This window comes from Narcine bancroftii, chromosome 11, assembly GCF_036971445.1.
Source record: "Narcine bancroftii isolate sNarBan1 chromosome 11, sNarBan1.hap1, whole genome shotgun sequence".
Classification (NCBI taxonomy): domain Eukaryota; kingdom Metazoa; phylum Chordata; class Chondrichthyes; order Torpediniformes; family Narcinidae; genus Narcine; species Narcine bancroftii.
The window spans coordinates 68,530,966-68,819,323 of record NC_091479.1 but is presented as its reverse complement, the minus strand read 5'-3'; the positions used below and the strand labels follow the sequence as shown (position 1 = coordinate 68,819,323).

General features: G+C 43.6%; 5 protein-coding genes across 22 annotated transcripts; 1 reads left to right on the top strand and 4 right to left on the bottom strand.

The window, feature by feature from the left end:
• Nucleotides 1-51,595: 51,595 nt before the first annotated feature.
• On the bottom strand, nt 51,596-97,776 carry wdr91 (WD repeat domain 91). Of its 4 annotated transcripts, XR_011346547.1 has the most exons (20): nt 97,237-97,774; nt 92,844-93,023; nt 90,513-90,719; nt 89,575-89,658; nt 88,507-88,613; nt 84,301-84,481; nt 84,008-84,208; nt 83,117-83,307; nt 82,057-82,207; nt 76,180-76,274; nt 69,990-70,149; nt 68,945-69,053; nt 67,890-68,002; nt 65,874-66,071; nt 64,591-65,055; nt 63,350-63,443; nt 61,391-61,472; nt 60,185-60,245; nt 59,841-59,944; nt 51,596-51,766 (listed from the first exon to the last, which is right to left on the bottom strand). XR_011346547.1 is itself a non-coding variant. In XM_069903252.1 (15 exons), the coding sequence occupies exons 1-15, from the start codon at nt 97,357-97,359 to the stop codon at nt 64,637-64,639; spliced, it is 2,121 nt and encodes a 706-aa protein (XP_069759353.1). In that variant the 5' UTR covers nt 97,360-97,776; the 3' UTR covers nt 64,174-64,636. The 4 variants fall into 4 exon arrangements, 2 of the variants coding, with proteins under 2 accessions (XP_069759353.1, XP_069759352.1); XR_011346546.1 differs by lacking the exon at nt 51,596-51,766 and having other exon boundaries at nt 59,675-59,944; XM_069903252.1 differs by lacking the exons at nt 51,596-51,766; nt 59,841-59,944; nt 60,185-60,245; nt 61,391-61,472; nt 63,350-63,443 and having other exon boundaries at nt 64,174-64,657; nt 97,237-97,776.
• Nucleotides 97,368-288,088, top strand: LOC138745850 (ATP-dependent DNA helicase DDX11-like). Of its 9 annotated transcripts, none has more exons than XM_069903256.1 (11): nt 97,368-97,666; nt 99,707-99,758; nt 179,395-179,512; nt 258,999-259,071; nt 266,222-266,325; nt 267,626-267,763; nt 269,496-269,564; nt 272,886-272,961; nt 276,059-276,213; nt 277,904-277,938; nt 288,011-288,088. In XM_069903256.1, exons 1-11 carry the CDS (start codon nt 97,564-97,566, stop codon nt 288,045-288,047), a joined length of 960 nt encoding a protein of 319 aa, XP_069759357.1. In that variant the 5' UTR covers nt 97,368-97,563; the 3' UTR covers nt 288,048-288,088. The 9 variants fall into 9 exon arrangements, 4 of the variants coding, with proteins under 4 accessions (XP_069759357.1, XP_069759358.1, XP_069759355.1 ...); XM_069903257.1 differs by lacking the exon at nt 288,011-288,088 and adding an exon at nt 278,601-278,838 and having other exon boundaries at nt 97,369-97,666; XR_011346549.1 differs by lacking the exons at nt 97,368-97,666; nt 258,999-259,071; nt 266,222-266,325; ... (4 more) ...; nt 277,904-277,938; nt 288,011-288,088 and adding exons at nt 98,040-98,078; nt 128,153-128,243; nt 135,588-135,685; ... (1 more) ...; nt 192,656-192,877; nt 198,400-199,074.
• On the bottom strand, nt 102,285-161,079 carry LOC138745852 (aldo-keto reductase family 1 member D1-like). 2 transcript variants are annotated; one of them, XM_069903261.1, is made up of 9 exons: nt 161,050-161,079; nt 154,666-154,833; nt 153,749-153,865; nt 152,121-152,198; nt 135,871-135,993; nt 134,039-134,148; nt 124,557-124,722; nt 104,657-104,739; nt 102,285-102,466 (listed from the first exon to the last, which is right to left on the bottom strand). In XM_069903261.1, the coding sequence occupies exons 1-9, from the start codon at nt 161,062-161,064 to the stop codon at nt 102,424-102,426; spliced, it is 903 nt and encodes a 300-aa protein (XP_069759362.1). In that variant the 5' UTR covers nt 161,065-161,079; the 3' UTR covers nt 102,285-102,423. The 2 variants fall into 2 exon arrangements, with proteins under 2 accessions (XP_069759362.1, XP_069759361.1); XM_069903260.1 differs by lacking the exon at nt 161,050-161,079 and adding an exon at nt 158,595-158,742.
• On the bottom strand, nt 138,272-152,114 carry LOC138745857 (uncharacterized). Its single transcript, XM_069903273.1, has 2 exons — nt 149,311-152,114; nt 138,272-139,187 (listed from the first exon to the last, which is right to left on the bottom strand). The coding sequence occupies exon 2, from the start codon at nt 139,017-139,019 to the stop codon at nt 138,396-138,398; it is 624 nt and encodes a 207-aa protein (XP_069759374.1). The 5' UTR covers nt 139,020-139,187; nt 149,311-152,114; the 3' UTR covers nt 138,272-138,395.
• On the bottom strand, nt 174,555-226,744 carry LOC138745854 (aldo-keto reductase family 1 member C1-like). Of its 6 annotated transcripts, XR_011346553.1 has the most exons (11): nt 226,559-226,741; nt 226,380-226,480; nt 214,356-214,523; nt 210,162-210,278; nt 206,736-206,816; nt 203,207-203,329; nt 191,343-191,452; nt 188,096-188,261; nt 187,288-187,370; nt 180,019-180,124; nt 174,555-174,704 (listed from the first exon to the last, which is right to left on the bottom strand). XR_011346553.1 is itself a non-coding variant. In XM_069903262.1 (10 exons), exons 2-10 carry the CDS (start codon nt 226,467-226,469, stop codon nt 180,082-180,084), a joined length of 981 nt encoding a protein of 326 aa, XP_069759363.1. In that variant the 5' UTR covers nt 226,470-226,480; nt 226,559-226,741; the 3' UTR covers nt 179,953-180,081. The 6 variants fall into 6 exon arrangements, 5 of the variants coding, with proteins under 5 accessions (XP_069759363.1, XP_069759364.1, XP_069759368.1 ...); XM_069903262.1 differs by lacking the exon at nt 174,555-174,704 and having other exon boundaries at nt 179,953-180,124; XM_069903263.1 differs by lacking the exon at nt 174,555-174,704 and having other exon boundaries at nt 179,953-180,124; nt 226,380-226,477; nt 226,559-226,580.
• Nucleotides 288,089-288,358: the final 270 nt, after the last annotated feature.

Below are 288,358 nucleotides of genomic sequence, written 5' to 3'. Positions count from 1 at the left end.
TGCAAACTGCCTCACGGATACGTCTCCTGAAACCCTCTGGGATCAGCTGAAAACGGCCATACTGCAATCCACTGAAGAGGTAATGGGCTTCTCCTCCAGGAAAAACAAGGACTGGTTTGACGAAAACAACCAGGAAATCTAGGAGCTGCTGGCAAAGAAGCGATCTGCCCACCAGGCTCACCTTGCAAAGCCTTCCTGGCCAGAGAAAAAATGAGCCTTCCGTCTTGCATGCAGCCACCTTCAGCGTAAACTCCGGGAGATCCAAAATGAGTGGTGGACTAGCCTCGCCAAACGAACCCAGCTTAGCGCCGACATTGGCGACTTCAGGGGTTTTTATGAGACACTAAAGGCTGTGTACGGCCTCTCACCCCAAGTCCAAAGCCCGCTGCGCAGCTCAGACGGCAAAGTCCTCCTCAGCGACAAGATCTCCATCCTCAACCGATGGTCAGAACACTTCCAATCTCTTTTCAGTGCCAACCGCTCAGTCCAAGAATCCGCCCTGCTCCAGCTCCCTCAACGGCCCCTAAGGCTAGAGCTGGATGAGGTCCTCACCCGGGAAGAGGCATACAAGGCAAATGAACAACTGAAAAGTGGCAAAGCAGCAGGTATGGATGGAATCCCCCCAGAGGTCTGGAAGGCTGGCGGCAAAGCTCTGCATACCAAACTGCATGCTCTGCTGGGACCAAGGAAAGCTGCCTCAGGACCTTCGTGATGCCATCAAAATCACCCTGTACAAAAACAAAGGCGAGAAATCAGACTGCTTAAACTACAGGGGAATCACGCTGCTCTCCATTGCAGGCAAAATCTTCGCTAGGATTCTCCTTAATAGACTAATACCTAGTGTCGCCGAAAATGTCCTCCCAGAATCACAGTGTGGCTTTCGTGCAAACAGAGGAACTACTGACATGGTCTTTGCCCTCAGACAGCTCCAAGAAAAGTGCAGAGAACAAAACAAAGGACTCTACATCACCTTTGTTGACCTCACCAAAGCCTTTGACACCGTGAGCAGGAAAGGACTTTGGCAAATACTAGAGCGCCTCGGATGCCCCCCCAAGTTCCTCAACATGGTTATCCAACTGCACGAAAACCAACAAGGTCAGGTCAGATACAGCAATGAGCTCTCTGAACCCTTCTCCATTGACAACGGCGTGAAGCAAGGCTGTGTCCTCGCACCAACCCTCTTTACTATCTTCTTCAGCATGATGCTGAAACAAGCCATGAAAGACCTCAACAATGAAAACGGTGTTTACATCCGGTACCGCACACCGCACAGATGGCAGTCTCTTCAATCTGAGGCGCCTGCAAGCTCACACCAAGACACAAGAGCAACTTGTCCGTGAACTACTCTTTGCAGACGATGCCGCTTTAGTTGCCCATTCAGAGCCAGCTCTCCAGCGCATGACGTCCTGTTTTGCGGAAACTGCCAAAATGTTTGGCCTGGAAGTCAGCCTGAAGAAAACTGAGGTCCTCCATCAGCCAGCTCCCCACCATGACCACCAGCCCCTCCACATCTCCATCGGGCACACCGAACTCAAAACGATCAACCAGTTTACCTACCTCGGCTGCACCATTTCATCTGATGCAAGGATTGACAAAGAGATAGACAACAAACTCGCCAAGGCAAATAGCGCCTTTGGAAGACTACACAAGAGAGTCTGGAAAAACAACCACCTGAAGAAATACACAAAGATCAGTGTGTACAGAGCCGTTGTCATACCCACGCTCCTGTTCAGCTCCGAATCATGGGTCCTCTACTGGCATCACCTACGGCTCTAAGAACGCTTCCATCAGCGCTGTCTCCGCTCCATCCTCCACATTCATTGGAATGACTTCATCACCAACATCGAAGTACTCGAGCTGGCAGAGTTCGCAAGCATCGAATCCATGCTGCTGAAGACCCAACTGCGCTGGGTGGGTCACGTCTCCAGAATGGAGGACCATCGCCTTCCCAAGATCACGTTGAGACTTAGGTCTCATACCATAGGAGATTTTCCACCTCTTCTCTATAGTGTGACTCATTGTTGCTCATGATGCCAACTGTTGTATTATCTGCAAATTTGATGACTCTGTTGGAGCTGGATCTGGCAATGCGGTCGTGGCTCAGTAATATGAACAGGAGCGGGCCGAGCACACAGTCCTGGGGTGGGCCTGTGCTCAGTGTGACAATGCTTGACATTCTGCTATTTATCTGGACAGACTCTGGTATTTTCCTTAGGAAATGCAGAATCCAGTTACAGAGATGAGTATTGAGTCCCAGCAAGGACAGCTTCTCCACCAGCCGAGCTGCAGTCTATAGAATCATCAGTGGAACAGTTTTGTCTACAGGCAAATTGAAATAGATTCAGCATCTCTGGGAGGTGTACTTTGACGCGTTCCTTCACCAGACATTTGAAGTCAAATACAATTGTGGCTCAGGGTGGACCTTCCTGCATCAATAGCCTGTCCGTCACACGGATGTCAGCTGCAAGCAGCTTGTAGAAAACAGGGGTAATTATGGAAAGAGGTTAGGGAAATGGTGAAACATGATCCTGAGCACAATTGGATGGGCAAGCCTGAGGCATGGAAAGGCAATGGAGTCATCCTTGCATGGTGAGCAGTTCTGGCAACCAGATCAGGGTGAAATGTTCTGATAACCAATGGACAAATATACTGTTAACCAAACAAAATCTGAACCTACCCCCAAAGGGGGCAAGAATGAGGGAATAACCAGCACATCTTTTAAATATGAACTCTGGTATCAAAAAAGGTGTTGATAGTTACTTTAGTCTATCAATAGCTATGGAAACAAAGAACAGACTAGACTTCTGGAAAACAAAGTCCAGTGGGAGTTTCATGGCCAATAGATCCAGGATGGTCACAAAATGGAGCAAGATCAGAAGAGGAAAGGAGCATGTGGGGTAAAAGCAAGACAATTAGAGATCTCCCCATAATTGGGTCAATGGGTCTGCAGATATGGTGGAATGTTGTTGTGAAAAAGGATTGGAGAATTTACATGAAGGGAGAGAGCAAATGAGCAGAAAAGGTTGCAACAGGTTGAAATGAGAGATGAGAACTAGCTCAGTGTAGAGGCTGGGGGATAAATTGGTGAAAAAACTTCAGTGACAAACACAGAGTAGATTTAACAATAAAGATACAGCATGGCAACAGCCCCTTCTCGCCCACAAGTCTCCATCGACCCAAGTACATTTATGTGACTAATTAATCTACTAACGCCATACATCTCTGTATGAGAAAGGAAACCAAGAGCACAGGGAAGAAACCCTTGCGGTCACTGATAGAATGTACAAACTCCTTAGATAGTGGCGGATTTGAATCTGGATCACTGTTTGTAAGGAGTTTGCACATTCTCCCTGTGACCGCATGGGTTTCCTCTGAGTGATAGAAAGCGAGATTCGTACAATAGAGGCAGCTATATTATGTTACACTGAGAGTATTTGATGGTACCATGCAGGAAACTTTTCTCTGTATCCAACTCATGTTGTATTTAAATGAGACTGGTTGAGAATGTGTAGAGGAAACTCTCGTCTGAGTGTAACTTGTGTTTAAACTTGTAACTTAAACTGAAGGAGTTCCCTGATCAGAATGAGCATCCAGATAGTCCACGACCCACAGTGACACGATTCCTTAGACAACAGTTAACAAATTGTATCATTTGTGTGTAACACTGCATCTGGCTGGATTAGCTATTCAATGTGTCTGAATCCATCGCAAGAGGGTTCCCTCAACCCCTGCACTCACCAGCACCCCTTCCCACAATTCCAGCCTGCTCCCTGGGCAGGTAAGTGTGGGGAACTGCTTTCCACAGCTTGAGAAGCAGGGTGTCTCAACAAGCACCGTACCTTAAGCCAGTGCTGTCCCACTGCTCCCTCCACCGTCCTGACCCACCTCTTCACAGTAGATGGCCAGGTCAGCGTGGTCAACACTCCTGCAATGCTCTGCAGCTCAATCCACTGAGTAGCCACCTCGGCTTGGAAGCGAGGCTGCAGATTCTGCTCACAGATGCAGCAGATCCTCCACCCTGATGCTCTCATCCTCGGAACTAAGTCAGCCTTGCCAGGATTGTCATGGTAACGAGGAAGGAATCCCCAGTGATCTCAGACAAAACAACTGCAATGTCAAACCACTACGGTAGCACGAGAAACACAGCACAGCTACAGAGCGGCAAAGCACACAGAAACTGGCGTTCCCCACCCAAGCAGTGTATCTCCCCAAGGCCTGGGTCATTCTGATTACAAAACAAAGGGAGTATATCCAGGTCAAGCAGTACGAAGCCAGGCAAAAGATCACTGCTTCAATCCATACTGTCTGGAGGGGGCGAGACCCATGTGCTACAGCTCCCAGTGGAGGGAGTAGGAATTGGCGACGCCACGGGATTGGCAATAAGCCGAGAGGGGATGGAGAGATTTTTTAGAAATGGTGGCAATGAACTGTGATAAATGGAACAGGGACGACAGCTTGGGGAGATGGAGGTTACACGAGCGATCCCTCAGAAATGGTTCATTTTTTTTTGCATTGCATCCAGCACTAATATTGTGGGCCAAAGGGCCTGCTCCAGGGCTACATGGTTCTATGACCTTCATGACCCGACACAATCATTTTGTTAAACAAAGAGAGGCTGGAAGAACTCAGCAGATTAAGCAGTATCCAAAAGTAGAAACAGTCAATGTTTCAAGTTGGAGCTCTTTATTGAGATCAAAATATGAAGGAGTGATATCAAATATATCACAAAGTGAGGGGGTGAAGAAGTGGAGGTGAAAAGGTATTTGACAGAAGGTGGGAGAACGGATACCAGTTATGAATAAAGAATAGTCTGGCACTTAAATCATTGCAGAATGTGCTAACACTCTTCCACACAAAATGACTTATAGCAGTCAACATTCTGAGCCAGGCAAACACAAGAGGCAGTTTGTTTAGAGCAAAGCAGAAGATTTGTAGTGAAATTATTCTATCGTTTGGGAGAAACTAATTCCAGGGTCAACGTTGCCCCAGAGAGACTGCTTCTCCTCCTTCTAACTGATCTCTCACATCCACCTCAGTAAAAGATGAACTACCATTCAGAAGGCACAACTTCAGTGCAGCCTCGTCTCAGGACTGTCAGTTAACCGTACAAAACAACATGCTGTAAAATGGTTATTAACACAGCTGCTGCTCAACAGGAAACAGCTCTTATCACTGTTACACGCTAACTTGGAGACACAGTGACGTTTACAATTAGCACAAGTCTTTTCCTCATTGTTCCCCAATACTTTGGCGAGGACCTGTCCACTGGACAATACAGTTTCATTCCCCTCCCTTTGACCCCACCCACATGCATCAAACACAATTGTTTGACATTCCACACCATAGGCATTTAAAAAAAAATCTCAGAGCATCCTTATGCAAGGTCTCTGCCACATGTCTGACCGAGTTACATCCCACAATATTCTTTGCCAACCTGAACTGATTCTTTGATAATGTATCTGAGCTTGTAGGGGCAGCTCCCCGTGCACCTCACTGTCTAAAAATGTGAAGAATCTGAAAAATGCACTCCAATTTACAGCACTGATTAAAGACAAGGCAACAAAATGCAGTCTTCCAGTTATGGACACATTCACCATCACACACACACACAAAGCAACATCATGATGCAATAGGTATTATACTTAGATAGGCCCATACTTTATAATCAGCTCCTTATTAATTCCAAGGATACTGATGGACTCTCTCTCTCTTTGGCTTAGCTTCGCAGACGAAGATTTATGGAGCGGTAAATGTCCACGTCAGCTGCAGGTTCGTTTGTGGCTGACAAGTCCGATGCGGGACAGGCAGACACGGTTGCAGGGGAAAATTGGTGGGTTGGGGTTGGGTGTTGGGTTTTTCCTCCTTTGTCTTTTGACAGTGAGGTGGGCTCTGCGGTCTTCTTCAAAGGAGGTGGCTGCCCGCCGGACTGTGAGGCGACAAGATGCACGGTTTGAGGCGATATCAGCCCACTGGCGGTGGTCAATGTGGCAGGCACCAAGAGATTTCTTTAGGCAGTCCTTGTACCTCTTCTTTGGTGCACCTCTGTCACGGTGGCCAGTGGAGAGCTCGCCATATAGCATGATCTTGGGAAGGCGATGGTCCTCCATTCTGGAGACGTGACCTACCCAGCACAGTTGGATCTTCAGCAGCGTGGATTCGATGCTGTCGGCCTCTGCCATCTCGAGTACTTAGATGTTAGGGATGAAGTCGCTCCAATGAATGTTGAGGATGGAGCGGAGACAACGCTGGTGGAAGCGTTCTAGGAGCCGTAGGTGATGCCGATAGAGGACCCATGATTCGGAGCCGAACAGGAGTGTGGGTATGACAACGGCTCTGTATACGCTAATCTTTGTGAGGTTTTTCAGTTGGTTGTTTTTCCAGACTCTTTTGTGTAGTCTTCCAAAGGCGCTACTTGTCTTGGCGAGTCTGTTGTCTATCTCGTTGTCGATCCTTGCATCCGATGAAATGGTGCAGCCGAGATAGGTAAACTGATTGACCGTTTTGAGTTTTGTGTGCCCGATGGAGATGTGGGGGGGCTGGTAGTCATGATGGGGAGCTGGCTGATGGAGGACCTCAGTTTTCTTCAGGCTGACTTCCAGGCCAAACATTTTGGCAGTTTCCGCAAAACAGGACGTCAAGCGCTGAAGAGCTGGCTCTGAATGGGCAACTAAAGCGGCATCGTCTGCAAAGAGTAGTTCACGGACAAGTTGCTCTTGTGTCTTGGTGTGAGCTTGCAGGCGCCTCAGATTGATGAGACTGCCATCCGTGCGGTACCGGATGTAAACAGCGTCTTCATTGTTGAGGTCTTTCATGGCTTGGTTCAGCATCATGCTGAAGAAGATTGAAAAAGATTGAAAAACTAAACTAACCATAAAAAGTAAAGTTGCAAATGAGCAATCAGAATTGCTGGAATTTAATTTTAGGTGTTGATTTCAAAGTTAACTGTTATTGCAAAGACTTTGAGGTTATAGGGAGGTAATGACATTAAGATAAGTGGCAAAATGTATTGTTCGTCTTCAGAGGGACATAGATGTTAAGTGAGTGGGAGAGGACAGCAGATGGAATACAGCATGGATAAACATGAAGTCATCCACTTGGCAGGAATGAAAGTGGAGCTTTTTTTGAAAGATGACACAAGATTGAAAAAGTGAGAGTCTGAAAGATGTCGGCGTTCAGAGGAACACAAGACTGCAGAAGCAAGAATCAGAAGCAAAATGAACTGCTGGAGGAACTCATAGGTCAGGAAGCATCTGTGGAACTGTTCATAGGGGCCTGGGTATCCTTGTCATAAATCACTGAAAGGTCGCATACAGTAAACAATTAAGAAGGCATGCAATATGTCGACCCTTACCGCAAGAGAATTGCAATTTACTGCTTATGGGGTCAAGGTGAGAATGCACCTGAATATTGTGCACAGGTCTGGTCTCCCGGTTTCAGAAAGGATTTATTTACAATACAGAGAACAGCAAAGGTTCACCAGATTGATTCCAGGGATTGCCCTGAGAACAGATTATGAGAATGGTTTTATGCTCTTAGTTCAGAAGAATGTGATAGCTTAACTCATTGAAATGTAGAGTTCTTGTGTGGTTACTCAGGATTAAAGGTCACATGTTCGGAACAGGAACAAGTAGACATTTATTCATCCAGAGAGAATATTTGAAATTTTCTGCCCAAGAAGGCTGTGGACACCTATTCATACAGTATATTCGAGGCAGAGATTGACAGATTTTTAAATATTAAAAGAGGGAGGCAGAAAAAAATGAAATTATAGGTCTACCAGTCTGACTTCTGTAGTTGGAAAGTTATTGGAGTCCATTCTCAAAGGTGAGGTTATGAAATACCTCCAAGTGCATGGCATGATAGGTCATGCCAGCATGGCTTCATGAAGGAAAGATCCTGCCTGACCAACCTAATGGAAATTTTTGAGGCAACCTCAAGCAAGATGGACAAGGGAGAGGTCATGGATACTGTGCATTTTGATTTTCAAAAGGCCTTCGATAAGGTGCCGCATAAGAGGCTGCTTAATAAGATGAGAGCCCATAGATTTACAAGAAAGATATTAGATTGGGTGGAGCATTGGCTGATAGTCAGAATGCAAAGGATGGGAATAAATGGATCCGTGTTCAGGTTGGTTAACGGTTACAAGTAGGTGTAGGGCTGCTTCTTTTTACAATGTATATTGATGATTTAGATGATAGATTTAATGATTTTGTGGGCAAGTTTGCAGATGTTGGAGGAGTAGGAAGCGTTGAAGAAACCAAAAGGTTGTAGAGAGACTTGGACAGCTTAGGAGAGTGGGCAAATAAATGGCAGATGAGATATAATGTTGAGAAATATACAACTGTACATTTTGGCAGATTATTAATTGGATGGGGAGAAAATTCAAAATTCAGAAGTGCAAAGGGATTTTGGTGTCCTCATGCAGGTCAAATGGCTGCAAAGGCCAAATTGAAATCAAGCAAGAAGGTACACACCCTAACCTAAAGGTTAAACACCAGATAGGATCAGCAGTAAAGAAAGTGAATGCTATGTTAGCATTCGTTTCAAGGGGAATGGTGTATAAGAGTAAAGACGTGTTGAGGCTCTATGAGGCACTGATGAGACCTCAATTGGAGTACTGTGTCTAGTTTTGGGCCCCTTATCTTAGAAAGTATGTAATAATGTTGGAGAGAGTGCAGAGAAGATTTACCAGGATGATTCCAGGAAATCAAGGGCTAGCATATGAGGAACGTTTAGCGGTTCTTGTATTCTATACATTGGAGTACAGAAGAATGATAGGGGATCTCCTAGAATCATTTTGAATGCTGGAAGGATTGGACAGATTAGATGTGAATAAGATGTTTCCCTTGGTGGGTGAATCCAGGATAAGAGGGCACAAACTTAGAATTAGAAGGTACCCATTTAAAACAGAGATGAAGAGAAATTTCTTTAGCCAGAGGGTCATGGATTTGTGGAATTCGTTGTTGCATACAGCTGTGGAGGCCAGATCATTGGGAGACTTTAAGGGGGATTGATAACTATCTAATTAGTCAAGGTATCAAGAGATATGGGGAAAAAGGCCAGAATTTGGAACTAAATGAGAGAACAGTTTAGCTCGGGGTGGATTTGCAGAGTAGACTTGTTGGGCCAAATGGCCTACTTCTGTTCCTTGATCTTGTAAAGGAAGGCCCAAATGTTTGTGAAGAAAATGGTATTAGGCAAGTGATTAACCTTGATCTTACTGAATGAAGGAGCAGGCACGGGGTCAAATGGCCTCTTCCTACTCCTTCATTTAGTAAGATCACATTTGTGCATGCTTTTCTTTGGCTTGGCTTCGCGGACGAAGATTTATGGAGGGGGTAAAAAGTCCACGTCAGCTGCAGGCTCGTTTGTGGCTGACAAGTCCGATGCGGGACAGGCAGACACGATTGCAGCGGTTGCAAGGGAAAATTGGTTGGTTGGGGTTGGGTGTTGGGTTTTTCCTCCTTTGCCTTTTGTCAGTGAGGTGGGCTCTGCGGTCTTCTTCAAAGGAGGTTGCTGCCCGCCAAACTGTGAGGCGCCAAGATGCACGGTTTGAGGCGTTATCAGCCCACTGGCGGTGGTCAATGTGGCAGGCACCAAGAGATTTCTTTAGGCAGTCCTTGTACCTTTTCTTTGGTGCACCTCTGTCACGGTGGCCAGTGGAGAGCTCGCCATATAACACGATCTTGGGAAGGCGATGGTCCTCCATTCTGGAGACGTGACCCACCCAGCGCAGCTGGATCTTCAGCAGCGTGGACTCGATGACATGTTTAACCAATCTGATAGATTTTCAAAGAGGTTACCAGGAAAGGTGATGACGGAATGGATCTGGATGCTATCTGCAAGGATTTTAGTATGGCTTTTGACAAGGTCCCGCATGGGAGGTTAGTCAAGAAGGTTCATATATTTAGTGAGTAAGTAAACTGGATTCAACAATGGCTATACGGGAGAAGCCAGAGAGTGGTGGGGGATGATTGCTTCTCAGACTGAAGGCTTGTGACTGGTGATGTGCCTCAGGGATCAGTGCTAGGACCATTGTTGTTTGTCATCTATGACAATGATCTGGATGATAATGTGGTAAATTGGATCAGCAAGTTTGCAATGACACAAAGATTGGCGGCATTATGGATAGTGAGGAAGGCTTGCAGAGGGACCTGGACCAACTGGAAAAATGGGTTGCAAAATGGCAGATAGAATTTAATGCAGACAAGTGTGAGGTGTTGCAACCACAGTGCCCTCCATAATGTTTGGGACAAAGACACTATTTTTTCATTTGCCCCTGTGCTCCACAGTTTTAAATTTGTAATCAAACATTTCTAATATAATAAAGGCGCACATTCCAGATTTTATTCAAGGTTATTTGTATACCTTTTGGTTTGACCATGTAGAAATTACAGCAATTTTTATGCATAGTCCCCACATTTCAGGACACCATAATGTTTGAGCTATTTGGCTTCACATGTGTTTGAGTACTGAATTGCTTCATTGGTGAAAAGAATTAGATTTGCTTCTAAGCTTTTGATCATGTTTGGAGTCTGCAGTTGCCATCTTTCAACATGAAGACCAAAATTGTGACAATGAAAGTCAAAGAAGCCATTGTGAGACTGATAAACAAGAATAAAACAGTAAGAGACATTGCCCAAACCTTTGGATTACCATAATCAACAGTTTGGAACATCATTAAGTAGAAAGAGCACACTGGTGAGCTCAGTAATTGCAAAGGGACTGATATTCTGAGGAAGACCTCATTTTAATGAAGAAAAATCCCTAAATGAATGTCCGATAGATCAGAAACATTCTTCAGGAAGCAGGTATGGTTATGGCAATGACTGCTGTCTGCCAAAGACGTCATGAACAGAAATACAGAGGGTACACAGCAAGATGCAAACCATGGCAAAGGTGGCATGATTTGGATCTTAGACAGTTATTTGAGCCTCTATACTTTGCTCCTGCCATCACTCTGATACAGGTTCACCTTGGCCTCACCTGCCCACAAGACCGTTTTCCAGAACTCTGCAGGCTCTTTTAAATACTTCTTGGTATACTGAAATATGGCCATCCTTTCTGAGGCTAAACTAGTGGCTTGCATCTTGCAGTGTACGCTCTGTACTTGTGCTCGTCTTTCTGCAGACAGTGGCCATTGACATATCCACACCTCCCTCCTGAAGAGTGTTTCTGATCGGTGTTTTGGGATTCTTCTTCAACATGATGAGAATTTTTCTGTCATCAACAGTGGAGGTCTTTCTTGGAATTCAAGTCCCTTTGTGATTACTGAGCTCACCAATGCGCTCTTTCTTCTTATTGATGTTCCAAACTGTTTATTTTGCCAATCCAAAGGTTTGGACAATGTCTTTTACTGTTTTATTTTTGTTTTTCAAAATGGCTTCTTTTGACATTCTTGGTCACAACTCTCATCCTAATCTTGAAAAGTGGCAACTACAGACTTGAAAGGTGATTGATAGCTTAGAAGCAAACCTAGGTCTCTTATACCTGCACCAATGAAGCAATTAAACATACATGAGTACACACAAACATCTGTAAAGCCAAATGTCCCAAACATTACAGTGCCCTGAAATGAGGGGGCTATATATAAAAAGTGCTGTAATTTCTACATGGTCTGGAATGTGCACTTAAATTACATCTGAATTTTTTGATTACAAATTTAAAACTTTGGACCACAGGGCAAATAAAGAAAAAAAGTGACTGTCCCAAATACTATGGAGGGCACAATACATGGTAGAGCAGTAAGGAGTGCAGCAGAACTGTAGGATCTGGGAATACAGATAGATTGTTCCCTATAAGTAGCTTCACTGAGTTGTAAAGAGAGCTTTTGGCATATTGGTCTTCATAAATCAAAGTATTGAGTATAGAAGTTGGGATGTTTTGGTAAAGACATAGGTGAAGCCAAATTTGGAGTACTGTGTGCAGTTTTGGTCACCTAACTCTAGGAAAGATATAAATAAGATTGAAAAAGTGCAGAGAAGATTTACTAGGTTGTTGCTAGGACTTCAGGGATGAGTTACAGGGAAAGATTAAACACATTAGAACTTTCCCTGGAGCATAGAAGAATGAGATAGAAGATTGAGGTATTTAAAATTATGATGGGTATAGACAGAGTACATGTAGGTAGGCTTTTTCCACTGAGGGTAAATGAGATACAAACCAAAAGACCAGGGGAAAAGTTTAGGGGGAACATTAAGGGGAACAACTTCATTCAGAGAGTGGAGGGAGTAAGCCTTCCAGAGTCTCTATTGATAAATTAACTTGGAATTATGAAGTGGAATAAACGCTCTCCCGATTTCAAAAAAACATTTTTGGGCAATGCAATTAAATTTTGTCACCTCCCTCTTTAATGGAGGAGACAAGTCTTCACGGGTAAAATTGGTGTTGTACAAGGTTGGTGAGAAGATAACAGAATACAATGTATATAAATTGAATTCTAAATTATTATATGCCCCTAAAGAAGCCCCCTTATTAAAGCATATAATTACAATATGGAATACAATTAATGGTCAAATTGTGTTGGGGGGGGGGGGTTCACCTAAAACACCCCTGGCTCAAAATGTGTTAATTCCATTAATGATTGATAATAAAATCTTGGACAGTAGTTCCCAGAGAGGGGTTAAGTGTATTGAGGATTATTATGAGCAGGGACAATTTATGACATTTGAGTAAATTAGGAATAAATACATATTTTTTCTTCCATCTTCAGTTAAGATCTTATTTAAGGGACAAATTAGGTCCAGCACTAACTTACTAGTGTAGCGAAATAGAGACTCTAGTTCAAAAAGGAAGCACAAAAATTTTATTTCAAAAATGTATCCATTACTTCAGGCAGCAGGAACTTCTAAACAAGGGCTTGATAAACCAAGACAAAGGTGGGAATCAGATTTGGGTATAGAAATTGATCTATTTTGCTGATCTGACTTATTTCGGGACATTATGATTAACACGATTATTGGCTTGTTCAATATAACTTCTTGCATCATCTATACCTTTACTCCACAAAAGTTACATAAATTCAAATCGGAAATATCAGACCAATGTTTTTGATGTTGTCAAGAAATAGGTACTTTCTTGCATTCAACCTGCTCATGCCCTAAAACTAAGGCCTTTCTGGGAAGATTTGGGTAATCTCCTGGGGAAAAAAAATTACTGGAATTTGATACCTTCAGGCACCTAAATTATTTTTATTGGGGAAGACCTAAAATGAGGCTGTTGAAATATCAATTAAAATTTATTAAACTCGCTTTAGCAGAGGCTAGGAAATGCATAGCAGTTACTTGGAAATCTGATTCCCAACTAGGTTGTTAGAAATGTACAACTGTTTTCCACTGGAAAAGATCACCTATAACCTCAGAACCAGGTACAGTGTATGATGCATTTTTTAAGAATATTGAATTCATATCTAAGGGACATCGACATAAATCTTTAACAATTCCCCCCCTCCTGTCTCTCCCCCCACCACCCCAGTGCTTGCAACACCAAGGACCCTAGATAAGTCAGGTTATTTGTCCCTTGATGGGAGTGGGGTTTATCTTAGGTGAAGCCAATCTTTTCTTTTTATTTCTCTTTTCTTACTTTTTCTTCTTTCTTCTTGTTTAATTGGAGGTGGGAGGGTTCTTCTTTCTCTTTATTAGATTTCTATTATCTTTTTCTCCCTTTGGTTCAAATGGACATTGAATTTGCATTTCTGTAGTATTATTGTAATTTTTCTTTCTTTATAAAAATTGAATCACATGTTGACTTTTTCCTCACTTTCTTTAATATCGACATGCGGATATTTGTACTATTTTGTTAATATTATGGATATTGATGTTTTACTTTTTGATTATTCTTCGTTTTGACTGCATATTGATTCAATATTCTCAAAATAAAATATTCAAAAAAGTGTGGTGGGAGTGTGGAACAAGATGCTAAAGTGCCAGCTGAAGTGGTGAATGCAGGCTCAATTTTAATATTTAAGAAGAATTTGGACAAGTACGTGGATGGGAGAGGTATGGAGGGCTATGGACTGAGTGCAGGTCAGTGGGACTAGGCAGAAAAATGGTTTGGCACAGACTAGAAGGGGCCGAAGGCCTATTTCTGTACTCTAATGTTCTGTGGTTCTATTCTTTGTATGTTATTGCATAAACCCTGGTCGGGGATTGTCATAATTTCTATAAATGGGCAGAAAAGATCAAGAGAAGGTACAAAAACATTTGAAAAGATGGCACTAGACCCTGAGAAATTAGTTATCAATAATCTGCAACAGGCTTTCACTGGGTTAAAAAATTATGAACGAGTTCCACTCAAAATTAGCACCCATCCTATAGACGAAAAAAACCCTTCAAACTCAGTGGTTAAAATACCAAAGTAGTTGGGGCAAATAACAGACTCGCTTAAAATGAAAATAAACAACATGAGAGAAAAAGAACCGGTAATTAGAAAGATATGAGGCAATCAACTAATGACACACCAAGGATGAAAATGCCAAATTCAAATCAAGCAACAAGGTACACACACTGTCGACTTTCCTCAAAGAAAGGCTTGGATGAGAAACAAAAGTCCAAAAAACAAGGGGAAAAATCACTAATGCCACATTTTCCTGAAATTAAAGCTGCACTCTACCGATAGAAGGTTTCTTTTATTGTCACATCATAATACATTAAAAATCTAACATACATGATATCTGCCCTAAAGCAAAGAGTTGCATGCCTAACAATAGGAGAAAGAGAAGGGAGTCCCTTCAGAGTCACTAAGTGTGCGTGGATTTGCCTACAGCACTCGCACAGCCTCTGCAACCGCTAACTCCTGTTCAATCCATCAGCAACCTGAGCTCCAGATCCAAACCTGATATGATCAGGAAGCCTTCAGCACCTAAGGCCATTCAGGAACCCTTCTGCCCTCAGCACCTTCTTGAATCCTGGCTCCGAGACCTAGTTCCCATGAGCCAGTATCCAGCAGCCTGCAGATCCTCGACCATAAGTTGCACATCACCTGTGTGGGTCTCTCAACCGCTGAGGCCCTCGCTGGTTTTCTGCAGTGCTCATTGACCTGTAGGGACCTTCAGCTGCTGAGACCCTTGCTGGTCCACTGCTGTGGTCACTGTCCTATAGGGTTGTCTCCCATGCTTTCGATTCTCAGCAGGGGGCATTAACTATTTCTGGGACCTTGCATTGGCCCACTGTTCCCTCAGAGTTTGGAGCCCCTTGTGGCTGCTGCCAACGAAGCACAGGCTTTGTCATCTTGGGCATAGGCCTCACCAGTAATTAAAAGGATAAACTAATGAGAGTTAAACCCAATATCACAACCTTTGGCAGCAAAATGACCATAATTGCACAATTATTTTACCTTGGTATTCCCAGGAAAACTAAACAACTACATTTTAAAAAACAGCACATTTAAGAGAAGTGAGTAAAATAATTGATTAGCTGATCAGAGGGGGATAAAACCACTGGTCTAGATGGATTACATTAAGGGGGCCAAAGATTATGGGCTGAAAGCTGGAGAACAGGGTTTAGAGGAAAGATTCAAATAGCAGAGCATTCAATGGGCTGAATGGCCTAATTCTGCTCCAATGTCTTATCATATTTTTATAATTTACATTAGGGCCTCTTATCCAAGAAATAATCTGCTTTCGTTGTAGAATGCACAGAAGAGATTTATGAGAATGATCCTGGGGATGAGCGGGTTAATGTATGAGGAGCGTTTGATGGCTCTGGGTCTGTTCTCGCTGGAGTTTAGAAGGATGAGGGGGGTCCTTGTCGAAACATATGCAATATTGAAAGGGCTGATAGAGTGGACATGGAGAAGACGTTTCCATTTGTGGCAAAATTGAGGACCAAAAAGCACAACATAAGAATTAAAAAGACACCCCTTTAGAATAGAGATGAGAATTTTTTTTTCAGCCAGAGGGTGGCGAATCTGTGGAATTTGTTGCCACAAATGGCTGCAAAGGCCAAGTCACTGGATAGATTGAAAATCAAGGTTGATAGGATCTTGATTAGAAAGGACATCAAAGGTTACGGAGAGAATAGCAAGAGGGTTCGAATGGCAGAGCAAATGTAATGGGGCTGAAATACACTTTGGAAAATAATAGTCAACAAAACAGGCAAACTGTAAAATCAGTGTAAAAATAACACTGAGGGATAACAAGGCCACATCACAAACCAAATCAACCACGGCTGTTTAGAGCAGAGTTATTTTAAGTTTGTTCGGTTAGACTAAGCCTGAAGCAAAGCTGTGCACTTCATATTGTATGAGTAATGTGCTGCTTGGGAGAAGAGACAAGAGGTTGACTTGCACAGTACCTGAAATAAGAGCGTGAACAAGCTAGAACTCCCTACTCTGAAAAGCATGTTGGGGGAGGGGACTGGTATCACAACAGCAGTCATTAGGGCGATGGGCAAGTATAACAGATTAGATGCAGAGAAAATGCTTCCACTTGCAGGCAAGAGTGGAACTCAGAGCCATTAGTATAATGCATTCACTTATAAATCTAATAAAGCAACTTTTTTTGGCTGAAGGGTGGTAGAATGTGGAACTCTCAACTGCTGTGTCTTTCAGGTTGACAGATCTACTTAAGAGGAAGCTGGATGAGAGGGAAAAAACAAACCACAGATGGATTTAACTGATGTGAAAAGAGGCTCACAGATAAGCAATGGCCAAAACTTGGGCTGAACATTAGCTGCTTTCAGGTGCTCATACGCATTAGCGCAGCTGGGACGTTCAGGTGGCCACGGAGAAGACACCTTTCTGTCACCTGAACGTGCCGGCTGAAGGAGAGTTGCGTCCGAGCAAACGCCGGCTCCTGTGGACTGTGGCCATAGTCCCACTGCTGCTTTCAGGTGCAACGGGGGATTCTCTGAGCTGGAGAATATACCTACAGGAGGAGGGTTAGGTAAGTGCTCCTCCTGGCCGGGTTCTCCACTTTCAGATGGCCATCCGACAGCCGCATTGGGGTAGAATAGGCGGCTTTACAGTCAGGTAGTCTGGCCACCTGAAAGCGGCTATTGTAAACAGTGTCATCCTCTGTGGATGGCTGGGTGTGAGAGTTGACACAATAGTCTGCTAGCATTCAGTACATTTCTTCATGTATTGTAGCTGTGCAAATTACAAGGTACTGCTCATCACACTGTACTACATGTTACATCAATTAATACCAAAAATATCACCAAGATCAAAATGGGACTAAATGCCAGTAAAGTATATAATGACTCAGTCCAAGGTTCTTCCCAATTAAGTTTATAATCACACATCAGTAAAACCACTTGAGCTGGCTGAGGTTTTTTCACATCAGATTCATACAAAGTCACAATAAGTGCTATATTCTTCAGTTTAACACTGCACATCACATTAAATTACTGCATAACCCATCAACATGCCACATATTGCAGTGGACATATTTTATTGCAGTAAACAGCAGCAGTTCAACAGTTAAACATGAAGTCTTTTATTCTCTAGGAGTACTCAATTCTATACTGCAGGCCATTTGGCTGTTTACATAACACCCATTTCCTAAATCATATGAAAAATAACTTTCTCCCCCTAACCATAAGGTTAACAATCATTACCTTTTTTTTTGCCCAAGATAGGGGAACCTAAAAATACATTTAAGGTGAGAGGAGAAAGATTTTAAAAAGGAACCCAAGGGCACCTTCCATGTGGATTGACATCACCACCTCCTCCTCGCTGACCATCAACAAGGGGCGTTGGAAAAAAAAAGAAAAAACAAAAAACAAAAAAAAAACAAGGGGCGTTGGGTACACAAAGCTGTGTGCTTTGACCCCTGCCCTATTCCCTCTACACTCACGATTGCGTAACCAAGTTCAGCTCAACACAATCTGTAATTTTACTGATCCCTCCACCGTTGCTGGCCAGAATATAGGCTGGAGATCAAGAACCTGGTCGGGTGGTGCCAGAACAACAATCTTGCTCTCAACATCACAGGACCAAGGAGCATGCACCTATCTACATTGATGGGTCAGCAATGTAGAAGATAATTCCTTTCAATTTCATGGGAGACTACCTATCTCGAACGTCTGCTGGAGCCAGAACATCTAGGCAGTTATGAAGAAGGGATACCAATGCCTTTACTTTCTAAGAAGTCTGAGGATATTTCGTCAAATAACTCAATCAAACTTCAACAGGGGCCCTGTGAAAAGTACATCGATTGGTGGCATCATGGCTTGGTTTGGAAACCTGAGTGTTCAGGAACGCAAAGGGCAGCAGAAAGTGACAATCCATCACCCGCATTGACCTCCCATCCTTCAAAAGCATCTGTGTGAGTCACTGCCTCAAGAAGGCAACTAACACCATAAAGGACCCCAATTGCCCTGGTCACAATCTCTTTTCACTGCTACCTTCATGCAAAAGGTACAGAAGCCTGAATTCCAGCACCTTTCAGTTCAAGAACAGTTTTTTCCCCAACAGTTATTAGGCTCTTGAATTTCCCCATTCTGCCCTGACCATAAACTACTCTAGGACCACCAAAAGATCCATAATACACTTCTGAAATGTCACTTTTTTTTGCACTAACTGTAATTGAATATTAATCTCTCTTTTTCTGCCTTCGCACATTATAATAATCTAATTAATACTATTGTTGTGGTGGATTTTGCATACCTATATGGCTGAAGCAAAAATTTTGGGGCACCTGTAATTGTACTTGTGTGTATGACAATAAACTCACATCATATTTTTCATACAGAGGGTGGTAGGTTCATGGAACAAGCTGCTAGAGGAAGTGTTAGATGGAGAGAAATTGTAACATTTTAACGACATAGATTGAAAAGGCTTAAGAGGAATATGGGCAGACGCAGGCAATTAGGACAAGCTTGGTTGGCATTGACATGTTAAGCCAAAAATCCTGTTTCCAAGCCATGGAACTCCATTACTCTACAACAGGGGTGGCCATCCTTTTAATTTTTAATTTAGACATACAGCATGATAACAAGCCATTTCAGCCCACAAGTATGTACTTGGGTGAGGGTTAATGGGGCAGCATGGACTCGTGGGCCAAAATGGCCTGTAACCGTGCTGTATGTCTAAATTAAAAATTAAGAGGTTGGCCACCATACTCTACAACATACTAGCCTCGGCTTATGAAAGCAGGCAGAAGGTGGAATTGTTGCTGCCTATACCACGTCCAATGAAAGGTACTGTAACCCCTCCAAAGCTCAATCTCCTCCTCACTAAGAACTTTATATTTATTGCTCATGTCTTCACCCAGTTTTTACCATCAGTCCCTCTCCACTCCAAAACTCTCTGTTAATTTTAACTACCTCCAAAAACAAATCTTGTCCTTCACCATTCCAGAGAAATAATTTAGTATCCCACTTATCATGGTGAATCTGTGGCTTTTTCTTCATGACAGAGACACAGAACCTCCAGCTAACTGAGCTCATTATACAAACATATTTATTTCTTAGTCTTGCATTTTGTTTCTCTATTTATAAAACCCAAAATGTTATTGACCTTTTCATTCAGCCAGAGTCATAGTATTTGTCTCCACTCAGCAGTTCACGCAGAATCCATAGGAAGTAAAAGGCAGTTGATATTTTGGGACTGGGCCCTTTGGCTGGCACAGATCAACACTGAGCTGTGGACTTTTTTTTGCAGCTTTGTCCTTCCTTCGTTCCCATCGAGAAGTTGCTTGAATTCATATTGGAAATTATAGTGAAAGGTAGCCATTATTTTCACAGCCAATCCAGCAGTTCTGAAGTCTATTATAAAGGGTATACCCCAGGTCATAACACCATGCTAACAAAATAATTCCCACCCCACTGTCATATCTCTATCAATTTTTACTTCCAGTCCTCTGAAGATATCTAAGTGAGATTCTGCTCGAGAGCTACTAACGTTACATTTATTGTAATATAATTATGCATTTATTGAAGTTGTTTTTGTTTCTTCAAAGTACCTGTTTGGCTGCAGCCAGTAAGAATTTTGGTGCACATGCCCACGGTATATGTGCAGAACAATAAACTAATTACTATCATAATGGTTCCCCATCACCATGGTCACAACCTCTTTTCACTTTTCTCTTCAGGCAGAAGGTGCAGAAGCCAAAGTCCAGCACCTCCACATTCAAGAACAGATTTGTTTTCTAACAGCTATCAGCTTCTTGAATCTCCCTGTTCCATAACCATAAATCACTTCGGGACCAAACATCTGATTATACTTTTGTGAAATCACTTTTCTGGCACTGACTGCAACTCTGAATATTTCTCTTCCATTTTCTATTTATCATCTCTTTCACTCATAAGGAAATAGAAATAGAGAGAGAGAGAGAACGAGCGCAGCAACCAAAAACCAATACATTTGCACATTGTACTTGTGTGAATAACAATAAACTCAACATCACCTCCATAACAAGAACAAGGAAGAACCACTGCATGCCCCCATGTCCCCAAATAATCCTTTCCTGTCCATATCCAAGGTTGATGTGTAGGCTGCCTTCAGGAATCTGAGAAAAGCATCTGGTCTGGACGGAGTATTTGAATGAGGATTAAAAACCTATGCTGATTAACTTGCAAATATCTTCAAGATCTCACTTTAGCAGGACGCGTACCCACCTGTTTCAAACAGGCATCAATTGTACTGGTGCCCAAGAAGAGTGCCTAAGTGACTATTGACCACTCACATCAACAGCAATGAAGTGTCTCGAAAGACTGGTGTTGAAGCATATCAGCTCCTGTCTAAGTGGCAACATGGATCCATTCCAATTCGCCTACCATAGTAACAGGTCTATGGCGGGTGCCATCTCACTGGCTCTACACAAAGCCCTGGAACACCTGAACAGCAAATTGCATACATCAGGATGCTCTTTATCGACTACAGTTAGGCATTTAACACCATCAAATTCTCAAAATTTATCAGCAAACTTCAAGACTCAGGACTCAACATCCCACTGTATAATTGGCTCTTGGATTTCCTCACTTCCAGACCACAATCAGCGACAATTGGCAAGAGCATGTCCTCCATAATCTCCATCAGTACCAGAGCACCATATGGCTGCATTTTTATCCCCCTGCTCTACTTGCTTTCCACCTACGACTCTGTGGCTCGGTATGACAATACCATTTTCAAATTTGCTGACAATACCATCGTAGTGGGTTGTATAAGAAGGGGCAATGAGACAGGAAGGAGATTGAAAACTTGGCTAAATGGTGCACCAACAACAACTTTGCACTCAATAGCTCCACAACCAAGTAGTTGATTGTTGACTTCAGGAAGGGAAAACCAGTGGTGTACGATCCAGTGATCATTGTGAGATGAGGGGTGGAAAGGGTGAGCAAATTTAAGCTCTTGGGGTTAACTATCTCAAAGGATCTTTCCTGGACCTAACACATTAATGGCGTCATGCAGAAAGCACATCAGCAGAACCAGAGAGCTCTACAACACAGAAATACCACCCTTCAGCCCTTCTAGTCTATGTTGAACCATTTTTTTGCCTTGTCCCACTGACCTGAACCCAATCCATAGCATTTCATACCTCTCCCATCTGTGTACTGGTCCAAATTCTTATTAAATATTAAAAGTGAGCCCTATGTCCTTTCTTGGTTTATCCTCCCAAAATGCAACACCTCACACTTGTCTTCATTAAATTCCATCGGCCATTTTTTCAGCCTACTCTTCTAGCTGGTCCAAATTCCTCTGCAAGCTTTGAAAACCTTCGCTGTCCACATTGCCTCCAATCTTAGTGTCATCTGCAAACTTGCTGATCTAATTTACCACTGACACCTATATCAATGATTTGGATGATAAACAACAATGGTCCCAGTACCAATTCTGAGGCACACCACTAGTCACAAGCCTCCAGTCTGAGAAGCAATCATCCACCACTACTCTCTGGCTTCCCTCATCCAGTCATTGTCAAATCCAGTTCACTGCTTCACCATGAATACCTCGTGTCTGAACCTTCCTGACTAACCTCCCATGTGGGACCTTGTCAAAGACTTTATTAAAGTCCATGTAGACAACATCCACAACCTTTCCTTTGTCAACTTTCCTGGTAACCACCTCAATTAACTCTAAGATTGGTTAAACACACACAAAGCCACGTTGACTAACCCTAATCAGTCCATGGCTATCCAAATAATTGTACATCCAATCTCTTAGAAAACTTTCTAATAATTTACCTTCTACTGACGTCAGGCTCACCGGCCTACAATTTCCAGGGCTACTTTTGGAGCCTTTTTTAAACAATGGAACAATGTGAGCTACCCTCCAATCTTCCAAAACAACACTCACAGCAAAGGACATTTTAAATATTTCTGCCAGAACCCCTGCAATTTCTCCACTAGCCTCCTTCAAGGAATATCTTGTCAGGCCCTGGGAATTTATCTACCCTTATTTCCTTTACTTCCACCTCTTTAGTCCATGTAGGTTCCATGAACTCAATGCTTTTTTTTCCCCCCTTACTCCCACGACTCTGTGCCCATTTCCAGAGTGAATACTGATGAAAAACAAAAATCATTTAAGATCTCCTCCAACTCTTTTGGCTCCATACAAAGCCGACCACTCTGATCTTCAAGGGCACCAATTTTGTCTCTTACTATCCTTTTGCTTGTGGTGGCACACACTCTCGTGGCGAACTGGTCCCGCCTGTAACGCCACGTGGTGGGGCAGCCATGAGAAGATGGCGTCTTCAGGAGTTTCCCCCTCCATCGTGTTTCCAGCCCAGCACGCACCTGGGGCAGCAGTTATGACATAATGACACGCGCAATGACTGAGCTCACGCTGCCCTTAAAGGGGCGTGTGCTAGATTTGAATTAAACAGTCATTAACGACATCCGCATGACATCCTGTGTGTTTCTTAGCAGTAGCTCACGCTACATTGGTGACCCTAACAAGCCCAGACATCTTTCTGAGCTTTGAACATGGATACCGCTGAGGTCAACGCTGTGGCCATCAAACTGTCCCCCTTCTGGACCCATCGCCCGTGTACGTGGTTCGGGCAGGCGGAAGCACAGTTCCGCCTTAGGCACATCTCTGCAGATGCCACAATGTTTCACCACGTTGTGAGCATTCTGGACGAGGAAACAGCAGCCAGGGTGGATGATCTCATCCACCACCCACCAGCCAAGGGTAAATATCCTGCCCTCAAGAACCTTCATCTGGGCACCTTTGGTCTCTCCCCTCAGACTCCTACACCAGGACGGGCTGGACACACCATCGGCCCTCATGGATGAGATGCTGGCACTGATGGAGGATCACAAGCCCTGTTTCTTGTTCTGCCAGATCTTCCTGGAACAGATGGCCAAGGACATTCAGCTCCTTCTGGTAGACGAGGGCTTCACGGACCCATGCCGAGTCGCAGCCCGAGCAGACACCCTCTGGCGCACCAAGAGGGAGAATGAAGTCGCCCTCAGTCAGGTCACTCGTCCAGGAAACAGCCAGCCGCACACACCCCCATCAAGCACAAGTCAGAGGAGCACCATCTACCTGGTGCTTTTACCATCAGCGCTGGGTGGCACAAGCTCATAAGTGCAGGCAACCATGTACCTACCAGGGAAACGATCCAGCCAGGCACCGTTGATGGCTGTGATGGCTAGCCACTAAAACAGCCTCCTTCACGTAACCGATAGATCCACTGGCCAGCATTTCCTGGTGGACACCGGAGCGGGGCTGAGCGTCTTGCCCCCTACTGCCCTTGAGACACACACCCGAACTCATGGTCCCACCCTGCGGGCAGCCAACGGTTCCGCCATTAAAACCTTCGGCACCCGCAGGGCACAGATCCAGATCGGAAAAGAAAAACTCTGCTGGAAGTTTGTGCTAGCCTTAGTGGGTACTGCATTGTTGGGGGCCGACTTCCTGAGGGCACATGGCCTGCTAGTCAACATGAAAGGCAAGTGGCTGGTCAATGCTCGCACGTTCCACTCGGTTCGCCTAGATGCCACGGACGCCTGCAAACCCGAAATCACCACCATCACCGCTCGCAGGGATGAGTATTTGAGCATACTAAATGAGTTCCCCACCATCCTGCAGCCCCGGTTCAGCGCCACCTTGCCCCAGCAAGGCTATACCAACACATCTCCACCCAAGGCCCCCCTGCTTCACACCAAGGCCCGACGACTTCCACCTAAGAAGCTGTAGCTGGCCAAGGAGGAGTTCTCTCACCTGCAGGAGTTAGGTATCGTCCGCCGCTCGGACAGCACCTGGGGATCCCCCTCCACATGGTCCCCAAATCCTCTGGGGGCTGGAAACCATGCGGGGACTATCGCCGCCTGAACGATGCGACTACTCCGGACAGGTACCTAATTCCCCACATCCAAGACTTTATGACTAATCTCCACGGCGCCCAAGTCTTCTCCAAAGTCGACCTGGTGAGGGGCTATTATCAGATTCCAGTCCACCCCAAGGACATTGGTAAGATGGTGATCATCACCCCCTTCGGCCTTTTCGAATTCCTGCGCATGACCTTCAGGCTCAAGAACGCGGGCCAGACTTTTCAGCGCCTCATGGATGCAGTGCGTAGGGACTTGGACTTTGTGTTTATTTACCTTGACGATATCCTTATCGCCAGCCGCAACCATGAGGAATACAAGGCCCACTTCCGCATCGTTTGCCCGCCTGGCAGAATTCGGCCTCACGTGGCCAAATGCCAATTCAGCAAGCAGCCGCTGCAGTTCCTAGGGCACACCATCTCGGCAGCAGGAGCTGCCCCAGCACCAGAAAAGGTTGCGGCCGTCCGGCAGTTCCCCAAACCCACTCCCTCAAGGGCCTGCAGGAATTTGTAGGGATGGTAAACTTCTATCATCAGTTCATCCCAGGCACAGCCCGGATCATGTAGCCATTGTTCGCTTTGATCGCTGCGAAGGATAAGGTCCTGGCCTGGTCGGAGGAGGCAGAGAACGCTTTTACAGCAATGAAAGACACCCTAGTCAATGCTACCCTATTGGTTCACCCACGCCTGGAGGTACACACTGTACCCTCAGTGGATGCCTCAGCCATGGCCATAGGGAGCGTACTCAAACAAAGGTTTAACATACAGTGGTGCCCGCTGGCCTTTGTTAGCAAACAGCTTCGTCCGCCGGAGCTCAAGTACAGCACTTTAGACTGGGAGCTCCTGGCGCTGTACCTGGCCATCCGGCACTTCCAGTATTTCCTGGAGGGCAGGCCATTCACTGTGTTCACGGACCACAAATGCCTCACACGGGCACTTGCAATAACCAAGGACCCGTGATCGGCTCACCAGCAACGCCACCTCTCCTACGTGTTGGAGTTTATGACAGACATCCAGTACAGAGCAGGCAAAGACAATGTCGTGGCAGATGTGCTCTCCCAGCCGACTATCAACACCTTTGCCCCCGGTCTCAATTACACCCAGCTGGCACAAGAGCAGAAGGAGGACGCAGAGACACAGGCCCTCTGGACCGCTATCTCCAGCCTGGACCTCCAGGACATTCAGTTGCCCAACAGCCTGGAAACGCTGCTCTGCGACGCCTCCACCGGCTCACCATGCATGGTAATCCCACTGCAGAGGAGGCCAAGAGCCTTCAGCTTGGTCCACGACCTAGCCCATCCCTCGGTGAAGACATCGGTGCATATGGTGGCAGAGCGATTCGTATGACATGAGCTCAAAAAGGAGGTGGCTGAGATGGCAAGGAGCTCCATCAAGTGCCAGGCCTCCAAGGTCCACCGGCATACACAGGCCCCGATCCACCAGTTTGACCCAGCAGTGTGAAGGTTCCAGCACATCCATCTCGACATCGTAGGCCCACTACCGGTGTCCAGGGAGGCACGCTACCTGCTCACAGTCATCAACCGCACCACGAGATGGGTGGAAGCCATTCCCATGAGAGAGGCCTCTGCATAGACATGCTCCAGACTTTAGTCAGCCACTGGATAGCCAGATTCGGAGTCCTGACTCATATCACAAGCGACAGAGGCACCCAGTTCACCTCCGCACTCTGGTCGCAACTAGCGAGCCCTCTGAGGGTTATACTCCATCACCCACAGGCAAACAGTCTGGAGGAGAGATTCCATCACCACCTGAAATTGGATCTCATGGCTTGCCTCACAGGCCCCGGTTGGGCGAATGAACTGCCCTGTGACCTCCTCGGCATCAGAACAGCACCCAAGGAGGACCTACAGGCATCTTCTGGAGAGCTTGTGCAAGGTGCACCTCTCTCATTGCCCAGGGAGTTTTTTGGCCCGGATCTCAGCATCAAGTCCATGCCCACAAACCTTTTGGCAGACCTCCATAGCAAAATCTCCTCACTAGCCCCCTCCGCCACCCACGCATCACAATGTTCGTTCGACCCATCTTCCCAAGGAACTGGACACGGCGGAGTTCGTGTTTGTTCAGCGTGGACCGCACACAGCACCATTGCAGCGCCCATACACTGTCCTCCAGCAGTCTGGCAAGACTTTCACTTTGGAGATATGGGGGAAAAGCAAACTTTTCACTGTAGACTGCCTTAAGGCGGCACACTTGGACCTATCACAGCCAGTGCAAATGGCCATGCCCAAATGCCGGGGCCGCCCGCCCAAGCGGGACACGTAGCCGGTTCTGGGGGAGAGGGGGAACTCTCTCGTGGCAAACTGGCTCTGCTTGTAACGCCACGTGGCGGGGCAGCCATGAGAAGATGGCGCTGTTGGGGATTCCCCCTCCATCATGTTTCCAGCCCGGCGTGCGCCTGGGGCAGCAGTTATGACATCATCACGCACGCGATGAATTAAACAGTATTTAATGACATCCAACATGGCGGCTGTGTGTTTCTTAGTGATAGCTCACGCTACATGCTCTTAATATACCTATAGAAGCCCTTAGGATTTTCCTTCCAAAGCAAACTCCTGTCTTCTTTTAGCCATTCTGATTTTTTTTTAAATATACTCCTCAAGTACCTCATTTGCTCCATTTTGCTTATACCTGGTATACACCTCTCTCTTCTTCCAAACCAGATCCCCAATATCCCATGAAAACCAAGGTTCCCTATGCCTGCTAACATACAAACTCTGTACTCTCAAAATTTCACCTGCGAAGGTTATCCATTTACCTTGCACATCCTTGCCTGAAAACAACTTAATTGCAATCCACACATTCTAGATCCTTTCTCATTTCCTCAAAATTAGCCTTTCTTCAATTTAGAATCTCAACCCGAGGCTCAGACCTATCCTTCTCCATAATTAACTTGAAACTAATGGGATTATGATCACCAGATCCAACATGTTCTCCTACACATATGTCTATCACCTGTCCTGTCTGGTTTCCTTAAAGGAAACAGAATTGCATTCTCTCTAGTTGGTGCCTCTACATATTGATTTAGAAAACTTTCCTGAACATATTTGACAAACTCCAAGCCCTTTTGCAGTATGGGAATCCTCGTCAATACGTGGAAAATTAAAATCTTCCACTATCACAACCTTGTGTATCCTGCAGCTGTCTGTTATCTCTCTGTAGATTTGCTCCTCTAATTCTCATTTACTATTGAGCATGTGACAGAGTATATAGATATGTTTTTGGGAGATAAATTGGGAAAGGTTTGTTAGAGTAGGTTACATATAAACACCTTAAAACAGATCTTATTTGAAACACAATATGCTAGACATATTGACTCCACAGCTTTTGCAAGAGCTTTGAGTGGTCAAGAGACTTCACTAATGGATTGTTGCTTACAAAAGGCAACAGATGAAGTATCTTTTGGAGCCACAGATTGTTTGGAGGAGAACTTGTTGTTCTAAGTGGGTCGTATGGTTTTGCAAGTAGAGAGAGAGAGAAAAAGAGAAACACACACACACACACACACACACACACACACACACACACACACACACACACACACACACACACACACACAGAGATCACTTCTGTGGTGTTACAGCCGGCGGAAGCAGCTGGGGCTGGAGCAGGACAGGTTGGCAGGCTTGTGGGGGGCCCCGTTTGGAAGGCGACCTAGTCGGAGACCTTATGGTTCGTGCGGGAGGGGAGGACTGGTCGTCTGGTGTTTCATTTGGAGTGGGAGAGGCATGGAGGAGCTCTGTGGTGACCTGGTGGAGGGAGGTTGCTGTCTGGAGAGCCCTGAAGGGACAAGTTTTGTCAGCGGGGCACAAGGGTGGCTGATGGGGATGCATCAGTTGTGGATGTCCTCGAACAACAAATCTCTCCCTGAAAACCGACAGGAACCTTCCTGAGTGGTGGCCATTTATCGTTCAAGCACCAAAGCCTGGTGAACTTTGTAAATGTTGGGTTCTGTGCACAGTGTAAGAGTTGCCTATGGCTGGGAGGATAGTATTGGACTGGGAATTTTTCTGAACTTGCATACACATTACATATACGTGCGTTTATAATTGGAAGAAGGTGAGTTGGGTTAAGAAGGTCAATAGTGATAATTTGAGGCTTGATTCTGTTTTTATGTTTGGGGATGATTGGGGGCAGCTTTTGTTTGGGTAACCATTTGTTTTGGTGAATGCCTATTCCTGCTGGGTTTTGGGGTCCTCTGGGCTCATAACAAGCAGTCTATAATACAATCCCTAAGTGTGGTCATACCTTTCCCATTCCTTAGCTCCACCAATATAGCCTCAGTAGACGACCCCTCTGGTCTTTCCTGCCTGAGCACAGCTGCAATATTTTCCCCGACGAGCAATGCCACTCCTCCCCTTTTAATACAATCCCCCCCCCCCACCAATTTTATCGCATCTAAAGCAACAGAAGTCCAGAACATTGAGCTGCCAGTTCTGCCCCTCCTGCAACCAAGTTTGACTAATAGCCACAATGTTATAATTCCATGTGCCAATCTACGCTCTAAGCTCGTCTGCCTTTCCTACAATACAGCTTACATTGAAATAGATGCATCTGTGAAATTTTCCACCAAATACAATCCATTGATTCTAACAGTGCATGCAATTTTCACGTCATCTTTTCCCTCTTCTATCTGCTCTGGTACTCTGGTTCCCACCCCTGTACAAATCTAGTTTAAACCCACTGGAACAGCACTAACAAACCTTCCCACAAGGATATTAGTCCCCCTCCAATTCCGATGCAAACTGTCCCATGGGAACAGGTACAACCTTGCCTGGAAGAGACCCGAATGATCCAAAAACCTGAGGCCTTCCATCGCGCACTATGCCTTTAGCCACAAGTTAAGATGCATTATCCTCCTATTTCTAACCTCATTATCACATAGCATGATTGGCCAATCCTGAGATCACAACCCTGGAATTCCTGTACCCAACTCTTTGAACTCTTCTTACAAGATCTCTTCACCCTTCCTACCCTAGTCATTGGTTCCTACATGGACCACAACATCTGGCAGCTCACCCTCCCTCCTAAGAATGCCGTGAACTTGATCTGTGATATCTCAGATCCTGGTACTAGGGAGGCAACATACTATCTGGGATACTTAATCTCTTCCACAGAAACTCTTATCTGTTCCCCCTTACTATGGAATCCCCTTTCACTACAGCTCACCTCTTCTCTTCCCTTCCTTTCTTAACCACAGGACCAGGCTCAGTACCAGAGACCTGATCAGAATCAGAATTTATTTTCATAAACAAGTCATGAAATTCTGTGTTTTGCGACAGCATCATTGTGCAAACATTCATATTATAATCATCTTACAACATTACTATAAAAATAAAAATAATAGTGCATGAAAAGTAAGGCAGTGTCTTGGTTCATTGTATTTTTTTTACCTTTGCTATGGCTGCACCATTTCATCTGATGCAAGGATCGACAAAGATATAGACAACAGACTCGCCAAGGCAAATAGCTCCTTTGGAAGACTACACAAAAGAGTCTGGAAAAACAAACACCTGAAGAAACACACAAAGATCAGCATGTACAGAGCCGTTGTCATACCCACGCTCCTGTTCGGCTCCGAATCATGGGTCCTCTACCGGCATCACCTATGGCTCCAAGAACGCTTCCATCAGCGCTGTCTCCGCTCCATCCTCAACATTCATTGGAATGACTTCATCACCAACATCGAAGTACTCGAGCTGGCAGAGTCCGCAAGCATCGAATCCATGCTGCTGAAGACCCAACTGCGCTGGGTGGGTCACGACTCCAGAATGGAGGACCATCGCCTACCCAAGATCGTGTTATATGGCGAGCTCTCCACTGGCCACCGAGACAGAGGTGCACAAAAGAGGTACAAGGACTGCTTAAAGAAATCTCTTGGTGCCTGCCACATTGACCACCGCCAGTAGGCTGATATCGCCTCCAACCGTGCATCTTGGCGCCTCACAGTTCGCCGGGCAGCAACCTCCTTTGAAGAAGACCGCAGAGACCACCTCACTGACAAAAGACAAAGGAGGAAAAACCCAACACCCAACCCCAACCAACCAATTTTCCCTTGCAACCGTGCCTCCCTGTCCCGCATCGGACTTGTCAGTCACCAACGAGCCTGCAGCAGATGTGGACATTTACCCCTCCATAAATCTTCGTCTGCGAAGCCAAGCCAAAGATATAAAGGACACTGTTTGACCTGCTGAGTTTCTCCATCATTCTTTTCACTTCACTCCAGGGGCAATCTACAGTGGCAAATTAACCCACCAACCACTGCATCCTTTCCAAAGGTCTGCATCTGTTTGTCCTCCACATTTCCAATTTTCTTTACTTTCTGCAAACTTTATAAATCTACCTCATGTCCCTGTTAACCTTAAAAAACATCAAAAAGCGTAGCGTTCCTCTCAGAGTCTGAAAAGCCTTCGTTCACCTTTCAATCCCAGAAGAAATTTGGAATCCAGGCCCCACTCTCCATTGGCTCCAATTGTGCCATTGTGTGCACTCTCTCAAATATCATTTCCACTAAACCCAGTCCCTCACCACCACACTGTCCCCAACCTCCAGTCAGTCTGCAGATCACTCCCCTGCAGTGAATATAGAACACTACAGCACACTACAGGCCCTTCAGCCCTCGATGTTGTGCTGACCCATATATTCCTTAAAAAAGTACTAAACCCTCCCTCCACTTTTCCTCCTAAGAGTCTCTTAAATGCCCCTAATGTTTCAGCTTCCACCACCATTCCTGGCAAGGCATTCCAGGCACCACAACTCTCTGTGTGAAAAAAAAACTTGCTACCCTTGATGTCTCCCCTAAACTTCCCTCCCTTCACTTTGTATATAGGTCCTCTGGTGTTTGCTATTCCTGCTCTGGGAAACAGGTACTGACTGTCCACTCTATCTATGCCTCTCATAATCTTGCAGACCTCATCCTTCTATGCTCCAAAGAGAAAAGTCCCAACTCTAACCTTGCCTCATAAAACTTGTTTTCCAATCCAGATAACTTCCTGGTAAATCTCCTCTGCACCCTCTCCATAGCTTCCAAGTCCTTCTTATAACGAGGTGACCAGAAATGAACAATATTCTCAGTGTGGTCTCACCAGAGATTTGTAGACTTCAAACTTCCCCTGGGTGATTGCACTCCTTGTCCCTAAGTGAAAAAGCAGGTTCCCTTGGGTGCTGCACAGTCCCTCCACCTTTTAAAGGGCTCATTGTTGCCCAGCAGACCTTAGTGCCACATACAGTGAATCCTGGATTGTTTCAGGAGCATGGCAGCGCAGCAAACTCCCTCTGCTAACTGCCAACATCGTAGGCCCAGCAACCATCAATTACATAGCCAGTAACATTACAGCAAATGATGCTGAGAGTATTTTTATAACCAGGCTGATTACAACCATTTCATGCTTGTTCAATCCGAGTCAGGATGAGGAATCACTCAGATCCATGACATTAAAGACTCAGTGCACAAGAAGCAGTCACAGCCACGATGCACAGCACTCTCGGACAATCTATATAAATAGCACTGCACATTCCATGCTTGTCACCTGCAGAGTGCACCACCTCCAGCAGGATGCAAGAAGTTGGCAACCATCTGACAGCTGAAGAGCAAGGAAGATCTATCATCTGTACAGCTACTGTACCACTATGTATGGTCAGCAGCCACACACCCACCAAAGGCTTCAATGTGAGATGCTCCCTCAAGAAAATGCCCAACATCACAAATGACCCCCAATATCCTGGTCACAACTTCTTGATGGTCTCTCCAAGCACAAGGTACAGCAGCCTAGGTTCAAGAACAATTTCTTACCAACAACTATCAGACTCTTAAAGTTCCCATAGTAGCCGAAACAAACTATTCCGGGAGCACCAAAGATCTGTATGCACTTTTGCAATACAAGTTCCTCACCTTTTAGTCAAAGATTGCGAACACCAGCAACCTCCAAAAACTGAATTTTTTCAGTAGATGACATTACACATGTAACATTAATTTTCCATTAAAAAAATCTGTTTTCAGAGAAAGACCCCCCCCCCCCACCCAAGTTCCCATCCCCGTCCCCATGGGTGCCCTCTCTTAACTTCAGTGGAAAGGTGAATCTTGGCCCCCAGCACCCGGTTGGAGAGAAGCAGGCATCAGCTGGCTCAATGCAGGAGCAATGGCCATCTTCCTTACCCATAATCCCCCACACAGCTGGAACCGCTCTGTTGCCGCGATCAAAAATCAAAATGATTCTGAAATCAGAAGATTCCAAACAACGGCAGGTGTCCAGACTCAACAATCCCAGATAAAAGGTTGGGCTCCCGAATCATTTTTTTCTCTAACTGCAAAATATTTATCTATCTGATATTTATTATCCATTTTTCTCTGCTGTAATAATTTAATTTTACACTTTCTGCTTATTGGTGTATCATATGCACTTGTGCAATTGCAGCAAATAATAATTTCAGTGCATTTGTATTTAACATGCATGACAATAAATTCTCATCTCACCACTTTGAACCTGTCCTCTCCCGTCTTCCCACCAGTGAAAATGTTCAAAAGTGTAAAATTGTACACCAACTTATGGAAAGTTTCTTTTCCACAGTCATGATGTTCCTGAATGAACCACACAACAGATCTCATGCTTTGCACTGATTGACCTTTTCACCATAACACTATACACTGCAACATGCTCTTGCTCTTCTGCATTGTACGGCTGTATGCACATTGGAGTGGACTTGCTGGACTGTTTGCAGAATGAACCTTTGTGACTGCACTATAATGTGACAATCAACTTGAACTTATCTTGACCCAGACTAGGAGCTGCTTGGAAGGGGCAAAAGGAGCCTTGGCCAAAATGACAAGAGGATTTATGGAGTGGGTGCAGGTGCTCTGGGAGAGAGGCTATGACTGAACACACATGGAGAGAGTGAGGGTTGGGGCAGAACTGGAGAGGCACAATGTTCTAGGGCCATGCAGGGAGAATCAGACTGGGGAAGTGAAGCCCCGGATTTCAGGGGAAACAGCAGCACTTTGACTGGGTTCACTTGAAGCTCTGCTGGCAACTCTGGACCCAGATCTCGAGAAGGACACCAACCATGGAGGAGAACCATCTGGCTCGATCATGTAATGGCAATACAGGAGGGCTTTTAATGAGAAGTAAAAAGTGGGTTAACCCATCCTCTGCTCAGAAGCAAAAGGGTTCATCCAAAAATGAAAGGAAGGGGTAAGGAGAGCTGGCAAAGGGTGCCATACTCTAAAATCTAACCCACATTTACATGGTATAGGCAGAGTCATGGCTTCAACTTGCCCACCAGTACCAGAGTCACTGAGCATCAGGAGAGCTGTGGAACTCTCTGCCTGAGCAACTTAATCACAGTGTAACAGATGATTATGAGATATATACTAAACATGGAAAGCAAGCTAATAATTTTCTGGATCTGGGAGAGGTTCAGGGGACAGTGAAGTGAAAACCTATGATAGTCAAAAGATGTTGGAGTATACCTCCTTTCTCACCTTCTGTCAGCCCCAGCTACTGTGGCAACCACTCCCACGGGGACCTCAATGGCCAAAATGAGGAGCTGACGCATCCCTTGTCATCCTCCCCTTCCACACAATCGGGCTTCTTCACTCAAAGGACTAAAAGAGAATATCCCCATGACTCCACGTCACCACCTCATTCACAGCATGTTGATGCCAGAGCTGTTGATCTTCTCCACCCTCACTCTCTCCTATGGAATGAATCCACCAGTACAGATCACTGGGACAACAGCTGCATACACCCTCCCTGAACACAGCAGTAAAAATAAACTCAGCATTACAGCACAGGTCACACCAGGCCTGACCAACAGCATTGCCTCTTCTCATAGATTTAGATCAACAGTAAAGATTTTCTGATTTAATCACATCAAAGACTCGAGATAGCTCACAGCTTGCACTCTGCACAGAACATCCCGTCCAGATTCCAGGCCCAGTCTCCACTGGGAGGGCGCCGGAATGAATCAGATGCCTCCTTTCAGAGTCAGCAGCAAAGTATTTACAAAAACATAGGAAGTGAAGTATAGATTCAAAAGTCTACAACTTCAATCCATGATGGACCAGTCTTCAGGATTCTTTCCCAGAAAACCAGGCTCTCTACCCACACGCTGCAGTCACAGAACACAGCATAGCTACTGTCCGCAGAAACCAGCAGGAAGTATCTCACACCCTCTTGCAGTCCAGCTCCAGGATAGGCTTCAGGAACTAGTGCACAACTCAGGCTAGGCCCCCTCCAAACCTGCAGCCCCTCTCAGTGCCCAGGAAGCAGTTTGTACCCCACAACTGGCCCTGGCCAGGTGAGAGGCCTTACCCCAAGCCTAGACTGAGGCCTATAATACAAGCCAGGCCTCAGGCTTACTTCAAAGTAGGGTTATTGGGGATTAGGGTGGGGTTACCCCCACCCTGTACCAGTAGCTGGTTAGTGTATGGAGAGAGCCAGCTGCTATGCCACATCGCAACAAGCAGCCCCAGGAGGTGATGCCCACAATCCCACACCAGGGAATCCAAGGGCAGTACACAGCAGCTGGCCCACTGGCCTGGGTTAGTGCAGGTCCTGTTCCCACCCTGCTCTGCACTTACTCTATCTGACATCACCCTAAAACCCAAACTCATCCATCCACATATTCCCCTCACCCAACATCAGACAGACCAGTAACTTGCTTCCTTCACCACAGCTCACTTTCACCACGTGCTGAGAGCCCGCACACACTCACAGGAGCATCCACTCTATGAGCACGCTATCACAACAATCACAGAAAAGCACACTCTCACAGTAAGCACACACACAAAATCAGTGCACATGCACCACCCGCACTCACAGCGCACACATTCCACTCAGCACACACACCTCAAAGAGTACAAAGACACACTATGCACTCAGTGCACATTCACTAGACTTAGTGCACTCACCACACACAGTGCACGCACCAATCACAGTGCATTCACTAGACCTAGTACACACTCACACCATACACTGACTACACACACACCATGCACTCAGCAGATCTAGTGCACACACATCATACACTTACTACAGACATGCCATGTACTCAGTAGATCACACCACTTACTACATAGACACACATGTACTCAGATCTAGTACACACACCATACATTGACTACACAGACACACCATGTACTCAGTAGATCACACCACTTACTACATAGACACACATGTACTCAGATCTAGTACACACACCATACATTGACTACAGAGACACACCATGTACTCAGTAGATCTAGTGCACACTCACTACACAAAGCATATGCGCCACTCAGTGCACACACACCATACACTTACTACAGACCCACCATGCACTCAATCGATCTGGTGCACACGCACCACTTAGGGCGTACACGCCACCCACAGTGCACACACACCATACACCACTCACTCAGTGCGTTCACACCAAGTGCACACTCACCATAAACGCTGGACACATAGTATTCACACACACTCAATTCCCAGACACAAGAACGCAGTGCGCCCACTCACAACACCTCCTCTCACGGTGCACAAACAAGACGCTCTCACAAAGAACACACGATACCACACACACACACGGACTCTCATTCGCTGCCCCCCCACCCCGGTCCCGGTCAGCGGGTACTCACTCACTCGCCCGCTCCCTCGCTCGGCGGAGCCGCCTTCCAATCGTCGGTCCCGTGAGGAGCCAGCGGTTCGTCGGGAGCGGCCCGCTCACGGCATCGAGCGGCCGGACTTCCCTCTCGGCGCCTCCCTCCGCCCGGCTGCAAGGTCAGGGGAAGGAGGTGCCGGGCCTGGTCCCGCCTCCAGGCCCCGGCTGCCCCCGCCCGCAGGGGGCCGCATGCGGCGACGTGTGCGGGGCAGGGCGCGTGACGGGATGGGCATGCCTAGGAGTGCGTGAACGAATGTCAGGGTGCACGTGTGAGTGTGATGATGTCATCGGGGCCTCGTGCACGTCGTGTGTTACCGTGTGGGAGCGTGCGTGCAGGGGTCCAGGTGCTTGGTAAAGATTTATGCCACATGAGATTGTTCGTCCCACTGTAGCCGTGATAACCAGTATGGTTACCTCCCTGCTCTTGGTGCCAGGTGCAGTTCTTCTGGTCATCCAGGCACTTTAGGCATGCTGAGGGGTTCTACTTTCATTCAGTAGGGCAAATTCCCCAACACCTCTCTCTCTCCATCCAGCTTCCATTAACTAGTCTCACACACACAAAAACATACATTTCATCCCTCTTAATCGAAGGCTCATCAATTCAATCTCCTACAATTCTCCTTTCCTCCAAACAACAGTGCCAGCCATGTCGATTTTTCATCATTCCCAGAGTTGGCATCGAAGAGTCCGAGTCCGCACCCTGCCCACATAAATGGCAGCGGTCGAAGGACTAAATAGTTTCTAGTTCATAGGAATAAACATTTTCACTGACTTAAGATGGGACAAGCACATTAACACAATGATCAAGAAAGTGAACCAACGTCTTCTAGTGTGTGTGTGTATATATTGGGGTTCGGCCTCCCCACCACCCCATTCCTCAACTTCTACAAGCATACCATCAATACATCACAGTGCGTTATGGGAGCTGCTCTGGTCAAGATCAGAGGAAGCAACAGAAGGTGGTGATTGCAGCTCAAAACATCACCCAAACCCCTCCCCTCCATGGACTTCATCTACATCTCCCACTTTTTTGAAAAGTCAGCCAACGTACTGAAGAATCTATCACACCCTGGACACACTCTAAACTCCCTCCTCCCATCAGGGAGGAGGCTCAAGTGTGAAAGCACGAGCAAACAGACTTAAAGAGAGTTTCTTCCCTCCAGCCATCAGGCTCCTGAATGAACCCCATAACATGCTGACCTTTCTTGGTGCTAATTGGTCTTTTTTTCATTCTTTCTGTAATTGTGCTCTTTATATGGCATATGAATGTCAGATAAGCTGTTGGTCTGCTCACAAAAGAACCCCTCTCAGCATTTTGTGACAAATAAATAGAAACATGGAAACAGGTCCACGGTAGATACCATCTCACTGGGTCAACACAAAGCCCTGGAATACCTGGACACCAAAGCTGCATACATTGGGGTGCTCTTTATCGACTACAGTTCAGCATTTAACACCATCATCCCCTCAAAACTGATCAGCAAACTCCAAGGCTTGGGAGTTAACATCCCACTGTGTAATGGATCATGGATTTCCTTACCTCCAGGCCACGATCAGTGAGGATTGGTAAGAACTTCTCCACAATCTTCATCAGTACCAGAGCACCGCAAGGCTGTGTTCTTGGCCCCCTGCTCTACTCACTTTACACCTATGACTGCGTAGCTCAGTATGATAATAACACTATACAAATTTTCCGACAATATTACAGTAGTGGGTTATATAAAGGATGGGGATGAAAACTTGGTTGAATGGTACACCAACAATAAACTTGCATTCAATGTCCCCAAAACTACGGAGCTGGTTGTTGACTTCAGGAATGGAAAGCCAGAGGTATCCAATCCAGTGATCATTAGGTGATCAGAAGTGGATAGGATGAGCAAATTTAGGTTGTGGATCCAACACACCGATGGCGTCATGAAGAAAACACATCAGCGTCTCTACTTCCTCAGGAGTTTGGGAGTATGACACCAGAAATTCTGTCAAATTTCTACAGAGGTGTGATGGAAAGTGTGCTGACCGCCTCATCACAGTCCAGTATGGGAACACCAATATCCCTAAATGTAAAGCCCTCCAAAAAATAGTGGACACAGCTCAGGACATCACAGGGAACACAGCCATGGGAGGGCAGCAGCAACCATCAAAGACCCACACCACCCAGCACATGCTCTGTTCTCGCTGTTGCCATCAGGGAAGAGATATCAGTGCCGTAAGACTTGCACCACCAGAGTCAAGAACAGCGGTAACCCCTCCACCATCAGGCTCCTCAACAACAAACTCAGAGACTCATTTAAGGATTCTTACCCGCACAGTTTATTGATTTTCTTTTGTTCTCTCTGTATTGCACAGTTTGTTTACATTCATTATCTGTTCACAGTTCTTTTATCAGTTTTCATGTTTACACTGTGTATAATTTATTTTTTGCATTACTAATTGCAGGAAAAAGGAATCTCGGTGTTGTATGTGATGTCATGTATGTACTCTAATATTAAATATGAATCTGGTAGTTTCACTCTGCAACATCTTCAAACCTGACACGTCACTGCTGTGGTTAGTTCCAGCTACGGCCACACCTTTGTTGTGCACTCTTCTAACATGGCCTTGTATTATTGACCATGTGCCCTAGTTATCACATTATTTACCTATCCTGCTGGACATGCTGCCCTTCACTTCTTAGTATCAAACCATTGACGGAGTATGATCAGCTTCCATTTTTCACTTCTGTACCTGTTCTAACCAGTTTACCAATATCACCCCCAGTGCATCAAACACACTGCTGATTTCGGTATCACCAGCAAGCTTCTTAATCATGGTCCCTACCTTACAGTCCAAATAATAATAGAAATGTAGCACACAACACAAGGGGCCAGTGGCAGTCCTGGAGAAGTGCACAGCATAGAGTGCTGCAGTCATGCTGATCCTCCTCTCCCCATCCTCCTGCTGCATTATTTTCTAATCTAAAGTTTGTTTATTGCCACATTGAGAAGGGTTAATTTAATGAGCTAGCTGTCCAACTCCAACATGCATGCAGCCATACCAAGCAGAAGAGCCAAAGCACATTACAATGCGTTGTGTATGGTGAAAAGATCAATCAGTTCATGAGTTTGCTATTATGGGGTTCGTTCAGGAACCCGATGGCTGCAGGGAAACAATTGCCTTTACACCTGTTGACACACTCTTGAGCCTTCTCCCAGATGGAAGGAGGGAAGAGAGTGTGTCCTGGGTGGGAAGGGTCCTTTAGTATATTTGCTGTCTTCCTGTGGCAGTGGAAATTGTAGTCGGAAGGGAGAGAGCTTTACACGATGTTCTGAGCTGTACTCACCATCTTCAGCAACCTTTTCTGACCTTGAGCAGCAAAAGTGCTGGACATACTGGTGCTGTCTGTAAGGAATTTGTACTTCCTGTGTCTGTGTGGGTCCCCTCTAGGTGCTCTGGTTTCCTCCTACCCTTCAAAACATACTGGGTGTAATTGGGCAAAACATTGGGTGTAATTGGGCAGTACGGGCTCATGGGCCAGAGGGGTCTGTTACCATGCTAGGTTACCTAAAATCCAAATTCAGCAGGTCACGCAGCATCCTTAGAAAGTAAAAGGCAATCGATGTTTCGTGCCTGAGCACTTCTCCAGGAGGGTCAAAAATCTGGCAGAGGCCCAAATAAAATGATGGGGGGAGAGGAGAAGCAAAAAAGAACAAAGGCTAACAGGTAAAAGGTGATAGGTGGATACAAGTAGTAGAAAGAAGCCGAGAAGTGATGGGGAAGAGAACAGATGGATGAAGAAATGAGGGACCAATTAATGGAAATTGGAGAAGTCGGTATTGATGCCATCTGGTTGGAGACTGCTAAGATGGAATACAAGGTGTTGTTCTGTCAATTTAAGAGTGGCCTTAACTTGGCAGTGCATGAGGCCATGGACAGACGTGTCAGAGAGGCAATGGGGACATCCAGGCTGTTGGTCCCACGCAGCTAGTGGGTCATAAGGCGATCAAAAAGGAGAGCTGCTGACCTGTTGGACTACATCATTCCTTGTGAAAACTGGAAGGAAAATGCAAGGAACACCCCCACATTTATGACCTGCTAAAGCCTTTGTCTCCATTAACAGGGGGTTCTGTGGAATACAGTGGAGGAAGGATGTGAAGAGTTAGGAAAGGGTACAGAAGAGATTTACCAGGATATTTCCTGAATTAGAGTGTATGAGCTAAAGGAGAGGTTAGCATACTTGTGTGTACTTTATTCTACATCACCTTTGTTGACCTCACCAAAGCCTTCGACACCGTGAGTAAGAAAGGGCTTTGGCAAATACTAGAGCGCCTCGGATGCCCCCCAAAGTTCCTCAACATGGTTATCCAAATGCACGAAAACCGACAAGGTCGGGTCAGATACAGCAATGAGCTCTCTGAACCCTTCTCCATTAACAATGGCATGAAGCAAGGCTGCGTTCTCGCACCAACCCTCTTTTCAATCTTCTTCAGCATGATGCTGAAACAAGCCATGAAAGACCTCAACAATGAAGACGCTGTTTACATCCGGTACCGCACGGATGCCAGTCTCTTCAATCTGAGGCGCCTGCAAGCTCACACCAAGACACAAGAGCAACTTGTCCGTGAACTACTCTTTGCAGACGATGCCGCTTTAGTTGCCCATTCAGAGTCAGCTCTTCAGCGCTTGACGTCCTGTTTTGCGGAAACTGCCAAAATGTTTGGCCTGGAAGTCAGCCTGAAGAAAACTGAGGTCCTCCATCAGCCAGCTCCCCACCATGACTACCAGCCCCCCCACATCTCCATCGGGCACACAAAACTCAAAACGGTCAACCAGTTTACCTATCTCGGCTGCACCATTTCATCAGATGCAAGGATCGACAACGAGACAGACAACAGACTCGCCAAGGCAAATAGCGCCTTTGGAAGACTACACAAGAGTCTGGAAAAACAACCAACTGAAAAACCTCACAAAGATTAGCATATACAGAGCTGTTGTCGCACCCACACTCCTGTTCGGCTCCGAATCATGGGTCCTCTATCGGCATCACCTACGGCTCCTAGAATGCTTCCACCAGCGTTGTCTCCGCTCCATCCTCAACATTCATTGGAGCGACTTCATCTTCAACATCGAAGTACTCGAGATGGCAGAGGCCGACAGCATCGAATCCACGCTGCTGAAGATCCAACTGTGCTGGGTAGGTCACGTCTCCAGAATGGAGGACCATCGCCTTCCCAAGCTCATGCTATATGGCGAGCTCTCCACTGGCCACCGAGACAGAGGTGCACCAAAGAAGAGGTACAAGGACTGCCTAAAGAAAGCTCTTGGTGCCTGCCACATTGACCATTGCCAGTGGGCTGATATCGCCTCAAACTGTGCATCTTGGCACCTCACAGTTCGGCGGGCAGCAACCACCTTCGAAAAAGACCGCAGAGCCCACCTCACTGTCAAAAGGCAAAGGAGGAAATACCCAACACCCAACCCCAACCAACCAATTTTCCCCTGCAACCGTGTCTGCCTGTCCCGCATCGGTCTTGTCAGCCACAAACGAGCCTGCAGCTGATGTGGACATTACCCCTCTATAAATCTTCGTCCGTGAAGCCAAGCCAAAGAAAGATTCATGTGGTGTGTATTTGTCAATGCATGTCTGTATGTATTTGGGAATTGTGTATTTGTGCATGCATCTGTGTGATATTTGTCAGTATATGTTAGAATGTATGGGGTGTGTATCTGCATGTGGGTTTGAGTACAGATTTTAATGTGTGTGTGCGTGTGTGTGTGTGTACGTCGTCACTGAATCCTTTGGTAGGCTGATCTGGGATTAGTGTTGCTGCTCTGAGAGCTGCGTTGTCACGGTGCCAGCTGACCTGATCAGATTACCATGTGTGTGCAGTTCTAAGGAATGTTTAGCACAGCATTCCCCGTAGGATCTCTGCAAACTGCACTCCCCCAGTCCCGGATCTGAACAGCAAGGCCATGGAGACACTTCATGGAAAGCAACAGTTAATCAGTGCAGGTTTATTGGATTGCACTATATTTCAATCGATGCATGCAGAGGTTAGGGCTGTGCAAGGAGATCCTGATTTGCTTTGACAACAATATTCCTCTTGGAACTATGATCAAGCAAACTTTCAGATAGTGGGTCCTTATAGATTTATATTCTCCAGTTATTGACTACCGTACTCTACCAAGGGAAATACCTGTAACAACCTTTCATCATATACACACACCCACACATCCATATATATATATATATGTATGTAAAAATAAATAAATATATATATATATACATATATATATATATATACACACTAATACATTGTACTGATGCACCAAACTTCTTCCTGCTGTAGCCAAACTGATACACAAAACACATCAACTATAATAGTAAAAATTAAAATACGATAATATTACCAAGAGAGATAATAAATATAAAAGAATAAATAAATATTCACAGTTGAAGGCAGAGTAACAACAAAAAGTGATGTTTTGCTAGTACAGGCAGATGTTCAGGTGTTCCTGGGGTAGTTTATGATTAGAGTTAGGAAAGGTTCAACAGCCTGATAGTTGTTGGACAAAATCTATTCTTGATCCTGGTGGTGCTGGACTTTGAATTTCTATATCTTCCACCTGAAGGGAGTCACGAGAAACCTAACCCTAACGCAAGAAGAAATTGTGACCAGAGTGTTGTCAGATGCACCAAGGTACAGAAAGATAGATTATATTATAATTCAATATAATCTTTGAATATATTGGCTCTTTTTCCAAGGCACCGAGATAAGACCATTGGTCACACTGGAGAAGAGTCAAGCCCGCAGCAGAAAAATTTGGGAGGTGGAGCTCCATAGTCTTCTAAAGCTGTCCATTCCTAAACCTTGAGAGGTCCAAGGGGCAAGTGGTCACTTTCCACCCTCATCTTTCCCTGTGCTGCCACCATTATGTGTGGGGCAGTTGGTGTGCACCTATAACCCCTCAAGCAAGGTAATGTTGAGTGGGAGGTACCATGCTAACAGGTCAAGCTGAAGAGAGTGAAGAGAAGATTGACAAGGATGTTGCCAGAACTCTGGGACATGAGCTACAGGGAGAGGTTGAGCAGGCTGGGGGTTGCTTCTTTGGGCTGCAGGAGGACAAGGGGTGATTTCATCGAAGGATACAAAATCATGTGTGGAATAGATCGGGTGACATCAGAATCTTTTGCCCAGAGTAGAAGAAATCAGTAACCAGTGGACATTGAGAGGTATCTACTTTTTTTTACATAGAGAATGGTGTGTAGAACAGGTGAATTTACAGAAACTATGGAGAATGCTGTGCATATTTCACAAGTAGGTGCTCATTGAAATGGCATCATTAAAGCAACAAGCAGGAGACGCTCTGGCTGTTAAAAGTGCTTTGCAAGGGTTTTGACAGAGTGCACAGAATGGTCACTCCTGGATTTTTGTTTACCTAAAGGCAACAGCTTGACTAACTCCTATTGTTTACTGGAGAAGGTCAGGGGTTTTGCAAGTGAGATAGTCACATGGGCTTTCTGGCAGTTGGGGAGAGAGAGAACTGAAACAAGCAGGAGAAGCTGATTGGAACTGAAACAAACTCCAGAGCGGCAGATGGCTGGAAATGCTATCTGTCTGCTGTTTCTCTTGGAATAAGTGGAACAGAAAGGAACTCTTTGATAGCCTGAAAGAAAGAGGTTATCATCTGGAGAACCCTGATGGGGCAAGTTTCATCAGCAAGACATTGAGGTGACTAATGTTGGTATCTCAGTTGTGGAAATCCTGGAACAAATCTCTCTGCAAACCCTACAAGAACCTTCCTGAGCAGTAAACATTTACCTTTCGAGCACCAAAGCCTGGTGAACTTTATACATGTTAAATTCTGTGCACAGTATAAGAATTGCCTGCAACCAGAGAACTTGGAAGAAGGAGAAGTGAAATTGAACTGTGAACCAAAGAACTTTTCTTACATTTACACACACATCACATACACGTGCGCTTAGAATTAGAAGGGGGTTAAATTGGGTTTAGTTAAGTTAATACAGATGTTAAAGTTTGATTCTGTTTTCATCTTTAAAGATAATTAAAAACAATTTTTGTTTAAGTAACTACTTGTCTTGGTGAATGCCTATTGCTGCTGGGTTTTGGGGTCCTTTGCGCTCCTTTGGGCTCATAACACAAGCAAGGAATGGTGGGTGTAGGGAAGAGATACAGATACTTGCAACCCCTTGCTGCTGGGTACCAATTCATCATGATCCCGTTGGTTGTTGATGCTTAATGGCCCCCACTCTGAAATAACCCATGCATGGGAACAAACTCTTCCAGATCTAACAGGAGCCCAGGTTACACAAGTCATGACCCCAAGGCCCAATGAGACATCAAACAGAAGCATATTTGTGCAAAATCCTTCACTGTCCTGGGATTCTCTGAGTATCTGTCCTGGAGCCTCCATGTTGATGCAATCACAAAGAAAGCTCAACAGCGGCTATACTTTGTGAGGTGTTTGAGGAGATTTGTTACGTTACTGAAAACTCTTGAAAACTTCTACAAGGTGTTCTGTGGAGAGCATTCTGGCTGGTTGCATCACTGCCTGGTATGGAGGCGCCAAATCTCAGGACAAGAATAAACTCCAGAAGGTTGTTAACTCAGACTGCGCCGTCACAGGTACCAGACTTCACTCCATCAAGGACATCTACAAGAGCCAGTGTCTTAAAAAAGCAGCCTCTATTCTTAGACCCTCCTCCCCCACCACCACCCAGGCCATGCCCTCTTCACTGTGCTACCATTGGGACAAAGGTATAGGAGCCTAAAGCCAAGCACTCAATGGCACAAGGACAGCTTCTTCTCCGATGCCATCAGATTCCTGAATAATCAATAAACCAAAGACATTGCCTTACCTTTCGTGCATCATTATTTTTATTTTATTTTTAAATTTAGTAATGTCCTAATGTTTGTACTACGATGCTGCCTCAAAACACTGAATTTCATTGAAAATAGATTCTGATTCCTTTCCCATAAGAGCCAGCCTGCTTCCTGCTTAGTGCCCTGGCCAGAAAACCAACTGCCATCTGTGCAGTTGCTAGCCAACCTCAGCCATTGCTCCAATTTCTGGCACTATCTTCCACCTAGTGACAGCACACAGCACTGAAGGGAGGGAGGCTCTCACCTCCATTCCAAAACACAGGCCAGATCTCCAGCACCTTAGTGACTGCTATTTTTGGACCCACTTCCTTGAAGAAAGGCTCAGGCCCAAAACAATGGCAACATATCTTTGCTTTTTGTGGATGCTGAAAAGACCAGCTGAGTTCCTCCAGCATTTCAGTGTGTTTTTGGACACACCGAAGACTGACTACTTGAAACTGCTTCCTCAAGTGTGTCGATGGGACCCTGAGAGTAATTTTTCAAATTTGGAGTTTGAGTAGCTGTAGAGCTCGTCGAAAGAACCAAAGACTTGTTGATCCAAACCAAGGCTTTTATTAGCAAAAGACAGGAGCTCTTCACAGGTGGCCGACCAATCCGGAATGATCTGACCTGGCTAGGGTCACAACCCTTTAAGGCCCAGACAGTAGGTGTGGCTAAGCTCTCAGCCAATCGCTGTAAGCACAGTCATTACATACTCTAGATACTGTAACTATATACATTGGTGATAGGTCTGTACTATCACAGTAGCCTGTTTCACCACTTGATATGATCTAACTATAACTTCAGCATCACATTTCCATCTGTTCCTGGTAACTTTAGAACCTCTTTGCTTACTCCTGCCTTAAAGGTTCTGGTTCCATTCTGTTTGCATAGTGTTACATCACATTTTTATTGCAACTCTGAATATTTATTATCTTTGTTCTCCTCTCATGGTTATTTATATTTGTTGGTGTTTTAATGCATCTGTGTGGCTGCAGCAAGCAAGAATTTTGTTGCATCTGTACATTGTATTTCTGTGTATGATGATGAACTCTCATAACCATCAACAGTGCTGTTGAGGAGGAGAGCTGCAAAGATTGAGTGCTCTCTGTCTCACCTTAACTGAATGTAGAGCGCATTGAACGAACCAAAGACTTGTTGATCCAAACCAAGGCTTTTATTAACTAAAAGACTGGAGCATATCACATGAAGGTCGACCAGTCCAGAATGACCTGATCTGGCTAGGGGCAATCCTTTAAGACCTGCCAGTAGGCATGTCTACGCTCTCAGCCAATCACAGTCATCCTACACTACCATCTGTACATGTACATATTGGTGATAGAATCTGTACTATCACACTGACCAGCTTGTCTTTAGACGGCGGCCTCCAGTTCCAGGTTCCCCCACCAGAGCAAGCATCCTCTCCACATCTGCCTGTTTCCATCAAGTCCCCTCTCTTTCTTCTGAACCCCAGCAGATCCAAGCCTAACCTGTTCAATCTTTCATCAGAAGACAATCCTCCACTTGCAGGCACTCAATTCGCCTTACATGATAGGATTCTGTTAGCTTTCTTAATTACATTCATCAGGACACACCTATCTCAGAGCGCTGCATTCCCTCACTGATTACTTAATCTGCATATTTTACCTTGCCAACATTTTCCCACATTATACTCCATTGTGTTTTTATTTCAATCACTGCATCTGCAGACTTTTGTGCTTTACTGTTGGAGGATCTCAGCAGGTCAAGTAGCATCAATGGGAGAAAAAGAATGAGTGACGTTTCAGGACGGAACTCTTCGTCAAGACTCATCTCCTCATGTTTCAGCGTGAAATGTTGACCCTTCTTTTTCTCCCACTGATGCTGAGACTGACTTGCTGAGTTCCTCGAGCAGATTGTATGTGGCTTCAGATTCCAGCAACTGCAGTCTCCTACGTGCCTTTTGATTTACCAGATTCCTTCCCACTCACTGAACCTATCTATATCTCCCTGCAACCTCCTCATGTCTCATAGTTTACTTTCCAACCTATACATGTTATCTGTAAGGGTACTTCATCTGCTTGCTGCTGGCCAGTCTCCCTGGAAGAAATCCCCACTGATGCACAAAGGTGGTTCCAATCACTGCTTCCAGAAACAGTTGCCATGAGAAGTACCTACTTGTGGACAGGAGCAGAAGCCTATGAATGATCCTGGGAGAGGTCCCCTTTGAAAGACAGAAGCAGGGGCAAATCAGTGCCCTTGGGAGACGTTCTCACTGATAGACAGAAGAAGGAGCTAATTAAGTGGTCTAGAAGGACAAATTTTATAATGCAATGAAAATCAATATACAGAGATATAAAGAAAAATACAGAATTTTTTTTGCCAAGTTTAACCTTTCAATTCAGCTCAGTGACCCCTGTGAACAGCAGAGCTGGTTGTGGTAGTGATAGCAGTAAAGTTGAGGGGCTACATACCAAGTGTGGTGTGGTAAAATGACCCCTAGGTTCTAGTTTATGAAACCTGACCTCCAGAGAGCAGTTTCCATTTCAATGAAGCACTCATTAGGTTGCTTTCAATGGTGTCCCTGCAGACATCGTTAAGGGATGCAGATAACATGTTGAGTCAGTTGTGACAGAGCAAAGACAACATAATTTTACTGGTGTGAAGTTCATTCAGGAGTCTGATAACAGCAGGAAGTAAACTCCTGAACCTGGTGGTGTGTGAGCTCACACTCATGGACATCTTCCAGCCAGGAGGGGCCGTGAAGAAAGAGCAGCTCTAGTGAAGGGAGTTTTTAATATGTTGGCTCCTTTTTCAGCAAGTGTAGACAAAGTCAGTACAGGGGAAGGGTTTTGTGTGATAGTCTGAGGTCCTCTTTACAAAGTCTTAGAGAAGATGCGAAGGAGGAGGGGTATCCATTGGGTGGAGAGCGAGAGAGGCTGGAGTTGTTCCCATGAGTGCTGGGAGGTGAATTGGAGGTTTGGTAGATCTGTTCAGTCAGGAGAAAAGGTCTCCAGGGATGGTAGGTTGTATGCGAAATGGCTGGAAAAAGGAGAGGTGAAATTATGAAGTCCCTGTATGTGGATTCAACGGTGAGAAACAAAGAGAGCTGGATAAATGGTTAAATAAGTTACAGGAGCACTGGAAAGCAATAAAATGGAATGCAGAAGAGGGAGCAAAAGAATGAGACTACCCACTGAGAGTCAGTTTCGCTTCCAACAGTTTAATTTGAAAAACCTGCGCTGCGCCTCATAAGGTGGCCGGCAAGTCCTGCCTCTGTGTCGGCAGTGATGTAACGACACAGCCGAGTGCGGTGCATGGCCTCTCTGATCACGAGAGAAGCAAAACCCGGCAGCGCCATCTTGACATAGCTGCTCTGTGGCCGCGGTCAAGGCAAACGCGAAGCCGATTTGCCTGAGTTGTGATGCAACCCCCCCTCCCCCAGAACCAGCTCTAGTCTCCTGTTGTCTGTGAGCACCATGGGGCCGTGCCTTTAGGAGGTCGCCCCCGGCGCTTGGGCTGTGCTGGTATGATCTGCTGACTGAGGTCCAGATGTTCCAGTTTCAGCCTGTCTGCTGTGAACAGTTCCTCCCTACCCCCAATGTCCAGTGTGAAAGTTTTGCCAGAGTTGCGCAGAGCCATGTACAGGCCTTCATAAGGTCATTGGAGGGGGGTGGAATGCGGACCGCGGTGGACGAATACAAAGTCTGTGGTTGATGAGTCTTTGGGGATGGAAGCAGGCCGCCATGGTGCGAGGGTGTGCAAAAGAGGCTAACCTGTCCCGTAGGTCCTGTAATGATGCTTTCCCCTCGGTACCTGAGTCTTGGGAAGAATTTGCCTGGCAGAGTTTGCAGGGCGCCATACTCCAATTCTGCTGATGATGTCTGTAAATCCTCTTTAGGTGCTATTCTGACACCCAGTAGGACACAGGGGAGCTCATCCACCCAATTGGGGCCATTTAAGTGGGCCAATAGGGCAGACTTCATGTGGCGGTGGAAACACTCGACGAGTCCGTTGGACTCTGGGTGATTGGTGGTGGTGTGGTGCAGCTTTATGCCCAGGAGCATTGCAAGTTGTGTTCACAGTGCTGGCGTAAACCATGCCACTCCGTCAGTGGTTATGTGGGTTGGTACCCCTAACTTCGCGATCCAATGCATGAACAGTGCCCTGGTGTGGGAATCAGTTGAGATATCTTTTAAAGGAATGGCTTCTGGCCATCTTGTGGTGCGGTCTATTACTGTGAAGAGGTACTGGGCATCTCGGGAGATGGGTAGCAGGCCCACAATGTCGACATGTATATTTTCGAACTGCCTCTTCGGAGGGTCGACCTGGTGGACTGGGTCTTGACATGATGGTGGACTTTGGATGCTTGACACTGGGTGCAATTGCAAGCAATCTGAGTGACTTGTTTTCTCAGGCTGTGCCCACACAAACCTCTCTGCTGCCATACAGATTGTTGTTTTTATGGATGGGTGTGCGAGGTCGTGAACAGCCTTGAAAACTTGGTGCCTCCCTTGCTGTGGCACTACCGGATGCGGTGCTCCAGTGGAGTCATCACACAGAGTGTGTAGGTGCAGTCCGGCAGACTGAAGTCTTTGAAGCAGAGGCCGGTGATGGTTGTGCGGAAAGCCTGTGTTTCCTCATCCTCTTTTTGGGCCTGCACCAGCCGGGAGTAGTCCAGCCTGAGGGACAAGATCTGGATGGCGGGTCAGGAGAGTGTGTCGGCCACAATATTGTCCTTGTTGTGGAGAGATGCCGAATGGTGGTGGTGAACTCGGATATGTAGAATAGGTGGCGTTGTTGGCACACTGACCAGAGGTCCTTGGCCATGGCGAAGGCGTGGGTGAGGGGCTTGTGGTCCGTAAAATCTGTGAATGCCTTGCCCTCCAGAAAATAACATGCTGTATTTATGTTGGGGGGGGGGGGGGGGGCGCAGGTAACAGCTGAAAAAGGCCAGCGGCCTACATTGACTCTTTGCAGGATTGCTCAAGGATGCCCCTGATGGCTGTCGGTGATGCGTCCACGGTGAGTGCTGATCGTTGGCAAGGCGTTCTTCATTGCGGTGAAAGTTGCATCAGCCTCCTCTGTCCATGCTAGGGTTTTGTTTTTGGCCGATATCATGGTGAACTGTGGTCTCGTGATGCATGCTGCCCAGAGGATAATTCAGTTGTAGAAGTTAACCATCACCGAGACTACACACTGTAAGTCAGTTTAGCTTCCAACAATTTAATTTGAAAAACCTGTGCTGCACCTTATAAGGGGGCCGGAAAGTCCCACCTCTGCGTCGGCGAACCATGAGGAAAGCAAAACCTGGTGGCGCCATCTTGATGTGGCTGCTCCGCTGCTGCAGCCGTGACAAACGTGGAGCTGAATCACCTGCGTCGCAATGTGCGCCACCACAAAGGTACCAAACATAGCCAGGTCCATCTCGTCAATTGAATGCATCTAATGAGGCTCTGCCTCATGAAGGTGGCCAACATTATGAAGGAAAACTCCCCTCACACTGGTCACAATCTCTTCTCACTACTACCTTGAGGCATACAGAAGCACAACACCTCTAGGTACATGAGGAGTTACTTTCCAATGGCTATAAGACTCTTGAACCTCCCCTAATCTACACTAATCATGGACTGCTCCCACACCACAAAAGAACTGTCTGCGCAATTATAATCACTTTTTCCATGGGAATTACTGTGAATATTTATGTCCATCTTCCATATTTATTTCCTTTTTACGTTTAATTCAATGAATTTATTAATTCTGTATATTTCGGCATAGAAGTTGTCGTGAAATCCTAAAATATTCTCAAAAAGAGGGGAGTTGACTTTATGCTGGATATACTTTTGAGACCTTAGATTCACCAAATAAAAAGATTGAAGTCAATTCGGCATACAAGTCAATGCTGGAAGCACCTCCCCACCACTGGACGCCACCATAACTGCTCCTACCATCGCTGATCCTGACTGGTAGGCCGAGGTTCCTGCTCCCTCTAGGAGCACGTGTCACCACTCCAGCTCCATGGGCTCTCACATTTGCTGTCTGGTAGGCTGAGGTTGTTTTTTTTTTTAAACTTACTTAATTTATAGCTTTGTTTCTTGTGATTGGGTTTTTTTAAAATAAATTTGGATTGTTCCTGGGACGCCCGGACAGCCCAAAAAATTGAGATCACCTTATACACTGGATATAACACAAAATAATTAAAATGAGGCTATCTGTTGGTTGATTTATACGCCGAAATATACGGTATTTTTTTTTCTTTACAAGTACCTGTCATCTGCGGCAATTAATTTTTATGCATGTGTACATGTTACAACATGTATGACAATAAACTCATGATCAAATATGTAATTCTCTCAAACCACTGTCAGCGAGCAACCCATCACAAACATCACATTTTTGTCTTGCACTATTTGTGACTGTGAACAATTTAGGAATGTGGATGTTGGGTTTCACACTCTCATGGAGAGACCTCACTGGATGTTGGGTCCATACTGTTATGAAGGGATCTCTCCGGACATTGGGTCCCACACTGTCTCGAAGGGACCGCACTGGATGTTGGGTCCATTCTGTTACTAAGGGACTTCACTGGACGTTGGGTCCCACACTGTTATGAAGGGGCTTCACTGGATGTTGGGTCCATACTGTTACAAAGGGACCTCACTGAATGTCCCTCTACTGGCTTCAGCAGCTGTTACATGCAAGACCTCTCCCCCCCCCCCCCCCCACCCCATGCAGTCCCGAGAATAAAGTACACCATTTCCCCACCTGGTTCCTGTAAAAAAGTCAGATACCTGGAGCCCAATCCCTGGGCGCATCCTCATTCCGAAATTGTCAACAGTTGGGCAAGTATCACAATCAAAACAAGAAGCTTTGAAACAAGCACTTACTCATGGTCAACTCCTTGTTGATGGTTCCTGTACTCTCCTCTGAAAAGTCCCTCAGCAAGCTGTGTGCATCAGACAATTCTGCCTGACAGTGGTCAGCAGGGGCATGGATGATGTCACAAACAGAAGCAGCAGGTCACTGAGATGACCCTTGCACAGGCTGACCCACATAGCTGGGACATAGAGAGGAAATGATTACCCAATTCATGTCCAGTATACATCAGACAGACCAAATGAAAGGGAGTGAGGGGACGTGGAGATGGGGACAAAGGAAGGAGGGTTGAGTGTACTACAGAAAAGTCCTAGAGGCACAGTCAAGGTCTGTTTTATGGTCTTATGGCAACAATCACAAAAGTTCTGTTGCCATGGTTTGAACTTCCCTGCACCCATTGCCCATTCGGCCCAGTCTGATGCAGTAATGGTGAAGCCGGACCCTGTTCTCAATGTGGATGGGCTGGAAAGAAGGCAGACCTTGCTGGAGCATTTCCAATGGATGACCCTGTGATATCTGGATTGTGGAGGATCATGTGAACTCCTTGTCTGGAACCTAGTCAGAAGTTGTATCACCTTCCGATCAAGGTTGGACTCCACTCACCCATTAGTGAACACCTTACCATTGGCTTATTTGAATAACTCAGCATCATCATTAGCCAGATGCCCAGCTCACAACACTATAAAGTCCAACACACCTTTAGGTCCTAGCCACGAATGCTGGTCCACACCAGGTCGCAGCTGTGGACGTCACTGGAGGAGTCATGGGTAAGATGTGTGGTACACTTAGTTGGGCCATGGTATTGTATTAGAACAATACTTGCAGTGAGCTGCACCCCATTGGTACAGGGAATCGGGTGTGTCTGTGGAAGTTCTTGTCTTGTGGAAGTGTGCGCAAGAGAGAGAGAGAGAGAGAGAGAGAGAGAGAGAGAGAGAGAGAGAGAGAGAGAGAGAGAGAGATCGGGTAAGCAAGCACTGGTATCATCACACCCGATGCACCTACTTACATCATTACAGTAATTAAGCTCTGCAGAAAATAGGCGACCACTGGTATCGGATTCCACCAGGTCCGATGTGAATGCCTTTCTAGTTATATTGTTTAATCAGGGTCAGCGCCAAGATGCCCCCCCCAAGTGATTTTCTGTGGCCCCCATACAGCTACGGCCATCGCTCACCCTCAGACCCACCCCATCCCCTCCCACGTCACTAGCGCCTAGCTTTTTTTAAATATTTATTTTTCACACTGTGAACCATATCAACCAAAATACATACAAACATTTCCCTCTTAAATATACACAGTGGCATTTTCTCCCCTTTTTTCCCCCCCTACCTTCCTGCCCCCTTTCCCACCCCCTACAAAACCAATAAACGTCCAACATATACAATACAACCATTAAACAATGTCATCACACAATGAAAAATAAATAAGAAAAATGTGTCATCTACTTTTACACACTGGATCAAGACATTTTGTCTTCTTATCATTTTAGGGGGTGGAGGTCCGAGGCAAGCCCTCTCTGTTATGTTCCATGTATGGTTCCCAAATTTGTTCAAATAATGTGACTTTAGTTTTTAAATTATATGTTATTTTTTCCAATAGAATACATTTACTCATTTCCATGTACCATTGCTGCATTCTCAGGCTCTCTTCTGTTTTCCAAGTTGACATTATACATTTTTTTGCTACAGCTAAGGCTATCATAATAAATCTCCTAGCGTCTAGCTTGACACATGCCAGGGACTCTCCAATCGCCCCTGGCCACATTACTAGTGTCTAATGATGCTTATCGCAATAAAAGCAGCGCCTTCTTTCCTACATTAGAGAGGTGGATGATGTTAATGTTCATCGACAGGTAGGTCCCACCATCCTATAGCATTTCCTCCCCTCCCCTGGTCTGGGGAATGATTGTATTAAACGCTGAGCTGAAGACGATGAACAGCACCTTGGCATACAAGCTTCATTCTCCAGGTGGATCAGGACAGAGTGGAGGGACAAGGCTACTGCATCATCAGTGAAATGGTTTCTTTTATAGATGAATTGAAATGGATCCAGCGTCTCTGGGAAATGTGCTTTGATGTGTTCCACCACCAAAGCATTTCATGATGGAGATCAGTGGCATGGGGTGGTAGACACTGAGGCCTGTTACTGTCACTCACTTTGGTGCAGCAATGATGGACTGCTGCAGTGAGGTGTTGAAGATGTCCATAAATACCTCCGTCAGTTGGTGTGCCCAGTCCTTCAGTTCCCAACCTGGTATGGTTTCTGGTTTTGCTGCCTTGTGTGGGTTCACCTTTGATAGGGTTCTTCTCACCTCAGCAGCGGCTATGCAGGAGACCTGTTCACTGGGGCAACACAGAGCTTTCTTTGGCGTCATCCTGCTCTTCTCATCAAATCGTGCATAGACGGTGTTCAATCTGTCCAGAAATGAGGCGTCTTTGTCTGATCTGTTGTGGTCTTGATTCCTTGCGACATGTGCCTCATGTGACTGGTGTTGCACAGCTGTCTGTGGATCTTCTATATGTACCTATGCTTTGCCTTCTAAATCGAACAGGGGAGTTCAGCCCTGGCTGATCTTAATGCCATCTTGTCTCCTGTACTGAAAACAGCATCACGAGCTCTGAGAAGTGCCCAGACCTCTGCATCCAATCATGGTTTCTGGTTAGCCCTGGTTGTGAAGCATTTGATCTTGGTGATATCCTCAATTTACATGCTGATGTAGCCAGTTACTGAGCTCACGTACTCATCTATGTTTACAGGACAATTTTAGTGGCTGGATCCCAGAAACAGCTCTAGTCTGTGATCTCGAAACAGTCCTGTAGTGACACAACCCCCCCACCTCCGAGCTTCTTGTGAACAGGCTTAGTTCATTTTGCCATCAGTTTGTATGTTGGGGTTAGCAGGACAGATATGTGGTCTGAGTATTCAAATTGGGGTCAAGGAGCAGCTGAATATGTACCAAGGATGCGTTGGTGTACACCTGATCCAGGGTGTTCTCTCCTCTGGTGGCAAAGTTGACATGCTGTTGAATCCATGGTAAGACTGTTTTCAGGATGGTGTGGTTGAAGCCTCCAGCTACAATCACTGCATCATCATTGCGGGACATCTATCTGAAGGCAGGTCTGAGAGGATTACAGGAGACATATAGGAGAATGTAGATACTGGAATCTGAAACCAAACACTGCTGGAGGAACTTGGCAGGTTGAGCTGCATCAAAGGGAAAAAAGGAATGGTTGAAGATTCAAGCTAAAACTTCATCAAGACTCATGAAAGTTCGACCATTCTTTTTCTCCCAATGATGCAGTTCAGCCCTGAGTTCCTCTGGCAATGTGTTTGGCTGAGTGATTGATAGACTGCTTTCATAAACCAGAGGAAGTCGGCCAAATGCAGCTTTTCCAGGATAAGGCTCACTATTCATCCACATCCTTTGCAAACCAAGCTCATACCACTTCACCAATTCATTTGGTAATGGTATTGGACTCCTAAACATCAAACAAGACAGCCCCTCGAGTAACCAGTGCCCAGCAGGCAGAGCAAGAAGCTCAGAGCTCAATGTTTGCCTTGCGTTGGCACTGCCATTGGCTTCATGTTCTTAGCAGGAGACAATGGAATTGCAAATTATAATGCTTAAAATTAATTTAATTACATTGCATTTATAATGAGTGAAGAAATTCCATCACTTGCTAGTTTGTCCCCAGGAAGGATCTGAAACTGTTGTTTATGTTCTAGCAGGTCTCGAGCTGAAATGCCAACCATCTTCGTACCCCCAAAGCTGCTCAACCCGCTGAGTTCTTCCAGCACTTTGTTTTTTTGCTCCAGACTCCAACATCTGCAGTTACTGGTGTCAACGGTTTATGTTCTTGGTTGTTAAAGCAGTAGTTCCAGCAGGAATATCCTCACCTCTGTAGATGAGGCATCATCTTGCCCAGGGTGGGACATGCAGTGGGAAACGCAACATTCTTTGGTCCTTGGTGCAAAACCCACAAACTCATAACCAGACATAACACACATGCAAGGACAAGTATTCACCTATACAAATAAATGAATAAATATTGTTTTGTGAATATGAGAGACTCGGGTGGTGAGTGAGAGCAGTTCCTTTAGTCATTCAACATTCTCATCGCCTGTGGTTAGAAGCTGTTCCTCAGCCTGGTGGTGCTGGCTCTGATATTTCGATATCTCTTTCCCGACGGGAGCAGCTGAAAGATGCCATGTGCAGGGTGGAAGGGGTCCTCAATGATTTAGCGTGCCCTCTCCAGACAACAATCCCAATAGATTACATTGATGGGGTGGAGGGAGACTCCACTGATTCTCTCTGCCACTCTTATGGCCCTGTAGACTGATCTCCATTTCTCTGCATCAACCATACAACAATGTGTTGCTGCTAGCTAGGCGCTCTCAATAGAGTTCCTATAGAACTTTGCCATAATGGTGGCTGGTAGCTTTGCCTGTTTCAGTCTTCTTAGGAAGTGTAGTACCTGTTGCGCCTTCCTGACAAGTGAGGAGATGTTGAGGGTCCATGATAGGTCTCAAGTTAACTGAACTCCAAGGAATTCGGTGCTCTTTACTCTCTCCATTAGAGTTGTCAATGTTAAATGGAGGGTGATCATTTCTAGTCCTCCTGAAGTTCACAATCATCTCCTTAATCTTGTCCATATTGAGACTCATTTACTTGTACAGAAGCTTGTGAAAAAGTTCCTTTCCAGTGGCTCTTAGATTCTAAGACCTTAAAAAGGGCTGTTTGCACTATAGTGTCACACTTTGTATTAGGATGATTGTGATTTATTTACTGTCTCTTTTAATTCAATTTGTTTACTTTTTTTTTACTTTATTTGCACCTATTCAGCTGCAGCAAGTAAGAATTTCAGTGTATGTGTAGATTGTACAATGTGTGTGACAATAAACTTACCATCATAATCATGTTGCCCTTGCTCTGTGCTAACTGGTCTCTGTAATGGTGCAATGTTTTAGATAGGGTCGATCGTAAAAGGGTAGAAATTTCAAATTTTGGAAGGCACAGCTTTAAGGTGAGTGGGGAAGTTTAAAAGCATAGTGTGAGGTTTTTTTTTTACATAGACAGTTGTAGGTTCCTGGAATGGGCTGTGGGGAAACTGGTAAACCAGATGCAAGTCACACCAGCAAGGAATAGAAGGTCCAGGTGCAGGCGGGTGGTATTAGTTAAACAGTGGGACAAAGGTCCTATCCCAATGCTCCATTGTATGTTCTATGCTCTTAACCTTTTCTTGTACCACAATTTCCAGCATAAACTTCACATCATCATCTCCTCTCATTGCATAAGTCACCATCTGGCCCATCAAGCCTGCTCTGCCATTCGCTATCATGGCTGATCTGGCTATAGACACCTACACATACCTGTCTTTTCCCCAATATCTTTCATTTCCTTACTAGATGGGTCAAATGGCCTATTTCTGTACAGTTGTGTTTTATGGTTCTCTGATCTATGCAAAAATCTGTCTAATATATATTTAATGAGGAAGCCTACACTGCTTCATCCTTTAGAGGTTTATCCTGGTCTCCAATACCCATTGAGGTGCTCTCAGCCTTGCTGAAAATCTGACATGTCTGCTCTCTGTTCTGTTATCCCAGACACATGGAACGATCCCCTTTGCCACTGGAGGTGATGACCACCTCTATCCTAAAAAGGACCAGCTATGGGTTCATTCATAGCCATGTGAAGGGTCATTAATTTGAAAGCTTGACTTGTTTTTCTCTTTCTGTTGTGAATACTGCTCGACTTCCTGAGTGTTTCCAACATTTCCTATTTTTGCCATGACTTCACCAGCACTAATTATTTTCAAAAGAAACATTAGTGTTATTGACCCTCCCGGTCCACACATATCAACAAAATGGCCAAGAAAGTGCACCAGCCCCTCAATTTCCTGAGAAGCCTGAGGAAATTCCACACATCACCAGCATCCTATAACAACTTCTGCAGGTACACCATTGAAAGCAACCAGCCAGGGTGCATCACTGCATGGGACAGGAATTGTTCTGCCCAAGACTGCAAGGAACTGCAGGGAGTTGTGAACATGGCTCAAAACAACAATCACCACCAGCTCCCCTCATTCAACTCCATCTGTCTCCCACTACCTTGGAGGAACAGCTAACACATTAAAAGAGTCATCCCACCCCAGCCACATTCTTCACCATTCCCATTCTGCCTCATCAGCAAGAAGATTCACAAGTGTGAGATCACGCACTACCAGATTCAAGGACAATTTCCTTGCTGCAATAGACTCCTGAATTAACCTCACACTGTTAAAATTATGCTGCCTTTGTTCCATACCAACCGATCTCTCTCTGTAACTCTGAACTTCTGTTCTGTGTTACTTGCTGTCCCCTTTATGTCTAGCTAAATTGCTCACAAGGCAAACTTTATCACTATATCTTGGTATGCGTGACAATAAACTTAAACTAGTTGGTGCAATGTGGTAAGATATTCATAGTCTTCATAGTGGTGGAAAACCTCGTGACAATGGTGCGAGTAACAACCTGTGTCTCGGCATGGACAAGTCAAAGGAGATGATTGTGGATTTCAGAAGGACACGGACAACCACCCTCCATTACACATCAACATCTCTATAGTAGAGTGGAGAGCACCAAATTCATTGGAGTTCACTTTAACTAGTGACCTATACGACACTCAATATGTCCCCACTTGCCAGGAGGGTGCAACAGTGATTACACTTCCTGAAAAGAATGAAGCGGGCAAGGCTACCGGTCACCATTATGTCATCCTTCTATAGCAGCTCTATTAAGAATGACCTGGTCAGCTGCATCACTATGTGGCATGGTTGCTGCACAGAAATGGATTGGAGATTAATCCACAGAACCTTAAGAAAGGCAGAGAGGATCACTGGAGTTTCCTATTGCCCCATCCCCACCACAGTCAACGCGATCTACCGGTATCATTGTCTTTAATGGGCATGCAAAATCACTGTGGACCCCTTCCACCCTGCACACAGAATCTTTCAGGTGCTCCTGTTAGGTAAGAGATACAGGAGTATTAGAGCCAGTATCACTAGGCTGAGGAACAGCTTCTTCCAACAGGCAACAAGAATGCCAAATGACCAAGGGAACTGCTCACACTAACCACCCACAACTCACATATTAATGAAACCATGCATGTCCTGCATATGTATTGTTGACGTGCATGTGTACTATGTCTGGTTGTGTGTCTGTGGGTTTTGCACCGATGACTGGAGAATATTGTTTCATCAGGTTGTAATCGTGCAATCAACCTCTGTATTTCTTTTCATGAAGTTTTGTGCAGACAGTACTCATTGACACATCCACACCTGTCTCCTGAAGAATGTTTCTGATCTGTCAGACATATGTTTGGGGATTTTCATTATGATGAGAATTCTTCCTTGGAATATCAGTCCCTTTGTGATTACTTTGCTCACCAGCATGCTCTATCTTCTTAAGGATATTCCAGACATTTGATTTTGATAATCCAAAAGTTTGGGCGGTCTCTTATTTTTTTTGTTTTCCAGCCTCATAATGGGTTCTTTGACATTCCTGGGCGCGACTCAGGTCCTCATGTTGAAAAATGATAACCACAGACTCCAAAGGTGATCAAAACTTAGAAGTAAACCAAGCTCTCTTATACCTGCAAGGATGAAGCAATTAAAGCTGAGTACTCACAAATATCTGTGAAGCCAAATGTCCCAATGTTACAGAATCATGTTATTATTAATTCTTAGTTTATAAATATATTATTTTTAGTAAAGCGACTTTGTGGGTTGGAAACAGGGAAAAAGACACAAAGGCACTTACACACAGAGATGCTGTGTCTGCTATGGCCAGCTGTAAGCAGAGCAATAAAAATTAGAGTGATTGTCCATTGAAATATTGAAGACAATGAAAGTTTGCTAAGAGATAGTTTGACTCCTACTTCAGAGCATTAAGCAGTTTGTTATCCAGTAAAACCTAAGAACCATTTACTCAGAAAGACACCTGGTCAAACAAGCAGCCATTTTGTTTGATGGCCGTGCAGACAAATCGGAGGCATTTGCTTGTAAATTTTTGGAAGAGAGGAACTTCAAACAAAATCAGTGGTAATGTCGTATCATGTGATTAGGACACTTCAAGAAGGTATCTTTAATATTGAACCATGTTTGATCTGAAGTCAGAGAGATGTAGTAACCTTCAATGAGAGAGGTACTGTTGTACATTATCCCTTTGATAGGGAAGGAACAAAGAATCAATGGTTTCAAAGGAAGAGCCATCCTAACCTTAACATTCTTTCTTGGTCGAGAGAGTTCTATTTGTAATGGTCACTTCATTTGACTCTTGGCTGGGTTGGTGAAATCATCGTGTGAAACTGAAGTTCCGAAACCTCCAAGCAAAAGAGTAGAGTTTGTGAAAAAGTCATTCATGAACTTTTGAACAGCAGTTTAAAGACCGAGTTTCAACGCAAAAGATTTCTAAGACAACTTTAAAATTATCTCTTCAGAATTGTGATGGTTTGGGATTGCCACACACATTATATTATACACACATTTGCACAGTGGGGTTAAGTTTAGTAAGATTTTATATTATCAATAGTTATTAATAAAAATGATTGTTTTGAAGATACCATTGGCTTGGTGAATTTCTGTTGCTGCTGGTCAATGTTGTCACACCCAAATATTAGTGCCCTGAAATGTGGAAATTATGTATTAAAAGTGCTGGAAGTGCAAAATGGTAAAACCAAAATGTATAATTAACTTTGAATAAAATCTAGAACGTGCACTTTAATTACATGTGAATTGTTCGATTACAAATTTATAACTGTAGAGCACAGAGGCAAATAAAGGAAAAAGGTGCCTTTTACCCATACATTATAGAGGGCACTTTAAAAAGGAGAGATGGAAGTAGGCAAATAAATATTCACAGTTGGCCTTAATGGACATTTTTTTTGTTTGAGTCAGTAGCGCAGACAGATATTAAGCAGTTCCAGAGAAAGTTTATGGTTTGAGTTTAGGTGATATGGGGAGGTTCAAGAGCCTGATAGCTGTTGGATAAACTTCAGAACTGTATCTTCTGGCTGAAGGTAGCAGTGAGAAGAGGTTGTGACCAGGATCATGGGGGCCTTTTAAGAATTATCAACCTCTGCTTTAAATCTACCCAGTGACAAGGCCTCCACAGTCGTCTGCAGCAACAAATTCCGCAGATTCACCGCCCTCTTACTGAAGAAAATTCTCCTAATCTCTGTCCTAAAGGGACGAATTTTCACTCTGCGGCTGTGCCCTCTATTCCTAGACTCTTTCACTCCTGGAAACACATGCACACTATCCAGCCCTTTCAATACTATGTAAACTTCAATGAGATACTCTCTCATCCTTCTTAATTTCAGTGAGTACAGACCCAGGACCATCAAATGCTCCTCGTACGTTAACCCTCTCATCCCCGAGATCATTCTTGTAAACCTCGTCTTGACCCTCTCCATCGCCAGTATATCCTTCCTCAGATATCGGGCCCAAAGCTGCTTACATTTTCCAAGTGTGGTCTAACCAATGCCTTGTAAAGCCTCAGCATCACATCTTTGGTTTTGTGTTCCAGTCCTCTTGAAATGAATGCATTTGCCTTCCTTACTACACTCAACCTGCAAGTTAATATTTAGGGAATCCTGTACTATGACCCCAAAGTCCCTTTGGTCCTTCACTTCCTGAATTCTCTTCCCATTTAGAAAATAGTCTACATATTTAAAATAATATTTAAAAGAAATCCAATTCTACTATGAAATGAAAACATAGCATTGCACTATTGCAACATTTAGTTGAGTAGCCAAAATTTAACTCACAAAGGCTCCTCTCACAACTCTTTGTCTGCTCAAAGTTCCAGCAGCTGTAGCCTTGGTGATTCTCTCAGAGCAGCATTAGATTCTGTGAATAAATTTCAAAATACCCAGAATAACAGATTTACTTGGAGGAGAATCAGCTCACCAATGGATACTACAAAAATGGTGAGATAAGGCAGTGACAATACAAGTTCAAGGAAACATGGGCCTTCATTAAAAATAAAAACAAATTAGTAACCTTGGCACATGCACACATAGGTGATGAATCTAACAGTGACCTGAACTCCACATAAGTGGAGTAACTTATCACCTTATTGCTTTTCAAGAATCTATGCCTTAAAAAAATTTACTCAGGGAAAGTTCTAAAGACTCCTCAATCTTAAAGGGCAAATCCTTACTTTCAAATGTAAGGATTTTGTCAGAGAAAACATCCTCTCCTCCTCCAACCTGTGAAGGCTCTTCAAGATCTCTTTGGTCCTTCTAAATTGCAGCAGATATATGCCTAGCCTGTTCATCCCTGTCCGCACAAGACAAGTCACCCATTCCAAAACCTTCCAATCTGCTCCAATGCATTAATATTATTTTCCATTGCCACGTACAGTACTCAAAATGTGGTTCACCAATGTCCTTCATCAGTATAACCCTTCATTTCCTCTCATAATAAATGATAACTGTGAGCTCTCCCAATTATGTGCTAACCTGCATCCTTGCCTTTTGTTTATTATACACCAAGATACATGGGGCCAATTTGCATCTTCCTGCAAAATGAACTTTCAATTGTTTCCAAAAATTGCAGTGGGCAGAGGAATAGGTGATGGAACTTAATACAGAGAAATGTAAGGATTCACATTTTGAGAGGTCTAACATAGGTAAGACCTACTCAGTGAACGGTGGGGATCAGGGAAGTGTTGTAGAGCAGTTGGATTTGACAGGAAAGGGTTTAAAGGGATACAGGCCATACCCTGGTACATGAGTTTATTCAGCACAGGCGAGTGAAGCCAAAGAGTCTGTTTCCATGTTGTCAATTATTCTATAACACTTGTGCCATTCAACTTCTCCTGCTATCACAAAGGTTTTTGATCTCCTCCTCTTAAATCTTCTTTGTTTCAAGTGTTTCCCAGTTCATCAGCTGAAGCATTAACATTCTCTGTGTCCATAGATACTGCTTGAAGTACTGAGTAGTTCTGGCACTTGGATTTTTGCTTTAAATCATGGCAGTATTTTGCAGACATCTAGTGAATCAAATGAAGGAATCCAAGCAAAGTGCATTCAATTTCATCTGGGTTCTACTCTGAAAAATATTAAAACAATGTGGCCTGTAGGCTGGCTGCATTTTGGCCCACACTTGTGTTATTTAAACTCCCCAGTGTTAGAGCCCTGAATCTCTACTCACGTACTGTCAAAGAATGGGGATTCTATTGCTTCATTCGTTTGTCAGTTCTGACTCAAGAGGCAGGGAGCTGCGTCCCTGAAAAGCTGAGACCAACAACTCAAGCTGGACACAAGTATACCCTAAGCAGTGATCACATCAATAAAATATGGCCAGAAATAAACATCTTCTTCTGGTTAATGACCAAAGCCCCACAAACTCTCCAGAACCCCATGCTTTTTTCGACTAATATGTTGGTACCAATGTCTACAATAGCCCATCCCCCTTTAACAATGTCCTGCACTGCTCAGATATCTTAGGCCCTGGCACCCAGGAGGCAATATAACCATCTTGTTGACGACTAAAGCATCTGTCTGTACCTCCAAAAAGTCTCCTGTTATGAAGCAGACCTTGACTCCACTCTTCCCTGCTGAGCCTGGCATGGTGGCACACACCTGGCTGCTGCTGCTGGATGCAGAAAGGCCATTCCCCACAACAGCATCAAACCTATATACTTGTTACTGAGAGAAATCCTGCACTCCCTACCTATCCCCTTGTCCAGGTGACCCTCCAAAATCATATGCTGCATGCACCTTTATTGTGATCACCTCACAAACTCTCTGGGATGCTCTCAGTCCACAGGGACAGTCAGCAGGATTCTGGAAAGTTTCCTGGATTTTCAACATCCTGCAGGAAGAACATACCAGTGTTATCTTTAAACCAGCAAGACAACAGAGGAAAATAGTATTCCTCATCTCAACATTGCTCAGTTTCCTCACTGAAGCCTCTCAAGAGATCGACTTGCTCTTGCCCCTCAACAACACCCACTCACAACAGCCAATCCACTATAGTTCAGCTGTTTTGAAATTTTCCCACTGGGATCTGCTTGCTAGACATGTCAGGTCCACCTTTAGGTGGAGACAGGGAAGAGGCTCAAAAATAATAAAACCAGTGGTGATGATGGAAATCTGAAATCTCAGAGATGGGCAAGTGAAAAGTAAATGCTGGAGCTGGGAGATGTTGAATGAGTTGGAATCATTCTGATATCCAGCTCAGATTATCATAATTCCAGATTATCTGGACATGTACTTAGTTGCACAGCTCAGCAACATTCTGAGAATAAACCAATTACACAAGTATTTGCCATTGTTCCTGAGAGAACAGTTAAGGCATATTCTAAGATAACAACATTCACGGGCGGCAAAGCTTGAATTCGTAAATTCTAAATGCTTATCAAGGCACATGGATACAAAGCAATTCCTTAGAAAAAATCTGACCTGAGGCTCTTTTCAGTTGAAGGGACTTCTAGTCAATGTCAGTATGCATTCAGTGCTCAGACTTGAGTCAACCATCTTAGAGCAAATTGTTTTGACATTTGCCAATTTAAATTTTTAATAAATTCTTCCAGAAAGGCATCTTTATTTAAATCAATGCAATCAAGAGCATTTATTGGAAAGAGATAATAATACAAATGAATGTCTATGATGAGATAGATCATTAGACTAATTTCCTTGCTTTTGTATAAATACTGCAAACTTAGCTAAGCTGCCCATCTTTATTTGTGAAGTTACAAAGCAAGGGCTTGCAGTAAATGTGGTCACAGCAGGCAGCACTGCTTGCCCAGATTGTTCTCAACCAACTGGCTCTGAATGGCACAGGAGTGAGCAGATGGTTCAACTATCACCCCTCTAGGGGCAGGGCAGAAAACTGCACCCCCTCCTGGTTACAAGGGTCAGTCAATGACCATGAATATGGGGTCTGAATTGTCCTATCCCTGGTAGACACAAACATGAAGATATAGAACAATTGCTGAATTCTCAGGCTTAAGACATACCTTCAGTTCCAAATGTGAGGAAGGCCAAAATGCAGCAAACATCTGTTTATGGAGAGGACATATTATACTGCACAAAGCAAAAATTTCATTTTGTTAGGATATCCAGATTCAACTGTTATTTTTCAGTTGAGGAAAACACAAGATAATAATCATTAAATATTAAACATATTTAAAATAAGGAGTTCAGCGCAAACACCATTGGATTAGTTGGAACTTCAAATACAGACAATAGGTCAGAATTGCAACATCCAGGGTTCTCTCAGGGACCCACAATAGACTTTTGTGCCTCATGGGTCAGTTTTAGGGTTTGTGTGCCAGTAAAGTGGTCAGCTTTATTCGTCCATCCATTGAGGCTGTCAGGCATGTCCCACAATCCATTGCAGTACACCAGTCAACAGTGACCACAGGAGCTCGGTGACCTCCAAGGGACAGGCAGGGCTCCATAGTTCGCTCAGTATTGACCAGCTGGAAGTAAAAAAAAATCAATAGGTACAGCCATATAGACTAGATTCTAGAACATTGCAAACCATGAGAAGCTGAAAGGATTCAGTGGGTCAGGCAGAATCCATGGGTCGAAATAATCAACGCTTCCGGTTAGGATCCTTGAATGAAAACCAAGTAAGGTTTCAAGTGATAGATAGCAAGGGTAGTGGGGAGAAAGAAGCTGGAAAGGGCTGAGGTGATAGAAGATAGGAAAGGGAGAGGTGAAGAGAGTGGGAAGTCAGAGAGAAGAAAGTACACGAGTAGGCGAAGAAAGATGGAAATAATGGAACCAGATGGGGGGTGGGGGATTACCTAAAATTACGAAAATCGATGTCCATGCAGATAGGTTTAAGGCTGTGTAGGAGGAATATGTATTGTTGTTCAAGCTTAGGACGGGTGGGCTTCAACGTAACCCCGTTAGGTCTTTGGAACATGGCAGAAAACTGGAGCACCCATGGGAAAAACGTATAAACTCCTTATAGTCAGCGACAGATTCGAACCGGGGTCACAGGTGCTGTAATAGCATTGCGTCAATGCTATACTAAGTGTGCCACCCTTGCTTGCATGGCCAAGAATGTCACGCGTGTCTGATAAGGAATAGGCAATGCTCAGGCTACTAAGAGCCCTATATGTTGAACAGTCTGTGATCCTCATCGTCTTAGATTGACTTAGATCAGTGAAGAGCCAGTGGTATTTTACTTCAAGCTAAACAGGGTCTTTTTCCACCATACGAAGAACAAACGAGAGGGTGGTAAAATGCATTAGGCACTCTTGTCATAAATGCATGAGTTAAGTCTTACCTTATGAATGATTCCACCACCGGAGGAGCAAGTCAGCACATAATGCCCTTCTGAGTCAAAGGCAAACAGCCTTCCCTGTGGCACCTGGACTTGCTTATACCCACTGTATCCTGACAATATGAACGGGCCAATGGCATCCGACTTCACCTCGCACTCAGAAACCTTGACTCCACTCTTATGAATATTCCACTGAATGAACTGGATTGGGCCGAGAATCAAAAATACAACAGATCAGATGGAACCATTAAAACTTTCACATCTTTCAACTGGTATGCAAATCTTTACAATGCCAAAAACTGCAAACTTATTTTCATTCTATTGAAGATGCAGAGTCACACAAACATGTTGACAGACCAAAAGGTAGACAAAATTAAAAAATGTCCTGCTCCAATACAGTCTTAAAATAGCATTGCACACCAGCTCTGCTTTTGAAGTCACCTGGATGAGTGTAATCCCCTAACCATTAAAATACATAGTATCATTAAAAAGCACCAGTTAGTTGGCATTTCACAAATTTAATCATGTACCACTTCAATCACCTGAAGCAATGGAGTACAGTTGCAAACTCAGAACTAGCCCTTAAAGCAGAACATGAAGCAAAGCAGCAGCATAATTTCTAAATAAAAATGGTGTCAGGAGAACAGCAGGTAGGAGAGGGAGTGTGTTAGTTTATATTCAAGAGAGGGGTCCAGTGTCTACAGTTCAGCAAGATGCATTGTTGCATTTATTTTAAAGAAAAACTCAACTGTGAAAAGAGATTTATGTTATGGACATGGATTAAGTCTGTATAGAGTGAAGTAAAGACAAAAAATGGGCAATTATACACAAGAGTCCAGGTATTCGGGAGATCTCTGCAGAGTTAACTGCTACATTTGCCTTGTGTCCACATTTTTGGGAGTTGGTATTGCTGGTGAATCCTTGTGCTCAGTCTCCCTCATCCCTACGCTGATGAAAAAACAGACTTTATGAGGGTAGGGGTCAGTGATGAGCTGCAAGATGCAACTGCTTGGCTACTAAGAAAGCTGGTGAGCTAGACAGCAATGCCTGTGTTCAGATTGTGGGAAGTTGTAGATTTAAGCAAGTACTCTCTTAGTAAAGCACAGCTGACATGGATATTGGTCTCAGAGCAGTTTAGATACAGGCCATAGATCCCCGTGAATACAAAATATTCAAGTCCTGACTGATGAGCCCCGTTTTAGGTCTCCTGTAAAATAGTTCCTCTGGCTACCTGCGATCTCCCAACATACACCACATCCCCAGTTTCCTAAAAGTCAGATGTTTGGTAACATCAAATGCCTAATGGAAGTAAAGTTTCAGTCCAGGAATATAACTGAAGGTGTTAGCAGCCTCATGTCTTTATTCCAAGCATTCAGCAACCTCACCACTGAGTAAATAGTGAGGCTGCTGAGTGCTTTGGAGCAACCGGAGACCACAGTTTTTGTCCAATTTTCCATTTAAATAGTTTGATCTCAGGGAAATTCCACTAGTTAGGAGCTGGTGACTTTCTGATTAACCAATTATTGTCAAGTTAGGGCGGCATGGTTGGCGTAGCAGTTAGCGCAATGCCTGCCTTTACGTGGCAGCGTTCGGGACCGGTGTTTGAATCTCGCGCTGTCTTTAAGAAATTTGAACATTCACCCCGTGCTTGTGTGGGTTTTCCCGGGGGGGGGTTCCGGTTTGCTCCCACTGTTCGAAACATACAGGGTCGTAGGTTAATTGGATGCAAAATGGCCTGTTACTGAGCTGTATGACTAGATTTAATCTAAATTCGAAGATGCAAGGAAAAAGGGGACAGTTTTGTGCTGACGAAGGTTTAACAGATTTGCAGCTTCACAGCACTGTTTTATCTTGTGAACATATTTCAAGCCCACAACATTCAACCTTTTCTCCGGAAGTCAGTCAAGGAAGCTACCCCCATGATTCCAATGGGTGGAGTCACTGGCATTACCATCCCTCCTGCAGTACCCTCCCTTTGTTCCAACTGACAAAATTTCTGCTGGACACTAGTTCCGTTACCTTGCCATCTTCACCAATGCTGTAAACAGAGTTTTCATCATAGCTGAACTCCACTGAATAGACCTCACCAGAATGTGCATGCCAACTCAGGGCACAGTTGTAACGCTGCATGTCTGAAACATACAAACAGGCACATTCTCATTTCTGTTCTGATGAGGGATCTGTGACCTAAAATGGTGAGTCTTTCTCTCTCCTCATGTCATTAAGTTGGAAATGGTGCAGAGGAGATTAATCGGAACATTAACAGGACTGGGAGGCTTGAAGTTATACGATGAGGCTGGGTCTTTATTCCCTGGAGCGCAGGAGGCTGAGGAGGACCTTATAGAGGTTTACAAAATCATGAGGGACATGGACAAAGTGAATGCTCACAGACTTTCTCTGATGTTAGAACTACAGGGCAGAGGTTTAAAAAGGGGCCCAAGGAACAACTTTTTTTTTTTAAAACTAGAGAATGGTCCATATCTGGAATGAATTGTCAGAGGAAGTGATAGAAGCAGGTACAATTACAATGATCAAAACACATGAAGAAAGACGTATGGATAGGAAGGGTTTAGAAGGATTTGGGCAAATAAGACTATCCCAGAAAGCTAGGCCAAAGAGTCTATTCCATGCTCCAAGACTCCCCACAAATGTTGTTGAGTCTGGCCAGCATTTCGTATTCTCATTTCAGATTTCCAGCATCTGCAAGTTTTTTCTGCTTTTCAGGACCCTGCTCACGTTAAATACTTTCAAATGCAGAATGGGAAATATTTAATTAGATTCGTGCCTGGTTTCAACTGATTTAATTCTGGTCTGTATTTAATTAATTAATTCCATCAAGTTGAGATGTTGGAACTGGTTTCAGGTGCACTGGATCTGGGGCAATGGGGCAAGCAGACTCTGCACAGATCATCACCATCGAGTCCCAGGTGAAATATGGCTGAGTAGACACTTTACAAGATGCCAGTAGACAGCTGGGTGCATAGACATTTCAAGTTTCAGTATTAGCTTCAGATCTATATGATCGCACAATCAAGAAATTAGAGCAAAATGTGAAAAATTATGTGTCAACCTACCAAAGAGTCGGATGATGCCATCAGCAGCTCCAGACACCAGCAGATTTCCATTGTGACTGAAAGCTGCACAATTAATAGCAATGGGCTCTGGATCCAAGGAAAATTGGTGCTGCAAGAAATAAGTCAACCTTGTTGAAGCCTTAAGTCATCAGGATGAAGCCAAAAATGAACATCCTTCAATATATTATCAGAGAGTGAAGTCTTGATCCAGCTCCCAGTACTTCTCATACTTGAAAAGGCGAAGAATTGCTGGATGAACTCAGGATTCATGGGTAGAAATAGTAAGTCAATGTTTCGGGTCTATATCCTTTGTCAAGACCAAGATAAAGATAAAAAGCTGAAATATATACGTAAAAGTAGAAGTAGCTAAAGGAGGAGCCCAGAGATTATTGGGTTTTGGACAGAAGATGGGCAAACAGGTAGAGGAGAGATCACCACGAAGTGGGGATGGAAAAAAAAGTTAGAGGATGAATGAAATGTAAATTTGAGGAACAACACATCATATTCCTCCTTTACACCCTTAAAATTAATGTCATGTACATGAATCATTGTAATTTTGTAAATCCACCCCCCCCATCCGTATCTGGTTCTACTCTTTCCATTTCTTCTTCACCTACTCCTGTACTTTTCGCTTCTCCCACCCCACCCACCCCCCAACTCCTTAACTCCCAGTTAAGTGATATCTCTATCTGTTTCTCCACCTTTCACATCTTCTGTCTTGTACTCAAAGACCTCTGGGCCCCTCCCCAGCTTCTTCCCCCCCCCCTTTATATACGCACTTCTGCCTATTTGATAAAGGGCCCCAATTCAAAACGTTAACTGACCATTTCTACCCATGAATGATACCTGACCTGCTGAGTTCCTCCAGCAATTCTTTGCCTGCTCATGTTAGCTGACTTGTTGTATGATGGTCCAACAAACAGACAAGTTACCAGATTAAGTGAATTTCGGGATTTCCCCACATATGATATGAACCGATGATTTCCAGGTTGCTCGATGTTACCCTAAGGAGTAATGTCTCTCCCAGAAGCTGCTGTTAGATTACCTGTTGCTTCATTGTCTTCGTGTCCCACAGAAGGAGATTGCCTGGAACTAGGTTCACTCCTTGCTGTCCAGTATCTGCTGCAGTTGCTGGTTTGATGGTGGGAGCAGCTGAGGAGCAAACAAATGAAGTACCACTTGGACTGCAAGCTAGAGACAAGATTCTGGTGGGCACAAACAGCATTAGAGTTAAACAGAATATTCCACAGCAAATCAGCCGTCCAATATAAACTCTGCTTTGTGATAAGAATGGACTTGTACCTGAACCAACAATTCTTTCCTCTTCTTCATATATGCCCCTATTTTTTTTGGGTACACAATTGAAGTTTAGAAGCTATCTTGTTCCCAAGTCTTGTGACCATTCTCTACAAGTGAATACTCTCAGACTCTTGAACCTTGTGTTAGCTGTAACTCATGCTCAGTAGGCCAATGTTCAAGATACAAGGAACCAAGCAGAAATTGCAGTGTCGAGGGAATGTTATTCCACAATGATGCTGCAGGGGCAGTGCTGAGGTGTGCGATATAGATGAATAATAACAGAACAGCGGCTTGTCATTACAAACACCCTTTTTCAGCAGAGGGACAGCCTAAAGACCACCTGGATGCATCCCCGATCCAAACACTGGCACCTCCTGGACTACATCCTGGTGCGAGAAAGTGACAAACGAGATGTGCTCCACACCAGGGTCATGCCTAGCGCGGAATGCCACACTGACCACCGGCTGGTTCGCTGCAAGCTCAACCTTCACTTCAAGCCAAAGCCCAGGAACAATAAAGCCCCCAGAAAGAGGTTCAATGTTGGAAACTTGCAGTCAGACGAAGCGAGAGGAAACTTCCAGGCAAACCTCAAAGCAAAGCTCGACGATGCAACCCGCCTCACGGACCCGTCCCCTGAAACCCTCTGGGATCAGTTGAAGACTACCATACTGCAATCCACTGAAGAGGTACTGGGCTTCTCCTCCAGGAAAAACAAGGACTGGTTTGACGAAAACAGCCAGGAAATCCAGGAGCTGCTGGCAAAGAAGCGAGCTGCCCACCAGGCTCTCCTTACAAAGCCGTCCTGTCCAGAGAAGAAACAAGCCTTCCGTCGCGCATGCAGCCATCTTCAGCGCAAACTCTGGGAGATCCAAAATGAGTGGTGGACTAGCCTCGCCAAACGAACCCAGCTCAGCGCGGACATTGGCGACTTCAGGGGTTTCTACGAGGCTCTAAAGGCTGTGTACGGCCCCTCACCTCAAGTCCAAAGCCCGCTGCGCAGCTCAGACGGCAAAGTCCTCCTCAGCGACAAGATCTCCATCCTCAACCGATGGTCAGAACACTTCCAATCTCTTTTCAGTGCCAACCGCTCAGTCCAAGATTCCGCCCTGCTCCAGCTCCCTCAACAGCCCCTAAGGCTAGAGCTGGATGAGGTTCTCACCCTGGATGAGACATATAAGGCAATCGAACAACTGAAAAGTGGCAAAGCAGCAGGTATGGATGGAATCCCCCCAGAGGTCTGGAAGGCTGGCGGCAAAACTCTGCATGCCAAACTGCATGAGTTTTTCAAGCTTTGTTGGGACCAAGGAAAACTGCCTCAGGATCTTCGTGATGCCACCATCATCACCCTGTACAAAAACAAAGGCGAGAAATCAGACTGCTCAAACTACAGGGGAATCACGTTGCTCTCCATTGCAGGCAAAATCTTCGCTAGGATTCTACTAAATAGAATAATACCTAGTGTCGCCGAGAATATTCTCCCAGAATCACAGTGCGGCTTTCGCGCAAACAGAGGAACTACTGACATGGTCTTTGCCCTCAGACAGCTCCAAGAAAAGTGCAGAGAACAAAACAAAGGACTCTACATCACCTTTGTTGACCTCACCAAAGCCTTCGACACCGTGAGCAGGAAAGGGCTTTGGCAAATACTAGAGTGCATCGGATGTCCCCCAAAGTTCCTCAACATGATTATCCAACTGCACGAAAACCAACAAGGTCGGGTCAGATACAGCAATGAGCTCTCTGAACCCTTCTCCATTAACAATGGCGTGAAGCAAGGCTGTGTTCTCGCACCAACCCTCTTTTCAATCTTCTTCAGCATGATGCTGAACCAAGCCATGAAAGACCCCAACAATGAAGATGCTGTTTACATCCGGTACCGCACGGATGCCAGTCTCTTCAATCTGAGGCGCCTGCAAGCTCACACCAAGACACAAGAGAAACTTGTCCGTGAACTACTCTTTGCAGACGATGCCGCTTTAGTTGCCCATTCAGAGCCAGCTCTTCAGCGCTTGACGTCCTGCTTTGCGGAAACTGCCAAAATGTTTGGCCTGGAAGTCAGCCTGAAGAAAACTGAGGTCCTCCATCAGCCAGCCCCCCACCATGACTACCAGCCCCCCCACATCTCCATCGGGCACACAAAACTCAAAACGATCAACCAGTTTACCTATCTCGGCTGCACCATTTCATCAGATGCAAGGATCGACAATGAGATAGACAACAGACTCGCCAAGGCAAATAGCGCCTTTGGAAGACTACACAAGAGAGTCTGGAAAAACAACCAACTGAAAAACCTCACAAAGATAAGCGTATACAGAGCCGTTGTCATACCCACACTCCTGTTCGGCTCCGAATCATGAATCACCTACGGCTCCTAGAACGCTTCCACCAGCGTTGTCTCCGCTCCATCCTCAACATCCATTGGAGCGCTTTCATCCCTAACGTCGAAGTACTCGAGATGGCAGAGGTCGACAGCATCGAGTCCACGCTGCTGAAGATCCAGCTGCGCTGGATGGGTCACGTCTCCAGAATGGAGGACCATCGCCTTCCCAAGATCGTGTTATATGGCGAGCTCTCCACTGGCCACCGTGACAGAGGTGCACCAAAGAAAAGGTACAAGGACTGCCTAAAGAAATCTCTTGGTGCCTGCCACATTGACCACCGCCAGTGGGCTGATAACGCCTCAAACCGTGCATCTTGGCGCCTCACAGTTTGGCGGGCAGCAACCTCCTTTGAAGAAGACCGCAGAGCCCACCTCACTAACAAAAGGCAAAGGAGGAAAAACCCAACACCCAACCCCAACCAACCAATTTTCCCCTGCAACCGCTGCAACCGTGTCTGCCTGTCCCACATCGGACTTGTCAGCCACAAACGAGCCTACAGCTGACATGGACTTTTTACCCCCTCCATAAATCTTCGTCCGCGAAGCCAAGCCAAAGAAGAACATATGTAACTTGATTTCTTTTGGTAATTGAATTGACTGCCCCACATGGGTAAAAATGGAACTAAATTTTGTTAATAATATTTCCACATTGGCATTTCTAGGGTCTTCTTTATACTCTTCTTTATATAAACTAACTGATAACCCGATAATTAAACACAGTTTGAGAATATGGGCATAGTTTATTAGGTTTTTTGGATTTCAGTTGTTCTTGTCAGCCCAATTATAACCAATCATCTTTTTCTACCATCTTTACAGACACCACCTTCATGACTGGCATAAATTGGGTATTAAATGTTTCAGACCTTTTTATTGGCAACAATTTTGCTTCTTTTGAACAACTGGTGGTAAAATTTAATTTACTCAAAACTCATTTTTTCAGATATTTACAAATTAAGCTCTTTGCTCAATCTCAGATCCCTGATTTTCCTGGAAATCCTGAGGCAATTATTCTTGACACTTTCTTCGATCTACAATCTTCCTATAAAGGTTTAATATCTCTTATTTATGATACAGGTAGTCTCTGATTTATGACCGTAATAGGGACTGAAGGATTGGTTACAACCAATCTTGGGTTCGGTTGTAAGTTAGGGAATGGGAACCTCGGGATGCTGTGGGGAACGGGGAACAGGGACCTCAGGCTGCTGCCTGGAGAGGGGACCACTGCATACAATACTTTTAATACAAAATATGTAAAGGAATAGATTTTTAAAAAAATTTGGTCCTATGTGCGGGTGGATGAAACTCGCATCAGAAGTTGAGGACTACCTGTAATTTGGCTGATCTAAGACTTGACCCGTTAGTTAAAATCAAGAACGTCTGGAAACAGGATTTGATTCTTTCATTGTCTGATGAGGAATGGAACTCCATTTTTAATTTGATTAACACTACTTCTTTTTGTGCATGGCATTGTTTACTGCAATTTAAAGTGGTCCATAGAGCACATATGTCTAAAGTTAAACTGTCTCGTTTTTATTCTAACATAAACCCATTATGTGACAAATGTAAAATAGGTGTTGCTCCTTTAGTTCATAGGTTCTGGACCTGCCCTAGACTAGAAGATTTTTGGCAAGGTGTTTTTCAAACATTATTGGTAATTCTTAAGTTAAAATTGGAACCTTGCCATTTAATTGTTCTTTTTGGATTACCTCAAGAAGTTAATGTATTACTGACTTCAATTCAAAGCTGAATTTTATTTTTTACTTTTTTTTTAGACTATTTATTACATTTTCCAGTTATATACAAGTTTCACCGTCGAGTCCAATTCCTTCCAACACCCTCCCCCCGCCGTTCCCCCTCCCTTTTACCAATTAACATAACCAGAGACAAAATTAAATAGATAATTACCCTGAAAAGAGAGACAGCAACAATAAATTAGTCCTCATCCCCTATTCTTGTAGCATTTTACAGTGCTCCTTTACCTTCCAGACATATTAGGGATACAAGGACCAAAAAAAAATTACATATAAAAATTCTAACGAAAAAGTAAGAACAAACTCAATGAAAAGACAGAAATCATAGGATTCATCAGGACCCCACCACTGGACCCTAGGTCTTTATATTCTCATGACTCAACTTAATTAAGATGGATGGATGGATGAAACCCCCCTCCAAAGAAGGGGTAGATGGGAATGGATAGAATGACGAAGCACAATGAACTAATTATATATTTGTACCTATATTATGCAGGTACAGTAGCTAACTTTAAGGAAGATGTCATATTTCCTCCTCAAGTTATCAGTAATTTTCTCCAGGGGAACACAGCTCTGGAATTTTATCTTTTACTTCATTGCTAGCCAGATGTGAAATTTTGATTTAATGGAAAGATAATACTCCACCTACACATACACAATGGCTAAGGGATATAATAATTAGATATGCTATTAAGGATTCAAATATTGTTTCAAAAGACATGGGGCCCAATTATGGACTATCATCATAATCTTAAGAATTTGTGTTGTTCTGGAATTTTGGCACTGTGTTGTCCCTCTCCAAATTGGTGTCATTTGATTTATATATGTCAACTTTCATCTTTGCTTAGAGGAAGGGGTTTGAAATTTTTTTTCTCTTTCTTTTTTTTTGTTGTTAAATTTTACTTTATTGTCATGTGTGCTCTGGATTTCTTATCACGAGAATTATTTCTACTTTTAAAAATCTTGTCGCACATTGTATAATGGTACTGTTTTATTGTTACCATAAAATATCAATAAAATATTTTTAAAATAAACATGGAAAACAATAGCTAAAACAATCTCAGCGAGTTGAGCAGCATCAGTGGGGGGAGAAAGAACTGTCAACGGATCGAGCCAAAACTTGTCATCAGGACTGATGAAATTTAGTACAAAAACCGTGCAAAGTGGGCGGAGTGGAAGGACTAAAGCAGAAGCGTTACACAGGATTGGCCAACCAGGGAGAGGGAAACAGGAAAGACGGATCCAGGACTGGCAGATGTCAGACAAAGGGAGGGAGAGACAGGGAAAACAGGTTAGGTGGAGGAAGACTAGTCACACAGGGTGAGATGGGTGAATAAAAGACAGTGCAATTCCTTGCCCTTCTCTCCTTTGTCATGCATCTGCAAGTCCTCTGCCTCTGCCCATCTTGTTTAAACTCTGCCTGGTTAGATAAACCCACATAGTGCAGCACCCACACCACCACTCTTCACACTGCTTCTGTACTAACTTTCCATAGCCCCTATAAAGAGTTTTGGCTTGAAACATCAACCATTTTTAAAAATCCTACTTATGGTAGTCAATCCCAAATTCCTCCAGCAAATTGTGTTGGGCTTCAGATTCCAGTATTTGATGTTTCCTGTATGTTTCTAAAAGAAATCAACCACTTTTATACAAGATGAGTAATACAAGCAGTTTGTCCATTATAACTTCTTTACTCAAGGAAAGATTTGATTCGGCAAATAAGCAATTGAGCAGATCCATTTTAAAATTGCAATCTTGCAGATCTACTTCACTTAGTTGTCATGCACACGAACTTCAAAACTTACCGGGGGTATGATTCATCAATGGTTAGTTCATACAGACTCTTCTTTGCATCAGTGTCATAAAGTCGGACTGTCCCAACTCCGCTGCCAAGCAACAGCTGCAAGAGAAATGTGCTACAACTTACATGTACAGTCTCATACATTAAGAAATACACAAAGTTGCTTTACAGTAGTCATTGTACACCTTTTATTCTTTGTGTGGTATACAGATAACATGCACCTCAACGTCTAGTACGAATTCAATATCTCAAAATTGCCAATGGCCTTGTGGGTGTGAAGAAAATATTTCCTCCTCTGAGTATCTAGATCTGTGGGCCATTGTTTAAAAATAAGGGGGTTTCCAATTTTGATGGGGCAATTTTTCCCTCATAGGTTCACATCTTTGGAAGACTCATCCTCTGAGGATATGAATGCAGCACCTTTAATCTTTTTAAAAAATATTTATTTTTCACACTGTGAACCATATCAACCAAAATATGTACAAACATATCTCATTAAATTTACACAGTGGTCTTTTCTCCCCTTCCACCCCCCTTTCCCTCCCTCCCCTCTACCCACCCCCCTCCAAAACCCTTAAATATTCAACATATACAATACAATAAAACCATAAAACAATATTTTCACACAAAGGAAAAAAACCCAGAAAATTGCATCATCTATTTATTACACACTGAATCTAGTCGTTTTTGTCTTCTTATCATTTTCATTCTCATTTTAGGGGATGGAGGTCGTAGGCAAGCTCTCTCTGATATGTTCTATGTCTGGTTCCCAAATTTGTTCAAACATTGTGACTTTATTTTTTTAATTATATGTTATTTTTTCCAATGGAATACATTTATTCATTTCCATGTCCCATTGCTGTATACTCATGCTCTCTTCCATTTTCCAAGTTGACATTGTACATTTTTTTGCTATCGCTAAGGTAACATAATGAAATTTTTTTGCACTTTATCCAATTTGAGGCCTAATTTTCTACTTCTTATGTTACTTAAAAGAAATTTCTCTGGTTTTTTGGTATGTTATTTTTTGTAATTTTATTTAGTATCTGATTTAATTCTTCCCAAAACGTATTTACTTTTGTACATGCCCAAGTTGCATGTAATGTTGTTCCCATTTCCTTCTTACAGTGAAAATATCTATCTGATAATGTTGGATCCTATTTTTTTAATTTTTGAGGAGTAATATATACCCTGTGAAACCAATTATACTGGATCACGCGTAACCTTGTGTTTATTTTATTCTTCATAGTTCCAGAACATAACTTTTCAAATACTTCAGTTTTTACCTTTATGTTTAGATCCTTTTCCCACTTCTGCTTAGGTTTATAGTTTATTTCATTTTCCTTATCTTGCAGCTTAATGTCCATGTTGGTTATAAATCTTTTGATTATCATTGTGTCTGTAATCACATATTCAAAGCTGCTTCCTTCAGGTAATCTAAGCAGTTTCCCCAAATTATCCTTTAAATAAGCTTTCAATTGATGATATGCAAACATTGTACCATGAGTTATTCCATATTTGTACTTCAACTATTGAAATGTTAATAAATTATTTCCCAAAAAACAGTTTTCTATTCTTTTGAATCCTTTTCCCTCCCATTCTCTCAAGGAAAGGTTGTCTATTATAAAAGGGATTAGCGGATTTTGCGTCAATAGTAATTTTGGTATTTGATCATTCATTTTTTTCCTTTCTAAGTGGATCTTCTTCAATGTATTAAGTAAATGATCCAGTACTGGTGAGTTTTTATATTGCACCAGCTTTTCATCCCACTTATAAAGTATATGTTCCGGTACCTTTTCCCCTATTTTATCTAGTTCTATCTTAGTCCAGTCTGGTTTTTCCCTTGTCTGGTAAAAATCTGATAAACACCTCAATTGTGTGGCTTTATAATAATTTCTAAAATTTGGTAACTGTAAACCACCTTGATTATACCTCTGTTAATTTATCTAACACTACTCTTGGATTCCTCCCTTTCCACAAGAATTTCCTTATTATTCTCTTTAGTTCCTTAAATAATTTTTCTGTTAAGGGAATTGGTAATGTTTGAAATAAGTATTGTATCCTTGGGAACGTGTTCATTTTAATGCAGTTTACCCTCCCTATCAATGTTAGAGGTAATTCTTTCCATTGTTCTAAGTCTTCCTGCAATTTCTTTATTAGTGGCTGATAATTTAGTTTGTACAAGTGGCTTAAGTTATTATCTAACCTGATCCCTAGGTATCGGATTGCTTGTGCTTGCCATTTAAATGGTGATTCTTTTTGAAATTCTGTATAATCTGCATTACTCATTGGCATCACTTCTCTTTTATTTGCATTGATCTTGTACCCCAGTGTTTCTCCATATTCCTTCACTTTCTTGTGTAATTCTTTTACTGATACCTCTGGTTCTTGAGTATCAATTCTTGAGTAAGTTTTGTGCCTACTCGAATAATATGAAAATTCCTTTGCTCTTGGGTGTTGCCTCCTCCATAAGTTTCATTTCCTACATTGATTTAACCATAAATTTGGCTACTTTATTCTTTTTACTTGTCTCTTGTCCAGTTTTATCTAACATTGGGTCCAAATTAAGGTTAAAATCCCCTCCTATCAATATATTTCCTCGTGTGTCTGCAATCTTCAAAAAAATATCCTGCATAAACTTTTGATTCTCCTCGTTAGGTGCGTAAAAATTAAGCAAATTCCAAAATTCTGAGTATATCTGACACTTTATCATTGCATTCCTCCCTGCTGGATCTATTATTTCCTCCTCTATTTTGATCGGTACATTTTTGTTAACTGGTATAGCTACATCTCTAGGTTTTGAATTATAGGATGCTGCAGTTACGTGTCCTACCCAGTCTCTCTTTAGTTTGTTATGTTCCGCTTCAGTTAGATGTGTTTCCTGCACAAATGCTATATCTATTTTTTCCTTCTTCAATAAATTTAGTAGCCTCTTCATTTTAATTTGGTTATGTATTCAATTAATGTTTATAGTCATATAGTTCAACATGACCATCTTATATCTTGCATACATCTCTTTTCCACCTCCATCCCCCTTTTCCCCCATTTTCATCTCTTAGTTTTCTCTTATTACACTTAATATACGACAACACATTTAAGACAAGGTACCCCTGCAGTTCCCACATCCACTAATACCTTAACCACAAAAGATTTTCCCTCTCTCTGAGTTGCCCCATAGCCCTTGCCGGGCAAACACAACTCCACTTTTCATTTGGGTTGCAATCTTGTTCGCAGCATCAACTGATTTTGCAGTGATGATTATTCCCCCTCCACCCAGCTCTCTCCAGAAAACACTTCTTAAAAAAAAAAGCTCTCTCTTCTTTTTTCCCCCTTTCTCCCCTCCTTCCCTTCTCTTTTCCCTCTTTAGATCTTTACATATACATTGTTTTTACATCTTTATATATACTTTATCGTCGTTCTTCATTCTTGTTACATCTCTTCATCTCCTGTCCTCCAAACTTTCTGCGAATTCTTGCGCTTTCTCTAGATCCGAGAACAGTCTGCTTTACTCCCCAGGTATAAATATTTTAAGCATGGCTGGATGTCTTAATATGAATTATTATCAACTTTTTTTCCATAAAGATGATTTTACTGTATTAAATTCCTTCCTCTTCTTTAAGAGATCAAAACTTATGTCTGGGTAAAAAAAAATATTTTTTGACCCTTGTATTCCAATGGTTTATTATCTTCTCTAATTTTATTCCTTGCCCGTTCCAGAATATTTTCTCTTGTCACGTATCTCAAAAAATTTTACTAAGATGGATCTTGGTTTTTGAGGTGCCTGTGGTTTCAGAGCTAATGCTCTGTGTGCCCTTTCTATTTTCATTTCTTCCTGCATTTCTGTTGTTCCCAGGACCTTCAGGATCCATCCTTTTATAAATTCCTTCATATCTGTGCCTTCTTCACCCTCCTTCAGGCCCACTATTTTTAAGTGGTTTCACCTACTATAATTTTCCAACTTATCAATTTTCTGATGTAACAACTCTTGTGTCTCTTTAATTTTTTTGTCACTTTCTTCCAATTTTTCTCTGAAGTCATTCACTTCCATTTCTACAGTTGTTTCCCCCTCTTCCACACTCTCTATCTGTTCCCTATTTCTGTCATTACCAGTTCTAACCTTTGCATTTTATCTTCTGCTCTTTTCATTTTCCTTTTAATTGCATTAAACTCTAATGACAACCATTCTTTTACTGATCTCATTTGTTCTTCAAAAAAGACTTGATCTATATTCTGTTCATCAGTTTTATCTTCTATTTCTCTGTGAAGATCTTGGTCTTCTTCTTCCTCTTCTTCTATGTCTGTATCTGTGTTTGTCTTCTTCTCTTCTTTGTGTCTCTTCTGTTTTTCTTGATGGGCCTCTTCTTGCTGGGCCTCCCCTCTTGGGCTGCTCGTCTGTTGTGCTTCTTGACGTTGGTCTTCTTGTCCATCTTCCCTCTGTATGTCTCCAGCTGAGAGCCCTGGTGTCGGGTGTCCCTCAGCTGCTCGGTCTGTGACAGCCCGCTCCTCTGCTGAGTCCCCCTCCCGCTGGTGTACTCTTTCTCCTCTGATTGCGTAGTTGCGCACGCGTGACTCCTCGTGCATGCGCAGTTGTCCATTTTTGTAGTACACCAGCTGGTGGGTCGCGACTCTGTAGGGCAGGAACTGACCTCAAGAGTCGGGCGCTCCATGTCATCACAGCATCCCGTTCCTTCCTGCAGGTAAGGCCTTTTTCCTTCATCTCCGGTGACTTTTTTACTTCTTTTTTTCCAGCAGTTCTTACTTTCTCCTTCTGGGAAGCCATCTTCTTTCGCTTCTCTGTATCTTTATCCTCTATTTCTTGTACTTTAGTTTTGTTTTGCTTTGCTTTTTCCTAACTTTTTTTCCCATTTTCCTGGAGAGGGCTGGTTTTCCTGACCGGCCACTCTCTATCACGTGACTTCTCTGCAGCACCTTTTATCTTTAAGACTGAGGTACACAGATACTTTTAAAAAATATCTTATTTACAATTTTAAATTATATGACATTAGTCATAATATATCAATACAAACATTATATAATTAAATGAAACCCCCCCCCCCCCAACCTCCCTTACCCACCCCACTAACACCGACAATCTGTTTCACTTCATAAACTTTTGAAACCCACCTTGAAACCCAGGATGCCTCCACATGCCAAATAGCCTCGCTTTCATCTGAAGTGGGCCATAAACTGAGTAAAGTCTTAAGAGGGCCATAAGCAAAAAAAGGTTGAGAATGGCTGCTTTAAAGGATATTAAATAGACAATTTAATAGAATTTAAACAGTGATTACATATCATTGGGCAATGGCAGTCAAATAGGGAACCTGTGCAGTGCTATACCCAGGACACAAGTGCAGAACTACGGGTAGATCTTTGCTCATCAGCCATGTCAAACTTTTACTCATCTGATCAGTCAGCTAATTTACTGCCAAGAAATCCATCCACCACATCAACACGAGTGGAAAGTGAACAAACCACGGCAATGGACAATCGAACATTGAAAGGACATTTCAAGACTCAAAGACAAGGTTAAAGTGGCCAATTTTCCTCCCACAACCCAAAGGTTGTGGGCTGGTGGGTTAACTGAACCCTAATTTGCCTGCTTGTAGACATAGTGGTAGAAACTGAGTGTGGGGAGGTGGCAGATTTAAAACTGGGATGATTGTAGTTTGGTGTTAATAAGTTGATGGTCAGTGTATACTTAGTGGGCTATCATGCACCTTTGACTTCTCCTTACCACCCTGACTCCACACACTCCAGCACTGCTCGCTGTCACTCTGCCCCTTAGAAAATGCTACATCATAAAAGGCTCTTCCCTCTTCATTCCAGTAAAAATTCAGAAATAAATCATGCCCACATCCCAGGTTGATAGATTATTCCTCACCAATCGGTCTGGTTTTGTGGCCCACTCCAGAGAAAGCAGCTGAGACTTGGACATTATGGTGGCCTTTGTCTGCATGGTGGGATTAAATGTCCACACTTTAACCACTCCATCTACATCCAGGCTGGCAACTCTCCTCCCGGAGCAATCCACCCTAAACCAATCACAAGAGTATCAGCAAAATTAGCATGAAACTGCTCAGACCTAAGCAGACCAATATGAGACTTCCCGCAATATATGTTCCTTCCACAAACATCTGAATCCCTCTTTACCTGGAGCTGGACCTCCAACACCATTGTCTCCTGCATTCATTTAAAGGAACTTCACATTTAGGAAGATTAAAAAAAAGTAGGTATTCATTAAGGAATGTTGCCTTCCTAGGCAGAGTTTCTAATAATAACCTGTTGAAAAAAGTTCTGATCAGGTGTTTCTCCAACCTGAAATGTTAACTGTTTCCCACTTTCACAGACGCGGTTTGATCTGCCAAACATTTTCAGCATTTTGTGATTTCATTTCAGATGTGTTTTTTTAATTTTTATTAAAATATATTGATGTCATGAATGCCTTTAAATCTGATTAGCTGGCTTTCCTTGTAAGCAAGGTTTTCCTAAACAAGAACCTGCCAGACAGCTTGCAGGTGAAAGGTAAACCTTTCAGTTTTCATCGTTAGCAAGGTGTACTGAGAGTCAGTAAAAATTATTTTTTCTTACTCTACTACAAGCTGATTTAATTATCAACACCAAACCCCACAATATTCAGACTCTGCACCCCAACATGCACATTAGATTCAAAACACAATGTGGCTCTGAAAGCAGAGGAAATCCATGAAATATTCTCCTGCTAAGTGTTGCTGAGACCATTCACATCTACAGAGAAAGCAAAAGAGAGAAAGCGCACAAAAGCAAGAACTCCCAAAATGAAGTGTGATTAATGAAGTCTGCCCTCCAAAATAAATGAAGGCCATTTCATTACCTTAAATTGTTATCACATTTATGATAGATATATAAAAAAAATTGATTAACAGGCAAGCTACTTAGAATCAAATTATGCCATAGCTACTCACCTGCAATGCATGATTGAAGAATGATGCTCTGCATACTCCTCCTGACTCAATACAATGAAAGGCTGCTCACTCCCTCCATCCAGGATACACTTGTCCAGTTTTGAAGGGGAATCCAGTTGATCTATAGGCAATTCTGGACTGCTAGAAATGTCAGTCTCGGCATTATTGCCCTCTGGCTTTTTCTCCACCCCCTACACATTGCAAAAGTAAATTATGCAGTGATACTGTACCCATGCTTCAATCAAATATCAATACAATTTATACTCCTTAATTTTATTAAGATAACCCTCAACCCATACAAAAAATGATGCAATTATTTACAAAAGCGGCAATAGCAGAATACAAAGTATCCTACGTCTTATTTCTGTTTAGAGTGATGTAGCCTATTTCAACTGGAGATTATAATGACTCAGGACTACCTTGGCAAACACCATTTACAGGGAAGGATCAGGGTTGATATTGATACATTCAGCAATGAATAGCATTCAGAGGAAGCAGAGAATTCCTGGTGTCAGAAAAAAAATAAGCTAAAATTTGCACCATTTTAAATAACTGGCTGAAAGTGAATCATTATATGTCTTGAAAATAATCTGCAGAAAACTCTTTCTAACTTATTTGATGATGGAATGCTGAGATAGTTCTGGTCAAAATGGACCTAAAGAAAAATTGAGAAATGACGAAACTGATAATGACTGAAGTCCAAAGCATCACAACTGCAACAGCAGAATTTTAACTGAGAAGAACATATCATGTTCTCAGCTAGCTATAATGTACAACACCATGTGTCACTCAACTCAGTATGATAGTTAATTTGCAATGAGTATGTTGTAGATTACATTCAGCCATCCAAAGCTATCCACAGCATTATCTGATGATTAATCTGGCCATTACCTGGGCAGTCTGTTTAGACAAGAGCTCCTTCCGTTCTTTCCCGTAGTCAAGTACCTTTCTCTGTCGCTGATGTGCTATGCTTGGGTCTCTCTCAAGATCTAGCGCCTTCTTCTGACGCTGCTGGATAGGAATGAGGTCAGCAGTCATGCTCAATGGCACTTTCCCATCTCTGGCAGCCAAGCCATCTTTACTCTTGGTAGCCTGAACAAAAAAAAACACAACCAACTTCCTAATGCAGCACCAATTGGAAGAACAACGAAATAACACATGAATACACTAGAAACTACAGATACCTGGTTATTGATGCAGTCTTTTTTTCCAGAAGATAAAGGAGACTGAGACTGATGCAGAGGTGTTGAGTGCACTGAACCCTTCATGGGGAGTTTCTTACTTTGCGGGAGCAACATTGACAAAAATGAGCCAGCTTTATTTTGAGAGGGCATCGAAGATGTCCTTTGACTCGACATCAAATCTCTGCAAATAAAAAGCAGTCATAACCTAAACTAGAATATCATGGTAATTGCCTTCCAAGGCTGAACTGATTGTTGACTCTATTCCACTTTTCTGTCTTTTCCCTGCCACCCTGAATTCCCCTATATGCAAAAGTATATCTGTATCTTAAATATATTTAATGAAGCAGCCTCAACTACTTCCTTTGGCAGAGAATTCCATAGATTTGCCACTCTCCATCTTAAATCTACTCCCCTGAATCTTGAGGCCAAGTCCCCTAGTCTGGGTTCTGTCCAGATCCTGTTGAATGTGCAACCAAATGTTATACATGATGACCAGACATTACCAGAAGATTGCAAGTGTCAATAAAAAATCCTGACAGTGCAGGAGCAAAGGTTGAAGGTGCAAAGAGAGAGGAAAAATTGCCACAGGTCTCCATGGTCAAGTGAGACCAAAAGTTTGATTCCCAACCCTCATCGTGTTGGCAGATTTCATAACTCCAATAAACAATATCTGTGGTCCTGGATTAAGGGCAAAAGTTTGCAAATAATATAATTAACAGCATCTGTAAAACTGGGCAGCTCATCCCCCCTGCAGCATCTACTTCAATCAGAAAGCCTGCCAAAGCACAATAACCACATTTCCATATTTCATATTTCCATGCAACATGGAAGAGGGTCATTTAACCACTGAGTCTACGGCAGCTCAGAAGCAATCCCATTCCTCCATTAATTTTCTCTGGTCTATTCTTCTCACTAATCCCATCTATGTTAGGGACAATTTTCAATGAGCATTTGATCTCACCAAACAGTACGTCGTTGGTATGGGGGAGGAAACTGGGCACCTGAAGGAAACTAGTGTGGTCATAAGGAAACAGTTCGAACTCCAAACTGGTAGCACCCAAGGTCAGGATTGAATTCAAGTCACTGCACCTCTAACAGCTGTGGCACTGTGATACCCATCATGTTCAAATGCACACAAGTTGAAGAAAAACGTACATATGTAACAGTACGCTTGGAGGGAGTGGGCAGAACCAGTGCTAACAGCTCCCGTCTTGTGATGGCTAGACACAACAGCCTTCTATCACTGGCAATTAGCCACAGGGCAAAGTGATTCAGCAGAACCCGTAGGTCTACTGAAAAGCCCTAGCCTACTCAACGTAGCTGCGTCATGAGGTTGTTTGCACTTCAAATGTGATGATGCCAGGTCACATGTTGTGTGTCTATATCAAGCCTGACAGCACGCCAATTAATGCTTCTACTCTTTGCTGGCTGACAACTTCAGGTGTGGTCTTGTTATTCCTAACATTTCACATGATGGCGTATGAGCATAAACATCACCCGTCACATTGGTCACCCTGACGGGTCTAGCCGGTAGCTAGATCCTACCACGGACACGCTCGACGGACACTCTGCAAGCCCAAACTCGGATTACTTTGCTTGCAGCATCAAGTAGCTTGACTGCAGCAATGTGTCAACAATCCCGCAGCAAATGACAGACTGCCTAACTCAGTTGGCCTTAAAATTGCATGGTCTCCAGTTGACTGTAGCTACGAATGAAAGCAAATCCATCAGCGTAACATAAAAGGTCAGCAAATAAATTACCAGGAGGCCCAGTCGCTTTTCCCTTCATGGTCAATTGAACTTATAGCAAGAGGCGTAGCATCATAGAAGGTAACTGTTTGGAATAACTCTATACTAACTGCAAGTTTGACGGACAGTTTTACAACTTACTCACCATTTTGGTGACCCGGAGTAGACCAAAATGTTGTTTTGCATGCCTCATGAACTGAGTAGCAAGTCTGGCCAACTAGCTGCAATGTCAAGGGAACACTTATCCGCAACATTTTAAACTGTCTGCTTACGTTAACAAGCTGCATGTATTTGCTCGACATAGCATAGCATTGGAGCCTCAGTTTTTCCAAAATGTTACTGCACCCTACACTCCATTACGCTGAAGTGATCATTCATCAGCAAGTTGTCTGCTGCCGATAGCAGAGACTTTCAAAACTAGCCTCTTCAGATCGGGAGGTTTACAACTCAACTCAACAGCTGTGACTGGGGGTCCCCCCACCATGTTACAACCAGCTACACCCCAAAGGAAGACCACTCAACCCGGGAATGACCACCGATCCCTCCTTGAAAGAAGAAGCCCGTAATCTGGGAGACAACCACTTACTCCTCTGAGGCAAGATCACGCGGGTCGCCAGCCACCGCCCTGATGGAAGACTGTGACCCAGGTATTAACTTGAGAACTAAAGCTTTTTAAACAATTCTTCCTGTCGATGATGCCACTGAGATCTTTTCGTGCTGACAAGGCAGATAGCAACAGGTTTTTCAGTCTCCTGCTCAGCACAGCATTGCCTAACTTAAGCAGCAACAGACAATTGCTCTGCAGAGCGCCACCTATCAGCTCCTGTGTGACATTGCAGACTTTAGCTGCTACTTGACTTTCTACAGTTAACTCTTTCCTACCAGACTTTTCTACCAGACTTTGAGATTAGCACTAAAGACTGTTACAATTACCAACAACCTGCTTACAGTGAGGACTTACAGTTTTGGTAATGCATCTCAAATGCTTGATTCTGTTCTGGATTTCTCATGTCTAAAACGATGATGAGAAACTCAGAACATTTTTATCCTTCTTAACTGTAATTATCTGTAAACAATTCTGACTTTTTGCAACTGCCTGTGATGACCTTTTGCAGAGGTTAAGTATCTCACATGATTCTTATTGCAATTTATTCATGTTGTCAACAATCATTTTTCGGTTTTCCACTTGATTAAGCCCTGTTAGTATGTGCGGTAAATATTACTTCCTTCCCCAGCAGCCTTCATACACAATGCTCTGACATGGCACCATGAATGGCAAGTCTGTTTCACTCTCCCTGCACGGTTCTCTGGCAGAACGTCCGCACTAATTCAGAACTGCTGAGCCAGTCGGTCAGTTACCGTTGGTTCTGGGGAGGGGGGGGGGGGGGGGCGGGTCTGTGTAGCAGTACACTTGGAAGGAGTGGGCAGAACCAGCAATAACAGCTCCTGTCTTGTGATGGCTAGACAACAGCCTCCTATCACTGACAATTAGTCACTACAGCCCGATTCAGCAGAACCCGCAGGTCTACTGAGAAGCCCTGGCCTACTCATCGTAGCACTTTAGATGTCATGACACCAGGTCATATGCTGTGTGTCTATATCAAACCTGACAGCACACCAATAAATGCTTCTAGTCTTCACTTGCTGACAACTTCAGGTGTGGTCTCGTTATTCCTAACATTTCAATATGATGACGTCTGAGCACAAACATCATCCGACACACATAGAACAATATCATAGAAAGCCTTTAAGGAACTGTAAAAAAAAAACAAAAATGAAAAGTCAATCCTCGTATCATCTAAATAAAAGTCTTCACTCTCAGAAATGTTTTCAACAATGATTATGCAGGTGCAATGTGATGGTAGATAATTGTATATTAGGGAAAAATAGAATTAGGAAGCGAGTAACATTTGTGTTAGGAGCAAAAGATAATCTGCTGGGTCGTGCAGCATCAGTGGAAGAAAAAGAACTGTTTGCATTACAGGAAGGTGCCTTTTATCAAGATGGAACAGGCAGCACAGTTGGTGTAGTGGTTAGTACAATTCCTTTACAGCGCCAGGAATCGGGACCAGGGTCTGAATCTCCGCTGTCTGTAAGGAGTTTGTACATTCTCCCTGTATCTGCATGAGTTTTCCCCTGGGACTAAGGTTTCCTCCCACCATTTGAAATGTACCGGGGGTTGTAGGTTAATTGGGTGGCACAGGCTCATGGGCCGAAATGGCCTGTTGCCATGCTGTATACCTAAATTTAAATTTTTAATTAAAAAAAATTAAAGACTCTTGTGCCTCCAATATTTGTTTTAGCTTTATCAAATCTAAATCGATGATGAGAAACTCAGAACATTTTTATCCAATGAACAACACAAAGCAAGGATTCCCACTGGGCACAGATTCAATCCTTCATATGTGGATAAATATTTTTGGAACAATACGATTGCCATTCAGGTATGACACTTACAATTCAGAATCTCCCAACCGGTCCATATTCTGTACATAATAGGGTAACTTATGGTGTATCATCTCTTCCTCTTTCTTCATTCTCGATTCTGGTTGCAGAGCAAACAACTAGGGCGCAACATGAACATTCAGTGAACGAAAGCAATTATTTATCTAGCTTTCACTGGCATTTATTGCCCATCTAAATGAAACTCCTGAAATTGATGTCAAAATACCAAATAAGACCTATGTGCACATCTCTACTGGTCAGTGAGGTACAAACCAATTCAAAAATGTTTAAAAGTTCTAATTCTACCACTGACAATAGATTATAGACTACAGGACAACCATTCATCACAGGAATAAAACACGAAAGTCTGCAGACACGAGTGAAGTAAAAGCTCAATGCAGGTCAAACAGTGTACTTTATATTGCAAAGATAGATACATAACCAATGTTTCGGGCTTGAGCCCTTCATCAAGGTATGTTGACAGGCACCCAATGGTGGGCAATGCATTTCTTGCTTTTAAAGTACACACTGAGTTAATGATAATGACTTTATTGTCATATGCATTACACTGCACCAAGATTCTTACTTGCTGCAGCTAAACAGATGCTTTGTAAAAAAAAAACACAACTGCAATTGCATACATTAATTGAAATTAAAGAGAGATAAATACAAAAGATAAATGGACAATAAATATTCAATTACCACAGTGCAAGAAATAAAACGGCAAATTAGAAAGTTGACAAAGGAGAAGGAAACATACGATTCCTGAACCTGCACTTGCCTTTTCTGCCCTTAGCAACCCAGTTCCCAATTTACCCACACATCCCCCAGGCTCTCACACCCTACCATAATCCAGCCAATTTACCTATCACCTCCCCCCACCCCTTCCCCAGAAGTAGCAGCGCCAGTCTGATAAATTTGGCATCACTAGGACTGCCCATTGATGGCTCCAGCTGTCTGCTACCCCAAGGCCCAGCATCTAGCCATGTTGGTGCTTACCTTCAGTCCCTCCAACTCCAGGGAAAGACTTGCCCATCCTTGGCCCACTAGACCCCAGACCAAAGGAGAACAAAGTATTACCTTCTGCCACAAGGCTTCATTTTCCTCCTGCAACTGGCAGCGTTTCTGGTACTCTTCATCAAAGTTCAGCAGCACAGGAACAGGTGTTTGAAGTTAAAGTAGAAAAATTCAAACAGGATATTTCTCAGTTCAGTGTTTAAGATTTAAGGGGAAATTGCATTCACAGATCAGACATTTTTATTCCTTGAAGAATCAGCTCAGTCTCTTGGTAAGTATCTCTCTGAAAGACCACTACACTAAAGCCAGCCTACTATCACTGTGCCCTTAGCTGCCTTGTCCCAAACAAGTTCAGTAGAAACTTGGTGAACAGAACATCATAGCCCTCCAGAGGCAACACTGGAGTTCAATGACTTCAATTAACAATTCTATTTCAGTATCTCCACTTTTATCTCTTCTCAATACAATTTTCTGGCTTTACTTGTCCAATTATCATTCAGTTTCTCCTGCCTTCTACCTGTTCATCCATCTTTGCATTTAGACAGTTGTACAACACTGAAATGTACCCTTTGTGCCAACTCTTCAATGTCAACCAAGTGGCTACCATTGATTGGCATTTGGCATATATCCTTCCAAATCTTTTCTATCCATGCATCTGTCGAAATCTCTTTTAAAACATAATAACTGTACCTACCTCTATCACCTCATCTGGTAGCTTATTCCACATATTCTCCATCCAGTGTGGAAAAAGAATCCCCCTTTTCTCTTTTAGTTTCCTCTACATCAGAATCCAAATGCAGATTCCAATTTTGCTGAACATGTATACTTTGTGTGCTTGAACTTCCTGTAGCCATTGCAACTCACCCAATCATTCCTACACAGATCTGACTGCCCTCAGCCTCACCCATTTTCAAGGTGAGGCCTAATATAATTGTGGCTCCCTGCTCAGGGTAGGGACTACAAAACATGAAATCTCCTTCACAATGAGGGAAAAGGATATGCATGCACTGAAAAAGCACACTCAGAAAGTTGTGCAGTGAAACCAGGAACGTCTCAGCCCACTGCTTGGAGAAATAAGTGGCAAACACCTGGTTCTGATCAGGATTCGGAATGAAAGGAAGAACAAACCATTCCTTCCATTCTGACTGGTTCTGCAATTCCAGGGACAGTTTCTGGAAGAATTCCTGGGTTTTATCCATTTTATTAGTCTGCAATAAAAAAGAGGAAAATATTACTCTGCCTCAGTCCTCAATTATTATTAAGATACAAAGGCACCTTTAACATACAACATTTATCTTGCAAATACATCAGACACTGCAGAAACAAGACAAGCTTGGCCAAAGTAAGCAGCATTGATGGACCAGGACAGCCATTCTCGATGGGACCCTGCAGCATGCCTGGGGGACACTGCAGATTTAAGTAAAAACATTGTTTATTTTCACCTCACATAATTTTTTTTTAATGTAGTCGGTGGGAGAGATGTTCAGAAAAAACCAAAACAACTGCTTCACAGGGATGGGGGCTCATAAACTTTGAGCAAAGTCCCAAGGGGGCCATAGCTAAAAAGAATGACTGGTCTAGGAGACTCACTGGAGACCTGTGCTGCATGGTACAAAGATGAGGATGGGCAGGAAGGATACTCACAGAAACAATTCCATGTTATAGGGGGAAATAACACACCACCTTTCCCTTACACCAGCAAACTTCAGGGGTCCAACACCAGAGTTGGGATGTATGAGCTCAGAGACCAGTTTACAACGTGACACAAGAAATAGGAGTTAGCCATTTGACCCAATGAGTCTACTTCACTATTTAATGAAATCATTACTAATCTGGCTGCCATCTAACCTACCTTTTCCCCTATCCCTTAATTCCCCAACTAGGCAAACATCTATCCATCTTAAATATATCCAATGAGGAAGTCTATACAGCTTCCTTGGGACACAGAATTTCACAGATTCACTATTCTTTGGAGGAAAAAAAGATCTTCCTTGTGAGCTATTTTCCCCAGTTCTAATCTCAGCTACCAGATGAAAAAATTTCCTGTCTCTATCTTATTTATTACTTTCATAACATCTGTTTCTTTAAGTTCCCCCCTCATTCTTCTGAATTACAGTGTGTATAGTCTCAGGCAACTCAAACTCTCCACTTCGGTTAATCCCAAAACTCTGAATTTAAGATGGTGAACCTCCAAAGCCAGTATATCCTTTCTCAAGTTAGGAGACAGTACTCCAGGTGGGCCTCACCAGAATCTTTCATAGTTGCAGGAGAATCTTGCTCTTAAATTCAATCCCTCTAGCAATGAAGGCTAACATTCCATTTGCCTTCTTGATTACCTGTGAGCTCACGATACCTGGTTGGGAAGACTCTTGCAGTCAATTCCAGGAGTGGGAATGATCATTTCAACCAAATTGCTGATGGGTTGAGTGATACACGGCTGGTGGTGATCATCAAAGCTAGCTTCAAAGTTGGAGGACAACCCCTAGCAGCTACATTACCAGCCATCAATCAAATACCAATGGTATATGAATCATAGCCTCGAGATCCATGGTAGCAAAATAACATGGCAAAATGAAGGTGGATCTATCAGATATCTGCATTAATGCATCTCAATGCAAGGATCTTTGGTTGTTGTCCTGACAAAGAACAACAAAAATATAATAATGTTTGCTGATTATAATTCATGAGATTAAACACAATTTGCTGGAAGAATTCAATGGGTTAAGCAGCACCAGCAAGAATGAGAATGGTCAATGTTTCAAGCCAAAATCCTTCATTAGTACTTGATGAAGGGTTCCAACCCCACTGATGCTGCACCAGCCACTGAGTTCCTCCAGTATATTGCGCTTACCTTTATATTCCTGCATCAGCAGTCTCCTGTAATTTCATGAGATGTTTTGCAAAGGTTTGCGCAGTTACTAGAGGGTAGGGCATCCAGAGAAAGGAGTCGAGGACACGGAGTGATCAGTAAATGAGCTACAGAGTAGGACCCTGATGTTTTTCTGATGCTTTGCATAAGAGGAAGTGCATGTCTCTCAACTCTGTGGACAATAGCGCACTGAAACTAGTAGCTCACTACCATCATTCGCCTTCCTTTTTCTCCTCAGAATTATTATCAGAGCTGGCAAAACTGTAACTCAAACCTACTTCCTTTCCTGTCTCGATAACAAGGCCTGTTGCAGAACACGAATAAACACCAGAGTAAATTTCCTTCCACTCAGTCCGATAAAATATTCCCAGATGTCAAGCAAGAGTCAAGCAGTTTGACATTGATGGCACAGGTTGGTAATGACGTACCTCGACAGTATGGATCACATCAGGTGAGCAATTACCTGAACAGTATGCACCAGGTAGTAACGGTAGAGGCTGGTTTTCAGCTTGTTAACAGTGTGTCGATATGTATCCTCCAGCCTGCTGAACAGGCGACGATCAAGGTAGCTCCAGTATTCACGCAATCCATTCAGATCATAGCCCTGAACCAAATGCTGCAACTGCTCCACAATTTTATCTACCTGGAAAAGAGATACAAATCATTTGTAAGCTGTTTCAAGTTTGATTTTATTTGTACAGATGTGACTTCTTAACACTTTAAATCTCAAATGGAAATTGCATATTCTGTGGTCGACATGTCATTTACCTTGCAGAAATATAAAAACAGAATATAAGATAAAGGAGCAAGCCACAGAGCTGGCTGAGCCTTAATGATTCAACTTCATGATCTGCACCTCATCCATACAATTAGCTGACTCCCATTTCCCATTCTTCTTCGTATCCCATAATCTGTCTGGGATATGGATTTTCAGTCATTAAATAAGAACATTTACATGATTTACAACCTTTTACCTGAAATGGCTACATTACAATCCTACATGAGTGGCCCCCATGCTCAGACAACCTGCCCCCTGTAATTGCAATGATCTGAAGAGATGACCTCTCAGTATTCAAGTTTATTATCATCTGCTTGTCCAACATATACAATCCAACGAAATGTCTCTCCAGACCATGATGCACGCATAAAAGCACTCAATGCACAGTACGTCATTATCACATAACCAAATAAATATTTGGGATGATTTTCACGGTTACGGGATGCTGTCCGTCAGTCTCAGCCTGTGGGAAGAAACTATTCCCCAGCTTGACAGTCCAGATTCAAGATTCCTTTATTGTCACTTATGGACCTGTGGATCACGCAGCCAATGTAGATTTCTTATTGTAATTTTCTGAAAAGTGTCAGTGTCACTTCATCAGCCACTGAGTTGTCAAACCAGCAACCTGGAAGAGGGCAGCTGGTGGCATGCGAGGCTTTGAAAAGATTCTTGAGGTTGTACGAGATATTGGTACATTATTGGTTTCTGAGAGATATTGGCATCCTTTGTTCTCCAAACAAGGCTCTTTTGGAGTAAGGTCCTCATGTGGGAACTTGCAGCCTATTGAATAGTTTACATCCAGCTTTTTATATTTGGCAGACGACACAAGCACATTAGTAATGATTGATAGTAACTCAGAAGTGCTCAGAGTAGAGATGGATGTGTGTTATGTGGGAAAAGATTGTAAAGGAATCATTAAGTTTATGAAGACCCATAATTTCTTTAGCCACTGGAATTTGCTGCCACATGGCTGTATTTAACACAGGTTAATAGCTATCTGAAAAGTCAGGGGATTAAAGATTATTGTGGAGAAGTCAGGAGAAAAGGGCTGAGCGAGAGAATGGATTAGCTCATAATGGAAAAGCAGAGCAGACTCGAAGGGCCAAATGACTAAATTCTGCTCCAAAATCTGCCTTAAGATACACAAAGAGTTGCCATTAGTGGTCGCCCAGCACCCCTCACAGTACAAGAGAAAGAAAACTTCAAAGTCACTGAGCATCCATGAATTCCCTCCACCGTAACCACATCCTCTGTAGTGCTAAAACTGTGCTCAAAAGATATGTATACAAAAGAAATATAAACAAAGAAAAATATCAGTTATAAATAATGTGAGCAGTAAAGTTCTTAAATGAGTCTCTCATTAAGTTTGTTGTTTAGGAGCCTGATGGTGGAGGGGTAGCAACTGTTCCTGAACCTGGTGGTAGGAGTCTTGAGGCACCTATAACTCTTTCCTGATGGTAGCAGTAAGAACAGAGCGTGTCCAGGGTGGTGAGGATCCTTGATGATCCTGCTGCTGTCCAATAGCAACATTCCATGTAGATTTTCTTGACGGTGGGGAGAGTTTTGCTTGTGATATGCTGGGCTGTGACCACTAGTTCTTGTAGGGCTTTCCACTCAGAAGTATTAGTGCTCCCATACCAGGCCACGATGCAGCCGGATGGGACACCTTCAGTTTTGCTTGTGATATGCTGGGCTGTGACCACTAGTTCTTGTAGGGCTTTCCACTCAGAGGTATTAGTGCTCCCATACCAGGCCACGATGCAGCCGGCTGGGACACCTTCCAGTAAACACATGTAGAAATTTGCCAAGGTTTGATTTCATACAAAACTCCTGAAGAAGTAGACGTGTTGATGTGCTTTCTTCACGATGATTTGCTGTCTGAAGATTGATAGCTGCATTTTCTATATTACAAGAGAAAATGTTTCAAAAGGAATTTGTTGACAGGAAAAATTCAATTTGTTTTCAGTATAAAATAGGAATCTAAAATACTTTTACTTCTGGACAAAACATTGTACTAATCCTTAAACAGAAACTGAATAGAGACAAGACTGGTTACTTGAATCCTCGGTAGTAGTGGTTAGTATCGCCGCCTGTCACGCGGGACACCGGGGTTCAATTACCCGCTGGGGAGCCAACTGTGGTGAATGTCTGCTAAGCTGCCTGTCTCCCCTCTGGCGAGCCTTGCTCAAGCACCGGGAAAGAAACTGGTCAAAATAAAGTTTACAACTGCCAGTTTGCAATGTGAGCATTTAATCCATGTATGTTCTTCACTGTATTCAGTAACACCTATAGCTAAAAGCCCAGGGCTTGGTCCATTGTTAGCTCAGAGTGCGGTCCACCGCTACCCTGCAGCGTAATTCACCAGCGGTAGCAGGCCAGGCAGAGCATAATCCATTGCCAGCCGAGAGTGTAGTTTGCAGCTGCCTCACAGCAAGGTCCATCACCACTCTCAGAACAATCCACCAGTGGCCAAAGCACAGCCTTCAATGTGCCAGATGCAAGAGAACAATTTTCCTCTGTCAGACATACTAAAACCACACACCTGAGCCTTAGCCCATGTTATCCAACATCAAGAGTAACTGCTGCAGGATTGACCCCATACAGCCAGATGACACAACATCACTGAGACTGAGCCAATGTGCCTGGATCATAAAACGCTATGCTTGGGACCAAGCACATGGACCTAGACCACATACACCATGGCTAGGGCTGAGGTAAGATCTCCAAACTACAAAGCAACACCCTGAGACAGAAAGCAACAGACCTGGAACTGACCCAACCTCCAAACAATGTGTGCCTGGGACTCCAATTCAATAGGTCTTCGGTAGCTGAGGGATCTAATGTTGGACCAACAGAGACTGCTTTTGATGTGCTACAAGATTCTTGAAAGGACAGGTGGTGATATGGTAATTAGTGCACTCCTTCCACTGAGTTTCTAGATTGTTCCTGACAGAGGGCCTCCAGATTCTCAGAGCCATCTCACATCACTTTTTCCATTTGGAATGGTCATGGGCTAGAAATTCCCAAAAGGCTGCAAAGATGCTTCAATTGTTTTTCAAGGAAGCTTTGAGAATATCCTTGAATTGGTTTCTTTCTCTGCCTTGCTGGTGGGGTGACTGAGACTGGTTAGGATCAATGACCAAGGTTCAAATCTGCCTCTGCCTGCCATGACTGCAATGGCTTCCACGGGTGCTCTGGTTTACTTCCACCCTGCAAAAATGTATAGGGTTTGTAGGTTATTTGATGTGTTTGGGCACTGTGGTTCATGGGCTGAAAGGTCTGTTAATGTGCAGTATCTCCAAAGTGAAATTAAAATTAAATATCCAAGGGTATTAGATTAATCCAAAGGATAAGCAGGAAAGTGAGTAAGGTAACTGGAATCAAAGGTGTTTAGCATACAAATGGGTTAATGTAAGTTACAATGGCTTACTTACACTCTGTTCAAACCATCTTGGAAGATGAAAATGATGTAATTATGAAAATGAGTAAAAACACAAAATGCTGGAGCAACTCAGCAGGTCAATGTCCTTTATGTAGCAAAGGCAGAGATACATAACTGACGTTTTACCTGATGAGTTGCTCCAGCATTTTGTGTTTTTACTTCAACCATGGGGCCCACAGAATTCTATGATTTACATTATAAAAATGAGAAGGATTGGACCAAAAAGGAACTGCAAAGACTCAAACCTGTGTTGTAACATCTGAAGCATTGCAAATATGATGGGGGGGGGGGGGGGGTGAAACACACGCAAATAATAAGGCAAGGGTCGACTGGGATAATCCAATGAGTGAATTTCGTGAGGGATAGCATTATGGCAATGGGGAGGCAAGCTGGGGTACAAGCCTGGAGGCAAGCTGTAGAAGGGAGCTCGGCAGAGATCAGCACTGATCTGAGAAGGAATGTTCCCAAAGTGTGGTATTAGTCCAGGGGGTTGCAGTGTCAGAGAACCTGCATTCAGCCTGTCAGGGAGAACCCAGTTCAGCCAACAGCGGCCCGCTACACGGGCTTTAGGACCATGGAGCGTTGGTCCCCAGTGAGGAGAGGCTGTCAGGGTTCACCGTTCGTTCACTCACTCACTCGGCATCCCTTCTCCTTATCCGCCTTCATCTCCGCCTCCAGCGCTTTCAGGGTCGCGGTGAACTCCCGGTACAGGAGGTACTCGCGGACCAGCTCGTCAGTGCGCTCCACCGCCGAAGCCATGGCTCGTCAAGGGCGGGAGCGGCCGCTTGCTGCTCAGCCAGTGCCTGCCACCGCCGGCCCGTGCACGTCGTCCGCACACCGCGGAGGGGACTGGGCAACAGACCACACCGGGATCCGACCACGAAACCACTCCCGCGGCCAGAGCCTGTCCGTCACGCTCCGCCGTTTGATCACCCGTCCGACGCTCGGGTCACGTGAAGAGGAATGACCAATCAGGCTCAACCGACGCCACGTCGACGCCGAGGACCCGTGACGCCAGCCGGGAGGTGCTTTGAAGGTGCAGCCCCCGGGCCCTCCTGGGACCCAGGTGTGATTAGTGGGGCAAAGGTGCTTCAGCACCCTTTAAAGCTGGGGGAATAGCCCCAGTAAATGGCCAACCCGACCATTTAAGGAGGATGACGCATCATGCAAACTAGTCTTCCCCATCCCCCCCTCCATCTCCCCCTGCAGCAGTGACTCCTCTCCCACTGATCATGGCACCGCCCGCGACATCAACCATGGCAGCAGCCTCACTCCCACCCCCCCCGATTGTGTCCCCCGTCTCTCCCCCTCGCTGCAGCGACCTCTTCCCCCTCCACCCTGGGCCCTGGCAGTGACCCCTCTCTCCCAAGATCACCGCAGACACTTCAGCTGGGTGACACCAGTGTGTCAGCGTTGTCGTCACAGGAGTAACCGGGTCAGCCATTTTCCTGTTCAAGCTGCCAGTGGACGCATCCTGGGTAAGTATAACTGGGTTCCCTGACTACCTCTGAGGTAGGGCAGCAACCCGGTTGACTTTGGACAACACTGACTGGGTTAGACCCTTTCAAGCTGCCATGTGAGTGGGGCACTAACCAGGCAATTTGTCCGGTTAACCCGATTTTACAAGGCAGCTTGAAAATGCCTACTGACTAAAGAAGACTATTCACCCCTGTCAAAGGAACCCCTTATGCTGTTATGAGCACTGAGGACCCCAAAACCCAGCAGCAACAGAAATTCACTAAGACAAATGGTCATTTAAACAAAAATTGCTTTTAATCATCTTTAAACATGAAAACAAAGTCAAACTCTAACTTATTACTATTAGCTTACTTAACCTATCTTAACCCCCTTCTAATTCTAAGTGCACGTGTATGTAATGTGTGAATAAGTTTAGAAAAGTTATTTTATTCACAGTCCAATCTCACTTCTCATTCCTCCAAGTTCACTGGATGCAGGGAATTCTTAGACTGTGCACAGAATTTAACATTTATGAATGTCACCAGGCTTTGGTGCTTGAAAGATGCTTGTTGGTTTTCAGAGAGAGATTGGTTGTTCGCTGGACACAAACTGATTCCTTTTAATCTGCCACGTCAGTGTCTCAATTAAGAAACTTGCCCCATCGGGGTTTATCAGATGATAACCTCTTTCTTTCAGGTCACCACAGACTTCCTTTTTGTTTACCTTATTTTAAGTGAAACATTAGGCAGCTCATCTTCTCCTCTTGTATGGACCACAAGGGCTTTGACCAGGCAAAACTAAGCACTCAAATCCCTTCTTCAAAATGGGGTTTTTCCACAAGCTTGCTAGCTTGTCCTGTTCCAGTCCCAGCTGCTGCTGCTGAACTGAACCTCTCTCTCTCTCTCTCTCTCACACACAGAAAAGCCTGTTCCACTCCCTCTACCTGAAAAAGTCACATGACCCCCAGAACACAAATTGCACCCAAACAACTCACAGCTTCAAACCCAATCCTCCGAGTCCCTCCATCTGTTGCTCTTCAAAACAACAATCCATTAGTTAAGTCTCTTGATCACTCTTCAAAGTTTCCACAATGGTACTTGGAGCTGGGTCTGTCTGGCTTGAGCAGAGCTCCAGCCCCTCAAATGAGATCTGTTTTGAAGTATCTGTATGTGACCCACACCAAAAATTTCCACAATTTATCTCCTTCAAAGCATATCTATATACAATATAAAATACAACATAATCTGTCACAATGCCCCATTAGCAGGTCAATCTTACACCCCCATCACTAACCCCTTTGGTTTATGACTCCAAGTAGACCCAAGCCCCTTACACCCATCACCAACTCCATCTCCTCCCTTGCAAACCATCACCAACCTCCTTACACCCCACTCACCAGATTAACTCCCCCCATCCCCCAGACCATCTCCCCCATTCCCCCAGACCAACTTCCATCTCCTGGTGGCAAACCATTTCATATTCTGTGCCCCATTCTCATTCCCGTCTGTTCATGGTCTATGCTGGGTTCTGTATGACAAACAATAAATATAAGTTACAGATTGGTGCAATATAACATTTTGCATCAACTATATTTCACACTGCAAAAGTTAAATAAATTTAAATCAAATATTTCTGAACAATGCTTTAGGTCCAGTCAGGAGACAGGAACTTTACTACATTCAACTTGGGCATGTTCCAAGGTAAGACCCTTTGAAAAAGATCTGGGGAAACATTTAGAGCAAATTACAGGAATCCAATTTTCACAGAACCCAGAATTATACTTAATGGGGAATATTGCAGCCAAATATGAGATCATCCCAACATCAAACAATATTTGTTATGATTGCAGTGGCCAAGAAATGTATAGTGGTTACTTGGAAGTCTGATTCACATCTAAGTATAGGCCATTGGAATGAGGAAAAACATAGTTGTGTTTCGTATAACCTAAGAAATAAGTATGGCACGTTCTTACAAATATGGCAGCCATACTTGCAAAGTGCAGGTGAAAATATTTAATGCGTCCCATCTCACCTATGAGACCCACACTAATGCCCCCTTGAAATGTGAAATTTTTGAAGTAGATTACGGACTTGCTACAATCCCTGTTTCTTTCTTTCTTTCTATTCTCTTTTCATCACTTTTTTTTTGGGGCTTTACCTTATTTACTTTACATGGGAGAGTGGGGGTGGGGGGAAGTGGGGATTATAGTCATTATGTATCAAAGTTTATTATTTTTACTCTGTATTCAATTTTTTCTGTATTTGTTGATTCCATGTTTGGCATGTAAAATTTAAAATATTCAAAAAGAAAAGGTTTGTTACCTAAAATAATGTAGTGTAGCGATAGCTACAAGGGGAAGTGAAATGAGGAGACAACACACTTGCACTTCCAACAGTTTATCTTTAAAAAACCCACGTGAGCCTTATAAGGTGGCCTGTAAGTCCTGCCCACTCGCAGGCGGTGATCTCATGACACAGCTGAGTGCACGTGCACAGCCCACTTCATCGCAGAAGAAGACACATCTGGCGGTGCCATCTTGACGTGGCTGCTCCGCTGCCGCTACCGTAAAAATGGGGAGCCGGTTCACCTGTGTTTGGATGTGCAATGCCACGTAACCCTCACCCGCCAGAACCGGTGCTAGCATTCCGATACCCCTGAGTGCAGTGGGGCTGGACTCCTGGGAGGTCGTCCCCAGTACTTGGGTTGCGCTGTCACGACCGGCTGTGAATGGTTCCTCCCCACCTGCAATGTCCAGTGTGAAAGTTCTGCCCGTACTGCAGAGGACTTTGTACGGGCCCTCATAGGGTCATTGGAGGAGGTTAGAATGTACTCCGCGCCGGACAAAAACAAAGTCTGCAGTTAATAGGTCCTGATGCAGGCCGGTGCCATTGGTGTGGGAGGGGGGGGGTGTGAAGTTTCTACAATGTTGCTCTCCCCTCGGTGTCCGAATCTTGGGACGGTGGGAAGAATTCACCTGGTAGGATTAATGGGATACTGTACACTAGTTCCACAGAGGAAGCCTGTAGATCCTCTTTGGGTGCAGTTCGGATGCCCAGGAGGACCCAGGGGAGCTCATCTACCCAGCTGGGGCTAGTTTAATGGGCTATGAGAGCTGACTTCAGGTGGCAGTGGAAGCATTCGATGAGGCCATTGAATTGTGGGTGGTAGGCACCTTAATGCCCAGGAGAGTTGCTAGCTGTATCCACAGGGCCGATGTAAACTGTGCCCCTCTGTCAGTGGTAATGTGAGCTGGTACCATGAACCTTGCAATCCAATGCATGAGCAGTGCCTGGCACAGGAATCAGTGGAAGTGTCTTTTAGTGGGATGGCTTCTGGCCATCTTGTGGTGTCAACTACCACTGTTAGCAGATATCAGGATCCAAGGAGACAGGTAGCGGGCCCACGATGTCGACATGTATATGCTCAAACAGCCTTTTCGGAGGGTTGAACAGGTGGACAGGGGTCTTGTCATGACAGTGGACCTTGGAGATTTGACACTGGGTGCAATTGCAGGCCAATTGGGCAACCTGCTTCCTCAAGCCATGCCATACGAACTGCTCTGCCACCATACAGGTTATAGTCTTTATGGGCGGGTGGGTGAGATCATGGATGGCATGGAAAAGCTGGCGCCCACCAAAACTAAGGATCTTATTGTTGATTTTGGGAAGCAAAGAGCGAGGGACCACATTGATAGAGTGTAGGTAAAGTTAGAGCCAAGTTACTGGGAGTCCAAATCTCAGGTAAACTTTCCTATAGCCAGCACACTGAAGCAACTGTGAAGAAGACACACTAATGCCTCACCTTTCTTAGGAGATTTGGCATGTCGTCAGATACTCTATCAATCTTCAGCATGATGAGGCAGAATAATAGTTTGGTATAGATGGGCTGAAGGGCCTTTTTCTGTGCTGTAATGTTCTAGGGTCCTATAGGTACACTGTGGAATGTATAGTGAGTAGTTGCATCACAGCTTGGCTTGGAAATGCCCAGGAAAGCAGATGGCTGCAGAAGGTTGCAAACATAACTAGCTCTAACATAGGCATTGACCTCCCATTCATCGCAGACATCTACGTGAGAAGCTGCCTCAAGAGGGCAGCCAACATCATAAAGGACCCCTATCACCCTGATCGTAATGGCAAGTTACATGCACTCATGTGAGAAAGGGGTGGGAATATTTCTGAGTCTTTTGTGTCCTATGTACTCTGGATAATATATTCAGAGACTACAGAAAATGTGAAATGTTCTTTTTATTTGTATTTGTTAGTCACAAAATGTGTCTTGATCTGTATTGCCCAATTAATTCCATATTTCTCCATTTGGGGCCCTCTGCTTGTGTATCCTCACACCTTTTCTAGTAGTTTCTCCAGTTTAGTAGTCATCATTGAAAGGATATTCTGGGTGATCATTCCACCTGTGGCAAGAAAGCAGACAGTGAGAACTTAAGGTGAGACAACAAAAGACTGTTAAAATTATATGCAGCTGGAAGGTCAAGATGGCCACTATGGACATGGAATGGCCACTCTCCTCCTTCCACAATTGGCTCCAACCTTCTATCATCCCTCCCTTTTCTGGTTCCACTTATCACCTTAATTATCAGATTGCAGCATCATCAGTCTCTTATGTTTCCATTTATCACCTTCTAGCCTCTGTCTCTACCTCCACCCCTCCCGCTCTTGGAACCATCTGTCTATTATCTCCATCAGGCTCCATCTTTCACCAGCTAGCCCCTGCTTCACCCCTCACCACTTTATACTGGTCATCTCCCCTCTACACTCTCATACCCAATACAGGGTTTTGAACATATCGAATAATGATATCAGTGTTTTCTGCAGCTAAACAATAATAAATCGTAATTTAGTCACAGATGTGAACAAAGGCTCTTCAGCCCAGCATGTCCATGCCAACTTTTGCACCCATCTACATTAATCCTCTATATCTGTGTGATCAAGGGCTTATCTAAATGTTCCTTTTGTTCTGAGAATTTCTGCCTCCACTGCTTTTTCAGGCAGGGTGGTTCAGATTGTTCAGAACAGAAACATGGAAAACAGAAACAGAAGGCCATTCAAGCCCTTCGAACCTGCTCCACCATTCATTATAATCATGGCTGATCATGTGTATTCTGTCTTCATTTACTTTCCATTCTCCTTGATTCCTTCAGCCATAATAACCACATCCAACTCCCTCTTGAATGAATCTACTGAACTGGCCTCAGTTTCTGTGCCAGAGAGTTCCACAAGTTCACATCTCTCAGTGAAGAGGTTTCTCCTCATCTCACTCCTAAGTGACTTTCACCTTTATTCTTGAACTGTGACCATTGTTCTGGACACCCCAACATTGGGAATATTCTCCCTGCATCTACCTCTCTAGTCCTGTCAGAATTTTATGTTTCAATGAGAACCTATCTCATTCTTCTAAATTCTAGTAAGTTCAACCCATATCTATCAGTGCTTTCATATATCAATCCTGCCATGTAAGGAGTCAGTCTGATGAACCTTCACTGCAGCCTGTCAATAGCATGAATGTCCTTCTTCAGATTAGGAAACTAAAACAGTGCACAATACTCATGGTGTGGCCTCACCAAGACCCTATTACAACTAAAGGACGATCTCTCTGCTTCTGCATTGAAAATCTCTTGCAATCTTGGCCAACATGCCATTTGCTTTCTTCACCATCTATTGTACCTGCATTCCAACCTTCAGTGGCTGATGGACTTCCCCTTTTCCTCAGGGTCGACACCAGAACGTATGTTGGGGGTTGTTGGGGAGTGGTGGGAGAGAGTGGGCAAGAACTGACCTGTCCATGGGGGGAGGGGGGTGTGCTGGTAGGGGCATACCTATCGTTGAACTGCTAGCGATGCAGCCGGGGGTACATTTAGTCACTAGTGTTTGTCAGCTTAGACGTTACTGACGCAGAAAGGAGTGGCATGTCTGATGGTCAAACCGTATGGGGGAGCAGGGCACAGCATCTCGTTTGGGGGGGGAGAAATGCCCACGGATGACACCCCCCGGCGCTGACCCTGCTTTTCCTAACTAGTCATCAATCAGATAATAATCTGCCTGCCTGTTATTTGCCACCAACGTGGATAATATCACATTTATTGACATTATACAGAACCTGCCGTGCATTAGCCCACTCTCCAAATCTGACCATATCACCCTGCAGCATTTTGGAATCTTCCTCACACTGTCACCCAGTTCAATGTCACCTGAAAACTGTGAGATAGTACATGCAATTCCTATGTCCAGATCTTCCAGTTCGGAAGCTTGTGGTACCCCAATAGTAACTGGCTGCCAATCTGAAAAGGAACCTTTAATTACCATTCTCTGCCTCCTGCCTGCCAACCAGTATTCTACCCACATCAATACATTACTTCCTTTGCCACATTCTCTAATTTTGCACATCATTTTTTCACCTTAAACTCATACCCTCTTGTCTTTGACATCCCCCTTCCAGGTGCACTGATTTTTACTCTCCACCCTGTCTATCCCTCTCATAATTTGAGTCCAAGTAACCGAACACGACAGAGCCAGTTTCAAACTGGTGAGATCTTTAAGGTGAAACTCCTAACAGCAAACTCTGGTTCAACAGATAACAGTCTTACATTAAAAGTTCCACATAGCGTTTATTTTTGTTGAGAGCATCAATCGTTTTCATTTCTTCATCTGTCAAGTAAAAGTCAAAAATCTAAGAAATGAGAAGAAAATTCAAAGTAAACAAATAACAAAAAATAAATTTAATTTTTTTAATTTACTGGCGGTTACTCTCAAATTATTCTCCACCTGAATAATATTCACACTGGCCTTATTGTGAATCACACTTCCCATCCACAGTGAATGGAATGATAGGGTGGACATAAAGATATTTCTCTCTCCATCCAGAGATCAGACCTAGAGATATAAAGTTGGAAAGGGTAGAGAGGAGGTTTAGATAGTTCTTGCCAGGATTAGAGAAGTTGAGTTATCGTGAGGGAGTGGAATTCCTTGGAGCACAGGAGGTTGAGAGGAGATCTTACTGAGATCTATAAAATCATGAGGGGAAAATATAAGGTGAATAGTGGCACTGTTTCTGAGAGTGGGAGCATTTAAGACGAGATGATGTCCCTATAAGGCAGTGTGTGAGTGGGAAGGGAAGATTGAGAGTCACGTCTCTAAACATGATTGTTATTGAAATATTATGCTTGAGAAAAATTGCCATTGGCCCATTTCTTTTGGAGTTATGAAACTGTGCACATAACGAGTCAATTAGGTACGATTAAAACAGTAGTTTTCAAACTTTTTCTTTCCACTCACATACTGCCTTAAGTCATCCCTTATGTGAGGTGAGTCACGTGATGGAGTAGTGGCCAGTTGGGAAATCCAGCCCTCTCCAGGAAAATAGGAAAAAAAGTTAGGAAAAAAAACAAAGCACAAAAAAAAAACAAGAATAGAGTACATGAAATAGAGGATAAAGATACAGAGAAAAGAAAGAAGATGGCTTCCTAGACGGAGAAAGTAAGAACAGCTGGAAAAAAAAGTTTAAAAAGTCACCAGAGAAGAAGGAAGAAGGCCTTATCTGCAGGAAGGAATGGGATGCTGTGGTGACAAGGAGCGCCCGAGGTCAGTACCTGCCCAAACAGAGTCGCGACCCACTAGCTGGTGCACTACGAAAATGCTCTCGGAGTCAAACAAAAGTGCGCAATTGCGCAATCAGAGGAGAAAGAGGACACCAATGGGAGGTGTCTCAGCAGAGGTGCGGGCTGTCACAGACAGAGCAGCTGAGGGACGTCCGACACCAGGGCACTCCGCTGGAGGATAAGAAAGACAGCAGAAGAGGGTGCGACAAAACAGACATGGAAGATATATGGAGGGAAAATTGACAAGAAGACCAACATCGAGAAACACCACAGATGAGCAGCTCAAGAGGGAAGGAACAGCAACAAGAGGCCCAGCAAGAAGAGGCCCTACAAACACACAGACACAAAGAAAAGAAGAAGACACAAACACAGATACAGACATAGAAGAAGAGGAAGAAGAAGACCAAGATCTTCACAGAGAAATAGAAGATAAAACTGATGAACAGAATATAGATCAAGTCTTTTTTGAAGAACAAATGAGGTCACTAAAAGAATGGTTGTCATTAGAGTTTAATGCAATTAAAAGGAAAATGAAAAGAGCAGAAGATAAAATGCAAAGGTTAGAACTGGTAATGACAGAAATAGGGAACAGATAGAGAGTGTGGAAGAGGGGGAAACAGCTGTAGAAATGGAAGTGAATGACTTCAGAGAAAAATTGGAAGAAAGTGACAAAAAAATTAAAGAGACACAAGAGTTGTTACATCAGAAAATTGATATGTTGGAAAATTATAGTAGATGAAACAACATAAAAATAGTGGGCCTGAAGGAGGGTGAAGAAGGAATTTATAAAAGGATGGATCCCGAAGGTCCTGGGAATGACTGAAATGCAGGAAGAAATGGAAATAGAAAGGTCACACAGAGCATTAGCTCTGAAACCGCAGACACATCAAAAACCAAGATCCATCTTAGTAAAATTTTTGAGATACATGACAAGAGAAAATATTCTGGAACGGGCAAGGAATAAAATTAGAGAAGATAATAAACCATTGGAATACAAGGGTCAAAAAATATTGTTTTACCCAGACATAAGTTTTGAACTCTTAGAGATGAGGAAGGAATTTAATACAGCAAAATCAACTTTAAGGAAAAAAGGTTACAAATTCATATTAAGACATCCAGCCGTGCTTAAAATATTTATACCTCAGGGAGCAAAGCAGACTGTTCTCGGATCCAGAAAAAGCTCAAGAATTCGCAGAACGTATGCAGGACAGGAGAAGAGATGTAACAAGAATGAAGAACAGATATAAAGTATATATAAAGATGTAAAAACAATGTATATGTAAAGATCTAAAGAGGGAAAAGAGAAGGGAAGGAGGGGAGTAAAGGGGGAAAAAAAGAAGAGAGAGAGCTTTGTTATATGTGTTTTAAAAAAAATTGTTTTCTGGAGGGGGAATAACCGTTACTGCAAAATCAGTTGACGCTGCGAACAAGATCTCAACCCAAATGAAAAGGGGAGTTATGGTTGCCCGGCAAGGGGTATGGGACAACTCAGAGAGTGGGGGGGGGAACTTTTGGAGTAAAGGTATTAGTGGATGTGGGAACTGCAGGGGTACTTTATCTCTTAAATGTGTTGTCGTATATTAAGTGTAATAAGAGAAAACTAAGAGATGAAAATGGGGGTAAAAGGGGGATGGAGGTGGCAAAAAGGTGGAAAAGTGATGTGTGCAAGATATAAGATGGCCATGTTGAACTATATGACTATAAACATTAATGGAATACATAACCAAATTAAAATGAAGAGGCTACTAAATTTATTGAAGAAGGAAAAAATAGATGTAGCATTTGTGCAGGAAACGCATTTAATTGAAGTGGAACATAACAAACTAAAGAGAGACTGGGTAGGAAACATAACGGCAGCATCCTATAATTCAAAAGCTAGAGGTGTAGCCATACTAGTTAAAAAAAATGTACTGATCAAAATAGAGGAGGAAATAATAGATCTGGCAGGGAGGAATGCAATGATAAAGTGTCAGATATACTAAGAATTTTTGAATTTGCTCAATTTTTATGTACCTAACGAGGAGAATCAAAAGTTTATGCAGGATTCTTTTTGAAGATTGCAGACATACGAGGAAATATATTGATAGGAGGGGATTTTAACCTTAATTTGGACCCAATGTTAGATAAAACCGGACAAGAGACAAGTAAAAAGAATAAAGTAGCCAAATTTATGGTTAAATCAATGCAGGAAATGAAACTTATGGAGGAGGCAACACCCAAGAAAGGAATTTTCATATTAATCGAGTAGGCACAAAACTTACTCAAGTATTGATATGTTTTTATTGTCAGCCCATATTCAAAGGAGAGTTAGGAAAACTGAGTATAAAGCTCGACTTCTATCAGATCATTCAGCAATAGAACTGGAGAAATCCCACCAAGAACATATAGATGGAGGTTAAACTCCAAGCTACTTAAATGACAGGAATTTAGGGAGTTTATTGAACACCAAATTAAAACATATTTTGAAATGAACACAGGATCAATGAAAGACAAATTTATATTATGGGATGCAATGAAAGCCTTCATTAGAGGGCAGATAATAAGTTATGTGACTAAGATGAAAAAGGATTACCGTCGGGAAATCGAGCAGTTGGAAAGGGAGATAGTAAGTACAGAAAAGGAATTAGTAAAAAGGGATGATATAACGAAAAGGAGAATTGGCAGACAAAAAAAGTTAAATACGAAACATTATAAACATACAAGGTGGAGAAGAACAGAATGAAAACAAAGCAAAAGTATGACGAACTGGGAGAAAAAACACAAAATATTATCCTGGAAACTTAAACAGAACAAGCTAAAAAACGATACTGGTATCAAGGAAAAAGGACAAACAAATTACATATAATCCAACAGAGATTAATGAAATTTTTAAATGAACAATTGTATCAAACTGAGAATGAGGGGAAAGATGATAAAATAGAGGAATTTTTAGCTAAAATGGAACTGCCAAAATTGCAAGAGGAACAAAACAAACTAATAAAAACAATTGAAATAGAGGAAGTACAAGATATATTAAAAAAGCTGCTGAACAATAAAACACCAGAAGAGGATGGATTTCCAATAGAATTTGATAAAACATTTAGAGTTATTAATTCCTCCTCTCCTGGAAGTAATAAACCAGACAGAAGAAAGACAAAACTTGCCAGATTCATGTAAGACAGCAATAATTATAGTAATACCAAAGATGGGGAAAGATCCACTAACACCAGCATCATATAGACCAATATCTCTACTTAACTCATACTATAAGATAATAGTGAAATTATTAGCAAACAGATTGGCTGATTGTGTACCTACAATAGTAAAACAGATCAAACTGGATTCATTAAGAAAAGACAAACAGCGGATAATGTCTTCAAACTTATTAATCTAATCCACGCAGTTCAAGGAAATAAGAAACCAACAGTGGCTGTTGCTCTAGACGCAGAAGAATCCTTCGACAGAGTAGAGTGGAATTACCTATTTAAAGTATTACAGAAGTTCAATCTACCAGAAAAATATATAAATTGGATTAAAGTATTGTATAAAGGACCGTTGGCAAAGGTAACAGTAAATTGGCATGTATCGAGTTACTTTAAATTAAGTAGGTCAACTAGACAGGGATGTCCACTATCCCCCTCATTGTTACCCTTAGCAATAGAACCTTTGGCAGAACTTATAAGAATAGAAAATAAAATAAAAGGGATAAAAATAAAGGAGAAGGAGTATAAAATCAGCTTATTTGTAGATGACATCATAGTATACCGAACAGAACCAGAGTTATCAGTAAAAGAATTACATAAGAAATTGAAGGAATATGGAGAAATATTGGGGTACAAGATCAATGCAATAAAAGAGAAATGATGCCAATGAATAACACAGACTATAGAGAATTTTAAAAAGAATCACATTTAAATGGCAAACACAAGCAATCCGATACCTAGGAATCAGGTTAGATAATAACAAGCCATTTGTACAAACTAAATTATCAGCCACTAATAAAGAAATTGCAGGAAGACTTAGAACAATGGAAAGAATTACCGCTAACGTTGATAGGGAGGGTAAACTGCATTAAAATGAACATATTCCCAAGGATACAATACTTATTTCAAACATTACCAATTCCCTTAACAAAAAAATTCTTTAAGGAACTAAAGAGAATAATAAGGAAATTCTTGTGGAAAGGGAGGAATCCAAGGGTAGCGTTAGATAAGTTAACAGAGAGGTATATTCAAGGTGGTTTACAGTTACCAAATTTTAGAAATTATTATAGAGCCACACAATTGAGGTATTTATCAGATTTTTACCAGACAAGGGAAAAACCAGACTGGACTAAGATAGAACTAGATAAAATAGGGGAAAAGGTACTGGAACATATACTTTATAAGTGGGATGAAAAGCTGGTGCAATATAAAAACTCACCAGTACTGGATCATTTACTTAATACATGGAAGAAGATCCACTTAGAAAGGAAAAAAAAAACGAATGATCAAATACCAAAATTACTATTGCCGCAAAATCCGCTTATCCCTTTTATAATCGACAACCTATCCTTGAGAGAATGGGAGGGAAAAGGAATCAAAAGAATAGAAAACTGTTTTTTGGGAAATAATTTATTAACATTTGAACAGTTGAAGTACAAATATGGAATAACTCATGGTACAATGTTTGCATATCATCAATTGAAAGCTTATTTAAAGGATAAATTGGGAAACAGCTTGAGATTACCTGAAGGAAGCAGCTTTGAATACGTGATTACAGACACAATGATAATCAAAAGATTTATAACCAACATGGACATTAAGCTGCAAGATGAGGAAAATGAAATAAACTATAAACCTAAGCAGAAGTGGGAAAAGGATCTAAACATAAAGATAAAAACTGAAGTATTTGGAAAGATATGTTCTGGAACTATGAAGAATACAATAAAGACAAGGTTATGCATGATACAGTATAATTGGTTACACAGGGTATTGTCACATTTGTGGCCCGAAATGTGAAGTTAATAAAACATTAAACACAAGTTTTATTGGCAATGCCTGAAATAAGTATAATATCCTTGGAAAAATGTTCATTTTAATACAGTTTATCCTTCCTATCAGTGTTAGTGGTAGATCTTTCCAATGCTCTAAATCGTCCTGTAATTTTTTCATTAGTGGATTATAATTGAGTTTATATAATTGGCCTAGATTTTTGTTTATTTGTACACCTAGGTATCTTATTGCCTGCATTTGCCATCTGAATGGAGATTCCTTCTTAAATTTTGAGAAATCCGCATTATTCATAGGCATTGCTTCACTTTTATTTACGTTTATCTTGTAACCCGACACTTCTCCATATTCCTTCAATTTCTTATATAATTCTTTTATTGATAGTTCTGGTTCTGTTAAGTACACTATAACATCATCCGCAAATAGACTGATTTTATATTCCCTGTCTTTTATTTTTATTCCTTTTATATTATTATCTATTCTTATCAATTCTGCTAGTGGTTCTATAGCTAGCGCAAACAATAAAGGTGATAGTGGGCATCCCTGTCGCGTTGACCTGCTTAAGTTAAATTGCTTTGATACATGTCCATTTACTGTCCCTTTCGCTAACGGTCCCTTATATAATGCTTTAATCCAATTAATATACTTCTCCGGTAAACTGAATTTTTGCAATACTTTGAACAAATAATTCCATTCTACTCTGTCGAAGGCCTTCTCTGCGTCTAAAGCAACTGCTACTGCAGGTGCTTTATTTCCTTCTACTGCATGAATTAAGTTAATAAATTTACAAATATTGTCTGTTGTGCGTCTTTTTTTGATAAATCCAGTTTGGTCTAAATTTACCATTTTCGGTACCTGTTCTGCTAATCTGTTTGCTAATAGTTTAGCTATTATCTTATAGTCTGTGTTTAGCAAAGATATTGGTCTATATGACGCTGGTAAGAGTGGATCTTTCCCTTGTTTTAGTATTACTGTAATTATTGCTGTTTTACATGAATCTGGTAAGCTTTGTGTTTTATCAATCTGGTTGATTACATCCAGGAGGGGCGGAATTAATAAGTCTTTAAATGTTTTGTAGAATTCTATTGGAAATCCATCCTCTCCTGGTGTCTTATTATTTGGTAATTTTTTTATTATCTCTTGTATTTCTACTATTCCAAATGGTTCTGTTAATTTATTTGTTCCTCTATTTGTAGTTTTGGTAGTTCAATTTTAGTCAAAAATTCCTCTATTTTCCCTTCTTTCCCTTCATTTTCAGTTCGGTATAATTGTTCATAGAATTCTCTAAAGTTTTCCTTAATTTCTTTTGGATTATATGTAATTTGTTTGTCTTTTTTCCTTGATGCCAATACCATTTTCTTAGCTTGATCTGTCTTAAGCTGCCATGCTAGGATTTTGTGCGTTTTTTCCCCTAGTTCATAATATTTCTGTTTTGTCTTCATTATATTCTTCTCTACCTTATATGTTTGTAATGTTTCATATTTTATTTTTTTATCCGCCAATTCTCTTCTTTTAGTTGTATCTTCCTTCATTGCTAATTTTTTTTCTATGTTTACTATTTCCCTTTCCAACTGCTCTGTTTCCTGATTATAGTCCTTCTTCATCTTGGTTACATAGCTTATTATTTGCCCTCTAATGAATGCTTTCATTGCATCCCATAGTATAAACTTATCTTCCACTGACAGAAAAATTCTTCAAAGAGTTAAAGAAATTAATAAGGAAATTTTTATGGAGAGGGGGGAAACCGAGGATAGCACTAGATAAATTAACAGAATGGTATAAACAAGGAGGCTTACAATTGCCAAACTTGAAAAATTATTATAGAGCCGCACAATTAAGATACCTATCAGATTTTTATCAAACAAGGGAAAAACCAGACTGGACGAGATTAGAATTAGATAAAATAGAGGAAAAGATACCTGAACACATATTATATAAATGGGACGAAAAATTGGTACAACATAGAACTTCTCCAGTATTACATCATCTCCTCAATATTTGGAAGAAGATCCATGTAGAAAGAAATAAAACAAATTATCAATTACCAAAACTAATATTGACGCAAAATAAGCTACTCCCTTTTACAATAGACAACCTTTCCTTTAGAGAATGGGAAAAAAAAGGGATTAAAAGAATAGAAAATTGTTTTTCAGGAAGTAGATTCTTATCCTTTGAACAAATGAGAGATAAGTACACTATAACTGGAGATACAGCGCTGGCATATTACCAACTGAGATCCTACTTGAAGGATAAATTAGGAAGCAATTTGAGTTTACCAGAGGGAAGTAACCTTGAATATGTGATTACAGATACAATGTTAATCAAAAGATTTATAACAAATATGTATATTAAACTGCAAGAAAAGGAGAATGAGGAAACAAATGGTAAAACTAAACAAAAATGGGAACAAGATTTAAATATAAAGATAAAAAAGGAAACATGGGAGAAATTATGTTCTGGAACGATGAGAAATACAATAAATACGAGGCTACGTATGATACAATATAATTGGTTACACAGACTATACATTACACCGCAAAAGTTAAATAAATGGGACCCAACAGTATCTGATAGATGTTTTCGATGTTAAAAAAAATGGGAACAACAATTCATGCAATCTGGACATGTGAGAGAGTAGAAAAATTTTGGGATGATCTCAATAAGATATTAAATAAAATAACAGAAAACAATATACCAAAGAATCCAGAGATCTTTCTCCTAAGTAACATAAAAAACAAAGAATTTGGAATTGATTTGGAGGATGCACAAAAAAGATTTGTTAAGATAGCCCTAGCCATAGCAAAAAAATGTATTATGTCAACCTGGAAATTGGAAGATAATTTGAAACTACAACAATGGTATATAGAAATGAATAAATGTATTCCATTAGAAAAAATAACATATAGTTTAAGAAATAATATTGAAATATTCGAACAAGTATGGGAGCCTTACATTAAATACAATAGCGAAAACCTACCGGGGACAAACATTACCTAAGCTGATGGAAGGAGAAGGAAAGAAAAGAATGGACTCTGTAGAATTTCTGGTGTATTTTTGTTGAATGACAACATTGTCTGACTGAATTAATGCAACCTAGATTGTATACCTAAAATGGATGAGAGGGGGGGGGTGGGGGGGTGGCTTGGGAGGAGGTAGAGGGGGGGAAAGAAAAAGTCACTGTAAATGTGTGAAAAAGAAAATGTGTATATCATGGCTAATGTGATTTATGGTGTGAAAAATAAAAAAAAAACACAAGTTTTATCAGGTAAACTTCTCAGTGGCTTTATTTTCCCATTTCCTTTGTTCTCCTGCTTGTGTTCTTATCTCTCTCTCATACCACGTGACTTCCAGTACATCTCATACATATTCATTATCATGACATCCCTCCTTTAATCAGAAATAAACTTTACCTTCACTTACCAATATCCCTCGGAAACCTACAAACATCGTAACTAATGGTGATACTATAACTCAACTACATAAAATTTACTTCCTACTGCACTCATACATGCACTTTATGATATAAGATTAAATACTGTCCCAAAGTTCTTATTAAAACTATGGCACAAAGTCTTCGTATCGTTTGGGCACTTTCCGGTTTCGTTTCGGCCTGCCTGCGATATTGTCGTCGCTTCTCGGTTGTTCACTCTCAGCGTCGGAAATACTGCTTGCCACGGCTTCGGGTTTTTCTGGCGCTCTAGTCACTTCATCAGGAGTGCTGGTAACTGCCTCTGGAACATCATCAGGTCTCTCAGTTTCAGCATCTCGTATTGGCCTTTTAACCTCTTCGCTCGATGTATCCCTGGACTGGTACCTTTTTACACCTGATACATTTCTCTAATACAGGACTCCAGTCGGAGACTTGACTGTCACCATACTGCCACTTCTGGATACGACAGTATAGGGTTGATGGTAATAAGGTGTGTCTAGCTTACCACCAGTTTCATGCCTCACTAGAACATTATCTCCTGGCATGATGTCTGAGTACTTGGCTCCACGTTTCGAATCTGTGTACAGCTTTGCTGCACCTTTCTTTTAAGCATCGTGGTCCCTCATCTCCTGGTCGTCTCGGATTTCCTTTATTTCTGGCATTTTTGTGCGGATTTTTCTCCCAAAAAATGCTTCTGCAGGACTTTTTCCAGTGGTTGCATGAGGCGTTGCTCGATAGACAGCAATGCTTCTCGCCAATTTTGTCCTTCTGTGTGTGCAATCCTCAATCGTTTTTCAATGGACTGATTTTGTCTCTCTACTTCCCCGTTGGCTTGCGGCCATTTCGGAGTTACTTTATGATGGTGGATACCTGTGGTCCTCATGTATTCCGCAAATGTCTCTGAAATGAATTGTGGACCATTGTCAGAGTACAATGTAACAGGTAATCCATATCTTGCGAATATCTCTGCTAACGCTTGTATTGTTTTTTCAGTGGTTGTGGACTTCAACACCACGTACTCATAGTATCTGCTGTAGTAATCTATCACTACCATAATTGATTCACCCGTCGGTAAAGGTCCAAGAAAATCAACAGCTACGTCGATCCATGATCCTTTCGGGAGTTGCGTACTCCGGATCGGTTCTGGCGGATTACTCCTACTTGTGATTTGACATCCGTGACAAGTTTTAACAAATTTCTCTGCGTCTTTATCACAACCTGGCCACCTACCTTGGTCCTGAGGTTCTGCTTGGTACCAACAATGCCTAGGTGTCCTTCATGCGCTAAGGATACGATCTTTGGTCTCAATCTTTGCGGAATCACCAATCTGCAACCTCTTAATACACACTGTCCGATGCAACAAAGTTCGTCTCTAATGGGAATGTAAGCCTTGTGAGTACACTTGTCCCATTGTCCACTCTGTATGCATTCTCTTACTTCCATGAGTTCTGGATCACGTTCGGATTCTCTCTCGACTTCCTTCGTAGTCACAGCTTTCGGTGTCGCCTGAATAGCTACGAAGCGTACAAAGCTCTCTGTTTCTGTTCCCAATTCTGACTTGGATTGTGGACCACCATCCTTCACCAATCTGGACAGCGGATCAGCAATGTTTGTTTTCCCTGCAATGTGGATTACTTTATATTTGTAGGGTTGTAGTCTGAGTACCCATCTCTCTATTCTGGCACATGGTTTGGATCTAGGTGCATAGATCACCTCTAATGGCTTATGATCTGTGATGAGTTCAAATTCAATGCCGTATAAATATGCATGGAACCTCTCACAGGCCCATACAAGTCCGAGTGCTTCTTTCCCTGTCTGAGAGTATCTTCTTTCCACATCTGATAACGATCTGCTGGCATAGGCATTGATTCTCGGTCATCCATCATGCATCTGGACCAACACAGCTCCTAAACCAACTGGGCTGGCATCCGCTATGACTTTGGTTGATGCCGCCGGATCGTAATATCCAAGAGTTTTTGCATCTGTCAGGCTTTGCTTCAGCGCTGTGAACGCTTTCTTCTGCTCAGATCCAAAATGAAATGGTACACCTTTCCTGGTTAGTTTCCTTAGTGGTTCTGCCACTGTAGCAAAATTAGGAATGAACTTTGCACAAAAATTGACCAATCCCAGGAAAATCCTCACCTCTGTTGCGTTCTGAGGTGCACGTGCCTCTGCAATAGCTTTCACCTTGGCCTCTGCAGGGTTTAGTCCTTCCCGTGTAAGTCTGTGTCCCATGAAGTCCATTTCTGACACACCGAACTGGCACTTGTTTCCATTCACGGTAAGGCCTGCCTCCTGTAGTCTAGATAGTACACGCCTCAACCATTTGTCATGCTCTTCCTTTGTTGGTGCATGGACTATGATGTCGTCAGAAATGTTGGCAACTCCAGGAATACCTTGAATCACTCGATGGATTTCATACTGGTAGATCTCCGAAGCTGCATTAATTCCAAATGATAGTCTCTTGTAACGATACAATCCACAGTGAGTCACAAATGTTGTCACATCTCGGGAACCTGGATCCAGCTCTAATTGATGATAGCCCCATTTCAGATCAATTTTTGAGAATACCTTGCTGGTAGTTAGTTCTTGAAGTATTTCCTCCACTGTTGGTATAGGGTGTTGTTCTCTAATTATAGCTTCATTGGCCATTCTCATGTCAACACATAGTCTTATGTCACCCTTTGGTTTGGGCACAATCACTACGGGACTGACCCATTGTGTCGAATGTTCCACCGGTTCAATAATGTCTTGTTCGATCAATTCTTTAATTTTGGCTTCGACTTTCCCACGAAGTCCAAACGGAGTTCGGCGCATTGGTTGTGCCTTGGGTTTGACCGTTTCATCTACCGCTAGCTTCAATTGTCGACCTTTCAGCTTTCCTACTCCTTGGAAGACTGCGGGGAATTCTTGCTTCATATCCTCGTATGACTGTATTAAATTGACACAAGCTCCAATATGAAGTATTGCCAGGTCTTGTGCTGTGCTTCTACTCAGCAATGGTTCTTCTCTCTCTTCTATGACCATAAACTCTGCCTCGGTGTACTTATCTCCAGCTTCAACAGTTGCAGTAAAACATCCAATGGTCTGCAATGGCTTGGTTGCTGTGTATGGATACAGTTTCTTGGAACACTTCTTTGAGGTACAGATGATCTTTTTCCTTTTCAACTTCTCCCATAAATGTCGATCAATCACATTACTGTCACTGCCTGAGTCTACAATGACCTGCACTGTCACTCCACCAATGATCTCTGGGACCTGCTCATGACGTACTTCATTCAACGTAAATTGGTAACAACTCTGTTCCTCCTGGGTATCATCATCGTCACCGTCTATCTGGCGAATGGTATCTTTCTTTCCAGGATACTTTCCTTTCCCCCAGGCTTTGCCTTTGGAAGTTGTACTCTTCCTCTTCTGGTCTGCATTGGACTTGCTTTTGCACTTCTTTGCAAAGTATTCCTTACCTCCACACTTTCTGCAAACTTTGCCTTTGGCTGGGCAATATGGGTCTTTTCCAAAGTGACCTCGGTTTCCACATCGATAACACTCCATGTCCTGTGTCGACGTATATCTTGGCTGATTATGGCGATGTGAGAGCCTCTTAATTTGCTGGCTTGAGTTGTCTTTCAGGGTCATGGTATGAAATTGCCCTTCAACAGCCTCTAATGCAGCAGCAATGGTTAAAGCATCGGTGAGTTCCAACTTACTCCCTCTTTCCAGTAGACGTCTTCTGAGTTTATCTGATCTACAGTGCTGTACCACTTGATCCAATAATTGGTTGTCCAAATCAGCTGGCATGTAATTGCATCCAACAGCTAGCTGGCGTAGTCTCGTCACGTACTGAGCAATTGTCTGGCCATCTTCTTGTCTCGTTCTCCGAAACAAATGGCGTTGAAATGTAGCATTCGGTGTCACTACATAGTGTGCATTTAATGCATCTACCGCTTTCTGGTACTCATCCTTTCTTCCAGTATTCAAAAGTGTCTTAAATGTTTCCCGAACTGAGGGTCCCGCAGTGAAAAGAAGTAACGCTTTCTCTGCGCTTTTTGTTCAACTGTACCGGTATCTAGAAATAGGCCACGACTGTCGGCGTAGGATTCAAATTCTTCCAGCCATGCCTTCCACTTCACACTTACAGTGCTTGCATCACCAGTCGGGTCAAAATGAGCAATGCCATTATGCGTTAGAAAGTCACCGTCTGCACCAGCTATGAGGAAATATTCCAGCCCCAAAAGTACTGAGTCAAAGAGAAAATTCTTATCACCTTGAAGTTGTCTGTAATCCTCTGTAGTCTTGTTTAGTCTATAATTTTCTTCAAGCTTATCCCATCCTCGTCGCCAATGTCATGTTTGTGGCCCGAAATGTGAAGTTAATAAAACATTAAACACAAGTTTTATCAGGTAAACTTCTCAGTGGCTTTATTTTCCCGTTTCCTTTGTTCTCCTGCTTGTGTTCTTATCTCTCTCTCATACCACGTGACTTCCGGTACATCTCATACATATTCATTATCATGACAGGTATATATTACTCCTCAAAAATTAAAAAAATAGGATCCAACATTATCAGATAGATATTTTCACTGTAAGAAGGAAATGGGAACAACATTACATGCAACTTGGGCATGTACAAAAGTAAATACGTTTTGGAAAGAATTAAATCAGATACTAAATAAAATTACAAAAAATAACATACCAAAAAACCAGAGATATTTCTTTGAAGTAACATAAGAAGTAGAGAATTAGGCCTCAAATTGGAGAAAGTGCAAAAAAAATTCATTATAATACCTTCTTTCTTTGGCTTGGCTTCGCGGACGAAGATTTATGGAGGGGGTAAAAGTCCACGTCAGCTGCAGGCTCGTTTGTGGCTGACAAGTCCGATGCGGGACAGGCAGACACGGTTGCAGCGGTTGCAGGGGAAAATTGGTTGGTTGGGGTTGGGTGTTGGGTTTTTCCTCCTTTGCCTTTTGTCAGTGAGGTGGGCTCTGCGGTCTTCTTCAAAGGAGGTTGCTGCCCGCCAAACTGTGAGGCGCCAAGATGCACGGTTTGAGGCGATATCAGCCCACTGGCGGTGGTCAATGTGGCAGGCACCAAGAGATTTCTTTAGGCAGTCCTTGTACCTTTTCTTTGGTGCACCTCTGTCACGGTGGCCAGTGGAGAGCTCGCCATATAACACGATCTTGGGAAGGCGATGGTCCTCCATTCTGGAGACGTGACCCACCCAGCACAGTTGGATCTTCAGCAGCGTGGACTCGATGCTGTCGACCTCTGCCATCTCGAGTACTTCGACGTTAGGGATGAAAGCGCTCCAATGGATGTTGAGGATGGAGCGGAGACAACGCTGGTGGAAGCGTTCTTGGAGCCGTAGGTGATGCCGGTAGAGGACCCATGATTCGGAGCCGAACAGGAGTGTGGGTATGACAACGGCTCTGTATACGCTTATCTTTGTGAGGTTTTTCAGTTGGTTGTTTTTCCAGACTCTTTTGTGTAGTCTTCCAAAGGCGCTATTTGCCTTGGCGAGTCTGTTGTCTATCTCATTGTCGATCCTTGCATCTGATGATATGGTGCAGCCGAGATAGGTAAACTGGTTGACCGTTTTGAGTTTTGTGTGCCCGATGGAGATGTGGGGGGGCTGGTAGTCATGGTGGGGAGCTGGCTGATGGAGGACCTCAGTTTTCTTCAGGCTGACTTCCAGGCCAAACACTTTGGCAGTTTCCGCAAAGCAGGACGTCAAGCGCTGAAGAGCTGGCTCTGAATGGGCAACTAAAGCGGCATCGTCTGCAAAGAGTAGTTCACGGACAAGTTTCTCTTGTGTCTTGGTGTGAGCTTGCAGGCGCCTCAGTTGAGGAAATTTGGGGGACATCCGATGCGCTCTAGTATTTGCCAAAGCCCTTTCCTGCTCACGGTGTCGAAGGCTTTGGTGAGGTCAACAAAGGTGATGTAGAGTCCTTTGTTTTGTTCTCTGCACTTTTCTTGGAGCTGTCTGAGGGCAAAGACCATGTCAGTAGTTCCTCTGTTTGCGCGAAAGCCGCACTGTGATTCTGGGAGAATATTCTCGGCGACACTAGGTATTATTCTATTTAGTAGAATCCTAGCGAAGATTTTGCCTGCGATGGAGAGCAGCGTGATTCCCCTGTAGTTTGAGCAATCTGATTTCTCACCTTTGTTTTTGTACTGGGTGATGATGGTGGCATCACGAAGGTCCTGAGTTAGTTTTCCTTGGTCCCAACAAAACTTGAAAAACTCATGCAGTTTGGCATGCAGAGTTTTGCCGCCAGCCTTCCAGACCTCTGGGGGGATTCCATCCATACCTGCTGCTTTGCCACTTTTCAGTTGTTCGATTGCCTTATATGTCTCATCCTGGGTGAGGGCCTCATCCAGCTCTAGCCTTAGGGGCTGTTGAGGGAGCTGGAGCAGGGCGGAATCTTGGACTGAGCGGTTGGCACTGAAAAGAGATTGGAAGTGTTCTGACCATCGGTTGAGGATGGAGATCTTGTCGCTGAGGAGGACTTTGCCATCTGAGCTGCGCATCGGGCTTTGGTCTTGGGGTGAGGGGCCGTACACAGCCTTTAGAGCCTCGTAGAAACCCCTGAAGTCGCCAATGTCCGCGCTGAGCTGGGTTCGTTGGCGAGGCTAGTCCACCACTCATTTTGGATCTCCCGGAGTTTGCGCTGAAGATGGCTGCATGCGCGACGGAAGGCTTTTTTCTTCTCTGGGCAGGACGGCTTCGTAAGGTGAGCCTGGTGGGCAGCTCGCTTCTTTGACAGCAGCTCCTGGATTTCCTGGCTGTTTTCGTCAAACCAGTCCTTGTTTTTCCTGGAGGAGAAGCCCAGTACCTCTTCAGTGGATTGCAGTATGGTAGTCTTCAACTGATCCCAGAGGGTTTCAGGGGACGGGTCCGTGAGGCGGGTTGCATCGTCGAGCTTTGCTTTGAAGTTTGCCTGGAAGTTTCCTCTCGCTTCGTCTGACTGCAGGTTTCCAACATTGAACCTCTTTCTGGGGGCTTTACTGTTCCTGGGCTTTGGCTTGAAGTGAAGGTTGAGCTTGCAGCGAACCAGCCGGTGGTCAGTGTGGCATTCCGCGCTGGGCATGACCCTGGTGTGGAGCACATCTCGTTTGTCACTTTCCCGCACCAGGATGTAGTCCAGGAGGTGCCAGTGTTTGGATCGGGGATGCATCCAGGTAGTCTTAAGGCTATCCCTCTGCTGAAAAAGGGTGTTTGTAATGACAAGCCGCTGTTCTGCGCAGAGCTCCAACAGGAGGCGCCCATTGTCGTTGCACTTGCCGACGCCATGCTTTCCCAGGATTCCAGGCCAGGTTTCCTGAGTCTTTGCCGACGCGAGCGTTGAAGTCGCCAAGGATGACAACCTTGTCGGCTGTAGGGGTGAGTTGGATGAGGTTGCGCAGGTCGGTGTAGAACTTGTCCTTTTCTGCTGGTTCCGCCTGGAGGGTTGGAGCATAGACACTGATGAGGGTGATGCAATGCTTGTTTTGAAGGGGGAGTCGCATGGACATGATTCGGTCCGAGTGGCCTGTCGGAAGGTTTTCGAGTTTGGAGGTAATGAAGCTCTTGACCATGAAGCCTACACCAGATAGGCGTCGTTCATCCAAAGGCTTGCCAGACCAGTAGAGTGTGTAGCCCGCGCCGCGTTCTTGGAGGCTGCCTACATCTGCCAGGCGGACTTCACTGAGAGCGGCTATGTCGATGTCAAGTCTGAGGAGTTCATGTGCGATGAGGGCAGACCGACGTTCAGGTCGGTGGCTATCAGCCTTGTCTAGCATGGTTCTGATGTTCCAGCATGCTAGCTTGAGTTTGTGAGCATCTTTTGAGGGGGAGGACGTGGAGGGGGAGGACGTGGAGGGGGAGGACGTGGAGGGGGAGGACGTGGAGGGGGAGGACGTGGAGGGGGAGGACGTGGAGGGGGAGGACGTGGAGGGGGAGGACGTGGAGGGGGAGGACGTGGAGGGGGAGGACGTGGAGGGGGAGGACGTGGAGGGGGAGGACGTGGAGGGGGAGGACGTGGAGGGGGAGGACGTGGAGGGGGAGGACGTGGAGGGGGAGGACGTGGAGGGGGAGGACGTGGAGGGGGAGGACGTGGAGGGGGAGGACGTGGAGGGGGAGGACGTGGAGGGGGAGGACGTGGAGGGGGAGGACGTGGAGGGGGAGGACGTGGAGGGGGAGGACATGGACCTGTCCTCGGGCCTGCGCAAAGGAGCTTTTAGGTGGAGTGCAGTGGGCGCAGTACTGGCCCCACCCTTTACACCCATGGTTCGTGTGCCGTGGCCAAGCGAGCTGGGACGTGGCAGCGAGGTCCTTGGGTCGTAGGTTTTATATCGGAGTGGCCTTCTCCTATGCAGGAGCAGGAGCAAGGGGGAGACGGCGGCCCCGGCCTAGGTCGAGTGAGGCAGGCGGAGGCCCCGATCCGGGCAGAGAGTGGGAGGCGGCGGCCCCAGTCCGGGCACAGGGAGAGCAGCAGCGGCCCCGGCCCCGGTCCGGGCGAAGGGTAGGCGCCGGCGGCCCCGATACGGGCTGGAGCAAGGGGGAGACGGCGACCCCGGCCTCGGTCGAGTGAGGCAGGCGGAGGCCCAGATACGGGCAGAGAGTTGGAGGCGGCGGCCCCAGTCCGGGCACAGGGAGAGCTGTGGAGGCCTCGGCCCCGGTCCGGGCAGTATGGACTGACCTAGGAGGGGAGGCAGACCCCTCCAGCCCGGGTAATTATAATACCTTAGCGATAGCAAAAAAAATGTATAATGTCAACTTGGAAGAGAGCATGAGTATACAGCAATGGTACATGGAAATGAATAAATGTATTCCATTGGGAAAAAATAACATATAATTTAAAAAATAAAGTCACAATGAACAAATTTGGGAAGCATACATGGAACATATCAGAGAGAGCTTGCCTACGACCTCCATCCCCTAAAGTGAGAATGAAAATGATAAGACAAAACGATTAGATTCAGCGTGTAATGAATAGATGACGCATTTTTCTTGTTTATTTTCCTTTGTGTGAAAATATTGTTTTATGGTTTTATTGTATTGTATTTATGTTGAATGTTTATGTGTATTGGAGGGGGGTGTGTGGAGGGGAGGGAGGGAAAGGGGGGGTGGGTGAAAAAGGGGAGAAAAGACCACTATGTAAATTTAATGAGATACATTTGTATGATTCACAGTGTGAAAAATAAAACATTATTAAAAAATAATAAAAAGCAATCCCTTACTAATCACAGAGCACCTATGGTATAGGGATTACTTAAAGTGGGATGTGAGTCACAGTCCGGCGGGCAGCAACGTCCTTTGAAGAAGAGCGCAGAGCCAACCTCACTGACAAAAGACAAAGGAGAAAAAACCCAACACCCAAACCCAACCCACCAATTTTCCCTTGCAACCGCTGCAACCGTGTCTGTCTGTCCGCATCTGACTTGTCAGCCACAAATGAGCCTGCAGCTGACGTGGACATTACCCCTCCATAAATTTTTGTCCGCGAAGCCCAGCCAAGCCAATGTGAGTGGAAAGAAAAAGGTTGAGAATCACTGCTATGAGGTGAGGGGTCTGGATTTAGAAAGAAAACGAGGGGACAATTCTTCATTCATCGGGTGATGGCTGTATGAAATGAGCTCCCGGACAAAGTGGTGGAATCAGGAATTTTTAAAATTTATTGAAATTTAGATATTGAGCACATTAACAGTCCATTTCAGCCCACTAGTCCATGCCGCCCAATTTATACCCAATTAACTACAACCCCTGGTATGTTTCAAACAGTGGGAGGAAACCAGAGCCCCCAGGAAAAACCCATGCATACACGGGGAGAGCATACAAACTCCTTATAGACAGCGTGGGATTCAAACCCTGATTGCGATCACTGGTGCTGCAAAGGCATTGTGCTAACTGCTCCACTAACCATGTTGCCCCGTGTGGTACGTTAGCTTCCTTTAAAAAAAGACGGATAACTTCTTAGATGGGAGGGGATTGGAGGGGTCTGGGGCTAATGTGGGACTAATGCAGGAAGGAATGTTGCTGCCATTGAGCAGCTGCGTCTAAGGGCCCATTTTAGTGCTGTAGCACTCTGAGTCAATGTCCACAAATCTAGAGTAATAAATTCAGCTAAGGATTTAGTGTAAAGTCCTTGCCCCCTCTACTAGAAGACTCATGTACGATCCTCACATTAGTAAAATAAAGCTGCCTTTGCCCTGTTCTATCTGATGTCTCTCCATAACTTTGTACTCTCAATTGCATTTTAACTGCTGTACTCTGCATAGGTTGACTAACTGAACCACCAGTAAAACAAACTTGCCAAACCATTGGTACATGTAGAAATAAACTTAAACTTAGAACATAAATTAATACAAGGAGCAAAGTGAGTGTGGGGTGGGGAGTGGAAGCTTGGGTTGAATAAAATGAGAGTATGAGGAATATAAAAGATCCATGTGCAGGAGACAACTTGTTGGAAGTAATTCTGTTATCTCAAGATAAAGTAAACTTAAAGCTTCACCTCAAAGTTCAGTTGAATGCGTTCAGGATTAAAACTTTTTGGAATGACAACCACATTGCGTTGAATCTGGTATCGCAGAGCCACTTGAGCACTTGTTTTCTTGTACTTGGCTGCTACACAGTTTAGGACTGGATCTTCCAACAGAGAAGGGATCTTGATGTTCACCCTGCCGACACAGAAACACATCACGTTATTGGGAATTGCAATAGTCCTTCCTGAAGGAAATACTTTTGCTTGGTAAGTACTGGACTCCCTCTGGAATTTCAGCTCACTGACATTGGGTTCTTGTGAGGCATGAAGGTAATCGTTAGCCAGTTGAAGAACCAATCCCCAACCTCAAGACTGGACTCCTTCACAATCTCAAGAAGAGATTATTGGCAGTAAGGGGACAAACATAGATACAGCTGCAACCTGGTGCCACCTGTTTTTAAACTTTAATCAAAGAATATATACGTTATATTTCTGTCTCTAAATATATTAGTTGTCTATGATGGCAGTTAATATTAAAAAACCTAAAGCTCAACTACAGAAAAAACTACTTTTTAAAAGTGTTGAAGAACTGAGGCCAACCTGTCCAGCTGGAACCACAGAGCTGCCACCTGGAACCTTCAAGCCACAGAGAACTCTAGCCAGGTTAAATATTACGCCGGCACCGGTCTTGTCTCCTGCTTGTTGACCTACGCATTGGCGATGTTGGGCGTGCGGGTGATCTGATTGAACAAAGAACCCTTGGGCCCGCACTGCCATTGGGGGAGTTGGTGATGCACAGGAAGGTGCTGGAGATTGCCCCTGCGCAGTCCCTGGCTCTGCCGGGCATGCGTGGTACTCCCAGCATCCGCGATCTATTGGTATGAGTATGGGTTGTGGGGGGACCTGAGCGGCGGCACCCCGATGTGGTCGGGGTGCTGTTGTCTGGTGTCCAGACCCACAGCCACATGGGAAAAGTCATGACAATGACGGAATAAGAAGAGGACTTACCTTTCATAGCTAGTTCACAGGAACAACTGGAGGAGGAGCTTGTAGAAGGTGGGTCTCAAGATGTGGTACTGGAATCTGGACTAAACTGTATTTTTACTGTGCTTGATGGATGCTATATGGATAATATGTCTCATCAAATGACCCAAATGCAATCGACAATGTCTGAAGATCTATCTCCGCTTAAGAGAGATGTTAATAAATGCCTTACTTCAGTAGATGTAGTACAGGAAAATTGAGACAGAAAATTGAGTTTGAGACAGCTTTCTCTGAATGTAAAGAGCAAGTTATAGGTAATAAAGAAAAAATAGAGAAAGTGGAAGATTCATTCGTGGATTGGGGAATTCAGGAGAGAGAACTATTGAAGAAGATTGATTCATTGGAAAATCAAAGCCGGAAAAATAATGTAAAAATTGTGGGCCTTTGGGAAGATATGGGATGCGTGGATCCAATAAATTTTTTTAAGGATTGGATCCCTGAGATGTTGGGTAAAGAATTCTTTCCAGGTGGTTTGGTATTGGAAAGAGCACAGAGAGCGTTAAGGAGGAAGCTGTTACCGAGTCAACCATCATGAGCAGTTTTAATTCGGTGCCTGAATTATCAGGATAGAGAAATTATTTTGCGGTTGGCGGTTCAGAAGGCAAGACAAAATCAAGCTCCAGCGATGATTCAGAATATTAGAGTTTTCTTCTATGTTGATTTGAGTCAAGAAATTATTAGACGTTGATGCGAGTTTAATTCTGCCAAAGATGTGTTGTGGCTGAAAGGATATAAATTTGCTTTTCAATACCCTGCTGTGTTGAAGTTTTTTTATTGCAATTATCAGTCTCAGTTTTTTGAGAATGATCATGATGCATTGGTTTTTGCTAATTCATTACTGGATCTACGTGGTCAGGGAAGTATCCCAACGTTGTCACCTAAAAGAAGGGGCAATGGACATGGAAATGGACAGAATGGAAAGAATGGGAAAGATGGAAAGAAGGAGTCTTTGACACATAGTCTTAGCGATGTTGAAGCTTCGAACCAATCTTTGGGACTGGAGTCCCAGGGCTTAATATCTCAATGATGTTGAATTACATTATTACATATATTGTATTTCTGGCTGCGGGGGAGGTGGATGGCACTGATATCTTTGATAGTCATCTGCCACCAGTGGGGTGTACCACACCCAGTTTTTTAGGGAATTACTACCTTTGGGTGGTTTTATTTTCTTTGTTTTTTTAATGGGGGGGGGGAATTAATTGTATTCCGTTTTATATCAACATTTTATAATATTAGGGGAGGGAGAACAGGTTTCATTTATTAGTAGAAGAGTGACTTTTTGTATTAAGTGCCTATATTGTTAGTTTATTAAAAGGTCTAATTTGAAATTTGCAACTTTTAATGTTCAGGGATTAAATAATCCAATTAAGTGAAAGCGAGTTTTAGCTTATATTAAGAAAATGAAAATTGGTATTGCTTTTTTGCAAGAAACACATTTAACTGAAAAAGAGCATTTGAAATTGAAGAGATTGGGTTGGTCATTATTTTTTCTTCATTTAATTCTAAGGCAAAAAGTGTAGCGATTTTAGTTCAGAAGAATTTATCTTTTGAGTTATAGACTGTAGAGGGGAATGCTGGGAGGGTTTGTAAAATCTGTAAAATCTGTGGACTGTAAAATCTTTAAGAAATTTTGGACGTTGCTTAAATCTATGCACCTAATGCAGATGATGAAGGTTTTATTTCAGACGCATTTTTGTTACTTAGTCAAGCTAATGAAAATATTCTAGTTGGGGAAGATTTTAACTGTGTTTTAGATCCATTGATGGATAAATCCCCAAAATGTATCAGAAAATCAAAGGTGGCGATACAAATTGGGGCTTTAATGAAAGACTTAAATTTGGTAGATATTTGGAGAAGAATTAATCCTACAGAGAAGGATTTCTCTTTTCATTCTCCCCGTCATGTTACCTTTTCTAAAATAGATTTTTTTTTCAATATCAGCACATTTACAAGGAAAGTTATTGCAGGCAGACTATAAGAGTAGAGTTATATCAGATCATTCTTTATTAAGTTCGGAGCTGGTATTAATCAAGTTTAATACAATGTTGTTGAAAAAACCTGAGTTTATTGCTTTTGTTTAGAAATAGATTGATTTTTTCTTAACTGAAAATACTAATTTAGTTAAAAGTTGTTTGGTATTATGGGATGCATTAAAGACATATTTTAGTTATGCTTAAAGGCTTATTTTAGTTATGCTACTAAAGTTAAGAAAGGGTATATGGTGGAAAGTCTTAAATTAGAAAAGCAGATTGATGAACTGGAGAAGGAATTTCAGAAAGGAGAGACAGAAGATCAGAAAATAGCTTTGACTAGATTGAAACTGCGATATAATACATTACAGACCTATCAATTTGAATGTTTACTTAATCAAACTAAACAATGATATGATGAATAGGGTGAGAAGGTGTATAAAGTACTTGCGTGGCAGTTAAAGAAGGAGCAGACTTCAAGGGAATTCAACAGTTACATATAAACCTCAGGAAATCAATGAACAGTTCTATTCATTTTATCAAAAGTTATATACTTCTGAGGGGAGACGGGATAATGGATCTATTGATTCTTTTTTATCTACATTAAAGTTACCAGCATTAGAAGAAGAGGATATTATAGATTTGGAAGCTCCGTTTACTGACCTAGAAATTAAGACCGCTATGATGGAAATGCCTAATGGTAAGTCATCAGGTGATGACAGGTTTTCAGTAGAATTTTATAAAGATTTATCCTCGGTGTTTGGGGAATTTAAAAAAAGCATAGAGATTAACTCATCCATACTTCCTTAGTTGCCTGTCTGAACTGGTCCCATTTGCCTGTGTTTGGTAAATATTCCTCTAAACCTTCCTGATTCATGTACCTGTCTTTAAATGTTACCACTATCCCTGCTGCCTCTACCATTTTCTTTGGGAGCTCATTTCACAGATGCACCACCCTCTGTGTAAAAGGTCCCCTATAAATCTTTCCTCTCTCACCTTAAATCTATGCCCTTTAGTTATAGTCTTCCCAACCCCCTAGGCTAAAGATCGTGACTAATCACCTTAACCACATCCCTCATGATGTTATAAAGTTCTGCCCTCAGCCTCCTATGCCCTAGAGAAAAAAATCCCAGCCACTCTAGACTTCTTCAAACACAAACAGGCCCATCCTTGTTCAAAACAATCTTTTTTTGCACCCTTTCCAGCTTTTGCTTTCCTCAATCCTCATGGATGTTTGTAACAAACCTTGACTGTTATTAATGCAGCACAGGTGGGAACTGAGCCTGCATCTGGTAAGGATTGAAACCACAGAGTTTTGAACAAGACATTTCAATGGTGCACATTGAGCTCTAAGGCAGGGTTGGCCAAACTTGCTTAATGCAAGAGCCACAAACGATAAAACTCAGATGTGTGAGAGCCGCAGGAGATGAACAAAATTGTTACATACACATTTTGTTACAAAAATTATATAAATTTTAAGAAATGCATATTAAATTCAACAATATATATTGATGCATGCAGTTTTTAAACTGTTAATTTGTATTAATTTCAGATATCACAAAGACACAAAAATGTAAAAAAAGTAAACCAAAAAATTAGAGGTATTTTAATCAGATTTCCACCTTACAAAATTAGTCTTATTATAATTATGTTTTTATGACAAAAATACAATGCTACAAATATCATGCTATTAAAGACGGTAATTACTGCTGGTAGTGGTCTTGCGGGTCTCCATCTTGGCTGTGTCGTTTAAAATCTGGCTGATATGTTGTCAGAGCTGTAAGAATTAGCTCCGTCAGGTGTTGGTTTGTAAGGATTGCACGATGCTTCGACTTCACAAACCATTACAGAGTACAGTGATTCACAACAGTGTTGAAAATTGAGATGCATCGCACACTAGTTTTCTTTAGTTCAGATATTTTATTGCTGGAACTTGTTTCCAGAACTCAATTGTAGACTGGGATTTATGGATCATTTTTTTGACCCAGGTCCTCCTGTAATTCCATTAGTTCCATTTCCACAGCAGATGATTCGATAACCAGAGGTTCGGGAATTGGACAGCCATTATTGATCACATCAACCATGAATGGATTTACAAGAAAGACAAAGCAGGGCTTCAGCTTCTGCAAGTCATCAAACCTGGCTAGGAAATTAACAAGCAGTTCTTGTCATTTATCTTTGTATTCTTCCAGTTTATAGTTTTTTATTTCAATGTCAGGAAATGTATTTACTGAGATAGGGGAAGTGACTGAAGTTTCTTGACAATATATCTCTTTGAAAAATTCTTATTTTATTCTGAAAGCTGAAAATTGTTTGAGTAAGATCAGAAATAATCTTATCTTTCCCCTGCAGTGCCAAGTTGAGAGTTTGTAGATGATCATTATATCAGTAAGGAACATCAGATCTTGCATCCATTCATCATTTTCCAGTTGAGGATAGGATCTTTTATTTTCTTTGAGAAAAGTAATAATAGGGCTCCAACAAATCCACAAAACTACTCTAGACATTGCTGGTTGACAGTCACCTCACAATGGAGTAGAAAGATACATCACTAGGTTTATCCTCAAGCTCCAATTCTTCAATAAAATTTCTGAACCGTCGGTGGGTCTTCCCATTTGCGCGTATGAAATTGCTAATTTCAAGGACAGCTTTCATAACATCTTCATACTTGAAGTATCTGGCTGCCAGGTGTTCACGATGAATAATGCAATGAACAGGGAGAAACTCTGGAAAACTGGGATCACTTTCTATAAGTGCAAATAATCTTACATTTTCCCCACCATTGCAGGTGCTCCATCTGTTGCAACACTGAAGAGGTTATTCAGTGGAAAATCAGCATTTCTTAAGGTTCTGTCAAGCGCATTTTTAATGGCTTCACCACGAGTTGTTTCTTTCAATGCCACTAAGTCCAACATCTCTTCTTTCACATTTACATCAGAGGAAACATAATGAACAAATCTTGCCAGTTGTGGGTTGTCTTGTATGTCTGTTGATTCGTCAAGAGCTAAGCTGAATGGAAGAGAATTTTTAAAATTATTTTGCATTTTGCCTGCAACATCGGCACTGATCTGAGAGATATGCCTCTCTGTAGTGTGGTGAGAAACTGGGGTTTGTGCTATTAGTCTCTGAAATTTTGTGTTATTTGGATCTAACACTGGAACAACCTCAGCTATATTCTTCTTAATAAATTCGCCATCAGAATATGGGTATTTATAACAACTGGCTTCAGTCGTTGTATCGGCTTCCTTACTGAACAATGTCAACAGTGTCTGCTGGCTGTTTATTGATGATTTTCTAGTCTGATTTAGGTGGGTGATCCTACAAGAAGTTTTTGTGATTAGTTCCATGGCAGTGTTTCAAGTTACTGGTCTTGTAATGGCTGAGTGGCACGTGACAGATAAGGCACAAAGGTTTACCACCTTTAACTGTGAATGCAACCTCTTCGTCCCACTCTGGCTGAAAATTTCTGCTTTCATCTTCATTTTTCATTTCTTACAATTTGTTGAAGCCATCTTCACAGAGTTTTCACAGAAACTTTAAATAAGATTTATATCTGAAGTGTACCAGCTAGGTCTGCACAGTTCAACGTCTGCACTTATACTGAACTCCCTTCCGTAGGTATCGGAACACTTTATATAGCAGCACATTTCTTGCTCTGGATTTGGGTCGAAATTTCTAGAATATTTGAATTTTCCACATATTAGAGGTAAAAAAGCTGCATGTGGCTTGCGAGCCGCAGTTTGGCCACCTCTGCTCTCTGGTATCTGAGTGAGCTGGGGTTTTACAAGTGGCCCTACCTCTCCCAGGCAGAGAGCAGTCAAAAACCAGTCATCATTCCTGTCCCAGGTTCTATCCATGGTCAGAAACAATGAATTGTGGTGGATGATGTTTGTGCCCATACGCCATCATGTTGAAATAACGAGACCACACTTGAAGTTGTCAGCCAGCAAAGAGAAGTGTTTATTACAGTGTTATCAGGCTTGATATAGACACACAACATGTGACCTGGTGTCATGACATCTGAAGTGCTAACGACCTCATGACATAGCTACGTCGAGTAGGCCAGGGCTTCTCAGTAGACCTATGGGTGCTGCTGAGTCACTATGCTTCGTGGCTGTAGTGGCTAGTTGCCAGTATATAGGAGGCTGTTGTATCTAGCTGTCTGTCATAAGACAGGTGCTGTTAGCACTGGTTCTGCCCACTCCCTCCAAGCGTACCACTACAATATGTATTTTAAACACATTGGGGAAGGAATGGATACATGCTGAGTAACATCAGAGAATATAAAAGATTTTCTTGAGCATTAATCAGCAGAAAATATTTTTTCCCCCTATCTCTCTCGAAAACTCTGTCCTTTGTACTGTACTTTTTACTATACTTATGGGCTAACTGGCTGGACCACACACTTTCTCACAGTACCTCAGTCCATGCAACAGTAAACTTGAACTTGAAAATGAGCATTTCAATGTCACTCTGGCCTTTCATATTCACAGTTGCTCAGGATGGCATTATTCTGTGGGCAACATGGTCTTGATAGCGACTTGCCTCGCTGCATTGGGATCACCTTTCTTACCTCTATCCTTGAGCTATCCCCTATATCTCCAACACCCACTCCTGACATCCCTTACCGTCTCCGACAAATGCTGGACTCCAATTCTTCATCATCTCCACCACATCCCTCCACACAGGGCAAGTGGACCCTGTGGCCCCCATCCTATCTCTTAAGCTCACCTCTTACGAAAAGAACTCTGAACCTCACACAGGTGACACCTGATTCACTCCTTGTGGCATGACCATGACTTTGAGCAGTTGGCCATGAGGTCTGAAAGGGTTGGCATTCTGTTGCTGAACTGATCTGTCCCAAGCCTTCTCTGGGAAACTCTTCTATCACTGAAAGGGGTAAGTTACACCGCCCCCAAAGCTGATGGCATTTCTGTTCTGCCCATAGAGACACCATCTGAACTATGACCCTTGTCAGCCATCCTAAATTGAAAAGTTAGAACTTCAGGTGTGCTGGGGAAGCTGGATTGGAGAGAGGTCTGTGTTACCTTGTTTGTTTGCTCTTGTTGGTGACTTGAAACAAGAAGGACCATTAAATTTAATCACAGCAAGGGATTATTCAGGAGTTATGGGCATTGGAATTATGTGTATATAACAAATTAACATTTTGCATAACTTTGGATTGAGATTTTCATATAATGAGTAACAAAGCATACTGTATAATAGTAATATTCAAGAACACACAAATATAAAAAAATAAACAATTTGAGATTAAATTAAGATGAATTAAGAAGAATTCAAAGTACCTTGAGCTTACACCTCTGTAATGATTCTTCAAAGAATGAGAGGAAGCTCCCCGTAAGCATGTATATTATGACATATGATGTCGACAGCATCGAGTCCATGCTGCTGAAGATCCAGCTGCGCTGGGTGGGTCACGTCTCCAGAATGGAGGACCATCGCCTTCCCAAGATCGTGTTATATGGCGAGCTCTCCACTGGCCACCGTGACAGAGGTGCACCAAAGAAAAGGTACAAGGACTGCCTAAAGAAATCTCTTGGTGCCTGCCACATTGACCACCGCCAGTGGGCTGATATTCCCTCAAACCGTGCATCTTGGCGCCTCACAGTTTGGCGGGCAGCAACCTCCTTTGAAGAAGACCGCAGAGCCCACCTCACTGACAAAAGGCAAAGGAGGAAATACCCAACACCCAACCCCAACCAACCAATTTTCCCCTGCAGCCGCTGCAACCGTGTCTGCCTGTCCCGCATCGGACTTGTCAGCCACAAACGAGCCTGCAGCTGACGTGGACTTTTACCCCCTCCATAAATCTTCGTCCGCGAAGCCAAGCCAAAGAAAAGAAACTATGGTAACACTCAAACAATTCTTTCTCAAAAGGGATAGCCATAAAATTAACTAGCATATCAAACCGTATCAGCACATTTGCCTTGGCTTTCAACAATTGGGACATCTGTGTACCCAGAGAAAACACTTTAAAGTGTCTGGATTCTCTGTCTTCAGAAGCTTTAAGACCAAACATGAGTTATTTTGTCATAGCAAAGTCTCAACTTTCAGAATTCTCTAATTAGTTACAGTGTGCGTCCATTGTAAATATGTAATTCAAAGGAACCATTTGTCAGACTAAAATATTTGTCGGATTAAAGAATCTTATGCATCTTGAAGCTGAAGAAGCTGGTGAATGCAGCTCAGAACATCATGCAGACAGGCTTAAAAAGTTTTCCATACCTCCTGAATTAACCCCATTCTGTCCTTGCATGGTCCTTTTCATTGCAATCCTATACTCTGCAAATCGTGCTGTTTACACAGGTGTATGAATATTAGAGTTAACCTGTTGATCTGCTCATGGAAGAACCCTTCTCATTGTATAGGTGATTTTGTTACAAATAAATTGGAGTCTTAAACTTCATTCATGATCTGAGTGAAGGACATGGGAAATCTGCAGTTCAGACAGAAGGAAGTCATGATTCTGCTTACCAGAGTGGGTCACGGCAGGTTCCTAGAGGGCTGTATCCCACAATGACTATATCATGAGACTCACAAAATGCCTTTAACTTGCTCTGAGTAAAGTATGGGTGACATTCAACCTGAGGAGAAGACAAAAAAGGGAAAAGGTTCTTGTCATGTTGACGAATTAATTGTCCTGAAGCAGTGACATGTAAAAGGCTCCATAATCTGCCTGAGTGAATAGTTCTTTCATTCCAAGATCACTAGCCGAACAGCTGGAGTTCATTCCACCACTTATCAGGGTTTGGAAGTGGAGGTGCAGGAAATGACTGTTATGGGGTGGGGGGAGGGGGGTTAGGGATGGAGAGTTAAGGATTCTGGGTTTTATAGCAAGGAAGTTGAGGGCAGAGAGAGAGAAGTAGCTTAGGATTCAAAATCCATCTGAAGAGAGGGTGTTATGATGGAGGAAGAGAGGACTCTTTACCATTTCAGTTCAAATCACTGCAAGGGAAGTTGAGCGTTGGTCGATATAAATTGTGCATCTCCTGCATAATATCTGTGGATGTGTTATGGGGGGAATGGTAGGAGGGAAAACAAAAGGAGGCATGAGTTCATGAGATCCTCACACTTCACTGGAAATTGGGGTGGAGAAACCAGGAGGAGGAGCTAAAGATCCAAGTGTGCCTTGAAATAGAAAGGGTGGTCTGCAATCCAGGCATTGTTCCTTCTCAGCTGTGTACGTGCACACACACATTTTGGAGCCAGGGCACAAAGGAAATTTGTGGGCGCACAAAAGGCCAGTCACCTAAATTAATGCAGTTATATATAATACTATAATACGTTACTTCATAGAATACAATCATACTTGTATTCTATTAAAACATGTCAATACAGTTTTATTAGCCATGAGAGATAGGCTTTAACAAAATGATCTTGAAACAATTTCAAGTTTACGTTTACATAAACATTCAGTGCGCACTTTTGTCTCAGGAAAAATATTTGCAGAAGATTTTTGTGCACACGGATACCTAAAAATTAGAGGGGACTTTGAATCCAGGGCATTTCAGGAATAATGAGTACAATGAGGAAAAATGAGGAATAGGGTCCTGAGGTCACATGATCAGCATTGATTGCATTGAATGGTGGGGCATGCTTGAAGGACTGATCTCCTGCTCCCATTTTCTATATTTTTATGTTTCCATGGCAAGGAGAACAACCAGAGCATTGATTTTGATAGGAATTAGGCCGTCAAAGATGGAGCTGATATTGTGGTAGATAGAAACATACTGGTATTTGGAGGCTTGTCAGTTGGGAAATTTTAATCCATTGTGGGTGACTTTGGAGCAGGGTGATCTTCTGAGAGGAGCGACATTGAAGAAATACTACACGTGCACTGACACCTCAGAATCTCCAGGCCTGTGACTTTTTAGAAGGGAGGATGAGCAGTCAGGGTGGGACTGAGAACCTTTGAGTCTATGTATTTGAGGTCATGAAAAGCCCTGAGATAGAGGCAGAATGAACATACCATATCACAAACTATCCACCTGCCTACTCAATAGCATTTGCTCTATCTGCATAGGTTCCACATTGGTCTCATGAGGCACCTCAGAATCAACAAACCCTGATTCCAAGGGTCTGCTGGAGAAGAAGATCAGAGAGAACCTGATCCCCAGTCAGGTTGGTGGGAGAGATGGAAATCAAGGCCACATGTGATGTCATGAACAATCTTGATTATAGGTTTAGGATTGAATCTATTAAGCAAGCAGAAATGCCATATTTAGGTTGAAAGTTTCATCATATCACTAAGGTTCAGTATGGTCACAAGACAGTACCACAACAGTTCTATTACAAGTGGACTGTACCTGATTTACTGCTGGCTTGTATTTCAGGCCTGGTTTATTCAGTATCTGCTCCAGTTGCCTGCGATTGAAATTGGACACGCCAATCGACTTGACCAGACCAGCATCCTTGCACAATTCCAGAGCCTGGCAAATAAAAACCCTTACACAAAGTGAAACACCATGGACATGGCAAATCATAATGACTTGTCGACTGTTTACTCTCCATGGATGCTGCCCAATATATTAACTGTGTCTGGCATCTTCTGTTCTGTTTTTTTTTGTTTTTTAAATTTATTGCACCGTGAAACCATATCAATAACAATATATACAAGTGTTCATCATTAAAATAAACACAGTGACATTTCCTCCCCCCTTCAATCTTCACACCCTCCCCACCCCCATAACGTAAAATAAGGATCAAAAGCAAAAACAGACAATAAATGCACACAAAAAAGAAAAGATGAAAAACAAAAAAAAGGTTTTGTCGTCCATATTTCCATATTTAAGTATTATTGTACTGTGGTACACTATCGAACAGAAGCAAACACATAAAACCCAAAGTCTGTACAACAGGCTTTATTAGACATAAACTTCCACAGAGCCAGCTGTGAGGAGAGCTGCTGTAAACTCTGAGAATGTCTTCAAAGGGCCGGCTCAGGCTTATATCCCGAGGGTGATTGACAGCCGGCCAGGTGTTGCCTTGTCCCCATGCTCTTCTGCAGGTACAGAGGTTGCCCCCTGCAGTAGGCCAGTGGTGTACCAGCTCACGTACTTGTATCATCTCATTTAAAGAGATGGAGGTCTGAAATCGGCAGTTTCTAACATAATTTATGTATGGTTCCCAAATTTGTTCAAATAAAGTATATTTGTCTTTTAGATTGTGGGTAATTTTTTCTAATGGAATATATTTGTTCATTCCTATATCCCCATTGTTGTATTTTTAAGCTTGCCTCCCCTTTTCCAAGTTGTTATTATACACTTTTTTGCTGCTACAAGCGTTATTCATAATAAATCTTTTTTGGCCTCTGTCTAATTTTAGGCCTAGTTTTTTGTCTTTAATGTTATTTAACAGAACGATTTCTGGATCTTTTGACGTTATTTTTTGTAATTCTGTTTCATATTAATTTTAAATCCTCCCAGAAATTTTTCACATTTGTACGTCCAAATTGCGTGCAATGTTGGTCCAGTCTCTTGTTTACAGTGGAAGCCTCTATCCGATATTGTTGGATTCCACTCTCTTAACTTCTGAGCTGTAACATATAGTCTATGTAGCCAGTTGTATTGTATCATACAAAGCCGAGTATTTATTGTATTCCTCATGGCTCCTGTGCCTAACTCCTCCCATGTTTCGTTCTTTCTTATATTTAAATCTTTTTCCCAACTATTGAGGCTTGTACCTTGTTTCATCATCTTCCTTGTATTGCAAATTGTTATACATGTTTGTTATAATTGTTTTACTATTGCTGTGTCCATAGCTGCTACTCTCAGGTAATCTCAGGCTAGTTCCCAATTTATCTTTTAAATAGGTTTTCAACTGATAGTATGCAAATATTGTACCATATGTTATTCCGTATTTGTCTTTTAATTGTTCAAATGTTAATAAATTATTTCCCAAAAAGCAGTTTTCTAGTTTCTTAATTCCTTTTCTAGCCTTTTCCCTAAAAAATAAATGATCTATTGTGAAAGGGATTGATGGGTTTTGCGTCAATAACATTTTTGGTATTTGATAATTTATCATCTTTTGTTCCAGGTCTATTCTCTTCCATGTTTTAAGTATATGATGTAGTACTGGTGAATTGTTGTATTGCACCAGCTTCTCATCCCATAGACAGAGTAAATGTTTTGGGACATTTTTTCCTAATTTATATAGTTCTATCCTAAGCCAGTCTGGTTTTTCTCCCGTCTGGTAAAAATCTGATAAATACCTTAACTGCGCAGCCCTGTAATAATTTTTGAAATTTGGTAACTGCAACTCTCCTTGTTTATACCTGCATGTTAATTTTTCTAATGCTACTCTTGATTTTTTACCCTTGCATAAAAACTTTCTTGTTAATTTATTCAATTGTACAATTTATTCAATTGTAGCGGCAGCTACTCTGCTCCTGCAATAACACACACAACCAGACGGATTGAGCTCACCGAGCAGTCCATTTTATTGGAGGCTGCTGGGCTGCACTTATACTCCCAGCCCGGACCTGGCTGAGAACCACCTTGGAGGACGTTGATGTCACCTGGGTGTCACGTGTCCTCAAGTGCGGGTATCTAAGCCCCGAGCTGGAAGGAAGGAAAACACCCGAAGGCGCCATTTTGGCCGGCTACCCTGCCACATGGCTTACAAGCAGGACCGGTCACCTACCTTGTGGTGAGCCACCACACAGCAACCCCCCACCCCCCACCCCCCCAGAACCAGCACTAATGTCCTTTTTTGCTGGGCGGCCTCACATCTTGGGTTTTGCAACGACCACGGGCTCGGTGGGAACAAGGTGCGCTGGTAAACAGCTCATGCCTGCCCCCAAGTCCAGCGTGAACATCGAGCCGGTATGCTGTTAAACCCCGTACGGCCCCTCATACGGTCGCTGCAGAGGTGCCGCAGTCGGGCCCCACTGCTCGCCAGGAACGTGAGATGGGCGGGTGCCATGCCTGGGTGATGGTGGGGGTTTGAAGGAGTCCAAGCATGCCCTGAGGTGAGGAAGTAGTTCGTGCGGCGACCACTGGGGATTGTGAGGTGCGTTGACGAACTCACCTGGTAGTGCCATCAGGATCGCCTCGGGCCAGCGAGTGGTCCGGTCCACCACTGTAAACAGGTAACAGTTGCCCCAGGAAACTGGTAAGGGGCCGACGATGTCCACATGAATGTGGCTGAACCATTCCCGGACGTGCTCGAACTCCTGTACAGGCGCCCTGGTGTGTATGTGCACCTTGGACGTCTGGCAATGGGTGCATGTTCTGGCCAAGCCCGCGATCTGCTTCTGCAGCTCATGCCACCATCCGGACTGTGGACCTGATGGAAGGATGTGAAAGGTTGTGGATGTGACAAAAGACCTGCCTGCGCCACTGCTGCGGGGTGCCCAAGGAGATATTGCATAGGATGGTGCCGTCACCGCTTGTAGTCGGGAGGTCTTGGAACCACAGACCAGTGATGGCAGTCTTGAAGGCTCTTGTCTCATCATCTTCCTAGTCCCGGGTGAGCTGGTCGAAGTCAAGGCCGGGCGTCAGCGCTCAGATGGCCAGTTGTGAGAGTGCATCGACAACCACATTGTCCTTTCCCACCTAGTTCCGAATGTCGGTGGTAAACTCCGACACGAAGGAGAGGTGACGCTGCTGGCAATCGCGAGCGCCTGGGTTTTTAAAAAATTTTTTTTATTTTTCACACTATAAACCACATTGATCAAAATACATACATTTTCCTTTTCAAATATATACAGTGTCGTTTTCTCCCCCCCTCCTTCTTCCCATCCCACCCTCCCTACCTCCCCTCCCATTCATTTAAAGTTCAGAATCTAAGATACATTAAACCCGTCAAACAATGTTGTCACTCAATAAGAACAAACAAGAAATTGCACTGAGTCAATTCTTTTCATTCCCTTCTCCTTCTGTCATTTTAGGTGGTAGATGTCCCCAGTAGGTTTTCTCTATTGTGTTTCATGTATGGCTCCCATATTTGTTCAAATATTGTAATATTATTTCTTAAATTATATGTTATTTTTTCTAATGGAATACATTTATTCATTTCTATATACCATTGTTGTATTCTCAAGTTATCTTCTAATTTCCAGGCTGACATAATACATTTTTTTGCTACGGCTAGGGCTATCCTAACAAATCTTTTTTGTGCACCATCCAAATCAAGTCCAAATTCTTTGTTTTTTATGTTACTTAGGAGGAAGATCTCTGGGTTTTTTGGTATATTGCTTTTTGTGATTTTATTTAATATCTGGTTTAGATCTTCCCAAAATTTTTTCACTTTCTCACATGTCCAGATTGCATGAATTGTTGTTCCCATTTTCTTTTTACAGCGAAAACATCTGTCAGATACTGTTGAGTCCCATTTATTTAACTTTTGAGGAGTTATATTGTATCATACGTAACCTCGTGGTTATTGTATTTCTCATAGTTCCTGAGCATAACTTCTCCCATGTTTCCTTCTTTATCTTTATGTTTAGATCTTGTTCCCATTTTTGTTTAGTTTTACCATTTGTTTCCTCATTCTCCTTTTCTTGTAGTTTAATATACATGTTTGTTATAAATTTTTTGATTATCATTGTGTCTGTAATCACATATTCAAAATTACTTCCCTCTGGTAACCTCAGACTGCTTCCCAATTTGTCCTTCAAGTAGGATTTCAGTTGGTAGTATGCCAACACTGTATCGTGAGTTATATTATATTTATCCTTCATTTGTTCAAAGGATAATAATTTATTTCCTGAAAAGCAATTTTCTATTCTTTTGATCCCTTTTTTCTCCCATTCTCTAAAGGAAAGGTTATCTATTGTAAAACGGATTAGCTGATTTTGCGTGAGTATTACTTTTGGTAGTTAGTAATTTATTTTATTCCTTTCTGTATGAATCTTCTTCCAAATATTGTGCAGATGATATAATACTGGAGAATTCCTACGTTGTACCAATTTTTCATCCCATTTATATAATATATGTTCGGGTATCTTCTCCCCTATTTTATCTAGTTCTAATCTAGTCCAATCTGGCTTTTCCCTTGTTTGATAAAAATCTGATAGGTATCTTAATTGTGCGGCTCTATAATAATTTTTAAAGTTTGGCAGTTGTAAGCCTCCTTGTTTATACCATTCTGTTAATTTATCTAGTGCTATCCTTGGTTTCCCCCCTTTCCATAAAAATTTCCTTATTATTTTCTTTAACTCCTTGAAGAATTTCTCCGTCAAGTGTATTGGCAATGCCTGAAATAGGTATTGTATCCTTGGGAAAATGTTCATTTTAATACAGTTAGTACTATTAGTGGAAGTTGATACTATTAGTGTTAGTGGTAAGTCTTTCCAATGCTCTAAGTTGCCCTGTAATTTTTTCATTAGTGGATAATAATTGAGTTTATATAGATGGCCGAGGTTTTTATTTATTTGTATACCTAGGTATTGTATTGCTTGCATTTGCCATCTGAATGGTAATTCTTTCTTAAATTTTGAGAAATCCGCATTATTCATTGGCATTGCTTCATTTTTATTTGCATTAATCTTGTATCCCGACACTTCTCCATATTCCTTCAATTTCTTATGTAATTCTTTTATTGATATTTCTGGTTCTGTTAAGTATACTATAATGTCATCTGCAAATAAACTGATTTTATATTCCTTGTCTTTTATTTTTATCCCTTTTATTTTATTTTCTGTTCTTATCAGTTCTGCTAGTGGTTCTATGGCTAACGCGAACAATAAGGGCGATAGTGGGCATCCCTGCCTTGTTGATCTGCTTAAGTTATTGTTTTGATATATATCCATTTACTGTCACTTTCGCCAATGGCCCCTTATATAATGTTTTAATCCAATTAATATATTTCTCAGGTAAACTGAATTTTTGTAGTACTTTGAATAAATAATTCCATTCTACTCTGTCAAATGCCTTCTCTAAGTCTAAAGCAACTGCTACTGTTGGAGCTTTATTTCCTTCTACTGCATGAATTAAGTTAATAAATTTACAAATATTGTCTGTTGTTCGTCTTTTTTTAATAAATCCAGTTTGGTCTAGATTTACTATTTTTGGTTCATAGTTGGCTAATCTGTTTGCTAATAGTTTAGCTATTATCTTATAATCTGTGTTAAGTAAAGATATTGGTCTATATGATGCTGGTGCGAGTGGATCTTTCCCTGTCTTTGGTATTACTGTAATTATTGCTGTTTTGCATGAATCTGGTAAGCTTTGTGTTTTATCAATCAGGTTGATTACTTCCAGGAGGGGAGGAATTAATAAATCTTTAAATGTTTCATAGAATTCTATTGGGAATCCATCCTCTCCTGGTGTTTTATTGTTCGGTAGTTTTTTTAATATCTCCTGTATTTCTACTATTTCAAATGGTTCTGTTAATTTATTTTGTTCCTCTATTTGTAATTTTGGTAGTTCAATTTTAGTTAAAATTTCATCTATTTTGTCTTCTTTCCCTTCGTTTTCAGTTTGGTATAATTGTTCGTAGAATTCTCATTAATCTCCGATGGATTATATGTGATTTGTTTGTCTTTTTTCCTTGATACCAATACCATTCTCTTAGTTTGTTCTGTCTTAAGCTGCCATGCTAGAATTTTGTGTGTTTTTTCTCCTAGTTCATAATATTTCTGTTTTGTCTTCATTATGTTCTTCTCCACCTTATATGTTTGTAGTGTTTCATATTTTATTTTTTTATCTGCCAATTCTCTTCTTTTAGTTGAGTCTTCCTTCATTGCTAATTCTTTTTCTATATTTGCTATTTCCCTTTCCAACTGCTCTGTTTCCTGATTGTAGTCCTTCATCTTGGTTACATAACTTATTATTTGCCCTCTGATGAACGCTTTCATTGCGTCCCTTAGTGTAAACTTATCTTTCACTGATTCCGTATTTATTTCAAAGTACATTTTAATTTGTCTTTCAATGAATTCTCTAAAATCCTGCCTTTTAAGTAGCATGGAGTTTAATCTCCATCTATACATTCTTGGAGGGATGTCCTCTAACTCTATTGTCAATATCAGGGGTTAGTGGTCCGATAATATTCTAGCTTTATATTCTGTTTTTCTAACTCTGTCTTGCATGTGAGCTAATAACAGGAATAGGTCTATTCTTGAGTATGTTTTATGTCTACCCGAATAATATGAATATTCCTTTTCCTTTGGGTGTTGTTTCCTCCATATATCCAAAAGTTGCATTTCTTGCATTGATTTAATTATAAATTTGGTTACTTTGTTCTTTCTGTTAATTTTTTTCCCAGTTTTATCCATGTTTGAATCCAAATCAAGGTTGAAATCCCCTCCTATGAGTATGTTCTCTTGCGTATCTGCTATCTTCAAAAAAATATCTTGCATAAATTTTTGATCTTCTTCGTTAGGTGAATATACATTGAGTAAATTCCAAAACTCCGAATATATCTGACATTTTATCATTACATATCTCCCTGCTGGATCTATTATTTCCTCTTCTATTTTAATTGGTACATTTTTACTGATTAATATAGCTACTCCTCTAGCTTTTGAATTATATGACGCTGCTGTTACATGTCCTATCCAATCTCTCTTTAATTTCTTGTGCTCCATTTCAGTTAAGTGTGTTTCTTGCACGAATGCTATATCAATTTTTTTATTTTTTCAGTAAATTTAGCAGTTTCTTCCTTTTGATTTGGTTATGTATTCCGTTAATATTTAAAGTCATATAGTTCAACATAGCCATTTCATACTTTGTTTATCTTTCCTTTCCATTTCCTCATCATCACCTTTCCTTCTTATCCATTTCTGCTTTCTTGTTTTGAACACTTTATAAGACAACATTTCTAAAACATCAAACATTTCCCTTATTCTCCTATCTATAATTTATTTAACCCCACTATCCCCTCCCCTTCCTGAGTTGCCCTTTATCCCTTGTCGGGCAACCACATCTCCTCTCTCCATCTGGATTTGCGAATTCACTCGCAAGTGTCAACTGATTTCGCAGTGACCGTAACTCCTCCCCACCAAGCCCCCCCCAGAAAAGATTCTAATTTTCATATACAACAAAGGTCACTCTCTTAATTCCCTCCTTACTTCCTCTCTTCCCTTTCTTTCCCTTATTAATTATCTATACTCTATTTTCTTTGGCTTGGCTTCGCGGACGAAGATTTATGGAGGGGGTAAAAAGTCCACGTCAGCTGCAGGCTCGTTTGTGGCTGACAAGTCCGATGCGGGACAGGCAGACACGATTGCAGCGGTTGCAGGGGAAAATTGGTTGGTTGGGGTTGGGTGTCGGGTTTTTCCTCCTTTGCCTTTTGTCAGTGAGGTGGGCTCTGCGGTCTTCTTCAAAGGAGGTTGCTGCCCGCCAAACTGTGAGGCGCCAAGATGCACGGTTTGAGGCGTTATCTATATACTCTATATATTTTCCTTTAAATACGCATACACTCATGTACACACATATATACACACACACACACACACACACACACATATATATATATATATATATATACACCCATATACACACATACATATAGTTCGTGGTCATTTTTGCTCTCGTTACATGTCTTCATCTCTCTGTCTGTTTTGTAGTTGTTCTGCAAATTTTCGTGCTTCCTCCGAATCCGAGAATAGTCTGTTTTGCTGCCCTGGATTAACTATTTTAAGTACCGCTGGGTACTTTAGCATAAATTTATATCCTTTTTTCCATAGGATCGCTTTTGCTGTATTAAACTCCTTTCCCTTCTTCAGGAGTTCAAAACTTATGTGTGGATAGAAAAAAAATTTTTGACCTTTGTATTCCAGCGGCTTTTTGTCTTCTCTTATTTTCTTCATTGCTTTCTCCAATATATTTTCTCTTGTTGTATATCTTAGGAATTTTACTAAAATGAATCTTGGTTTTTGTTGTGGCTGTGGTTTAGGGGCTAATGTTCTATGTGCCCTTTCTATTTCAATTTCTTCCTGTAATTCTGGTCTTCCTAGGTCCCTGGGGATCCAATCTTTTATAAATTCTCTCATATTCTTGCCTTCTTCATCTTCCTTAAGGCCCACTATCTTTATATTATTTCTTCTATTATAATTTTCCATTATATCTATCTTCTGAGCTAACAGCTCTTGTGTCTCTTTAACTTTTTTATTAGATTCTTCTAATTTCTCTTTTAAGTCCTCTACTTCCATTTCTACGGCTGTTTCATGTTCTTCCACCTTGTCCACTCTTTTTCCTATATCTGACATGACCATCTCTAATCTATTCATTTTTTCTTCTGTACTTTTAATTCTTCTTTTTATTTCACTAAATTCTTGTGATTGCCATTCTTTTACTGATTCCATATATTCTTTAAAAATATATATATCCATTGTCTTGCCTTTCCCTTGTTCTTCCATTTCTCTGTGTTCTTCTTCTTCTTCTTCTTCCTCTGGGTTGGTCATCTGTTGTTTCCTTGACTTCTTTTTACTCTCTTCTTTCTTGTTCTCGTTGTTTTCCATGTTCTCTTCTTGTTGTTGTGCTGTAGCTGTCATTCTCAGCTGTGGAGATCGACTCCTCAGCTGGTGCCCCCTCCTGTCAGTGTTTTTTTTGTCATGTGCATCACGCATGCGCGGTTATGCACTTTTGCTTGGCTCCGCGAGCCATTTTTGTAGTCCTGAGCTCAGGACTTCGACTGACCTGAGGGAGCGGGCTTCTCTCTCCACAGCGGGCCTTCTCAGACAGGTAAGGCCTTCACCTTCTTCTTCCGGCGTCCTTTCTTCTTCTCTTCTTCCCGTTGTTTTCGACTTTTCTTTCTTCGTTGCCATTTTCTTCCCACCTTTACTTTCACTTTATTTTAATTTTTGTGTTTGTGCCTTTGTGTTTTCTGTGTTTTTTTAAAACTTTTCAGGAGAGGGCTGGAGTTCCCCGACCGGCCACTACTCCATCACGTGACTCCTCGCGAGCGCCTGGGTGAGGGGTTTGTGGTCGGTGAAGATGGTAAAAGTCCTCCCCTTCAAAAAATAGTGGAAGTGCCACACCGCCAGATACATGCCAGGTAACTCGCGGTTGAAGGCACTATACTTGTGATCTGGCGGGCGCTGGCGGCTGAAGAATGCCAACGGCTTCCACCTGCTGCTCCAGGATGGCACCGATGGCTGTGGCATAGGCATCGACAGAGAGTGCCATATGCAGGTCGGTGTGCGGGTGGACGAGCATGGTGGCCTTGATAGTCTTGAATGTGGTGTAGGCTTCTGGGTTTCAAGCGAGGATCTTGTGCTTGGCTGTGATGAGGGCAAACAGCGGCTGCATGATGTGCACAGCTCCCAGGATGAAGCGGTTGTAAAAGTTGACCATACCCGCTAACTCCTGCAGCCCCTTGAGGCTGTTCGGGGCTGGGAGCTCCCTGATGGTGGCAATCTTCACAGCGGCGAGTGTGGTTCCTTTAGCCATGATGGTATGGCCCAGGAAGTGCATGGACTCTTTCCTGAACTGGCACTCCGAGCCTTGGTTCCTCAGCGCTGGTGGTAGAAGCAGAGGCCTGAAGCGGATGCTGTGGCCTTGGTTATATTCTTGGGGGCACCTGCAGGGGCCGGGTGCTCTACCGCAGCGCTATGGGCGGGCTTGGCATGGTCGTGCCCGTATCTCGTGACCTGCTGCACCACTGAGCCTTTCAAGAATCATGTGAGCTATAGCTCTTGGGCCTTCTGAGCGACCTTCCTCGGGTCACTGAAGGTCTCCTGAACCAGCAGCGGGTGGATGTACACGGGCATATGTTCGAGGAAGATGCGCTCAAAAAATGGGCAGTTGGTATGCTCACCCATGAGCGCGAGCATCTCATCCATCAGTTCCATCGGGGATCTGTCCCCCAGGGCTTCGAGGAGCAGCACCCCAGCAGCACGCTGGTGTCTCGATAGTCTGAGGGACCCGGTAAGCACTCACTTGATGTTCTCGTACTTGTCCTTGGCGGGTGGGTGCTGAACAAGGTGCAGCACGCGTCTGGCGGTGGCCTGGTTCAGGGCAATGACCACATGGTAGAATTTAGTCATGTCGGACGAAGTCTGGCGGTGGTGAAACTGGGCCTCCGCGTGGCTGAACCAGGTCTCCGGCTCCTGAGCCCAGAATTCAGGCAGTTTCGCTGATCCCAGGCTCGCTCATGATGAGTTCAAACACTTTTGAACCAGTCGGGGTCACCAATTGTAGCGGTGGCTACACTGCTCCTCCAATAACACATGCAACCAGATGGGTTGAGCTCAGTGAGCAGACTAGTTTATTGCAGGCTGCTGGGCTGCACTTATACTCCCAGCCCAGACCTGGCTGAGAACCGCGCTGGAGGGCGCTGATGTCACCCGGGCATCACATGATCCTCAGGTTTCTGAGCCCCGAGCTGGAAGGAAGGGAATCCCCAGATGGCGCCATTTTGGCTGGCTGCCCTGCCGTGTGACTTACAAATGGGGCTGGTTTGCCTGCCTTGTGGTAAGCTACCACACAATCTTATAAAAACATTTCTCTGTCAAGGGAATTGGTAACGTTTGGAACAAATATTGTATCCGTGGAAATACATTCATCTTAATGCCCTTTACTCTCCCTATTAAAGTTAATGGCAGCTCTTTCCATGACTCTAAATCTTCCTGTATCTTTCTTATTAGCGGATGGTAGTTTAATTTATACAAATTGTTTAGGTTATTATCTATCCTGATACCAAGGTAACATATAGCCTGTGTTTGCCATTTAAAAGGGAATTCTTTTATACATTTTGCATAATCAACTTTGTTCACTGGCATCACTTTGTTTTATTTATATTGACCTGATATCTCTCCATATTCTTTCAGTTTCATATATAGCCTTTTTATTGACCTATCTGGATCTGTTAAATATACTATAATATCTGCAAATAGGCTAATTTTAAATTCTTTCTCTTTTATTTTTATTCCTTTTATCTTGTGTTCCTTCCTTATCAGCTCTACCAATGGTTCTATAGCTAAGGCAAACATGGAAGAGGACAATCGTCATCCCTGTCTAGTTGACCTTCTCAATATAAAGTGGTCTGAAACATACCCATTTACTAAGGTCCATTATACAGTGCTCTAATCCAATTAATAAATTTTCTGGTAATTTCAATTTCTGTAGTACTTTAAATAAATAGGTCCATTCTACCCTGTTGAAAACTTTCTCTGCATCTAGAGTAACTGCCACAGTTGGCGTTTTATTCATTTGCACTGTATGGATTAAATTAATAAATTTACAGACATTGTCTGCTGCCCTTCTATTTTTAACAAATCCAATCTGATTCCCCTTTACCAATTTCAATACACAGTCAGTCAATCTATTTTCTAGTTGTTTTCTAATTCATTTGTAATCTGCATTTAGTAAGGTCTATACGACGCCGGTGACAGCGGGTCCTTTCCCATTTTGGAACTACTGTGATTATTGCCATTTTACATGAGTCAGGCAGATTTTGGGTCTCTTCCACCTGTTTTATTACTTCTAGAAGGGCAGGGTTAATGAATTCTTAAATACTTTATAAAACTCTGAGGGGAATCCATCATCGCCTGGTGCTTTATCATTTGGTAGTTTCATTAATGTATCCTGTATTTCTGCAATTGTAAAGGGGGTTATCAAGTTATTTTGATCCTCCAATTGTAGTTGTGGGAATTCGATGTTTGATAAAATCTCATCAATTTTATCGTTCTTTCCTGTATTTTCAGTTTGATACAATTGCTTGTAGATTTTTAAAAATTTCCATTAATCTCTAATGGGTTATATGAGATCTGCTTATCTTCTTATTGCTAAAATGGTTCTTTTTGCTTATTCTGTTTTAAGTTGCCAGGCCACTATTTTGTGGGTTTTTTCTCCTAATTCATAATATCTTTGTTTTCATAATGTTTTTCTTCACTTAGTATGTTTGTAATGTTTCACATTTTAATTTTTTTCTCTGCCAATTCTCTTTTTTTCTCTGTATCTTCCCTTCTCTCTGAATCCTTTTCTATAGCTGTTATCTCTTTTTCCAATTGTTCTATTTCCTGGTTATATTATTTTAATCTTAGTCATGTAGCTAATTATTTGTCCTCTAATAAAGGCCTTCGTTGCATCCGATAATATAAATTTATCTTATACTGACTTTGTATTTATCTCAAAATACGTTTTGAGGAATCCCGAAAATCTTGCCTTTTTAACAATATAGGGTTTAGCCTCCATCTATATGTTTTCGGTGGAATAACCTCTAATTCGATTGTAGTAATAAGGGTGAGTGGTCAGATAAAAGTCTTGCCTTATATTCGGTTTTTTGAACTCTCCCCTGAATCTGAGCTGACAACAAGAACGTGTCTATCCTAGAATAGGTTTTATGTCTATTTCAATAATATGAATACTCTCTTTCTTTTGGGTGTTGTTTTCTCCATTTGTCAATTATTTTTATATCATTCATTGAATTTAGCATAAATTTGGTTGCTTTATTTTTATTGTCTTCCCGGTTTTATCCATCACTGGGTCAAGGTTAAAGTTAAAGTTCCCCCCACCCCCAGTAAAATGTGCCCCTGTGTATCTGCTATCTTTAGAAAGATGTCCTGCATAAATTCCCTGATCTTCTTCGTTAGGTGCATAAATGTTTAGCAAATTCCAAATAAATCTGGCACTTCATTATTACATACCGCTGGGTCTGTTATTACTTTCTTTATCTTAATTGGCAGATTCTTGTTAACTAGTATAGCTACTCTTCTGGCTTTCGAGTTGTACCCCTTGCATTCTAAATTCTGCCTTTTGCATATTTTTTTATTGTATTAAACTCTGCCATTAATATATCCATTAGTGTCTTTATTTGGCTGTCAAAATATTCATTATCTATCAGCTGCTTTGACTTTTTACCTTCTATTTTTCCTTCTAAGTCTTTATTCCTTCTCTTTGTTTTCCTTCCCTGGCTCCCCTTCTTGCGTTGCTTCTTCTCCCATCGTTGTCTCTCCTGCCCTGCTCCCGTCAGCGGCATCACTGTATGGTGCACTGTGCATGTGCGATGTCGCTGTACTGTGCGCTGTGCACGTGCAATGCCTCACACATGTGCATTTGTGCTTCTTTTTCGGGCTCTGTGAGCCAGCGATCTAACCTGCCCCGGGAGACATTGCCACCCAGCTGCCTGCTTATTGGGTTTGTAGTTGGGGCCAACATTTTGGTGAGAGCTACTGCTCCCGTGCACAGGTAAGGACTTCCTCCTTTTTTTCTGGAGATTTTCTTGTTTCTTCTTTGTCTGTAATTTTGGTCTTTTCTTTCTTTGGAGCCATCCTCAAGATCTTCTTATACGCCTTATCTTGCAGATTTTCTGTGTTTTATTGCTCCGCTTTGTTTTTTCATCTTTTTTTTCCACTTTCTCCATGGAGGGCTGGTTTTCCCTGGCCATTCACTACTCCATCACGTGACTTCTCCCCCTTCTGTTCTTCTTGTTGATAAGAATATTTTTGCTAATTTTTTCATTGATATGGGGACACTTTGCTGCACTTTGAGAGGACAAACCAAGGTGGACCTATAAGGTAAACAGTAGGGAACTGCAGAGTGTGGCAGAACAGAGGGATCTGGGAATTGATACATAATTCCTTGAAAGTGGTGTTACAGGTAGATAGAATTGTAAGGGGGCTTTTCGCATGTTGGCCATTATAGAGATGGGTGGGGTGTGCGTGCGTGTGTGCGTGCGTGAGTGCACTTCTTTCCAGAGACTCCATTTTGCCAAGTCACATTGCCTGGATGTGCCTTCACACACAACCTAAAAAGAGAGACTCCAGAGATCAGGAAGGACAGCCAGAAGGTGGTTGCGGGAGGGTGAAGAACGGTTATACAACTGCCTCGAGTTAGTGGATTGATAAGTAGAAATTCTGCCTAGCCCCCAAGAGAAAATAATCTCAGAGTTGTATGTGTTGTCATGTATGTACTCTGACAATAAATTTGAAGTTTGTATAACACATTGGTGAAGCCAGATTTGGAGTACTGTGTGTAGTTACCTAAAGGAAAGATGTCAATAAGCAGGGGTGCAGTGCTGTCAGAGTTCACCAGTGCGCTGCTTCGGCACCTCAAGGGGCAGCTCTGGCACCCCATGGGGCAGTTCTGAACACCTCACGGAGTGGCTCCAGCATCTCCTGTCACTGTTTTTGGTGAGCTCCTGCACCTAAAAAATTAGTGCTGCATCCCTGTCAATAAGATTTAAAGATGCACTGAAAATTAGAAGGGTTTTTCCGGGACATGAAGAGCTGAGTTTTCAGAAAAGTTTGAATAGGTTAGGACTTTACTCTCTGGAGCATCAGAGAATAATGGGAGATTTGAAAGAGGTCCTCAAAATTAAATGCAAACTGGAAATTTCACCGAGGTTAGGTGATAAAATCACAGGAGGACCTGGGTGAAAGGTGAAAGGAGAAATGTTTAAGGGGAACATGAGGGGGAATTTCTTCACTCAGAAGGTGGTGAGAGTATGGAATGAGCTGCCAGTGGAGGAGGAGGATGTGGGTTCAATTTTGATATTTAAAAGAAGATTGGGCATGCATACTGTATGGGAGGAATAAGGAAGGCTATGGTTCGAGGGCAGATTGATGGGACAAGGCCGAATAAATAGTTTGGAATGGACTAGACGGACCAAAGGGCCAGTTTCTGTGCTGTAGTGTTCTACGGTTCTAATATCATTTGCAAGGCTAAATCCTGTATTCCAAATGGCCTTCAATTGTTGCTGCCTATCTAGTGATTCATTGCACTGTGCCATATGAACACATTTTCAAACATTGCAGTTTCCTATCATAAGCCTGGCGTTATGTGCTCCCCGAACTAACATGAGACTCTTTGGCCCCCTCCCTTTCCAGCAAAGCCCTGAGGTACAACAATTAAAGGCCATTTGGAATACTTTCACATGGACATAGACCCCGGGGTTCAGTGGATCGGCACAGGGCACAAAAGTTGGGGAACACCCCTTCCAAGAAGGAGAGAATACTACAGGAAAGGTGAGCATGGCAGCAGACCAGCAAGGGTCTCACCAGCTAAAGAACTCACACAGGCTGCAGGGAGCTGGAGACTGGTTAATGAGAACCAGGTATCACGACTGGGATTTGAGAGGGTGCTGAAGGCAAGAAGGGATCTGTTGGTTTTCTGACTGTATCGGAGGTTCAGATCCAGGAGCATGGGTTCGTCAATGGATTGAATAGGAGGGAACGCAGCTGCAGAGTGTTGGAGGTGAATCCATGAACACTCAAGTGTCTCTTACTGTTGGGGGAGCCAAGCAATGTGAATATATTATTACATTTTTTGTATTTGTGCATGATAATAAAGGAATCTCAAATGTTGAAAGTGATTTTAATGGAAAAATGAGTTTGAATTAGATTCTTATTGGCCATAAGAGCAGAAGGTGCCAGGTACAGTCAGATGGAAGAGTAACCTTGAACTTCCAGCTACCTATCATTCTAAATCTTCACTTCGAGGATGGTGGGCATATGAAACAACTGGCCAGACAAAGGGGTAGGCACAGGTGCGTTAGCTTCCTTAAGAAACACCTGAATTATTCCGTGGATGGCAGGAGTTTGGAGAAGTATGGGGCTAATGCAGGCAAGTGAGAGTAAAGCAGGCGGGCATGGCCAAGCTGGGCCTGTGGATGTGTTTCCATGCTATAGGAGTCGATGAATCTATCACTCTCCATCCCACGTTGACCTTACCTCCCAGGTGGCACACAAATCAGTTGGGTGATACAAATACTTCCCATTTTCATCTCGAGGATACATCACATCTCCTGGCTAAAAAGAGATAAGAGAAGGGATTTACCAGCTATGGACAAATGGTAGACATGAACTTATGTATGACTGAGTGAATTAGCGGCAGCAGGACCCTCACGTCCTGCTCCAGCAGCCACCCGACCTGAAGCCCACAGACCAGACCTCTACCTGAACACTTAAGGAGGATGAACATCCACCAATCTGGTGCCATCCAAAGTCAACATAATGGTGCCTCCTGCTGTGCACAATATTATGTTTTCCAGCAGGAGGGAGCAGATTCAGGAGCCAGATCAGTGCTCTGGGACAACAGGCCTTCCAGTAGAAACCATATTGCTGAGTACTGGGTGTCTGTTTATATTGTTCCCTTCTAGCTCCTCTGCCCTTTCTCCCATGCCCGAATCTTCCCCCATAGTACTCCCATTTACTGGGGGACTTGCATGCGCTTTCCCTCTCTCTCCCCCCTCCCTCTCTACCCCCTTTCTCTATGCCCCTTGTTCACTCTTGCTATCCACGCTCTCACTTTCTCTCTTACTAAACACCCCTTTCTACTTCTCTAACCCCCTCGCTCACTTTATATCCCCTTCTCTCTCTAACCCTGTGTCCTGTTTTATGTATATATATATATATATATATAGATGAATATATCTATTTAATTATATATATCCCGCTCTCTTTCTCTTATGTTCTCCCTACCCACCTCATTCTCCTTTCCTCCAATTTCCCCTCTCTTGCGCTCCTGATATTTCTTCCCTTGGCTCCTTTAGTAGCAACACTCACTGGAATTTCTGTCTGAACTGTTCACTGTGATCATTCATTGGCCCACAGACCAGGAAGGACCAAAGGTCAAAAAACAAAATTGGACAGGGTTTACAGCTAAGGACAGCTTACCTATGATGTTTGTTGTTGTACTGACAATGACCACACCAGCAGTGCGAGTATAAGACAGCTTTAATAAACTAATATGTACACTCAGAGGTCTTGTCTCTCTGCAAGACGAACCTGGAAGGCTAGACTGTAGCTCTGGACTGCTTTATTTTGGTCCAATTCTCCACGATGATAACTACAGCCTCCTAATTTAGTATCATGAGAAGATTTTGATGATACCTCTCAATGTCCCAGTTTTCCGGGTTGACCCCTGGTGACCTTGTCATGTAATTACATATCAGTTGTGTATAAGCCCGCCCAGCTGTACATCATGATGTCCACGTCATGATGTCACCCCTCTTGTATATCTCTGTATGTCAGTAGCCATGTTAGTCTGATGGTATTAAAGAATGAGTCCTAATTGAGTAAGTGCATTCACAATGTGCACCACCTACACAGTCACAGGAAGGACGGATGTTTGGGTGAAGTGATGGAGATTGGCCAGCATCCGGAGGGAAGTACACCGAGAGAGAAGGGAAGAAAGCTGAAGAGTCAAAGAGTACAATTTATTTGTGCATTAGTGGTATTTTGGCTGTGCCCACAGGAAAAAGGAATCACAGGGTTGTAGATGATGTCATATATGTACTCTGACAATAAATTTGAAAACTGAAACAAAAGAGTAAGTGACAGTAACTTCATGGCTTCACCTTAAAGGCCAATGGCAGCTCAATAATGTACAGATCGATGTAATCAAAATTCAGGAGTTTCAGATTCTTCTCCAGGAAAGGTTGAACCATCTCTGGGGGGTGGAATGTGTTCCAAAGCTGAAAGTTAATCAAGGTGGTCATTAAAACAGCAGACTTGAAACAGCATCACAATTCTCAGGATTCTGTATTCCTTGTTAAGTTTGCATAAACCAAGGGTGAGCTTGCAAGTTTCATGAAAAATATAATGTCATGGGGCATGTTTCATTCACTCAGGTGGTATAGACTGGTTGGGACTCACCTGGCCAATGACTCAGTGCCCGTGGAAAAGAGATGGGAAACTGAGGCAAAACTGGCACTGAGTCACATCAGGGAGTTGGAGCTAGTGAGTAAAAAACTTGGTCAGAGGTGCGATTTAAAGAGCCATTTAATGTACGACAGAGGCATTGGGGACAACAGCATAAATAACCATGTTCTGGGGTAATTTAATGCAGGGCTGCCTCACAGGTAAATCCAAGAACTGGGACTACACATGCAGATGGACATTATGGACACACAGGTCTTTCTAACCTTGTGGCATATTTCTGAGTTTGAACAATTATATATGTAAACCTTTGTGATTTTGTACTTGCAAGCGACTCTGCGTTTGTTATTTTGGCTATACATTGTGCATGTATTTCCATATGAGTATGTATGATGCAAAAGTTGTGTAAGCTCGGCTGTAAATTTGTGTGAATATGAGCATAAATGTTGTTGCATATAGTTTCATGCAGCCCTTGGGTGGTGTACATGCTTGACTGACATCCATCATTAGAAATGCATGAAATTGGGGAATTAACTACTTCTGCAGGCACACATGAAACAAACTAATCGAGAGCCAGCAGTTCCATGAGAGGGAGAGGGTCTTGAAAGGTAGGTACCTTGCCGCAATAATATATGTCATCACGGCTCACTGTCCCATCAGCGATCTTTTCTTGAAATGCCCTTCCAATCTCTTCTTCATTGCCATAGATCCATGCTCCATCAAAGTGCCGATAACCCACATCGATCGCTATTTTAACTGCTCTGTAACATGCATCTTTGTCAGTCTGTTAAATAGGCCATGTATTAGCAAGGAGAACAGATTTTACAGACAAAACTCATAGAGCTCAGTGCTGAAACATTACATTCTCTCCTCTAAGAGTGTAGTGGGCTATGCCACTTACTGCAACAGCTACCTCAGCAGTTTGCAAATTCTAAGGGCTTTCTAGCGATTTCTTAGAAATGATTTAAAGAATCTATGTTCTAATGTGACTTTTCCCCTTTTCATCTCAATGATACATCACATCTCCTGGCTAAAAAGAGATAAGAGAAGGAATTTACCAACTATTGATAAATGGTAGACATGAACTTGTGTATGACTGAGTGAATTAGCGGCAGCAGGACCCTCATGTCCTGCTCCAGCAGCCACCTGACCTGAAACCCAAAGACTAGACCTCTACCTGAACACTTCAGGAGGATGAACATCCACCAATCTGGTACCATCCAAAGTCAACATAGTGGTCCTTCCTGCTGTGCACAACATTAAGTTTTCCAGCAGGAGGGAGCAGATTCAGGAGGGAGCCCCTTTTTACCTTTCAAGAAATGTCTTACCCATACCTTTCCTATCAGGGAGATCCACCCTCCTCTCATTGAGGTGATTTATTTATGCGCACTCCCAAGTTATCCATTCTTGGGGCAAGCCTGTTTATTTTGGTCCAATTCTCCACGATGATAACTACAGCCTCCCAATTTAGTATCATGAGAAGATTTTGATGATACCTCTCATGCTTTTCACTCATTGTCCCAGTTTTCCGGGACTGGTTTTATACCCAACTACATACTGTACTTTACTACTGTAAAGGTTTACCAATGAACCCAGTCCAGATTATATATACGATGAAAGGTTAAAAATGGCCAGAGACCAAAGGGTAAATGCTTGAGGAAGCAGCATTTATTGAAGACTCACGAGAGTCTTCATCTAGAGTTGGAGCACCAAACAATCTACTGGAGGAAATTCAGAGGGTTGAGCAGCATCAGTGGGAGAAAGTGAAAAAACCTTTGTTTTGTGTGCTATCCAGCATTTGGGTTGGTGACATCATGGTGTCCACCCCTCCCATGGACCTCCTCCCATACCAGACCATACAGAATCCTTAGTAATGTTTTTTATACTAACGTTACATGTAAATCATAATTCTTATATATCACTGAATGTAATGGCAATAGTAGTGAGATAAACAACTAGCAAAATTAAAATTATAATATTATTTGCACAGCTTAAATATATTTACATTTACAAAGTTTTATGTGATTAAAGTGAAAATTCATTAAGAAAACATTATTAGTTACAACATTATTAGTAACTATCGGAAACCCTTTTTGATTTTTTTCGACTATTCCTTTAATTATTACTTGATTCTCAAAAAGTTTATTGAAACATGTGATTTGAAGTGTCATTGTAATTGGGTAATAGTGTGAGCTCTGACCAGAGTGAATTAGAAGGTTCAACAGGTATATTAGCAAAGAGTTTTAGCCTTGTAGGTATATTGATACACATAAGCTGGGTTTACGTAAAATGTTTTTGTTGTTATAACTAACTACAGGGATATTTTTATAAGAAATAGTAAATTTCTGCTGAAATGCTGCAAAAAAAGTTTATAGACAGTCGTTTTGATGTTGCCCGGTGTGGTCCTCACCCCCCTAGTGATGCCAATGGTATCCAACTTATATAGCAGACATTGCAATTATAAATAAGTAAAGCAATAATGTAGAGATAGCATTACAATTATTCAAGTAATTCAGAGCATAGAGAAAAATATCGTGAAACAGAGTAAGGGAATCGTCTTTTACCAGTGAGGGATCCATTTAAGAGTCGAACAACAGAAAAGGACTGTCCCTGAATCTGAAGATTCATTTTTTTCAAGCTCATGTACTTCTCCCCAACAGGTGGGATGGGGAGAGGGGAAGAAGAGAGTAAGACTCTACTATGTCAGCAGCTTTCCTGAGAGAGCAGGAGGACCAGGTGGACTCAACAGAGGGGCAGGGGAAGGTGTAATGTAGAGGAAGCATTCACCACTGGGTGGCACTGCTGCGCTTCTATTTGGAGGACACAGTACCTGGCAATCAAGGTCAGAAGCTCACCCCAAGCCATCAAGGTGACCTTCACGATTGGCCCAGATGAATCACCTCGGTTCACCCCTGCACTTGGCCTTGAGCCATTGCATGCAGCCACCAACGGGGCCCATACTAGCTGTATGATTGTCCCCCCCAGGTTTGCCCCCAGAACCATGAAAGGACCATGTGCTCCTTTGTTCTGTCTCTTTGGACTCCTCGTGGACCGTGAGTATCACCTTTCATACTGAGTTGGGGTGAGTCCCAAGGCTAAGTACCAAGAGCCGTGCCCATACTGACCAAGGGGTGGGGGCATGTATGATTGCCTAGAGCGTGTGCGTTGAATGTGTATATTTTTCCCCCTGTGTGTTTGAAGATTAACTTGACAAATCAAGCCCACTGTTTCCTCTTTTATCCACGAAATAAAAGTTGGTTTTGTACCATCCACCTCGGTCTAGTTCTTAACCTGTTGGACCCACACGAACCCGAACCACAGAAGGTTGGTGTGATGCCCTGAGCTGCATTCACAACTCTAGTTTCTTGCGGTGGTGGATGTAATGGGCTGTACGTGTGATTTTGATCAGTTGGGCACAGGAAGGATTGATGGAATTTAATAACAGAGAAATGTGAGGTGTTGCATTTGGAAGGTCTTACATGGGTAGGACAGTGAATAGTAGGGATCTGGGGAGTAGTTGTTGAGCAGAGCGATCTTGGTGTACCTTGAAAGTGGTGTCACAGGTAGATAGGATGGTCAAAAAGGTTTTCAGTACATTGGCTTTCTTCATTCTGTGACAGGCCCAAAGGGCCACAAAACCCAGCAGCAATAGAAATTCACCAAAACAAATGGTTACTTAAACAAAAGTTTAAGTAAAATTTCCTTTTAATTTTCTTTATGCATTAAAACAGGATCAAACTTTAACTTATTACTATTAACTTAACCCCCTTCTAATTCTAAGCGCACTTGTATGTAATATCTGATGTTCTTGAAATGCGTTGTTTTGTAGCAGCATTATTATGCTTGATGGGTGCAAAATCTGTTACATTTCTGTAAACGCACTATATGAAGAATCTTTCTACAGAGGTAGAAATTTGACCCAATTACTCTAATATATCTATTGATTCTGTCTACCTTCCTGCTACCTCAGGAAAGCTGCTTATATATTAAAAGGATCATACCCCCTACCACTTCCAGAAGACACAAGCTTGAAAATTCAAACTACCAGATTCAAGTAGAGTTTCTCTCCTGCTGTTATCATATTGTTAAATAGATCTCTCACTCACAAAAGATCATGCCTTTGCACTCTCTATAATTGTGCATTTCTCTGCACTTTTAGATTTATTGCATCATTACTCCCCACCCTGCTGTCTTATTGATTTATTTATTTAGTATTTTTGCCTGCTTTTGGCACATACCTCAACAAAGGGTTCAGGTCCAAAATGCTGATTACCTATCTTTGCCATCTAAGAAATATGGGCTCTCCCTGTATCAGCAAGTTTGTGTATGGAACAACAATCTGCAGACTTCCTTGTTTGACTCAGTCAATTCACTTTCTTGATGCAGAAGGCATCAAAGGGTAATGGGAGAGTGGGAATTTCACATTGAGGTAGCTATCAATGTGACTGCTCTCCGCTGGAATGTACATTCGATTGAATAGGACAAAATATAATAAGAAAGGAACAGAGAATTAAAGTGGAAGAAGAGCTGTAAACATATACTTACTGTTCTTGGTGTGGAGTATGTTCCTAGTCCAATGAGTGGAATACTATTTCCATCATTTAAAGGGATTCGATGGTTTTGTGCTGTCAGGCTCATTTCTGTTAACTTCTCAGGTAACACTTCTAAAACTGAAGGCTGTTCACATATTCCTCGTCAATAAAAATGGGGAGTTACCAATGACAAATACTGCTGACTGTTAACTCCTTCCCTTCCAGGCACCAATCTTATTCATTAATGTCAATGGGCCCTGCAGTACACCTTCTATGGAAAATATAGTGACTGGACCACAATTAGTGAGAAGTGGTAAGAATATTTCCTCCATAATCTCCATCAGTACTGGAGCATCTACAGAGCTGCGTTCGTAGTCCCCTGCTGTACTCGCTATACTCCTACTACTCTGTGGCTTGGTACGACACCACCAACATCGACACTGATGATACTACGGTAGTATAAAAAGGGACAATGAATCAGCACATAGGAGGGAGATTGAAAACTTGTCTGAATGGTGCACCCACAATAATTTTGCACGCAATGTCACCAAAACCAAGGAGCTGATCATTGACTTCATGAAAGGAAAACCAGTGATGATTTGGAAAATCAGAGGTGGAGAGGATGAGCAAATTTAAGTTCTTTGGAATCAGTATCTTGGAGGATCTTTCCTGGAAGCAACACATTAATGGCATTGTGAAGAAAGCACACGAGCCCCTCCACCTCCTTAGGAGTTTGCAGAGGTTTGGTATGACATCGGAAACACTGGCAAATTTCAACAGATGTGTGGTGGAAAATGTGCTGATAAGCTGTATCAGGGTCTGGCAAAGGGACACCAATACCCGAGCGTAAAGCCCTGCAAAAGGTAGTGGACACAGCCCAGGACATCACAGGTAAAACTCTTCCCACCATCGAGAACATCTACAGGGAACATTGCCATCAAGAAGCAGCAGCAATCATCAAGGATTCACACCACTCAGCAAACGCTCTGTACTCGCTTCCATCAGGAAACAAGACTCGCTCCACCAGGTTCCGGAACAGCTGCTACCCCTCCAGCATCAGACTTAACAACAAACTCAAACAGGGTTTCATTTAAGGACTCTTGCACTTTATTGATTTTTTCTCTCTCAGTATTGCACAGACAGTTTGTGTACATTTCGTTATTTGTTTAGATATGCAAGTTGAGTACAGTTTTTCTACTACCAGTAAGTGGTAATTCTGCCTCGCCCGCAGGGAAAAGGATCTCAGGGATGTCATGTATGTACGCTTGACAATAAATCTGATATCTGAATCTGGTTTGGAAAGTACAAGTGTACAGGAAGGCAGAAGGCTGCAGAAAGTGGCAAACCCTAGTCCACTGAAGACGTCCATGAGAAGCCAGCCTTAAGAAGGCAGCCAACATCATAAAGGACTCCCATCACTCTGATCACAACCTCACTGCTACCTTCAGGCAGAAACTTCAGAAGCCTGAAGTCCAGCAGTTCAATGATGGAAAAAATATTCTGCTCCTTGGGATAGGACCATTCTTCACCTTACGGTTTGACCTTCCAAAGTCCTTTCTCCAATCCTGCAGTACCTCTCCTGTGGCCAGGGTGGACTCCATGATCATTGCCAATATCCCAGCAATATCTTCCTGTAGCAACTGAGGATGCACTGTTTCCAGTCCTGGGACCTATCTATTAAAATGTTTTTAAGAAGATACAACATTTCCTCTTTCCTAACTTCGACATGTTCCAACACATTAGCCTGTTCGACACTGACCTCACATTCACAAAGGTCCCTCTCCTGAGTAAAACTCTGAAGCAAAATATTTATTTAAGACATTCCCTATCTTCTCTGCCTCCAGGCACAATTTCTCCCCTTTATCCCTAATTTGTACTACCTTCACTTTAATCATCCTTCACGTACACATAGGGATCTGCTTAATCCTACTAGTCAAGGCCTTTTTGTGCCCCTTCTAGCTCTTCTATGTCCTTTCTTTTTCTTTCCTGGCTACCATATAATCTTCATGAGCCCTTACTGACTTTTCCTAATCCTTATATTTGCTTCCTTCTTTCTCTTGACTAGCTATCCCTCCTCTCTTGTCAACCATGCCTCCTTAACCCTACATCTTTTCCCTCTCCCATTTTATTTATTATAACTGTTTATTTTTTCCATTATATTTCCCTTAAATGTTATTGTGTGTTGAATCCAAGTTTGATGTCTAAATCATCCTATTTTGTCCCTGACTCTGAACCAGCCCCCACCCCACCTCCCAGAGCGATCAAGAGTTTGTCAGTGCCCAAGACCCCCAAGGCCCTTCAGGAGCCCTGTTGGTTATGAGGTTATACCTTCTAAGTTTCCAATGGACATTGTTTTCCAAATATGGCTGAACTCATAGAGTGCAATCCATGTCTGTAGTGTAGTGGAGTTATCCAGCACAGAAACAGGCTCTTTTGCCAAACATGTTCTTGCCAACAAGGTTGCCTACCTGAGCTGGTCCCATTTGGCTGATTGGCTCACATCCCCCTAAACCTCTCTATCTATGTACATACCTAAATGTATTTTAAATGTCATAAATGTACCCCTCTTGTGTCATTTCCTCTGGCAGCTCATTTCAAATAGTGCCCACTGTGTGGAAAACTTGTCCCTTTAACTCTTTCCCCTCTCACCTTAAATCTATGCCCTCTAGTTTTAAACTCCTTGACTTTGGAAAATGACTGTGACCCTGTGCCCCTCATGATTTTGGATACCTCTCTGACATCAACCCTCATCCTTCTATGCTCCAGGGAAACCAGCCTCATAACTCAAGCCCTCCTGCCCTGGCAACATCCTGATGAATCCTTTCTGAACCCTTTCCAGCTTCCTACATCTCCGTGACTGGAACTGCACACAATACCCCATGTGGTTTCACAGCTATGATCCCACATGGAAATGGAGTTCACAGTGTAGTTCAGTCCAAAGGAAGAGACGGCATTCTGAGATTACTTATGTCCCCATCAATACCATTGAATGGTATCAAGAAAGGTTACACTCAATGTGTACATATCGAAGGAAACAGCATGTCTATGCATTCGAGCAGAGAGAGAAAACAGGGATAGTCAAAATCCATGTCCCTATGTCCCAATGGATGTGGTACATGGCAATGTGTATTAATGACGATAAGGATCACATGGTGCAATGGTAAAACAATAGATCTCAATGGAAATGAATGCACTTGGTGGGTCCCAGTGAGGAGTGATCTCCATTGTCACGCCTGAAGATCAGTAGAAGTAAGAATGCCAGTAGAGTAAAGAATACTGTCAGAGGGATGTGCAACACTCATCTGGTGTTCCAAGGGAGAGAAAACATCCTGCAAAGGTTAAAACCTTGTGTTTGTGATTTGTGGTTATTTTATGCCTATCCCTTTAGGGAAAATTGTTTTTGTAGTGTGACATCATATGTCGTAGTATCCATGTGGATCAAGAGCTTGCTTGCTCATTCTTCGAAGAATCACAGAGATGTAAGCTCTTGAGATACTTTTCTTTCAATTCATCTTATTTAATTTTAATCATCTTAATTTTGGTTTATCTGTTTACGGTTGAATATTGTTATCATTATAAAGTATGCTTCGTTTACTCAAGTTATGAAAATCTCAATGCAAATTTATGCAAAATGTTAATTCATTTTTTCAACCAGTTCTTTGGCTTGGCTTCGCGGACGAAGTTTTATGGAGGGGTATGTCCACGTCTGCTGCAGCCTCGTTGGTGACTGACAAGTCTGATGCGGGACAGGCAGGCATGGTTGCAGTGGTTGCAAGAGAAAATTGGTTGGTTGGGGTTGGGTGTTGGGTTTTTCCTCCTTTGTCTTTTGTCAGTGAGGTGGGCTCTGCGGTCTTCTTCAAAGGAGGTTGCTGCCCACCGAACTGTGAGGCGCCAAGATATTTCTTTAAGCAGTCCTTATACCATATTGTTATCATTATAAAGTATGCTTCGTTTACTCAAGTTATGAAAATCTCAATGCAAATTTATGCAAAATGTTAATTCAATTTTTCAACCAGTTAAAGGCTACATAAAGCTGCAACTATGAAGTTTGATTTATTTGGAATATTAAGATAGTAATTCATAATATCATCGCTTCCGTTTCTGTGAAGATGACATGTTTTGAAATCGGGAAATACTAGAAAATGGAAAGTGTTGTCCATACATTCCACTTCTGGGTGTTCCAGGGGGGAGAGGATATCCCACATCTAGGTGTTCCAGGGGGGAGAGGATATCCCACATCTGGGCATTCCAGGGGGGAGAGGATATCCCACATCTGGGCATTCCAGGGGGGAGAGGATATCCCACATCTGGGCATTCCAGGGGGGGGAGAGGATATCCCACATCTGGGCATTCCAGGGAGGAGAGGATATCCCACATCTGGGCATTCCAGGGGGGGAGAGGATATCCCATATCTGGTGTTCCAAGGGGAAGAGGATATCCCATATCTGGTGTTCCAAGGGGAAGAGGATATCCCACATCTGGGTGTTCCAAGGGGGAGAGGGAACCCCTCATCTGTGTGTTCTGCGCATGTGTATGTGTCTCTCATATTTGCCTGCATCAGCCCAAATACCTCCAGACCTCCTGTCTAAATGTTTTGATTCTGGCCATCCTTGCTGCTATTTCTCAGCCTTTACTTTGAAAGACTGCACAATGTGCACCATGGAACATTGAGGTCTCAGCACTTTTGCTTAAAGAGCCTCAGGTTTTATCATCTTCCTGAATCATATCGGAAACTTGGGTTCACTGATGGATCAGAATGGAGGCCAGGTGGCTGCAGAGATTGCAGGAGGCAAAACCATGGACATCAGTGTTTTTGAAAGGACTTCCTTTTCCCTTATTGGTGGGCGTGCTGGACTCAAGGCATCTCTTTGCGTGCCAGACTCAAGGCGCCTCTTTGCGTGCCGGACTCAAGGCGCCTCTTTGCGTGCCGGACTCAAGGCGCCTCTTTGCGTGCCGGACTCAAGGCGCCTCTTTGCGTGCCGGACTCAAGGCGCCTCTTTGCGTGTCGGACTCAAGGCGCCTCTTTGCGTGTCGGACTCAAGGCGCCTCTTTGCGTGTCGGACTCAAGGCGCCTCTTTGCGTGTCGGACTCAAGGCGCCTCTTTGCGTGTCGGACTCAAGGCGCCTCTTTGTGTGTCGGACTCAAGGCGCCTCTTTGCGTGTCGGACTCAAGGCGCCTCTTTGCGTGTCGGACTCAAGGCGCCTCTTTGCGTGTCGGACTCAAGGCGCCTCTTTGCGTGTCGGACTCAAGGCGCCTCTTTGCGTGTCGGACTCAAGGCGCCTCTTTGCGTGTCGGACTCAAGGCGCCTCTTTGCGTGTCGGACTCAAGGCGCCTCTTTGCGTGCCGGACTCAAGGCGCCTCTTTGCGTGCCGGACTCAAGGCGCCTCTTTGCGTGCCGGACTCAAGGCGCCTCTTTGCGTGTCGGACTCAAGGCGCCTCTTTGCGTGTCGGACTCAAGGCGCCTCTTTGTGTGCCTTATGGCAGGCAAAAGTTGACAAATGTTATGTACATGACAATAGTCTAGAATTCAATCAGCACCACATTGTGGGCTGAAGGGCTTGCACTAAGCTGTTAATCTTCTATGTTTGGACATGTACTGCTGGGTATTCTCAGCCTGATGCAGGCAAGAAAATCTGACCACAAAACCAATGGCTTTCCCCAGTATTGTGCTGGCACCTGTCTGATTTTTGGATCAATACCCAACTGGTAGCATTGGAGATAGGGTGACCAGATTTAGGCCTTTCAGGACTTTGTCCTCCATCCAGCACCACATATTAATTTGTCCTCCATTTGGGGGTGTAGACCATGCACCTCCAAATGGAGGACAAATTAAGGGGCAGTGTTATATAGAGAATTTAGGTTAAAATGACTTAAGTTAAAATGTGTTGATTAATCATAAAAAGGGAAGCCAGAACGGACAGGGAGCTTACTAGCAGCCAAGGACAAAAGGTTCAGCTGGATATGTTTTTTTAAAACCTATCTTTTCATGGTCATAGTGAGAGACATGCAGGAGACAAAAGATTGATAAGAAGGGTGAGAAACAGAATTTAGTGTATGTAGAGTTCACAGCGTACGTAACGAACGTGATAATTAAAAATGCAGTTATACTTAGAATGCTTCTGCAATACTAACCAATTAAAACAGTATTAATAAGAAGGGGAAGGGCAAACTTAAGGGTATAAAAATCAATGCACTGTATGTATCGGGGCTTAACTGGTGAGAAACCAGTTGAGTCCAACTCTGCAGACTTGTAAATAAAGCTTGTCGTGTCATCAGTTTTAAAGAGACTCATGTGTGAGAAGTTTTATTTCTGACAAATGGGGGCTTGTCCGGGATCTACACTCCGGCCGTGAGGGGAGGCGAGAAGAGGGACATCGGAGGCGGTGCACCCCGCTGAGTTCAGCGGCTCCTAGTCCCTTGCTCGTCGCTTCGGGCGGCTTGAGCGAGTGGTATCCGGACAAGGTGACACGACAAGACGGAGAGGAGAAGGGTGACGGTTCAATCCCCGGGAAGACACCGGTAAGTGACGACTTACGATTGTGGTGTGGGGATTGGGTAACAGGTGTAACGGGATACACCTGTTTGGATAAAAAACCTAACGTAATAGATCAGGTATAGAGCTTTTGTCGTGGCGTGAGGACCCTGTCGTGGGACTCTAGGATAGACCCCAGGGAAACCTCGGCGGTAACCGAAGGAGGGACAGCACCTCCGACGAAGTGCCGAGAAGAGAGGGGTCAACCCCAGGGAAACCTCAGCGGTAACCGAAGGAGGGACAGTACCTCCGACGAGGCGTCTGAGAAGAAGGGAGTAGGGTCCAAAACGAGAGGGTCCTCAGCAACGATAAACAGATCTAGGTGGGAAAATGGGAGGATCAAAATCTAAGGGCTCATCTGAAAATTCAGGACAATTCCTGGGAGTTCCCCTTGACAGCCCTTTGGGGAGAATGTTTGAAAATTGGGATAGTAAAAGATATCGAGACAAAAACAAGAAAAAGATGGTCCAATATTGTCTCCTTTGGTCGAAACAACCTATTAAAGGTTCCTCGGTCTGGTGGCCGAAATTTGGATCTGATGAGGATTGGGTTAGACAAGCATTAAACATATATGTAAATTCGAGACCAAAGGTGAATCAAGAAGAGTCAGCATATGCATTTTGTTGGGTTCCCTGGCCAGGATCCTTAACAAAATGTTTTAAATTGAGGGTAGCGGGAGAAAAGAAATGGGAACCTCTGGACAACCTTCCCCCTCCTTATATTCCCCCGGTGCCTACTGCGCCCGAGGAAAGCTCATTACCGGAGGGGAAAGGTGATGAATCTGATTGCCCCGAAAGGGGCCGGGAAAAAAAGGATGAATTAAGGGAGTCGGACCCTAAACTTCCACCGGTAAACCGACCCTGGACAAGATCCCAGACTGGTCCAGGACCATCAAAGTTTTCAATAAGCCTAAATCCCCTGAGGGAAGTTCCTATGGGAGGACCGGGAGGGGGAACGGGATATGTGAATGTTCCCCTAACTAGTACAGAGGTGCGGGGATTTAAGAAAGAAATGAAAAAGTTATTGGAAGATCCTATAGGACTGGCTGAACAGCTCGACCAATTCCTGGGACCAAACACATATACGTGGGAAGAGATGCAGGCAATAATGGGAACATTATTCTCACCCCAGGAGAGGCAGATGATTCGACGGGCTGCCCTCCTCATGTGGGAATATGAACAACCTGGGGACCCCAGACCCCATGAACAAAAATATCCCTTAAATGAACCCAGGTGGGACAAACGAACACCCGAGGGATTGGCAAGTATGAGACAATATAGAGAGTGGACAATTAAAGGGATACGGGAGGCTGTGCCAAAGGGTCACAATTTCACCAAGGCATTTGGGAACCACCAGGGGAAAGACGAGTCCCCTACTGATTTTTTGGAGAGGGTGAGAAAGAATGTCCAACAGTATGCGGGCGTGGACCCTAGTACACCAATGGGTGAACAGCTTATTCGAATTGAATTTGTTTCCAAATCATGGCAGGACATTAGAAAGAAACTAGAAAAGGAGGAGGACTGGAGCGAAAAACCCCTAAGTGACCTGTTAAAAAAGGCGCAAAAAGTATATGTGCAGAGAGAAGAAGATCAAAAGAGGGCGACAAAGGTTATGGTACAGACTATCCGACAGATGAATGCTGAATCCAGAGGGGAAAGAAAACAAAACCTTCCTCTAGACAATCCAAGATATCCAAGAGAGGGAAGACCCCGGAGGTTCGTTAAGTGCTATTACTGCAATGAGGAAGGACACTTTAAGAGGGAATGCCCCCGATACAAGAGGGAATTGCGTGCCCTCGAACTTATGGAAGAAGATTAGGGGTGTCAGGGGTTGCAAATGTTAGGGACCAAGTATAAGAGGGAACCCCTGGTAAAACTAAAAATTGGTCCCAAGGGAGAAGAGGTGGTGTTTATGGTGGACACAGGAGCGGAACGAAGTAGTGTAATAACTGTGCCAATCGGAACTGAGCCTGTAAAAAGTAATTTGACAATTTCTGGGATAGAAGGGGCTCCCAGAATGGTATCAATAATTCCCCAACAGTGAAACTGGAAGAAAGAGAAGGGGTACAAGACCTCTTGTTGTTACCGTCGGCTGGATTTAACCTCCTAGGAAGGGACTTACAGGCTCTCCTAGGTTTGGGTGCTCTCCCTGTGGACGGAGAAGTGCGAGTCCACCTCTGCGCTTTAAAGGAAGAGGATGAACGGCAGATTGATGAGAGAGTCTGGTATAAGGAGGGAAATCGAGGAGGTCTGGACATCCCACCTTTCTTTGGCTTGGCTTCGCGGACGAAGATTTATGGAGGGGGTAAAAAGTCCACGTCAGCTGCAGGCTCGTTTGTGGCTGACAAGTCCGATGCGGGACAGGCAGACACGATTGCAGCGGTTGCAAGGGAAAATTGGTTGGTTGGGGTTGGGTGTTGGGTTTTTCCTCCTTTGCCTTTTGTCAGTGAGGTGGGCTCTGCGGTCTTCTTCAAAGGAGGTTGCTGCCCGCCAAACTGTGAGGCGCCAAGATGCACGGTTTGAGGCGTTATCAGCCCACTGGCGGTGGTCAATGTGGCAGGCACCAAGAGATTTCTTTAGGCAGTCCTTGTACCTTTTCTTTGGTGCACCTCTGTCACGGTGGCCAGTGGAGAGCTCGCCATATAATACGATCTTGGGAAGGCGATGGTCCTCCATTCTGGAGACGTGACCCATCCAGCGCAGCTGGACCTTCAGCAGCGTGGACTCGATGCTGTCGAACTCTGCCATCTCGAGTACTTCGACGTTAGGGGTGTAAGCGCTCCAATGGATGTTGAGGATGGAGCGGAGACAACGCTGGTGGAAGCGTTCTAGGAGCCGTAGGTGGTGCCGGTAGAGGACCCATGATTCGGAGCCGAACAGGAGTGTGGGTATGACAACGGCTCTGTATACGCTTATCTTTGTGAGGTTTTTCAGTTGGTTGTTTTTCCAGACTCTTTTGTGTAGTCTTCCAAAGGCGCTATTTGCCTTGGCGAGTCTGTTGTCTATCTCATTGTCGATCCTTGCATCTGATGAAATGGTGCAGCCGAGATAGGTAAACTGGTTGACCGTTTTGAGTTTTGTGTGCCCGATGGAGATGTGGGGGGGCTGGTAGTCATGGTGGGGAGCTGGCTGATGGAGGACCTCAGTTTTCTTCAGGCTGACTTCCAGGCCAAACATTTTGGCAGTTTCCGCAAAGCAGGACGTCAAGCGCTGAAGAGCTGGCTCTGAATGGGCAACTAAAGTGGCATCATGTCACATTAATACCAGGTCATCAGCCGGTAAGGAAACGTCAGTATCCTATTTCTTTGGAAGGGAGAAAAGGGCTACAGCCGGTAATTGAGACTCTAATACGAGACGGACTATTAGAAGAATGCATGTCACCTTATAACACCCCTATACTCCCAGTGAAAAAGTCAGATGGATCCTATCGCCTAGTTCAGGATCTAAGAAGTTTGAATGCTATTGTTCAGACCCGCCACCCAGTGGTGCCTAATCCCTATACTATTATGAGTCGGATTCACCCAGACCATGAGTGGTTTAGTGTTATCGACTTGAAGGATGCCTTCTGGACATGTCCATTAGAAGAGGAAAGTAGAGATATGTTTGCGTTTGAATGGGAAAATCCATGGACAGGTAGACGGAGACAGCTTCGGTGGACTGTATTGCCCCAAGGGTTCACTGAATCTCCAAACCTGTTTGGACAAATGCTAGAACAAATCCTGGTGGACTATCCACAATCTGATGATTCCCAACTAATGCAGTATGTGGACGATTTACTATTATCAGGACCCAAGGAACAAGAAATGAGGGGAGATACAATTAGACTCTTGAATTATCTGGGGAAAAAGGGTCTACGGGTGTCCAGGAACAAGTTACAGTTTGTTGAGAGAACTGTGGTATATCTGGGACACCAGATAAGTAAAGGACAGAAACGGATTACCCCTGAACGGATTGCGGGAATCACTAGAATGCCGTTACCCCGTAATAAGAAGGAAATAAGACAATTCCTGGGACTCTTAGGTTACTGTAGGTTATGGATAGAGGACTACTCAGCTTTGGTGAAGTTTATGTATGAAAAGCTGACAAATGAAAATGAATATCCATTGAAATGGACCCAGGAGGAGGAGGGATGGTTTGAGGACTTGAAGCATCGCCTGACACGAGCCCCAGTACTCACTCTGCCCTCTTTAAAACAGCCCTTCCAGCTATTTGTCACTCATAACCAAGGAACAGCTGTGGGAGTTTTAACACAGGAAAAAGGCGGTCAGCGACACCCAGTGGCTTTCCTTTCCAAAATGATGGACCCAGTGTCTCGCGGATGGCCGACGTGTATCCAGAGAGTAGCGGCTGCTGCTCTGTTGGTAGAGGAAGCACGTAAACTTACTTTTGGAGGAAAGATGACTGTGTACACCTCCCATTCTGTGAGTGTTTTATTAACACAAACTGCCCATCGATGGCTGACTGATTCTCGCATATTAAAGTATGAAACCATTTTAATGGTTGGAGAAGATCTACAGTTTGCAAAGATTAATAGCTGCAACCCAGCTCAGTTTTTATACGGCAGTGAAACAGAGAGAGAGGTGGAGCACGACTGTGTCGAGTTGACAGATCTTCAGACCAAGACCCGAGAAGACCTTTGCGATACTCCGCTGGGAGAAGGATATGAATTCTACATTGACGGCTCCGCCAGATGTGTTGACGGAATGAGAAGAAGTGGATATGCTATAATAGAAGGAAATACTTGGAAAGTAGTAGAATCCACGAGACTACCCGGAAGCTGGTCAGCACAATCCTGTGAACTATATGCCTTGCAGAGAGCCCTCAGAATACTGGCAAAGAAAATTGGAACGATTTACACTGATTCCAAATACGCATACGGGGTAGTGCATACCTTTGGTAAGATCTGGAAGGAGCGTGGTCTAATTACATCAAGAGGAAAGGAATTGGCACACGAACAGATGATTACTCTGACTTTAGAAGCCTTGACATTACCCCAGGAAATAGCAGTAGTCTACATACCAAGCCATCAGAGGGGAGATACCCCGACAGCAATTGGAAACAGACTGGCTGATGAAGAAGCCAAAAGGGCAGCCATGCAACAAGAAGTCCGTTTGCTGACCTTAATCCCAATAAGGCAAGGCATAAAGAAGGCTCCCATTTTCACTGCTAAGGAAGAAAAGGACATGGCTCAGCTGGGCGCAAGCCAGCTGCCTGATGGAACATGGAAGACACCAGATGGAAGAATGGTTCTAAATAAAGAAATAACTCGCAATATTTTAAAACACCTGCATCATCAGAGCCACTGGGGCACCCAAGCCTTATGTGACACAGTGCTTCGAGAATATGTGTGTAAGGGAATCTACACCTTGGCCCAACAGGAGGTGCAGAATTGTCACCTATGCACAAAAATTAATAAGAAGGTAATGAGGACAGGGACCATGGGAGGTCAACCATTAGCCATACGCCCTTTTCAACGTATCCAGATCGACTTCAAGAGTTACCTCAAGTCCAAAGATGGAAATATCTGTTGGTGATAATAGATCACTTTACCCGATGGGTGGAAGCCTTCCCAACAGTAAATACTACAGCCTCTACAGTAGCTCGCCTCCTCCTAGAGCAGATAATCCCCAGATATGGTATAATGGATTCTATAGACTCAGACAGGGGTCCACATTTTTCTTCAAAAATCCAGCAATTGATTTGTAATGCATTACAGGTTTCTTGGAAATTACATACCCCTTGGCATCCACAAAGCTCAGGGAGGGTTGAACGTATGAATGGAACCCTAAAAATGCAATTGACAAAATTAATGGTGGAAACTAAAATGCCTTGGATAAAGTGTCTGCCCCTGGCTTTATTGAGAATTCGTACTGCCCCACGAAAAGATGTAGGGTTGTCCCCTTATGAAATGATGTTTGGGCTTCCCTTCTGGAGTACAGTTGAGGGGTGTCCCACCTTGGGGGAAGGGGATATATTTGTTAGGAACTATTTACAGGCACTGTCACGCTCTCTTGCAGATTTACGAAAGAGAGGACTATTGGCACAAACACCGCCTTTAGACTTTTCTTTACACAAAGTGGAACCAGGAGACTGGATTCTCATCAAGACCTGGAAAACTGAAAAACTCCAGCCCCAGTGGGAAGGTCCATACCAAGTTCTCTTAACTACAGAGGCTGCAGCACGAACAAGAGAGAAGGGGTGGATGCACGCATCCAGATTTAAGGGACCTGTAGAGGCGCCTCAGGACCCTGATACGAACTCAGATTGGACTTGTGTTCCTGGAGAAAAACCTCTTACCTTGCAATTTCGCAGAAAGAATTGATTCACAATGTTATTGTTATGTTCTTTAATTTTTCTTAGTTTGCCTATGTCTTTATCAGGTGTGAAATGTAAGAAATGCAGAGACACAGTGGTCCTATTTCAGGACCACATTTGGGGAAGAAAGGAAGGTAATTTCATTTCCCATACCTCAGTTCCTGAGAAATGCTGGGCAGAAAATACCACCCAACATCCATATACCCCTTGTGTGGAAAAGGAAGGAAATAATATGGGTCATTATATACAGATTCCTAATACCACTCCTTTCCCTCTTAACGGTTGGAAGGGTGACTCAGGCCCACCATGCCCTGATGGACTCTGGTTTTGCATACACCAGCGTACTGTTCCAATGAAAAGTTCCACTCTACACTCGAAAGTGCCTGCCCCTTTAAGACAGCCGGACTTAGTTCGAGTCCATCCAAATAACCATGAAAGTTTCGGTAATGCAGTTGAGGGAGATAACCTTTTTGTAGATCTTGCAACTAAAATTGCAGGAACTTTTAATGTAACCAATTGTTGGGTCTGCGGGGGTCCACGGATGTCAGAGCAATGGCCTTGGTGGGGGGAGCCCCTCAATTCATTGACCATGATTTCCCGAATTTGGACAACTAACCGAACGAGATCAAGAAAAACTTGGTCTCTCTCTAACGTCCCCTCTGGTTTTTATTGTCTCTCACGAACCGGCAAATACCCAGTAGGAAAAAGTCCCTGCAAGGCTGTATGGATTCGCATTTCGCCTGGTATTTTCACTTGGTTTCCTAAACCCCTGACTTGGTTCTTATCCACTGTTTTTAAAACTAATTGCCTACCCCTGTCTAATAGCAGTATTCAGTTTTGGAATTGTACCAGTTCCACCATCACAGGACCATACCAATCAAACCCCGTTCTTAAAAGAGTTTGGGAAAGGGGGTATGGAGTATCCCCAAATGGATTATTCTGGGTATGTGGTAATAAAGTTTATACTCGTCTTCCCTCACAGTGGAGTGGAACTTGTTTCCTAGGAATAATCCGCCCAGAATTTTTCCTCCTACCCCACGATCACGGTCATAAATTAGGCGTGAAGGTTTTTGATACATTACACCGTCAGCCCCGCTCTAGCACGGTACATTTGGGACAATGGGGAGATGATTGGCCTCCAGAACGCATAATTCAATATTATGGTCCCGCTACATGGGCTCAAGATGGATCCTGGGGTTATCGTACTCCTATTTATATGTTAAATCGCATTATTCGCTTACAAGCAGTCCTTGAAATTGTTACAAATCAAACAGCTCTTGCCCTACAAATACTTGCATCCCAGCAAGGTCAAATGCGCTCTGCTATATATCAGAACCGTCTGGCCCTAGACTATCTTCTAGCCACGGAAGGAGGTGTATGTGGAAAGCTTAATTTGACTAACTGCTGCTTACAGATTGATGATAATGGCCAAGCCATTCGAAAAATCGCTGATAATATTCGTACTTTGTCCCATGTACCGGTTCAAACCTGGCATCCTTTTGCACAATTAAATTGGATGGACAAATGGTTTGGGGGAACCTGGTGGCGTACCTTCTTGTGGGTCATCGGAGGTATTTTATTCCTCCTACTTATTTTGCCCTGTATTATTCCCTGTCTACGCAGCCTGGTGATTTCCATGGTACAACAGGCTATACAACCAGGGGGACTGGGAGACCCCGTTAGAATTTTACTTCAGCACGAGATTAATGTATCATGAAACGTTTCTCTTCCCCAGGTTAAAATCCCCATTCATATCTATATATATTACACACATTTTAAAGAGAGAAAGGGGTGGATTGTTATATAGAGAATTTAGGTTAAAATGACTTAAGTTAAAATGTGTTGATTAATCATAAAAAGGGAAGCCAGAACGGACAGGGAGCTTACTAGCAGCCAAGGACAAAAGGTTCAGCTGGATATGTTTTTTTAAAATTGGTCATAGTGAGAGACATGCAGGAGACAAAAGATTGATAAGAAGGGTGAGAAACAGAATTTAGTGTATGTAGAGTTCACAGCGTACGTAACGAACGTGATAATTAAAAATGCAGTTATACTTAGAATGCTTCTGCAATACTAACCAATTAAAACAGTATTAATAAGAAGGGGAAGGGCAAACAATAAGGGTATAAAAATCAATGCACTGTATGTAGAAACCAGTTGAGTCCAACTCTGCAGACTTGTAAATAAAGCTTGTCGTGTCATCAGTTTTAAAGAGACTCATGTGTGAGAAGTTTTATTTCTGACAGGCAGAATCTGAAAAAAATGGAAGGGACACAGTACTTACCTGTCAATTTGCAGCCTCCCGGGGTTTGAAGACTGTGCATGGGCATTTCTCCTTGTGCATGCATGATGGGATTGAGTACTGGGGCTGGCTGGTGGGCTCGCACACAGATGGAGGGGGGGGGAAGATTTGGGGGGGAAGATTCGGGTCGGGAACGTTTCGGGCAGGGCACTAGCGTGTACTTGTGGCATGAATGATCTTTGACGATAATGTTGAGCGGAGTGTGTGGACTGTGATATTTGAAGGACGGTGAGTAACTCAGTTTTGATTCAATTAAAAAAAACATTCTATTGTTTCTCTTTACTTTTGAAATTCTTAAAGAGAAACACATTAGAAAAACAAGACTTTTATTGGTATTTGCAGATCATGCAAATTATGTTAATAGGAGAGTGTTAAAAATGTAACCAAGGCAAGTACATGTTTGATACTATTGTTTTTAGAAGCATATAGTTCAGATAATGGTAGCAAAGTCATTTCGTCTTCTCTACTTCATAAATTAAAACAAAATGGGAAAAGGAAGGAGGGATAACTTCTGAGGAAAAATGGAAAATAATATCAAGCAACGGAGGTATCAATGGAAGTGGACCAGTTCACAGAAATGGAGGGAGTTGGGTGGAAAAACCTGATAAGATACTTTGTTACACCCTACAGAAGAGCCCTGTAGAGGTTAAAACCTTGTGTTCATGATTTCTGGTTGTTGTGTGACTTTCCCTTTAAGAAAGGTTGTTGTTTTGTAGAGTTACCATGTTCACTATGATGTCATATGTCATAATATCTGACTGAGCAGACGAGGAGCTCTTTCTCATTCTTGGAATAACCATGGAAGGACGAGAACACTTGAGAAACTTATCTTTGAATTCATCATCTTTATTATTCATGATGTCCCTTCCAATATATAACCCTGTGAGTCAGTAGAGAGAGGCAACCTCACAACGATAACAGCCCAACTGCTGACCTTCAAGCTCTTGAAATTTCAGCTCCTGAGATATTACATATCTGAGAAATAAATGGAGGAAACACAGCAATCTTTATACAACTAAAAATAAAGGACACCCCTTGAAGATGGAATTAGGCACAGGGGCAGAGGTGTCCCTAATGTCATTACATTTAAAGGAACGCTTGCTACCACACCTCCCAGTTAAAAACACCTGAAACAACTAAGTTCTGTTACAGGAGACAGAATCAAAGTGTTTGTAAAAAGTACAGTCCAAGTATAATACAAACAGCAGCAACCAAAAACACTCTCTCTCTACATCGTAGATACCCAGGGACCAGCACCGGCACTCTTCAGAAGAAACTGGCTACAATACATTCCCCTAGACTGGCTGGAAATCGGTTCGATACTAAATGTAAACCACACGGACACCTCCCAACTAGAACTTGACCAAATCCTCATCAATCACGCAGTGGTTTTCCAACAAGAATTGGGGAAAATCAAAGGTGTTCAAGTCAAACTGCAATTAAAAGATAATGCAGAACCAAAATTATTCAAAGCCAGACCGGAAAGGAAAAATTGAGGCTGATTAAACAGACTAAAACATGAAGGCATATTCAAACCAATACAATATAGCGATTGGACAACGCCATCGTACCCATATGAAAAGCAAACGGTGAAATTTGCATTTGCGGCAATTACAAAATCACCATTAATGCATCACTCAAAATACCTGAACACCCAATGCCCAAGGCAGAAGAATTGTTGCAAGCACTAAGCGGAGGGCAAAATTTCACAAAACTAGATTTGTCACAAGCATATCAACGAATAAAATTGAACAAAAAAAAAATCAAGGGAATATGTGACAATCGGTACCCATCTGGGACTATTCACCTAAACACACATGTCTGCTAGGGAGTCCTAATCAGAGTGACCCACAGTCACCAGGAGTGGGTGTTGCAACGGGAGCCTCCATGAACTAAAGGACTCACGAGATTGCCTTGTGACTTGAAGTCACAAGCTTGTGTAAATACTATAAATAGTTTACGTCATTTTGGGTAAATAGTCTTTGCCTGAGAATCGAAGTAAAGAGCACAGTGTTAAGGGAAACCTCTGTGTCTGTCATTTCGTTACTCTGGGTAACCAAGAGTGGGAGTTCAGTTCCTCATTTAACATTTCTGGCCACGGTTACAACGTATTTTGGCGATGAGGACCTTGAATATTTGAATTTAACAACAATGTCAGTAACAATGGAACAGCTCAAGGCCATCCTAAAACAGCAACAAGAGAGCTTTGAGCTCATACAATCAAAATTAATAGACCAGCTGGCAGCAAAAATGTCTGTGGGAGCTTTAAACATTGAGTAAGGTGAGCCTGCACTTAAAACAAATTCTGCAAACGTATTAATGAACTCTATCACTGAGTTTAATTATGACTCAGAGTCATGCACTTTTGAAACTTGGTATAGAAAGTATGAAGACTTGTTTTCAGTAGATTTTTCCAAGTTCAGTAAGGCATGCAAGATGAGGCTATTGTTGAGGAAGTTAGGCACTTGAGAACACGATCACTACATAAACTTCATTCTGCCAAAACTTCCCCAGGAGCTCAGTTTCAGGGAAACACGACGTTATGGCAGAAATATTTGGTGAACAAATATCACTGTTCAACATTCGGTATCAGTGTTTAAAAATGACCAAGAGAGATACCGAAGATTTTGTGGCATATGGGAGTATGGTAAATCTACAAACTCTCTACGCTGACTGAAGACCAGTTCAAGTGTCTAGTCTTTGTAGCAGAAATGCGGTGGTACCAAGATGTAGACCTCAGAGTGCGGTTTGCTGGCAAAGATTGAACAGGAATCTGACATGACCATTCCAAAATTAATCGCCAAATGCCAACGATTAATTAATTATTTGAAACACGTCAACAAAATGGTGGAAGCGGCGCACTCATCTTCAAGCGGTGTACAGTCAAGTCAGCAGACCCTGCTCGACCAAATAAAAGTGTGACCCGCCTAGCACCTGTTGGAACTGCAATGAGTGACACTACACTCGTGACTGCCCGTACAGATGGCAGCATTGCAGTAAATGCAAGCATTGAGGACACAAACCAGAATGCTGCAGAGGGAAAACACCCGTTAAGTTAGCTTCACACACAAAAGTGAAACCAATTAAAGCAACTTTTAAGGTGGCAACCGCCAAATGCAGGAAATACGCGAAGGTGAACATTAACGGCATTCCAGTGAGGCTGTAAATTGATACAGGGTCTAAGATAACCCTAATATCAAAGAAAACGTGGAAACAGATTGGTCAGCCAGAGGTTACTCCAACCGAAAACAGAATGCTTCTGAGAGGGGTGGGGGTGGGGGGGGGCAGGGCATCCTGAGTTGTTAGGTTCAGTTGACTGTTCCATCAGCTTAAACGGCGCAGAAGGGAATGGATCATGTTATTTGGTAAAATGTCCTAACTTCGATCTCATGGGCTTCGGCTGGATCGATAGGTTGAACCTACTTGACTTTCCACTTAATGATATTTGTCAAAAGTTGGAAGCGGCCGCAAATACAGCTCAAGAGTTGCTGATACAGTTGGACGTGCACAGGTATTTTCCAAAGGCCTCGGACGGTGCACCAAAACAAAGGCAAAATTCTGTCTTCTGCCAAATGTGAAACCAACTTTCAAGACAAAACAACCTGTCCCATACACAGCACTGCAAGAAGTGGAGCACGAATCGGAACGGCTGAAATATGAAGGAATGATTGAACCAGTCAACTACTCATCAGGGGCTGCACTTAACGTGGTTGTGAAGAAATCTAATGGATCCATACGTCTGTGTGCTGATTTTTCAACTGGTTTGAATGCAGCATTGGACGACCATCAATACCTGCTGCCATTGCCTGATGACCTTTCCACAAAACTGAATGGGGGCAAATGCTTTGCAAAGACTGACTTAACAGAGGCATATCTACAGGTGGAGGTTGATGCCGAATCCAGAGAATTGCTGACTATCAACACGCATCGAGGACTGTTCAGATACACACGTCACCATTCGGAGTGAAGACTGCTCCAGCTATCTTTCAACAGATCAGAGAGAGAATGGTGAATGGTGTTCTGGGAGTTGCAGTGTACCAAGATGATACCCTGGTCATGGGAGCACATGCTCGTGAATTGTTTGATCGTCTTGATTGCATTTTGTCCCGCATCAGAGACTATGGGTTTCGAGTGCATGCAGAAAAATGCATATTTTTCATGAAATCAGTGAAATATCTGGGTTTCATCATTGATGAAGATGGACAGCGGCCAGATCCACAAAACACTGAAGCAATCAGGCACGTGCCTGCACCCACAGATGTGATCACCCTATGTTCATTTTGGGTCCTTATGAGTCATGATATAGTTTATTCCTGCCGGAGATGCATAAACTCCGTGATCCACTCAACAAGCTCCTTACACAGGGTAGCAAATGGAATTGGACTTCAAAATGTCAAGAGTCGTTTAATCGAATTCAGACAATGTTAAAATCGAACCTTCTTTTGACTCACTACCATCCAACTTGGAGATTGTTGTAGCCTCAGGGCATCACAGTCTGGGGTGGGTGTAGTCATTTCACATATATTCCCAGATGGGAAGCAAAAAGCCATAGCACACACAGCACGCTTTCTAACCGCTGCAGAGCGTAACTGTGGACAAATTGAAAAGGAGGCTCTAGCAATTGTTTCTACGGCAAAGAAATTCCAGAAAATGCTCTACGGATGGCAATTCACTCTTCTGACAGATCACAAGCCACCATTAGCAGTATTTGGTTCAAAGAAAGGAATTCCAATTTAAATGGCATACCGACTACAAAGATGGGCAACCATGCTTCTTGATTGGCACGGGCAGGTTGGGGCGAAGGATCTGTTTCCGTGCTCTATGATTGAGATCATCCCTCATTTTCCTTCATTCTAGGGAATATGTCCATCTTATTCAATCTCCACCCTTAATTAAAACCCCTATACAGCCAACACCCTGCTGATATTCTTCTGCACCATATACCCTATGGCGAGCTCTCCACTGGCCACCGTGACAGAGGTGCACCAAAGAAAAGGTACAAGGACTGCCTAAAGAAATCTCTTGGTGCCTGCCCCATTAACCACCGCCAGTGGGCTGATATCGCCTCCAACCGTGCATCTTGGCGCCTCACAGTTCGGCGGGCAGCAACCTCCTTTGAAGAAGACCGCAGAGCCCACCTCACTGACAAAAGGCAAAGGAGGAAAAGCCCAACACCCAACCCCAACCCACCAATTTTCCCTTGCAACCGCTGCAACCGTGTCTGCCTGTCCCACATCGGACTTGTCAGCCACAAACGAGCCTGCAGCTGACGTGGACATTTACCCCTCCATAAATCTTCGTCCGCGAAGCCAAGCCAAAGGAAAGAAAGATACCCTATGTAGTTCAGTATCCAATTTTTGCTGATAATTACTCCTGTGATATTTTGCACATTAAAAAAGTGCTGCTTAAATATAGGTTGTTGTTGCTGGTGCTAATCTGGCGTACTCTAAAGCTTGCATTATAACCTCAACTTTACAAGGGGTTGCCCATTTAAAAGAGATGAGGCCAAACGCATTTCTTAGGAGATGGCAAATACACTAAAACAGGATTATCCAAAATCTGATTCTCCAAAATCCTCATTTATCCAAAAAATTCTTAACATTTCAGATAAATAAGGATATTGGAAACAAATCAGAAATCCTCATCTATCTGATTTTTTTTGCAGAGCTGAACTGACCTGGGACCTCGGGCTCTGGCAGGAACGTGGACCTCGGGCTGCCAGGCAGGAGTGGGGCCTTGGTAGGGAGGTGTCATTGATCAGAAGTGGCCAGCATTTTTTTTTGGTGAGAATTAAACATTATTTTAATGCTTTAAAAGCCTTCCCTTGTTGTTTAAAAACTGTAACAAGTGATTTGCTGTTGCTACTGGGTTGTTTTTTTTTAAAAATGACCAGTTCTCTGGAAAAAAAAAAGTATTTATCTGACAAAGGCCAGGTCCCAACTATTTCAAATTATGGAGTTATACTGTATTTGCAACTCCCTTCCTTCAAAAGTTGTGCAAGTGTAGAAATATTTTAAGGCAGAAATAGATAGATTCCAAATAACCGAGGGGTGAGAGGTTACAAGCAAAGGCTACAATCAAGATTATCCACAGTGAATGAGTTGAATGGTGGCACAAGCTCAAAGGGCCAAATGGTCCACTCCTACTTCAAATCCAGATGGTCATGTGACAGGTGATTGGGCAGCAAAAATTTAAAGTTAAAACTATTTAAATTACACTTCAATTGAAATCATAAATGCTGCTTGGATTTTATTCATCGTGGTCCAGAGATCTTGGATACATTCCTGACCTGTGCTGTTGCACTTATCCATTCTAGCACATCTGCATATCCCTCAAGCACAAGCAGACCTCATTAATATTCATCATGGAATGGATACTTGGGGTGGTCTTGTAGTCTAAGAAACAACAAAACACAAATTATATATTAAAACAAAATATATGTGTGTGCACATATATATACATATATAAAAGCTATAAGAATTTTCCCTGAATAGACCATAGAATAATAGGTGTGTGAAGATGACCCTCCAGTCTCTTCATATATTTATTGTCTTTTTTAATTCAATTAATTTTACTATTAATTTCCCCCCTCCACCCCACAGGTACCTGTTTAGCTGCAGCAAGTAAGAATTTCAGTGCAGATGTACTAAGTGTATGACAATAAACTCTTTATAAATAAGTTCACAATGCAGGAGTCCCAAAATGGAGGCATTCATAGATACACCTCCATCCATTACAGACACTTCCATGACAAACTCTGCCGTACCCAAGGAAGACCTCCTAAATGCCGATTTTTCATTGCCTCTGCAGGAAGAGTTCCAATACATCTCTCCCATTATGAGAGCATCTATTCGTCTCTTGCTCACACTCTCTGAAATTTGAAAAAAATCAGGTTATACTGCGGTGATGAGCAATACCTCTTGTGGGCACAACGAAAGACCTTCCATACAATTAAATGCTGGAGGAAATCAGACAATCCCACAGGGTCCATAGGAGGTCAAGATATACTACGGACACTTGGGGCCTGAGCCCTTCCTAAATGTAGGAGTAAAAAAAGGAAAATACAACTTAATTAGGAAACTTGCTAATGCTCATAAAATGCTGGGGGTAAAAAGCAGGAAAAGATATTTCAGTCTTTTCCTACCCAACTCAATGGCATTCCCCCTTTTTAGTTGGTAGATAATCTCCATCCAACCAACTTCCATGTGGCAAGTCCTACAGATTTGAACTCGCACTGGTGATGTATACAGTTTATTAAAAACAGAAGTGCTGAAGGAACTCTGCTTTCCTCTCTCCTACCCTTTTTAACATGTTAAGACCTTTTGTATGTTGGTCTGTGCTCCTCCTCCTATCATTTCTCCCTTTTCACCCATCTTTTAATACAGATGCCTGCAGGGAGAGTGTCAGAACAAGTCTAATAGAGGGCATTAGGGTGACTGTGGGGGTGGGGAAGGGGGCACAAATTGACGTTCGAAGACTCAGCAGGGGAGGGTGCCTTACCTGCCATGACTCTCAGTGTGCTGCCATCACACTTCCCCCTGCCTCTGACAGAAGGCATAAACATGCGTGCTTATATCACATGTTGACCCTAGTGACTCTAGTGATGTGGGTGGGGGGGGGGCACAATAACTTTTTGGGGGGCAATGCCTGTGAATGCCCCCCCTACCCCTTAGCACCAGCCCTGGATGCCTGTCTGGTTTTTGCTCATGCCTTGAAGAAGGGCTCAGGCCCAAAATGTCAGTAAAACATTTTTACCCTCTATGGACGCTGTGAGACCCACCAAGTTCCTTCAGTATTTCTGTGTTTCTACTTAGGGCCCCTTTACATTTTGCTTCTCAAAATATGCACCCAGTTTTTGGTTACCCTTTTGGAGAGAGAGTACATGTGTCATCAGCAAAACAGAAATTATATTGACATACGTTTCCCAGTAGACTGGGGGAACCAAGTTTCCACAGGTTAAATAATGATAATAATTTGGGTGCAAGAGGGTGACCATATTGGGACTGCTTTGCCCCAATGAATCAGTATCTTGAAGAGGTGGACAGAAGGAAATTTTAGGTGGTTGGCACAGTGGTGCAACTGGTTGAGCTGCTAAATCATGATTCCAGTGATCTAGAATCAATCCCAACCTCTGACATGGTCTTTAAAAAGCCTACAGTTCTCTCTGGGATAGAGTAGGGGTAGAGAATGGGGGTGGAGAGAAGGAGAAGAAGAGGGACACATGAACACTAAAACAATGCCATCACACTAGGATAGTCATTGCAATTACAACCGAGACTAAAGAGAGCAAGGGAAAGATGAACACAAGTGCTTGAATCTTGAGTGAATGAAGAGAAGGTGGAGAGTCTTGGATCGGGTGACTGCTTTGTGCAGCATCTGCTCTCAGTCTGTGGGTCCAAGCTGACAACCATTTTAACTCCTCAACCACTCCTACCCATGTAAACTTAAGGAACAACACATCTCCCCAATGTGTTGAGGGCTAAATTTCGGTAACCCCCACCATTATCCAGTTCATTTATTTACTTTTGAGAAGTTTGAGGAGATTCATTATTTCACCGAAGACTCGAAAACTTTTACGGGTGTATAATGGAGAGCATTCTGGCTAGTTTGTATCACTGTCTGGTATGGAGGTGCCAACAGACAGGTCAAGAAAAATAAACTCCAGAAGATTGTTAACTTGGCCTTGACATCAGGGGCACCAATTTTCATTCCATCGAGGACATCTACAAGAAGTGGCAATATTAAGAAAGTGGCCTCTGCAAGGACCCCCACCACCCAGGCCACGCCCTTTTACTCTGTGACCACTGGGGAGAAAAAGTTCAGGAGCCTGAAGACAAGCACACAGCAGCACAAGGACAGCTTCTTCCCCGCTGCCATCAGATTTTTGAATGAACCACAGACACTGCCTTTTTGACTTTTTCTTGCATTATTTTTATGTATTTTATAAGATTGTTATTATAAATATTTGTACTGATGCCTGCCGCAAAACAACAAATTTCGTGACATGTTCATGATAATAAATTCTGATTCTACTCCAATTCTCACTTATCTCTGCAGATTTCCTGCTATCTTGTCTTCTCCACGAGCTTTCTTTCCACTTTCTCTTGTCCAGTACTCCATCACTTCTTTTTATACTTGGTATCTCCCCTCCTATGATAGCCTCAATAAAGGATCCTGAGTCAAAATGTTGACTGACCATTTCTATCCATGGATGCTACCTGACCCGCTGAGACCCTCCAGCTCCTCTTTGTTCAATCTTCAGGAAAGGCAGGTATCTTGTGTGCCAATTTAGCAAAGCAAAGACTTTGTCATAAACGGATCTATTTCTAAAACGAGTCAAGGCTTTGAGTGGTTCTTTTGACATCCCGAGCTTCCCAAGATAGCTGTTGGAGGAAGTAAGAAGTGGGCACCAGGAACTATTCAGAAGAATAGTTTGCAGACATTCAACCTCCATTCTTGAGATTCTCACAAATTTGAATAATTACCAAAGTTCCAGGTCAAACCTGCAGCTGCCACTTGACTTTGTGCGATTGGCTTTCAGTGAATTTCACTGCATTTAGGTCAATAATATTCCAAATATTTGAACAAAGGGTAAGTTAATATCCTTGGTGGAGGGGAGTGGGGGGGGGTGGGGGATGCCACATGGACCTTCTGCTCCACTGCCTTAGAGCAAATCTCGATTAAATACAGACCTTTCTATCTCCCCAGAGTTCTCATCAAGGATTCTTACTGGAGTTTATATCCCTCTCTATGTTAATTACAGACACTGTATGATCTGGTCAGTAGAGACAGACCACCCTGACACATTATAAATCTTAGTCAGTGACTTTAACCAGGCCTGTCTCAAGAAAAACCTGCCCAATTACCCCCGGCATGTAACCTGCTGTACCAGAGGTCTTAGCACACTAGATCATTGCTACACAGAAAGCAGATCACCTGGCTGTGCTTCTTCTGCCTGCATGCAGACAGAGTCTAAAAAGAGAGGCTCTAGAGATCAAGACAGCCAGAAGGTGGTCATGGGAGGCTGAAGAACGGATAAAGAAATGCATCAAGAAAGTGGATTGGGTGGTGTTGAAGAACTCAGCTGAATGATCACAACTGGGTCATTACAGACTTTATCAAAACAGCTGTGGATGAGTGTCTCCACCAAGGATTTGGTATGGTAGCACCAATACCTTGGATTGAAAGCCCTGTAAAAGGTAGTGGACACAGCCCAATATATCACAGGCAAAACTCTCCCCACCGTAGAGAACCTCTACCTGGAATGCTGCTGTCGAAGAGCAGCAGCAATCCTCAAAGATCCACATCACCCAGGGCACACCCTGTTCTCAGTGCAGCCATCAGGAGGGAGGTATAGGTGCCACAAGACTGTACCACCTGGTTCAGGAACAGTTCATAGCCCTCCACATCAGACTCCCACAAGAAACTTGACCAGGGATTCTTTTAAGGACTTACTTTGCATATTATTTACTATTGAATATTCGTTCTCTGTATTCCACAGTCAGTTTGTTTTCACTTCATTTTTTGCTTACATTTCTCTCTTGTATATGTACATTTTATTCAGTACAGTTTTTTTTGCACTACTGATGAGTAGAAAATCTACCAGGCCCACAGGAAAAGTATTTCAGGGTTGTAAGTGATATTATGCATGTATTTTGAAAAGAACTCTGAACTTTGAACTAATTTGAGGAACAGGGAGCCTGAGCTGTTAACCATCCATTCTCAATCGGGCCCTATGCGGCACCCCTCCGCACCCCAAAGAGGGCCACAGCACATTTAAGTAAAAACCTCATTTTCTTTTCATCTCACAAAACAAACATTTTTATGCTTTTTATGTAGTTGGTATGAGAGAAGTATGGAATTAACCAAACCTTGACTGCTTCAAAGGGAAGGGGGGAACCCCCATAAACTTTGAGTCAAGACCGGTGGAGGGGATACAGCTGAAAAAAGTTGGATAGCTGCTGTGAAGGACCAAATAAGGGTCAAGGTCAGAAGTTCCTGGTCATACCTTTCCAGAGGAACAAGAAACTCATCAGTGTGTCTTTTATGAACAGAACAGAATAGAATTGTATTGACCACATAGAAAATAAAAAGGGAGGCCAATGACCGTCCAGGGCAGGGGTGTCAAACTCAAATTCACGGAGGGCCAAAATTAAAAACTTGGACTAAGTCGAGGGCCGACTAAATATTTATTGAAAATTTTCAACAACATCTGCATGTTTTCTCTTCTTTCAACATATGTAATGTTAAACTTTTTCTTATTAAAATAAATGTTTAATAATAGTTTTGGATAAACTCTTTCCAGAAGCATTAACAAATGAGAAATAAAATATTCAATAAATAATATTTCTCTATAGAGGATTTGTCAAATGTTGCTAGTGTGCTGTCGAATAGTAAAATCTGAGGGCTATTGAGAATGTGGGAGAATAACATGATTCCTGAAACAATCAAATGGGTGACTGATTGTGGGCATGAACTCTAGCAGGGTTATTTGCCATGCCCTTTTTCCATTGGTACTGATATCCTTTGATTTACACACTTTTCAAGTTTTATGCCTAATGAGCTTGTATCCAGGTGCAGGACCATTTTTAACCAGGAATATATTTATCACTGTGACATGAAACTATTGGAAGATCGTTTTATCCTGAGATTAAAGTTCATAATCCTTACTCAGGCCTGTGTGCGGGAGGGCGGGGTTTGCGGGCGATCGGGTTGGACAACGACAGTGCGGGGGCATCGGCTCTCGCTGCAGGGCGGGATCTCGGCGGATCAGCGGCCCCGTCACCGTGAGTCGCGGGTCGGCCTGTGGCAGGGAGGGGGAATGGGCAACGGTCCTGGCGAGGTCAGGCCCCCCCTGAGTTTCTGCCGGACCCCCCTTGACCTGCTGAGTTTCTGCCGGACCCCCCTTGACCTGCTGAGTTTCTGCCGGACCCCCCTTGACCTGCTGAGTTTCTGCCGGACCCCCCTTGACCTGCTGAGTTTCTGCCGGACCCCCCTTGACCTGCTGAGTTTCTGCCGGACCCCCCTTGACCTGCTGAGTTTCTGCCGGACCCCCCTTGACCTGCTGAGTTTCTCCCGGACCCCCCTTGACCTGCTGAGTTTCTCCCGGACCCCCCTTGACCTGCTGAGTTTCTCCCGGATCCCCCTTTGACCTGCTGAGTTTCTCCCGGACCCCCTTTGACCTGCTGAGTTTCTCCCTTCTGGTGTTTTTACGAGAACCACAGACTTTCGCTCATACATTGATGAGGGGGATCAAGGGCCAAACATTGTCAGGTACCTCTCTGCTGGATAAAGGATACGGTTTAACCCGCTGAGTTTCTCCAGTGTTGGGTTTTCACGAGGTAGAGTCAAAGGGCCGAAGGGCCTGTTTCTGATCTGTAATGTTCTACGGACCCTGCTCTTCTTTCCGTGCCGATGTCCCAAGACCTTTCCAGGGCAGTCTCCGCGCTCAGGACCGCGCTGGGATCCCGGTCAGCGGTGGAGGAGCAGGTGAGCGCGGCTAATCCCGATCCAGCCCATGCCACTCCCGAGATTGGCGGGGGGGTTCCACCCTACCTGCCCGACCAGCCTCGCTCTCCACGTGTACTCCGGGCACCCACCGCTGGTCTGGTGGGAAGGCGCAGGGCGGCCGGCGCCCCCATCGCCCGGCGGGGAGCCCCAATCTTCCCTCCGGCGTCCCGACTCCATCTGCAGCTCCAAGAAACGCTGTGCCACTGGGGTTCCGGGCGCTGGGAAGCGGTCTTGGCTTCCCTTGACACCGGCCAGGCCGCGCTGCGGTGGGGGGGTGGGCGGGGGACACGACACCGCGTTTATAAAACCACCCACCACTACTTTTCAAGGACCAGGATTTTTCTCTCTTTCTCTCACCCTGGGACACAGCGGTTACTGTGCATGTGCTATACTAGCACGGCGGCCAGCGGGCCACCTCTAATACATTTTTGATATCATCTTGCGGGCCAAATATAATTATATCGTGGGCCAAATTTGGCCCGCGGGCCAGCGTTTGACATGTGTGGTCCAGGGCACTGAAGAAGCTAATGAAACTCCAGCAGGGGCATGAGAATACATCAGAATAATTCAATTTTATGTCAATGCTCACAGAGGGAGAGAAGGGAAATTCAGAGATCCAGTGACAAGGAAATCAAAACTATAATAAAATTGAACAGTGAAGACATCTACGCAAGGTGCTGCCTCAAGAAGGCACCCAACATCATAAAGGACCCCCACCGCCTTAGACAGCACTTCTTCTCACTGTTGCCTTCAAGAAGAAGGCACGGAGACCTGAACACTAGGTTCAAGACAGTTTCTTCCCAACTTCTGAATCTCCCAGTTTTAAACTAATCATGAACTGCTCATGCACGACAAAAAAGACTGTTTGTGCTTTGGTAATATCACTTTCTTTCTTGCAACAGTGACTGTTTTACAATGTGTGTAATAATAAAAACTCACTTTTATCAAAACATCCAATAACTGTCGGTGATGAATAAACCTCAGATTGCCCTGTTCAGAGAGATCTTCGTCATTGAAGGAACAAAACATCAATTATATCTTTACTTACTGTTCAAGAGTTACGTATCGGATGCTCTTGTTTAATCCGTTAATGGTTTTCATCTCTTCATTAGTCAGTTCAAAATCAAAAATCTGTAACAACACCAGGATATTCTGTTTCAGCCAGATGTGGAAGTGCCCAGGAATACACACATTGTGATTTGCACACAAGGATGTTGATCATTTAACACTTCACCTTACAAGTAACTCTGTTGGTAAATTATACAGTAGAGAAGGCTATTTGGCTCAATAGTCAGAGCATAGAGCACAGAACAGAACAATAAAGGCTCTTCAGCCACAAATGTGTCAAAACGAAAGTCCAAAATTATACTCTTGCTGCTTGTACTGTGTGCTGATGAGTCTAACATTATAATCCTTGTGGAAGGAGCTACATAAATACAAGTTCGAATGAAAGGTCATCTTACTGAATGTTAATTTATAGAAAATATTGATCAGTTGAATGTTCCCAGCAGTCTTTTTTTTAAATTTCAGACACACAGGAGAGACTGGAACATGGAGCACAGAAAAATGAATCTGCTGGAGGAACTCAGAAGGCTGAGGAGCATCAGTGGGAGAAACAGACTGATGTTTTGGGCTGGAATCTTTCAAGTCTTGACGAAGAGCTCGGATTTGAAAAGCTGACCATTCCTTTTTCTCCCACTGATGCTACTTGACCCACTGAATTCCTCCAGTGGGGTGCATTTTATTTTAGATTTCTAACATCTGCCACATTTTGCACTTGAATTGTACATTTTACTAATGAACGATCAGTTGTTGTCCCAAAATTTAACTGTGCAAATATGAAAAAAAAACATTACCGCCATGTTCTGCTTCATGCGTCCTTGATTGAAACTCTTTGGAATAACCACCACACCCCGTTGCACTTGGTATCGGAGCACCACCTGAGCTACAGATTTATGAAGTTTATCACCAATCTTCTTCAGTTCCGGGTCATTCAGAAGGATGGGTTTTTCTGGACTGACACTGTATTGAGAAGTGAAATTAGAAAGATCATGAGGGTACTCAAAATCTTTCCAGCCCTCCCTCACACTATAAATGACAGTGAATGTCTTTCCTTTTATTTCAAGTGATACAAGGCACTTAACAAAATTGAGCAAGAATGTTCGCTCCTAATAAAGAGTTTCAAGCTGGGCAGAAAAGGGACGATTTATCCATGAATTTGTGGGAATTCCTATTATTGCAAAATTAGGAACTGCCTAAAAAAAACTTTAGGAAGCAGCTGTGAAAATAGAAAAGAAATAAATTGAAAGCTGAAAAGCGGAAATCTGTGAGGTGGGGAATGGATAGAGTGAGGCAAGTGTGCCCAGGAATACACACAAACCCAACTGCTTAACAAATTAAGGAGACAATAATGAAGAGAGGGAAGTGAGAGAGAGAGAGAGAGAAAGAGGAGGGAGAGGGTGGAGGTCATCTGGGTGACCCTGTTTGAGGGCAAAGGAGACTAGCAAGTGGAACTAGAAATGTCTCGCTCAAAGGAAAGACACAACATCTGTGACACTAGAAGTGTTCCCATTTCTCTCCTCACCTCTGCACATGGATTCAGCCTTCAAACTTTTAGAGTGTCTTCTGATTGAAAACAACTTCCTTCCTCTCATTTTCGAATGTGACTGTTGTGATCATGTGGACCCATACATCTGGCAGGAGCTGGATGAACAATTTAAATTGGTGCACTGTTGCCACAGTTTACACTGGACTTGTGTGCATCATGGTGTCCTACAGCATAGAAACAAGCCCACAGGGCCAGCTCATCTGTGCCAAACAATGTGCCCTGCTACACACCTCATTAGGCTCAAACCCCCTCCAATCCCTCCCATCTGTGTCATTATCAAAGTGTTGCCATTCCATATGTCCACCAACCTCTGAGCGAACAACTGTCCCCTTACATCTCAATCCCACCCCTTAGCTGATATACTTTCTCTTTTTTGACATTCTCCCACTCTAAGAAACTGACCATCACTATTCACCTTGTATATGGCCGTCATGGTTTTAAAGGGTTCAACAAGAAAGTCTGCAAATTCTGAGATTGAATGCAATACACAAGTGTGCAGGAGAAACTCAGCAGGTCATGCAGTATCCTTTATGTGCTATGGATGTTGCGTGACCTGCTAAGTTTCTCTAGCATGTTCATGATTTTATGGGCCTCAATAAAATCCTTTCTCCACTTCCTGCTCTGAGAAAAACAGCCAGGTTTTTCCAGTCATTCATGGCATCTGAATTTCCTAGAATCCACTTTGTAAACCTCCTCTGTACCCTTTCCAACTGTATAATATCCTTCCTATCACAAAACAGGACACAATATTCCAAGTGTGGTCTCATCAACATCTAGCATTACTTCAACATGATGTTCCAATACTTTTATTCAATGCCCTCACCGACCAAGGTCGCAAACATTCTCTTCATTGCTCTGTCGTTCAACATACAACCTCAAGGTTCCCAATCGTGTTCCAAGTTTTCCTTCTCCATTTGGGAGAATTGTGATCTAGTTGAAAGGGATCTTGCATTTCTTCAAGGAAACTTTAAGCTCAGTTTTAAATTTATTCCCTTTGTCCGTCTGGAATTATCTTCCCAAATCAAGGGTGTGGAACTTAGGGCACTGTTTTGGGCTTGATCCTCTGCTTGGGCGAACGAAGAACATATCCATGTGGATGATGGTGGTATTTGTTTGCTTGCCCTTCCTGTGGGGTCATAGTGTTCTTAAGCTTTGAGGTGCTCAGGCAGGGGGTCAAGATCTCAAAAACATCTAGGAGGGCAGCCCAGTAGATCACAAGTTTTCTGACAGGTTAAAAAGTCTGGGATCTTTATTTTAAGTGTGTATTTTCTGCAATTGGCCTTAGTTTGTGCTGGCATACAGAAGGCAATGGCAGATTTCATATCAGTGTTGATGAGGCTTCTTGGTGCTCTGGCAAACAGTGTCCCATGTCCCACAACTAAATATCAGTCACCCAGATTTGTAGCTTCATAGATTTATAGCTTATGCTTACAAATTCCCAGAGTTTCCCAACAAATCCATTCTCACTGGATCTGACTCACAGTAAACCAGATTGTATGAAGTCTTGGCTTTTGATTCTATGTGTGACTGAATACATGACCCAAGATGCTCTACATCACACATTTGTTTATTGTAACATCTGCAACTCCTCCGTTACTTCAGCCCATCTGCTACAAAATAAGAACTACCCACACTCCACAATGGGAAACTCTCCTGTTGACCATCTATGTGCAATTTTTGACCTTAAAAACCTGATACCAAATATTGATACTTCTCTTTCTCATCTAGATAGAGGTGCTGGACTAGAGACACCCCTTTGAGTGCTTTTATGGGGAGAACAAAGGAAATTAAATGTGGTGTATTTTGTGTACATGAAAAAGGAATCTTGAATCTTAAAGATCACAGAAGATGTCAAACAATATAGTTAATACCAAGCAGGACATAAACATCTGGAGGAACTCAGCAAGTCATGCAGCATCCAGGGTAAGTAAAAGGCAGTTGAATGAGAATAAGTTGGTGGTGGTTAGGGGAACAAAATGGAGGAGCACAGGCAAGAAGTTGCTAGGTGAATACAGGTAGGAGGGGAAGAAGGAGCCGAGAAAGATAGTTCTCTGATAGGATAAGGAAGGAAATGTGGTGGGGAGCTGGAGAAAGGAAGTCAGATGGATGGGGGAGAAGTGGGAGACTAGGGGAGATGTTAATGGAAATTGGAGGTCAATATTAATACCATCTGGTTGGAGACTGCAGAGATAGAATATACTATACAGTGTTATTCCTCCAATTTACAAGTGGCCTTAACCTGTCAGTACACGAGGCCATCAACGGACATCCCAGTGTAGCAATGAGGTGTGGAACTGAAGTAATTTGCCACTGGGAAGTTCATGCTGTTGCAGCGGATAGAACGAAGGTGCTCAACAAAATGATGTTTTAGTTTCCATCAAGTATCGTCAAAGTAGAGGAGGCTGTATCCAGAGCACCGAATACAATAAATGATTCATGAGACTATCAAATTACAGTAAACCCTGAGTTCAGGTTGTTGGTTACAAAGTACTTACAACTTTGAATAGTTTAATTTTCCCAAGGGACTGTAGCCCACCAGAACAATGTTGTTGTGCTGGCAGTACTTCAACAGCTTGTTTTGGTTAAAATAAGGATGGCATTCCACCTGTAAAGACCAAATACCACAATTATTCAAGCTTCTGTCACCTCTAGACCCTAATCAGTGTGGATTAGTAATAACATCTCCTCCATAATCTCCATCAGTACCAGAACACCACAGAGCTGTGCTCTTATCCCCCTGCTCTACTCGCTTTACACCTCAGTACAATACTGTTTACATATTTGCTGAAGATACCATAGCAGTGGCCTGTATAAATAGGGGAGATGAGTTAGCAAACAAAAAGGAGATTGAAAGCTTGGCTGAATAGTGTACTAACAACAACCTTTCACTCAATGTCACCAAAATCAAGAGGCTGATTGTAGACTTTAGGAAGTTAAAACCAGAGATGTACAATCCAAATGATTGTTGGGATCAAAGGTTATGAGCCATAATCTTGGAGGACCTAGCCTGGATCCAACATACCAGTGTCATTGTGAAGAAAGCACTTCAGCATCTCTACTTCCTTGGGTGTTTGCAGAAGTTCGATATGACATAGAAAACCTTGGCAAACTTCTACAGATGTGTAGTGGAAAGTGTGTTGACCGGCTGCATCATGCCCTGGAATGGTGGCACCAATACCCAAGCAGAAACTCATACATCTCAAGTAAAAACCTTCCCACCATCAAGAAAATCTACATGGAGTGCTACCATCAGACAAGAGCAACAATCATCAAGGATCCACACCACCCAGCACATGCTCTGTTCTCACTGCTGCCATTAGGAAAGAGGTATATGTGCCACAAGACTTGTACCACCAGGTTCAGGAACAGTTGCTACCCATTCATCATCAGACTCCTAAACAGCAGACTTAGACTCATTCAAAGACTCTTACTTTCCACATTTATGATGATGTAGTGGGCTGAGCAGCTGCATAGCACAATGGGATGAACCGTCGCCCATGCAGCTTGCCAAGCAGTGCTGCTGGCCTGGTCGCCGCTCACTCATCTAGCTGTTGGGGGGGAGGGGGGGGGCTGTGCACAGTGCTGCAGGCTGGGTCGCAGCACAATGGAGAGTTGGGTACTCACCTTCAAGATGGCGCAGGACACCTCTCATCTTTACTTTAAGACATGTGCCCTTCAGGTGACTAGCAGGCATGGGGCAATGTCACTTTCGTTCCCGTGGGTTCAGGCAGGGAGGGATTTAAAAGAGGAGGTAAATTCAAATAAAGCATCTTTGCTGACTAACACTGTGTCCGGTGTATTCATTTAGTAGCTCGACTGGAGTATTCACTACAATTGGTGACCCCAACTGCAAGATTCAGCCGAAGCTTGAATCCACAGTCAACATGGACACAACAACAGCTGCAGTTAACGCAGTAGGCATTCACTTGCCCCCTTTCTGGGTCCACCAGCCTTGAGTATGGCTGATCTAAGCTGAGACCCAGCTCCACCTTCATGGAATAACAGCTGAAGACACAAAGTTTTGGCTAAAGTAAGTGAATTTATTGGACACCCCCGAGGCATGCAGCTTTTGAATGTGGAGGGGCTAAGCAACAGGAATCTGCCCGATTTAATGAATGAAATGCTCAGGCTAGCAGATGGTCATTTTAATGGTTTTCTTTTTGAGACCTTATTCCTTGCGAAGCTCCAGGGTCACATCTTCATGCCAATAGCAAACACGGATTTCAGCCATCTCCATTACGTGGCCCGGGTGGCTGACAGACTCTACCGCACGCCAAGGCAAGAGTTTGCCCACAAATAGAGACATCTCCCGTGCCCTGCGTACCACCCATAGTTGTAGTTCAAACATAAAGGGACAAATGTATCAACAGGCACCGAGAATGGTGTTTTTAGCAATGCCAGTGGGGGTAAAATGCCCATAGATGGTGCCCTCGAGTGGCTACCGTGGCGGCAGTGGCAGGCCTGAATAGTTGTCGGAAACAACAAAGTCAGCTGCCGGTAGTGGCCTCGGCAGCTGGCACGAGTACTGGCCTCCTCTGTCTTCATGATGATGCTTATATACACAAATTTCTTGAAGACAGAGATGCTGAGCTCAATTTGCTCCCACCGATATACTTCAAAAGATGCACAAGCAATAGGGACTTGCCCTTCAAGCTGCGAACAGGACTTCCATCCCCAGCTTTGGCACATGATGCGTCTCAGTTAAGATAGGAGAGGCAGTGTTCCATTGGAATTTTATTTTGGCTTCCGTTGCACAGCCCATCTTGGGTGCAGATTTCCTACAGGCCCACGTGACGTTAAATGAAAGAAACTAGTCAACGCTACTGCTTTCCAAACATACCCTTTGATAAGCAGCAAATGATGTCTCCCTATTTGGGGTGCACTCTACGCACTGACACCTATGAAGCCCTGCTCAATGAATTTCCTGGTGTGTTCTCTCCTAAATTCAATTCCTCAACAACAGCCCATGGCCTGTTCCATTACATTAACTCCTTGGACCCGCTGATTTACGGCAGGTCGTTGTCTCCTGCCAGATAAACTACAGCAGGCCAAGGCAGAATTTACTGCCATGGAGGAATTGGGCATCATTCGGTGTTCCAACAGCCCCTGGGTATCACCATTATGCATGGTGCCCAAGAACACTGGTGGGTGGAGACCCTACGGCAACTACTGCAGGCTCAACAATATAACTACACCTGATAGATACCCTATTCCGCATATACAGGATTTCACTGCCTGCCTGCACAAGGTCGACCTCGTCAAGGGATATCATCAAATTCAAGTCCATTCAGATGGCATTCCCAAAACACCAATTTTAACTCCTTTCAGGCTTTTTGAATTCTAATAGCTAGATGAATTTGGACTCAACATCAACACTAGCAAATGCCAGTTTGGCAGAACCACCATCAATTTCCTAGGGCAGAAGATATGTTTCACTTATCCACCAAAGTGGATGCCTTACGTGCTTTCCTGAAATTTCCTGAAAGGAGTTCAGAAATTTCCTGAAAGGAGTTCAGAAATTTTTGGGCACGGTGAATTTCTATCACAGTTTCATTCTGGCAGCTGCTGACATTATTGGCCCACTATTTCAACTCCTAACCACAAAGCACAAAGTTACTTGGATCAGAGAGGCAGAGTTTGCGTTGGAATCTGCTCTGGTCATGCGATGCTCGTGCAACTTAATCTCACTGTCGCCCTAGAGCTCACCACAGACGCCTCTGATACAGCAGTGGGTGCAGTTCTCAAACAGTCCGTCAATGATCATCGGCAACCCCTGGCTTTCTTTAGCTGCCACCTCCAGCCATCGGAAATGAAGTCGAACACATTTGATCGAGATCTGTTGGTGTACCTGGCCACACAACATGAGGAAGGGGGAGGGATAGAGGGAGAGGGATAGAGGGAGAGGGTGAGGGGAAGAGAAGGAGAGGGAGAGGAAAGGAGAAGGAGAGAAAAAGTTAAATGATGGGGGAGGGATTATCTCTCTGAATGGAGAGGGAAGGGAACAGGGTGGGGAGGTGGAGAAAAGGAGACAGAGGGATTTAACAGAAACTGCAGAAGTAAATGTTAATGTCGTCAGGTTGGAGAGTGCCCAGACAGAATATTAAATGTTAAACCTCCTCTGGGTAGCCTCTGTTTTACAAAGCACGAGGCCATGTTACTTCAGTGGACAGAGTTAAGGTGCTCAGCGAGATGATCTCCCAGTTTGTATCTCATCTCTCACATGTAGAGGAAGCCACAACAGGAGAATCAGATGCAGTAGATTCATGCGTTGTTTCACTTGGAATGACTGTTTTGGGCCCCGAATAGTGGTGAGGGATAAGGTGTAGGATTTCTTGCAGTCACAGGGATAGGTACCAAGGGGATGGCAAGTGGGAAGGGATGAGTGGACAAGGGAGTCCTGGAGGGAGTGGTCCTTGGAGAAAGCAGACAAGGCAGAGAGAGGAAGATGTGTCTGGTGGTGGGATCAAGTTGTAGGTGATGGAAATTGTACAAGATAATACATTAAATATGACGACTTGTGGGGTGTTAGGTGAGGACAAGGGGAATCCTGTGTTGCTGTGTATCGGGGCAGAGGGGGCCAGGGCAGACATGCAGGAAAAAGAGGAGATGTGGGAGAGGGCTAAGTTAATAGCAGAATAGGGGAAGCTACATTTTTTTTAGAAAATCTTGGATTGGTAGAATCGAAGTCCTTGTAATGGGAGTAGATGCAATGGAGGCAGAAGAACTGAGAGAAAGAAATAGAATTCTCACAGGGGACAGCGTGAGAAAAGGTATAGACGAAGTAACTGTAGGTTTGTAGAAAAAATCTGTAGAGTTGGTCTCCACAGATAGAGACAGAAAAATAGAGAAAGGGGAGAGTGTAGCCAGAGATGGACCAAATGAATTTGAAGTCAGGGTGAAAGTTAGCAGCAAAGTGGATAAAGTTGACAAGCTCATCATAGGAGCAGGAGTTTTAATTTCGAGCCTGTGCTGCCAAATTATATCCAAATACCTATAACCTCAGTATGTTTTGAACAGTGGGAAGAAACCAGAGCATGCAGAGGAAACCCATACAGACATTGGGAGAATGTAGAAACTCCTTACAGACTGCATCAGGTTTGAACCCTGGTCACTGGCTCTGTTACAGCGTTGCGTTAACCACTACACTCAGCAGGCCAATCTTGGTGCATCTTGATACTTTGTGTATCTTGCATACTTGTGTATCAAGCAAAAATGTCATTACATCTGTACCTTGTACTTGGGTATATGGCAATAAACTCTCATCTCAGCGTCTTCTAAATCTTACGTAGTGTCCTCTCTGGTCACACAACTTTTTTGAGGAGAAACTTTCTACCCAAGCCCCTCATAATTTTGGATACCTCTATTAGATCCCCACATAACCTTCTCGGATTTGAGGAAAACAAATTCAGTCTACTTCTTCACAACTGAAACATTCTAACCCAGGCCCTCACAATCTTGGTTGATTTCTCCTACACCCTCTCCAGAGGAATCCTTTCCATAGTGTGGCAACAGAATGTACACAGCACTTCAGCTGTGACCCAAGTAACATTTTATATATAACCTCCCTGTTTTCATATTTTATTTTCAGACTGAGGAAGGCAAGTTGAAAGCACAAGCCTTTTCAACAACTTTATCCACCTGTACTGCTGTTTTCAAGATCTCTGAACTTGTGCATCAAGGTTCCTCCATTCCTCAGTAACTCCTAGGATCCCGCCATTCACTGTCTTTACCCTTGTCCTTCCAACATACCTAGCACACACCCTTTCAGGTACAAATTCCATCCTCCATTGCTATATCTATCTTGGAGTTTAGAAGGATGAGGGGGTGGGGATTGAATTTCATTGAATTCTACCCAAATAAAAGGGCTGAATAGAGTGAACGTAGAGAAGGCGTTTCCAGTCATGGGGAAAGTCTAGGACCAGAGGGTACAACTTCTGAACAAAATGTTGTCCCTTTAGAACAGAGATGAGGAGATATTTCTTCAACCAAAAGGTGGTGAATCTGTGGACTTTGTTGCCACAGATGGTTGTGGAAGCCAAGTAATTGGGGATATTTAAAGTAGAGGTTTTTGATTAGTTAGGGTATTAGAGATTACAGGAAGAATGCAAGAGAATGGTGTTGAAAGGAAGAATGGATCAGCTACAATTTGAGCAAATATGGGCCAAATGGCCTAATTCTGCTCGCTAGTCTTATAGTATTTAATATTGTTATAGATCAATCCATACCAAAAGTGCTACCTTGCCTCAGTCTGGACACAAATTATTTTATTATAAGAGAAGTTGTGAATTAAACTTGCAATTCACAGCAAATATCCCTACATCTTAGACCGTGACCATAAGATGTACAAGCGGAAATAGCCCATTTGGCCCAGTGAATCTGCCCCACCATTTCATCATGGCTGATTAACTATCCTTTTTAACCACATTCTGCCTTCTCACTGTGATCCTCAATTCCCTTCATAATCAATTTACCTACCTCTGTCTCAAATATTTCCAATGACTTGGCCACCACAGCAACAAATTACATAGATTTACCACTCAATGGGTCAGAAATTCCAATTCCTTGATGGCAGGCAGGCCAGTAGCATTTTTCTCCCGCATCCTGGATGGTCCCGAGGTACGTCACCTCTCGGTCGAGAAGGAGGCCCAAGCGATTGTTGAGACGGTGCGCCACTGGCGACATTACCTGGCTGGTAAACGGTTTACCCTGCTGACTGACCAGAGGGCCGTGGCCTTCATGTTTAATATTAAACAGTGGGGTAAAATCAAAAATGACAAGATTCTTAGGAGGAAGATCGATCTCTCCACCTATAATTACAGCATCTTGTACTGACCTGGTAAACTCAACGATTCCCCAGAAGCCCTATCCCGGGGGACGTGCGCTAGGCGCATCTTGACCGCCTCCAGACCCTCCACGACAGTCTGTGCCACTTCAGAGTCACAAGGTTATACCACTTCATCAAGTCTCGGAACCTTCCGTACTCTGTTGAGGACGTCAGGTCCATGACCAGACGCTGTCAGATCTGCGCTGAATGTAATCTGCAGTTCTACCGACCCAAAAAGTAACATCGGCCACACACCCTTTTGAATGGCTCAGTGTCGATTTGAAGGGCCCTCTACCCACCACAAATAGGAATGCCTTCTTCCTGACAGTGGTGGTTGAGTTCTCCAGGTACCCCTTTGCTATTGCCTGACCGGATATGACCTCGACGATGGTAATCAAGGCACTGCACAGTATCTTCACCTTGTTCGGGTACCCCAATTACATCCACAGCGATCGGGAGTCCTCGTTCATGAGTGAGGAACTGCAACAGTATTTCCTGGCCAGAGGCATAGACACCAGCAGGACCACCAGCTGTAACCCCAGGGGTAATGGCCAGGTGGAAAGGGAGAACATCACCATCTGGAAGGTGGTGCTCCTGGCCCTTAGGTTCAAAAACATGCCGGTGTCCCACTGGCAGGATGTTTTGCCCGAAGCGCTTCACGCTATCTGATTGCTCCTGTGCACCGTAACTAATACCACCCCGCATGAACGCTTGTTTGGTTTCCCTAGGAGATCGCCGAATGGTTCCTCCATTCCTCCTTGTCTGGCAATAACAGGGTCGGTCCTACTACAGAGACACGCAAGGGGCCATAAGACTGATCCACTGGTGGAAGCGATACACCTTGTACACTCCAAACCTCAATACGCATTTGTGAGATACCCTGTTGGCCACGATGACACTGTCCCTATCTGAGACCTGGCGAGGGCCGGAGATCAGCATCCACCCCACACAGGAGTGCAATACTGGAGGTCGAGCCGCTCAGCATCTCCAGGAGTCGATCCTCTGGGAGACATCAAACCCCCCCCACCTTCCTCCCGGGAGACCTCAATTATCACCCCAACCCAGACTGTTTCCCCCCCACCCGGGTCCGCTTACCCTCCCGAACAGCAGAGCATGGACATGCCTGCCCCCTGTCAGTCCCACAGAAGGAGGAAGTCGCCTGTGCGGTTGAACCACTAGTTAGATTTTTAAAAAATTGTTGAGTGTCGAAGAGGGGGTGGAGTTTCTGCTTAAAAATAGGGGGTGAATGTAATGGTATGGACTGTATGTACTCATTGGCTGACACTCTCCCCTGGACTCCTCCCTGTGACCTAAGTCATAAAGGTCGAGCCACCTCTCCCTTCCCTAGCTTGGATCCGGGCCAGCTCAAGTTTTGTGTACAATAAAGCCTATCGTTCCCCTCAGTCTCTGTCTTTGTAATTATTGGGGTAACTGGTAGTGCCCAACAGACTACAGCCAAGGAACTCCTGCAATTATGTGCTCGACTGAGAATGCTGGTCTTTCTCAACCAATTTTCTTTTGAGCTACTTGTCACCATCAAGTAAGTTTTCTCGAGCCCTATGGATTTTGTTAGCCAGCAATCCTTAACTTTTTCGTTTGGCAATGATCTAGCTAGTACTCTGCTCAAAGTTTATGTGCCCCCTATGGAAGCAAGGGTCTGCCCAGTATAGATTGATCAATTTTAATTAATGTCCACATATACTTTGCTGCTATGTGTAAGAATGCAGAGAGGATCGTAAATACTTCAAGTGTAGGGCCTCAGCCTGCTAGTAAATCTCCCTTAGCTTTGGGTTCTCCAGATTATGTGACAAAGCTCAGAAAGATAAAATGTACAAGCCAGATGTTTAGAGGTATGCGTCTCCTTAATGTGAAAACAGGATGTTCTGCCTTTACATCTCACACAAGTCATCTCTTAGGTACAATGAAGAAGTGTAAACTATACATGACCAAATTATACTGGGTTCCAAATATTAGTTTCTTATCTTTGGATAGAAAAAAGGCTCAGAATAACAGGGACTGAAATATCTCTTGGGTCCCACTAAAAGAGTTGTAAATGGCTGATCAAAACAAATGGTTTCAGAATGCTGGTGCCAGAGTCAGGAAAAAATGAGACAAAGACAGGGACCAGCTTAAACACTGGCTGAGATCAAAGACAGAGAACTGTATATAGGCAGAAGATTCTGTCCATTTGGCAGGCTTAACTACTGCAGGACACTCTGTATTAACTGCATTCTCAAGTTTTGGAAATCAAAATGTTGCTTTTAATAAGGTATGTTTCTGAAATTTGTTTTGAGGCTTGAAAGTCATTGAAAATTTAACACCCCTCCCCTGTGAAGCAATCAAGTTTAGTTGTTTTTTATCTGTACTTCTTTGCTACCAATTATATTAAAACATTTATGTTATGCAAGATGAAAAGAAAACAAGGCTTTTACTGTGCGAGTAACAATTTTGGATTGAGACTCCAGAACAAACACACATAGGAAATCATTCTTATTGAACATATAGGAAAGAAGAAAACATGAAAACTCCCTGACTTACGACCATAATTGGGAACAAAGGATCAGTTGTATCTCAAAATGGACACAAGTCAGAATTTTGACCATGTGCATGCAGTACTGAAGTCTTAAAACAAACTTTTAAAATCAAATGTATTTGACAAACGATAATAGGGATACAGGGTATGCAAGAGCAAAAATGGGCACACTACTTTGTAAGTCGGCATCCTGGAGTCCATAGGCGGGGTGAGGCCATTTGATTCCTGTGAGCATGCATGATGGGTTCATGTAATGGAGTTCGGTTGATGCATGTGTGAGAGTAAAGCATCCTGACAATATTGAATTTGTGCCCTTAACATGGACATAAAGAGAGAGAATGTTCTCTCTTTCGAGAGAGAGAGATAGAGGGAGAGGGCGGGCGAGCAAGGGTGGGCGGGGGGGGGGGGGCGGGGCGGAGGGCGGCCGGGGGGGGAGCGGGGGGCGGAGGGCGGCCGGGGAGGGGGGCGGCGGCCGGGAGACGGGGAGAGAGACGGGGAGAGAGACGGGGAGAGAGACGGGGAGAGAGACGGGGAGAGAGACGGGGAGAGAGACGGGGAGAGAGACGGGGAGAGAGACGGGGAGAGAGACGGGGAGAGAGACGGGGAGAGAGACGGGGAGAGAGACGGGGAGAGAGACGGGGAGAGAGACGGGGAGAGAGACGGGGAGAGAGACGGGGAGAGAGACGGGGAGAGAGACGGGGAGAGAGACGGGGAGAGAGACGGGGAGAGAGACGGGGAGAGAGACGGGGAGAGAGACGGGGAGAGAGACGGGGAGAGAGACGGGGAGAGAGACGGGGAGAGAGACGGGGAGAGAGACGGGGAGAGAGACGGGGAGAGAGACGGGGAGAGAGACGGGGAGAGAGACGGGGAGAGAGACGGGGAGAGAGACGGGGAGAGAGACGGGGAGAGAGACGGGGAGAGAGACGGGGAGAGAGACGGGGAGAGAGACGGGGAGAGAGACGGGGAGAGAGACGGGGAGAGAGACGGGGAGAGAGACGGGGAGAGAGACGGGGAGAGAGACGGGGAGAGAGACGGGGAGAGAGACGGGGAGAGAGACGGGGAGAGAGACGGGGAGAGAGACGGGGAGAGAGACGGGGAGAGAGACGGGGAGAGAGACGGGGAGAGAGACGGGGAGAGAGACGGGGAGAGAGACGGGGAGAGAGACGGGGAGAGAGACGGGGAGAGAGACGGGGAGAGAGACGGGGAGAGAGACGGGGAGAGAGACGGGGAGAGAGACGGGGAGAGAGACGGGGAGAGAGACGGGGAGAGAGACGGGGAGAGAGACGGGGAGAGAGACGGGGAGAGAGACGGGGAGAGAGACGGGGAGAGAGACGGGGAGAGAGACGGGGAGAGAGTACAGAGAGCGATACAGAGAGCGATACAGAGAGCGATACAGAGAGCGATACAGAGAGCGATACAGAGAGCGATACAGAGAGCGATACAGAGAGCGATACAGAGAGCGATACAGAGAGCGATACAGAGAGCGATACAGAGAGCGATACAGAGAGCGATACAGAGAGCGATACAGAGAGCGATACAGAGAGCGATACAGAGAGCGATACAGAGAGCGATACAGAGAGTGATACAGAGAGAGATACAGAGAGAGATACAGAGAGAGATACAGAGAGAGATACAGAGAGAGATACAGAGAGAGATACAGAGAGAGATAGATACAGAGAGAGATAGATACAGAGAGAGAGAGATACAGAGAGAGAGAGATACAGAGAGAGAGAGATACAGAGAGAGAGAGATACAGAGAGAGAGAGATACAGAGAGATACAGAGAGAGAGAGATACAGAGAGAGAGAGATACAGAGAGAGAGAGATACAGAGAGAGATACAGAGAGAGATACAGAGAGAGATACAGAGAGAGATACAGAGAGAGATACAGAGAGATACAGAGAGAGATACAGAGAGAGATACAGAGAGAGATACAGAGAGAGATACAGAGAGAGATACAGAGAGAGATACAGAGAGAGATACAGAGAGAGATACAGAGAGAGATACAGAGAGAGATACAGAGAGAGATACAGAGAGAGATACAGAGAGAGATACAGAGAGAGATACAGAGAGAGATACAGAGAGAGATACAGAGAGAGATACAGAGAGAGATACAGAGAGAGATACAGAGAGAGATACAGAGAGAGATACAGAGAGAGATACAGAGAGAGAGAGAGACGCACACACAGAAAAAGAAATGTATTTAAAGATTTTTGTGGTCACACACAGCATAATAGGGTCTTAAGTGGATTAAAAGTGATGAGGAAAAGTCAGGTTGGCAGAGTAGATTTAACGATCAAATTATTAAAGTGGATGGTACTTCACCATAGTGGGGTGAAGTACATCATGCTGTACTGTTTTATGTTTGAAATCAGCCATGACTGAAGAATAGCAGAGTGGGATCAATGGGCCAGATGGCAAACTCCTGCTCACGTCACATCAATTACTGGGAAAAGTAGATCCTTTGAAAAGCTGAATCAATGTACCTCCCAGACAACAGTACTGATGATTCAGAACTCGAAACCCCAGTAGGTACATGTATACAAGGACTTCTGCTGATGACCATCATTCATTGTATCAGATCATGTTTTTCTGTGATCCTCCATGAGTGATCAGTCTGCATTGCTTGTTCTCTGTCCCATCTACAACTTGGGAACAGATGCACAAGGTGGCAAACTTGAGATTCTATAGGATTTTCCATCAAATCAAGTATCTCAGGAAGAATTTCTTTCTTCCTGAGTCAGGGCCGATTTCTTTCTTCCTGAGTCAGGGCCGATTTCTTTCTTCCTGAGTCAGGGCCGATTTCTTTCTTCCTGAGTCAGGGCCGATTTCTTTCTTCCTGAGTCAGGGCCGATTTCTTTCTTCCTGAGTCAGGGCCGATTTCTTTCTTCCTGAGTCAGGGCCGATTTCTTCCCGAGTGGGCAAATGCCCTCATCATAAGCCAACAATATCTATTTAGTCCGATGTCCAATTCTATGATGGGCATAGTTACTTGAGACCTACCTGGTTACACACTGGCTTGTATTTCAGGTTGGGCATCTTTAGAACCATCTCCAGCTGGGCACGGTTGAAATTGGACACTCCGATAGACCGCACTAACCCTGCCTCTTTGCAGCTTTCCATGACCTACATTAGATAAGAAAGAAACTTAATTTCACCTCAAAAATTACAAAAACTACAGATGCTGGAATATCGAGAGCTTCAATAGGTCAGGCAGCATCCATAGAGAGAGAGATGATCAGTCAATATTTCAGGAGGGGAGGGTCCAAGAGGTGGGAGAGCTGAAGGGTCCATTGGGTAGAAGAGGATATACAATGAAAAAGCAAGTACAAAAGCAAGACCATAAGATCACAAGACATAGGAGCAGAATTAGGCTATTCAACACCATGCTCCTGCTTTCTGCTCAAACTATGAGTAGAAGTGGAGATGGAAACAGTGGAACCAGATGGGGGTTCAACCAAATATTGGAAAAATGGATGTTCATGCCATCAGTTTTAAGGGTGTCTAGGAGGAATCTGATGTATTGCTCCCCATGTTCACCTCATTTGCTTCCCTCACCCATGAGTGGCAGAGAATGCTCGAAAGGCAGGACCCATCCAAGCTGCATATCATCCGAAGTTAGAAATCTATTCCTATTCCTCCATAATCACCAAGAATTCCCTTCCCAACACTACATGTAGTGACTTCCCTTGAAGGACAGCAGTGGTTCAACAAGGCAGTCCACCACGACCTTATCAAGGACAGCTATAGATGAATCAGTTAAGGATGGTGACGTCCAAAGAGTCAGAGTCATTGTCACACAGCGTGGAGACAAGTCCTTCGGCCCAACCTACCCATGCTGACCAAAATGTCCTATTCACACTAATCCTATCTGCCTGAGTTTGGCCCATTTCATTCTAAACCATCATATCCATGTATCCATCCATTTTTTTCTTAAACATTGCAATAGTACCTGCCTTAATCACCTCACCATCAACCCATTCCATATACTCACCATCCACTATGTACAAAGGTAACCCCTCAGGTTTCTGTTCAATCCACGTCTTCTGATTACTGATTCCCCAACTGTGGGCAAAATACTCTGTTCACCTGATCTATTCCTCTCAGATACTTTTTTTTTCACACCTCACTGAGATCACCACTCATTATTCTTTTCCAAACTCAGGGAAATTGAAACCAAATGTTTAGCACAGGGGTGGGTAAACATTCTTTTTTAAAAACAACTCGCATTCCACCTTAAGTAATCCCTATGCCACAAGTGTTCTGTGATTGGTAAGTGATTGCTTAAGGTGGTATGCAAGTGGGAAGGGAAGGTTGAGAATTACTGCTCTAGACTCATTTGTTACTGAAATATTTTGCTTAGAAAAATTTTCATTGCCCATTTCCTTTGGAGTTATGAAACTGTGCACATAACGAGTCACTTAGGTACAATTAAAACAGTGGTTTTCAAACTCTCTTTCCACTCACATACCAACTTAAGCAATCGCTTACTAGGTGAAAAGAAATATCAAACGTTTAGGTGTGCATGGCCAATGGCAGTAATTTCATCTCAGGTTCCTGGTACAAGTAGCTCACCCTTTCCCATCTTATAAATTTGGCATGTCTGGATATGGTTGAGGTTTCTTTAACACCTTCTCATTACTTTAACAATAGTTCATGTGTGGAAGTTCAGCAGTCAGATGGATTTAAAGAAAGGAAGACTACTTCTAGCCTCTCATTTTAATTAGCTGCATCAATAACTATCAAGGAGTTTGATGGCTTGGTTTTTCTCTGCACAAATTGATCAAGGGAGCCTTGCCATGAACTTGGACATGTCTTTGAAAGTTTTACCCCGAAAAGCAACTTATCTAGATTTGACCTTCAATTTGCGCCACACAGAGAAAAGAGCAATATTTGGTTTGCTCTGCATTGACACCTCAGTATATACCTACAGTGAGTTGAGGGGTGCTGTCCCAATTCCAACATATTCCAGTATTTGATTACTTCACTGAACCTTAACTGCCTTGATGTCATGGTAGGAACTGAACCCTTGATCATTGTTTCCAACTACTGGCTGGCTTGTCAAACAATTTAACTTCTTTGATCCCATACTCCTGAAGTCTTTTGCAAGTTTTTTGCAGGCTGCTCGAGGAGATGGTCAAGGCATTTAAGAAAAATATTCATAGATACATGATAGGATAGATTTTGCAGTGATTTTCAAATGTTTTCTTTCCACTCACATACCACCTTAAATAATCCCATACTAATCACAGAGCACCTATGGCGTAGGGATTGCTTCAGGTAATATGTGGGTAGAAAGAAAATGTTTGAAAACCATTGTTTTAATTGTATCTAATTGACTCGATTTGTGTACAATTTCATAATTCCAAAGGAAATGGCCAATGAGAATTTTCCTCAAGCACAATATTTCAGTAACAATTTGATCTAGAGCACTGGTTCTCAACTATTTTTCCCCCACTCACACATATAACCATAACAGCACGGAAACAGGACAATTTGGCCCTTCTAGTCCGCACTAATCCAAGTACCCTCCTCTAATCCCACTTACTAGCACTCTGCCCATATCCCTCCATACCCCTCCCATCCATATACTTATCCAACTTCACCTTAAGTAATCCCTGACAGAGCACTGATGGCACAGGGAATACTTGAGGTGGTATGTGAGTGGAAAGAAAACGTTTGAAAACCACTGGTTTAGCATGATGTGGGCCAAATGCAGGCAGGTGGGTCTAAAAAGGGTGGGACATTTTTGAACTTTATTCAACTCTGTCGATGTTGTCCTGGTCCATTTTTTTCACTCGAAAGGTGAAGGTACAGGTGACGTACAGGAGAGACTGCAGATGTTGGAATCTGGAACAACATACAAGCTGCTCCAGCAACTCAGTGGATAGAGTGGGATAAAAAGAACAGATGACACCTCAGGCCAGAACCTTTTATCAGGTCTGCAAGTTCAAAAGGGAGATGGAGGGAAGTCCCTCAATGTAAATAAACACCAGTTTACAGCACCTCCAGCCTATAGAACAGTTTTTTCAGCTCAATGTGCACCAGTGAGCCAGATTCGAATCCAGCATCTGTCCATAAGGAGTTTGTACAATTTCCCTGTGACCTGCATGGATTTTCTCCAGGTGTCTGGTTTCCTCCCACCCTCCAAAACAAATGGGTTTGGTAGGTTAATTGGGTGAAATTGCATGGCATAGATTTCATGAAGGGCCTTCTACCCTGCTGTATCACTAAAAGTAAAAAGCTATCAGGCTTTTGACCATTCCCAGACTTCCCCAACCAGAGCACTATTCCAGGACAACCAAATGTGAATATTTATCATCTTTTGCTTCATGGCTATTCAATGTATACTTGTTGTTTCAATATTTTGCATATTTGTGCAGTTGTAGCAAGCTAACATTTTGGTGCCTCTGTGTGTCATATTTCGTTGTCTGACAATAAATTCACATCCTGAACTCAACAATTTTCAGCATTTTAGTTCTAATTTCACTTGACTGATTTTATGTTAACGTGAACAAAACCAAGTACTCACCTTCCAAGTTTCACGGAAATCCACATCATCCATAAGAATCTTCCCACTTGCGTCACTGGGAAACAACTCATTTTCACTTGGCTGTAACAAAGACATTTTGTATTTTTACCAGTTCCCTTTTGACTCCCATAGATGATGCACAATGTAGATACAAAGACTCCCTTTCTTATTTTCTGTTAATAATGATGCCACTGACATGACCACTACTGAGAAGGTGTGGATCGCTCCTATCCACAATTGTTAGCTAGATCAGGCACAAGTTAAGTTTGATGAATTTGGTCATTCAGTCATATAGAATGAATTAATGCCATGCAAAACTGTTTTAGAAGGTGGGAGTCAGAAGTCTTTGATTCACACAGCTATGGCAAGGTGGTTGAATATTGGAATGACAGGCCATACCAGGTCCACAGGAATAGAGCTCAATTAAAATGGGAATTGGCATTTGTCAAGGCACTTTATTTATGTTCCAAGCTAATTTTTTATTTCCATACCTTGCTGCCAAAATCGTGTTGATTATTTACATTGTGTTATTGTGCTGGTTTAGCCATGGAAGTCTAACATGGGTAGGACCTACATAGTGAATGGTAGGAATCTGGGAAATGTTGGTAGAGCAGAGGGATCTAGGAATTAAAGGGGGCATCATAGGGAGCAAGGGTAGTGAAAACTGACTTTAAGCAGATTGGCCTTCATCAGTCAAAGTATGGAGTAAAAAAAGTTAGGAGGTCATGTTGCAGTTGTACAAGACATTGTCAAGGCCCCATTTGGAGTACAGTGTTTAGTTTTGGTCACCCTAATACAACGTTCCTGCAGTGTTCAGCTGGCCAGTCAACTGCTGTCAGCTCCGCATGGGTTTGGAAAGGTTTGCTGAAGGAGCCGATCCCGTGACCTCAGGGTCTGCGCTCGAGATGGCGACACCTATGAATCAGCAGCAGGTTACACGGGCCTGCAGTTTCTGGGGAAGGCGGAGGAACGAAGAAGGGCACCACAGGTCAGGAAGAACACCCCCCCCCCCTCCCCACCATCCATCTGAGAAGAAGAAGCAGAAGAGATGACCCACAGGACTGCGACCACAGAGGTGAACCAGTGAGAAGTCTCTGCAGCTGTACAAGCAGCAGGCTGTGAGCGTATCAAGGCAAGGAACCCACAGAAGCTGCAGGCTGCTGTCGGGAGACTCGTGTTGGCTGCGGACTGCTGGAGAAAGACTCAAACTGGCCAGAGGAGTACCCGGTGAAGGGGTCCTGAGGGCACAAAAGGGTCCCTGAATGTGTCAGAGGTTCAGATCTGGAGCTCAGGTTGCCAATGGTTTGGACTGGACTCTGTGTGGCTGCGGAGCCTGCAGAAGGGCTGGAGGCAAATCTACGGACACTCATTACTCTAGGGGATGGTTTGGGGGAGGGGGTGAAACTCTCTTTTGCTTCTCTTTCTCTGACTGAAATTCTGACTGAAAGAAATTTAAGAGGTGCTTGGGCAATTTCTGCCGGTGGTGAATCTGTCTGCCTTGCAGCAGGCAAAAGGAATTTCATGTAAAAGGAAACTGTTTTATTACTATGACAATAAATTGAATCTTGAAGATGTTGCCAAGATGGAGAGGGCCCAGAAAAGATTTATGAGGATGTTGTCAGGACTCAGGAACCAGAGCTTTAGGGAGAGGTTGAACAAGCTCAGGCTTTAATCCTCGGAGTGCTGGAGGATGAGGGGTGATCTCCGAGGTGTACAAAACCATGAAAGAAATAGATTAGGTGAATGCAAGGTCTTTTGCTCAGAGTTTGGGGGGGGGGGGGGAGAGGGGGGAGAAATATCAGTTAACAGAGAATAGAGGTTTTAGATGCAGGAGGAGGGAAAGAGATTCAGCTGGAACCTGAGGGGTAAACCACCCTCCCCCCCCCCCCCACCTCACATAGGAGGTGAGTGCATGGAACAGGTTGCCAGAGGAGGTGGTTGAGGTAGATAATATAGCAACATTTAAGACCAGGATTGGTTTAGAGGGATATGGACCAAATGCAGGTGGCACCAATGTGGATGGGACATTTTGGTCAATGTGGACAAGTTGGCCAAAGGACCTGTTTCCACACTGTAAGATCCTATTCTCCCACTCCTCATTTAAAATAGCCTTGTTACATTTTCTACTCAAACTGTTCTCAGGTTAGAGAATTTAAAAAGTATTGCAGAGGATCCACTACATCTATGATAACCTCTTTTACATCCTGTTAGGTACCAGGAATTTAAATACTCTTCATTTCTTTCCATACTTTCTGTTCAAAGTGCATTATTTTGGTTCCCCTTTATATTGGCACCTCCTGTGGTTCCTTCTGCCGTGACAGCAGGTAGAAATGACTGGGTAATTGGAAATTTTTTTTAAAGTGCAAATGTTGTAAACTGAAACAAAGACAAGAGCCAGAAGTAGACAGTGGGACAGGCAACCTTTGTGAAAAGAAAGCACTGAGTTAACATTTCCATAGATGCTGCATGACCTGCTGAGTGATTTCATAATTTGAGTCATGCCTTTACAAATTTATCAGAACAATTTACCTTTTTGGTGCTCTAATCTCTTTACATTGGACCTCACAGAAGTAGGCTGGGTACCAAAAAACGAGACAAAATACAGCAAGGAGTTTGAAAATCTAGTAGCATGGTGCCAAGATAACCTCTTTCCACCTTAAAAAGGTGAAAAAAAAGATCATTATCTTTAGGAGAGGGAGCAGAGTCCACATTCGCTGACCACATCAATGCCGCTGAAGTGGAAAGAGTAGAGATCATCAAGTTCTTAGGAATAAATATCTCCAGTGACCATCCCTGGGACAAGCACATTGAAATGACAGTCAAGTAAGCACACCAACACAGCTACTTGTAAGACTAAGGAAGTTCGGCATGTCCCCGTGGCCCTTAACAACTTCTACAAGTGCACCATTTCAGCATTCTTGCTGAATGCATCATAGTGGAATGCAGGAGCTCAAGATTGGAAGAAGCTACAGAAGGGGGTGAACTTAGCTCAAAACATAATGCCGACTTCCCTCCCCTACATGATCTACATCTTCTGATGCCTAGAAGAGGCAGCCAACATACAGAGAACAAATCATACACCGGACACAATCTTTCCTTTCTCTTCCCATCAGGGAGAAGGTTTAAGAGTGTGAAACCAAGCATCAACAGGCTTAAAGACAGTTTCTTCCCGCAATCACTGGGCTGCCGAATGAACTCCATAACAGTGCTCTCACACTGCCCTTGCCTAGTGCTGATTGAGCTTCCCTTTCATTGTAATCTTATACTCTAATTGTGCTCCTTACACGTCTATGCATGATACTATGTTTGCAAAAGAACCACTCTCAATGTACTATTTTGTGACAAAGAAACAAACATGTACAACTTGTTTAATCACCAAGTATTTAGGAGCTCAATCTTTCAGGTAGGTCTCATCTTTTGGCTTACCTTCAAACCCATTGGCCAGTGTACAAGATACAAATCAATATAGTCCAACTGTACGTCCTTCAGAGTCTTCTCCAGGGCTTTTTGAACCAAGGTAGGAGAAAGATACGTCATCCAAACCTAGGAGTAAAACACAAAGGTTGCTATAATCAATAAAAAAAACTACTCAAGTCTTCCAATTTCATTCAGAAAATCACAACTATGTCTAAAGAGACTCATGATCTTCTTGGCACATTCATACATTATTATGACTCTGGTTTCTTTCAGTAATTTTCAATTATGGACTACCAACAGCTCACAGTCTCTTTGCTCAGTGGCATCTTGGAATCTCAAGTAGAGTTCTGATGTGCGTGTTTTGGGAGGAGTGTTCCACTTCCCACACAGATGAAATGCTCTCTGTCCAGCCATACACAAGCCAGTTAAAGTTCTCCCAGGATTCACAATTCTAAAACATGCAAGGCCTCGGGTTCACTTGTGTCACACACAAGCTTGCAAATGAACAGAGAAATCCAATGCAGATGTCCTCTCAAAATAATGAGATTGCAGATGAGGGCAAGGCAGAATATCCACCTATTAACAGTGCAAAAGAAACTGTACACAAGATACACATAAACAGATAATGAATGTAAATAAACCCTCTTTTGATTGCAAAACAGAGAATTTAAAAAAATCAATAAAGTTCACATACGAGTCCTTAAATGAGCCCCTGATTGAGTTTGTTGTTGAGGAGTCTGATGGTGGAGGGGTAGCAGTGGTTCCTGAACCTGGTTGTGTGTGCCTTGTGACACTGATACCTCTTTTCTGAGGACAGCAGTGAGAACAGAGCACGTGCTGGGTGGTGTGGATCCTTAATGATTGCTGAAAGCACTATTCCCTGTAGATGTTCTTGATAGTGCGGAGGACTTTACCTGGGATTTGTCCACTACCTTTTGGAGGGCTTAATGCTCAGGGGAATGTCCCCATACCAGACTGTGATGTAGCCAGTCACGACACTTTCATTAAACACCTGTAGAAATTTGCCAGTGTTTCTGGTGTCATACCAAGCCCCTGAAAACTCCTGAGGAAATAGAGGTGCTGACATGTTTTCTTTATGGTGGCATTAGTGTGTTTGGTCCAGGAAAAATCCTCCAACATGGTGACTCCCAAGACCTTAAATTTGCTCACCTTTTCCACCTCTGATCGCCTAATGATCACCGGCCTTCCCTTCGTGAATTGATTTTGGTGACATTGAGTGCAAGGTTGTTGTTGGTGCACCATTCAGCCAAGTTTTCAATCTCCCTCCTGCATGGTGACTTGTCACCTTCCTTTATACAACCAACTACCAAAGTATTGTCAGCAAATTTGTAGATGGTGTTATTGTTGTACCGAGCCACACAGTCATAGGTGTGTGGCCACAGGAGAGGTACCAGAGGATTGCAGAATGGCAAATGTTGTCTTTAAAAAAGGTAATAGGTAAAATCCTGGGAATTATAGACCAGTGAGTTCAAGGTTAGAGGTGGGCAAACTATTGGAGACGATTTACAAGTATTTTGACATATATGGTCTTCTCAGGGATAGTCAGTAAGGCTTTGAGAGGGGTAGGTCATACCTCACGAGCCTAATTAAGTTTTTGAGGAAGTAACAAAATAAATCGAAGGTAGGGTGATAAATGTAAAGCACTTTAATAAAGCATTTTACAAGATCTCTCCCATGGTAGGCTCATTCAGAAAGTCATGATGTATGGGATCCATAGAATCTTGGCAGTGTGGATTCAGAATTAGTTAACCCACAGAAAGCAGAGGGCAATAATAGATGCTGCCTGGAGGTCAGTGACTAGTGGAGTTCTGCAGGGATCTGTTCTGGGACCCATGCTCTTTGAGATTATTTTTATAAATAATCTGGACAAAGAAATAGGTTTGGAGATGGCATGAAAGTTCCGAATAGGGTAGAAGGTTGATGTAGGTTACAAAAGGATATGGGCAGGATGCAGAGTCAGGTGGAAAAGTGGCAGGTGGAGTTTAATTGATGGAGCAAGTGTGAAGTGATGCATTTTGGAAGGTTGAACCTGAAGGTAGAGCACATGGTTAATGGCAGGATTCTTAAAAGTGTGGAAGAACAAAGGGGCCTCATCTAAATCCACAGCTCTCTCAAGGTTGCTGTGCATAGTGATAGGGCAGTTTAAAAAGGCTAATAGTATGCTGGCCTTCATTAGTCAAAGGATTGGTTCAAGAGTTGTGAGGTAATGTTGCAGCTCTGGTTTGACCACTCTTGTAATATTGTGTTCAGTTCTGGTCGCCTCATTCCAGGAAGGATGTGGAAGCTATGGAGAGAGTGCAGAGGAGATATACTGGGATGTTTGGTTTGGAGAATGTCTTATGAGGCAAGGTTAACAAAACTAGGGTGTTTCTCTTTGGAGTGAAGAAGGATGAGAGGTGACTTAGAGGTCTACAAGATTACGAGAGGCATAGATAGGATGGACTGCAAGCATCTTTTTCCCAGGGCGAGAGTAGAAAACACCAGAAAATATCTGTACAAAGTGAGGGGAGGAAAAACATCAGAGGCCAGTTTTTCTTAAAATAAGGGTTATTGGTTTCAGGTAAGGATGGTTTACTTTGTTGAGTAGGTTTCTAGTGATAGGCACAACATCATGGGCTGAAGGGTCTGTCTGTGCTGTTATGTTTTATGCATCACATACAAGGAGCTTCAAGAATTAAAGGCCCGGTGAACCTACCAGTGGAGGGGAAGGAGGAGGAGTGAGAGATCAAAGGACTTACCGTTGTTTGAAGGACTAAAATTAGACTTTTGTGTTTTGTATATTCAATTTTACTTTTGTGTGTTATGGTGCAGTATACTGAACTCAAGAATTATTATATCTCCCTGTGTACAAATTACGCTAGACACCAGAGGCAGGCAGATTGCTGAGATTGCGCAGTGATCCCTCATCATGGGAAGTCTGGGGTTCCCCTAACGGCAGTTCCTCTCTCCCCGGAGATTATGGATATCTTGCGCTATAATCCGGGGGAAGTGGAAGTAGTGGTAGTGGAGTTCTTAGAGATGCCTTTCGGGGGTGGTTCCTTAGACCGAAACCTAAGGATTCAACTAGGTTAGGGCCCAGTCTGTGACTTTTTTTTTGAGGCGGAAAGGGAGAATGCCACCTGCTTCTGCAATTTGAATCGCAGTGCCCCATTCCAAGTGGGAAACTTGCTTTGCCAATATAACATCACTGCCATGAAATATACCCTTCCACAGCCTGTAAACGGAACCGATTGGGTATGTGGTGACCGAGCTTCCTGACATGGCTACCTGGAGAGGGGACTCCTGGGGGTTCTCCCTGCCACCAGAGCAGAAGGGGTGGAGTGGGTGTTGTTACTTGGCATATTTGGCTTCCGATGTTCGTATTTTACACCGACTGGGTGCCTGCATCCTTTCCCCCGCACCAGCGCTGTAAGCGTAAGGTGACCGAGGGCATTAGGGTACTTTGGACTCTTTTTCCTGTTTACGGGACTGCGAGAGCTGGTACAGAGATACAGAAGTTAGCCGTGGCCCTAGAGGAACTGGCGAATAACACAGACTTGGCGATAGAGGAGATTCAGACCCAGGTTCAGGCCATTAGTACGGAGATGATTGCTATCCGACTGACAGCCCTCCAGAATTGCATGGTCCTAGATTTTATATTGGCAGAGAAGGGAGGCACCTGTGCCTTGATCAGAAGGGAGTGCTGCACATAGTGGAATGTGATTAGATTAGCACTTGAGAACAGTTAGCCTACAGTTAGTGGACCCCTTGTGCATCAGAATCTTCAAGGACAATAAATTCTGGTTTAAACTGGCAAAACGACCAAGAGTAATCTACAGTCACTACTGCACTTGCTTAATGAGAATATAAATATTAACCTGGATGCCCCCCAATGACAAGGCTGCCTGATTAACATAACATGCGATGCATGAACAAGGAGGAACCCTGTAGAATCGGGGAGGATGGGAAGAGAAATGGGAAGGCTGTGAAATATTAAGGTCCTGGTTGGAAGGAGCTGTAAGGGGAGATGTCTTTGCTAAACGCAGAATTGTACAAAAGAGTGATGATTTCAAATCTCCAGTATGTCTTGGGACTAAGAGACACCCATCTCTGCAGACCCGAAATAAAACAGAACTTGTTCTCCAAGACTTTGTCTCCTGAGTAGTGACTGTGAACACGTAGTATTTCACAAGATGTTCATACCTTGCTGGTGTAGAACACATCTTCTCGTTTCACTGTTCTATCAGCTATTTTTGCCCGAATAGCTTCACCAACTTCATCTTCGTTGCCATACATTAGAGCTCCATCAAAATGCCGGTACCCCATTTCAATGGCAATTTTCACGGCCTCTACTGTCTCTCCTTTAACAGGCTGTCAAAAGAGAGAGAAAGTAATAATTAAAAGAAGATAAATAAATATTCACAGTTGCAGTGAGTAAAAAGAAATGATGCTATGTAGTGTAGACAGATCGTTGGTCTTGGGATTAGGGTAGAAGGGGAGTTTCAAGAGCCCAATAGCAAACAGCAGTTGGGGTTGGGGGGTGAACTGTCTTGATCTTGGAGGAGTTGGACATTTGACTTTTGTACCTTCTGCCTGAAGGGAGCAGCAAAAAGAGATTGTGACCAGAGTGATGGGGGAGGGGGGGGGGGTCCCTTTACGGAGCTGGCTGTTCACTTAGGGCCGAGTGTCAGCATTTTTCTCAAAATGTGCCTGCATATTCATCTGCCCACAATCTTCTAAGTTCTCACCCAATACACTGTTACCTACCGTCAGCTTGGAGTGATCTGCAACTGGTTGGAGAGAGATTTCCACTGATTACTATCATGGAAAGAGTGAAGACCATCACTCAAACTGCCGGCAACATCTCCCATTGCCTCAGAAAAGCAGCTAAAGTACTAAAGAACTCATCCCACTTTAGCCATACTCTCCTAACCCACCCCATCCTATTAGAGGATGAATTTTCACAACTGTGAGATAGTACTTCAGCAGGATTCAACCACAGATTCCTTCCCTCTGTTAGTGGACTCCTGAAAACAGCTCAAACTGGTCAAATAACATTTCCCTTGCTCGTTTCTAACTGGTCTCTCTCTGTAACTCAGCACTCTGTACAATGCATAGGTTGGTTAACTGAATTATTTGCAAAACATCTTTACAGTAAATGACAATAAACAAGCCTGAAAAACACCTTTCTCTTTTTGCTAAAAAAATAAGCCTCCTTCCTATTTTCAACATCAATAACTAGGTGGATAAAATTTGAGGCAAATTGGATTTACTTAAGAAGACTTTGGAACACTAAATGGCTAATTGATAATGTGAACATGTGGCACAGGTCACACCAGACCAAATTTTGAGAGGACACTTGCACATGGATCATTAAAGTCAGAAATTATAAAGATCTCAAAGTTGATCATAATGGCAATTGAAATGTTTATCATCCCATGGACCAAAATGCAAAAAGAGCTTTATTTTGCACACCATCCAGGCAAATCAGCAGGTGGTGCAAGAATTAAAAAAAAACAAAGTGCAAATGCATGGGAAATAAAGGAGATGCAGGTAAGGGCCACGTTGATAGCAGTAGAGGAGAAGGAAGACATCTCGGGTGATCTGGAATAGAAGACCTCATCCTTGGAACAAATGTGACAGAGACAGGAATTTAGAGAAAGGAATAGAATCCTTTCAGGGGACACAGTGTGAAGAGGAGTAGTTGAGATAACTGTGGGAGTTGGTAGTTTGTAGAAAATCTCTATAGAGAGTTTGCCTCCTGAGATGGAGACAGAGAGATTAAGAAAGGGAAGAGTGCTGCCAGAGATGGATCATGTGAATTTGAGGATGAAGTGAAAGTTAGCAGTAAGGTGGATAAAGTTAACAAGGTCATCATGGGTGCAGCAGGCAGCATCAAGTTAGTCATCAATGAAGCAGGAGAGAGTTCAGGAGCCTTGCCTATGTTGGCTTTCAGCTGTAGCCAACAAAAAGACAGGAATAGCTGGGGCCCATGCGTCTGGCTACCCATGACTACAACTTTGACTTGGAGAAAGTGAGATGAGTCAAAAGAGAAGTTATTGAGGGAGAAAATAAGTTTTGCCAGAGGGAGGAGAGTGGTGGTGGTGGTGGTGAAGGGGGACTGGTTAGGTCTGCTGTTGAGAAAGAAACAAAGGGCTTTGAGTTCTTTGGTACAGGAGTGCTTTGAGATTGAATGTAAAAGGTTGCACTGAACCAATTTTTCTTGGTTCAGCGTGAATGCCCTGCTCTGGTTGGACTGCACAAAGCACAACACCTCACACTTATCAAATTTAAATTCCATTTGCCACACATTGACAGCAGTGGAGATCTCCAAGTCTTATCACTAACCAAAGCACTAAATTCATCAATGATATAACATCACGTGCCAAAAGGCATTTGTGTAGAGTTAGATTTGTGAAAATCACCCTTTTTTTAAATTTTTAAAAATTTTTCACACTGTGAACCATATCAACCAAAATATGTATAAATGTTTCTCATTAAATATGGCATTTTCTGCCTTTCCCTCCCCCCTTCCCTCCCTCCCCCCTTCCCTCCCTCCCCCCTTCCCTCCCTCCCCCCTTCCCTCCCTCCCCCCTTCCCTCCCTCCCCCCTTCCCTCCCTCCCCCCTTCCCTCCCTCCCCCCTTCCCTCCCTCCCCCCTTCCCTCCCTCCCCCCTTCCCTCCCTCCCCCCTTCCCTCCCTCCCCCCTTCCCTCCCTCCCCCCTTCCCTCCCTCCCCCCTTCCCTCCCTCCCCCCTTCCCTCCCTCCCCCCTTCCCTCCCTCCCCCCTTCTCACCCCCCTCCAAAACCAATAAATATTCAACATATACAATGCAATAAAACCATAAAACAATGTCTTCAGACAAAGGAAAATAAACAAGAAAAATGCATCATCTACTTTTACACACTGCATCAAGTCGTTTTTGTCTTCTTATCATTTTAGGGGATGGTAAGCTCTCTCTGTATGTTCCATGTATGATTCCCAAATTTGTTCAAACAATGTGACTTTATTTTTTAAATTATGTTATTTTTTTCCATTGGAATACATTTATTCATTTCCATGTACCATTGCTGTATTCTCAGGCTCTCTTCCATTTTCCAAGTTGACATTATACATTTTTTTGCTACTGCAAAGGCTATCATAATGAATCTTTTTTGCGCTTTATCCAATCTGAGGCCTAATTCTTTACTTCTTATGTTACGTAAAAGAAAGATCTCTGGATTTTTTGGTATGTTATTTTTTGTGATTTTATTTAATATCTGATTTAGTTCTTCCCAAAACGTATTCACTTTCGTACATGTCCAAATTGCATGTATTGTTGTTCCCATTTCCTTCTTACAGCGAAAACATCTATCTGATAATGTTGGAACCCATTCTTTTAACTTTTGAGGTGTGATATATAACCTGTGTAACCAATTATACTGTATCATGCGTAACCTTGTGTTTATTGTATCTTTCATAGTTCTAGAACATAACTTTTCCCATGCTTCATTTCTTATCTTGAAATTTAAATCCTTTTCCCACTTTTGTTTAGGTTTATAGCTTATTTAATCATTTTCCTTAATTTGCAGCTTAATGTACATGTTCATTATAAATCTTTTGATTATCATTGTGTCTGTAATCATGTATTCAAAGCTGATTCCTTCTGGTAATCCCAATCTGTTTCCCAATTTATCCTTTAAATAAGCTTTCAATTGATGATATGCAAACATTGTACCAAGAATTATACCATTTTTGTACTTCAACTGTTAAAATGTTAATAAAAAACAATTTTCTATTCTTCTGATTCCTTTTCTCTCCAATTCTCTAAAGGAAAGGTTGTCTATTGTAAAAGGGATTAGTGGATTTTGCATCAATAATAATTTTGGTATTTAGTAATTCATTTTTTCCTTTCTAAGTGGATCTTCTTCGATATATTAAGTAAATGATGCAATACTGGTGAGGTTTTATATTGCACTAACTTTTCATCCCACTTATAAAGTATATGTTCCAGTACCTTCTTCCCTATTTTATCTAATTCTATCTTAGTCCAGTCTGGTAAAAATCTGAATAATACCTTAATTGTGCAGCTCTATAATAATTTCTAAAGTTTGGTAACTGCAAACCACCTTGGTTATACCTCTATGTTAATTTATCCAACGCTACCCTCGGTTTCTCCCCTTTCCACAAGAATTTCCTTATTATTCGCTTTAATTCATTAAAGAATTTCTATTAAGGGAATTGGTAACGTTTAAAATAAGTATTGTATCCTTGGGAACACATTCATTTTAATGCAGTTAACCCTCCCTATCAATGTTAGCGATAATTCTTTCCAATGTTCTAAGTCTTCCTGCAATTTCTTTATTAGTGGCTGATAGTTTAGTTTGTACGTATCTAACCCGATACCTAGGTATCGGATTGCTTGTGCTTGCCATTTAAATGGTGATTCTTTAAAAAATTTATTTGTGTAGATCTTGTACCCGATATTTCTCCATATTCCTTCAATTTCTTATGTAATTCTTTTATTGATATCTCTGGTTCTGTTAGGTATACTATGATGTCATCTGCAAATAAGCTGATTTTATAATCCTTCTTTATTTTTATCCCTTTTATTTTATTTTCTATTCTTATCAGTTCTGCCAATGGTTCTATTGTGAAGGTGAACAATGAGGGGGATTAATGGACATCCCTGTCTAGTTGGCCGACTTAATTTAAATTGATTTGATAAATACCCATTTACTGCTACCTTCGCCAATGGTCCATTATAAAATGCTTTAATCAAATTTATATACTTTTCTGGTATATTGAACTTCTGTAATACTTTAAATAAGTAGTTCCACTCTACTCTGTCAAAGGCTTTTTCTGCATCTAAAGCAACAGCCACTGTTGGTTTCTTATTTCCTTGAACAGCATGAATTAGATTAGTAAGTTTACAGACATTATCCGCTGTTCGTCTTTTCTTAATGAATCCAGTTTGATCTTCTTTTACTATTTTTGGTACACAATCGGCCAATCTGTTTGCTAATAATTTCGCTATTATCTTATAATCTGAGATAAGTAGAGATATTGGCCTATATGATGCTGGTGTTAGTGGATCCTTCCCCATCTTTGGTATTACTGTAATTATTGCTGTCTTACATAAATCTGCAAAGTTTTGTTCTTCTTCTACCTGGTTCATTACTTCCAGGAGAGGAGAAATTAATAACTCTTTAAACATTTTATAAAATTCTATTGGAAATCCATCCTCTCCTGGTGTTTTATTGTTCAGCAGCTTTTTTAAAATATCCTGTACTTCCTCTATTTCTTATGGTTTTATTAGTTTGTTTTGTTCCTATTCTTGCAATTTCGGCAGTTCAACTTTAGCTAAAAACTCTTCTATTTTATCATCTTTCCCCTCGTTCTCAGTTTGGTATAATTGTTCATAAAATTTCTTAAAGTTTTCGCTAATCTCTGTTGGGTTATATGTAATTTGTTTGTCCTGTTTCTTTGATGCCAATACAGTTCTTTTAGCTTGTTCTGTTTTAAGTTGCCAGGCTAATATTTTATGTGTTTTTTCTCCTAGTTCGTAATACTTTTGCTTTGTTTTCATTATGTTCTTCTCCACCTTCTACATTTGTAATATTTCGTATTTCATTTTTTTGTCAGCCAATTCTCTTCTTTTCGTTATATCATCCCTTTTTACTAATTCCTTTTCTGTACTTACTATCTCTCTTTCCAACTGCTCGATTTCCCGATTGTAGTCCTTTTTCATCATAGTTACATAACTTATTATCTGTCCTCTAGTGAAGACTTTCATTGCATCCCATAATATAAATTTGTCTTTCACTGATCCTGTGTTTATTTCAAAATGTATTTTAATTTTGCATCCCATAAACTCTCTAAATTCCTGCCTTTTAAGTAGCATTGAGTTTAACCTCCATCTGTATGTTCTTGGTGGGATGTCCTCCAGTTCTATTGCTAATAATAGGTCTGAATGATCTGATAGTAGTCTAGCTTTATACTCAGTTTTCCCAACTCTCCCTTGAATATGGGCCGACACGGATTGCTCCATGTAGCCAACAAAAAGACAGGAATAGCTGGGGCCCATGCGGCTGGCTACCCATTGTCATGATAATGAATATGTATGAGATGTACCGGAAGTCACGTGGTATGAGAGAGAGATAAGAGCACAAGCAAGAGAACAAAGGGAAACTGGAAAATAAAAAGACACTCAGAAGTTTACCTGATAAAACTTGTGTTTAATGTTTTATTAACTTCACATTTCGGGACACAAATGTGACATTGGCGACGAGGATGAAAGAAGCTTGAAGAAAATTAAAGACTAAACAAGATTACAGAGGTTTACAGACAACTTCAAGGTGATAAGAATTTTCTCTGTGACTCAGTACTTTTGGGGCTGGAATATTTCCTCATGGCTGGTGCAGACGGTGACTTTCTAACACATAGTGGAATTGCTCATTTTGACCCAACGGGTAATGCAAGCACTGTAAGTGTGAAGTGGAAGGCATGGCTAGAAGAATTTGAATCCTACGCCGACAGTCGTGGCCTATTTCTACATACCGGTACAGTTGAACAAAAAGCGCAGAGAAGGGCGTTACTTCTTTTCACTGCAGGACCCTCAGTTCGGGAAACATTTAAGACACTTTTGAATACTGGAAGAAAGGATGAGTACCGGAAAGCGGTAGATGCATTAAATGCACACTATGTAGTGACACCAAATGCTACATTTCAACGCCATTTGTTTCAGAGAACGAGACAAGAAGATGGCCAGACAATTGCTCAGTACGTGACGAGACTACACCAGCTAGCTGTTGGATCCAATTACATGCCAGCTGATTTGGACAACCAATTATTGGATCAAGTCGTACAGCACTGCAGATCAGATAAACTCAGAAGACGTCTACTGGAAAGAGGGAGTGAGTTGGAACTCACCGATGCTTTAGCCATTGCTGCTGCATTAGAGGCTGTTGAAGGGCAATTTCATACCATGACCCTGAAAGACAACTCAAGCCAGCAAATTAAGAGGCTCTCACATCGCCATAACCAACCAAGATATACGTCGACACAGGACGTGGAATGTTATCGATGTGGAAACCGAGGTCACTTTGGAAAAGACCCATATTGCCCGGCCAAAGGCAAAGTTTGCAGAAAGTGTGGAGGTAAGGACCACTTTGCAAAGAAGTGCAAAAGCAAGTCCAATGCAGACCAGAAGAGGAAGAGTACAACTTCCAAAGGCAAAGCCTGGGGGAAAGGAAAGTATCCTGGAAAGAAAGATACCATTCGCCAGATAGACGGTGACGATGATGATACCCAGGAGGAACAGAGTTGTTACCAATTTACGTTGAATGAAGTACATCATGAGAAGGTCCCAGTGATCATTGGTGGAGTGACAGTTCAGGTCATTGTAGACTCAGGCAGTGACAGTAATGTGATTGATCGACATTTATGGGAGAAGTTGAAAAGGAAAAAGATCATCTGTACCTCAAAGGAGTGTTCCAAGAAACTATATCCATACATAGCAACAAAGCCATTGCAGACCATTGGATGTTTTACTGCAACTGTTGAAGCTGGAGATAAGTACACCGAAGCAGAGTTTATGGTCATAGAAGAGAAGGGAGAACCATTGCTGAGTAGAAGCACAGCGCAAGACCTGGCAATACTTCATATTGGAGCTTGTGTCAATTCAATTCAGTCATACGAGGATATGAAGCAAGAATTCCCCGCAGTCTTCCAAGGAGTAGGAAAGCTGAAAGGTCGACAATTGAAGCTAGCGGTAGATGAAACCGTCAAACCCAAGGCACAACCAATGCGCCGAACTCCGTTTGGACTTCGTGGGAAAGTCGAAGCCAAAATTAAAGAATTGATCGAACAAGACATTATTGAACCGGTGGAACATTCGACACAATGGGTCAGTCCCGTAGTGATTGTGCCCAAACCAAAGGGTGACATAAAGACTATGTGTTGACATGAGAATGGCCAATGAAGCTATAATTAGAGAACGACATCCTATACCAACAGTGGAAGAAATACTTCAAGAACTAACTACCAGCAAGGTATTCTCAAAAATTGATCTGAAATGGGGCTATCATCAATTAGAGCTGGATCCAGGTTCCCGAGATGTAACTACATTTGTGACTCACTGTGGATTGTATCGTTACAAGAGACTATCATTTGGAATTAATGCAGCTTCGGAGATCTACCAGTACGAAATCCATCGAGTGATTCAAGGCATTCCTGGAGTTGCCAACATTTCTGACGACATCATAGTCCATGCACCAACGAAGGAAGAGCATGACAAACGGTTGAGGCGTGTACTATCTAGACTACAGGAGGCAGGCCTTACCGTGAATGAAAACAAGTGCCAGTTCGGTGTGTCAGAAATGGACTTCATGGGACACAGACTTACACGGAAAGGACTAAACCCTGCAGAGGCCAAGGTGAAAGCTATTGAAGAGGCACGTGCACCTCAGAACGCAACAGAGGTGAGGAGTTTCCTGGGATTGGTCAATTTTTGTGCAAAGTTCATTCCTAATTTCACTACAGTGGCAGAACCACTAAGGAAACTAACCAGGAAAGGTGTACCATTTCATTTTGGATCTGAGCAGAAGAAAGCGTTCACAGCGCTGAAGCAAAGCCTGACAGATGCAAAAACTCTTGGATATTACGATCCGGCGGCATCAACCAAAGTCATAGCGGATGCCAGCCCGGTTGGTTTAGGAGCCGTGTTGGTCCAGATGCATGATGGAGGACCGAGAATCATTGCCTATGCCAGCAGATCGTTATCAGATGTGGAAAGAAGATACTCTCAGACAGAGAAAGAAGCACTCGGACTTGTATGGGCCTGTGAGAGGTTCCATGCATATTTATACGGCATTGAATTTGAACTCATCACAGATCATAAGCCATTAGAGGTGATCTATGCACCTAGATCCAAACCATGTGCCAGAATAGAGAGATGGGTACTCAGACTACAACCCTACAAAAAAAAAGTAATCCACATTGCAGGGAAAGCAAACATTGCTGATCCGCTGTCCAGATTGGTGAAGGTTGGTGGTCCACAATCCAAGTCAGAATTGGGAACAGAAACAGAGAGCTTTATACGCTTCGTAGCTATTCAGTCGACACCGAAAGCTGTGACTACGAAGGAAGTCGAGAGAGAATCCGAACGTGATCCAGAACTCATGGAAGTAAGAGAATGCATACAGAGTGGACAATGGGACAAGTGTACTCACAAGGCTTACATTCCCATTAGAGACGAACTTTGTTGCATCGGACAGTGTGTATTAAGAGGTTGCAGATTGGTGATTCCGCAAAGATTGATACCGAAGATCGTATTCTTAGCGCATGAAGGACACCTAGGCATTGTTGGTACCAAGCAAAACCTCAGGACCAAGGTATGGTGGCCAAGTTGTGATAAGGACGCAGAGAAATTTGTTAAAACTTGTCACGGATGTCAAATCACAAGTAGGAGTAATCCGTCAGAACCGATCCGGAGTCCGCAACTTCCGACAGGACCATGGATTGACGTAGCTGTTGATTTCCTTGGACCTTTACCGACGGGTGAATCAATTATGGTAGTGATAGATTACTACAGCAGATAGTATGAGTACGTGATGTTGAAGTCCACAACCACTGAAAAAACAATTCAAGCGTTAGCAGAGATATTCGCAAGATATGGATTACCTGTTATATTATACTCTGACAATGGTCCACAATTCATTTCAGAGACATTTGCGGAATACATGAGGACCACAGGTATCCACCATCATAAAGTAACTCCGAAATGGCCGCAAGCCAACGGAGAAGTAGAGAGACAAAATCAGTCCATTGAAAAACGATTGAGGATTGCACACGCTGAAGGACAAAATTGGCGAGAAGCATTGCTATCTTATGTGGCTGTCTATCGAGCAACGCCTCATGCAACCACTGGAAAAAGTCCTGCAGAAGCATTTTTTGGGAGAAAAATCCACACAAAAATGCCAGAAATAAAGGAAATCCGAGACGACCAGGAGATGAGGGACCACGATGCTGAAAAGAAAGGTGCAGCAAAGCTGTACACAGATTCGAAACATGGAGCCAAGTACTCAGACATCATGCCAGGAGATAATGTTCTAGTGAGGCATGAAACTGGTGGTAAGCTAGACACACCTTATTACCATCAACCCTATACTGTCGTATCCAGAAGTGGCAGTATGGTGACAGTCAAGTCTCCGACTGGAGTCCTGTATAAGAGAAATGTATCAAGTGTAAAAAGGTACCAGTCCAGAGATACATCGAGCAAAGAGGTTGAAAGGCCAATACAAGATGCTGAAACTGAGAGACCTGATGATGTTCCAGAGGCAGTTACCAGCACTCCTGATGAAGTGACTAGAGCGCCAGAAACACCCGAAGCCGTGGCGAGCAGTATTTCCGACGCTGAGAGTGAACAACCGAGAAGCGACGACAATATCGCAGGCAGGCCGAAACGAAACCGGAAAGTGCCCAAACGATACGAAGACTTTGTGCCATAGTTTTAATAAGAACTTTGGGACAGTATTTTAATCTTATATCATAAAGTGCATGTATGAGTGCTGTAGGAAGTAAATTTTATGTAGTAGTTATAGTATTACCATTACTTACGATGTTTGTATGTTTCTGAGGGATATTGGTAATTGAAGGTAAAGTTTATTTCTGATTAAAGGAGGGATGTCATGATAATGAATATGTATGAGATGTACCGGAAGTCACGTGGTATGAGAGAGATAAGAGCACAAGCAAGAGAACAAAGGGAAACTGGAAAATAAAAAGACACTCAGAAGTTTACCTGATAAAACTTGTGTTTAATGTTTTATTAACTTCACATTTCGGGCCACAAATGTGACACCCATGACTCCAACTTTGACTTGGAGAAAGTGAGACGAGTCAAGGAGAAGTTATTGAAGGAGGAAATAAGTTTTGCCAGAGGGAGGAAAGTGGTGGTGGTGAAGGGGGACTGGTTAGGTCTGCTGTTGAGAAAGAAACAAAGGTCTTTGAGTACTTTGGTATGGGGGGGGGGGGGTGTGGGGCAAGATGGAAGTGGTTTGAGATTGAATGCAAAAGGTTGCACTGAACCAGTTTTTCTTGGTTCAGTGTGAATGCTCTGATGTGACCTGGCTTTAAATATGGGTCAGTGACACACCAATTTAGTAGGATCTCTGTGTAAAAGGGCCATGTGAATGTCCTGCTCTGGTAGGACGGCACAAAGTGCAACATCTCACACTTATCAAAATTAAATTCCATTTGCCACATCTTGGTAAGTAGGGAGCTTTGGGTACAATTTTTCCAAGGCCGAATTCAGTACCTAGGGTGTTACTAGAGAGTTCTCTCTGGATAGATATGAAGTGAAGTGCTGGGCCATGTGCCATATAGGACACATATTAGCATTCAGCAAGCCTTCATAACCACCAAACAATCCATTCATTCTTTGAGACATCAGTTGAGAGTGATGTCAGGGACACCATTCAAAATTAATACTGCATTCATTGAACATGGGAAATAAAAGCAGAAAAATCTCAAAAGCATGATTTTTGAAGAGGGGAACTCGTCAATAACTTTTCATTAGAAAAGGAAATATTGCTCATGAACGTTTTCAGTTACAGGGCTAGGGGAGGGATGGACCCTTGAGGACCTGGGTTTCGAAGAATTGGAAGGGGCTTGTTCAGAGACGTATCATCCGTAGAGAAGTAAAAAGAGCTGCCTTCTGTTTTGATCCCAGTGCGTACAGCACCCAGAGCCCAGTGCGTACAGCACCCAGAGCCCAGTGCGTACAGCACCCAGAGCCCAGTGCGTACAGCACCCAGAGCCCAGTGCGTACAGCACCCAGAGCCCAGTGCGTACAGCACCCAGAGCCCAGTGCGTACAGCACCCAGAGCCCAGTGCGTACAGCACCCAGAGCCCAGTGCGTACAGCACCCAGAGCCCAGTGCGTACAGCACCCAGAGCCCAGTGCGTACAGCACCCAGAGCCCAGTGCGTACAGCACCCAGAGCCCAGTGCGTACAGCACCCAGAGCCCAGTGCGTACAGCACCCAGAGCCCAGTGCGTACAGCACCCAGAGCCCAGTGCGTACAGCACCCAGAGCCCAGTGCGTACAGCACCCAGAGCCCAGTGCAGTTCAGAACCACTGAAGTGCACCACTTCAAAGCTTCCTATTGACAACCTCCGCCATCGGAATTCCCTTTTAATTCGCAGCCCGCCCTCTATTCGCCCTTCGCAGGGAGAGCCCAACCTTACTTTGTCCGTGGAGGAGGTGCCAAGACCGAAGATCGGCAGATAGTTGCCATCGTTGAGCAGAACACGGTGAGGGTCTAACGCCGAGCCCATGATATCGCCTGCTGCGAAAAAAAAAACCTGAGGCTCAATGGCCGCTCTAAATACCGGGAAAGGGCGGGGCGGGGCGGACCGGACCTCACCTCCAGGTCGCTCGTGGCTGCCCCGTGTCCTGTCCTCCCCCAGCACAGTGATATTAACATTCTTTGGTTAGGCCATTCGCCCGTCCGACTCTTGTTCTATCGGTCCCAACTCCTATTTATTTCGTGCTTTTTTTCCGCCGAAACACAGGTCGGTTTTCAACTACAGTATTGTAATGAAGTACATTTGTAATCACACTTGCAAACGAGGAGGAGGAGGAGGAGGGAGAGAGAGAGAGAGAGAGAGAGAGAGGGGAGGGGGAGCGGGGGAAGGGGGAGCGGGGGGAGAGCGGGGGGAGCGGGGGGAGAGCGGGGGGAGAGCGGGGGGACGGGGGAGCGGGGGGACGGGGGAGCGGGGGGACGGGGGAGCGGGGGGACGGGGGAGCGGGGGGACGGGGGAGCGGGGGGACGGGGGAGCGGGGGGACGGGGGAGCGGGGGGACGGGGGAGCGGGGGGACGGGGGAGCGGGGGGACGGGGGAGCGGGGGGACGGGGGAGCGGGGGGACGGGGGAGCGGGGGGACGGGGGAGCGGGGGGACGGGGGAGCGGGGGGACGGGGAGCGGGGGGAGCGGGGGAGCGGGGGGAGCGGGGGGAGCGGGAGGAGGGGGAGGGAGGGGGGAGGGAGAGGGAGGAGGGGGGAGGGGGGGGGAGGAGGGGGACGGGGGAGGAGGGAGGAGGGGGGGGGAGGGGGGGAGGGAGGGGGGGAGGGGGGGAGGGAGGGGGGGAGGGGGAGAGGGAGGGGGGGGGAGGGAGGGGGGGAGAGGGAGGGGGAGGGGGGGAGGGAGGGAGGGGTAGGGCAGATGAAAAAATTTTGGTAAGAGGAAAGGATAACCAGTAGGTGTGGTGTGTGGGTGATGGGCAGAACTGGTGGGGGAGGGAACAAAATTAGGAGAAGGGGGGAACTGGGAAAACCCTTGTGGATCAGAAAATGAGAGAAGGGAACACATAGAGAGCAGGTTAGCTGAAAGGGGAACTTTCAATACTCATTCAATTGGGTTGTAGATTACCAAGGTGGAATATGAGTGTGCGTTTGTATATTTCTGCTTGAGGTTTGATGCACCATCAATAATCACGAAAAGACTGAAGTTGTGAAACTGAGTGGCTTTTATTAATTACAGACTGGAGCTGCCATCAACCTCATCGACTGATCATGGCAGGATGAATGGGAAGCATGCAAGGGGTTATGGGTAAGTTCAGTCTTGGGAGGTGTATCCAGTCAGCAGCAGCCAATCATAGTATAACAGTGGTTTACCACATTCACCCTTCCTTCCTGCGGGGTGAGAAGAAAAGATTTCACTCTCCTCTCAGATCAGCAAGTGGTCGTATTCATGTTTAATAATAAGCAGAGTGGAAAAATCAAGAACAAGAAGATCCTCAGGTGGAGAATTGAACTGTCCACTTATAACTATGACATCCTTTGCTGGCTGGGCAAACTTAACGAGCCCCTGGACGCTATATCCCATGGAACTTGTGCCAGTGTCCAAATGGACAGACTGCAGATCCTCCATAATAACTTTTGTCACCCTTGAATTTTATTAAAACCTGGAATCTACCATACTCCATTAAGGAAGTCAGGACAATGACTAAAAACTGCAAGGTCTGCGCCGAATGCAAACCGCACTTCTACTGCCCAGATAAGGTGCACCTGATCAAAGCTACCCACTCCTTTGAGTGCCTAAACATCGATTTCAAGGGCCCCCTCCCTTCTTCCAACTGAAATTTCTACTTCCTTACCACCATGGATGAATACTCACACTTTCCTTTTGCCGTCCCCTGCCTGGACATGACCACAGCTACAGTTATCAAGGCCCTCCGCAATGTCTTCACATTCTTCGAGTACCCGGTTTCATCCATAGCGACCAGGGGAATCTCATTCAGGAGTGATGAGCTGTAGCAGTACCTGCTGGCCAGGGGCTTCACAAGCAGGACCACCAGCTACAATCCTAGAGGAAATGGGAAGGTGGAAAGGAAGAATGGCATGTGTGGAAAACCATCCTCCTGGCACTGAAGTCACGGGCCTCTCCATCTCCAAATGACAAGAAGTCCTCCCAGACGCACTCCACTCTGTATTGCTGCTCCTATGGATGGCTACAAACAACATACCCCATGAATGAATGTTTGCCTTCCCTAGGAGGTCTGCATCAGGGACCTTGCTGCCTGCCTGGCTTACCTCACAAGGTCCAGTCCAGCTTTGAAAGCCTGCCAGGCAATCTAAGACTGATCCACTGGTTGAGAGGGTCTGCCTTCTCAATGCAAACTCTCAGTCTGTCTACACTGCCTTCCCTAATGGGCATGAGGACATGGTCTCAATCCTGGATTTGGCACCATCAGGTGCCCCTGACCACCATCGACCACCATCAGATACTCCCCCCCTCCCCACTGCTATCTTGGGGGTCCCTGAACCTGCTGCTGACCACACTCCACCCCTGGTAACTGTTGTCACCCATGATGCACCAGCACCACACTCCCTCATCTCTTCACCTGCTCCTTCCCCCGACGAACTGTAACTGGTGACAATGGACCAGCCCCACAAGTTGCTCAGGGTGCTACGGCTGCGCCCCAACCATTACAACATCGCTCACTGTGGCAGAGGAGACTCCCTGACACACTTAAAGTGTAAAATATATATATTTGCTTTATTTTCTTTTCTTCTCACCCCGCAGGAAGGAAGGGTGAATGTGGTAAACCACTGTTATACTATGATTGGCTGCTGCTGACTGGATACACCTCCCAAGACTGAACTTACCCATAACCCCTTGCATGCTTCCCATTCATCCTGCCATGATCAGTCGATGAGGTTGATGGCAGCTCCAGTCTATAATTAATAAAAGCCACTCAGTTTCACAACTTCAGTCTTTTCGTGATTATTGATGGTGCATCAAACCTCAAGCAGAAATATACAAACGCACACTCATATTCCACCTTGGTAATCTACAACCCAATTGAATGAGTATTGAAAGTTCCCCTTTCAGCTAACCTGCTCTCTATGTGTTCCCTTCTCTCATTTTCTGATCCACAAGAGTTTTCCCAGTTCCCCTTCTCCTAATTTTGTTCCCTCCCCCACCAGTTCTGCCCATCACCCACACACTATACCTACTGGTTATCCTTTCCTCTCACCAAAATTGTTTCATCTGCCCTAACCCTCCCCCCCCCCCCCACCCCGGTTTCACTCATCAGGTTCTAGCATCTGCAGCTTTTTGTGTCTCCACCTCCACCCGATCCTTCCCCAACCATGCTTCCTCTGCCTTTTTTCTCTGTCTTTCACTCACCAGCCACTGCTCTTGCTCACATCCTCCTCCATCAGGCACCATCTTTCTATTATCCCCCCCTCTTCATCTAGCTCAATCTAGCACCTGCCTGCCACTGCCTCGCCTGTTTATCCTGGCTCTCTCCTTTCAACATTGTCAGTCCTAATGCAGGATCATGTCCTGAAATGCCGACCATCCCTCTGCCTTTACAGATGCCATCTGACCTGCTGAGTTTCTCCAGCTGTTGCTTTTAAACTTCAGGGGTGGTGTTAGAACACGAACCTTCTGGCTTACAGCTGAAAGTGGTGCCAAGTTGGCAAATGTTAAGAGTGACCATGCATCAAACTTTCATTTTAACCCTACTGCCTCGTGCCCAAGGGCAGTGGGATTCTTTCGTATTGAGGGCCAACAGACACTCAAAGGAAATCGCTATTTTAAGGTTCCTGCTACAACACTACTTATGGGAGATGTTTATACAGTAAGCAAATTGATCCTCCTCAGTTTATGGTTATTCATTAATTCTTTCTTCTCAGGACAAAGATCATAATACTGTTACTATATGGCCAATGACAAACACTGGGGCTCACTGAATCAACAGACATAGTTCTCAAGATCCTTTCTACTGTTTTCATTTATCAATGAACAAATGTGAGGTCCTTCAGGTACAGTACAGTACAGATTGATAAACAATATAAGATCATAAGACATAGGAGCAGAAATAGGCTATTCAGCCTGCTTCATCTTGTATTCATTTGCCATCTATAATCTGTTATCTATCATCAAGGTCTTGCTAGTGGCCATGCAAACATGATCACTAGCATTACACAGCCCATTGTGTCTACACAACTATTTAATCATGAGCTGATTCATTTTCTCACACAGTGCAACTGTCTGGCCTTTTCCCCATAACCTTTGATGCCCTGGCTAATCAACAATTTATCAATCTCTGGCAATGGTCTCATGATTCATTCATCTTTAACTAGTCCAACAGTGCTACTGTTATTGTACTGAGAGAACAGACTGGAAAGTCTGTTCCCAGCACACCAGAGTTACCAAAGAGCCCCAGCTAGTTATAGCAGTCAGAATCCTCCAATGGAACAGTGCTGGGTCACATTTTTTGGGGAGAGGGTGGTGTTGGGTGGCAGAGGAGGTGAGGGTACTGATAGTGGATTATTAAAATATGGAACTGCAGTACTTAGGAAAAAAAGAAATAAAATGGAAGCAGTTTTCAGATTGCTTAACTCAAAACACAATGTAACATCCAGTTAATAATGCACCCGAAATCAGAGATCTGCAGTGTGAAGTAATTCCAGTATCTATTTTAGATCTCTGACAAAAATAAATAACAGGTTATCATGGAAGATTAACAAGCTGAGACATACAAGGGAAGATAAAGGTTCTTAATTGTGGTGATATGTAATTAAACCACTAGGTCACCAGGGGTCATCCCGGTGACCTTGTATATAAAACAGTCCAGATTGATGGAAATGTTAATTCAGCTTTGTTCTAACTTGTTCAATTTTACATCATGTCAATAAAAAAGAATCAACAACATATGACTAATGTGAAGGAGAATTATATAGATCTTTTAGTTATTCTCATTTGTTGTGTAGCTTTCCTTTGAAGTACTGATTTATCATTGATTCTCACAGATGTTTCAAGCCTTAGTGGAAAATTCCCTGTTTATTGTCCTTGAGGTCAAACTGAACTGAGTGAAACAATTTTGTCTTTGAAGAAAGGTTCAGGCCCGAAATGTTGGAAATATATCTTTATCTCCAATGGATGCTGAAAGACTAGCTGAGTTCCTCCAGCATTTCGGTGCATTTTTTACTTGAGATCAACCTCCCTTTAGAAGTCTCTGATCCACCTAAGGACAGTGGTTAACAGATGAAAGAGCCTAATGGTTTTCACACATGTTGTACTATTACTCCAGTTATGGCAAAGACTTTTACAACAATGAGATTCACCAGGAAGTTGCCGGGGCTGGATGGGTAGAGTTAAAGGAGAGGGTGGATAGGCTGGATTTTTAACCCCTTGGGCGTAGGAGGCTAAGGATGACTTAGATGTGTAGATAATCATGAGTTCCTTTGGGATGAAAAGCGTTGTGAGAGATGGGAAAATTGACCTAAAATTATGAACATGGAAGAAACTAAAGTTCATCAGTAAAATGGCTGAAACCAGTTCAAACAGGATAAGTTTGGGGCTTAGGATGCAGGAAAGCAGAGTCAGCACGATTAACATAAGAATCTTCTATCCTTTGTGACAAGACCATAGGACTAAGATAAGGAATGGTAAGGTACAATAGAATGTAGGAAGTGAGGTAGTCTGGATCAGATAAGGGTCTCCTAGCCCTGGACAGAAGTACCAAGTCATACATTTCTAATTAGCTAACCATACACAGATTTATACATATGAAATTAGCCAACCCTAGATAGAATGAGTCAACTCTGCATATCAAGAGACTGTAGCCCAGAGAATCAGGAAGGTGTGAATAAGGACAATGACATGATGGGGCACCCACAGGATACCCCCTGGTCCTCCAAGTGTACTGAAACTGCACGTAGGCAGGAAGGATTGCCTATGCCAAACCTCTCCAGCAGGAGGCAGAAGAATGTAAGGGGGAGGGTATTCCTACACTGAAATCAACTGTATAAAAGTTGGGTGAGCCCCAGTGTGTGTGTGTATTCCCAGGGTAAGGGGAAGCACCCAACTTTGCATTGTTGTAGTAATAAATGTTCTTTGTTCTCAATTTTTGTCTCGAGCAATTTCTTTAAAGGTACTTTAATTCCTAACAAATGGGGGCTCGTCCGGGATCACACTCCCTCCACTGACAGAGTGCCCCGACGACGAGAGTAGGTGCACCCCGGCTGATTCAGCTGGACTCACGGGCGACGGGTGGCTGGTCAGTGGAAGAAGCGAGTGATATCCGAGAAGAGGCATTGAGAACAAACGGCGGAAGGACGCGCACTAGAGCAGTACTGCCAGAACTCGGTAAGAGTATTTTACTTGTTCCTAAGTATGGGAATAGCGGGCAGTAGAGATGAGAGTCCTGACACAGGACGTGACCACCAGATAGCTACGTACAGCCCGCTTGGGATGATGTTATCTGAGTGGGGCACAGGAAAGACCCGCGGTAAAGACAAACTGACGACGGTCAGGTATTGTTGTAATGAATGGGTGAGATACCCGGTTAAAGGGAGCTCCGTGTACTGGCCAAAATTCGGATCCGAGGATGAATGGATGTGTAAAGCTTTGAACCTATGGCTCTATCAAAACCAGAAAGACAATGTTGAGAGCAGGGAATGTGCAGCCTGCTGGCTCAAGGGATCCATTGAACAGCTGGTTTTGAATGAGAAAGAATTCTGGAATAAGAGAGAGGAGGAACCTCTTGTCCCTGAACCACAGGGTTGGGATGTGTTACATTCCCTCCCTCCACCTTATGTTCCTCCTATGCCGGCTCCTATCTTTCCTTCCCCTCCTATGACCTACCCTTCTGCACCTTCCCCACCTCCCCCACCACTAGAGAAGAGAGAAGAGAGCAGGAGTGGTATGATAACTTGCTCACAAAGCACTCGATTACCACCTCTGTTGGCAGGAGAGAGAGGTAACTTTAATTCAGAACAGCGTGAGACTCTTCAGGAAGAAAGGGCAGAACCCTTTGATTCATTTCCCAGGGAGCAGGAACCCAGACCTAATAAGCTAGAAACCAATTGGATGAGACCACTGTGGGAAGTTCCCATGGGAGAGGGTCTCGGTTTCGTAAATGTGCCCCTGACCAGTACTGAAGTGTGTAACTTTAAGAAAGAACTGACCTCCCTGATAGAAGATCCCCAGGGATGTGCTGAACAGTTAGACCAATTTTTGGGACCAAATATATATACAATATGGGGGTCTCGACATAGAATCCCCAGCAGGGGAACAATTGGTACTAACAGGTTTTGTTACCAACTCAGCCCCAGACATTAAGAGAAAATTACAAAAGACAGAAAATTGGCATGAGCAGGGAATAACCCAGCTTCTACAGATCACACAAAAAGCATTTGTCCAGACATCTGAGGATAAGCAGAAAGCAAAGGCTAACATTTTGATGCAAGCAGTTAAAGTAATAGTAGATGAGTAACATGGAAAAGGCAGGGACTGTGTGCCAGCTCCTGAATGTTGGGAGAAGTGCAGGGAGTGGGAGAGTAGAGACCAGAGATAATTTCATAAATCACGACTTCCCACTTCAGTCACTGACCAATATTGATTAAAATTCATGCTAAAATTTAAATGTCATAAAGGATCATTTTTCAATACTGAAGAATTAGCGAATTTAACTACCAGTTAATTCCAATTTATGAAATAAATTGTATTCAAATGTGATTTTGCACAGGGACTACCTGAGAATAGTGATGTTATAACATTTGCAGGGAGAAATGTTTGCGCAAATAGGGTGAGTTCTATACATCTTAACTTTAAGTGTATGTGAGATAAAGAAAGGATCTGATGTGTAAAGTGGCTGGATCAGCCAGTTGAAGGGGGAGTGTGCATGTCCCTTTAAGTGCACTGTGGCACTTGAAATTGAGGCTTCAGGCTCTTGTCTTGCAGTTAGAGGTATGGAGCCCTATCAACACATTTAATACATTTCTTCTACACATTCAGCAGTCAAGGTCCGTGAGTTTAAAGATCACCCACCTCTGGAGAATAAAGATACCTCTGGGGATTCCTATGGGGATTCCTATAAGTTTAATCATTCATTTCTCTGGTGCATTTTCCTCCGGAGTGAAATTAATGCCTCAGCACAATTTCTCTGTATTGCCGCTGTTATTTAATTCATGATAACTTTCCCCCATTCATCAGGTTTATATTTAAATCCGGTAGTGCAGAAGTTACATTGTAAATAATCACGGAGGTAAATCCTGCGCAACTGGATTCAGCTTAATGGAGAAATAAACCTGCGAACTGGTCTATGGTGGTGTGTGAGTACTGCAATAGGTGGAATATGATTTAAATTGGTGGCATTGTTCAGAACAATTGGGTGCATAAGAATAATAATATCATTAAGAACTCACAGATCTTGTACCAGATGCTATTCAGTACATCTTGACTTAAGGACTGGAGAAATTGGCATGTTAGAATGAGATTGGCATGGTACCAATATTTCTTGATTCAATAATGACTCCACAAGCTCCAGGATTCATGCAGCAGAACTTTTAAGTGGAATATAATAGAAACTAGCCTGTACTTAAATTATTGTGTGTGCAATCTTCATAAGAACATCTTTTAACTTTTTTTTGGTGCCTGTTTTACAGACTGTTTTAAATAAGGCCAGCTCCTGTGAGCTGTGGCACAAGGCATTTTACTTAAGGCAGAACTAAAGGTTGAATATGTTTCAAGTTCTCTTGCAGGGGCTCTTGTGCTGCAATGTCTGTTATGTACTCACTCTAACAAATTGGAGGGTTGTGCCCCATACAGACAAGCAGCTCCAACTGCATTTTAATAAGGTCTAACATATTCAAAACCCATGCAAATATGGTTTGTGTTTCATTTTACAATTTTTACACTAACACAAAGGAAAGTCAGATTGTTATTCATTTTATTAAAATTTAGTGATTGGTTATATGTAAAAGCATGGCAAGAGGATCAACTAAAACCTGCCTGGGATGGTCCCTTCTGTGTACTTTTAATTACAGACACCGCAGTAAGAACAAGAGAGAAAGGCTGGACCCACATTCAAAGAATTAATGACAAAGTGCCATAATGTTACAATTTTATTCGTTTTTTTAATGGTTTATTCAGTTTTGTGTATTTTATTGATGTTTTCAATGAGCTTTACATTTATTGTTGTTTATTCAGTTATTGTTATATTTTATTGCTGCTTTCAATGGGTTTTACTTTCATTGTTGTTTTACTCATTTTTTGGAATATTGTTCGTTAATGTTTTAAGTCCCCCTGGAATAGGGGCAGCAGAGGTTACAATTGTGCTCCTTTAGAATGTAGACAGGGCATAGATTTAATGTATAGTCATAATGGGATATAAGGGATCCCAATACGGACCAGGGGAATTAAACAGCTTTAGTGGAGTACATCTAATTTGTATCATAGCCTACACAGCTATTAGAGACAAGAGTTTTGAGGCGATAGCACAAAGGACATGGTGGGACAAAGACAGACAGAATGGTAGTCAGGATTGTACATGTAACAGAGAGAGAGAGAGTTAATATATATGCTAATGTACACAGACAGGCTGCAACTCACAAGTTCAATGATACATATGCTAATGTTAGCAGACAAGCTGCAACACACAGTTAAATCACAAGAAACAACCCCCCCCTGCTTGGTCACTTTTCATCACCCCATGAAAGGGAGCACCAGTTTCCAACAACGTGAGCTGCTTGACACTTTAATATCAGGCTCCAAACAGCCTTCGGAGATCGGTGGCCCTAGGGTTCGGGGCTGAAGAGGACATCAGATACGAGCCACAATCAAACGGAACCGCCTGACTACTGCTACTCGTTCGCTGCTGAAGGCAGCGCTTCTCATAGACTGCTACTCGTTCGCTGCTGAAGGCAGCGCTTCTCATAGACTGCTACTCGTTCGCTGCTGAAGGCAGCGCCTCTCACAGACTTCGTCGGGACAACACTTACAAAGGTCGTGTGCTTCAAAGACACTGCTTCAATATTTCAACGTATGGGATGGACTAGACTCTTTACTGAGAACTGGAGCCTGATACTCCAAACCCTAATAAGCAGCTGGACTCACTCCCCTGACCTTCATGGTGCTCCCCTACCTAAAGACTTTACACAGACATTACCATTCGGTTATTGACCAGCTGGGTAAAACAACACCTTACACTTGAAAGATCAGTGTTACTGATCTAAAAGAAAAGTGAGGAGAGGGGGGGGGGGGGGGGATCAGTCACACTGACACTAGTAACCAAAGATCAGTAACACTGATCATGGTGAAAGATCAGTATTACTGATCTAAAAGAAAAGTGAGGATTGTGAGAGATGGGAAAATTGACCTAAAATTATGAACATGGAAGAAACTAAAGTTCATCAGTAAAATGGCTGAAACCAGTTCAAACAGGATAAGTTTGGGGCTTAGGATGCAGGAAAGCAGAGTCAGCACGATTAACATAAGAATCTTCTATCCTTTGTGACAAGACCATAGGACTAAGATAAGGAATGGTAAGGTACAATAGAATGTAGGAAGTGAGGTAGTCTGGATCAGATAAGGGTCTCCTAGCCCTGGACAGAAGTACCAAGTCATACATTTCTAATTAGCTAACCATACACAGATTTATACATATGAAATTAGCCAACCCTAGATAGAATGAGTCAACTCTGCATATCAAGAGACTGTAGCCCAGAGAATCAGGAAGGTGTGAATAAGGACAATGACATGATGGGGCACCCACAGGATACCCCCTGGTCCTCCAAGTGTACTGAAACTGCACGTAGGCAGGAAGGATTGCCTATGCCAAACCTCTCCAGCAGGAGGCAGAAGAATGTAAGGGGGAGGGTATTCCTACACTGAAATCAACTGTATAAAAGTTGGGTGAGCCCCAGTGTGTGTGTGTATTCCCAGGGTAAGGGGAAGCACCCAACTTTGCATTGTTGTAGTAATAAATGTTCTTTGTTCTCAATTTTTGTCTCGAGCAATTTCTTTAAAGGTACTTTAATTCCTAACAGCGTTGTTGTTTAATGCCTTGAGGTGGGAACTGGGACCAGTTTTCCAAGCTGCCCCCGCAGTATGCCCCCGCAGTCGGTGGCACCTCCTGTCCATTTGCTGTGGGCACAAACTCTCCAGGTTCAATGAGTGGGACTCCATAAACCAACTCTGCCAATGAGGAGTTGAGATCCTCCATGGGTGCCATTCTTATTCCTAGGAGGACCCAGGGCAGCTCATCCAGCCAATCAGGTCCCTGGAGGTGGGCCATCAGTGCAGCCTTCATGTGCCTATGAAACCACTCTACCAGGCCATTCGACTGTGGGTGGTAGGTTGTTGTGTCGTGGAGTTGCATTCCCAGCAGTCGTGACAAAATGTCCTAGGGTGTGGAGGTAAACTATGGGCCTCTGTCAGAGGTGACGTGTGTGAATAGGCCAAACCAAGATACCCAGGCAGAAATAAAAGCTCTAGCTCATGAATCGGTCGATGAGTCCATCATAGAAATCATGCTCCGTCACCTGGTGAATCTCTCCATGACCATTAACAAGTACTTAGACCCTTGTGAGACTGGAAGTGGGCTGACAATGTGTACATGCACATGGCGAATCTGCGCTGTGGTGGCTGGAATAGTTGAAGTGGCGCCTTCACATGTCTTTGCACTTTTGCAGATTGGCAGTCCATGCACGTCTTTGTCCAGTACATGACCTGCTTTTTGAGTCCATGTCATACAAACTTGTCAGATATCAAGCGAGCTGTCACTCAAATGAAGGGGTGGGACAGTCTGTGAAAGGCATAGAAAATCCAACGTTGCAGCAGGGATGACAGGGCGAAGCTGACCTGTGGAAATGTTGCACAGGAGGCAACATGTAGCCCAAAGGCAACATCATCGAGTTGCAGGCTCATGACAGTAGTTCTATAAACTGGGAATTCGTCATCCTGGAACTGAACTTGGGTGAGCGCCATGTAATCTACGCTTGAAGAGAGGGCATATACTGCTTGAATGAAGGAGTGGAACAAGGCATCAGCCACCACATTACTCTTACTGGAGATATGTTTAATCCTGGTTGAAAATTTGGATACGTAAGATAGGTTGCATTACTGATGGGCTGACCAGGGGTCTGATGCCTTCACGAAGGTGAACATTAGTGGTTTGTGGTCAGTAAAAACCGTGAAGTCCCTGCCTTCCAAAAAATAATGGAAGTGTCTGACCGCTAGGTACAGGGCCAGCAGTTCTCTATTGAATGTGCTGTATTTTGTTTCTGGAGGATGGATATGCCTACTAAAAAACACTAGAGGCTTCCATTGTCTATTGGTGTACTGTTGCAAGACACCTCCTACTGCCGCGTCAGACACGCCTATCATCAAGGTGTTTGGTGCATCTCATTTGTGGATGGACCAGCAATGTGGCCTTTGCTAGGATGTCTTTGGTTTGCTAGAATCCTACCGTCATCTCCTTTGTCTACTTGAGTTATTTGGCACCGCTGGACATGAGGTCAAAGAGGGGTTTCATAATATGAGCTGCAGAGGGTGGAAAGCAACAATAGAAATTGACCATCCCCACAAATTCCTGGAGTTCTTTGATGGTATCGAACCTCGCGAATTTGAGGATGGCTTCCACCTTGCTAGGCAATGGAATGACACCCAGGCTGCTGATCTGGTCTCCCAAGAACTCGATAGAGAACTGGCCGAATTTGCACTTGGCAGGGTTCACAGATAGCCCAAACTCCTGTAGGTGGAGGCAGAGTAAAAGTAGATATTGCAGGTGGCCTTTGTGGGAGTGGCTGGCAATGACTATCAATATTTGAAAATGAAGTCCATGCCACGCCCCACTGTGTCCATTAGTTGCTGGAATGCTTGCAGCATTTTTGAGTACAAAAGGCATTCGCAAAAATTCGAACGGCATTCTTGGGCACACCCTCCAGGTTTACAGGTATTTGGTGGTACCCACGCTTCAGGTAAATTTTAGAAAATATCCTGGCCCCATTTATATTAGCTGTAAAGTCCTGCATATGAGGCACAGGAAAGCGGTCTGCAGTGGTAGTGTCTTTGAGACACCTGGAATCCCTGCAAGGTCTCCAGCTTTGAGCATTATATATAGTAGGGAAGCCCATGGCGATCAGACCTGCATAAGATTCCAAGTTCCTCCATTTTGTGGAACTCTTGTTGTCGGCAGGCGTCATGTGTAGAGGAGGTCCTTGGGTGAGGATGTGGTGTGTGACACCATGTTTGGGTGCAGCAGTGGAGAACTAGGGAGTGGCAATATCTGGAAACTCTGCAAGAAGTTGGGTGAATTGGTTGTTCGAGTACTCCATGGCATCTAGGTGCGGGGCGGGTAGTTCCAAGGCAGAAAGTCTGGAATGTTAAGGTGTTTACCAACTGGTGCCCTTTTAAGTCCACCATCAGTGAGTGGGTTCTGAGGAAGTTGGCACCCAGCAATGGCCGGGACACAGCAGCAAGAATGAACTTCCATGTGAACTTATTGTCGCCGAATTTCAGGGTATAGTCCATGTGCTGTTTGTACGAATTGAACTGTCATTCATCACAGTGAGTGCCGGACCCGTGTTCCTGGTATGGGTGTCAAAGCCTGAAGAAGGACACTAACCTCTGCACCCGTGTCGACTAGAAATTTGCCCTGGGAGAGTTCGTCCCAGACATAGAGTCCTCATAGGTACAGAGAGATGCCAAAAAACCTATCACTTCTTGGTGTGAGAGGCACAGTAAGGATTGTTCAGATCAGACTTTACCAAAGTCTGTGGTTGCTCAACATAGGCTGCACCCTAAATTGTTGAAGATCAACATGAAACACAGGTGTTCCACACCAGAGGAAGAGCCACTATCTCAGGATCTTCTGACTGAAGCAGATGTAGAGATACAAGAAGATGTACCATGAAACCTGTGGAATGTGAGCACCACACCTTGATAGCTTCCTGAGATTGTGGAAGGCATCAATAAGTAAAATCTCTTTTGTTATTTGAATCTTGCAACTCTAAGTTATTTAAGAAGCTTCCCAAGTAACCCAGAGACATAACATGATGGCAGTGGGATAAGAGAACAAGAATAAAGCCATACAATTGTCTGTAAGTCACTGAAATATGAAGGGGAAGAAGAGAAAAAACATTACTGAAAAGAAATGGCTGGAGCAACAGTTCACCCAGTGATGGACGGGGTGGCTGAAGACATTGTTGAATTGATAAAAAAAGTTTCACCAGAAGTTCAATTTAGCATTCAAAAGCTATTTTAAAAATCAAACAGCAGAGGAGAAGATGAGTTAAATACTTCTCTGGTCAGGGGAGCAAGGCCTTGACATTTAACAGCTGGGAGCTTACAGAGGTGGAGAAAAATGATCCAGAGCAGATATTTGCAAAGTTTGCTTCTCACCTTGAATCCAGGTCTAATCATAAATTAAACGCTTCTGGCGGCGCATTCACTCAGGGCCAACCGGCCCCGCTTGTAACGTCATGTGGCGGGGCAGCCCTGGAAAGTTGGCGCCGTTGGGGGTTTCTTCCTCACTCTAACTTCCTGCGTGGTGCACGCCCTGGGCCGTGATTATGACATCATCATGCACGTGGTGACTGAACCAACGCTGCCCTTAAAGGGGCACGTGCCAAATTCAAATAAAAACAGTCGTTAACGACCCTCGTCGTGGTGGCTGTGCTTCTTACACTACTCACCCACTACATTGGTGACCCCGACGAGCCCAGATGTTTTTCTGGACTCTGAACCATGGATTTGGCAGAAATTAATGCCGTATCGATCAAGCTTCCTTCCTTCTGGACCCACCACCCAAGGACGTGGTTCAGGCAAGCAGAAGCACAGTTCCAGCTTTGAAACATCTCTGCAGATGCCACGATGTTTTACCACGTCGTGAGTGCGCTGGACCAAGACACGGCAGTGAGCGTGGACGACCTCATCCACCACCCCCCTGCTGTGGCCAAGTACACTGCCCTCAAAGACCTGCTACTGGGAACATATGGGCTCACCCTCCAGCAATGGGCTTCCAGGCTCCTGCACCTGGACGGGCTTGGAGACTGCAGTCCCTTGGCGCTGATGGATGAAATATTGGCCCTGACGGAAGACCACAAGCCCGATTTTCTCTTCCACCAAATTTTCCTCGAGCATCCAGCTGCTCCTCACCGATGAGGATTTCTTGGACCCACGCAAAGGTGCAGCCTGGGCGGATGCCCTTTGGTGAATGAAGAGGGAGAACGAGGCAGCCCTCAACCAGGTGGCACAACCAGGAATCAGTGCCCCCAAGATCAAGCTGGAGGAGAGCCAGTTGACCTGATGTTTCCATCATCAGCACTGGGGAGCACAAGCCTGTAAGTGCCAACAACCTTGCGGCTTTCAGGGAAACTACCAGGCCAGCCGCCGTTGATGACTGTGACGGCTGGCTACAGGAACAGCCTCCTTCATGTTACGGACAAATCCACTGGCCGCCACTTCCTGGTGGACACAGGGGCCGAGTTGAGCGTCCTACCCCCCACAGCCTTAGAGACTCGCACCCAATCTCGCTCTCCAACCCTGTGGGTGGTCAATGGCTCCATCATCAAGAACTACGGCAGCCACGGGGCATAGATCCAGATCGGCAAGGAAAAATTCCACTGGAGGTTCGTGCTAGCCTTGATGGGCACCATGCTGTTGGGGGCCCACTTCCTGAGGGCTCACGGTCTACTAGTCGACATGAAGGGCAAGAGGCTGGTCAATGCTCGCATGTTCAACTCCGCATGATTGGACATGGCAGATGCCTGCAAGCCAGAAATCGCCACCATAGTCGCTGCCAGGGATGAGTTCTCTGACATCCTCCACGAGTTCCACACCATCTTAGAGCCACGCTTCAATGACGCCCTGCCCCAGCACGGGGTCTTTCACCACATCGCCACACAAGGCTGCATGCTAGGCCTAGACGGCTGCCACCTGAAAAGCTCCAGCAGGCGAAGGAGTTTTCCAGACTACAGGAGCTTGGAATCATCCAACGCTCGGACAGTGCCTGGGCATTGCCGCTCCACATGGTCCTGAAATCGTCTGGGGGAATGGAGGCCCTGCGAGGACTACCGTCAGTTGAACGATGCAACCACTCCTGACAGGTACCCGGTTCCCCACATACAGGACTTCTCCTCTAACCTCCACGGCGCATGGGTTTTCTCCAAAGTGGACCTCGTGTGGGGATCCCATCAGATCCCAGTGCACTCAGACAACGTGCGTAAGACCACCATTATCACCCCCTTCAGCCTCTTTAAGTTCCTCGACATGCCGTTTGGCTTAAAGAATGGAGCCCAAACGTTCCAGCACCGTGGGAAAGGATTTGGACTTTGTGTTCATCTACCTGGACAATATACTGATTGCCAGTCACAACCGCGAGGAGCACAAAGCCCACCTCCGCACCCTGTTTGCCCGGCTGGCAGATTTTGGCCTTACGGTCAACGCGGCCAAATGCCAGTTTGGCAAGGAGTCCCTCCAGTTACTAAGGCATACCATATCGGCGGCTGGGGCTTCCCCGGCACCGGAGAAGGTGGTGGCCGACCAACATTTCCCCAAACCCTCCATCCTTAAAGGCCTGCAGGAGTTCGTGGGGATGGTGAACTTTTACCATCCTTTCATCCCTGCGGCCACCCGTACCATGCAGTCATTGTTCATGCTGATGGCCACCAAAGAATAAACCTTATCCTGGCCGGAAGAGGCGGACAAGGCATTCGCGGCGATGAAGGAGGCCCTTGCTAGCGCGATGTGCTGGTGCACCCATGGCTGGAGGCGCACATGGCAATCTCCATGGACACCTCAGCTACAGCAGTTGGTGGGGGGAGTCCTGGAACAATGGCTTGATGGACAATGGCTCCCGCTGGCCTTTTTCAGCCAGCAGCTGCGACCGCTAGAGCTCAAATACAGTGCCTTCAACTGGGAGCTCTTGGTGTTGTACTTGACCATCCACCATTTTTGTTACTTCCTGGAGGGCAGGCCTTTCACAGTTGAGTAAGATTGATTGGGTGGTGTTTATGGGGGAGTTGACTGTGGATAGACAATGGAAAGCATTCACAGATCTAATGGAGAAATTGCAAAAATCGTTTATACCGGTTTGGCATAAAAATAAACCAAAAAAGGTGACTCAACCGTGGATAACAAGGGAAATTAGAGACAGCATTAGGTCCAAAGAGAGAGCATATCAATTGGCCAAAAAAAGTACCGCAACCGAAGACTGGGAGCAGTTCAAGATGCAGCAAAGGAGGACAAAGGGATTAATCAAGAGAGCAAAAATAAATTACGAAAGTAAGCTTGCGGCAAATATAAAAACCGACAGCAAAAGCTTTTATAAATATGTCAAGAGGAAAAGATTGGTGAAATCCAGAGTAGGTCCTTTGCAGTCGGAATCAGGGGAATATATAATGGGGAATAAGGAAATGGCAGACCAATTAAATTCTTACTTTAGTTCCGTTTTTACAAGAGAGAATACAAATAACCTCCCAAGGATGTTGGGAAACATAGAGACTAATGCAAGGGAGGAACTGAAAGAAATCAGTATCTCTAAGGACATGGTCTTGGGGAAATTGATGGGATTGAAGGCAGATAAATCCCAAGGGCCTGATAATCTACATCCTAGGGTACTCAAGGAAGTGGCCATTCAGATAGCAGATGCTTTAAGAATTATTTTCCAGAACTCGATAGACTCAGGATCAGTACCAATGGATTGGAGGGTAGCTAATGTTACCCCACTATTTAAAAAGGGGGGGTAGAGAAAAAGCGGGGAATTATTGGCCGGTGAGCCTTACATCAGTAGTGGGCAAAATGATGGAATACATTATTAAGGATGTAATAGCGGAGCATATGACTAGCAGAGAAGGGATCGGACGGAGTCAACATGGATTTACCAAAGGTAAATCGTGCTTGACAAATCTATTGGAATTCTTTGAGATGGTGACAGGTAAAATAGATGGGGGAGAGTCAGTGGATGTGGTGTACCTGGACTTCCAAAAGGCCTTCGATAAGGTCCCGCATAAACGACTGGCTTTCAAAATCAAGGCTCATGGGATTGGGGGCAAAGTATTGATGTGGATTGAGAACTGGCTGGCAGGTAGAAGACAGAGAGTTGGGATAAATGGCTCGTTTTCTGAGTGGCAGGCGGTGACCAGTGGGGTACCACAGGGATCTGTACTGGGACCCCAGCTGTTCACAATTTACATTAATGATCTGGATGAGGGGATTGGATGTAATATCTCCAAATTTGCAGATGACACTAAGCTAGGAGGGGTTGTGTGCACGGAAGAGGGGGTCAGGAAGTTCCAGTGTGATTTGGATAAATTGAGGGACTGGGCAGATACATGGCAAATCAACTACAATGTGGATAAATGTGAGGTTATCCACTTTGGTAATACAAACCGGAGGGCAGATTACTATTTGAATGGCAATAGATTAAGAGATGGGGAAGTGCAGAGAGACCTAGGGGTACTTGTACATCAGTCTCTGAAGGCGAGATGCAGGTACAGCAGGCGGTTAAAAAGGCAAATGGTATGTTGGCCTTCATATCAAGAGGGTTTGAGTATAGGAACAAGGAACAAGGAACAAGGAACAAGGAACTACAGCTGTACAGGGCCTCGGTGAGACCACACCTGGAGTATTGTGTGCAGTTTTGGTCACCTTATTTAAGGAAGGATGTTCTTGCAATGGAGGGAGTTCAGAGGCAATTCACCAGGCTGATACCTGGAATGGCAGGAATGACTTATGAGGAAAGATTGCGCAAATTGGGATTGTACTTCCTGGAGTTTAGAAGATTGAGAGGGGATCTCATAGAGACGTATAAAATTCTGGCAGGACTGGACAGAATGGATGCAGATGGGATGTTTCCAAGGATGGGAAAATCCAGAACCCGGGGCCATGGTTTGAGGATAATAGGCAAACCATTTAGGACTGAGATGAGGAGGAATTTCTTTACCCAGAGGGTGGTGAATCTGTGGAATTCATTGCCACAGAGGGCAGTAGAGGCAGGTTCATTAAATATATTTAAGAGGGAATTAGATCTATTTCTTCAGTATAAGGGTATTAAAGGTTACGGAGAGAAGGCGGGGACGGGGTACTGAACTTTAAGATCAGCCATGATCTCATTGAATGGCGGAGCAGGCTCGACGGGTCGAATGACCTACTCCTGCTCCTATCTTCTATATTTCTATATTTCATGGACCACAAGCCCCTCACCCAGGCACTGGCGATGGTCAAGGACCCATGGACCACCAGACAACAGCGCCACCTCTCATACGTCGGACCCCTTTTTGTTCACTACCGACAGGCTAGGCAAGGACAATGTGATGGCGGACGCACTCTCGCACCCAGCCATCAACACGCTCGCCCCCCCCCCCCCCCCCCCGAGTTGGACTACGCACAACTAGCCCAGGCCCAGCGAACAGATACAGAGATGCAAGCCCTGAGGACCACCATCTCAGGCCTCGAACTCAAGGACGTCCAAGTACCCGACAGCCTGGACACGCTGCTCTGCGACATTTCAACAGGTACGCCGCATTCAATAGTCTCACTGCACTGAAGAGCGAGAATCTTCAGTCTGGTACATGACCTTGGTTACCCCGTGGTAAAGATGACCGTGTGGATGGTCGCAGAATGGTTCATGAGGCACGGGCTTAAGAAAGAGGTGGTGGAGCTGTCCAGGAACTGTACCAGGTGCCAGACCTCCAAGGTCCACCAGTACACGCAAGCTCCCATCCAAGACTTCGACTCGGCAGCTTGCAGGTTTCAGCACATCCACGTAGATGTCGTTGGCCCCTTGCCGGTGTCCAGGGAGGTGCGTTACCTACTCACGGTGGTGGACCGAGCCACGAGATGGCTCGAGGCTATCCCCATCAAGGAAGCCTCTGCGCAGATGTGCGCCAGGACCCTGATCAGCCAGTGGAACGCCCAGTTTGGGGCCCCAGCGCACATCATCAGTGACAGGGGTGCCCAGTTCACATCTGCTCTGTGGACCCAAATGGTGAAACTCCTGGGGTCAAACTCCACCACATCACGGCCTACAATCTGCAGTCCAACGGTTTGGTGGAGAGGTTCCACCGGCACCTTAAGTCCTCGCTCATGGCCAGACTCACTGGCCCAGACTGGGCAGATGAACTACCCTGAGTCCTCCTTGGGATCAAGGCGGCACCCAACCTGTAAGTCTCAGCAGCAGAAATGGTATACAGTGCACCACTCTCCCTGCCTGGCGAGTTCTTCAGCTCGGAACCCGACACTGCACCCGGGGATGTGAACTTGCTGGTGGACTTTCACAAGAGACTGGCCTCCCTGGCCCCCCCACCCCCAATGCGCCATGGCACTCAGCTGGCCCACCTCCTTAAGGAAGTTGACTTTGCCCAATTCATGGTCGTTTGGAGAGGATCACAGGCGGAATTGCTACAGCGCCTGTACGAACTTGAAGGCGGCTCATCTGGACATGTCGCAGCAGGTGCAGATGGCCAGGCCCAAGCGATGGGGCCGCCTGCCCAAGCAGCGAGATGCGTAGCTGCTTCTGTGGGGGGGGGGGGGGGGTGGTGTTATGTATGGTGGCGCACTCGCTCAGGGTGAACCAGACCCTCTTATAACACCATGTGGCGGGGCAGCCCTGGGAAGATGGCACCGTCAGGGTTTTTTCCTCACTCAAACCTCCTGTGTGGCACGCACGTGCTGACTGAACCAACGCTGCCCTTAAAGGGGTACAAGCCAAATTCAAATAAAAACAGTCGTTAACGACTCTCAGCGTGGTGGCTGTGCTTCTTGCATTGCTCACCCGCCACACGCTATGAATTTCAAAGCTTAATGAAAGAGACTGATGAAACTGTTGATAACTTCTTCACTAGACTAAAAATTGTTGCTGCAAAATGCAGATTTCAGGATATAGAGGAAAGATTAGTTGATCAAGTAATATGGGGGAATGCCCATCCTGAAGTGCAAAAGTCTCTTCTGGGGAAGGATAGCTGGAAGCTGGCTTTCAAGGCCATGAGGATGCAAATGAAGTCCCTATCTGTGCAGACCAATCCACAGCAAAGAGAAGGAAGGGTTGATGCTACAAAGAATACAATCAGAAAAGTACAAACCCCCATGATCTGCAGGAAGTGCGGCAGACAACACCCCTTTGATGACGGAAACAAATGCCCCACATACAGTTCTGAATGTAGAGCCTGTGGTAAAGCAAACCACTGCGCGAAGATATGCAAGTCTGGTATGAAGAAAATAGTAATACCAGTGAAGAAAAAAGACAAGAAGAAGATTCACCACAGAAAGGGAAACAACAATGACATAGAATCCATACACCTTCATGAGATTTCGAGTGAGATGAAAGAAGGAAGCGAATTGCACACAAGGATCCAAATACAGAGGACAATCCAGTACAAGTTTACGATATTTAACCTAAAGGTGAAGCTGGATAGTGGATCACAAAGCAATGTCCTTCCACTCAGACTCTACCGTCAGATGTTCCATGAGAACAAAATAAAAAGGTATCAAAAAGATGGTGCATTGGAAACAGCAAATGTCAAGCAGCAAGGGAGAGTTAAGATCAATGACTGCCATAAGGGAAAGAACATCCTTGTATTACTTGTTGAGTAAGCATTTGCAACACATCATCCTTACTGGTTTCTTCTCTGATCTGGTTTAATTTATTACTGGTCACACTGATGAGATGATGTATCTTCATCCCCATGTCCTCCATTTCATAGTTTTCATTCAGGGAAAGTCGTGACAAGGTATCAGCAAGCACGATCTCTTTGTCTGGTATGTATTTTAAGTCAAAGTCAGAGCACTGTAGTGATAGATGTAATCTCTGCAATCTAGCTGGTGCCTTGTTTAGGTTCTTTCTCTGGATGTGTTCCAGTGGGCGATGATCACTTTCCACTATAAACTTTCTTCATTACAGAAACTTGTGAAACTTTTTGCATCCATATACGACCGCCAACAGCTCTCTCTCTCATATTGACATAAATGGTCTCTGCTATTGTTAGTGCGAGGCAAAAACTATTGGTTTTCCTTCTTGTACTAGTGCTGCACCAAGGCCTCTGTGAGATACATCTACTTGCAGAGCAGGTGTTTTTTCTCTCTCATAGTATCACAACTCAATTTCTCTGCATATTATTTCTTTGAGGTGGTCAAAACTTCTCTGATGTGATGGTGACCACTGAAATTCCACATCCTCTTTCAGCAACTCTCTAACGTTTGCTGTGTACCCTGACATATGTGGTATGAATTGGACCAACCAAGGAAACTTCAGAGTTCCTTTTTGTCCTTGGGGTGGTCCATCTCAGCAATGGCTTTAATCTTCTCTGGATTGGTTCTACCCCATCAGGAGTGTGCACCATTCTGAAGAATTGGCATTCCTTCTCTTTTATAAAGCATTTGTCTGCATTAAGTTTAATTCCAACTCCTCTTGTTCTCTCCATGGCCTCAAGTAGATAAAGATCATGAGCTTTTCCATCTCTGCCAAAAGCCTGGATGTCATCCATGATGCCAACAGCACCTTTACACCCTGTGTAGGTCTCATCAATCTTCTGTTAGAACACATCCTGACTCAGCTTTAGGCCGAAAGGTTATCGCAGGAACTTGTAACGATCAAATGGCGTATTGAACATTGTTAGTAATGTTGATCCCTCATCTAGTTTCACATTTCAGTATCCATTCTTAGCATCTAGCTTGCTGAAGATTTTGGATCCTGTTAGTTACGCTGTGATGTCTTCAAGTGTTGGTGTTTTGTAGTGACCCCTTTTTATTGCCTGATTTAAGTCTTTAGGGTCCAGACATATTCTCAAGTGGCATTTGATTATTCTTTGACTATGATAGAATTTATCCAGTCAGTCAGCTCACTTTCTTTGCCTATGACTTGCATCCTTTCCGTGTCCTTTACTTCTTGCTTCTTCCTAAGTTCTAGTGGTACTTTCCTTGGAGCATGGACGATGGGTTTACAGTTTGGATTATGGCGATGTGACATTCAAAGTCTCCAAAGCATCCAACTGAATCATCAAAGCATTCCAGGCAGATGCTGATGAGCTCAGCCTTGTTTGTGACTGGAGGTCAGATCTCCAATGGAGCAGTTCCCTGAGATGATGGAATGCATCAGTAAGTAAAGTCTCTTTTGTTATTTGAATCTTACATCTCTAAGCTATTTAAGAAGCCTCCCAAGTAACACAGAGACATAACACTCAGTTTAAGTTTCAATTGCTTTTGAAAATCATTAACAATAGGAATATATCTGTATGCTGATGGAGATTGAAAACTTGGCTGAATGGTGCACTAACAACTACCTTGCACTCAATGTTACTAAAACTAAGGAGCTGATTGTTGCCTTCAGATAAGGAAAGCAAGAGGTATACAATCCAGTGATCATTGGGGGGTCACATTTAGGTTCTTCGGGGTCACTATCATACAGGATCTTTCCTGGACCCAGCACAAGAAATGGCATCGTAAAGAAACCATTTCAGCACCTCTACTTCCTCAGGAGTTTGCGCAAGTTTGGTATGACACTAGAAACCCTGGCAAATATCTACAGGGGTGTGGTTAAAAGTGTGCTGATTGGCTGCATGGGGACACCAATCCCATGAGTGTAAAACCCTCTAAAAGGTAGTGGACACAGTCAGGACAACACAGGCAAAACCCTCCCCACTATTTAGTACATTTAAAGGGAACACTGCCATCAGAGGGCAGCAGCAATCATCAAAGACCCACACTACCCAGCATACATTCTGTTCTCGCTGCTGCCATCAGGAAAGGGGTATCAGTGCCACAAGACCCGTGCCACCAAGTTCAGGAACAGCTGCTACCCCTCCACCATCGGGCTACTGTGACAGAGTCTTTAGAGGTGTTTGGGAGACAAACACTTTAAAATAGAGAATTTTTGCAGGAGTTTTTGCAAGACAGCTCAGACTCATGATGGATTGTTATTTGCAGAAGGCAACAAATGTAACATCAGGCAGTAGCAGCTTGAGAGAGAGAGAGAGAGAGAGAGAGAGAGAGATCGTTTCCAGAGGGACAAGCTAGCAAGCTTTGCAGGACGGCCTGGTCAAAGGAGAGCATTGGCTGTCCGGTGTTTCCCTTGGAATAGGAGAAACAGGTTGTCACCTGAAAGAAAGAGGTTATCATCTGGAGAACCCTGAGGAGGGAAGTTTCATCAGCAAGATACAGGAGTGGCTGATTAAAAAGGAATCAGTTGTGGATGTCCGGGAACAAGAAAAACTCTCTCTGAAAACCAACAAGAACCCTTCTGAGTGGTAACCATTTACCTGTTAAGCACCAAAGCCTGATGAACTTTATTAATGCTAACTTCTGTGCACAGTACAAGAATTGTCTGCAACCAGTGAGATTGGACTGTGAACCAAAGAACTTTGCTGAACTTATGCACACATTACACACTTGTGTGCTTAGAATTAGAAGGGGGTTAAGTGAGTCAATAGAGATAAGTTAAAGTTTGAATCTATTTTCATGTTCAAAGATAATTAAAAGCAACTTTTGTTTAAGTGACCCTTTGTCATGGTGCATATCTGTTGCTGCTGGGTTTTGGGGTCCTCTGGACTCGTAACATTCCTCAACAACAAACTCAATCAGAATCTCATTTAAAGACTCTTACTTGTGCGCTTTATCGATTTTCTTTTGTTTTCCCTGTATTGCACATTTTGTTTACATTCATTATCTGTTTACAGTTCTTTTATCTGTTTACATATTTAAGATGTGTCTAGTTTATTAATTAGTGGTAATTCAACCATGCCATCTGGAAAAAGGAATTTCAGGGTTGTACGTACTTTAACAAGAAATCTGAAATATCGGGAAAGGGATGATTAAATGGTACAGCCAAGTGAGAACATGAGGTGAAGGACAGAATACATAGAGGATGAGGAAGAGATTGAACATAGAACATAAAACAGTACAGCACAGGATAAGGCCCTTCAGCCCACATGTGTGTGCCAACATGACGGCCGACTTAAACCAAAAGTCAGTTGCTTGTACATGATCCATATCCCTCTATCCCTGAACATTCATGTATCTTTCTAGAAGCCGCTTAAATGCTACTGTTTGTATCTGCCTTCACCACTACCCCTGGCAGCCTGATCCATGCACCACTCTCTATGTACAAAAAACTTGCCTCACACTTGCCTCAAACTTTCTCCCTTCACCTTAAACATATAGAATGCTACAGCACAGAAAACAGGCCATTCAGCCTTTCAAGTCTGCACTGACCATTGTTTCACTAGTCCCATTAACCTGCTTCCATTCCATAACCCATCCATATATCTAAAGTCCTAACGTGATTAATCTTTCCCTGTAACTCAACTCCTGAAGACCTAGTAAATCTTCTCTGCACTCTTTCAATCTTACTGATATCCTTCCTGTAGTTAGATAACCAGAACTGCACACAATATTCCAAATTTGGCCTCACCAATGTCTTAAACAACTTCTAGTGTGTGATATTTTATTCCATGGAAAACAGTTCTGACTGGCTACCCTATAAATGCCTCTCATAATTTTATAAACATTTATCAGGACTTCCCTCAGCCTTCAACGCTCCTGAGAAAACGGCCCAAGTTTGTCCAACATCTCTATAGCTCATACCCTGTAATCCTGAGAACATTCTGGTAGATCTCCTCTGTACCCTTTCCAAAGCCTCCACATCCTTCCTGGACTGGGTGACCAGAATTGCACATCTTAGTGCAATTGGATAGTAAGGAGAGTGGAACAATCTGGAGACCAGGGTGACAGAGAAAAGGAAAGCACATTGTGGAATTGCAAAGACAGGGGACTAGAAAGGCAATGTGATTTTGCAAATTGAAGAATTATGCAAAGCAAGTTTTGAAAGAAGCAGCCACACTTTAATTTTATTTACGCTGCAAGGTCAGCAGTATCTTGGACTCTGTTACCTTGCTAGTCCACTATCTAACAGACTTTAATGATTAGTCTGAAAATTAAACATTAACTTTTTGCAATGATTTGAATGTTTAATCACCAGAGAGTTAGAATCAGCTTCAACTTAGACATAAAGGTTCAAAGGTTCTTTTCATTGTCACATAACAGTACTTTAAAAATGTAATATACGTGATATACTTCAACTTTTGTCTGCCATGAGGCACACGAAGAGTTGCTATAGTCACATTGCCCGGCATCCCTGATAATTGGAGAAAGAGAAAGTGTCCCTTTTGAGACACTGAATCTATGGATTTGCCTCTAGCATTCTTGCAGCTCTACAGTCTCCCAGACTTCATGTCAAACCATCAGCATTCTGAGCTCCAGATCCAAACTTCCAATGCAATCAGGAAGGCTTCAGTGCTCAAGGCCCTTTGGGAGCTCCAACCATCCTCTCGAATCTCAGTTCTGATACCTGGTGCCCAGATGTCAGTCTCCAGCTGCCCGTAGCCTGTGTAAGTCCTTCAACCACAAGTCGCCAATAGCCTGCAGCCTCTGTGTGTCTTTCAGCCACTGAACCCCTCGTTGGTCTGCTGCCACAATACCCTGAAAAAAAAATCTTAAATGGGCGAATGGGAGATGAAATTGAGGAATTGAACACTCTCGAAAGGTACACTGTGTGGTGGTATACCACCGGCCTACTGCAGGGGGCAACCTCTGTACCTGCAGGAGTGTAAGGGGACAGGACAACACCTGGCCGGCTGTCAATCAGTCAGCCTGAATGGATCAAGCCCCACCCGGTCGGGTGTCAATCACCCTCCGGGATATAAGCCTGCACCGGCCTCCCAAGGCCTCATACAGAGTTGCTGCACCCACAGCCAGCCTGGCTCTGTGGAAGTCTTTATGGATTAAAGCCTGTTGTACAGTCTTTACCTTGTGTGTGTCTGATTCTGCGTAACAGCACACCAAAATTTAATCCACAAGACTGCCATAGAGTCAGGCTGGCTGTGCTGCAGCAATGGCTCTCAGGTCAAAAGGGTGTGCCGTTGAGTACTGGAAGGACGCCCTGCCTGAGGCGCTCCATGCCATTTGGTCACTGCTGTGCACAGCTACCAGCGAGACCCCTCACGAACGTCTGTTCTCATTCCCCAGGAGGTCGGCGACTGGAATGTCACTCCCAGCATAGCTCACGTCCCCGGGACCAGTGCTTCTGCATAAGCATGTACGGACACACAAGGCCGAAGCCTTGGTAGAGCAGGTTTTCCTTCTTCATGCAAACCATAACCTCGCTTACGTTAGGTTCGACAGTGGCAGGGAGGACACCGTCTCAACCAGGGACCGGGCACCAGCAGGAGCACCCACCACACCACGCCACCCTAAAAACCAGGACGACGCTGACTGGGCATACATCCCCAGTCAGCTATGGGGCATGCAGGGCCTTCTTAACCACCAGGGACCCGCTTCACCCTTAGGAGATGAACCCAGCCCCACACCCATCCAATACGACCCGCATACGTCGACACCGGTGCACCACACCCCTGCTGCCAGTCCCCCCCCCACTTCTCTTCTGACCAGTGACCAGGACCCAGTCCTACGACAGTCACAGAGACCCTGGCGGCTGCCGAATCGTCTCAACCTGTAAATGTGGTATGTACATAGTGGGTGCAATTCCTTGTTACTGCACCCCCCCGGGACAATTTTTAAGAAGGGGATGAATGTGGTAGTACACCATCAGCCTACTGCAGGGGGCAACATCTGTATCTGCAGGAGTGTAAGGGGACAGGACAACACCTGGCCGGCTGTCAATCACCCTCTGGGATATAAGCCTGCGGCGGCCTCACACAGAGTTGCTGCAGCCACAGCCAGCCTGGCACTGTGGAAGTCTTTGTGGATTAAAGCCTGTTGTACAGTCTTTACCTTGTGTGTGTCTGATTCTGTCTAACAGCGTACCACACACTGCTAATAATAATGAGGAAAGGTGGATCATTTTTCACCTCACTTACTGTCTACCATATATATTTCATAAAATTCAATGCAAATCAGTTGAAAATGTCATCAAACAGATCCAAGAGTTAGCTATTCTGATATGGAGATTTCCTAAACCAATGCCTATATCCTCTACCATAGGATCATGGCATGTCTGCACTCCTGTTCTCGTCCCCTATTTCTGTTCTTATTTTCCTCTCTAACTTTCCCCCTTCCCTGTGATTTCTCTCTCTATTTGTCTCTCCACCTTGCCCACCTTCTTGGCTCATCACTCATTCCTTTAACCCTTCATATACGTAATATCACCTTGTCCTACTTCAGTATTGATAAATGCATCCAATTTGAAACATTGACTTGCTGTTTCTTCCTGTGGATGAGGCCTGACCTGTTGAGCCCCTCCAACAATTCTCTCTTGCTAATTGATCAAATGCCATTGGCATTCTTCAGTTGAAAACAAGCAAGCCCTTGAAATACATGGGATTTCAATTAGAATGTAAAAACACACCAAAGTGCTAAAGGGTCTTTTCAGCATCCATAAAAAGCAAAGATACATTGCTGATATTTCAGCCCTGAGCCCTTCTTCAGGAACAAGTGCAATGAGCCAGAAGTAGGAAATCTCAGAATTCAGACAATTCTGGCTGGGGAGAAATTGTTAATTGGATATAATAATGGAAGAGGTAAGAATTTATCATGTTCGTGTGAAAGGAGACAGGGAAAAGGGAAAGAGACAGAGCTAGGTGAAGCTGATGGAGGAAGAAGTGAAGAAGGTGGGGGGTTTAAGTTGATACTAATGCTAACCGGCTGGAGGGTGCACTATTGGAAGATGAAGTGTTATTCCTCCAATTTGCGCGTGGTCTCAGTTTGGCAGTGCCTGAGACTGTGGACAGACATGTCAGCAAGGGAATCGGATGGGGAATTGAAATGGGTGGGCACTGGGAGATCCATGCTATTGCGGCGGACAGAACCAAGGTGCGCAACAAAGCAATTTCTTAGTTGGTGTCCAGTCTCTTGGATGTAGAGGAGACCACAATGGGAGCACTGGATTATTTTAAACAGGGTAAACTTCCAAATTCATTTAATGAGGCTTGCATATCTTTAATTGCGAAGAAAGGTAAGACACAACTGAATGTTCCTCATATAGACCGATCTCCTTACTGAATGTTGATGCCAATAGGATGGAAAACATTTTACCGTCAGTTATTTCTGAAGATCAGAAAGGGTTTATTACTAACTGATATTCCCATTTTAATATATGTTGCTTAATGAATATTATGCATTTACCCTCTGGGTATGGAAAATATACCTATGAACTATTCATTATGTATTCATTAATCCATTACTATGCAACAATTTACTATGTACTTCAACTACACTGTTTATGGGAAATATTAATGTAATTCTTTTTCTTTGGCTTGGCTTCACGGACGAAGATTAATGGAAGGGTAATGTCCACGTATACAGAGCCGTTGTCATACCTACACTTCTGTTCGACTCCGAATCATGGGTCCTCTACCGGCATCACCTACGGCTCCTAGAACGCTTCCACCACCGTTGTCTCCGCTCCATCCTCAACATTCATTGGAGCGACTTAATCACCAACATCGAAGTACTCAAGATGGCAGAGGCTGACAGCATCGAATCCACACTGCTGAAGATCCAACTGCGCTGGGTAGGTCACGTCTCCAGAATGGAGGACCATCGCCTTCCAAAGATCGTGTTATATGGCGAGCTCTCCACTGGCCACTGAGACAGAGGTGCACCAAAGAAGAAGTACAAGGACTGCCTAAAGAAATCTCTTGGTGCCTGCCACATTGACCACCGCCAGTGGGCTGATATCGCCTTAAACCGTGCATCTTGGCGGCTCACAGTTCGGCAGGCAGCAACCTCTTTTGAAGAAGACCGCAGAGCCCACCTCACTGACGAAAGGCAAAGGAGGAAAAACCCAACACCCAACCCCAACCAACCAATTTTCCCTTGCAACCGCTGCAACCGTGTCTGCCTGTCCCGCATCAGACTTGTCAGCCACAAACGAGCCTGCAGCTGACGTGGATTAATGTAATTAAGTAACAGCCAAAGAATGTAGAAAATTTGCTGATTGTAGTATGTGTGGAATTTGCTGACTCCAAAGCCTGCTAACTTTAAAATACAAAGAGGGAAAATATTATCATACCCAAGGTTACACAAAACTGCTATCTTTAAAGCATAGGTCCAGAGAGAAAACATCAAGATCATACATGGGAGTGACAGGTGATCAGATAGGAGAACTTAGACAGGACAATGTCTTCCCAAGGATACAATACTTATTTCAATCGTTACCAATTCCCTTAACAGAGAAATTCTTTAATGAACTAAAGAGAATAATAAGGAAATACTTGTGGAAAATGGGAAACCGAGGATAGCATTAGATAAATTAACAGAGAGGTACAACCAAGATGGTTTGCAGTTACTGAACTTTAAAAATTATAGAGCAGCACAATTAAGGTATTTATCAGATTTTTACCAGACAAGGGAAAAACCAGACTGGACTAGGATAGAACTAGATAAAATAGGGGAGAAGGTACCGGAACATATACTTTATAAGTGGGATGAAAAGCTGGTACGATATAAAAGCTCACCAGTACTGCATCATTTACTCAATATATGGAAGAAGATTCACTTAGAAAGGAAAAAACAAATTACCAAAAACCAAAATTACTATTGATGCAAAATCCGCTAATCCCTTTTACAATAGATAACCTTTCCTTTAGAGAATGGGAGAGAAAAGGAATTAAAAGAATAGAATATTGTTTTTTGGGAAATAATTTATTAACATTTGAACAATTGAAGTACAAATATGGAATAACTCATAGTACAATGTTTGAATATCATCAACTGAAAGCCGACTTAAAGGCTAAATTGGGAAACAGACTGAGATTACCAGAAGGAAGCAGCTTTGAATATGTGATTACAGGCACAATGATAAGAAAAAGATTTATAACGAACATGTACATCAAGCTGCAAGAGAAGGAAAATGATGAAATAAGCTTTAAACCCAAACAAAAATGGGAAAAGGATTTAAACATAAAGATAAAAAATGAAACATGGGAAAAGTTAGACAGGACAAGGTAGGGAGAAACCATAGTGGCAAGTGATTTATTCTGAAACAGGCCGGTTACATGAAGGTAAGTGTAGCACAAGAAGTGATAAGAGGACCATGACTGAGAAATGAACCCAAGATGAGTTAATTGGTACAAAACATCAATCAAAGTAAATGAAAATGTGTAACAGGCATTTCAGAGTCCAGGCTTTGATTTGTCTCAGCTTTTGTTTGAAAATAAAGGCTTAACCTTTTCTGAAGAATTCTCAGTGTTTTCTGACTCATTTCTGGGCATCAAAAAACCACAACCTGGGAAAATTCTTGAGTGTATTCTTTCATTGGAATGTAGAATAAGCGTTTGATCAGATAGAATGGAAGTGAAGAGCCAAAAAGTGCTAAATTAGACAAATTTTGGGGAAAATTCAGCTCCATTAATAACCATAATGGGAAGTCAAAATGATTATGAGAAAAAAACTAAAATGTAAGATTTTGTATATTGAGTGCCCAATAGTAGAATCTAAAGTTAGATATAGCCATTCCACCATCTTTCTTAGATCTTTGTAGGAAAACTTTATTAAGGTGAGGATGTTGTATGTAAGACAATATAGCCAAATCAAGTAAGTCAAAAAATAATTTAGGAACAAAAATTGGAACATATTGAAAAAGATATAAAAATTTAAGTAATATATTCATTTTAATAGAATTTATACGGCCTTCTAAAGTTATGGATAAAGGTGACCATTGGATCAGGGAATGTTTCACTTGTTTAAGCATAGCTCCTTCTGCTAAACCCAGCAGTCCACTTCGCTGAGGTTGTGAAGGAATGTCGAGCAGTGGTCATTGCTGGAGGCACAATGCAACCTTCCTTGAAGGATGCTTTGAGTTAGTTTTTTTTGGCAATTTCAGTTTCATCTCTTAGCCTGTACTTGTTTCTGTGAAAATTATGATACCAGTTCCCTCCTCTGCCATGTAGATGCATGTACTCTTGGCATTTTTATCAAGGAGGGTATATCATTCCATGTTCCTACTCACAATCAATATCCAGGAATTCTCTGTGTGATTCTGAATGCATGTTTGGTTATGTGAGTGCACATTGACTTCAAGTTGGTCATCATCAATTTTCACTCCTGGTAGAAAGACCTATGACACTAGGTAATATTTGAAGGTAAAGGAAGTGTGACATAATTATGGCAACGTGTGCTTTTGAGTATGCATCCCCACCACTATCCCTCAGAACAAAGTGTATTATTGGGATGGAGATGTCTTCTGGATAATTGTATGGTTCTGGGTTTGAGCTGGGCACCATACAAACTGTTCAACTCTGAGTCTGTCTTCGCATGGCTCATTCTTGCTTGTCTGAATATTGCCTATCTCTCCTGTATCTGCAGTGTTTCTTGTGGAGCTCTTGACCTCTAAGGCATCAAGCCATCGATGGCATGAATTCATAATTCAGAAAACTGAAGCCATCATTCTCCGCCCATGACACTGCTCTTGCATATTACTTCTGACTTCTATAAGCTTGAGATGAACCAAACCTTGTCTGTTCAAGCAGGGCTGAGCTTTAGAGTGTCTTATATTCTCTGTTCTTTAGTAGAAAACAGCGTTGATGTTTTGTTAATGGAATTTAATTCCTTGTTACAAGGTGGCGGACTTCAAAGATCAACTTCTGTTTACTTCGGGTGTCTCTGCAGACAGACTGGTGGAGTTTTCATGTGGTGAGTCCAGGCTGAGGTGTGTTGTGGCCTAACATTTGTGGCACTCTTGAGCACAAATGCAGAGAGAGATCCATCTTGTAACATGAATAGTCTCACCAGGTACCCATATTAACCTGTCAGGAGGAAAAAAATCCCCCTCCCCTGCCCCTTTCATGCTGGCAATATACTAATCAGGTTAACAGTTTCATTAACAGCTAAAGCTTGCTTTCTTTGTCGATGTATACCTGTGCCTCCCATTCCTAACCTTGATCTTGAACATGGTTTATCCTTTAATAATTGATCATTTACTAACACTAAAATTTGACCTAAAAGGACATGGAAATTACAATGGCAATGACTGATGTGCCTCATTCTCTGAGCACTGTGGTGGTAACTGACTCTAGAAATGATACTCTTCCGAATCATATCGTAGGGAAAGATTACGAGGTGGACAGAAAAAAGGGTTAATGGATATGGACAGCAAGTGTGAAGGAGAACATCCCCAGAAACTAGAGGGAATCTCTGGGAAATGATCAGTCAAGGTGATATAGGAGCATATGGGATGTAATTGAGACCCTGGAGGTCATCCATTAGAAGATCACACAAGTTCTGTGTGGGTAAAGGAAGGAGTGCACCACTTCACAAACTAATGATCTGCTTGCTCCATGGAGAAAAGCTTGCAGTTCCCCCTCCAGTCTCGTTAGCCAATTGCAGAACCTCAAAACTGGAGAAGAGGTCGCTCCTGAGGAAATGCTGAAGAGGATTTTGTCTTGTCTATTGCAATAGTTGTTGTCCTTCACCTTTTTAATATATCAATTCATAGTTATGCTTTCAAGATTAATTTAGCTAATTGAAGAGATTTGTTTGTGACTGCCACAAATTGGTGTGGGAAAAGTTTTTATTTTTAATTTGGGGATGCAGCATGGTAACAGGCCCTTCTGGCCCACGAGCTTGCACCATCCAAATACACTTGTGACCAATTAGCCCACTAACCCAGTGCTTCTTTGGAATGTGGGAGGAAACAGTAACACCCGGAAGAAATCCATTCAGAGTGGGGAGAATATACAAATTCCTTATAGATGTGCTGAATTTGAACCTGGGTCACTGGTGCTGTAATAACGTTGTGGTAATCACTACACTAACTGCTCCACCTGTGAAGTAGCCATGATGGGTTTGAGCAGAATAGGTTTATTAAACAATTTACTTCACACATCATTTAACAAAGATGACATTCAGTCTGTTCCCTGTGTTGCTTCTCAGACCTGCAACAACAGAAGACGCAATTCAAAAAGGTTAAATTTTAATTATATTTATTAATGGGTATTAACAATATCTTTTCTTTCTTTGGCTTGGCTTCGCGGACGAAGATTTATGGAGGGGGTAAAAGTCCACGTCAGCTGCAGGCTCGTTTGTGGCTGACAAGTCCGATGCGGGACATAATTAACCCCACTATAATTATCTGTAGCAAATATACAGATATCATATATTTATAAACAGTGTGTATGTGGAAAAACCCAGACCACTATAATCTGTGCCTGATATTACAAAAGAAAAAAGCCACCCAGGTCAGCCAGTCAAGTAATTCAGGCCAAAAAAAACAGCCCACAGAATTCAATCTCAAAGTTCAATGTCCGAGTTCAGTTCTTTAACTGATAACAAAGGATGTCCTATTGAATGTTGGAGAGAGAAATGATTGATGTTGCATTGCAGTACACATATGAATCCTCACTTATGAGACATGTGCACCTGCCCAGTGTCGTTCTGCCGCTCCAACTGCCACTCTCTGCTTCACAGCTAATTTCTCCATTTGTTCTCAAAAGTTCCAAGCCATTGACAAGTCAGCACTCAGCTGTTCAACAATTTGCACAGTGTTCTTAGCAGGAATCCATCCTTTGTAATGACAGTTCACAACCCAAAAGGTCAGTCCATAGTCCATAACACCTGAAAATTTGGTAGCTCATGCTCCAAGAGACTGCAATGCTAGTCTTTCTCCCCTCTAGTGTCTTGTTCTCTGTTTCTTTTCCTTTTTTCTTGCTCTCCTTCTCTCTCTCTCTCTCTCTCTCTCTCTCTCTCTCCTGCCCATAATTCATTTGATGTAATTGCTTTTGCTGTATTTGCATCTTTGTATTTGTTGATGATGGTCAGACTTTCACAGTTTGCAAGTTGTTCCTCTGCATTCTTTGCAGCTGGCATTTTTTGAAAAACCTTTGTTCAACCTTACACCATGTAATTAAAATGAACAAAACAGCAAATGCAGAAAATTTGAAATTAATGGGGAAATATTCAAAACACTTGTGCAGGTTAGAAGAAGCTAGATAATCATTTCAGATTGAAGACTCTGTTACAACTGGGAAAGAGAGAAAAACAAATTAGGAAGGCCTACTGCAACCTCCCGAGACCACATTTTGTCTTCATACAGATAGAGCCAAAAAAGAGAGGCTCTGGAGCTCAGGACACCTGAAGGTAATCGTAAGAAGCTGAAGAACGGTTACAGACTTCAAGTCAGCAGATTGGGTGGTGTTCAACAACTCAGTTGAGGATCTGAATGATTACACTAGGGTTGTCATAGACTTTATCAAAAGAGATGTGGACAAGTGTGTCTCCACCAAATCGTTACCCAACCAGAACCCCTGGATGAACAATAAAATCGACCTGCTCAGAGCAAGATCACAGGCATTTAAGTCTGGAGATTCACCTGCAGAAGGAGCAGGTATGTCCTTTGGAAAGCCATCTGGCCGGTTGAGTTTCGAGACGAAAATGAAAACCACAAAGGATACCCAACAGCTGTGGCAGGGCCTAAAAGATATGACCTGCTACAATCCCAAATCCTATGCAGTAGGAGACAGCAAACAATAAACTTAATGTCTTCTACACCCGACTTGACCATAAGAACAAGGAAGTGGCACCACTCCACACTCCCATGTTCCCTGATGATCCTCTCCTCTTTATATCAGAGGAAAGCATCCAGTCCGGTTGGAGTACACAGTATGGTGACTTAAAGTATTAACAATCTGTGCTGACCTACCTGCCAATGTATTCACAGATCTCTTCAACATTTCACTCCAACTTTTTCAAATGGGCATCAATCGTGTGATAAACTGCCTAAATGACAGTTAACTAGTGGCACTCACCAATAGTGATGAAGTTTTTTAAAAGGCTGATGTGAAGCATATGACCTCCTGTCTGAATGGTGACATGGATCTATTCCAGTGTGCCTAACATAGCAACAGGTCTTCATTGGATGGCATCTCACTGGCTCTATGCAAAGCCCTGAAACATGTAGAGAGCAAAGATGCAGACATCGGGAGGCTCTTTATCAACTCCAGTTTGGCATTTAACACCATCATCCCCTCAAAATTGATCAGCAAACTCCAAGACCTGGGACTGAACACTCCACTGTGTAATTGGATTCTGGAATTCCTCACCTCCGGACCACAATCAGTGGGGATTGGTAAGAACATCTGCACAATCTCCATCAGTATCGGAGCACCACAGGACTAAGTTCTTAGCCCCCTGCTCTACTTTCTATACACCTATGACTGTGACAAAAACAATACAATGTACGAATTTGCAGGTGATACCATGGTAGTGGGTTGTATAAAAAGGAGTGATGAGACAGGTTACAGGAGGGAAATTGAAAATTTGGCCAAATGGTGCACCAAAAATAACCTCGCACTCAGTACCTCCAAAATCTAAGAAGCTGATTGTTGACTTCAGGAAGGCGTATGATCCAGTGATCATTGGAAGATCAGAAGTGGAGAGATTGAACATATTTAAATTCTTGGGAGTCACTATCTTGGACCTCAACACACTAACAACATTGTGAAGAAGCACATCAGCACCTCCACTTCCTCAGGAGTTTTCTGATGTTTTTGCACAACATCGGAAAGCCTGGAAAATTTCTAGAGGTGGGGTGGAAAGTGCGCTGACTGGCTGCATCACAGTCTGGTATGGGGACACCAATACCCCTGAGCAGAAAGCCCTGCCAAAGGTAGTGGACACAGCCCAGGATATCATGGGTAAAACCCTAGCCGCCATTTAAAACATCTATGGGGGACGCTGCTGTTGGAGAGCAGTAGCAATCATCAAAGATCCGCACCATCCAGTGCACACTCTGTTGTTGCTGCTACCATCGGGAGAGAGGCGTCACAAGACTCACACCACCCATTTCAGGAACAGCTACTACCCCTTCACCATCAAAACTCCTCAACAACAAACTCAAGCAGGGATTTGTTTAAGGAGCCTTACTTTTCCATTTTATTGTTTTTTTTCTCTCTCCCTGAATTGCAGTCAGTTTGTTTACATTTCTTTATTTGTTTACATTTGAACATTGTGTGCAGTTTTTTGCACTGCCAATAATTGTAATTTTGTTCACCCGCTGAAAAAAGGATCTTTTGTATGTGTTATTATGTATGTACTCTGACAATAAATCTGAAATCTAATTTGATGTTGAGGTGATGGGAAGGAGGAGAAAGGATGCCTTATTTTTGAGTTCTAACAAGGGTCTTTGTTCTGAATCTTTGACTTTAGATTCTGTATTTTACTTTAGTACTCTTACAATAACAATATTAAATCACTTTAAAGTAAGCATATGCATTTAAATCATTTTCCCATTTGTTTAAGCACATCTTGTTGAAATATCCGGAGATACTGTAACACGCGCAGTGGCTCCCAATAAAACAGTGAGTGAAGTAAAGTGAGGTAACCTGCTGTTGCATTTAGTTGGAGGGTTGTACTTCATTGAAGATAAAGCTTAATTTGAACATTGTCCATAAAATATTTTGGTGAAGTTTATTGAATATTGCCCTGAAATTGTCAAACCATTGTGTACACATAGAGATGGAAATGAGAGGGTTTACTATTCATGTAATGTTTCCTTGACTCATGACATCCCACCTTTTAGATATTTTAGCACTTTTATGGACTATTACCACAATCTAAAGTTTTAGTGTTGTTATAAGCTTTGATGCTGTGCTATTTCCAGGTTGTCATTACTTGATACTGTTATGGGTTATATTAATATAGTTATGAATAAATATGTCTTTAAAAGAGATAGATCATGGTGGTTCAGTATAGGTCACTTCACAAACAGTAACACTTCACAAAACACATCTCATTTAAAATGCGAGAGCTTTGCTGAAGCCAGACATTCAGGCTCCGAGTGAGTTTGCAGAGACAATGGAACTGCTTTGGAAAGAATTTCAAAAACAGGTCCAAATGTATAATGTCCACACTCAGAGGTTGATAAGATATTTCAAAGATTGGGTTTGGAGCCCTGTAAGAAGTCATTTGGTTGTTACAAGCAGAGAGCAGAAAGAACAAACAGGATTCTTTTCAGAGAGAGACAAGTCGTTGAAGTTGAGGCTGCAGAATGGCAAACTGGCAGGCTTGTTGAAAGACCCCATTTTGAAGATGGGTTATGAGCCTGTTCATAACCCTTGTGGTCCTTATAAGAGGAAATGGCTGGCTAGGGTGTTTCTTCTGAAAAAAGGGAAACAAGAGGAATTCTTTGATGACCTGGAAGAGGTTATCATTTGGAAAACCCATGATGGGGCAAGTTTCTTCGGCAAGACACTGAAGTGACTGATTGGAGGAAATCAGTTTGTGTGTGTTCAATGAGTAACAGTTTTCTCTCTGAAACCAACAAGAACCTTCCTGAGTGGTAATCATTTAACTTTAAACACCAGAGCCTGGTGAAGTTTTCTAAATGTTAAATTCTGTGCACAGTACCAGAATTGTCTGAAACCGGTGAACTTGGAGAAATGAATGATTGGACTGTGAAACAAAGAACTTTCCTGAACACACGTACATTACATGTGCGTTTAGAATTATAAGGTGGTTAAGTTGATAGTAAGTTAAAGTTTGATCTTGTTTTTAATGTTTAAAGAAAATTAAAAACAATTGCTCCTGGGTTTTGGATCCTCTGGACTCGTAACAATATCCACATGTTAGTTTTTTTCCAAACTTTGTATAGTGGTAGGGGTTTTGAATTAATGGGAGTTTTTTTCTTGTAATTTGTATTTCAATATATAATTATATTGTTTAATTTTTATATTATTGAAAACTTCAATAAAATGTCTTAAAAAGAAAAGATATTTAAGCAGACTGATAATCATGATCTTGACACACATTCTGGCTCTTTGATATCCTGAGGTTAAACTGAATCATAGAAGAGACCTTCTGGCTCAAGAAGTTGGTTTGACTTTTCACCCAGATCTTCCTGGCTTCTTTTTCATGATTTGAAGTTTTTTTTTTCTCAACCTGGAAAGAACCTTCTTATCTTTTGAGTATCTAGATATTGATGCAATATTAGAATTTTGGTCACTTGTAACTTATTAGTGCAGTGGTGTTTTGCTTTTGCTGTCTGTAAGGAATTTGTAAGTCCTTCCCAGAGATCGCATGGGTTTCCTCTGGGTGGTCAAATATATTTTCTTTTTAAGATTTTATTGAAGTTTTCAATAGTACAAAAATTAAACAAAACAATTATCTGTTGAAATACAAATTACAAGGAAAAAAACTCCCATTAATTCAAAACCCTTACCACTATACAAAGTTAGGAAAAAACTAATGTGGGTATCAAGTGATGACAACCTGGAAATAGCACAGCATCAAAGCTTTTAACAACAGTAAAACTTTAGATTGTGGTAATGGTCCATAAAAGTGCTGAAATATCTATAAAGTGGGATGTCGTGTGTTGAGGAAACATTCATGTGAATAGAGCACTCTCTTATTTCCAATTTCTTTCCACATGCCAAAGGCAAACAGGTTTAGTATTTTAATTGATCACAGGTGTATTTTGGTGGTGCAGGCTCATGGGACAGAATGGTCTTGTTGCTGTGCTGTATCTTAAAATTAAATGTAAACTAATATTAAGCTCTTAGTTGGGCTTTAGTGGTTCTGATTAATCAAAGAAAATTGAGGTGTCAAAATGGATGTGTATTACATCTTGTTGAAATGACTCAGAGCCATGATCCGTTTCCTCCTGTGGATTGGCGATGAGAACCCTGATTAACTTTTGAAGGAGTGAAAAACCTTGCAAAATCTCCAATAAAATATGTTGAAGCAACTAAGGACTACAGTTCCATTTTTGTGATTTTCTCTTTTCCTTTTCACTTCATGTAATGTTTATTGTGAAACTTTCTAGTTATTTAATTCTCTTGAAATATTTCAGGTCATGTAATTCCCCCGGAAAATATTTTGCCCATAATCCTCTGTAGGGGACCATCAGGACAGCAGCTTGAATTCACCTTTCAGAAGAGGGAGAAGCCACAACTGGTGAGTATATTGGTCTATGCATCATTCCTATTGCCTTCTGCCAAAATTGTGACTGGACATTCCTCAACAAGAAGTGTTGTTTTCTCCTTCAGCTTCAGCTACATCTTGTGGTTGTGGTTCAAAATATTTACTAAACATACCTGTGTGCATAAAATTGGCTGTGCTGGTGTACACATTTGGTGGAGGGGAGGAGGGGGAAAGAGGTGTGTGGGCTTCATTAATTGTACTGCATTGTAGAAATGTGTTCTGCCTCCATAGCCATAATTAATGGAATCCTATCCATAACTCCCTATCAATACTAGTTTCATTTACTAGTATTTTTTCTACAATTTTCTTTGCCTTGATAATTCGGGTGCATAGCCAGATGCAACTTAAAATGGTTATGAGAATGTCTACCTCTGCACCTTTTCAGGCAATGGGTTCTACATTCCAACATCCCTCCCCTCCCCCGGGTGAGAAAGATTCTCTCTCTGATCCTCTCCCCTCTAAGCCTCATATTCCTTGCTCTAAACCCATGTTCTTTTTTGTGTGAAAGAGGAGACACAAACTAATTCCCCACACTGACCTGTCTGTCCTCTGCTTTATCTACTGCCTTGGTGAAGCCATATTCAAACTAAAACAGCACCTCCTATGCCACCAATGGTGTGAACACTGAATGTTCCAACTTCAAATCTACCCTGGTTCTCCCACCAATTATTGGCACTTCCATCATCCATTTTTGTTTCTTCCTCCACCTGATTCCGTCTGGCTTTAACTCGCACACTTAATCTCCTGAGTATCCTGTTTTCCCCATAACTGCCCCTCTTCCCTCGCTTATTACACTTATCAGATTCCAACATCTGTCACTTCCTCTACCCTTCCCACATGCACGCTCTTGTTGGTGTGAAGGGACAGACATGCAAGCGTAGGGAAGTTTGGATGTTGAGGAAAATTCAGGCTCTGGCTAAGAGCAGGAAAGAACCATGGTGCAGGTTTAAGCAGCAGGGATCAAGTGTATACTTGGATGAGTTTTGTAAAATGAGAATCTTTAAAAGGAAATCAGGAGGAGGAAAGATAGTTCTGGTAGATAACATTCAGGATAATCTTAAGATTTAATGTACATAAAGGAAAACGGGTAACCAAATTAATTGGAGCAATATATTTCTCAAGGTTTCTAATCACAGTGGAAGTCTGGTCCATGTGGCTCATCTGGTTCTGAGGGGCCAGGTTGGAATTGTTTGTTGCACCTTTCAGTGCTGTCCAAGGCCAGTGAAGAAGTCATATATCTGCGTTATTTTAACACTGTCTTTTTCCTTCTCAGCTGGATGAGTGTGGTCGGGTGCTGGTCAATTTGTGCAAGGTGGTCGTATGCTTCTTTCCATCATATGACTATGAAAATGTTGTGTACAGACACTGGGAAAAGACTGGTTTACTGACGCAACTGGAAGCCAAGAAGAAGGTATTTTGATTTGTAATTTCTGTGACTCTTCCACTTCTATCATATTTGATGTAACCACAACCATTCATTCCAACTGGGATTGATGGGGTGGATGCCAGGAGGCTGTTTCCTTCAAATAGAGAGCCTAGAACTGAAGTCCATCACCTCAGGATAAGACATCCACTGCCTGGGACTGAGATAAGGAAGCATCTATTCATGCAGTGCGTTGTAAATGTTTGGAATTTTTTACTTTTGAGATTCCATGGTCCCTGGTCAGTGGATGAATTGAAAGCTGTGATCTTAGGACGTGAGAGGAAAGTGGACAACACATGGAATCATTCATGGTCTCTTTGAAAGGTGCAGCAGCCTTAAAAGTTGAATAGCTTACCCCTGTTTTGATGTTTCGTATTGTGGGCAGTTCACAAAGTGAATGAGAGGAAAGCATTCCAATAATCTGAAGACAAATTTAAGGTGATTGGCAAAAGGAGTAATGAGAAACCCTTTAGTGTGTTCAACACAATGATGGTTGTGGGTTTGTTGTTCAGGTTTGTGTGGGTCCCACAGGGTAAGAACCAGACCAAAGTTGAGATACAAAGCACACGTTTATTTCAGAGATGCAAACAGGACAACAGGATTAATATGCTAGGCGAAATTCTACACATAATACAATACGCAAGGGATAACAAGGGAGGAACCGACAGAAGACTGGGGGAAATTACATGAACATACACATTCAACTGTTTGGATCAAGGTGATACTACGTGCCTCCACCCCTTGACCGGTACAGACATAACTTTTGCTACCTGGCCTTGAGGCACCCTAACCCAGTGTGAAGAGTCCAAAGGGGCAAATGGTCCTTTATAGTTTTGCAGGCAGTGCTGGAGGGCTAATCACACGGGGCAGTCTGGGCCCTGTTGGCTGATGTGGCCAATGGCTCGAAGCCAAGTGCAGGGGTCAGCTGAGGTGATTCACCTGGGTCAATTAGGTGAAGGTCAGGACTGAGTCTGGCAGGCTTCCTGGATTTGCAGCACCTGGTGATTTAGATGGCCCAATTGCAAGGTTTGGGGTGAGGCTTTGACCTTAATTGGCAGGTAGTGTGTCCTCCGAACAGGAGTGCAGCAGCGCGACCAAGTGGTGGACGCTGCCTCTCCATTATAGGGTTGGAAGGTCTAACCTGGTAGAATGTTGGATGCAGGATTGTTAGTTGTTTTGCAAGGATAGTTCATTAATATTTGAAGGAGAAATTATTTGGGGGATATGGGGAATGTGATAGCTAGTGAAATGAAGTAACTTGCTCTTTGGGGTAGTCAACTTCTATCTATTGTTTGCTTTCTGAAATTCCTTGTCCTTTGTGAAAGGATATAGCATGTTTTGTGTTTAACTTCAGAAGCACGAAGTGACTAGATCAGATACTGCCCAACTTTCCTTTCAATTCAAAGCAGTTGAACAAGTATGGAAGATTTGCATTTGGGGAGAAGTATTCAGTTGATTTAATGCATGGGGAAGGGTGAGAACAGGCTGGCAAGTGTGCAGCGATCTAGTGAAGGGGTTGGCTTGGGGAGTAGTGGCGTGAGGGACCACCAGCTGACCTAGTGTCAAAAATTACACCTGAATTTAATCCCTTTTTTTGGCTATTTTCTGGTTAAAGTATTTACTTCTCGTCATGGAAATTATTTTTCTATATTGCCCTGGATGTGTTCTCAATATGTTTTAATTGTGTTACCTAAGTTATTTTGCTTTTCTGGTATCACAGATTTTCCAAGAGCCCAAAAAAACCAGTTTGGTGGAGCAGGTGCTTTTGGAGTATTCCAGGTGTATCCAGGTACACGTACACATGCTGCCAAACATTTGATGTCTGCTGTTTCATGATTTCATTTTTGTGGTCCTCTTTGGAAGAGGGTCAAGTTGGTCAGAGAGGAAGAATAGGATTCCCATCCACTCATGTTTGCACGAAGTAGATGATGATGGTGAACTGATTAATGCACAGATAAACAGGACACTGACAAATATCAGGCTGATCATGGTGCCAGTTATCTGTCCTGTAACATCACAAGACCTAACCTTTGTAGTTAAACCTCTGTTCTTGAATAAAAGCAGAAGATAATAAAAGTTGTCGGTGGGGCAGACACCTGTGGAGAGAGAAGCAGAACTGGTGTTTCAGGTCTTCATGGAAGGTTAAAAACAAGGAGAGGAGAGAAAAATTAATGACTTGACTGTGTCTGGTGCTTGGCTTGAGAAGCTAGTGAAGACTGATTAATCACATATGATCATCCTGGAGGAAATAATGAATGGAAAAAAAGGGAGAAAATTGGTGGAACAGATTTAAAATGGTGCAGATGATGGAAATCTGAAATAGACAATGCGAGAAATCAGTAAGTCAGGCAATATCTGTGGAGGGAGAAAAACAGTTAATGTCAGAGAAGTTCCTTCCATTAGAACTGTCTGGAAATGCTGGTGATTTGAAATTCTTGAATCTATTGCAACATCCCCAGAGCTGTAATGTGCAAAGTCATCAACTTGTGTTCTTCCTTGAAGAAGTTCTCTGAGGAAGAACAACTCATCTTCTGGATTGGCACATGGGCTCTGACAAACCACCATCACTCATCATCGTTCACTCTATCACAGAAATTTCCTTTGTTCTTTCCATTTTTACACCTTCCCTGCAAACATAAAACATGATTTCTGACTTTTCCCAATACCGATGAAATCTCACGAACATAAAACAACTGGTATCCAGAATTTGCAGGGAATTTGTTTTGCTTTTAGGAACCCAAATTCTTGTGGAGCTTCCCTGTCTCTGTTTCCTTTGTAGAAATATTTAGGATCCAGACTGAATAGAAATTGAGAAGCTTATGATCTATCTTGTTTTGGTGAGGGAAGCAACATTTTCAGTTCTTTGAGAACCTTATGCTTGCAACACTAACTTTATATTTGATGAATCCCCAGCAGTCCAGTAAAACACTAGGCCTGACCACTGGGGCTCTGCTCTTTTCGGTTGTTGGGGGCCAAGATGAGCGAAGGCATTAATTTCTCTGATGACCTCGGCAGGTAGGAATTGACAACCAATGACTCCAAATTTCTTTGACCAAACCCATCAGAAATATTGCTGGTACTGTATTGAGTTTCATTATATCTCTCTTTGTGAATGAAGAGAAGGCACCAAGGTTAACTACTCATGGGATCCAATGTGCAGGGAAGACCAGGCGGACTTTTTCCAGTACTGGAACTCCACAGTATTAGTTGAATTGCCTGCCTAGTCCTGTATCCATCTACCTCTTTGCCATGTTCACATATTCCTTCAGGGATTTGGAAGGGTGGAGGAAGATTTCAGCTGTCGGGATATCTAATTTGATAGGGCAAAAGTAGGTGAACCGTGTGTCAATGAACTGGAGCCTTACTCGATCACTTTTTAGTTCCCAGAAGTCCATAGATTTCAGCATCCAAGGACACTGGTATGGATGAAGACCATGGCATTGGCTGCCTGAGCCAGGCTTGGTCCCTAACATTGCTCCTGTCTGTTGCAGGTGTGTGGTGATTGTCGGAATGCCATTTCCCAATGTGAACTCACCAGAGCTGAAGGAAAAGATGGCATACCTGGATAAGACCATGATATGTTAGGTGAATCTTGGAAATACAGACTCCTTTTATAGCATGGAGTTGGAATAGATTGTGTTTGCATTCCCAGACATCTAATGCCACAGGACCCAACCTGTTGTAGCACCACACTGATTATCTCTGGCACCATGAAATGATCACATTATCTTTACTTGCTGTCTGATGTTTCTTAAAATGTATTTGCATGAACCTTTCATTTTTAGCCTGGGTCAAGTTATAAGCCACCCTACTTTGCAAGGATAAAACTCAACGTAGCAACTAATTTTTCTTTCTCATCATTGTACATTTAAGGATTTTATTTTTATTTTAAAATGGTAGTTACTCTTGTGTTCTCTCCCCTGAAAGATGCTGGGGTAGGAAGTGTACAAATGTTTTGTGGGTGCAAGGGTACCAAGGCCTTAGGGACACAGCACCCAGCAAGATGTGTGGCAGAAAGGACATGCTTGTGGAATTTTAAAGGGCTTTCCTCTGCAATCACACATTGCAGTGAAAATCATAGGGAAGAAGGCTCTGGAGAGAATGTTGCAGAGAGTCCAGGTGATCAGGAATGGGAGAAGTGCAGGTTGGAGGAGGCAGATAAACAGGTAAAATGAGGGGTGATAATAGGGTAGTTGAAAGGGAGATTAGTGTGAGGGGAGATGATAGGAGCAGAATATCTTTCCTTAAATTCAACATTTTTCAATAGGAGGTGGTGGCATTTATCAGTGCCTTGTTTTACAATCTGTAACTGGAGATGGTGGGCTGGCTTCATTGACTGGGATTGGGGAAGAGTACTAGCCTCTACTTGTCCACTCACACCTGATCTTCCCTGCTGCTGGAATGGCACAAAAATAAGTCATTGTTTTACTGCTGTCTTTTTAGTTCTATCACTTCTCCCTGGGGATTTGGGGCATCCAAGTTGTTAACTGTTTAAAGCATCTCCTTGGGGCATGGTTGTGGTTCATTCTCTTCTCCCATCTGCCATTCTCCATTGTTGACTAGTGATTGGTCATCATGAATGAATGAAGCTGATGCGAGTTTATTATGTCTTCAGATTGTGGCATTTTGTTTGCAGCATATCGCAAACTGCACCTCAGTGATTTATAGTTACAGCCGATAGTTACCTGGAAAGCTGTGTGTAGTGACAGCTCTATTCAGTTCCACTTGGTTAAGCTGACAACAGCAGTGCAATAACTGCAATCAGACTGAAACACACAGTTTGCATACGACTGCACTTTGCCGCAGAAATGATTCTGGTTTGATTGGGAAATATTGCTGCAGTTTCCCTCCATAAGTTCTGCTTTCTTTGCCCCTCGAATAGCTTTCTGAGTAAATTGATGTTTGGTATGATTGTGGAGCTCTGCCTGGCCCCCATCTCTAACTCGTTAACTAGAGTGAGTATTGTTAGCCAAGGCTCCATCTGAACTGAATGTTAACTGGAAATTAATTCAGACAAGAGGTTACATTTTCGCTATTTCAAACAATGTCATTTCCAGATAATCTAACGGAATAAAATATTTTCTTCCGGCTGTGTATTTTGCTTCTACAGTCAAAAACTGATGGGACGAATCCAGGAAAGGTGCTACTGGAAAATCTGTGTATGAAAGCTGTCAACCAATCCATAGGTAGGTGACTGGTAATATAGAAGTGGGGCTGATGGGTAGCTTGATTTGCAATGCAGGAAAATACTTGAACCAACAGCGTAGCCAGGTAGGGAAACACTGATGAAGTGGTATAAAAGGGAAACCTTACAGACATCACAAAACAGGGCAAGGGGAGATCTGGTCACAATGAGGACTATTGTCATGTTAATACTGCCTATAGTGAATGTGAGAGTCTCAGAGAATAATGAGAGGAGCTTTAAGGTTATGGTGAGGGTATCCATTCATTATTGTGACTTGTACAAAAATCCTTCTCAAGTCAAGTCGCGTTTATTTGCTGTTCACACCATAAACGTTGCAGTGTACAGTGAAAAGCAAGAGCGTTTCGCCGGACTAGGGAGCTGGTTATTTACATCAGAAACTTTTTTTATAAATAACATATCACTTCTGAATACCATATTACATATGCTAGCCCTGTGTCCCCAGAGTTCAGAAGCTTCATGGCTTGGGGGGCAAAACTGTTTTGTAATCAAGTCGTGAGGGCCCGAACACTTCGGTACCTCTTCTTGGATGGCAGGAGGGAGAACAGATTGTGGGAGGGGTGTGTGGAGTCCTTCACAATGTTTATAGCTTTCCGCAAACAATGACTGTTATAAATGTCCCATCATGGCAGGGAATGAGAACCCAATAATCCCCTCAGCAGTCCTTACCATCTGCTACAGGGACTTGTGTTCTGAGATGGTACAGTTCCCAAACCAGACAGTGATGCAGTTATATAGGATGCTCTCAATGCATCCCCTGTAGAATGTAGTGAGGATGGAGGTCGGAAGCTGAATTTTCCTCAAACTCCACAGGAAGTAAAGGTGTTCGGCCTTCTTGGCAATGGATCTGGTGTTGGGGGACCAGGAGAGATCCTCCACCAGGTGCATGCCAAGGAATTTGGTGCTCTTGACTACCTCGGTGGAGCCATCGATGATCAGCAGAGTGATTCCCCCCGGGTTCTCCTGAAGTTAACTACCATTTCCTTTTTGTTGACGTTCAGATCTAGGTTGTTGTCTCTGCAACAGTCACTTAGTGATAGCACCTCCTCTCTGTAAGCTGACTCGTTGTTCTTGCTGATGATGTGGCGAGAACTGTGTCTCACTGCTCAGTCATGGGTCAGCAGGGTAAACAGTAGTAGGCTGAGCAAGCATCCTTGGGTGTCCCCGTGTTCAATGTGATGGTGTTGGACGTGCTGCTTCCGATCAGGACTGACTGAGGTCTTCCAGTCAGGAAGTCAAGGATCCAGTTACAGAGGCAGGTGTTTAGGCCCAACAGGTTCAGCTTCCTAATCAGGTGCTGCAGTACGATTGTGTTGAATACTGAGCTGAAGTTTATGAACAGCATTTGAACATATGAGCCTTTATTTTCCAGGTGGGTGAGGGCTAGGTGGAGCATAATAGATTGGTTGGGACGATACGCAAACTGCAGGGGGTCCAATGAGGAGGGCAGCTGAGACTTGATGTGCTTCATGACTAGCCTCTCAATGCACTTCATGACGGTGACCATGAGTGCAAGAGGACAGAAGTCATTAAGACAGGGCACTGAGTGGTTCTTCGGCACATGAGTGATAGAGGCCATCTTGAACCGTGTTGGTACGACAGCATTGCTCAGGGAGATGCTATAGATGTCTGCGAGGACATCAGCTTGTTGGTCCACACATCCTCTGAGTACCCTGTCAGTGATGCTATCTGGTCCCGCAGCCTTACGAGGGTTGACCTTCAGCCGCATCCTTCTCTCTTCATCCTTCGTGAGACGCAGTGCCTGTTTGTATGGAGTAGGTGTGGACTTCCTCGCCGCCACATCATTCCTCGCCTTGAAGCACATGTAGAAGTCATTCAAAGCATCTGGGAGGGAGGCATCCCTGGCACAGGCAATTGGTGTGGCTTTGTGGTTGGTGATGGCACAGATGCCCTCCCACATGCGCTGTGTGTGATCTTTGCCCCGGAAGTGACTCCGAATCCTCCAGGTATGAGCCCTTTTTGCCTCCCTAATGGCTTTGGACTGTTTGGCTCTTGCGTTGGCCAAGACTGCCTTGTCGCCTGCTCTGAAGGCAGAGACACAGTTCTTTAACGGCCAACACACCACTGCAGTCATCCATGGCTTCTGGATGGAGCGAAGAGTGATGGTCTTGGGCATGGTGACACTTGCTAATGTGGCTGATCACTGTTGCTGTATACTCCTCTAACTTGATGCGATCCCTGTCTATTGCTGCCTCCTTAAACATGTGCCAGTCAGTACTCACAAAACACTGTCATTAATTGCTCCATTGTCCAGTTGCAGGAAACTGCATGATGTCACTCTTATCTGATCTTCATCAGGTAGCCCTCTGATATAGTCCTGCTTTCCATCCCTATAGGATGGCACCTGGAATTACACAAGAATCTATCCTTTGTCTGTTTTTTTGCTCTGACTACATGTTGCTCATGAAGTCACAATCGGATGGGGTCAGTCTCTACCTGTATGTTAACAATGCCCAGTTGGGCCTTTTTTTTTACTGAAGCTTTGTTTATCTGGCATTGGATGAGCTGTTATTTCTTCCAGCTAAACATTGGGAAAAATGAATGTCATTGATTCCATCCTGTGTTTAGGACTGTCCCGATGGGTATCATGGGTGCTAGTCTTGTACCTCCAGGGATTTGGGTGTGATCCGGATCTTGGGAGCTGTTTGTTTCAAGTATGCTCATTCTTGATGGGGTTACACAGGTTTCCCACGTGCTTCGGTTTCCTCTTGCATCCCAGAGATAATTGAGTTATCAGGTTAACTGGCAAAAGTAATCCCTCTCCCACTCCATCCCCAGTGCAGGTGGATAGTGGTAGCATTGAAAAATAATTGGGGAAAATGGAATTGTTCTGAGAGCAGGAACCAGCCTCCTATGTCATGAGATATTTGGAATTTCACTGTTAGCGCTCAAATATTTTTGACCAGTTGGGTTATTTGAAAGTATCATTGCAAGACCATGAGGTCCAAAGTGATTAGTGCTACAACAGTTTCTGAGTCCCTGCCTTGCTAGACGTAGCTTATTTGACGTGGAACTCTGCCTGTTCACCTTCTATTATTCACATACTGTGTTGTATGTAGGGCGAGCGATCCGCCATCGTGAGGACTATGCTAGTATTGTGCTCTTGGATCATCGCTACACCCAGCCCAGGATTCTTAGCAAGTTGCCAGGTTGGATCAGGGGACAAACACGGACAGAGGTTTCCTTTGGACCTGCCCTTGGAACTATTGGAAAGGTAGGCCTGCGGTGATGCATTTAATACCTGTCCAGCTACAGTGGGTATTTCATTAACGTATTGTTTTTGGTTGATTGTGTGGAAAATGGATAACTTCAAAAGTACTTTGTTGTGTGGATTTAAATCAGACAAGTGCAAAGTGTTAAAACAGGGCAGGAATTGCACAGTAAATGGTAAGGCCCTGGTAAGTGTTGTAGAATAGAGGCATGGGGCAGAGATAGAGTTCAATGAAAGGATATCACAGGTAGACAGGGTGGTGAAGAAAGCATTTGATGCTTGCATTCTCACTCAGGGCATTTAGTGGAGCAGGGACATTATATTACAACTGTTCAAAATGGCGTGACCACCCCTGGAGTATTGTGCAGTCTGGTTACCCAGCTATAGGGAAATGTCATTAAGCTGGATAAGGTGCAGCTAAGATTTGCAAGAATGTGACTGGAGAGGCTGAGGCAGGAGACCTTGGAGATTTATGAAATAATTGGGCACAGATAAGATAAATAGTGGTCTTTCTTTTCCCTGGATTAGACCGTCTAAAATTCAAGGGTGTGGATTTAAGGTGAGACGAGATGTAAAAGTGGACATTTTTTCTCAGAGGGTGATGGATGTGTGCAACAATCTGTCGGAGGCAGTGGTAGAGGTTGGTGCAATTGTGATGTTTAAAAAATATTTAGACAGGTTTATGGTAGGCAAGGTTTTAAAGAGATATGGGCCAAACAGTGACAAATGGGACTAGCTTGACTATACAACTTGGTCTGAGTGCAAACACACAAGAGGCAGCAGATGCTGGAATCTTGATCCATGGGTCAAGCAGCATCAGTGGGAGAAAAATAGTCAACATTGTGGCTGGAACCTTTTATCACCTGAATACAGAGGGGAGATACCCAGTGTAATGAAGACAGGCTGGGAGGGGACACACAAGAGTCAGTGGAAATTGGAGAATGAGGGAGGGATGATGGTGAAAGGCAGTTGATTGGCAGATTCCAGATGAAGGGAGAGGAAAATAGTGGTCAGGTGAAGATGAAACAGCCTTTATCTCTACTTGCAATTCTGCTCCACCCTGTACCACATAACACCTGACCCTCTTTTTGCCTCTTGTCTCTCTCTTGGTCACCTGCCAGTTACTGCTTCTGTCCATTATCGTTCAGCCTTCCCAGCTTCACCAATCCCCTCCATCCAATCCCTCCTATTTTGTCCACATCATAAGAACATGAAAATTAGGAGCAGGATCTGGCCTGTCGAGTCTGCTCTGCCATTTAAAAAAGATCGTGGCTGTGGATGCAGCTCAACTTACCCGCCTTTCCCCCATAACCTGTCATTTCCTGGCCGTGCAAAAATCTGTCTCAAATATTTCATGAGGCAGCCTCTACTGCTTCCATGGGCAAAGAATTCCACAGATTCATTACTCTCAGCGAAAAGCAGTTCCTCCTCCTTGAATCTTGGGTTATGTTCCCTCCTACTGGTTTCCAGTTTTCTCGCCTCTGCACTCTGTCTTGAAGAGATTGGGCATGAAACGATGACCATTCTTTTTCTTACTGATGTTGCTCAACTAGCTGAGTTCCTCCAGCAGATTATTGGACGAGTTGTGCCATGCAACCTGTTTCCATGTTGTAAACCTCTCTGACTAGAATTTGGGTAGGGGAAGACTAATGTATTTAAAATATAACCAATCGCATTTTATTTTTTGTTACAGTTCTTCAGGGACAGGAAGTCCCTTGGAGACGCGATGTAAGTAGATGCTTGTGTTACCATCAACCACGCTCATGAATTTCAACTGATTCAAGCGACCTGATCAGTTTTGCAGCCCTTCCCCAATTGTATGAAAATGACACGAATTCTTATCTTTTCCATCCAGCTGCTAGTTTTCTTGAGATTGATAGTTGTTGAGGGCTTTTTCGCACTTTAATTTACATTCCTTTTTGCTGAGAACTAAAATAATAAATATTTAAAGATGACCTTGTTTGTCCCTCTATGCTGAATGCTTCATCAGGTCTAGAGATGTAACCAACTTCTTTAGAAGGTAGCAAGGCTCAAATCTTGACTATGATACAGTGACTTGTGGAAGGAACAGGACCGGGGAGGATGGATGGTGTTGAGAAAGGAAGGCTTGTGGGGAAAACAGGTGGTCTAAAGGCCATAAATGCCATGTAGTGAATGAACCCACAAACTTGGTGCGTACATCTGTTCTTGAGATCCTTGTCAGAGGTGGCTTCTGAACTGACCTTGTGCAGACAAATTCCTTTCTTCACACTGGCTACTCTCCATGTTGTGTTGTACTCATTGTGCTATATTGGATAGACCAGAACCATTCTGATACATGAAGTGCTGTGGACCATTAGCATTGTCTGCAACCACAATAATCGCTCATTTTATCTTTGCTGTCAAACTAGGGTATCAAGCCTGGTTCAATGACGAGTTCAGAAGGGCATGCTGGAAGCCGCACCAGACTGATGGCTCATATGTGCCAAGCCACATGGTATTAAGCAATCTAACAATGGATGAAATCAAAGGTCTGCAATGTTAGCACATGAAGTTGGAAAAGGTGGTGCACAAACAGCTAATGGGAAGAGGAGTAAAACGCTAAAGTCTGCAGACAACATGATTGAAGTAAAATCAATGTTGGAGAAATGTTGCAGGTCAAACAGTGATACATAACTAGGCTTGCACCATTTATCAAGGTAATGGGAAGAGGAGGTTCTAAGAAGATCTCCAACATTAATGGCAAGGTTGAGCATGTGAGTACAAAGGACTAGCCTGAAGAATTTGTAATCATTTTCAGCCAGAAGAGGTCCCAAATCCTTCACTGTATCCAATCTTCCCAGCTGTTCCTTGAGTCCAGAGTCTGCTTTCCCTGATGATGGGGATCTTGGGAGGAAGCCAAGATGAATCAGACAACGTTCCAGTTGTCATTGCTGAACCAACTGCACTTACAGTCAAGCTGTCACATTAATTGAGCAATGCACAGAAACCTTTCATGTACCTATTTTTTTTGGACCAAAACGTTGTGGAAACCACTTGGTCAAATATATGGTGGAATTTGGGAGGGAATATATTTGCATCTTGAACTGCCTCTGAAGCAATTCATGCTACTGTAAAAGTAAGTTAACAAATGTTTATGGAATGATAGAATATGAAAAAGAACATGAACGCTGCAAGAATTGTGCAGTTCTTCCATCTCCCTGCACATTTATTTCTAATTCAGTTTTGAAATGGTTTGGTCTTCAAGGATCTTCCGCTTCAAGTGGATGGACGAGGTCAGAGCCGAACAAAAACTTCTGCTCGTCCTTCTTGGCTGAACCCTCTATTAAATTGTCTTTCTAAGGGAAAAGCCTCCGTTGCAGCCCCTCCATGAGGATCCCAATTTAGAGCCACAGCCAGAAAGCCTTGTGGTGGCCATTCAAATACTGGGTAAGGATCTCCACTGACTTTAACGCTCAGGGGATTGTGACGCGGCGGTCCGAATTCAATGGTGCATTTAAACTGGAGCAATCGTCGAGAAGGTCGGTGGCGACCAGTGCAGGGATGCTGACGCTTGGCCTGGGGCTGTGGCTGTGGGCCGCGACGACTCAAGCCACCCGTCCTCCCCCCGTCGTGCTGCGCTGCCCCTTCGGGGTTCGCCACCTGCTGGACTCAGCCGTGCGTTACACCTGCCTCCGGCAGCCATCGCTGGAGCTGGAGTACGAGCACAGCCCGGGCACCGACACCAGCGGGCCCGTCCCCACCCTCCGCTGGTTCGCCGGCCGCCGCCAGTTGGCCACCTCCCGGAGGTGGGCGGGCCGCCAGAGCCTGGTGCAGATGCCGCCCGAGGCGGCCGTCACGCTGCGCTACTCCTCGGCCTCGTGTCCCGACTGCAGCTACCAGGCGGCGAGCGTGTACACCGCCCCGCTGCTGACGGCTCTGTTCTTCCTGATGCCCGGCCAGATCCCGATCATCCTGCAGGACGTGCCGTTGGCCTGGTGTGCCAACCTGCTTGGCTCGGCTTGGACCTACCGCCTGAGCTGCCCTGGCGCCACGCCCAACTCCACCAACCTGGCAGGGGACAGGCCACCATCCCCCAGCGGCAGCTTACCTGCCGACCAGGTGGCCGAGTGCTCCGGCCGCTATCTCTACGTGGTCAGGATGTGCTACTCCAAGCCGGGCAACTACTCGTGCAGCCTGGACACGGTGGGCGTCTCGACCCCCACTCGCCACCTGCCCGTTCAGGTCAGGCCGGCCATGATCCACCTCCTGAGTGCCCGCACTGCTGCCCCGCGCAGGAAACTGGTGGTTTCCTGGAAACTGGTGGCCTTGGCCGAATACCTCTCCTATCAGCTGGCATCTAGGCCAGCCGGTTCTACGTCCTGGACCGTGACTTACCACCCCAACGCCGTGGCCGCAGAGTTCTGCCCCTGCAGCAGCGACTGTGTGATCCAGCTGCTCTTGCTGGTGGACAGGGCGGCTCGTGCCAGGACATCCAGCGCCAACATCGTCCTTGAGGATGGGGCTCTGCGCTTCGTGCATGGAAGCAAACGGATCTCGCTGGAGCCCGACGCCAGTACTCCCGGAAGAGTCTTCTACTACATCAGCTCTACCAACCAGCTGTACTACTCGAGAATTCAGGGCCAAGCTGGAGAACGCAGGCACTACCTCTTCATCAGAGCTATTGAAATCAGCCACCTCTTCCTGATCGATTACAGCAACCCCAACCAATACATGCTCACCGTCCAACTTTATTTGAATATGAAGGGATCCATTTACAGTTTCTTAAAGGATCTAAATGTCAGCCTCTCACTATTTAACAGTGGTCCTGTAAATGTAGGTTTACAAGCTAATGTGGTCTGGTTCGTTCCCATCCAGCACCCTGACTTCCAGTGTGCCTGGAACTTTAGGCTGACTTTTGGTACCAATGTCAGCTCCTATGGTCACAGCCAGATGGTTAAGAATGTGCAGGATTATATCCCAGACATCAGGCTGACATTTGACCCCAAGCAATATTGGGGTTTCTTGGTGGCAGTGAATTGCTCAGCGCCAGGGGATATGCTTATCCATATTGAGGCCAGTGTTGGTAGTTACAGCCCCACCCCCATGGTCTCAAATTTATTCTGTTCCTTGGCACACTGCAGACTTCCCTTCCCCACCATTGACACACCGCCTCCTCCAAACACCATTATCCAAGTGACCAAGGACACTGCTCTAGATGTTTACGGAAATGCTGGCTTACAATGTGATAACTTTCAATCGGTGACCATCGCCTGGAAGATCTATGGTGTGGCAGACAAAGATTCAGAGCCTAATTGGGCTCATAGTGTGCTGCTTTCACCCAGTGTACTCACCAGTACTGCCACTCTGCACCTCCCTAGGTTCAGTTTGGATTATGGATTCTATCGATTCATCCTCAATGTCACCATTTCCACTGTAGATCCTGACCTGCCATATATCCACAACTTGACACAAGCTTCTGTTGAGATAGAGAAGAGTGTGCTGGTTGCACGGATTGCTGGGGGCTCGAACAGGACTGTGGGTTCGGAGGACACCACCATACTGAATGCATCCCTGAGTGCTGACCCTGACTCACCTCGCCCTCACCTTGGACTGAACTTTTCTTGGTACTGTACAATGGAACTCTCAGACTACAGCACCATGACACTCTCTGTCAACAAATTCTGTCATTCAGGGAACCCTGAACTTAAGTGGAACTCCTCTACGTCCCATACCTTGGTCATTCCTCCCCACATATTGGCCCCGAACAATAGCTTCTACTTCCGAGTTGCAGTTCAGAAAGACACAAGGTCCAGTTATTTTGATCAAACCATCATGGTTCTCCCTAGCTTTGTGCCAAAGGTGTTGATAACTTGCATTGAGAATTGCCAGAGGTTTCTATCACCCACAGATCGTTTCATCTTGGCTGCGGTTTGTTCCAATTGTCCAGATTCCAGTCAGATGAAGTATCAATGGAAACTGCTTTCAGAAGACTGGGGTTCTGAAGTGATGTTTGATTGGTCATCAGAAAGTCTCACAGGAAACTCCATATCTTATGTGTCATTGAATCCTTTGTCATTAGTACATTTAGTTGATGAGAGGTATTCAGTTGAACTGAATGCTACCACTTTCTTTGGTTCTCAAAGTCTCAGCAGATATGACTTTTACATTAACTCCCCCCCAATGGATGGACGATGTGTTATCACCCCAAAGTATGGATGGGCCCTTCATACAAAATTCACCATGACGTGCCTGAAATTTCAGGACAGAGATCAACCTCTCCATTACAAGGTGATTGCAAAAACATACTACCCAACTGGCAACATAGATAGTCTGAAGAGCAACCTTTTGGGTACAATTGTATATTTTGGATACAGGCCCAAGTCAACACAGTTTTTCCTTCCAGTGGGAAGCATCTTAGGTCAACATGTCCTGATTATTGCTGTTCAAGTATTTGATAGCCAGGGTGTCTATGCAACACTGGAACTTAAGGTCAGAGTCTACAATCTCCCATTGGATCTAAATAAGAGCTCCAACGTGGACCAGCTGTATGACTTTGTGGATGGAAAAAATGCACTTTTAACAATTCTGCTTCATGAAACAGATTATCTGAAAGCAAATCAGTTGCTCTACGAGGTTGCTTCCATGCTGAATTATTACACCTTTGAGGATAAGGACAAGGCCAAGGTCATTAATCTCCGCGAGACTCTTATCAATGTCTCTGCCAGCATTCCTGTCACATCCCCCAACCTCATTTATCAAATATCTGCCTCAATCTATGAAGCAGCTCTAAAGGAAGATGAGGTCAGTCAGCGTGCCAAAAGCCTTGCTGCCACCAAGCTGTTCGAACTTTCTTTGGTTCTTCTGAACTATACAAATGAGGCAGTGATTCTCTCTGAAAATGCTGAGCTGTTATCCTGCAGTGTCCTGACTGCAGCCTCCAATGTGATGGCTGCCTTTTCTTCCAAGTTTCCGGCTCAAGGCTCTGTAGCAAGCATCTCTCTAACCAATGAGCAGCAGCAGGTGGTGGACGATATATTTTCCACCTTAAGGACATTGACTGAAGTGATATCTCACAGCAAAGTCCCTGGTCAAAAAGATACAACTATGACCACTAGTCAATGGGATATAACCATTAAGAAAGTTGAAAAATGCAACCTTGAGAAGTCTTATCTTTTTGATGTAGATTGTGACATCTGCATTTACCCAGTGATAACAGAAAGTGCCATGACAGATACACAGCCAGTATCCTCTGTAGTTTATAGGTTTGAGAAGAATCCTTTGCCATGGCTTGGGAAAGCATCTAACATTGCTACGGATGTCATTGCCTTCCACGCATTCATGCTTGATAGTAACAGAAGTGTGTACAACTTGGTCACCAAACAGATAGAGACACTTATGGTCAGAAGGGACATCGTGTCTTCACAAAGAATTAAATTGACCAAAGATCCCAGGAGAATGAGGGTGATCAGAGGCGGGTTTAGGATTGAAGTGAACTCCACCTCAGCTCAAGAAATCTTCCTCCAGTTAACTGTGGATTTGAATCCTGTCTTCACAGTCAGCATTTACACAGGGAAGGCATTTGCTGACCAGCTTCCAGCTCAGAAACATACCGTTCCACAGTGTGATTCAGACCCATCTCTACACAAAGGCATCCATATACCAGATCCTTACACTATAAGGATTCCAACCAGCCTATTCCAGAAAAATGTAACTGATCCAAATCAAAGCAGTTACATCAGTGTGATTGTGGAGACAAAGTTCCCAAAGCCTGGAGCAGTCATTAAGGCGGGGCTGCTAATCTCTATTTTCACCGTGAGCTGTCAGTCTTTCCAGGGGAAGGCTGACAATTGGGATTCCATCTCATGCATAACAGGTCCTCTCACAAACAGCAAGAAAGTGCACTGTATCTGCACAATTATCTACAGTAACAAAACTAAGAGAGACTTGAGCCTGAAGTTCCCCTGGTTCCTGGTGGCCAGTAGCTTTGTCTTGCCAAATGTTATTGATCTATATGAAATTGGAGAACTAACAGCCACCTTGCCAAGGAATCTAGTGACACTAATTACAGTCTTAATCATCTTCCTCATCTATTTCGTATTGGTTTGGTGGGCATGGAGAAAACGCAGGAGCGACATGAAAAGGATCATTATTCTTCCTGACAATGACCCCCATGATGCTGCATGTTACTTGGTGACCCTTTATACAGGGGGCCGACCTAATGCTGGGACAACTGCAGATGTCTTTCTTGTTCTGGTTGGCACATCTACTGAGAGTGATGTTTCCTTTCTCCAGCATCCAGAATACCAGACTTTCAGAAGAAGTAGCGTGGATACTTTCCTGCTCACTGCCAAGCATGATTTAGGGGAGCTTACCTTTATCAGAATCTGGCACAATAACGTTGGCTCCTCACCCTGCTGGTATCTCAGCCGGGTGAAAGTGCAAAATGTGCTCAGCAGGCAGCAATGGCACTTCTTTTGCAGAAGGTGGCTAACTATCACAGAAGATGAAAACCTATTGCTTGGGACTTTTCCAGTCACTCATGCTGGCAGCTTGTTGTGCAGACAAGATGCCTTCTTCATTGAATTGTCCAGCAGGATGGAGAAAGAACACTTGTGGTTCTCTATCTTTGCCCTCTACGTTAACCAGTCCTTCAGCAGAATTCAGCGGTTGTCCTGCTGTTTAACCATGCTGTTATGCAGTCTGCTCACTGGCATCATGCTCTTCCAGTTAGAGGAACAGGAAGAGTTCTGGCTCAATGTAAGGGTTTCTTTAGTAATCGCAGTTGAAAGTGCACTGGTGATGGTACCTGTGGAGCTCTTAATATCTAGCCTGTTTTCATATGCACAAAGGAAAGATGAATCCTTAATGGTAAAAGACCAAAATGGCAACTCTGTGGATAATCTTAACTTGAAGTCAAACTTGAAAGAGAGGTTGAAGCATTGGTACTCAACAGAAAAACCAGTCAGTGAAGCTGAAGGAAATCCCAAGAAAGCAGTGGATATGCCAAAGGATGATCACTACAGTTATTTATCCTTCATTGCAGGTGAGGACAACATCTTTGAGTCCTCATTCAAAGGGAATAATAATTGTGTGATCCCACAGACTGTGGCAGATCAAATTACAAGGGAGGAGAATGAGGAGACATTAACTGGAAGAAAGAAGCCTGCAACGAAGACCAAGCCAAGGGCACAGCCTCGTCAAATTATACCTTCAAGACAGAAGAGTGCGAAAGTTAGATTTCACCAATCCTCTGAAAGTAGACATGCAAGAAATGAGTCAAACCGCATTCTTTCTCGGTGTCTCGTGTGTCTGGCCTGGTGCATTATTTGGCTGGTGTCAATTGTGTCCGCAGTGTTTATAGTACTTTATGGACTTTCATACGGTGTTCAAACCTCTTGGTTATGGCTGATGGCTTCTGTTGCTTCCATTCTCCAGAGTATTTTCTTACTGCAGCCCTTGAAGATTGTGGCCTTTGCTGCTCTCTTTGCCTTGAGCCGAAGACGTGCCCAGGATATGGACTGGTCTACAGGGATACAGGTGCTGGAGATTAGTGCAGATAACCTTTCCAAGAATGGCAGTGACCATCTCCAGTCGGAAATGAAGCACAGAAAGCAATGGAGACCCCTGGAAGGGGATGAGCTAATATTGGTGAAGAAAAAGGGAATGATCAAATATCGCACATTTGTGTTGTGCAGGCGGATGTTGTTGCATCTGGTTTTACTTGGATTCCTGGTATACTCTGTGAGCTTCTGTGACTACAACAATGCTTACTATTACAATCACATCATTCAACAGTCATTTTCCAAGAATCTGGAGAACGTTTACACAGTCCAAGAGTTCTACACATGGTTGAAGGTTACTTTCTTGCCCTTGATTCACAGTGACTCAAATCCATCATTTTTGAATAACACCAAGTCTGTGATCCTTGGACTACCACGAATGTGGCAGATCAGATCCAAACAAAAGTCAGTAGATTGCTTCACGAAGCCCAATGCAGTATCTACCATCCTGGGTAAATACCGTTGTCAACCTTTGTTTAATGCCAATCAAGAAGACACCAGGAATTACAATGGCTCCTGGGAGCTGTCTATTGAAAGTATCCCTGTGAAAGGTTCATTGGACTACAATGGTTGGTTATATGAAGCCAAAGATTTCCCTTGGTTCTATAAAACACGTGGGGTATATCGTGAGTATTCATTGGGGGGCTACTCCATCTATTTCTCCCCATCTAATCTCCAGAGTTCAATAGTAAGATTATTGACCCTCCAGAATAGCAGCTGGATTGACAGGAGCACTTGGGTGGTGGTCATTGAAGTCACCATCTATAATGCAAACATTGACTTATTAGGTAGTATTTCACTAATTCTGGAGACAGCCCCTCTGGGTGTTGTCAGCAAGAAGCTGTCAGTGAAATCCTTTTCCCTTAGACTCTTTGAGAGAAGAGAAAGGAACTGGATCTTCATCAGTATTCTTTTCATTTTTTCCTTCATCCTATTTGCTGCACAGGAATATATGGCAATGAGACAGAAAGGATACACGTACTTCCAAAAACTGGGGAGCATTGTCAGTTTGGTCATATCAGTCCTCCTGCTGATGGTGATAGTTCTTCATCTGGCTAAATTTTACTTAGTGCACAGCATATTAAAGTTCTATGAGAAGAATCCAACATCCTTTATTGCTTTTCATGTCATTTCTGCCTTGGATCAGCTCCTCAGAATCAACATTGCTTTCTTAATCTTTGTCAACATTGTGAAGTTGCTTGAGTTCACACAATTCCTCTACCATGTGCGTCTGGTTCAGAAGGCCATTAGTGTAGGCTTTCCTGCCATCTGCTCCCTGGCTCTGCTTATGGTCATGTGTTCATTTATTTTTACATTACTTGGTTACCTGCTCTTTGGTCAGTTTGACAAGAATTTCAATACTATGATTCATGCAGCACAGACTATTGTATTGTATTACACTGGGGAATTTAATGACATAGATTTTCCCTATAGTAGGGTTATTGGTGGCACCTATGTGGTAACTTTTCTGTTTATTATGAACTGTATTCTGATAAATCTTTTTGATTCAGTGATTATTCTGTCCTATGGAGACATGAGACAAATTGTTCACGAAAAGCCAGCTGAGGAGGCAGAGGTGGCAATCTCCGTAGTGCAACAATGCAGGCGTGTCTGGTACACAATGTGGAGGAAAACTCCACCAGAAGATGACAGTGAGGCTCTGACAACTTTGTTTTATGGACATGGAACCAAGAGAACTTATGGATTAAAAAAAAAGAAACTAAAAGGCAAGAAGGAGAACTACCTCTATATTTGATGACCCAGTCTTACTGGCTAAGAACCCATAGGGTTGCAGTCCTAAAAAGGGAGGAAAAGTGGCTAGGTAACTTTCAGAGCCAAAATCCTGTGGAGTTATTTTAAACGTATAGGCATTTAACTCGCTGAACAGGTTATTTCTGTTGCATCTGTGTGGATCAGCTTATTTGAAATTAACTAGATAATTTCTTTTGCAGTCTGTAGTTTAGTGATGAACTTTGATAACTGCTATATTCCCACAGTTGTTGCAAAATGTGAAGGTTACACCTTTCTGGTATGTGCAGGTTTAAAATGTCTGTCAAATTGAGACCAATGGCCGATGGTATAGCTTCAAAATTTTATTAAACTTTACTGAAATAGATGTAATATTCTCACCCATTTTCTGTGGCTGATTACTCCATTCTCTTAAGCCCTCTACTAACTTTCTCAGTCACTGTTTTAATTGCACTTTTGTACGAAGGAGCAACTGTAGAAGTGAAATTCATTGTGACTTGTTTTAATTTATGAAAAAAATTATTGCCCAGCATGAATAGGAGAATCAACCCAGAAACTCGTATCTGATTGTAAAATACATTAGCCTACAGAAAATGAGACGCGAATCTCAACGGAACCAATGAGAAAGATCATTCTGGAAACTTATTCGAATAAGAGATACTGGACATGGATACACGGGTTAATGGTCAGTTAAATAGTTAATAGATGGGTACAAAATTGGACAGATACAGGGGATATATTAGACTGATGCAATTTTCCTTTACTGTTCCTTGTCTTTATCAATGATACTTGTTTGGATATACCATATAACACACTTGCTGGATAGTGATTGATGACATTAACATTTTCTTTATTTAGAAATGATAAAATAAGTTTCT

Coding starts and splice junctions, on each gene's coding strand:
- LOC138745854 (XM_069903262.1), bottom strand. CDS start 226,469: ATGGGCTCGGCGTTAGACCCTCACCGTGTTCTGCTCAACGATGGCAAC. Junction 210,279..214,355: donor ATGTGTTCTACACCAGCAAG/GTATGAACATCT, acceptor TTTTACTCCTAG/GTTTGGATGACGTATCTTTC. Junction 206,817..210,161: donor ACTGGCCAATGGGTTTGAAG/GTAAGCCAAAAG, acceptor TCTTTGTTACAG/CCAAGTGAAAATGAGTTGTT.
- LOC138745857 (XM_069903273.1), bottom strand. CDS start 139,019: ATGATGAGACAAGAGCCTTCAAGACTGCCATCACTGGTCTGTGGTTCC.
- LOC138745850 (XM_069903254.1), top strand. CDS start 171,441: ATGTTATTGTTATGTTCTTTAATTTTTCTTAGTTTGCCTATGTCTTTA.
- wdr91 (XM_069903251.1), bottom strand. CDS start 97,359: ATGGCTTCGGCGGTGGAGCGCACTGACGAGCTGGTCCGCGAGTACCTC. Junction 93,024..97,236: donor ATAAGGAGAAGGGATGCCGA/GTGAGTGAGTGA, acceptor TCTCTTTTCCAG/GTAGATAAAATTGTGGAGCA. Junction 88,614..89,574: donor ATGAAGCCTTGTGGCAGAAG/GTAATACTTTGT, acceptor GTTGCGCCCTAG/TTGTTTGCTCTGCAACCAGA.
- LOC138745852 (XM_069903260.1), bottom strand. CDS start 158,687: ATGAGCCTGACAGCACAAAACCATCGAATCCCTTTAAATGATGGAAAT. Junction 135,994..152,120: donor ATTTGTGTGCCACCTGGGAG/GTAAGGTCAACG, acceptor TTTATTTGCCAG/GCTCTGGAATTGTGCAAGGA. Junction 134,149..135,870: donor ACAAGCCAGCAGTAAATCAG/GTACAGTCCACT, acceptor TCTTCTCCTCAG/GTTGAATGTCACCCATACTT.